We start from the raw sequence: 213,230 nt of genomic DNA on the forward strand, positions 1-213,230 counted from the left end.
CTTGTTTACCACCAGGACACACTGCTGGGCCATGCTCAACTTGCTCTCTGGCAAGACCCCCAGGTCCTTCTCTGCAAAGCTGCTCCCTGGCCTGTATCATTGCAAGGGGCTATTCCTTCCTTCACGTTTGTCTTTGCCGAATTTTGTATGGTCCCTGTCACCCTGCTCCTCCAGCTCCCTGAATGGCAGTCCTACACTTGAGCACACCAGGTGGTCCTCCACAGTCATCTGGAAACTTGATGAGAGTGTACTCTGCTGCCTTCATCTAACCGATAAATATGTTAAAAAGACAGGTCCAAATACAGAGATGTTGCTTCGGTAATACAGCTAACACTGTATATAGGAATAAGCAAAGTAAACACACTCCCTTCTGGAACAAGGAAAGTGAATGATGCTGAGGTCACTGCACCCCAGCGATGTAATTCCGCTAAGTAGATTGGCCTTTGATTCTATTTTTCTACTCTTACCATCGTCCTTACATCTTTATCTAGTAAAGTACAGCGAGTGCAACATTCTCTCTTGTCACTAAATAGAACAGGCAAGTAATAACTATTTGTACGAGTTACTGAATACAATACATAGAAATAGGACATAAGTGGGAATGAACCAGTGCTACCTCAAGCTCCCATTGCATATCACTAGGTTTCTAATATCCAGCATCGTCATTGCCTGAGGTCTTGATGAAGTACAATTATTTTCTTATATGATGATACTAAATAATGTGCTTGTATATTAACACCTTGTAAGAACTAGAACCGTTCAAAAACTAACAACAAACACCTGAAGCATACGCTTAAGTTGACCTCAGGCAGTTTTACCCTATGTTGTGTGCAAAAGTAGTTTACAACATCAGCTAATCATTTCCACATGATCAGTAAAGCTATACGCAAGCACTGACAAGAACCTGCTGGCACTATTCTCCTAGCAGCATAATGAGACACCACATTTTGGTAATCACTTCAGAGTCAATATGTATGTATTATATATACACACACACTTAAAATATTTTTTTACCAATTAAATATAACCATTACTTTAGTGGCAATACACACAAGTCTGTGGACTATCTGCTGTAATTTACCTGCAGTGTGGGTTGAAAGTAGTGTCTGATGGGGGATGATCAACTAAAGTAGGAAGTCACATAAGTAAAAGATGAAGACGAGAAGAGAACCTCAATAGAACACTGGCATTTTTTTCTAAAAACTTTTTAGTTGTCATTAACACTTCTGAAAAGTTAGAGTCCAAAGTTCAAGGTAAAAGAGGAAAAGATGCACTTTTTCTTCCTGAAGCAATAAGGAAAAGCTAGTTTTGGCAGGTTTGGCTTTCCTAAGTGCATCATGCATAGTGATAATTTCTATAGCGTGTGTCGTACCGTTAGGAGTTGCATAGGAAAAGTGGGCCCCAGAAAACAGACAGATAATAGAGCTTGATGGTTAGACAATTCGTATTTGCAAATAAATTCTGCTTTGACTAGTGTGCATGGCAGAAGGTTGGAAGCATGGGTTGTATTTCATTGGTCCAACTGTCTATCCAAGATGTGGAGCAACAGCGAAACTCATATTTTCATCAAGTGATCCCAGATTTGCCCTGGTCTCCCTGAAAATGGAGTAAGTAGCATAGAGCTGTGCAGAAGGTTTAAATGCTTTGACTTTAGTATGAAGAGTCTTAGACATTGTGCTTATGTTGATAAACTACTAGATACAGGTCTGTGAGGAAACCATTGCCCTTGTTGAAAGATACAGACACTAGTCAGGCCTAAATGACCTTCCACAGTGACATCCGAGACATCGCGCAAACGCAATTCCAGAGCTCAGCCTCATTTACATCTCTATCAAGAAAATAAGTCTTTCCTATCATTTGGAAGCGAGCGCTACCAAAAATATAACTACTTCTACAAATGGTCTGATATGACAGGTTTGAGGCTCTGTCATTTATAGAGTCCTTGTTTGTTAAAATGGAATTTTAATAGTCCATCATCCTGCACTCCAATTTTTACCCTGCTTGGAGGAACTGCATAGCCCCAAAGTCATGTGAGTCAAAAAATGTCTTCGCCCAAGGTATGCATCTAAAATAAGATTTATTTTTTTTTTCTGTAACATTTTTATTAGTTGAGTATTATAAGGCTTTCTGATGTCAACACTGAATAGTATCAGAACATCAAAAACATATCAGAAAGATATATGCATTTAAGTTACTAAAACAAGAGCTTTTAATTACTGTATGTATCAATACATGCACAATGAATGTTTAAGTCACATCAACACTGTCCACTTAAAGGAAGTGCTATAAATATCACAAAACCTTAGAGGCTAGAAGAAGACTTGGTATATTTTATTAATCAACTAAAAGATAACTCAGCTGAATTGCAAGATTCGTTGTCTGCTCTAGATACCATAGCTCTTTTTCTGTAAAATTATGAAGATTGTCTGCTGCATGAGCCAAAAGTAATTTCTGGCTTTACTCCAGGGACTGAAGTGAAGTTGAGTAATTTTTAGACGACGAGATCAAACCCAGTTCTGCTACACAGTTAAACTGTCTGTTAAGTACATTCAGAAATTTCATGTCACCTGAAGGAGCAATCTTCAGGACACACACAGGAGGATGTAACTAAACAACACAAAGGCAATACATAGTTAAAAGGCAACGGACAAAGTTCAGTGCTTTTTTCTTGGTTTAGGGTAAAATGAATACTTGCTGCATTATATAGATGTAACTAGCTCGGTTTTAAACTATCATTATAAGATATAATCCAAAACAAACTTGTTGGGGAATCTTACTATCATAGAATAACAAGCTACAGTAAATTCAGATTTTTAATTATTTTTGGCATATTTTTCTTTACTGGTACTTGTATTTTCTAGCACACAGCATTGGAACGGTTTAGTGTGAAAAAGGTATTATGTCTTCATTCAGGAAGACTGGTGCTGTAATACAGATAAATGTTATTTACAAATTGAGAAATCATGATTTAATATTGTCAATGGAGGTTAAGCTGCATATGCTTCCACTCTGTTCTGACTTTTCCCGTGACACATCACCGTTTTGGAGGGCACAGAATACCTCGTAGGACTGGGGCTGTTACCTGAGCTTTATTTACAGCACAGCTTTAAATAGCCATGCCACATGAGGGCAGCGATCATTCAGAGGGTAATCAGAGAGACTGCTTACTCATGTGGGCTTGTACTAACATGTAAATATTCGGAGGAATGAGATTTCACCACATATTTCTTAAAGCAGCATGAGAAGTGCCATGATTTCAGAGTTTACTCACCCACACTGCATTTAGCTCCCACTGAGCTCACTTTTTAGTTTAATTTAGTTTCAGATGTCCAAATTAATCTCTTTCGTGACCAAGACAGAATGCTTACAGTTGACTGCTGCTGGAAGCACTGATCTGGATACAGGTTGTAGACCAGACCTTATGTTGCACCAAGAGAAGCGATGGATCTAAAGCCAGGCCCAGGAGACGTTTCAAAGTTTTTCTGATGCTGCAGCTCTCAGGAAAAAGAGCTACGGGTCAGAAATAGAGGTGCCCAGCTGGGAAACAGTGCTGCAGAAAAATAGGCTGAGTGGGTGAACACAGGTCACATTGGTGCTGTCTTCAGCAATGATATATACACTGGTGCTTTGGAGAATTTAGAAATCCCAGAGACCTGGGCTTCACCTGCCCAGGGACTCACCTGTCCATAAAGGAAGCTCCCTCTTAACTCCTGCAATTTTGTGACTGAAATCTTATATTCTTCGGAAGAGCAAACAGCTTTTGAATTCTTATTTCTTTTATCCTGGTGTAACTGTGGTATTTTGAAAGACACTGGTTTTTCTTGAGTCTTTGAGTTCTTGTACCTGCTTGAGTAACAGCCAACTTGTTTAAAGATTTATGAATTTCTCCTAAAATAAAACTCCAGTGCTTTAAACTTGCAGAAGCTTTATATCAATGACAACACAGGATCGTTACGTTACCCACAGTGTTTATCCTTTTTTGAAAAAAACTCCTCTGCTATTTTGAGAATCTTTTGATTGAAGATTCTAAATATATTTAGGAATCTATACTTCTGACACTTCTGACTTTGACTGTTTCTGATCAAGAAGGTTGTACACAATATAGAAGACTTTTTCAAGTCACCAGTTTTAGAATGTAAATATAGCCCCTGAATAGAGTTGGGCTTTTTTGGACAAGAACTACATTTGAATCAAACCTCCTAAATTCCTTGGGCATTTAGGTTTTAGCAGTTCTTGGTTTTAGCAGTTCTCAGGATTTAGCAGATCCTGAGTTCAGCATCTCAAGGGGGGGACACAGCAAGGGCCAGCCCCCTCCCTAGGATGGGGAAGCTGAGTGCAGTGACACAGGGAGCAGGGCAGAGGTCTCACCTGCCAGGGCCCGTCCTGCAGTACCTGAGCAAGGAGAGCAGGCATCCACCGCAGCGAGGCAGGTCTGAGCCTGCGCTAGGAACGCAACTCAGGGCCCAGTCCAGCAACAGCAAACAGACACATCTGCAATGAAAAGACGGGTCTGAGACCAAGCTAGGAAGCTGACCTGCAGGTCAGGGTTTGCAGCAAGGTACGGGTAAGGTGACAACAAAACAACCACCCAACAGACAGGCAGAGCTACAGCTGTGCTCAAACCAGGACTGGCAGCTCAGAGCTGAGCTTAGATGGGTCCCCTGGGCAGGGTGTGGGTGAGGACCCAGGCAAGGCTGGTCAGGGCTATTACAGCCCGTTGGTGCACTCAGCATATAAACACTTGCAATTTCTGGAGAAGTTCAGTTTTGCAGGGGAACTTACTTGCGCTGGGGACTCCTTAAAGAACATATACTAATGTATAGGCTTTATTTATTCATCAAGGTTGTTAATCTACTGCTCCTCTGACCTCAGATTTTCTTCAAGGTATTGTATGATATCTGGACCAATTGTACTTATCAAACTTCCAACAGATAATCCATCAGGTGTGCAACCCTGTTTTTTTGCTGGTTCTTTAGCTGCATTATTCTTCCTAGACTGTAATACACAGGACTTCCTAGCTATGTGTGGTAACCTCTCCCATCAACCTGAAACGTCTGTTTTTAACAAAACTCTGGAACTGGTTCTTTAGTCTTGAAAGAAAGAAGCACCTTAGTATAACTCGACACCAACCACGTACTAACTCACACCCTCTGGGGGCTGAACAGCTTCCACTCCTTTTAGCAGAGAGCTGATGAATACAGTACCTGAAGAATTGCCTTGTATGAGGTTTTGTAAGCTGTTGCAGCTTGTCAAAGAGAGAAGACTTTCAGAATTATTTTAAGGCAGACTGAAAAAGTGTTCTCAAGGGGGAAACTCATAGGTAAAGGCCAAATGCCTAGACCTCCTGCCAAAGATGTCTTTGTATTAACTTTACTCTAGTTAAACAGCTTCTTTCAGAGCCAGTGATTACTTGACTTCTGGGAGTCTTGGAGGGAAGTTTTTATTAGGAACATGAAACTGATAATGGAGTTGGAACTACCCTTGTAGTTGGTTTTAATGGATGTTGTAGGACAGAAAAAACAAAAGCACTTCTCTTCCAGGGACTCCATTTTAATGCTTTTTGCTCATTTTTTTTCTAGGATCATGCTACAGGACAGCATTGACACTTTGGTATACTTAGCCACACACATTACCTGATACATTAGGTATGTATTCCATAAAAAATATTTTTTTTACATATTTATCCTGAATGAGGGGCAGCAGTATTTTCACATGCTGAAACAAGATTTCAGGGGCTCAGCATCACACTGCATGCATCATTTCTGCCCCTCTGCTCCACTCTGGGGAGACCCCCCTGCAGTGCTGAGTTCCAGCTCTGGGCTCCTCAGCACAGGACAGATATGGGGCTGCTGGAGCGGGGCCAGAGGGGGCACAGAAATGCTCCGAGGGCTGGAGCTCCTCTGCTGTGAGGCCGGGCTGGGAGAGCTGGGGTTGTTCAGCTGGAGAAGAGAAGGCTGCGGAGAGACCTTATTGCAGCCTTCCAGTGCTTAAAGGGGGACTAGAGGAAGGGTGGGGGCGACCTCTTTTGCAAGGCCTGTTGTGACAGGGCAAGGGGTGATGGTTTTAAACTAAAGGAGGGGAGATTTAGACTGGGTATAAGGGAAAAAATTTTTACACTGAGGGTGGTGAGACACTGGCCCAGGTTGCCCAGAGAGGTGGTTGATGCCCCATCCCTAGAGACATTCAAGGTCAGGTTGGACAGGGCTCTGAGCAACCTGGTCGCATTGAAGATGTCCCTGCCCACTGCAGGGGAGTTGGACTGGATGGGCTCTAAAGGCCCCTTCCACCATAAACCATTCTGTGATCATCACACATTCTTTTTCTTATAATGTGAATTGATGCTCGGTTATGGGAAGACATGCTATGTGTTAGGGTTTTCTTACGCAACACTGAAGAGGAAACTGATCTGCTGACAGAGGTTGCTTGGAGCTTGCTTTATGTTTTAGTCCCCTGAAAGGGGTTTTTGAGGCAAGGCTTTGCCCTGGAGAGCACGTGCTGGTGTTGAACTACACGTGATACAAAAGAGCATTGCATGTGTGCTGCTGCGATCATCTGTGCTGTGCCATGGCACTGTTCTTAAATGTAAACATGGACATGTACATTCCCTCTCTACAAGACTATGAGGGTCTGTTGTGCGTGTCAGAAGTGGAGCCAGTTGTAAACTACAGGCTGTGCTGCTGTAAAAGATCTGATAAGGTTTGAATTACGGTAGAAGGAATCTAAATTCAGAGCTGAAATTTTGATGTTTAAACGATGTTATCGTTTTGCAACTCTTCATTAAAATAATGCATTTGACAGATGTAATGTTGGCGAAACAGTAGGCATGTGCTTGCTGACCGTGCCCCAGTGGGGTCTGCGGGAGGGCTGGGGGGGCTGCCTGGGCTGCAGTGGCATCTGCGGGAGGTGTCTGGGGGGCCGTAGCGGGGGCTGCCGGGGGGCTGCCGGGGCTCAGCGGGCTCTGCAGGAGGTCTCGGGGGAGCGGGAGAGCTGCGGGGCCGCAGTGGGGGCTGCGGGGGGGCTGCTGGGGCTCAGCGGGCTCTGCGGGCGGCGGGGGGGCTGCGGGGCCGCGCTGGGGCCGGGCCGCGTCCCTCCCCGGCCCCTTCGCTGGGCGGGGGACAGCGGCGCGCCCCGTTCCCCATCGCAGAGCCCGAGGGCGCCGGACTCGGGCGCGGCAGCGGACGCCCCGCAGCGCCACCGGGGGGCTCCCGCCGGCCGCGCCCGCCGCCAGCCGTTGCCGGGGGCGGGCGCGTTCGGGAGGGAGGTGCCGGCTGCTGTGTGAGCGCCGGCCGGCAGAGCCGCGGCCGCGGGGCTGAGCTGGGAGCGGCCGGCGCTCCGGCCCGGCCCGTCCTGGCGGTGCCGCCCTCGCCCCGGGCATGGGAGCGGAGCGGGGCGGCCGGCGCGGAGCCGAGCTGCCGCGCGGCGCTGACCGGGCCGGGGGGCGGCCCCCGGGGAGCCCCCGGCCCATGGCCTTCATCATGATGAAGAAGAAGAAGTTCAAGTTTCGCGTGGAGCTGGAGCTGGACGAGCTCTCCTCCGTGCCCTTCGTCAACGGCATCCTCTTCTGCAAGGTGCGGCTGCTGGACGGGGGCAGCTTCAGCGGCGAGTCCTCCCGGTAGGTGCCTCCGGGGCTTGCGAGCCGAGCGGCCGCCGCTCGCCCACGGGCTCCGAGCCTCCGAAGAGCCGCGTCCCCGCCGCTGCCGCGCCCTCCGCCCGCCCCGCGGGGCCGCTCGGGGGCAAGGCCGGCTCCCGGGGCGCGGCGGTCGGGGCTCAGGGCAGAGCCCGGCCGGGCTGCGGGCGTGCTGCCCGCCTTTCCCCTCGGGAAGGGAAGCGGGCGTGCAGAGCTCCCGCTCCGGCTCGCCACCGGCAGGCGAGCTGTCTCGCCCCGTCCGCCTTGCCAGTACCTGCGGCAACAGAGAACAGGCGTGGGAGTGTTTGTGGGCTCCTCGCCTGCGTGGCTGCTCGCTGCTTGGAGCAGTAACACTTCAGAATAAATACCTGTGCTCTTGAACACTGAATAAAAGGGGAAATGAGGGCACGAGTGGATGAGGGCTGTTGTAGAGAAAGCGGCCGCTTGTGCCATACCGCCTCGAGCTACGGAGCCTCCTCGTTATGGGTAACGGGAGGGGCAGAAATTTCTTGCCACCGAGTCTGAAGTCAGCGCTGTCCCGCGAACGCGAGTTGTACGACCTTAATGCTTTATGCTGTTGGGCGCTGGCGCACTGTGTTTCGTTCTGTGGATATTTGCTTGGAGAGTTAACGTAAACAGTTTCATGGAACAGCGTTCTCCGATCTCCTGTACGTATTTAGGTCGCGTGCATTACTGATGTTGTTCATGCTTAATTCTGCGGTGCAAGTACTGCAGGAGACAGGTGTCTCTTATTTTTTTCTCCTTTTCCTTTACTGCCTTCTGTACCTCAGCAATAGAGCCATCACCAGCTGTGACGGTGGCTTCCCGGTCCGCTGGTGGCGATGGGTAAACAGAGCGCAAGTGGGTTATTTTTTTCCAGGCAGAGGCAGAACCGTGTCGGTGGGAAGGGTGTGCTGTGGCTTCAGGTCTGGGGGGAGCACGCCACCCTCCCATTACACTTGCTCCTGTTGCTGGGGCTGTTACATTACTTTAATGTTATTGCAAAGAGAGTTGACTGAAAAACGTCTCATAGAATCCTGGAAGCAGACACAAATCAGGAACAAATCTATGAATATTTAGTTACTTTCTTATTAAAATACTGCTGTTACCGAGCTTGCTAAATTACCTGCTTTTTGATTCTGTAAATAGAATTAATCAAGGAGAATGAAGAGTATAAAAATGGAACTTTGGCCTAAACCCTCCTTATTTAACCATTCTGTTACACTAGCATGTATAATTGAAGGTTAATTCTTCTGTATGGTTGGAGGGTCTTCAAGTCATCAGTGTTCTGTTCCCATTTCATGTCTTCTTTTTTCTTCAGTGGTTTTCTTGCAAGCAACTTCTTCATGAGTAGTAGATGATGATGATGATTTTAGGCACTAATGTGCCATTGCTGTCCTAATGCAGCCCTTACTGCCTTGAAGTCATTTTCACAGGCTGACATACAGCTTCTGGACAGTGTCTCTATTCTAAAGGAGTTCATTTCAGCTGAGCTGGTGGTTTTGATACGTTACTGTGATCTTGGCCTTTTTTGCCTTGCCTGCTTATGATGCTAAAAGTTTGAAGTCATACATGTACATCTTTATGAATGTGAACAGCGTATTAGAGTGAGGGATGCATGACAGGAGGTAGCGCGTGTATGTACGAAGCAGCAGTGGAAATGTGACGATGTAAAAAATTGTGTTGAAATATTGTGTTGGAGTTAAAGAAGCTTTGAAATTCTCCCATTTTCTTTATCTGGGGGTGTGGCTTAAAAATGACAACAGCTGTGAAACATATGCTTGTATAGCAAAGTCCCTGGGAGTGTAACTGGCCCATTCCTGCTGGACTGAGAAGTGTTGAGGTATGCAGGTAGGAAGGTAAAGAATTCCTCTGCAGTCATCCTTCAGTGCCAATTATTTAGGGAGTGCCTTTGCTCTTGGCTTAAGAATTAACAGACAAATTTTCATAGTGGTGATTCAGCAAAGGTCTGAATAAATAAGGAAGAAATTAAGTTACCGTCAGAGTGGCAGCATTTCAAAATTTGTCAGTTGCAAACTTTTTTAATGGCTGTCATCTTATAGTTGCATGCATTTATTAGTTTCAGCGTGAGCTGGCAAAGGTATCCTTAAAGTAGTGATCTTTGGAGCAGTATAAAAAGTTTTAAGAACTCCAGTGTTTCATAAGGTGATACACAAACTCATCTCAAATGCTATATAATATGTGGGAAAACTGACCATGTCTTCTTAAGAGCTTTTATTTTTGTTACTGACTTAGGTCTAGTAAACTATAATTTTGGGGGGAGAAGTTACTGAGGATTAAGTTCTCAGGTTGGTACTGATACAAACCAATACTCTGCTGCCCTTGCCTTTTTTAAAAAAAGGAGTCCTATCAACAAGCTATAAACCAGCCTACCACTGCCATTTTCTTTTTAAAGCTTACTCATTGAGAAAGAAATGTCATCAAGACACAGGCCGGCCGTGTTGGAATAAAGGCCTGTATGTAGTGAGTTGTAATGAAAACAGATCCAAGCACTCTTTGTTTCATTGCTGTGTGGATCATGCCGTGTGAATGATTAAAGGCCTGATCCTGCAAGCTGTGGGGTACCTAGATCGTTCCTCTGAATGATGATGTGGGACAAAAAGAAGAAAGATGAAAGTTCAAGCTACTGGAAAATATTTTGTTTCACTTGTCAGATCTTTACTGAGAAGGAGATATGTAAGAAATATATGACACATTCATCGTCTGTGTCATTGGAGACTTGTCAGAGTCCGACTACTTTTCTGGCTGAGGCAGATGTGTGCCTGAAGTGTATAGAAATTCTGTGATCAGATAAAACCAACTTGTATAGCGCAGTATGTAGCAATCTGGTTGTTGTATAAGTATCAACCATGTTAACTGTTTATACACTGCTGTGGTTTTTTGTGTGTTTACGTAGTTTTTTAGAACACCAATTTGAAAACTTCTGTCTGAAACTTCCCTATGTGTATTTGTGAATATTTACTGTAGGAAAAGAAAATTCTGTATGATAATGCTTAATGCTTAATTGCCTGACAAAATACTCAACTTTTTAAAGCTATTTAGTACTTTCAAATAATAATTTGATCAAAGGACATTGAACATCCAAGTAGTAGCAGTGTTTAAACCCTGAGGAGAGGGGGGAAATGTCTGAGCCTGTGTGTGTAAGGACGGGACCCTGGAATTCTAGGGAGAACAAATAGCCTGTAAGCTTTAACTCTACAACATGGAAGACCTCGAAGGGAGTTGTGGGAGGGCTTTTTCGGTTGTTTTAGTAAACTGCGGGTCAGCCACAGTGTAATTCCTGGTGTCCCCTTTTTTGAAATTGCTTTCTGATATGGCTTCTGGATCTTTACAATAAGATTTTTAGATTTTTCTAACAAAGGGTGGATTTTCAGCAAATAGACTGTGGATGTGTGCAAAGTTATGGTAGCAAACCTCATTTTCGTTTAGAAAACTTTCTTGCTTAAGCCTGGATTCCCATGTGGAAGGGTGCCTCTGTACACTTCCATTCTTCCCTGGGCCAATTATAATAGGTATCTCTCTTTCAAACTGGATACGTTAATACAGGACTCTTGTGCAGATTCCAGGACGCTATGTATCTATGCACTGTCTGGTCATAAAATGTTGTGCACATAATGTCTATTGCACCATGAAAGGACAGAAGATTATTCCAGGGCAGAAATTACACCTATGAATATCTTGAACAGAAAAATACTATTTTAAGGTATAGACTTGACTAAATACTAAGCATATTTATTCAAGGCTAGTCCAACGCTGACATACATATACAGAAAGTACAGGCTGCCTGCAACTGCCCTCATCCTAATAGGCTGAAGAAATAATTGATGGGCCCCTAGGGTAGATAACTGCTCACAGGCTGAGTTGTTGCTCAACCAGCAGCATAAGAACAGACAGGGTGTGAGGAAATCAAAGAAGTTCTGGAAAGCAGAGGATCTTATTTCGTGAGGGTGTACTTTCAACACTGTACTGTATAGATTTAGGCTCAGCAGCTGTAAGCCTGGTGGTTTTATTTTTGAGCTCCATTTCTACCTGCACCCCACTCAAGGACCACTCGTGGGTGGTGTGTTCTTATGACTGCAGTCTTCAGTTTGGTCATGCTCCCCTGCCTTTTGAGATCTGATTTCTGACACTCCAGACTGTTTCTTTTAAAAAGCAACGTTCAAAACTAAAAAGCTGATTATGATTGGTACCTCTGTAGCAGATATAGATCGGGGCAGCTGAGAACAATAAGTTTTCCATCAAAACATTTTATTCTCAAAGAGATTCCAGGGAGGTTCTTTTATGTACAGCATGCTCTTGAGTCCTGAGAGGCAATCTCAGACATTTTGCATTACTTGCATGAATATATTAATATTCCTAATAGATATAGACTAGAATATGTAATTGTCTTCTGCATAAATTGATTTCTTATCTTCCAGATAATAAGTTGTTCTTACTTCTAGTGATGCTCGGCTACCTCATTCTCGACTGCCTAAAACTACATCTGGTTTTTGTGACTCCAGCAAGTCCATTTTCTGCCTCACTGGGCTCTTCAAATTGCTTTGCAACCATTGTTTTCCTGTTGCTGCTACTGCATTTGAAAGGGACAATTTCTCCTGATAGGAACACAGCTAACCCAGCTTTCTGTTTTTAAACAAAAGTACTTGTTAGAAAAACACACCTGTCACATGGAATTACTGTCCCTGTTGCTCTTGTCTTCCTGCATGATGTCTGAATCTTGTTGAGTCTTCAGAGTTGGTAGGGAATAATGCTACTTCTAACAGCGTTTCAGCTGTAACTGGACTTGCAGTTGGATAAACTGAAAGAAAGTAAGTTTTCAAAAGCTGTGAGGCAAACTGGCAGTGGGATAAAAATCCTGGCTTGCAGTGTTGTGGCTGTTCTTTTCAGATTCCCGAATGTCCGCTTAGTGTTTTCTCGGCTGTGAAGAGACTGTTGGTTGAGCAGCTTCCAGGCCCTGCCCCTCTCTGTAGAAAGGAAGAGGTAAGAAGGGGAAGTTCTCTATACAAATTATAACTTTTTCTTTTATATATATATAGTTTCTTTGTAGCTCTTCAGCCTTTCATTGATAGTTACAATAAAATGGGTTTAGACACAGGTTAAGAGAACACGCTTGAGGAAGGTAATGTGATGGTGTGGGTGTTCTGGGCAGGGCTGAAAGGGAAGAAACTAAGGCTAAAATATTAATGGGAGAGTTCACGTGTACAAGTGGAAGAGTAATGGTGTGGAAATGAGAGGGATAAAGAAATTAAATCTCTGAAATAGACTGGAGGAAAATCAAAGAATCAAAGGAGTAAAGAAAATAAAATCAGATCTGAAGGGAGCTGTCTTTGGGCTACAGTAGGAGATTAAGAAAATGTACAGACTGCATTTTGCATAGGATGTAACTGGTTATTGTAGTTACAAAAAGGGCTCACTCTTGTGAGACTTGTTACTGTAACTAACTACTGTAAGGTACAGCAGCAGTTAGCTTTTCAGGAACTTTGTACTGATAAGGGATGCCTGAGAGACATCTCTCAGAGAGGAGGGGGTGGGGAGAAAAGCGTTCATGCTTAATGTGCCTGGCTTGTGCAGAAGAACAGGTGCTTTGGTTTAAAAGAGCTGATGACGTTTTGGGTTTTTTCCTCCCCTGACCCCAGCACAGTACATGGAGCACAGTATTTTGGTGCTATAAACTTGCCATTTGCAAGCACCGTAGCACCGGATTGCCTTCATATTTGAAGGGCTATTTCTGTTCATGGAATAATTGAGGGTGGAGGGGCGTGCTAGATATCATGTAGTCCATCTTCCTGCTCAGAGCAAGACTAGCTTCAATTAGATCAGGAAGCTCAGAGCTATGTCCTGTCAACAGTAGAAAATCCGTAAGAACGGGGATTCCAGTCTTCATAGACAACCTGCCCCTCTGCTTCACCACTTTTATTGTAAACACTTTTTCCCTTATTTTATAGGAATTTCTCTTGTTATTTCTCTTCCTTTCTCCGCTCCCCATGAAGACACATCTGGCTCCATCTTCTCGCTAACTCAATAGGTGGCTGAAGATAGCAATTAGATCTTCCTTCACCTCTTCTGCAGATTGTAAGAATCCCACGTTCCTGAGTTCTCCTGCATCAGGTGCTTCATCCTCCTCAGCCCTGACTCCTGTCCCTCATCTCACACCCCCTGGACTTGCTTCTGTTTATCAGTGCCTTAGTTCTACTGAGAGGGCCCCAAAAACAGATGCAGTGCTGCAGATACAGCCTCAAAATGTTCAACAGAGCAGAACAATCACTTCCTTCGAACTGCTGGCTTCAGTCTTGCTACTGCAGTTTGCCCTTCACAGTGCGAATGCCCGTTTAGGTCTCTGCATTTGCTTGTAACCAGCAGTTTTTTGTAAGTAAAAGTATTCCAAAGCAGCTCTATTTCTGTGATGATCAGCTTATACACATTTCATAAGAAATATTTTGCCTGGAATGTTGCTAGTTAAAGGTCTAATCTGTTTATTGTGAGTAAAAACATGTGGAATTGAAAATGATTGCTCCATTAAAGTTTTGCATGTATTAACAGAAAATTAACTGTGGAGCTGTGAACTGTAAACAAGTAGAGCTCTTCCTGCAGAGCCAGCTGTTTGCTGGTTTGCTTAGTGAAGTTTGTGAAACATTGAAGCTGTGTTTGTAAATGACTGGTTTTTTTTCAGGTTATTTTGCAATGCTTAGGAAAAAATGTTTTTGTTGGAAAGATTGTAACTCCTTATATGACTCAGATGCGGAGGAAACACAGAATATTAAAGGAACAGTCAACTGTATCTCTTCCTGAATGTAAGAAATAAATTGAAGCTTTGCATAGGTTTATTACTACAGCGTGTACTTTGGAGATCACGCTCTGAGCTCTAACTTTGAGAAGCATCTTTCTATACAAAGACTAAATTCAGCATTCTGATTGCCAAATAACTAAATTTAGAGTTTGGTATTTGAAAAGTTATATTGAAAGTTTTTTGCTCCATTGTACCTCAACCATCTTTAAAGATGGTGAGGTTGGCATTGGTACATGCATGGGCAGCATGTGTGTTACAGGGACTAAATTGTGTATTAGATGCATAGAATACATTCGATTAAAATTGATACTGGTATTGGTGCTAGATCTCATTCTGTTTGCTTTAAAATACCTGTGGTAATTTCATATTTGTCTATTTGAGTTTGTTTCTACTCCCATTATCAACTTAGCAATGAGGATTTTAGTTTAATTTGAAAGTGAAGGATCTCTTTGTTGGGTGATCTTGTTTATATTTTTCTTTGTGTGTACAGCAGAGATATTAAAAGAAATGACATGAGTAAATCATATCATTTGACACTTCAGCTGCATGCATCCAAACCAAACAAGATGAATAAATTTCTGTGTAGTAAGAGCAATTTTCTTCTGAGGATCTTAACGCTTTATAAATATCAAGCTACTTGGCAGATCTTAGGAGACTGAACAGGAGTGCGCAATGTTTTGCTTGAAAGTGGGCTGATAAGACGGCCACTTAGTTGCTCTGGCAGCCTGTTGCACGGGTACCTATATTTTTCCCTCAACTGTGAGACTGCACAAATTTGAAATGGAAGTAGGTTTTGGGTAAGAGGGGTGCAAGAGGGTATTCTTCTCTTGCATGTCAAACCATTATGTGTTCCCAAGCATAAATGAGAACTCTGTATCCAACAATACCCTCCTAATGCTAAAGACAGCCAAGGAAAGGCCGAATCCTACTGTAAAATACCTGAACCACAGAGGGCACTGGAAGTGTGGCTAATAAACTGTTAGATTATAGGCTAATGGCCTAATTCCTGTCTCTGTAAGGTGGGATCATGACATTAGCATTCTTTGCTAGGTGCTCTGGCATTCCACAGAAGAAAGATGCTTAGTTTTATATAGATATATATGTATTAAAAAGTGTGTATGTATAAAGTATATATATGAATGGGATAGTGTTCCCATTTTAAAATACTATTTCCTACATTAAAATAACTCGTGTTACTGCAACCTATTGAACACTCTATTTGTATCAGAAGGACAGAGCTAACTGTATTAAATTTATTAAGCCAAGGGTTGATTAAAGGAAGCTGTAAGGTTGGGTGGAAAAAGTTCATACACACACTCACAAATGAGCACAGGAAGCAAAGGCAGGGGAGGGTGGGGGAGATAAAATAATACCCTGCCCCAGCAACTCCTGGGCCTGTCACAGGAGCCATCAGCCCATCAAAGGCCCACAAGCCCAGAGGCACAGAGGCAGGTGGGACAGTGCAGTCAGGGACTCACAAGGCGATATCCTGTCCAGGCCGCTCCCAGGGCTGTCCCAGGAGAGCCTCAGACCCATTGTCCAGGCAGGACACCCATCCTGTCGAGCAACACTAAAGCACCTTTTGGACTGAGGGGAGTTACTGCGTAGCGCTGTGAGATACGCTTTGGGATGCAGGGGAACAGGCTTCTTATGGGATGTTTAGGGCAGGAACTAAAGGTGGAGGAAAGGATGAATTTAGGTGATTTAGGGAGGAGTATGTGTAGGGAAAATAGAGAGGTAAGGGGATAAGGCCAGTTAGGTATAAATAGTTTGCTAATTGTTATATTTGTCTGGCCATGCCCTGTTCCTAATCAGTGCAGTCTATTGAATCTTCATATTAAACTACTTTCTAACTCTTTCCTGGGTGAAGGGCACTCTGTTCCCTGTGGGGAGGTGGTGGAGGTGGTGGTGGGGGTGGTGTGTGTCTAAGTGCCAGCAACTGGAGCCAGGACTGTGCATCAGAGGGCCCAGGTGTCTGTGGCACGAGCAACAGGAGGGACCTGAGTGAGTGGATTTATGTGCTGGCCACAGGAGAGGGACTGTGGGTCACAGGGGTCTGTGTGTCCACTGTGCCAGCAACTGGAGTGAGAGAGAGTCTTGGTGCCAGCAGCTGGCCTGGGATTGTGGGCCGTAGCACCCGCAAGCCTGGGGGCCACCAGCTGGAGAGACAAGAGTGAAACCAAGTGCCAGCCACTGGGGTGGGACCAGGAGCGAGAGACCTGTGTGCCTGTGGTGCCAGCACCGGGAGCGAGTGCCCGTATGCGAGTGTGGCCAGCTGTGTACATGTGGTGTGTGGGGGTGCTTGTGGGAATACATCCTCGCCTCGCCACTGGTTGGATCTGGGGAGCAGAGCTGCAGCAGCCTTGCTTCTCTCACCCTGTCTCATCAACGTGATGTATTTCGCCCTAAAAGAAGCAAGCAAAACTTATGCAATATTGGAAAATACGCACTTGCTCAGAGATAACTCTTCTACAGGCATTTTATTCACTGTACTTTGGACACTAAAAACCCGTCCTCAACAATACTTAGGAGTTCAAAGAACCCTCCCATCAAACTATCAGCTTTAAAAAATAACTATAATATTCCCATTTATCTCATGGAGTGATAAAGCTATTTTTCAAAGTATTTATAGTGAGTAGGTAACTCATGTTCTGTACAAAAGCTGTAAAATGGCTAAGTAGACACCCCTTAACATAAAGAAGCGTTCTGACCCAACTGATTCCAAAAGTATTTCTAGAAGTAGTTTCATGTGCAAGTAGTCTGATGTAAAGACTGAATGACATCTTAAAAGTGAAAACAAAATCTCACAATATTTTGTCTCTTCAGTGACCAATGATTCTAAAATAATTGCCCTAGAAAAACAATCTGTTTAACATAATCATCCCCAAATGGCTAAATGTCGTAACTGGCTGTCTAGAATAATTCAGATAAAAACTTGAGTAAAGCTAATTGTTTAAAAATTTTAAAAAATCAAATTAATGGAACACAGTATTTTGGTAAATACTGACAAGGAGTTTTGGCTTCTTTGTTTCTAAGCCTCTCCTGCTAAAGCTTTTGCATTTGGCAAGAAGGGATTTTTCCTGTAACACTTAAGATCTTAGAAGTGATTTATTTTTGCAGTTGTGGGTATTTGCTGAAACAAGCTGTTATTCATATCCTTTATCCATGTGGAAATGAACAAACAATCTGCTGGTCACAAACAACGTTAAAAAAACCAAACCAAAACCAAAACAAACCTAAACAAACAGCAACAAAACAACAAAAAAACCCAACCCCCCCCCAAAAAAAACCCCCAAAAACCCCAACCCATCACTTGTTAACAAATTAGGATGAGGAGTTGACTGGATTAGGATTTATTGGGTTTTTTTGTGTTGGTTTTCGTGTTGATTTTCTCTTTTGTGGATCAGAAGAGAAAAAAAAAAGACATTTTTCATCAGAGTTCATCATTCTCAATGGCAATTTTGTACAGTACATAAAATACAGAAAAAGACTTGTCTAGAGCTGAAATCTTGCATTTGAAATTTAGTCTATGTGAAGTTGTCCCTCTGAAGAAAAAACATTCATTTAATTTGTTCAACTGACAGTAATTTATACTTTGGAATCAATTTATCTTAAATTATCTGTCTACTCAATTTATTCTTGGTTAAGTCTTGCTGACAGAATTCATTACATTACACCAAAGCACAACAACCTAGTACATATTTGAATGCATCTTAGTAACTAAGTTATATTTTGATTCATAAAACAACTGCTTTTGCTTTGCATGTGGTAAAGTGACGGTGAGACTCATAGGAAACTGACTCATAGCGGAAAGCTTTCTCCAGCATGTCCTGTAGCACAGGCACAGTTGCCAAGAAGTTATCTGGGTTCACTTCCATGGTAACCAATCAATATAACTGTTTATTTTCTGAAGGCCTTGCACTCGACCTAAGAATCTCAGAAGCTTAGATATTACTCTTAGAAGTTACATGTTCTGATTATTTGACTTGGGTTTTTTTCCACGAGAGGAGTAACTTGCTGGTACTTTTCTTCACACAAAAATTACCTTCATAAAATATGTTAAATATTCCTTTGTATAAAGGAATTGGAAGAACTGTCTGGGGGCTGGGGGTTGGTTGGGGTTTTTTTTTGCACATTGTATACAAATGTTTCGAATATCTTGGTTTTTAAAACAATGTGCCAGAGAAAGAAGCTACTGATACTTTTTTGAGATCCTCATGAGGAGGAAGCGGTATTCCTGGTTTTACCCGATTTTTATTTTTGCAAGAATTAGAGCATCAATATCTATAACTGAGGCATTTTTACTGTAACTTTTAATTTCTTGTTTCTAAGAGAACTTAATCCTGATCATCCTATTTAATGTTTATTAAATTATTTGCCTGAATAAATCCTGAGCTGTGGTATGAGTGGGTTGAGTCTTCCAAAAGCGTAGTGGTTTTGTGCTATCTTCCTTACTTGAACAATGATATATGTACAGTAGTATTGGTATGTGGAAATAAATTCAAGATCCTTAACAGTTTTAAGAGCACTTATGTTTATCAAGCAGATGTTACTTACATCTATCTTGTACTTACAAGCAAAAACACTACATTTAATGTTCACTAAATTATCTTTTACTTTAACGTTAGTGATACCCGGAATACTATATAACTGTACAGTGTAAAGCTGCTTTGACTGGAGTTTGCTGAGCAGGTGGAAAGCAGTTCTGAAAAGCAGAAACATAACGTATACCGTAAGACTGAGTTGTACAAAGATTTTGGTACATAATTTTGACCTTATGAGTTTACAGAAACATCTGGAAAAACAAAGGCATTATTGTAGAAAAAAGTATTATTAGTAACTGGAAATGTTACAGATGTAAAAATACTACAAGAACATAGCGAAATGATGACTAGGAGAAGTGATTCTGTTACTGGTAGTCCCAATGGTATCCTGGGTGATGAGGGAAGGGTGGGGTGATGAGCAGAGGCTACGACAAGGGATTTTCTGACCTTTGTGGATGATAAGTGAATGCTTTCAGTCTTGTAGCATTGTTTTATAGCCTTATAATGAATAGCAGAAACTCTACATTGCTTCTGATTTTGAAAAGGACACTCGAGACTTGACTGTTTTGCAGATGATATTGGATGCGTAGTAATGTGCAAATGCAGGTTCCCTGTGAATTCATGGACATAGCTGATACGCCTTGATCTGAGACTAGAGAGACAGAGCTTAAGTCAAAGGACTGTTGAGAGTTCTTGCTGTTTGAAACTTAGTAACAGTTTGCATAATTGCATACATTTTAGTATTGAGTAGATATTTCTGGTAAAATTTAATTTCAATAACTCTTTAAAGTCCAGTAAAAGAGACAGCTGGCTACAACCACCACTTTGTTTAGGCAACAGCATTTTTAATTATCCTCTAAATGTAGAGGTTTTTTAATTGTAGTGGGTTTTTAATTATAGTTAACATGGAGATTCTTATGCTGTGCTGAAACTATGAATAAATTCTGATTCTGGGATTTTTTTTGTCTATGCAATTGGATTTTTGGGAGAGGAACACTATCAGTGTGCAAAACATGAGGTTCTTAGTGAAGGAAAATCTTGACCAACCATATTGCTTAGTTAATCTGCATTCAAGTTCAGCTTCCCACTCAGACTTTTTAGTCAAGCAAGCTCCTGAAAGTTAGCGTAACTACCAGCACGGTCGAGGGCATGAGTAAGTCTGTTGTCTCTCAGTATTAATGCAGGCCTGTTGCTTCTGGTGCTCACAAGAGGACATTAGCATTGTTTCATAAGAGCTTCTAGTATTCTGGATCTATCCTGATAGAACTGTTGACAGAAGGATCAGAGTACTACAGTGAATTTAATGACTTCGGATAGTGACATAAACATCTCTTCTCTCTTTGAAGCAAAAATTTGTAGCTAGACAGCTAATGTAAATGGTAAAACTGCTTTTGATGTGGTGGTGTTTTTAAGAGAGAAGAGGTGGGTTTTTTTGTTTTTAGGATAAGCTCAAAATGTTATGTAGAAAAAAAGAAGTTAAAAAAAACCAAATTATGGAGATTTCATTTCTAAGTTACCGGACCACTGTGAACTGCAGAAAAAGAGCATTCTCAGACGTTGCATTATCTTTAAGCACAGTGTGTGAAACCTGCAAATATGCAGACCTCAGATACCCTGCAGTTAGATAGCTGTGTTCTGCTTGACACTGAACATCTAGTTGACTGTTTTCTTCACCCAAGAGTTTAGCAACTATCACATCAGCGCTACAAGTTATTCCTAGGCCTTCTAAGTGTTATCAAATGTTAGCAGTTATCAGATAACCCTTTAAGGTTGTATTTTTCCAACCCTTATGATTCTATGACTTCTTGCTTGAGCCTGTTTCCAGTAGATGATGTAACTAGTAGTAATTTGCCTTTTTTGAATTCAGGTTCTATTTTGGATTTAAATAGCTCATATACTGGGAGTTTGGGATTGTTTTTCCAAAGCACAGGAAAATTTACAATATAAAACATAACAGATAAAAGGTAGGTAGCTCATGGTGTACAGAGCCTGTTCCTTTTAGGTCACATGCTTGAATATGACTCAGTGTTGTATCACCAGAATCCGTTAGTCTGTTGTGGTCATTGAACTGACTCATTTTAGGTAGGCTAGTTTATTCCTACCTTAGGAAGTCACAATGCCAGTGAGTGCTGGAGCTGCTAACCTCACCAGTACAGCAAATCAGAGCTTTTGCATGAGCCTTGCAATTGATCATTTCTCCACAAGTGATAAACTCTGACTCCAGCTTACGTGGAACCATAGAATTCTACCTCTGTTAAAGATGTTAGACTGGATCTTCAAGTATAAGCTGCTGTAAGAAGCTAATATAAAACATAGCAATGCATATATTAGAAAAATCAAAGAGAAAGAAAATGACAAATATTGCTTTAATATGTGAAGGCTGTACTTGAACAGTAGAGCAGTAGAAAAAACTAGCAGTTTCTCCACAGTTCCAAGTTCTGAGCTTAGATATGTGGGACAAGAAAAGAGATTTTGATCATTGAGGCAGGTCCCTCAAAATCACCAGTCCTTACGGCCCCTGTTATTGACAAACTGGCCAACCTTGTCTTTAAATACAGCACCTTTTTTTTTTTTCTCTGGCTTCTCTTATTTGAAGACTGTTCCAAAAACTTGCTCTGTGGTTTCAGACCTTGTAATTTTCAGTTTTAAATGGGTGTTTGATTATGCCTTATTTTGGTCCTAACCACTTTTCATTTGACTTAAAGTTATTTGGTTGCTAAAGTGTTTGAATTACTTAATGTATTTTTATTATGTAGTTGGGTTTTTTTCTTATCAGATACAGGAGTTTTCTAGTTGTCCTCCCTGTATCTGTTCACTCTGGAGTCTGTTCTTGCTCAACCAGAGTTACCCAAACAGAATAATGTGTTCTGCTTGAGCCTTATGTAATAACATTAATGTAGCTGAAAGCATCCTATTTTTGCCTTTTTTTCAGCCACATCATATTGTGAGGTTGTAATCCTCCTGCAGTGAACGATGATGATATTAGCCATCTTATTTTGCTCTCAAACAGCAAGCTCCCAGTAGCTGAAATTCGTGTTTGCCCCAAGTGCATTATTTTCTGTCTGGTTATGGTACATCATTTCCTGTGTACTTTTTCTTCAAATTTATCTCGTTATGCTTGTATGATGCTCCCTTTCTCTGTATTGAAAAACTAGTTGTCAAAGATGGTATCTTGAGCACATTCCAAAGCTCAGCAGCTTGGAAGACAGTAGCTGGGGGCTAATCTTCAGGAAGACTTCACTCTCCTGAGGCAAACTGGCCAAAGAGTCTCTTGGTCATTTGCAAAAACACATGGCTGTTGAATATTAAGTTCAAGGTTTGAAACAGTTATTAGTCTTGCTATGCAAAGAGAAAAATGAAGGATGATTATTCAGGCCGTGGATCAGACTTTGCATGAAGTGACTGCTCTACAAACAGTGGTGTTCGTTCTTGAGCTGTTCTGTTGCATTTTATGGTCCTGAATGTATATGCAACTGATACTAAGCTTATGCTCTCTATTTGCAGGGAAGTAGTACAGGCAAATTGTGTCCGCTGGAAGAAAAAGTTCTCATTTATGTGTAAAATCAGTGCCAGTGCCACAACAGGGATTCTGGATACTTGCATTTGCAGGGTGTCTGTACGGAAGGTAAGTAGTTCTTTTTCCCTGCTCTCCTCTTTCCCTGCTCTTTCTTCACTTGTTTTGATTTAATTTTTAAATGTCTGATAAGCTTCATAAAGCAAATAGTAGCTGCAACCATGTCACGTATTATTCTAGTCAAAATTTTGTAGTAATTCTACTAATTACCTTAGTTTGACTAATTCATGGGGGGTTTATGTTCTTATTGAAAATAACACTTCTTCCAGCAGGACAGCAAAGGAATTGCTTATCAGTCTTTTTATAAAGTTAACCCTTGGCAGATACTTCTAGCAAGCAGCAGTAAACTTAGAAGCCTTGAACTGTGCTAAGTACCAGAATTTACCAGAATTTTGTATTCAGCATTTCCTGCCTTTGGACCTAGTCTTCGCAAGAGCCAAATGCTGGTTGGCATCAGGCACTCTACCCTTCCCCTCTCTGCAAGATGACAGTCTCCTGCTGGCCAGCACCAGCAGGATCTCCGGATCATTAGTACTAAGTGCTAAATAGCAATCGTACAGACTAGCAAATGTGTGTTGAGTGATTTTAAAATGAAGATTAGTATTTGCTTTTCTAAAAAAAGCCAAAACAAACAAAAAACCCCCAGTCAGTATCTTTAATGCCTTAATGACATGTCTTTTTTTCTTTTTTATCTAGGAGTTAAAAGGAGGAAAGGCATATGCAAAGGTAAACTGAGATGTATCTAATTTTGCCTAAGAATTAGCCTTCATTTCTTGTAATTTTATGCCCTTTTAACACATTACAGAATAATACTCTAATACCCACGATTTCATTATGTGCATTATAGTGACACAGTGGTGTTGGAACTCTCAATCAGTGTTTAATAATATATAATAACCTTATACCACCAGAATGCTTTTTTCTTTCAACTTAGTATATTGAAAAGGTTGCTAAAAGTAAACCCCTCTGCATGTGTTTACTTTTAAAAATAATGAAAACTATCCTTGTTTTTTTGTCTTGAGACTTTAATTTTTAACTGGACATAAAGCTATGCAGAATTTGACACTCAACGTTTGTTTTCTGCTTTCGGCCTTACGCCACTCCCTTTAATGGGCATCTTATTCATATTTGAGAGAAACCACTGTTGAGTGGCACTCAATACTGTGCATGTCGCAAAAAACTTCATTTAGTAATAGGCTTACTACTGACTCTGTCATTTTCTCTTAACAGCTGGGATTTGCAGATCTAAATCTAGCAGAGTTTGCTGGATCGGGAAATACTACTCGTCGCTGTTTACTGGAAGGTTATGATACCAAAAATACAAGACAGGATAACTCCATTCTCAAAGTAATTTGTTTCCTTTGTCATACTTAAACTAATAAAGCAGAGTACAAGTGGTATTAAGCACTTAATGAATTTTAGAATACATTTGCTGAACCTCTTTCTATAAGGAAAACTATTCAAAGTAAAAACATCAGCATTGTTTAGAGAGAATCATTAAAATCCATGCAGTCAAAAATAGAATTTGTCCTCCTCTTTGAAATGGAGCTGGATAGCTGTAAAAGATAAGTTTTCAAAAGATATTCCTGTTCTAACAGAAACTGAAAATGGAATAGGGAAGCATGATGAAAAAGTTAATACATTCATATAAATGTAGCAATTGCATCTTTAAGACTGGGCAATTTCCCGGGGGGCTTTTCTAAGAGTGAATCTCTTAATTGGCTTATTTATGTATAAGCCAGCGTCAACACCTCCACGACTCGTGGTACCTTCCCTTTTCTGTTTCATAGTCATCAGTGTAACAATTGGTGAGCATTGTTGGAAGAAACTCACCCTGACGTTCTCTCCCATTAGTCCAGGGAGTTTAAAAAGTTGAAGCTGCATTAACCTGAAAATAATTACATACAGAATGTTACAAGTAAATTTTTTTAAAGTTTCTTTTCCTACCAAGACACTAGGATTATTTGCTCATACTACTGAGTACACCATTTAAGCATGCACTTTCCTATTTCTTTAAGATGGCTATAGACTTTTTTCCAGAAAACATTAATTGATGGCATTGACCCAGCTAACAAGCCTTCTCAGTGCATTGTTGTCCTATGGCATTATTTACCTTCTGTGGTTTTACGTCACCTCTGATGTTAGCACAACCAGTTCTCATCTGCTAGCAGTTTGCTAAACACTCTCAGCAAGGAACATAATTCAGAACATAATTCAGTGCTTTAAACAATATTTTGTTTGCTCATTAATCTTTTAGATTTCCTGTCTCTTTATTTTTCCCTTTAAGCCATCTTAACTATTAATGTTTCTAAGATTCTTCTTGATCTATGTGACATTTGCAGACTCTTGTATGTGCAACTGTTACTTTAAATACTGTTTTGTGTTGTTTGCATGTGCGCTAAGAAAAAAGATGTCAGTTTTTGCATGTGTTTATTTGCGTATGTGATAATGCCATTTTGTTTTACTTAAATATAAGACTTGTGGCAAGTATAACTTAGTGATGTGACCATATATCACAGACCAGTTCCATTTTGTTTTTTTTTCTCACAGTGGGTTTTGTTTTCTTAATGTGTAGGTTTTGATCAACATGCAGCTAATGTCTGGAGACCCATGCTTTAAAATGTAAGTTTATAAAAAAATCTGTGTGGGATAGTGTTTTGGTCATACAGTCCATGTTCAGAATTACACTTCCAATTTGCGTATATAAATCTCTCCAATCTGGCAACAATATTAAAAAAAAAAAAAAGGTAGCTAAATAATGGCTAACATGGTAAAAATACCAGTAGAAGTATCATAGTTCTCCTTGCTGCTAAATAGTTAGTATATTTTCAAGCAAAGAATACTAGCCTGTACATCTGTAATTAAAAATAAATAAATAACACCCCACACACACTTAAGGGAAACTGTTCCTGCAGCAGGCTTACATAAATATACTTCGTATGGGGTGATCTGACTAATACTTGTGTTTGGAAAATGTGCTGTTATACCTTCTATTCACAAGTCTCAGATGATTTTAAAAGATTTATTTAAAAAAAAAAGTGTGATATGACTTAGTACATGAGAAAGCACTTAGAGATATTTAATTAGCAAAGACATTATGCAACTTAGTAAAAGATGCAAGAGGTAACATCTGGCGTGGGGGTAGATAGGAAAATAAAAAATCTGCTGTATATTCAGGATCCTTTGGCCTCATTGTCCTTAATATGTAGTTAAGGAAATGTAATAGTTTTGCTAAAGCATGTTAGCTTCCATAACTAACCACAGGACAGGAAAATCACGCATGCTAGGGAAAAGCTTAGTCATGTGTAAGATGAAATTGTTGCCTTCTTTCTAGACTAATAAGCCATTTTGCTATGAGGCACCCAAGCTTAGGGGATAACTAAACGGAAACAGTGCAATTGGCAAGCTTCCTATATCCAGAGAACACCACTGTCTTGCTAACCATGACTTAATTATTCTCATTAGTAGGAAGACCTCTCACATGTTATTTGTATTGTAAGAGATATTTTATAACAACTTAAATGCCATTCAGTTTAAGGATAGGCTTAGAGATATGTATAGAATCTGCTTCCAGGAATGCAGTGTGGAAGGTTCCTCTATACTTGCCAAGACTCCTAATGTCACCGCTTTTATGTGACTTAGAATGTTGGTAGACTGGGTTGTTTGAAGTGTATGTGCTTTCAGTTTAACACCAATTTTTTCTAATCCCACATGACAGTAGATGGCAATTTTGTCTAGATCCAGGTTTAATCCAATTCAGTTGTATTTGACTTTTCACAAGATGTTTGGGGGTGGGGTTGATGAAATCATTCCTTCAAAATAAATTTGATCCCTTCAGTTCTAGTTTAACGCAAATTTTTCTTCAGATGACTTCATTGACCGTATTGTTATATGGAAACTAGTAGGAGGCAGATTCAGAATGAGAGGACATACTTTCTTCCGACAACATGCAGTTAAGCTGTGGAACTCCTTGCTACTGCACATTGTGAATGCTAAAAGCTCAGGAAAGAATTAAGACAAATTCCTGAATAAAAAAATTACTGAGGTCTATTAAGTATCAAACATCTTATGAGGCTCAAGAAATACCTAAGCTACAGATGAGGAGATGCTGGAAGAACGTTCAGGTGGTACATTAGTATGTGTGCCATATTCTGTTAGCATCTGTTGTTTGCTGCTGACAGAAACACGATGCAAGGCTAGACAGACCTTTGGTCTGAGACAACATGCTTGTTCTCATGCTAGCCTTTTCAAAAACAATCTAAGGCAGAGTGCCAAGTATTACATACAATTTGAAAAAAAAAGAGCTAAAGGAAAATCATCTGGAAAAAATTGCTAGCTTCACCCTTGTTATGTCAATCTCAACTCTTTGTGTAGGTTCTCGACTTTCATTTATATTTTCAGACTTTATGTTGGATCAAAGATACCTTCCATTGTAAAGATAAAGTGCGTGCTTACAAACTGCTACACTAAAACACTTTCACTTCAGTATGGATTATTTTTTTAATTAAAAACACTCTCATGAGCAAAATTTAAACTAATCTTTTATCAGATTAAAGAAGGCAATCAATGTCCCTCTGAATAATCCAATTAAAAGTGATAATAATGTCATATAGGCTTAATCTGTAGCAGTAAACATATACTGAAGTCTTCCTTAAGTAAAAAAGACTGTGTTTCAAGTGAAATGAGGCTGCAGCTCTAAGAAAAGCAGCATGACCTCCTAACTCAGTCTGAGGTGCAAGTATGAAGTAACTCATGATTTGTTGGTTTTGTTGGGACCATCAAGAACTGTTTTCTGTAGCAACTCGAGACTTTGAGCATTACTGCTGTGGCTGTATCCTTACCATTGTTTCTGAGGAGAACCGAGAATGTTGCCTGCACCAGTCTAGCTCAGATGATTCGCTGCAGGAACTCTTCAATGTCCTTTTGCACCACGAAAGGCCCTTTCTCCTCTCTTCTTTTTCTGACCTTGTACAAGAAGAATAGAACGCTGTGAAACCTCATCTTGTGCTTACTGACTAAATAGTATGAGGGTTCTATCTGAATTAGTTTGACTGGGCAAAGCTTTTCTGTATCCCTAGTTATTCAGCACTTCTTGATTTACTTTGAGTCAGACCTATTAATATATCACTGACATTGATAAACTATTTCTCAAAGGCAACTAACCAATCGTTAGTCTAGTATACTAATAAAACAATGTAATTCTGCTCTTTACTGGCTGGTACCGAAGTAGTTGAAATGAGTACCAAAATAGTTTGCTGGCTCCCTAGGAAAAAATCTGTAACTGAAATTATTCAGACTTGGCTTTTTTTTTCCCCAAATTGATGATATAACAATTTCCTGGAATGTAAACTTCCACACAAACAGAACAAAAAATGTATCTAATCCAGATGTTCTCTGTAGAAGGAAAAATAAACCTTAAAACAATTTCACAGTCTAGAATCAGCTACGTATTTTATGAAGAAGCCTAGACGGCATGATGTTTGACCTGGAGTGACGTCCCTGAAAGCATTCAGTTCTTCCTTTCAAAAAAGTATGTTAGGCAGTTAAGTCACAAAAGCATTTTATTTCCAGAAGTGTGTTTTCTCTTTCTCTCTTTACTCTCAACTGTAACATAAGAGAGGGTATGTTACTGTACATAAAGACAGTGACTAATTTATTGTATGTAACATTTATATTTATGTATACATACATACATTACATACATTTATATGTATGTAAAATCTAAAAATGTCAACAAGTATCCATTTGTATGCAGACCAACAGTCTGTTCCCAAACTAAAAAATAACAAAGCATTAAAAAAATGGTATGTAACACCTTGAAATGTGTTTTAGTTGTATTTGCTTGCAAGAGAAGATTACTTTCACTTTGTCATTTTCTAATTAGTTTCTTTTGCACTAGCAAAACACAAACTTAGAGGTTTATTCATTTTAATAAAATATCCCTTTGGGCCTTGTTATAAACTGAAACAAGCATTTAAGCTTTATTAAAAGCTTTTAAAATATTGAACCAAATTTAAATCATGTTGTACGTGACTTTTTTTTTTTAATTTGCAGGAGGTAGAATTTAAAGGGGAATACATGGAGACAGTAACACAGGCGCCTTTGTTAGGAGTGGGAGGGTTACCAGCCCAGAATCACCTCGTATACTGTACAGAGATGAAACAAAGCCAGGAGTACATCACAGTGCACAAGCCAAGTAGGCCAACTGTCATTGTGTGGTTTTGGGTTTTTTTACACTTACCATCTTGTCATGTACTCCACAAAGTACTGAATTATATATATTCTTAGCACATAAATTATCCCGTGATTCATACACTTTAAAAACATAATTAAAAACTTCAAAATAAACACACTCCACCGATCATCAAAAAAGGAAAAATCTTTCCAAGGATCCCCAAAAGGACTGACAGCGGAGCAGATGGAGTCTGTAAAATGTCCTGAAGCTCAATAGCAGAAGCTTTTTGTAAATTTTATTTTTATTTTTAACAGGGAGCTACAGAGCATGTTTTCAGAAAAAGGTTGAAGCACAGTATGAATTATGCCAACTTACATTAAAAAAAAAAAAGTCTGTGCTGATCAATTTGGAGGGATTACAGCAGAAGTGCAGCAAATCTTAACCACCTTTTTCTTACAGGCCTCCTTCCACAGCAATGTCTATAGCAATTGCTGGAGAATCAGAATCTTTGCATGATGACAGGAAAGGTGGAGAAAACTTACAAGTAGTACATCTGGGCATATCAGGTATAAAATAATCTCTTGTCAATTCTTTTAAAACTGGCTTCATAGCTTCAAGAAGATGTATGAAATACTTCAATTCTGAAAGGGATGCTGGCTGTTGGCCCACAAAGGGTCCCTCTTTGGTTATTTGTTGAGACACTCTCCTAGGCAATATCAGTGGAATCCCTCTTTTTTTACTTTTTTAACAGTTTACCTTAATGGAAAGAAAGAACAGAAATGGGATTGACAGCCTGCCTTCTTTTTAACATTTAAAATCTTTCATTTTCTGCGTGACACATTTCTTGATTTGCTTTGGATTTGTATTTTGACTCAGCATTTAATGTGGCCCTTGATTTTCAACTTATGAATCATAGGGATATGCATAACTGAGTAAATTTTAGGTGGTTTCAGTATTGTTTAAAACTGAAATAGTTACTCTGAAATGTAGAGAATTAGAAAAAAACCTATTCAAACACCTTATTACTGGTTGAAATTCGGGGTTTTTTTGGTGGGGTGGAGGGGCTGTCTTTTTTTTTTTTTTTTTTAACAAGCTTCAGGCTCCAATATAGCTTATTAATTTCCACCCTAAACACACTTTAAGTTGTCTTAACTATAGTCACTTTTTTCAGCTAGAACACTTCCAGCACACCATTCTACTATGGTACTATGGAAAGCCTGGTGATCTCTTTAACATCTACAGTGTAGACAAATCTAAAACTCCATTTCATACAAACCTTTCTAACCCAATTGTACTCTCTGTTTTACTAAGACAGAAATGTATTACAATTTTTTTTTAAGGAATGCATATTCATTAACACACATGGTATTTTTGCAGCACTTGAATCTTCAAAGGGTTTGTAGAAAACAAGTGTCAAATCCCTAATCCCTCTGGGAAATCTCACATTTGAGTCTAATCAAGATTATAGGCAAAGTAATAGCGAAGCTGGCTTTAGCAACAGTATCTAACTTGCACATGTTGCAGATGTCTCATCAAAGAGTGCCTCAGTCCCAGATGAACTCGGTGCATGTGGACATTCCAGAACATCAAGCTATGCAAGTCAGCAGTCAAAACTGTCAGGTAGCTGTTAACAATTTTGTTATGAATTGTTGGGGTTTGTTTACTTTCACAGTTTTAGATGGTAGAACGTAATATACTTCATATGTTTAAAAAACGGTTTGAGGTTGAAAGCTTTTTCCTGGGAGTTTCAGGTGTGGGGAGGGTAACATTTTTTTCCTCTTAAAAGCACAATTAATTTTCTGTTCAGATGTGAGACAGCTTTTTCCCTTAGCTTCATCCAATTAACATATCTGAATGAGATTTCCACCTCTTCCATGTGCAAAAACAACTGACTTAAAACTGAAGAGTTAGTTCTAAAAGCTGAAGGGGAAGTAATGACACCGAGTCTTTATATTTGTTAGGAGGCAAGAGTTATTTAGAACAAAAACCCAGCATGTGCTAGAATACAAAACCCGAAGTAAATTGCCTTGTTGGCATATGCACATACATTCATAACGTTTCTGAAATCTCTGTAAGAAGACAAAACACACATTCTGCTTTCAGGATGGTAAAATACAAGCAATGACCTTGGCTGTCAACAACGTACCTAACCACCTCTCCTGCACCTTCCCAACAGGATACAGCACGTGTCACTCTAGATCATCCAGCCTGTCTGACCTCTGCCACAGGAGGAACACCTCAGTGGGTAGTACCTCAACCGGAATTGGAAGTATTCTAGAGCCATGTGAAGGGACTGAGCCAAAAGTAACTGAACCTAACATTGATACATCAGAAAAGCTTTGCAGGTACACCTAACTATGAAAGCCTTGTCTAGCAGAAGTAAACCATAATTTACTGTATCACTTCTAAGAGCTCTGAATATGTCTATTTTTGCAGACATCCTGTAAAGCAAGACTCTGTGGAGTCACAGCTGAAGAGGGTTGATGCTACCAGAGTTGATGCTGATGATATAGTTGAAAAAATACTCCAGAGTCAAGACTTCAGTTTAGACTCAAGTGCAGAAGGTATGGACATAAATAAGGAAGCTTAGGAAAAACTGATGCACATTACAGGCCTTAGGAAAATCCACTCTCTTCACAGTCCCTGTTGCTTGTATAATCATAAGGATTGTGCATATGGATCACTACATTTTCTGCTTCATCCTGTCTCCCAGAAGTTGAAAATACACTTGCGTGACTCGGGTGACTTTCCCAGAGAATTACTTTAAGCCTGAAAAGAAAAGAGCAGGGGCAAACCCAAAAGGAAGGCAGTTCCTCCAACCTATACCATGTGAAGTCTGGTCCTCCATTACTTAAAATATACGCATCTGAAAGTATCAGTTACAAAATTGGTAGATTTAAAATTACTTAGCTCTAGCTAGGGCAACATTAAAGGAAGCTGACATATGTTAATTCCCTTGCTTTTTAGAAGAAGGTTTAAGATTATTTGTGGGCCCTGGTGGAAGCACTTCTTTTGGAAGCCATCATCTACCTAACAGGTATGTAGCCTGAACAACTAATCCATAGGTAATACTAAACAAAAACACATCTTATACAGCAGTTATTGTGTACATACATTCTTGATCTTTGTAACTTTCTATTCTATATCATTTAAAGGCAGCAAAAGAACTAGATAATCAGGTTTTAAAACAAAACACATAGGTTAGCTCCAAAATAATGTGTCAGCCATAGGAATTATAACTTTTGGAGGTTCTGAAGAGCCTCAGTTCCAAAGTTTTCAGGTACGAGCTATGTTTCAATATGGACACAGGAAACAGGCACCAGTTTGAAATCTTAGCTCTACAGACTTTCTACGTTTCTCTCTGGAGCTAGAAGAAAGTCTTAAGTGTTTTACACAGCCACCTTTGCAGTATCAAACTTCTGTGTCTCCCTCATAACAAGCCTAATTTTCGTCACTTCAGTTTTGCTCACAACTCCTGCTCTTTCCATATGCTACACTATTCCTGTTTCAATGGCTTGTCATCTTTCACCTATTTGTAGCCCTAAACTCCTCCCTTTTAAAATCTGCTTATCTTCTTGTAGTTGTTTTAGAACCAGGGAGATTTTTTTTTCTGCTCTAAACCCTCTTCAAAAACTCTGATATATGACTTGCCCTGAATGTATTAGTCTTTTCAGTTGAGAGAACATTAAAAAACAGTAAGAATATGCTCTAATACAATGATTCTGCAGTCCAGGTGAACTTTTAAGATTTTTCTTTATCTCACAAAATTAGCATAGCATCAGTGTTTTGGCAATTTCAGCAAGTACTTATGGAATTAGGTGTAAAGGGAGCTGATAATGTGCTCAAAGTTGTAAAACAAATACATTTTCCACAAGCAAGCAACACTGATGGTTAAAGGATAATTCACCAGTTTATTTGCAAACTGGGCGCACTAATTTCTATCTAGGATAACGTGTATGGTTACAGAGCACGCTACAGTAGTATGTAGAGATCTGTCCTAACTCAGTTCCCAGAACAGTCCAGGCAGAAGATTATACTAAGGGAGAGCTTTGCCCTATTAATTTTTGACCTGGTACTGCAAGTTGCCATGTAAAACAACCCACTGTGCTCTGGCATGTGCAGGGTGAAAGAGTTTCGTAAGTGCGCATCTACAATTCAGCACGAACAAAAGACTGGAAGATGTTTTTCTTCTATCTTAACATAAGACGACTATAACTTATGGGGTTTTTTTAGAGACTTTTATCCATATGTATAAATCTCTATGAAAATTATTAGCTGCATATGATATAACTGGAGTGGTAGGGGTACCCAAAAGATAACGTTTAAGGAACTGTAGGGAAGTCCAACAGTAACTTCTTTTTCAGTAACATTATTTATCATTCTTCATTTTGACTGTAGTATAACATAAAATGCTTTAACGCATTAAATGGTAGGTTACTCAGTGGCATGGTAATTGTACATGTTTTCTACCCTTCATGTTTAGCCGTTCTGGTACAAGCAGGTTGGGGTTTTTTTATTGTTTTTTTTGGGGGGGTGGGGTTGGTTGGTTGGCGTTTATTAAACAGTAAGCTTGCTGATCTATGATACTTGCCATTTACCTTCCATTTAGACTGGAATTGAATTAACTTCTTTCAAACGTTCTTTCAGAGTAGGATCTGGAGCATATGAGCAGGTGGTCATAAAACGCTAGACTAGAACGACAACTGAGGAAAACTTGGAGCTCTGGCATTGATACTTCTGTTTTTGTTTGCTCTGTTGCAAGAGTTGTGGAAGCCAAAATGAACTCAATGTGATTTTTTTTTTTCCCAAAAGTAATGGAATGCCTCTTGCTCATAGAGCTTCATCTCCTGTGGTATGAAGGCTATGTATACCTTGTGAGCACTTGTACTGTTTTTCTAAGGTCTACCTGATATTATTGGAATTACTCGCTTTTTAAGTTGTGTGAAACATTTTTGGAAGCACAATTGAGTGAGTCCCATTTCAGTATTTTATACAGGACACCACTTGGGGTGATGTACTTTGCTTGTAACTTCTTTTCTAAAGAAGCTTCTAAAAGTTGGTTTTAAATGAACCTGAAGAAATTAATTACTTGATTTGATCCTACCTGCCATTTTAGTCTTACAGAAGCTAATTACTTATATCAAGATTCATGCCAAGCCAAGATGAAGGCCTCCACAGAACAGCCCAGCCGTCTATTAAGAGTACTTACTGAGCATAACTTTGTTTTAAGCTTGAACAGTAGAGGTTAACTTCACATGCAGTAAAAAAAAAAAAACCACCAAACACAAAACCAAATAGATCTAAACTAGCCAGTAATCAGTTGTGTTACTTGAAAATGAAGTCTAGATGGTTAAATGCATCAAATGTGACATCTGTTTTCATGCAAGTGGCAAAAGAAGTGGCATTCCACATCAAGATATGAAGGCAGAGTAGTGTATTATCAAGAAAGCTGGCTTGATTGTTAAATCCGGAGTTCAAAAGCTGCTTCCACAGAAACTCACTTCAATAATGCATGAACCTTGAGATTCAGTGGGATGGTACTGTTTACAAACCTAGTCAGTAGTTTACCACTTACAACTTTTTATTGTAGCTTAATCCTTCACAGATAATGCTTTGCTTGTGTTTTGAATGTGCCTTGGGGGATTGGGGAGGTACAGGGGAAACTACTTACTAAGCAATATAAGCTTTAAAACTAGGTAAATATCTACACTATTATCAATATAACTTATTAAGAGAAGCACTTTATTGTAGGCATACTCTGCACTCTGAAAAAATCTTACTGGGCAGCAGATTTGTTGAACACTTATTCCTTCATTATCTGTCCACTATTCCATTAAGGTCAATGTACTGTATTTAAATTTGCACAAAGAGCAATTTGCCTGGCAGGGAGGAAAGATGGAAGATCTCTTAAGATTTTAATTGAGAATTATGAAAGAATGGTATTTAAAGGGATGTGTTAGGTGAACAGTTCTAATTCAGCTTGGCTCTGCTGTATTTAATTGCAAACTGCAAATGACCTTAATTTTGTTATGATTAGTTGTATTGTTTACCTGTAAGGTTTGGATTAAATCAAAATAGAAATAGTGTGGCCCTTTTTGAAAGTTCTGAATGCTTCAAATTCTGCTCGGAGTGATGTTTGACATCTTTTTATTGAAGTATAAGCAGACCATATTTAATAGGTTAAATTAGGAAAGAGTAGGCTTTGTTTTCCACAAATCCACAGTAGAGTTATTAAACTAATTTTTATTTGTGTTTTTAAAGGAAATTTCAGATCTTAAAGCTTGAGTAGTGTTACTGAATATGTTTAATATGAGCTATTTCTCAGTTATGGTACTTAAATACTTTTATTTCCTACTATTAACCTATTTGAAGTGTTTTAATGGGTAAAAGAATTAATTAAAAAAGATTATATTTTAGCTGCTGTTAATAGAAGTGTGGTATTATCCATTTCTGTCCTCCACAGGACTTTTAAACAGCAACTATGTAACTGCTAGTATACAACTGTCTCTCAGAGCATGATAGCTTCATTTCCTGTTAAATAACTAATTTTTACCAAAAAAATCCTACTGCAAGCCCAAAGATGCATGAAATTTGAATAAATTAACTTGCTTTCAGTACTCTTTAGCACACTTGTTGACAAATCTATTAAAACCAGTAGTAGATAGTAGTTTACCTAAGTTTACTAGGAAAAATAGGCATAGTTTAAGGAAAACAGACTGTTAAAAAAACATTGTTCAGCTACTTACGTAATTCTTTAGGGAATTTCCATAGCCAAGATGTGTATTCTATGTTAAAAGACGCAGCTAACTGCCATAGATTAGATATTTTGCTTACTAGAAAACAATTATTTTCTTGCCTGAGCGGATCTTTTAAATAGGAGGGAAGTTTACATGGAAATCAAGCTTTAATAAAATTGTATTCTAATAATTTATTGTTCTCACATTCAGTTACAGTGCTTTATGAAGCGATTCTCTAATTGTGCATATTTTAAGTGGAACATAACCCTTATATTTAGATATAGTATTTCCTTCTTTGTAAACTGTGTAATAGTATACTGGAGACTCTCCTATAGTAAACTGTTCAGGATGTGTTGGTGGTTGGTTGTTTTGTTGGGGTTTTTTGGTTGCTTTTTAAAACTGTATTTAAATGCAAATGTCTCAGACATTCAATAAACTCATGTCTTCAGCTTGGGATATGATTCTAAATAATTGTATCTTTTAATGCAAAAATGAAAAACTTAAATGGAAGTTTGTGTCCATCTCCGTTTCTCTACTGCTTTTCAAACTTCACCTCTGCAGCTTGTTAAACTTCATCTCTAATCCACAAAGTATTTAATGGCACCGTTGCTAGTACATAGTTATTTATCTGTCTCCTGGAGAAGAAAAGTAGTATATCCATCTTATGCAAATGAAAATAAATAAAGTGTGGGGCATATTGGTGGGTTAATTATTAAGCAGATTCCACAACTAGCAGAATTTAGGGGAAGTGAGGGCACTGCGTATAGTCCTTCTTCACCTTGCAAATGACAAAATTAATCCTCCTCAGTCGAGCGTAAAGATTTACTACTACTTAAACTTTTCATACATTTTGTGTAACTTCGCAAATTACCTTCTTATTTTTCTAACAAAACTACTTGTGGTATTTCTTTTCTTATCAATGCATTCAAAATAACCAAGCTTTTTGATACTGCAGTAGGCACCTGTTCTTGCATAAAAACAACTAGATTGGTGAAATTGCAGTAATTAGAGTACAAACTATTTGGCACTCTGATCAGTTCAGTAATCAGTTGTACAGTGAGGGTTAAGAGAAGTAGCTGTACCATGTATAACCAACTCCAGTCTCAGCTATGTTTCAATCTAAAAAAGAAGAAAATTTTTAAAACATTTCAGCAGAATACCCTCAAATTTCTTTTGTGGGTTGTGGTCTCCTATGGTTTTATGGATCAACAGTTTCTGTACAGAATAAAAGGCAAATCTCATCAGCAAACAAACCTCCAGGTAAAGACCTCCCAGTGGAGAGTTCTCTCAGAAATATGAAGTATACATGTATATACGTAAAACATTCATAGATGCTAGTCACCTTGCTAAATACCACCAGCTGCAACTGTTACCACTAGGTTTTGGGTTTTTTTTTTTTCCTTTCAATGATTGGCTTTTTCTGCTTGTGAGTTTTCTTACTGTTTCAGTGACACATGTTTGTAACGGAAATATGGCAGTTAGACATGGTGGTCTTTAATCTGGAAGGAAAACATCTCATAAATGAAAATAAGGCTCAGAGATGAAAATAAGTCTGTGCACCACTGTTGCATACACATATGTAATATACCAAGGTAAAACTATTTTTGTGGTACAGGAAAAAAGTTTCCCTTACTACTGCCGGGGTGGGGTGGGGGGGAGCAGAGATATGAAGTACCAGAACTTCAAATGCTGTCACTGAACGCTTACGCGCATTCTGTGGACTTTCTGACACGGGAAAACAACACAAAGATTAGCATGGGGAAAAATTACTTTCTGTAATTCTTGAGGTAAAATAAGTAGTTCTGCCTTCTCCCCACCCAACTGCTCATTCTTGCCTGCTCTCCTCTTCCCAGCTGTTGCACCACTACAAGTTTCTGTGACAGATTAGTTGATTCAAGTCCTGTATAGCCTCACAGTGCAATCTGGCAACAAGAAGGGGAAAGGCAATCACATCTTAATACATTTGTTAGTCTTTCTGTAGGAAAGGTTATTTTCATTTCACATGCTAGTGTCAGTGCATTTTATTTTAGGGATGTTCCCAGTGAACCGCTTGTATACAGGACTGCATTAAAATGTGTTTGTTTTGTGAATGGGGAAGAAAGCGTAAAGGACTCTTGTGTAAGAATAATTCTGTGATTTCAGAAGCCCCTTCCTATGTTTAAATAGAAAAATAAAAGTCCCCAAACTATTATGAGTTACAAATAATCCAGCTGTAACTGAATGATCCAAACTTCATTTATCAACATAATGCTAACAAGTATGGAATAGAGCCTAATACCATGGAAACCCATGGGAGACAGGACTGAAACACATCAGAAGTTTAGCTGCATTAAGATCCGTTTCTCTGAGAAGTCTCTGGGGAGACAGACAATTAACTCCTCCAGCTCTCACAACTGGGCAGTTTTTTATTTATTAAAATGAGCGACGGGCTATTTTTACAATTTATTTCTATAACTTCCTTACTTTGTTGTTATTAATTTAAAACACTGATCAGAAACATTCTGTTCAGCTATTCTGGCCATAATCAATCCCTACTGGCTTGCTCAATAGCTATTGTATCCCTTATATTCAGGATACTGAACCGGTGCTTTTGGTTTGTAGGTTTGGTGGTGGTGGTGTTTGGAGGTGGGATTTTTTTTTTTTTTTTTAAATCTGCATTTGGATTTTACAGTTTTGAACAACCTATGGTTGATCTTTTTTGAGATATCTGTGCCATCTGCTGGTCAGTGATATTACCTCAAGTCTAAAACATTTCATCTTCATAAACTTCCTTTTATCATCCTGATTTGAGACATCAGATTTGACCTTGGTCAAACTGCAGGTTTAAATGGGACAAAATAAACACTGTGTTTATTCACAAATATGTATAATAATTTAACCAAATAACCAACCTGATAATGAAGAGCTGTGCACAGTGAATCCTGTGAGAGTTAAACCGCTCCTGAAAAAAAACAGTTAATTCAGTACTTCAGTGAAAATCTTGATTAAAATTTGATTAAGCCAGTGGAAATGTGGCAAGCTGGCACACAAAATAGCATACCTCGTTTTTGTAAAAGCTAGCAGTCTCAGTTAAAATGTATATATTCTAAATCACACTTCTGTATATGCTGTGTAACAGGTCTCCGGTTCCAGTACACATATGTATACTAAGGAACACTGGAAACAGATCAGGCCAAACAGCTGTAGTTTGACTTTAGCTTTTCCCCAGGAAGGGCCCAAGCAAGAATGTAAAAATTGATACTTGCCAACGTTTCATTAAAAAGAAAACCCATTTACAAAAAGGGGGAGAAGATCCATGAACCCCTTAAAAACTGGATTATGGTTTAGGCCCCTTCACATCAGTCCACCAAATAGTCACATAAACCATTTTCCAAATATAGCTACAGAACGTTAAGCATATAATGTTTTGAGGAAAAAGCAGCATGTATTCATAGACAGTCTTGTCTGTTCACAAGACATTGCTGTAATCAGATGCTACGTGGATTCAAAATTCAAGTCAAATATCATTCCAAATCTGACAAGTTCCCTTCCTCTTCCCTTTTCCTCATTTTAAAGTGATCATGCTATATAGTACATTAAAGATAAAATTTTCAAAAAGGAATGACACAAGAAGTTGTTCTGTGGTCCAAAAATCTTCTAACTACAGTAAACCATATAGTGAACCGCACAGAAATTTTCTAATAACAAATCAATGCTATTCTCAAACAGCTATACTTACTAGTGTGTAAAGAACATTTACCAACTCTGAATTTTACATACATTTTAACATACCAGCTATGGCAGGTTCATATCACAATGTCAAAAAAAGGAAAACCATTCTAAATATTGTGTTAAGATGACTTTGAATTAAATTCTTTAATTATAAATACTGTGATAATTTCCAATAATCCATGTCTATCTGTTGTAGGAGTAAAAATCTCCCACAAAAGACAAAGCTTACTAAGTAAGCATTTTTTAATCATACAGTATGATAGAGCACTGCAGACCATTCTTCTTTCCCTAAAAGTCAACCTGTTACATAGATTCTGTACTGTTTCTCAATTCAGAGAATTGCGGCTGCCTTTTCTGTTTGCCTGAGTTCACCTTAATAATTTAAAAGTTATTTTGAAAAATGTAGAAGGTAGAAAGTAGCCATCTTCTTTAAGAAACAGCCAGCCCTTACACAGAATTTTATTTTCAGAAAGTTGCAAAACTTTCATTTTTCAGAAATATTAAGTCAGTTCTGATAACACTAGCTCATTTCAATCTGCCAGCGACAGTGTGAAACATGCACAGAATGAGGCCTTTTAATTAACCATCTCTCTGCTCACAAGAACTACTCAGTTGAGATAGTAAAATTACTAGTTAAGAAAAAAATCGGGTATGTGAAAAAACTTCGAAAGAACTGCAGTGTGTTGCTTGATTAATTCTATATGAACAAGCCAATCCTGTGCATCCTTCAAAATTTCTGTCTTCGCAAGTCCATAACCTAACATTTGCTTACTGTGCATTTACACATACAGTTCAGCTCTACTTAAGAGGAAGTCACCCCGGCCAAGCTAGTAAGCTCTACTAGCTCTAACATCTCTGCTTTTCATTTCTGCTGAATATATCTAGACTTTTTGGACAACAGCTGCACGTGAAAACACAATTTTTGTTCGGGTACACAGAGGCCAGTTTAGCATTCACAATGACAGATTTTTTAAATTATTTTTTCAAAAATAGTCAAAGCAACCAGTTTCAAATTAATTAAATCCAGCTTCTAGAAAGTTACAGGGTGCAAGTAATTTCCCAAGCAGTAGTTATCAAGAAACTGGATAAAACAATAGAGCTAAATCTACCTGTTTTTTTCCTCCCACCTGATATCCAACATCATGGCAGTCTTCCCCAGTATTGAATTTATTGAGCTATAAATGTTTTGCCATATTCCAATTTATCTGGAACAATAGCTGGGTTTCACGAAGTCCAAGTATCTGCTCATCTTGAAAAAGGCATCTATAAATTTTAATCTATGAAGAAAAAAAACTTGCCTTAAAGCTATGTCTGATGCATATTAATCAGTGCAACAACATAGCTCTGTGTTATCATCAACTCTCCCTGGAGCTACCAGAAGATTACAAAAAAGAATCTAGTCATGATAGCTACAATATGGTAACAGAAAACAAACAGAAAGACTTAAAAGTTTTTCTTCACAGGAATGAATTCTTTCCTTTTAGCCCTTGATACTCTACTTCAGAACCCTACCAGTTACCATGATCTTTGTCAGAGGCGTTGATGGATGAATACTGGAAGGTTTAGAAAATATTTTGTAGTTCTAGCCAGCATACAGAACACACCATTTGACCGCTACTAAAAAAATACTTTAACTGAACTTGCTATGATAAATCTGCAATCTCATGCTCTTCGTTTTCATGTTCAGTATTGACCAGCACAGCAGAACCATCACTGCTCAGTGTGACCTTGCCAGCAATAAGCTTGCAAAACTTCTCGAAGGTACCACAAAGTTGATTCACTTTGGGAAAAGAAAAGATTGTTGTAAGAGGTATATAAACAGTATTTCCATTGACAAATTGTTCCACGCCTTTTTCAGCAACCAGTTTTTCAAGATCTTCTGAAAAACACTTTATTGAAGGTTGGAATTCGGATTTTCTCTCAGTAGGATCCTCGTTATACTCTTCATGTTCTGACATTAAACGGTCCAGCAGACTTCGCTTTATGATTTGTGCTGTGAAAATAACTTCACTGACCACTGCATTCTGCAGGTACTTCTCATCTTTAAGACTTGGATACACGGCTCTGAAGACCTTTACAACATACAAGAACACATAAAATGCTTATCATGATCATAGGCTCATGTTTTAACATTTGCTTGTCAAAAAGAGCTTCTAAAATGCAAACCTAATTTTTTATTCAATCCTGGTTTGCTTATTACTTTAAAAATTTTCAAAGAACAGGAAAACTAGACAATGTGACTAGATCTTATATATTACAACTACAATGGCAATTAGATAAGTCAATGGAACATGAGAGGAAAATTTTTCACAGTGAGGACAGTCAACTATTGGAATAATCTTCCCAGGGAAGGGGTTGACTTGGCCACATTGGACACTTTTAAGATTTGGCTGGACAGGGTGCTGGGCCACCTTGTCTAGACTGTGCTCTTCCCAGAAAGGTTGGACTAGGTGATCCCTGAGGTCTCTTCCAACCTGGGATTCTGTGTTAATTAAATATGCTCTCACTGATGCAGAGAATGCTAAAAATTGAATTGTGACATTAAAGTCTGAACCTGTAGTTGTTTTCAGAGCAAAGAGTGTTCTGCACTGAGCTATACTCCAAGGCTATTAAAGAAACTAGGCAGGCAATCTCATTCCCACTAGCTTACTAGGAAGTGCTTTATACCAACACCCTACTACTGAAGTTCCAGTCTACAACTGTTTCTTACTTTCTGATTACATATTGAAATGTTGATTTTTTCCCCATAAATTAGTTACATAATAAAATGAAAATTTATTTTGTAGTCCAGGTTCGACAGGAAACATGAGATATAACACTCTTGTTTAAACTCAAAGGATACTGATGTCAAAACTCCCTCCACAATGACCCTGCAACAGAAGATAATGAAAGCAGTTTCTAGTACATATATGTCACTTAGACATCCTTCCAAGTCTGTTGAGCATTGAAGAGTACTTCATGATTCCATTAAGGGCAGTAGATGACAGGTGAAATTTCGAAAGTATAGAATGTCTTCATAGCTTGGAAACTACAAAAGACATTCCCATAATGTCACTTTACATTTCACTTCAGTGAAATCCACAAGTCCCTCGAAGATACTTATAGATCTTTAAGCAAAGAAGTGAAACACTAGAATATGTTCACTGGAACAAATAATTTAAGATCTCATAAGACTGGAAAAACAACCCCGATATATTTCTCTCTTTGCATTACTACTTCATGTTATCTCTGGAAAAAAGTGTCCTTTGATTTATACCACGATACTTAAATGCATTAGGCTTTATCAATGTGATGCACTGCAACACATGGCAGAGTAGCTCAGAAAAATATTGCCTGATGTTATCTAAAGTGAAAGGCATTTAGTGCTAAAACACAAAAAGGTTTTATGTGAACCACCAGAGAATGGGGCACTTCGCAGGATCCCATGCCTCTGCAAAAACCAGAACTGGCTACCTGAACACACTGAGATTTAGGTGTAACATCAAATGCTACTGAGTAAAGCAAACCCCACAAAACAGGGCCTGTCAATCCAGTTTCTGGGGAATGCCTGCCTTCTGATAATACATTTGACAAGACTATGCCGTTCCTCGAAAGATACACTCTGCTACAAATCCTTTTTTATGCTTTTTATGTTTTATGTGTCTGAAAAATCTGTGTCAGTGCCAACAACCACATGATGAAAAAATGAATGATTAGAGGAACAATTACAAAACATAGTATCACGGTATACCTGGCGGAGAATTTTCATTCTAAGGATAACAGTATGTTAAAATAAGAATGATTATCCATATCTCTATTTAGCAAATAACCTAAAAGGTAAAGACCTTTATTCAATTAAAAACACAAGTCATGAACTTAGACTCTGATCTGATGGTGTGTGTTAATCAGAGCAAAGACTGGACAGCAACAGTAGACCATGGTAAGAACCCTTCACAGGCAGGTTATAGAAAATTTTACTCTTTATTCATCCTCCTAAAGGAAGAAAAACAATACTTACTGTTTTATAAACTGCTTCAGTGGGTTTCTCGGATTGAGCAGAATCACTGGTTTGAGGATATTTCCTAAAAAACACGCCTATTTGGGTACAAAATCCAACATTCTCCATTCCTGTTGGTGGGTGCCCTACGCCAGTAAATTCCACTGAGTAATCATAGCGTCCAGCAGTCTCTAGAGCCCTAAGAAAGATAAATTATTCTGATCATACTAAATATTAATCTTTTAATATGATAAAGATGCATTCTCTAACTGAAGCAAGACCCTGAGCCTGTGAATACTTCAGCATAATTTCTCTAATAATACTCACATGCCTGAAGATAAGCACTGTCAAAACTTGCTGAATCAGAGCTGTAATCATACGCCTACCATAGTCTGAATCATTTAGTATCAATAATTTAGGCAACGAAACATTACTGTTATTTCTAAAAACTCTGCATAGAATACGCACATTCACAGTGGCTTACTCACTGTCTTAAATGGAGCTGAAAGGGAGCTGAAAACTACCAGTTTTAGAGAATAAAATTATTTGAGAAGAACCCATAAAAAATATGCACCCCAAAACCACAAGAGACCAGTTAATAGGGGGGAAAAAAAGTGAGGTTTGTTGTAAATGTATAAAGAGCAAAGTCTACATAATCAAGGCTACAACGATGTATATGACATCTAAATGAATACTAATCTTGTAGTACTGGACATCAGCCTGTGTAAAAAAAGTGATGGGGCAGGGAACGAAAATGGTGCAACCTACCTGCATCATTCTCCATGAAAAATCAGTAAACTGAATTAATATATCTGTATTTTAGAGAATACCACAGTACTTACATTTTACAACGAACATAAAGACTTTCATGTTTGTAGCTCAAAAAATATCACTCCCTTCAGTGATACCAATATTTTCAATCACATATATCCAAAAGCAGAATCTAAACTTTACTTCAAGTCATATAAATGGTCTCTAAGGAATTAATCCTTCAGCTAACAATGCAGGCAGGTTTTTGTAACCTTATGTAGGGAAAGATATATGCTTCAAGGTTTGCAAAAGTATATACTCAAAAAAAAAAAAATATCGCTGCATACTTTAAAGTCAGAAACAACCTAATTTAAGGTGCAAATTTTGAAGACGATTTCTGACCAAGAGTTGGCTATTGAGGTATGGCATCCTTTACTATACCATGTATTTTCTTCCACAACTGCCTGACAGTTGAATGTTATCACAGCATATGTATACACCACTCCCTTTTTGTTTTTATTACATCTACTGATATTAGAAACATCTCAGGCAACCCTCTGTCATGTACATGTGTTTTCCACAAAATCTTTCATTGTGCCACGATCCACTAAACTATCCTTAACTCTATTCAACATGCTCTGCTACTGTGATTATTTGATAAATCTGCTTGCGTACTCTTACGGAAAGGTCTGGACTAATTTGAGTGCTTTGATTATACACCATACATAGTGAGGGCATTTCTTAGGTTTTTATGAAGCATTTCTATTGCAGGGTATTATTATGTGAAAAGGATAATTAATACATTACACTTCAAACACATTAATTGTAATAAACATATACAAAAAGGAAAGTAAAGGTTTTAAATATTTTTTGCACAGCAGTTACAGTAAAAGCAAGCCAACCACCATCATAAAATGCAAACCCACAGAGCATGCTTAACTGTAACAGCAAAGAAATGTTTTACCAAATCAGTAGGTGTGAAACTCCACTGACACCAAACCACATATACAAGCCATTCTGAAAATGTACAGCTATTCCTTTCTCACATTACTGAGCACTCAAAGCTGTCTGCACATGATGTTCAGTAAACTTACCAGCTTTGAAACTGTGCTTGGTTCCATTCAAATTTGTGGTCTGGATGCCTGAATGATGTCACTCCTGGAAGCAAAGAGTTAAATTCAGAATTTGGAGTACTGATCACAACTATGCTTGGAGCCATGAAACCAAACACCACTTCAGGAAACTTCTTCAGTTCTGATTGTTCCAGGTGCTCTATTCTGTAAAGAATAAGTTTATGTATGTCTTTAAAAACACCCTACTATATTTTGATTTTAACAACCAGTCAAGGAAACCCCACACACCCATATCTTGTACCTTGTAATTTTAAGCCTAGCTCTGCAATATTAGCACTGACACTGTGGCCGAGTGGCAGCTTAGAGGTTTCCATCCGACAAAATTTCCTCTTGAATTTTGCACTTTATCATGAATAACCTTTTTCCAACAGAAGTTTACACCACTTGAATTTTTCTGTATGGTTAATTTAAGCCCAAGTTAGAAGATGTCACATTCTCTACTCATCTGCTTGAAAGGTTTGATCAAGTCTATTTACAGTACGGACAAAATTCCAAACTGAACCCTAATGAACTTAGAATAACATAGTACGTTGGCCTGATACTCACAGTTCAATACACGTGACCAAGTCAAAACCAAGTAAGCAAGGATCTTTATGCGCAACTGAACCATGATGCAAGGTAACAGTTAGGGATCTTTCATTCGGCTGCAAATAATCACCAGGAAGAGGAGACAACCTATGCCTACAAAAGTATTAAAAACATGATGTCATAGAAAGGACCTTAGGACAAGATAAATTGCCAATGTAACTGAACTAGCTAACACCCTACATAGATAGCTTGTAAATCTCAAAAAGGTTCACTATTTTACAGGAATTTAATAAAAAAAAGAATTTCTAATACAAACAATTTTATGGCTATCTGTAACAGCACAGAAAGAGCAGAGAAGTTAATCCAGAAGTTGTCCTTCGTGTTTGCCAAAATTTCCACTATACTGTCAAGCCACTTGCAAAACCTGTAAAGCTTGTAATTTCTGAGAATATCAGAATTTTGGTTTCTCAGATTATCAGAATAATATCATAATAAATGATAAATGCTGATAGTAGGTCAACTCTAGACACATTAAGTCTGGGTTAGACAGGCTTTAAAGGGTTTTTGGGGAAGTTATTAGGCAAGTATATTAACCTTTTTTTTTCCAAATACACCAGACTGAGAACCAAAATATGTATGTAAATTCATTGTGAAATACTGCATCAGACAAAACACAAAATAAAACATTCAATATAACAAAAGGCTACTTTTCTTCATTCTTGAGAAAGAGCAAGCAATACTGTCACCATCTAGATCCTACCTATTCACTGAAACCATGAGTTTCCAAGACAGAAACTTTGGTGTTCCTCACAAGTCTGACACATGCTTCAAAGACCACATAAACTTCACATTTTGGAGCTTTCTAAGCCAGACACAAAACTTTGAGTTAACCTTCCGATTTCTGAAAGATTAACAAAAATTAAATCCCCACCACAGTGACTAAGACAGTTACATGCACATTTCAAAAAAAATTGGATTTGCATACAGTAATGTCATGCATGAGTGTAAACAGGTACTACTAATACAACGCTTCTGCACCTTTACAAAAGAAGTGTATCTCTCAGATGTGCACCCTTCCAGGGCTGTTCCATGACTCGGACCTTTGCTGCATTAGGTGATGTTACGGGCATCTGCAGCCCAGCAGTCCCCAGACAGAGGTTCAAAGTAAGTAAATAACAACAGTGGATAGCTTCTCATTTGCCAAGCTGGTACTTCTGCGTTTACCTTAATTTTGAAATTCTTGACAAGAAATTATGTAACATGCCACTAGGTCAAGCCAAATACAACCTTAAATTAACACAATGGAAGAGCTTACATATTCTCTTTCATTACACTTGCACAGATATCTAGCCCGGCTAACACTTCAACGCAACTGCAGAATTTCAGCATCCAGAGAAGTGTACAGTCAGCACATCCTAAATCCACCACCTGTAAATTAGATATTAAACCATGTGTAAATGCTGCATATTTCCAAGTAATTTCAGAGACTTTTATAAAGCAGAATTTCCATATCTATGTCAAAATAACATTTTAATGATAAAGCATTTCACAACATAAAATATACAGTTGCAAGCAGGATAGACAAGGATTTGAAAATTCTTTTTTAAAATGGATAAGATGATCCTACAAGATGTTTTAAATGGATTAACCTTTTGTTGTTACAGCTATCAACAAGTACATGTAGAACGTCCCACTGACTCTGGAGAATGTCTTCCACATGAAGGCATGTTCCCTCAAATAACTGTAAGGCATGATTTTTAAGTATTACAGCTGTAGCAATTTTCACATTCACCACTACTTTTCCCTGGCCCACTCTCCATCCAAAACACTGAGAACAGGCTCCCCAGCAGCCAGGTTAGCAACAAAGGATCTGCATAAAACAAGTTTACAGGCTCAGCCTGATTTTTAAGTGGGGAAGGCTGGGGATATTCAGCCCACAAAGTACGATATATAACAGATATTCCTTCCTGGAAGCTTAAGAGGTAGTTGAGTACACAAACCAAACCCCACTGTTCTTTCTCAGGCTAAGTCAAGGTGCAAGCACACTACTCAGCACTCAGCGTGAAAACCCTGAACAGTTTCTATTCAGCTTACCTCTACCCTGTGGGTAAACAGAAAGTTTACACCTCTCCATTTCACATCCTAAATCAGAAAAATCAAACCTTTACAGACGTAACACTCCTGAACACGTTCTATTTAAAAGCAGATTATTGTGCCATAACCTCATAGCGGTATGAATATGTGAGCACACTGCAGGTGTATTTCTCATCAATTCAGTAATTAGGTCAGCAGTTTATCTAGGCATTTCCTGCCTTCCTGACATACCTAATACTGGCTTTTTTCAAATTCATAATATGAAAAGACAAAACATACCAACCTTCTTAGGTTTGTATTTCCCCACTAAATCTTTAACGAACTGGTAGCGTTGTTTGTACAAAGGAGGTGTAAATTTAATAATTGCTGTCAGCCGTTCTTCTTGAAAGTTCTTATCCATATTTTGCTAATGCTAAAATAAAAAAGTTAACTTATTTTCTGAAAGTACTTTGTAACATATCAAATTACAGAGTTGGCTGTTTTCAGTGGCATCGAATTCACAATTAAGCAGGGGTAGACCTGACCCCAGTTCTATTGTGAGAATGACAAAAACATAGGAATTAGCAAAGTCAGGCACTAGCTGCTCCCTCCATATATAACCATGTAAATCACATTTTCATAAACAATTATAAATAATGTACAATCATAAAAAAGCAAGTTTTGTAACTTGTTGCTCTCCATCCAACACACCTATGTAGTATTTACACAACTGCAACATGTTTAATCTTCCTTAGCTTTTCTGGCACATGCAGAAAAATAATTTCTCACTCAGGTGCCTGATTTATTGTCCCAAATCTATCATTTGCTTTATTTTACAAATCAGATTACTTTATGTCAAGATTAGTACACATATGGCTCACTACAATTTCTACAACGTAACACCTAGCAGGAAATATCTGACTAATTGTGCAAGACGAAAGTTTCTGCTAGGCCTTAACTTTAGATTTACTATGAGATAAATCTTTATAAGTAATCTATAAATAATTCAACGTGGTATTAGAGTAATAACCATTAGTGCATTTCCAGCTCTCCCACCTTTTCTTAAAAACGACATTTTAAACTACATACATACTTAAGAAGAAATATCCCCACGAAGCCCCAGAACAAGGCGTTAATGAGCGAGCTCCACGGGAGCCACGTCGGCGCAGGCTGCCAGAAGCCTTCCTCAGCCGCGCAGCGCCAGCCCGGCCCTCTGCCGGCTACGGCGGAGCGGCGCCCCCCCCGCGGAGCGGCCCTCGGCCGGGGCGCCGAAGGAAGGCGGCGCCGCTCGCTCTGCTCCCCGCAAGGCCTGGGGCGGGCGCGGAGGGCTCTCCGAGCCAAAGCTGCCCCGTCCAGCACGAAACGCTTCGGCGTTTTCGGGAAATGTCAGCCAGCAGCGAGCTGGCGGGCGGCCTCCCAGCGGAGAGCCTTCGCCCGAGGCTACCGCTCCTCACGGCAGGACGTTTATTTACATCTTCTAAGGCGGGGGGACGCCCTCTAATCCTCCTCGGTGCGAGACGGTAGACAAGCATCACATAAGCACCCAAAGCTCCCCTTGTTGTATTTCTCTCTGCCTGTGCCAGCCTCCCTCTGTAATTAAAAGGTGATTGTTGAGGGCTGTGGGGCGGTGGTGCCCCAAATCTTTAAACTAAAAGGCAAAAAATCGCACTACTCCTTATGCTACGTCTTTTAGGTTCTAAATGACTCAGTACAGCTCCTGCCTCCAGACGTGGTTGTTATTCTCCAGTCGTGACATGCATGAAAAAGCTCTGCCAGGGTGAGTGGGGTAGGGACCACAAAAAGAGAAAATCGATGTCTTTTGTGGGATTTCATTAAGTGTTTTCCACATTTAGGCAAGATTTGTCTGTCAAAGAGCAGGCAGCTGGATGCACAGTGAGCAGAAAGGAAAACATGGCTCCAAATCTCATGTTACTTTTTCTGTTCACATGTAAGATGTTTTCCTCATCACAGGGTGCAGCTGCTACATAACAAGTGTAGTGTATAGTGAGAAGAAAGGAGGATTCTGGTGGCAGTGAGGGTTAAGAAAATTTGTTAACTAAGTTAGACAACAATTCAGTGCTTTTTGGTTTAGTTTTCAGAAAATACTGGAAATCTATATGCTCATATCTGCCTGTGATGGCTTAAACTTGAATCTTGGTTAAGATTTGAAGTTTTGCGGGATGTGGCCTAGACAGAGCATACGCCGTTAACAGCAGGTTAGCTATGTCGTTCTCTCAACAGCTAGGAAAGCTATGTAAGTGCGCTTGCAAACTGGCAATCCAGACATTTTTTCAGAAATTTAAAGTTATTGGAATGGTTCCGTTCCGTTCTGTTTGAGCTTCTCTGTTTTTCAGGGTTTGGAATACAGTGGCAATTAGCTTTTCTTTATATTCATTTGGGTTTATTAGTAGAACAATAGGGAGCCGTCTCTAAAATTTTGCACTTCTTTTTATACCATTGTAGCAGTGAAGTGCTAACAACAGCGTATGCAGGTAAGGCAGCCTGAGAGTTGCTATTTCAGTCAGTTTGGATTGCAAACAGGTTTTAAATAAGTGTTGTAATATTAGCAATCTTTATTTATATAGGAAGTTTATTTTAAAGTATATATGCTACCTGGTCAATTATTTTATAGGGGTTTTTCCCCAACTAGATTTAGAGACCCGCAAAACTGAATTTGTCCATGCACAGAAGCTATGTTTCTATGGGGAATAATTCCCATTAAATCCCTTTGACTAGTCTAGTAAATTGATTTTTACTATTTACTTAGGTTTTTGCTTTTTATAAAAGAAAATACAGTGTAATTGAAATAAGGGCATGCATACCTTGTGCAAGAAAAAAATATATAGGCTGGAGGCTCTTTGTTTTATAACTCAGTTGCTCTTTTTGGCTGTTGAGTCATTATTTATCCTTGAACTATCATTTAGTACTTATGTCTCAGGCAATCTATAAACTATGCATAATATTTTTATATCTCAGAGAGATATTGTAAACTTTATTAATAGAAGTCTTCAACTTCCTGGCTTAAAATGCTACAGATTCTGGTATCCTGTAAAATCCTACTCAGAATTCAGTATGACATACTTAAGAACAAAAAAAATAAGTATAGGGAAGAACAGTAGTAAAGTTACAATACACAGTAAAAGTAAATTCATAACACATCATAAATTTATATGATTTCCTAATAGTTTGTGAGACTTCAGCCCAAAATGTACCGCTGTTAAGTGAAACCTTCAGAATTATCGGATGTTTAATTCTCCATTATCAAACAATATAACCACATAAATACCTTTTTTGATTGTTCCATATTAGGTGGTGAAATAGGATTGGAGAGACAATCTTTTGAGGATCAGTAGCATAGAAGAGATGGAGAGTGCTATTAGCAGTTTTAAGCTGGACAATCTGCTTTGACTCCAGGGTGTTTGATATTTTCCTTGCTAGAAAAAAAGGTCTGAAAAATTCTTCTGATTATTCTCCATTACATCAAATAATTTTTTTGAATTGTTCTCTCTCTGCAAAAAAAAATATTTTATTTAGTCTGTCTAAATTTTTCAGGGCTTTTTTTCCTTATGCAGTGGTACATCTACTTAACAATCTCAAGGAATCATAGAATAGTTGATGTTGGAAGGGGCCTTTAGAGGTTATCTAGTGCAAGCCCCTGCTCCAAAGGAGGTCCAGGTCAATGAGGTTCCTCAGAAACTTCAGTTCAAAGGTATTTTTCACATTACAATCTGTAATTTCAAAGTGAATATTCAAGTTCTGTTCAGTTCAATATGCCCACAAATTAAGCAGGTTCTTTTTAGAGAAGCATGTTACTTTTGTACCGTACTGAGAGCAAGTAATTATATGACTATACTGAAATAACAGCATCTTACAGTAGAAAGTCATGAATCAAGAAATACTGAACTGCAGAGACTTATTTTTTCCTTCTGTAATTGCGATGTTAAAGACAACTATGCAATTCCTGTACTTTCCCTTTAAAGTTGCAGTACATATAATTAAATGTGATAGCAGAAGAAATCTAGTCTGGTGCTACTGCCAGAAGACACAAGTCCACAGTGATATTTGACAGGAAAATACATGCAGCAATACTGCTTAATTTGTAATTCAAAAGCTGACAACCGTTCCTTTCAAACCAGATTCAGAGGATGTTTAGTGACTAAGTGCTAGTATCTTTCTCCTCATCCTCAAATAACAGATTAGGCCCATTTGAGAAAATTCAGAATTAATCTGTGTGAATGAGAAGTGAGGCTAGGCTCTTAGGTACAGATCACTATATTTACATAATTATATATAGTACTTGCGGTTTGCAAGGGAAAATTACCTCCTGGTCAATTTATTTTTTTCCCCTTTGGCTCTATTCTGTGTAAAGACAAGCTGGGATGCCTGAGGTAAGAAAATCTAATTTTGAGCAAATTAATTTATACGTTGCAGCTACATCAATGGTTTCAGCATCGCCGTCAAAGAGGGACTGCATAAGAACTACAAAAATGTAATCACAGAATTATTAAGGTTGGAAACGTCCTCTAAGATCATCAAGTCCAACCATCACCCAACACCACCAGGCCACCTAAACCATGTCCCAAAGTGCCATGTCTACGTGTTTTTTGAACACCCCCAGGGACAGTGACTCCCCCACCTCTCTGGGCAGCCTGTGCCAGTGCCTGACCACTCTTTTGGGGAAATAACTTTTTCCCAATCTCCAATCTAAACCTTCCCTGACGCAGCTTGGGGCCGTTTGCTCTCGTCCTATCACTGGTGACTTGGGAGCAGAGACCGACCCCCCCCCTCACTCCAGCCCCTCTCAGGCAGCTGCAGAGAGCGAGAAGGGCTCCCCTCAGCCCCCCCTTCTCCAGGCTAAACCCCCCCAGCCCCCTCAGCCGCCCCCCAGCACACTTGTGCTCCAGACCCTGCCCCAGCCCCGCTGCCCTTCTCTGGACACGCTCCAGCCCCTCAGGGGCCTTCTTGTCCCGAGGGGCCCAAACCTGAGCCCAGCATTCGAGGTGGGGCCTCCCCAGGGCCGAGCACAGGGGCCCCATCCCTGCCCGGCTCCTGCTGGCCACACCAGTGCTGACACAAGCCCGGGGGCTGGTGGCCTCCTTGGCCACCCGGGCACTGCTGGCTCATGCCCAGCCGGCTGTCAGCCAGCACCCCCAGGGACTTCTCTGCTGGGCACTTTTCAGCCCCTCTGCCCCAGGCCTGGAGCGTTGCCTGGGGTTGGTGTGACCCAAGGGCAGGGCCCGGCACTTGGCCTTGTTAAACCTCACACGATTGGCCTCGGCCCATGGATCCAGCCTGCACAGGTCCCTCTGCAGAGCCTTCCTGCCCTCGAGCAGATCCAGCACTCCCACCCAACTTGGTGTCATCTGCAAACTGACTGAGGGTGCACTCGATCCCCTCGTCCAGATCATTGATAAAGGTATTAAACAAGACTGGCCCCAACACTGAGCCCTGGGGAACCCGGCTGTGACCGGCTTGTAATGTTATACAGAGGAAAAACACTGAGGTTTTGGAACATATTGACTAAATATGCAAACAGGAAAAGATAAATGCATGAAAACACAATGTGGGTATTATAACAGAAATACAGGCTGTCTTGAAGTGATTACAGAAGACAAATTAAGGAAGCACTCAAATTGTCAGGGATACCCTAAACAAAAAAACCCCACTCAGCTTCAAAGAAAAGTTATTACTCTAGCTGTCTCCAGAACAAGATTACTTTACTAAGGACATTTTCTCAGAATTAATTTTGTGATTAGTTCTTTCATTTCATATGAGATTATTAAATAGATATTTACTGCATCAAGATGGTAGATTCCTGTGGTAAGTAATGATGGTTTTGTGAACATGTTTGGAAATTGGCCAAGATGGGAAGAGGAGGCCAAAAGGAGGCTGGTGTAGTTATTCTTAGATAAGAGCAGTGAAGAGCCTAGACAGCAGAACAGGCAGCTCAGAGGAACTGTTAACTGTCAGGACCCTGATAAAAGCACTTTTCTACTGTAGTACAAGCTCTAAGGTACATTCAAGGGCCAGAGTAACAAAGGTTAATTACCATTTCTCAGGTTTTCAGTGTGTAATGAAGAGGGAAGGCTTTCTAATGTTACTTCCAGCAGTATTTTCTCCTGATTTTTAAATTAAAAATCTGAATTAGTTTTAAATAGCCCACATGTAGAAATACTACTTCCATGGAGTCTTCCAAACCAGCTTCTCCCTGGTACCTGTTTCAGCAACGTGGAACCCTTCTCCGTATGTACAATTGAATGTATTTTTCTCAGTTTGCAGTCATTTTGGTGGACTTTCAGGTTTGTGGGTTGTTTTTTTTTTGCATTCATCTGACGTTTAGAATTACTTGGCAATTCTTCTATGTCATGCATTCAGTCTCCCTTCTGTACTTAAGGTTAAAGCTTGATACCGAAGTATACAACTAGGTTTTTTGCTTTTGCAAAAAGGCATGTAATTCAAAACCTGCTGGAAACTTTTCAATAATGTGTTAAACGTAATCTGAAAATTCAAGTTCAGTTCATCTAGCAGATACATTTCAGGCAAAACTGGAGGATTCTATCTTTCATCTGTTACCTGTTAGCATCTAAATGTAGACAGTTACTTTCTTAAATCCAGCTGTTTGTTTTCAAATGTGTTAACCTAATTCTGATTGTTCTGGCCTATGTATGTGGTGCTACTCGTTTCAGAAAGAGGTGTTTGGCTTGAATTTAGCAGCAGGGGATAGTTACAGTTTTCTTGGTGTAGGATGAGATTCTGAGAAGCTGCCCAACCGTGGTCAGGTCCCAGCCAGAGGAGCAGGCCTCGTAACCAGCGTTAGTTTCAAGTGGATAGGCTTGGATGTATCCTGGCCGTGCAGCCATCAACACTCGCTTCTCCACCCGAGATTCCTGCACACTGAACAACTCTGTCGCTGTGCCTTAGTTTCTCCGTTCGTGTGGAGGCGCAAGCAGGTGGCTGGTGCTCACTCGTTACCAACGACAAGGGCGACCGATGGGACCAATTTCCGAGCTTGCCAAGATGCTGGCTGAGGACCTCGTGTTAAGGTGCAGCGGCTGTCCCCGGCACAGCGCAGGGCCGCCTCGTTTCTCTCGGCCGGGAACTCCCCGCCCGGAGGGCCCGCGGCCTGGCCGTCAGGCGCCGCCCGGCTCGGGGCAGCTCCACGGCGGGAGCCAGCCTCGGGTGAGGGACAGCGCAGCTCTCGGCAGCGGCCGGCCCCCACGGCCCCGTGAGGCGCCCGGCTAAGAGGAGGAGGAGGAGCCACCCGCTCTACCGCGGGAAGGGGCCGAGCCAGCCAATCCCCACGGGGGAACAGGCGCCCTGGCCGCTACCCGCCCCCGCCTCGTGCCGCCGCGCTCTCCCGCGAGGATTGGTCGGCTCGCCCCGGAAGGCGAGGCCGTCACTTCCGCGGGGTCCGCCATCTTGTCGGCAGTTGGCGGAGGCAGCGCCCGGCCCGGCAGTCTCGCTTTGGTGTGGCGCGGCCGCCTGTCCGCCCCGCAGGCCGTGTGCCGCCGCCCTGCTGCGGGCCCTGCGCCGCCATGGCCAACAACAGCCCCGCCGTGGGCGCCGGGAACTGCCAGGGGCAGCAGGCGGCCCAGCACCAGCCTGGCGCCGGCCCGCCGGCCCAGCAGCAGCTGCAGAGCGGAGCGCCGAAGCCGGCGGCCTCAGGCAAGCAGGGCAACGTGCTGCCGCTGTGGGGGAATGAGAAGACCATGAACCTGAACCCCATGATCCTCACCAATATCCTCTCGTCGCCCTACTTCAAGGTGCAGCTCTACGAGCTCAAGACTTACCATGAGGTGGTGGACGAGATCTACTTCAAGGTGAGCCTGCGGGCCGCGCCCTGGGCGCCGCGGACTCCTCGGGGCAGTGCTGGCGCCCGTCCTGAGCCCCTCCTCGTGGCTGGGGTTTTCGAAGGGGGAAGGCTTTGATTGCGGCCTGCGGATTCTCTCACTTGCCTTCCTGCCTCTTACCTTGCGATAAGGGATGGGATCAAATCTCTTTTTCATTGCTTAACTGAGGGAATCCAAGATGCTGCCTTCTCTGTCTTATAAAAGAAGCAAGTTTCGCGTTGGATTTGGAATTAGGGGGTAGTAAGTTAGTTTTGAAGTGGGCAGCGTGAACCAGGGCAGTGGGGGTGAAATGGCCGTCTAAGAACCGCGCTCCGCGTTGGAGAGAGCGGGGAGGGGACCCGATCTGCATGCCACTTCCAGAGACAAGCACTCCCCGCAGCCTAGGAGTTGCCGCTATGCCATACCACTGCGCTAAAGGTACGGTGGCGACTGTACGTGGCTTCAACAGGAGTTTGCGTGTGGCCTTCTTCGTCAGTTAGAGGTTAGGATCCCCCCGCGCCACTCCTAATCAAAACCTAGTTCATTTTAGTTCTTCTCGTGGAGTTAGGTAAGATGTGCTGGAGAGATAACTGTATCAGTGCACCCATGTCTCAGTTCTTGTTTTGTTAGCAGGGTTGAATCAGTTTTGCAGCGAGGCTTCCATCAAGCCAGTCTCCCAGGTAGAGGTATGCATAATTAATGCTCATCAACTCAGCCACATTCTTTGTTCTGATAATGAGAGCAAAACTTAGATAATGCCAACTGCTGTCTTTAGTCAGCTGTACTTTGGTGGTTATCGAGATATTTTTCTCGGGTGAATTGATTCTGCTCGATGATGTTACTGTGTCAGCAGGTTTCAATATACTTTGAGATTAAAAAAGGTAGCTTTTTTGTTTCATGTAACCAGGGCAAGTCAAGTTACTTAGGACACTATAATTGTGAAAAATAACTCCGTATTTTGAGATTTTTGGCATTGTTCGCCCTTACTTATGAAGGCAGTGCTACTGTTTTTCCTGTTAGCACAAGCAGAAAAGTGCTGTCATTTTGTCATTTGGAGTGGGCTACTTAATTCTCCTAATACTCAGAGTAACATAGATAGTTGACAAAGCTTCTCTTCAGTTAATTTACTGCTTGCTGCATGTGAGATAGAAATAATGCATTCTGACTATCAGAATGGAAAGCAGCAAAGTTTATTTCTGCAAGTGATGGCAAGAGCTGAAAAATTTATGTAAGAAACATTTTCAGAAAATTTGAGAGCTTACTGTATTTTACATGGGCCTTTTCATGTAGTAAAAAGTAGTTTACTTTACATGTAGTAAAAATATTTCGTGTGACTTGTCTTAGTATTGGTAGAGCTCAACTGCAGTAGGTCAAGTAGTTCATTTGGTTATCTCAGATTTCATTCCATAGTGGCTTAGTCTTAAATTGAGGTGGAATGTTGACATGCCATTAGATATCTGTTTATTAAGCCAATGAAAATAAAGCTTGTTTACTGAACTTGACAGTTATTCTGACTCAAAACTGCATGCTAAATAAAGAGGAAACTCAGCCCCTTACGAGTAATAGATGTGAGGGAGAAGATAACCTCATCGTTAAGGTACTCTGTAGATATTCAGAAGATGTAAATTCTGTTCATGTTTTAAGATTCCTGAAAAAATTGCTGGCCTTTTTTTTTTTTAATTTCTTTCTTTTTGAATGAGCACTATATCCACCATAGCAGGTGTATTGTTCAAGTGTATTTGTCTTCGTTTGGGAACCAAAATAAATGGCTCATTTAAAAAAATTTAAGAATGCTGGGTGCTGGATTCTCAGGAAAGATCTTAAGTCATGCAGGCAGCTAGTGATAAGGGACCATCTTTGAAGGCATAGATTCTGTCTAGAAATTTGGATTAATTCACTTGTGGTTCTGGTCTCTTGTTTCAGTTCTGTATCTGCAGAGTAGATTACTTCCTCTTTCTTTATCCCTGATCTTAGCACCATGTGCATGTCCTCAACTGCATTTAATCTGTATACTTCCAACAAGTTAGGCATATGCAGCAGTCTTTGTAGGATCAGAACTTTAAAGACTCTTTTCTGAAATGAGTATTGGTTTCAGGGCTTTGGATTTTTTTTATTGGTATCTGTCAAAAGCAGCATGTTGATGGTGGCCAATAAATGTAACTAACTAAAAAAATCAAAGACTGCCATTGTGATAGTGTCACACTTGGTCCTTTGAGTAAAAGCTACTTTTCATTTCCTGTCAGAGGCAAAACTGTAAATAATCAGAAGGATGTGTGGTATTATTTACGGAGTATTTGTGAACTTATCATATGATGCTAATAATACAGGAAGTCATAGTGGATTTGGAATTCTATGGTATTGGCATCTCATGTTTCCTATATGTGTAAGGCAGCAACTTCAGCCGTTAGCGTATCTCTGATTTCATGTGATTGTGTACATAGTCTTGTTTCATGTTTTGCGAACTATAGTACAGCTTGGCCACAAATTGTTATCCCCCATCCAGTGTAACACCATTGTATCTTTTTGGTCTTGATTTTACTTACTTTTTCAAGTTGACATGTTTAGGAAGTATACAAGTATACTTGTTTATTAAGCCAGACATTACTCTTCTGAATTTCACCATTTCAAATGTAGCTTAGGTAGTTTTATGGTTCTTAACTTGTTTATGACACTTATTGTCAAATTTAAGGAATGGTGTTGGTTGACTACATTTGTTTGCACCTCAAAAGATGGAATTAGGCAAGCTTTACTCATTAGTACTTATGAACCATTTTATAGAAGAATATTACTGCAGTCTGCAAGAAAAAAACACTGGCTTTTTAAATCAAAGTACTACACTTTAGACATCTTTCTTTTGTCTTAATTGTAGGTGATACTCAAGTCTAGCTAAGCTCACTGCATAAGTGAGATTTATGAATATGAGACTGTATAGATTTTTACTTCTGTAGCTGTCATCAGCAGGTATTGCTGAACTTAAGAGACAGTTTAAATAAAGGTAATTGTTTAGTCACCTTAGAAAATAGTAATGATTGGGTTTGTTCGTAAAGTATTTGAAAGTACGTGAAGTATAAGAATAAGTATGGATGTTTGCTTTGGTGGTATTGTTTCTTTTTTTAGCTTCATTCATTATTTTGGCTATAATTTCTTCATGTGGTAATTAAAAAAGCCACATTCTTTGCTTTAATGACAGTGCAGACTTGATCTTGAATTTGGTAGGAGAAGGCAAACTGTTCAAGAATGAGTTAAGATATCCGTTGTTTAAAATAGGTTTGTGTAGATAGCTGAACATTATGGAGGTTGTAACTGTCACTTTGTTTTCTTTCTTTCCTCCCCCCAACCCTACCTTTTCAGGTTACACACGTTGAACCGTGGGAAAAGGGGAGCAGAAAAACAGCAGGCCAGACAGGGATGTGTGGAGGGGTAAGTAGAAGTACGTGCCTTCTTAAATTTCTCTGTTTCATAAATAAATTTCCCAAGCATAGCTAAAACTTGTTTGTATATTGGTTCAGTCCCTAGCTATAAAAGTATTCCAGAGCTGTAGAAGCAAGTACTGTTACTTTTTCCACATAGCTCTGTTTGTAGATTTTGATTTTTTTTTCCTGTGTTAGTTCTTGTATTCTTTTGTAGATTTGGGATAATGTCTTTGTGACTTCCTGCATTGTCACCTAACTTTTTTTTCTTTTGAAAGGTGCGTGGCGTTGGAACTGGAGGAATTGTGTCTACTGCCTTTTGTCTGCTCTACAAATTATTTACACTGAAACTCACTCGTAAGCAAGTGATGGGCCTTATAACTCATACAGACTCTCCATATATTAGGGCTCTTGGATTTATGTATATTAGGTAAGTATCAATATAATCAGCTAATGACTAATTTAATATACAGAAAGCTGTATTAAAATTTCACATTCTTTTTGTACTTAAAGGTACACACAACCACCTACAGATCTATGGGACTGGTTTGAATCCTTTCTTGATGATGAAGAGGTATGTCGGCGAGGGTAATAATTTGTTTTCTTTTGTTTCTTTTCACGTTACTACTTCAGGTTTAAACACTGTTTGATAAGGTTCTCTGAAGTTTGAATGTTGCAATGTTATGTTCTTGTAACTTCATTAATTAGTGCAGGAAGCAGGTCTGAGCTGGGACCTGGGTCATTTTTCTTAGATTTCAAAGATTTAACAGAATTTTCCATTGTCCAGGATGCTACTGTGTCAAATATTACAAAGTCATGTGAAACAGGTTTATTAAATCAGAATGCAGACAGCAGGCTGTGTGAGTGTGGCTTCTGTGTGGTTTTTAGAAAAATAATTTATTTTTAAGCAAGGTATATAGTAAGTCCTGAGAAATGCAAAATAGAGATATAGCACTGTTACTGGGACAGGGGGAACTGGTGCTCACATAGAAGAGTGGGAAGTATATAGCAGAAACCAACATTTACCTTGAAAAATAGTACTGAAAATCTGTGTGGTGATTATTCATGTCCTGGAATAAAAAACCCAGGATTTCTTCAGAGGAGAAACAAACAGCCTCATTACTGTGTAAGGTGGCATTGTTTCTAGTAACCTTAATGTCTTTGCTAATGGGGCAAAAAAAAAGAAACCTGAGTTGCGAACTGAAGCAGCTCAGTAAAGAGGCTGCATTATTATGCAGTCAGATAGGAGAATACCTTTGGTACTGTAGTCCTGACTTACTGTCCAGAGAAAGGGAGTAGGAGCTGGTGGGTGAAGTTTCTCAGTCTGCGAAGTCGAATATACAGTCCGCTACGTAGCATTGCAATTTGTATTTATTGAGCAGGTTTTAAGTTACATCATCTTAGACTTAAGAATGAAACTGGGGACCACTTGCCCTCTTCAGTGTGACAATAGGCATCTACTTCAAGAAATTTCAAATGTTGTAGTTGCAAATGATGTCCGAATACTGTTAATACAGTGTTATTTATACCTGTATCTGACTGCAATGCAGTGTATTTATTTTAAACAGCTTCTTTCATGCTAAGTATCAAAAACACTGTGCAAAGGAAACAGCTGTTATTTCAGGTAAATCTGTGTTATTGTACGTTTGTAACAAAAATCCAACGAAACTTAAACCTTGACTGTGTTGCTGAGATATCCTCCTTCTCCCCCCAGGTGGTGCTAGTTAATATGAGCTCTTCTCTGCAGTGTTGTAACTTAGGAGGAGGACTGGGGTGGCTTCATTTTCAGGGTCCCACAAACAACTTGATTCCCAGGACAGTAAAGCAATCACAAGGGTGATTCATGATGCAGGTCTTAACGGGTTCATTATTTGAAGCACCTTTTACAGTTCATACATTTCAGTTTTTGCAGATACTGGTTACCAGCATATATTTTTTTTAAATTATTGTTGTTTAAAATCTCCCAATATATTTTTTGGAATTATTGTTGCGTTCCCAGCTGCTTTCAGTAGCTTTGTGTTCTGTAAGAAAAAGTGCTTGGGGCTGCTTGTCTTAAGTTTCTTACCAGTCCTGTCAAGCTCAATAGGATGGAGCAAATTTATATATATGGAATGATTTAAATCTACAGGATTTTTTTTTTCTCCAGTTCTTAAATACATCAAAGCAGTTCATCTTTTGTCATGCTGCTGTGAAAAACTTCCTAGGGTACTGGGTTACTTTTCAAAATGCTTCTTATGTTTATTTTGTTTAACTGTACATACTCTCCAGGTGCTACGTTTAACTCCTTTTTTTCTTCTTTAGATCTCTGCAGCGATTATATTTGGAAAAACTGTATATCTGAACACTTAAATGTGTGTGAGTGCAAGCAGTTTTACATTTAGATTTTCTCTTCCTGTTTAGATAACAAATCTCACTTTCCTTGTGTGCTTGCACTATAGGTTTGGGACTGACAATAGCTGACTAACATGTCCTGAGCTGTGAGAGGGCATAGCAAGAAGGCCTTCATGCGGTAATGACCCTTTTCAGAGACAATGGTCATCATGGATTATGCGTTTCCAATTATTTGTTCATTTATTTATTTTTTTACATATTTCTAAATTAGAAACCTCACTGCTTCATGGCAGTTGGTTTGCTATTGCTTCCAATTCTGTTAGGATGCCATTTTGTACTAGAGGTTTTTCTATGATCATTTTTAGATAGGCGATGTAGTTCTTAAATTATTTAGGCCACAGGGTTGGGTATGATGGTACGCAGTTGTACATCCACAAAATGGAGTATTAAATGTAGTTTGAGAGGACTTCTCAACTTTGTGGCATTTAAATGAAATGCAAGATCATACCATATAACCAGACTGTGTAAGGGGATTTTGTGTTAATCTCTTCATCGACAGTCCCTTACCATCCAGATGGCTGCAGGATTAGTATGTGCCTGCATGCATATATATTAAGTCCCATTCCCTATCTGTAACATACTGCCAAATCTAAAGGGTGCCGAGCTTGAATTTTTCTAAGGAAATGTATTAGAATATGAGACAAGTAAACTTTCATAATCATGAGACTTCAAGAGGGCAGTAATGTAGCAGCATTTTTGTTTAATCAGTAAAGAATATTTTTGACCATCAGGATATTTTTTGCTTGTATTTTGTAGGACCTGGATGTGAAGGCAGGTGGGGGCTGCGTTATGACCATCGGGGAGATGCTTCGTTCCTTCCTCACGAAGCTTGAATGGTTTTCCACGTTGTTTCCAAGAATTCCTGTGCCAGTCCAGAAGACCATTGACCAGCAAATTAAAAGCAGACCTAGAAAAATCAAGAAAGATGGCAAGGAGGGAATGGAAGAAATAGACCGGCATGCAGAACGTAGACGTTCAAGGTCATATTTGCATTATTTTGAAAATTAATGTTACAAGTTCAGTATTGCACTACTTACTACGAGAAACGTGTCATCTTTTCACTGAGGTAGATTTTAGTGCAACAGGCAAAACAGTTTATGGATGCTAATGGATTAAAATAATCAGATGGTATTTGGTATTTAAATATCAACGTAAAGTATAAATTGGAAAGTAAAGAGGATCCCTTAACTTTAAAAGGTTGTGTTTCATACTGAACATCTTTTATTTTAAAAGGTCTCCCAGACGATCCATCAGTCCAAGGAGGTCTCCCAGAAGATCCAGAAGCAGAAGTCATCATCGGGAAGGCCATGGATCATCTAGTTTTGATAGAGAACTAGAAAGAGAGAGAGAACGGCAGAGGTTGGAACGTGAAGCGAAGGAGAGAGAAAAAGAAAGGCGGAGATCTCGAAGTACTGATCGTGCACTAGAACGGAGGCGAAGCAGAAGCAGGGACAGATACAGAAGCCGTAGTCGAAGTCGTGACAGGAAAGGAGATAGAAGAGACAGGGATAGGGAGCGAGAGAAAGAAAATGAACGGAGTCGGAAAAAAGAGAGAGATTACGATAAGGAAAGAGGTAGTGAGAGGGAAAAAGATCGATCTAGAGAAAGATCAAAAGAAAGGAAAAGTAAGGGTGATATAGAAGAGAGAAGGCACAAGGATGATAAGGATGACAAGAAACACCGGGATGACAAGAGGGATTCCAAAAAAGAGAGAAAACATAGTAGAAGTCGAAGCCGGGAAAGAAAGCATAGGAGCAGGAGCCGAAGTAGGAACACAGGTAAGCGCAGCAGAAGCAGGAGCAAAGAGAAATCAAGTAAACATAAAAACGAAAGTAAAGAGAAATCAAATAAACAAAGTAGAAGCAGAAGCAGAGGAAGAACAGATAGTGTTGAGAAGTCCAGAAAACGAGACCAGAGTCCCAGCAAAGAAAAATCTAGAAAGCGTAGCAGAAGCAAAGAACGTTCCCACAAACATGATCACAGTGATAGCAAGGACCATTCAGACAAACATGATCGTCGAAGGAGCCAAAGTACGGAACAAGAGAGCCAAGAGAAGCAGCATAAAAACAAAGATGAGACTGTGTGAACTCTTTTGGAAGTGGATCACATTGAATCCTATAAATGTTTGATTAAATCCTGCTTATTTTTTCTTAAAGTTGAGATTGTGCAGTAGTTGATGAGCACTCTTCTCCAAACTCCCTCTAGGCTGCAGATTGTCGTTTCCTATTTTGGGTAGGGAAGTGCCTTTGTAAACCCATTCAATGCATTGACGGTTTCAAACCATTTGTTTAGTTTAATTCGTAATGCAGAGATTGTTCTTGCATTTTTATTGTTCAGATGTTTCTGAAATGTACAGTCTGTACATATGTCCTGAAAATGTTTTAATTCATTTGGCGTGGTCGCCATGTTGGTTAAATTTGTATGAGGCAATAAACTGCCAGTAATTCTACTTTCATTTTGCAGACGTGGAATTATGGTTTGTATCCTGAAGTTAGCATGGCTGTGCTTTACATAATGGTATGGCTTTTAGGGATGGATCTTGAATATGTATTATAGCTGAGATATTTATGTGCATACAATGGGCTGCAGATCTAGAACTAACATTTATGTCCACTGTACCTACTGTTTTTTCAAAAGCTTTTAAAATGTATTATGTTGTTGATCACCACTGGTGTTAAATTGAGAGTGGGCTTTCAAGCAGATAGTGGTTTTGATGCAAAGATTTAGATTATGTTGGGGCTTGTTTAGTAATTCTTTAGAAAGGCTACCTCAAGTGGACACTGTAAAGGTTGATGGACAAGTACCGTAGCCATCTATGCATATTACTTGTTTGAAAAAATCCATGTAAGCTTCCATTTTTTTAAAACACAATTTATCCATTTGTGGTCTTTTAATGTTTTTAATCAGCAGCTGCACGCTGTCATTTATGGTAATCCTGGGCTAATAAAGGCATTTAAGATGGGAAGAGGGAGGTAGGACGAAGAGAATTATTACAAAGGATTTCAGTTTCAAGCTTCCAAAGCATTTTTATAAGTGTAAACATTTAAAATAAGAATTACCTGATAGTGTCCTTTTGTAAATCATATTTTCTACAAATACAAAGGATTACAGTTTGTGCTGAATGTTTCATCTGGCAGGTTTTTTTTTTTAAACAGGTTATTAGAAGCAAAAAACCAAAATGCATTATAGAAAAAAAAAATATCCTTAAAGTCCAAGTCTATTTGATAGATTATTCTGATGACTTGTGTACTAAGTGAGGAGAACCATCTGGAATAAACTCTCAATTAATTCCTTTGTATTGGGTGTCAGCTTTTCCCTGCATGTTCATTGCCAGTTGAAAGAGTGTTTGGGTTCCTCCATGTTTCATTCCAGAATAGGGGACATTCTGCATGAATAAGGGATTTTATATAATAAGTACTTCATAAGGAGGATGTAGCTAACAAAGAAATGCAGCAGCCCAAAAATAAGGAGAATGTTACGTGTGACTCACTCATGACCATGAAGTGACCTGAAGGTAGAAATAAATTGATGTTTTTACCTTTTTTTTTGCTTCTGTGTGATGCAGGTCATCTAGGTATGGTATTTAAATATTAGGATTTCTTTTTTAAACCTCCAGGAAAAAGTAAACGGTGCTTGAATTTCTAGCAGTACACTTCATTCCATAGTATTCAAAGAAGCAGAAATAGCAAACTCTGTTTTTCCTTCCTCCCTGCTCTTATTTTTTTCTGAATTGTTAGTCTTTGTTTGTCACCAGGATCCTTGGTAGTAGAAATCTTTTAATACTGAGGTTGTTCAGGTATTGTCTGCTTATATTTTTGTTATCTGGTGTTAGATCTGAGCTTGAAACAAAGCTTAAGCTTCAAGTTCTTTTCATTGCAGTGTAAAACTAAAATACTGAGCTCTCATTTAATATTAGAGGAGAAGAACCATTGGCCACTTAAGGTAGACCCTGGCTGGTAGAGTTTTAGAACTGCCTTTGCCGTCTGCTGGGAGGTTGCATGGATTCTGTCAAAACAATGAGGACAACTTTAGCTTGCTGTATTTGCCACTAGAAGGCTTTTTTTGGCGTCATTTGTTTTTCACCTTCAGCCTGTGAGTTCCTGAAACAAGTTTTTGGGCAGAGAGGCTGCAAGGCCAGTGTTCTGTCAGGGAAGGTGGATTACTGATTTCCAGTTGCTCCTTCAGTGCTCATACTCGGCTGCTGCTGTTGGGAAATAGGGTGAGAGAATGGTTTATTTGCAGGCAAAATCCAGATATTTGAGAAACAATCTTTGACCTCAAGTGGAGAGAGCCATCTAATTAGAATAAAGATAGCGAACGTTTTGATACAGCTTGTGTGAACACCGGCTTGTGCCAGTATCTCTTAGAAGCACTGTAATTTGAGGACTTTGCTTATATTTTTTAATAAACAGTCCTTTCTGACTTCTGGATTTAATTCGATCCATATTATGTACTTGGGCCAGAGGTATAATGGATAGCATGGTAGTCATGACTGACGAAGACCACAAAAACAATTTAAACCAAGATACTGGTCTTAAGTTGTCATTGGGATTTAGAATATTGCAGCTCTTGGGTTTGGATCCAGGGACTCTTCCTTTTTGTCTTTCTGCTGCCATTGTATTTCATATGACCTTCCTTGAAACCAGAAGGAACAGATCCACAGAACTTCTACAAAGCAGCTCTGATCAGGAATGGTAAGATCGGTGGTCTCCTGTGCCGACTGGTCTGATGCGGTTGCCAGCCGTACAGCTGCAGCAGGTGTTTGGCTTGGGGTCATTGGAATTTAATTGGAGGTATTGAGAGCTTTCCTAGGAGGTGTGGTTGCAGAGCTTCTGTCTGCCAGAGCCTGTGCACTTACTTTTCAGTGCTCGGGGTGAAAGCACAGTCAACCAAGCACTACGAACCTGAAGTTTCCACAGTATGCCAGGTGTCTACAGTTACCTAGCTGGGACAGCAATTTGTCTTGAAGCCTAATCTGCCTTTGAAATTTCCTGTGGCTCCAACAATAAGTATGTATCTGGACTAATAATACTAATGCGAGAAACAAACCTCTGTTTTCATTTTCACTTCTTTTGAAGCTCCTACTCAATTAGCTGAACAGTATTTCAGATCTTAACAAGTAGCGAGCCGGCATTCTTTGATTTTTAAGGCAGGGTCAGGGCTTTGGCACCAGGGATTCGCATCTACCTCCTGTCACGTAACTGCACATAATTAGTGTCAGTACAGAAGGACTTGTATGTATCTGACTTTTAAAGGTAATAGGAGTGGTGTTTTGATTGTCTATCTGTATGGAAAAAGGTAACTTAAATTGCCCTGCCATTCATTGGATCACATTGCGGGGTACTTAGTACATCATGCATACCCATGTTTTTTATACTTTCATTTACATGTCAATGAAGAAACACGAATGAGCTCATACGTGTAGTATTTAGAGCTGAATATTACTGTACTGACTTAGAGACAGTATGCAAACAGCCAGGATCTCTTAAGGGGAGCCTGAAAGAATTAGACGACTTCTACTGGCTTTGGTAGATGTTTGAGCCCTTTCTGGACTGCTTTGAGTGCACATCACTGCATACAGGAGGCGTCCACCGGCTATTAAGCCGGGTAGAACACCATTTAATGCCACTCTTGAGGTTTTGCAATGGAATTGTGGTAGCACTCTTCCTATTCCCCCTCTCCCCCTTCCCCAACAATAGTTGGATGTAGGAGAATGCTTCTTAAATCTCAGCTATTTTGGGTCAAATCTGAAACCAACTGAAGGATAGATTTTTGCTGGTTTCTTTACTGGACTGAAAACAGCCCATCTAAGTGTTGAGCTATTGCTTCTGTGTCAAATACAAATAATACGTATTTGGAACAATACATACAATTTTATTTGCAGGTGTTCATCTTTGTGTAATTGCAACTAATACATCTCTAAAATTGTTTAACTGAAATTTTTTATTAAGCATTAATGAAGGCATCTATCATGAAGCAACCTAGGTGTTTTTGATCACCTGATTCGTTAGTGTAAGTGATTTCACAATACTGTTTCAAAAGCATTCGTTTTACTTAGCATACCAATATGTTGCCTACCTCTGGGACCTCAACAGGAATTTTCTGCGTTCTTAAGTTTTTATTCTTTTAAGAAGTTTGTGGCGTTGGAGTGCTTGGGGGGCTTTTTGTTGTTTTTGTTATTTTGGGGTTTATCTGGGTTGGTTTTTTTTTTTTCATTGGTTGCTTTTTTTGCCTTGTGAAGACCAGAGTTTTGTACTAGTAAATAGTATAGAAACATCATCTACGGAAACACCACATCCAATTGTCCTTTCCTATGATCTTAAAAAAAGTCAGCATGACCCATAAAAAAGCATTTGCCTTAATCTGAAGAGAACCTGAAACTAATCCTGACTAAAGTTTGTTTTAATCATTTCAGTGCCAGTGATGTTTCATGTATCCGCAGTGATTATTATTATTAGATAATGTCTAATGCCAGAGTAACAACGCCTGCAACGTAAGACTTGTTGGAGAACAAGTGTGCTGGGGAGGGGCTGAGGGAGCTGGGGGGGTTTAGCCTGGAGGGGGCTGGAAGGGGAGACCTTATCGTTCTCTACAACTGCCTGAAAGGAGGTTGTAGCAAGGTGGGGGTTGGACTCTTCTCCCTAGTAACAAGCGACAGGACAAGAGGAAATGGCCTCAAGCTGCGCCAGGGGAAGCTTAGGTTGGACATTAAGAAAAAACTTCACCAAAAGGGTTGTCAGGCCCTGGCACAGGCTGCCCAGGGAGGTGCTGGAGTCTCCATCCCTGGAGGTATTTAAAAGAAGGGCAGACGTGGTGCTTGAGGATATGGTTTAGTGGTGGGCTTGGCAGTGATGGGTTAGCAGTTGGACTTGATGATCTTAAGGGTCTTTTCCAACCCTAACAATTCTATGATACAGGCAGCCACAGTAGGAGGTGTGGATCTGGCTCAGTTCGGTTGTGTTGCTTTTCCCGGTTTTGGTAAATTGCTTACATCTTTTAACTACTTTTTTGGAGCTAAATTAATGTGGTTTTTCTTAGAATCTTGATGCCTCTTCAGCTTTTTGCCTTTTCTTTTTTAACAGATGTGCATATAATACGTTCTGTTACAATTACACTTCCTGTTTCAGTCATGAAAATGAGAGGATCTGACAAATTGTACTACAGTGTTGTCAAGGTTGTAGCATGTAATTTTGAGGTGTCAAGGTCTGTATGCCAGGAAGAATGGAGAAAAAATACACCAAGAGTTTATAATTGCTTAAAATATATTAGAGTTACTGTTAGAACATGGAAATATCAGAATATCCGAGTTGTTCACATGAAAAGACAAAAGCTGCGGCTTGAATTTGGTTCCAAAAGAAGCTGATTGCTTCAGACCTCTGAAAATCCAGTTAATAGCCACCTGGTTAAATGCTTAAGCTTTGGTGACAGTGTTTGACAGTGTTGACTGCAAAGCAAAATATTTAACTAAAACCCTTGAGGAAGAAAGTTGTGAGCAGTACTTATTTTTACATTCTTAAGTTTTTTTTAATTAAATGAGAAATAAAACATAAGTAATGCAGGGCAGCTTTAAATAACTTTTCCTAGAAAGACTCATTGAACAGTTAATAAATGCAGATCATTTTCTAAGAAGCAACATGTAATTCTTGGGCCATCTGCAATCAATTTATTGAGGAGTGAGATTCCCACGAGATTATTTTGTGCAAGCAATCAGAAGCAGTGAGGGAGATACACAGTACAACTGAAGAAAGGGAATGTTCAGAATGCATGGTGTCTATAAGCTGAACAGTGTTAAACCCCCTGTTGCCTTTGGTAACCTTTTATACATAAGCTTCTCAAGACTGCTTTTGTAAGACATCTTTGAGTAGTTGTTTTACTTTTTATGTATATGTAGAACCCTTGAACCTGAAATTTGCTTTCTGTGTTGACTGAAAAAGTAACCACTGGAGTATGAGAAATGGTTCTGCCTTTTCTGGAAAATGGGAAATTAAATTTTTTAGTAATAACTGTCAGTTCTTCATTAGCCACAAAGCAAAATAAGTCAATTGATGTGAAAAGGACATTATGTTTACCCTCAAGAGTCACATCTCAAAATTGTAAAGGAACTTTTTTGAAATTTAAATTAAAATGAAATAGCCTTAGACTACTCAATTAAGCCTCAAGCTACTTATAACTAAGTGCACCTAAACTGCTGCTTTTTTTTTTTTTGGAGTTAAATTTCAGTCTTGTAATCTTTATTTCAGCCTTTACTGTTTCATTTAAACATTAGGTCTACAACACACCTACTGATTAATAACTGTCTTGGAAGAGCTTTTAAAACAGATTATAGGGAAAATTACAGCTCAAGATTCCTGAGATCTCTATCAGTGTTCATCTGCATTTTAAAAATCATCAGTTGGGGCTCAGATTTGATGTCCTGGATTAGATCCCTCATAGGGCTAGGTGTTCTGCTTCCCTCCTCGCAGTCCTCAAGCAGCTGTGACTGTTGCAGTTAAGCACAGGTGTCATCTTTCCAGCCTCAGGGAAAGAAAGACTGAGAAGATCATTTCGGGAGAATGGTGTCAACAACCTTAACATCCAGGATAGCTGTAGGAGAACAGCAGCAAAGAGGCGATAATCAGCCTTGGGGGGGAAAAAGTCAGCAGTGACTTCTTGCCATGCTTTATGAGACAAGGGCAGTAAATAGCCCAGAACACCAGTGCTTTTGTTAGAGAATGAACAATTGTTGCTAGCAGAAAGTAAACGAGTGCTGAAGAATATCTTGATCTGTTTAGATTTTGAGGGCTTTTCTGGGGAACTACAGGATAGTGTTAGAAAAGGCTTAATGAAGGGAAAGAGGGTTTTATTGTAAACGGAGGAGAGGACAATCAGTATTGATAGTAGGAGGAGACATCAGGTTTCTGAGGTAAATATAATGGATTTTCACAAACCCGTTCTATCTCAGATACACAGGATCGATGAAGTTTCTCTCTCCAATCCCAAAGATGTATGCAGCAGGAAGTCTGATGAATACATCTTAATCTCAGTTACGACTCATAACTTACCTCCTTATCTGAACCAGAATTCCCATCTAGATATGTTGTTCTGCATTGCTCTTTATAAATCACTATAACAGAATTCAGAAATTAAAGACAATTTCAGTTATGAAAAAGCAACTGTCTTGAGAAATGTTTGTTTCAGTGGCTGCTTTTGAAGTTTTCTAGCAGTTTATGTAGGCAAATAAAGCACAAGACTATCCTGTTGAAACCTCAGGAGGAATAAAGCAAAATAGGTTGAGGTAAGCCACACTTTTTTTTTTTTTTTAAATAAAAATCAGAAGTGTGATCTAGGTGATCTAGTTTAAAATGTAATGGGATATGGCAAGGCTATAAAAGATAAGTCTCCCTTTTATGTGCTATTAGATAAATAGTAAATGTTGTGACCATGCAGAATGCATGATGGTATACATGCCACAATACAAGATATATATTTTAAATTGTACATTATAAAATGGAGTTCTATATAATACATATATTATTTGCATCTTATTTGCAGTTACATGATGTTAACATGTTTTACAAACATCACGGATTTGGAATGAATGTACTGTGTACTCTTACCCGTTCCAACAGAGCTTTGGGAACCGGTTACTGGAATGACATGAGAGAGTAGTATAAGCGCTACGAATCAGCTTGTAAGCTAGAAAGCAGTAGTTTGTAGGATGTAGTCCATGCTATACAACTGTGCAACCCCATGAGACAGAATTAGTTTTATAATGGATTAAATTTATGCCCTGGGAAAGTAATCCCAAGGAAATTACTACTACTTTAAACAATTTTTACTTATAATGTGCGCTTAGAACTGGTTCATAGAAGTTCTTGATTTTTTTTTAATTAAAAAACAATTCTATAGAACAAATTAGAAAACAAAACAATTAAAAATCCTCATCTATTTGCTTCTGCATTCTAACCACTACTAACCTCCCAGCTGAAAATTAACTTCTCTGTATTCACCAGGTTATGGGTTATTCAGTTAAGGGGTACCAGTGTAGATGAGTGTGCCCAGTCCCCAAATGCTCCTGTTAAGTTCCCGCCAGATACTGCAAGACATCACCCATAAAGTTTGCTCTGGAGTCAACACTGGAATAGAAAGGTTCTAGTCCACGCCACCTTTACTCGCATAACTTTGGATTACATTTTAACCATTTAGCATGCATGGACAAAAATACATCATTCAAAGAAATTTTAATTTTTACCTGAATGCATTTTTTTTTTTTGGACAAAATGGAAGCTTCAGCCCTTTATCTGTAACTGGAGATGCCTTGTGGGCATGTCTACACAGTGGTAGTATCTCAGTGACATCACAGTGATGTAGACCTGAGCAAGGGGTACAGATGAAACTGCCTTTTGAGCCCTGTAAATCAGTATTGTAGTTTGCTTCTTCAGAAGCTCGCCAGTGTACGCTGACACCCTTATTGCTGAGTTTGTACAGCTTCACCCCAGGGCAGCAAGCACCTAATAAAACAAACATTAATAAGCAAATTCTGTGAACCTACAATATATTATAAATTCCTATAGTGCATTTTAAGCCAGATGATATGATTCCTATCACACTAGATACCGGCATTTCAATGAGAAATTATTATTTCACAGAAAGCCAAAATAGTTTTTGAGCTGAACTAGGGATGAAAATATTCTGTCAGACTCATATTACGGAGCTGGAATTCAGCCATTGTTTTACATGTTGGGATAGTGTTGCTGTCTCCTGACAGTGGAGGCACTACGGCTACCCTAGAGTGCCCAGAAACCTGTTGTGGTCTCTAAAATTTAATTATGCCATAGCATAATTTAAATTCAAAAATTGGTTCTGGAGCAATGTTATCAACACTTACTTACATGGCCACCTGATGGCAGTTACAAGAACAGGGTTTAAATGATACGTGAAAATAATTCCAAGTGCATTTATTTAAAAGAGAGAACTGCAAGTGTATTAACCACATATTGAATTTCAGCTACGCTATTTATGAGAGAGGAAAACTATACCAAGTTAGTTATATACTGAGTGTCTCTCTTCCTGATTGCATTTACAGTTTACGTACTGGAAGAGTTCTCTGATATGTGCAACTGGATGTCCAACCTGTTTCACTGATGGCTTTCCGAGATGCTGTATAGTTGGTACCGCATGTGATGCGCCCCAGGAGAGAGTAGTTTTGAAGATTGTGACACTTCGCCTGTCCTTTTGGAGTCTCCAGTTATGTTACATATGTGACCCATCCCAACAGACCAGCAGGGATTTGTTACAGGCTGTCACTTGAGTTAGTATCAAGTCATTAGGGCAACAAGGAGCTTAAAAAGAACAAAAAAAACCCCAGAGAAGTCAATTCTGTTTTGTACTTGGAAAATGGAAGGTATTTTGTGGGCTTGCAACTAGAAAAATACACGATCAGGAGCAAAGGAATGAAGACTCGCACGCTTTTTAAAGACTTCCAGTATTTTTTTTTAAATTTTATTTTGATCAGTTACAGTAACTTAACACTCTGGTAATGCTTTTCATCCATTAATTGCTGCTGTGTCTAACTATTTCTTCTGCTAAAGGAAAATAAGAATGATTGTAAATACTTGTTGCCACATACTTAAACACACGTGTTGCTGCCCCCAGCCTCACTGAAAGAATAAACTGATATTATACTGACTGTTGCGGTGCAGTCTATGGTGGTGTCATTGCAGAGCGCCACGCTGCTCCAGTCAACAGCTCTGGTTTCATACATCTCAGCACCTCAGACAGGAGCCCTGGTGGCCTGCACAGTGTCACTTGACAGCAACATGGCCCTGAAGTCACAGCGGCAACACAATGCTGGGAACAGAGAGGGCAGAGAGGGAAACTTGAATGTGAACTGAAAACTAGCACGAAACTGAAGTGCCTCATTTTATTAATGTGCTTCATGTCTTAAATCTCCAAGGGTGACCAGTACTGTGCAAACAGTCTCATTAATTCCAGACCCACTTCTTGAGTTAATTCAGTACCCCTCCTTCCAAATCAGTAGGGGGCATTCTAATTTATAGGTAGAACACAGGAATTATGTATAAACTTGATTTAAAATTTCAAAGCATCTAAATGTCGAGTAACTCTAACAATGTTCTTTGCAATCTCCCATTGAACTTGTATTTTTTAATTTTCCAAATATGAACACTTTCTATGAGGAAGTTTAAGACTTTGATACACCCTTCTTAAAGCAATGGGGAAAAAAACAAAACCAGGACTAGAATTCAAATATTATGCCAGGACTGTGAGTTATTGATTGTGACTCTTTAAGCTATTTTCAAGTTTGTAAGCACGTTGTTGCACTTGACTACACAAGTTCAACTGCAATGTGAAGTAGTTCTTTTTTTCTGCCAACCTTTGCGTTTTGCCCAAAAATTGTATAAATAGAAGTTTACACCATTATCTTCCAATAAAAATGTCCAATCAGCTCTACCATAAACACAGTTAAAGGATCCAAAATGAATTTGCAAGAATACATGGTTACTTACCAGTGGTGTAACTGAATGCATCACCTAAAGGACTCTGCCCTGCCTTGTTATATGCAAAGACACTACAGAAATAAGTGAAGCCACAGTCCAACTGGAAATGGCATTAGCTGTGTGATGTGTTGCAGTGCACTTCCAAGCCATCATTGCTCTTCACAAAAGCCACATAATAATGACTAAATTGACACTAGACCATGACACCAGTAAGTGCCCAGGTTCCTCTTCAGTTGATATATTTACTGGTGCACAAGGAACTGAAAAAAACATTTTACAAAAAGGAAAATAAAAGGATTGTAATCAGAATGTTTTTGTTGAAGTTATACTTTTGGGTAATAAAGGAAAATCATGATTATATATGGAATTATTCTATTCAGCTTGAACAGTTGTTCTGTCGTGTACAAGAAAAACAGCAACTTGTCTGCCTTTACAGAGGATGCTACTTACATTTAGATGAAAAGTGTGATTTTTACAGAACGGAATAGCTACTACCTTCATGTTTCACTGAAAAGGAGTCCCTGTGGACAAAAACAGTGGCATCAGGCAGTATTTCAAAAGGAACTGACACAGTCTGTGCTCACAAATAATAGGTTTGGATGACAATCAGAATATTAGCTTGAATAGCAGTTGGCATCCAAAAGCCTTTATGTGAAAACCCTTTACATATTGGTATGAAACTTGCTGGCTGTGTCTAAATAGAGCTGTCCTTTGCTCAGGTTTCCTTTCTGGTGTCATCCCAAAATGTCACATTAAACTGTCAACTCTATGGCTTTTGCTTAAATAACATTTAATTTCTAGTTCAAAAAGTTTAGCTTGCTGCTATTACAATGAATAGGCATGATCTAGCTGAAGCAATGTTGGCTGAGAAGATTACAGCCCACAGCTTAGAAGTTGTCTCATCCCATTAGCACCACCTCTGAGCAGCACATGTGGATGATCTCACACCACTGAGAAGTCAAAACGAGGCAGGTTACATCAAATAAATAAGTAAACAATCTTGTGTCTTTAAGGTAGCACATAACAACAAAAATGGTTTAGGTTTTGCTTACATGGGCAGTTCATCTAACAGGTCAGGAAGCAATAACCTCTGACACAGCAGCAATGCTAAATAGCTGAAATGAGCAACCGTTCGTCCTGGCAAAGCTGCTGTCTTTGAATGGTCTGTGATGTGACAGTATCTTAATTTAGTCTAGTGGTGCTACTTTAGCTGAGCGTGGTTTTGTTGGCCTCCTTCCTAACAAATAGATTTAGCCTAGAACAGTTCTCAGCCTAGGGCCAGTCCTTAATGTTATTTCCTCACAGATTTCTCCCAATCTGTTTGTGACAGACATGATGCAGTAGGACAGATCTGTGATTATTTACATTAGCTTTACACTCCTAAAATTGACTTCAGAACAGGTACTTCTACGAAGGGGAGACTGCAGGCTTGCTGGTTCAGCTAACAACGTATACACCATTGCAAGTTTTCCCCACAGAAATATGAAGAAAGTTTAGGCTATTATCCCCAAAACAGAGAGGTATATGGCACAGTTCGTGCACAAAGTTCAGAAGCAGAAATAACTATTTGAGAACCACTCATGAATTGCAATGGACTATTTTACACTTGCAGTTAAAGAACTATATGTTAAAATGCTGTAAGCTATGTAAGGATCAATGGCACATACTAGTTTTTAGGCTTACTGCATCAGTAGGTTTACTGGATCCATCATCATCGTATGCTGTGATGAAACATAATATTCAGAGCCACATTCGAGTGATGGCACCATGCAGGAGGCAGAAGATGTGTTACACTTCAGTTTCAAGAGTCCACTGGAGGCTGCACACTCTAAGTTAGCGCTCCTTCTGTTGGCATCCAAGAAACAATAGCTATTAAAGCATCACTATTAAAAGCTACTTGAACACCTGCTGGTGCATCAGGACCTAAGATATATCAGTTTGGAACACATAAACATAACTTAGCATATGGCGTACAGACATGATCTTTTTCATAACTTGCAAACTAAATACAATTTTTGTGGTGGAGGCCTTACCCTCATTCACATTAAAGTGACAGTTTTTTAAAGAAGTAGTTCTAGCTGTACAACATCAGCATATGTAAAACAAATTCATATATTGCAAGGCTGCAAAAAGCTCACTAGAAAAGAAAAAAGTTAAAATGAAGGTATATCCCACCTATAATTATGAAAAGGAATGAAAAAGTGTTTGGGACAAAAGTATGCGACTTGAGGCAAACTTATTTATACCAAAGCAGCTAATTTGGGATTTCAGAGACCCTTTCAAGTATTACACACAGTTACACAACTCCTGAGCATTATGTCTGCTCTCTTAGACCGAAGCGTTTTCTTATTCAGCTATAGTCAGACACCCTCCTTTGCCCCATTTGTAAAAATGGTAACATACACTCTATGTGACTGTGCCTATGGAACATTTGCAGGTGTGTCTTTCACGATCTTTGACTAAGCTATAGCACCATGATTTATTTTTTCTTTTATAATATTGCCTTTAGTAAAAAATCATAAAAATTTCTGTGCAGGAAATCCTTATGCAAGTCTTAAGGAGTTGCCTGACTCAAGTCAAGGAGAGAATATCTAGCACATAATTTATCTGCTCAAGGGCAGGGAGGCTCTGCAGAGGGACCTGCACAGGCTGGATCAATGGGCCGAGGCCAGTTATGTGAGGTTTAACAAGGCCAAGTGCCGGGCCCTGCCCTTGGGTCACCCCAACCCCAGGCAGCGCCCCAGGCCCGGGGCAGAGGGGCTGGGAAGTGCCCGGCGGAGAAGGCCCTGGGGGTGCTGGCTGACAGCCGGCTGGGCATGAGCCAGCAGTGCCCGGGTGGCCAAGGAGGCCACCAGCCCCCGGGCTTGTGTCAGCACTGGTGTGGCCAGCAGGAGCCGGGCAGGGATGGGGCCCCTGTGCTCGGCCCTGGGGAGGCCCCACCTCGAATGCTGGGCTCAGGTTTGGGCCCCTCGGGACAAGAAGGGCCTGGAGGGGCTGGAGCGTGTCCAGAGAAGGGCAGCGGGGCTGGGGCAGGGTCTGGAGCACAAGTGTGCTGGGGGGCGGCTGAGGGGGCTGGGGGGGTTTAGCCTGGAGAAGGGGGGGCTGAGGGGAGCCCTTCTCGCTCTCTGCAGCTGCCTGAGAGGGGCTGGAGTGAGGGGGGGGTCGGTCTCTGCTCCCAAGTCACCAGTGACAGGGCGAGAGGGAACGGCCTCAGGCTGCGTCAGGGGAGATTTCGACTGGATATTACGTTGGCTTACATGAACAGCAAAACTGAGCGCCGTTTTCATAAGGGAGCCACGCTGGTGAGGAGAGTTTTACACCCCGAGGGGACCCAGCCCCACAGCAGGCTTCGCGAAGGGCCCCCTAGCCAGACGATCTCCCGACCCCTCCAGTCGCTTCCCAAACCGCACAAGGAGGCCGCCTCGGGGCTCGGGAGGCAGCTCCCGGGCTCACCTTCTGACGAGCAACAGAACGCTCCTTCCTCAGGGGACGAGCCCTGGTCACCGGCGTTTCCCCAGCGGGAGATCTGGACCCCATCACCACAGAGAAGGGGAACCCTGAGCAGCCGCAATAACCCTACGAATACCCAGCGCGCTCCGCCGCCGCTAAAGAGGCCGTGGCGGGGCCGGGCGGGGGAACGAAACGGAACGGAACAGAAGGGAGGAGCGGGCGGACGCGGCGCGAGGCGGAGTTTGCAAGCAAGATGGCGCCGGCGGTGCGGGGGCTGAAGAGCTTGGTGTGGCAGAGTGAGTGTGGGGTTCCGCTCCGCGCTCCCTCCTCTCCGCTCCCCCGGGACGGGGCGGCCTTGGGCCGCTCGGTGGGCGGCGGCGCGGGTCGGCTGGGAGCGCTCACCGCTGTTGCCGAGGCGCCGCGTCCCTGTAGCCTGATGTGTTGGGGCCGGGGGTCCCCTGATCGCCGAGGGTGCGGCCGGGGTCCCTCGTGAGGCGGCTGCAGGCGTGTTAGGAGCCGTGCTGCGTGTCGGAGTTGAGGCGGCCGGCCGCGTTGCCTGCCGTGGGCGGCGGGCGAGCCGGGCCGGGGAGGCTCTGAGGGGAGCGCCGGGTGTGCGGCGGAGGCTGGAGGTGGTAGCTCTTCCGCGGCTGTTTCAGCTAGTGAGTCGTCGGGGCGGCGGGAGGCGACCGCCCGGTTTGCGGGGGTGCCGTGAGTGCTTGCAGTAATAGCACCTGGATGGAAACGTCTTTGCCTTATTCCGCGATAAGGGTGAACTGTACAGTATACAGCCAGCCACGCCTTCTCCTGAAGAGGTTAAACTGAAGTCAGCTCTTCAAGGACTTCCCTGTTGCTTCCGAAACGGCCGTTTTGGAGGGCGCTCCCGCCTTCAGAACACGCTCTCTGGTTTTCTGTCATGAAGCGGCGCTGCCAGCTTCATGTGGGGCCTCACGGTTTTCAGAAGAAAAAGCTGAAGGCATCCCCATGTACTTTCATAAATAAACTGCAGGTTTTTATTGCCATGTTTAGGAACAGGTTCTGCCGGTGTTTGGTACAGAAGATGAAGTTGTAACTGCTTCGTGTCTTGGCGGAGTAGAAAGGCTAGTAGTATTTCAGGTGCTGTGAGACCTTTGGGGAAAGGCATCTGTAGCCACCTCACATCAAACTTAATTGAACTGAGGCCATGACTCCGTGAGCAGCTCAGCCAGTCTAGTGACTGCCTGCCATTGAAATGGGAAGGTCCTGCTGCCTTCCCAGCTGTGTTTTCGTTCTCTGCTCCCATTTGCAAGCTCCAGTCTGCTTGCTTGAGTCACTGGAAGAGAAAGTAGAAAAAGAGGAGAGAGAGGAAAGCAGTCTGTTCCTGTGGTGTTCAGTACTTGATTGCTGACATCTGCACCCTGCTCACATGAATTAGATACCTTTGTTGAAAACTTGACCTTTAGAAATCCCTACTTTTGCTGCTTTGCTTGTCCTGTCTTGCTCTGTTAAGTCACTTGTGCCTTTGACAATAAAGCAATTGATTTGTTCTGCGGTGCTTTGTAGAAGACTTGGACCTTTAAAGGAGGGAGCCTGATCAAAGTGCTAGTGCATCATCAGGGTGTATAAGGATTTTAAAAAGAGCATTGCCAGTGCAGACAAGACTCTGAGGAAGAAAGATTAGATTGGTGGTGAAGCAGCGTGAATAATAAAACACTTACATTGCAAACGTTGTAAAAACGAAGCTTCTTCTGAAAAGAACACTTTGTTAGGTGACTGGTTACTCTTGTCCCTCCAAAACTACAAGAATGCATATTGCTGAACTAAGTTATAGACATTTTCTGGGACTTTGTTCAAGGCCCTAAACTGCTGCTTTCTAATGTTTCAGCAAACGTGTGTTTTGTTTTTTTTTAAGGCTGGTTTGTCTGAAAATAATGTGTCAGTGACGCTGATGCTTTATGTAGCGGCTTGTTGTCATTGTGTATCTTATTCCAGTTCTGCGAATAGGCAAAGAAGCTGTACCTGTGTTTTGTGTGCAAAGAATGTTATACCTGTGGTATGGTGCTGTTAAAAATCTTTCTTTCCATTGTGATAGCCCTTTCTATGAGGTGCAATTTTAGACTGAATTGAAGCAGAAGTGTGTGAAAAGGTTAGTTCACCAAAGTTTGTTGTTGGTTAAGCTCACAGTTATGGAGGCGGGGAAAGCTATGTGTATTTAGGAGACGGTGGTTCCTGTGGATAAAATTATAAAACTAACTATATGCTGCATCTGTGTGTGTCTATCTGTAAATAAGGTTATTTCCAAAAGGAATCCTGTCTCTAATTTTTTTCTTTTGCAACTTTAAAATGTGTTCTAGACTTATGTAATAAGATTCTAGCCTAGCCATAGATACCTGTTTTAATTTTTTAAAATGATTCAGTACTTCTGCAACTTTATTTTCCAGAACACTTGCTTACAGTGAAAGCTGTCTTAGTTCTTTCTTCAGGAAGTGTGCTATAAATGGGTTATTAACTTTGCCAAGGTGTGGTTTGCCTTTCGTTTGTTTGTTTTTCACACAGGATTTTAGCAGACTGCTGTTCCATCCGGGTTGAGTATAGTTCTTATCTTCCCAATCCAGTAGAAGTAGAAGAAAAATGCCTTAAACTAATCAAGTGCATTCAGAAAAGACAAAACTAGAGAAGGTAGTTAGGATGCTTGATTGGTATGAAATTTGTGAGAAGGAAATGAAAACTTAGATGAAAATGGAGCACTATTCATACTGGGGTTTGTGATTGTTTTTGGTGCATTCAGAATGCTTACTGGAGACAAATAAGTTGATTTTGAGAGCCTGTAAACCAGTGTAGGTCAGTTATTTGGGTAAAGCAGTTGCAGGCTGAGGACAAAACATAGCAGTTGGAATGTTGCAGGGGCAAGTACGCTGTATCTTGCAGACGGATAGCTTGGAATAAATTTTCATGATGGGAGAAAGCTGACTTCTATTTTTACTTACAGAAATTAAGTTCAAGACACAACTGGGTTATGCATTTATATATTCAGGTTTATTTCATAGGCAAGCAAGTTAAAGTATTGTAGAAAAAATACATTTGAGATTTTGGACGGGGCTCTAGGGTGTTCAGTTTATTAAAAAGAACTCCGTGTAATGTAAAGGACTAATTCCTTGGTAAGAAGGTTTTCAGAAAATATGAAGGTTAATGAAATTTTCGTGAGGCTAACGATTTGTTCTTACATCTTGTGTACAGACTTAGAAAAATATAAGTAACAAATACACAGTATAAAAGTGACAGGAAAAAATGTGTTATCAACAAATACATCTTGGTAGGAGTTACGGAGTGATGAGCGTTCTGCAATTTTATAGAGAGCCTATCCAAAGAAGCTATAGGAGTCTCTACATCAGGCTAAGCAGACTTAGAACTTGTTGAAAACTCTGGATTGTGTATAACAGGCAGGATGTTGAATTGGAAGCAACCCAGAGGGCAAGTTTGAGGAATGATAATAGATTGCAGGAGTTGTATAAGCAGAAAAGTGTTCAGGAGAGCTGAGCTTGAGTTCTGTTGTTCAGCAGCATCAACAAAATACACCACTTGCATCCCTCTTGAAACATGTGCTTCTTGCTTAAATAACTTTTAGACCAGACTTTTTCCTCAGTTTATTAGATGAAGGAGAGTGTAAGGTTTTTAAGTTGCTATGAAGAATGTCAATGCTGCAAAAAGTAACTTGAGCATATTGGAAAGCCAAAGCATTAAGCACTCATCTTTTGAAAGAAACTTCTTGTGTTAGTGTGAAAGAGTCTGTGCAGGACATCTTTGTAAAATATAACCATGAGAAGCATGAAATGTGACACCTTGGGAGTGTTGCATGCTATGCAGATTTAGAGTTGTGAAACTGAAATTAAATGAAGGCTGGATGAGCAGGTAGGCTGCTCAGCTGAAAGAAACTACTGAATTCGGAGGCACTGGAAGTTGGGGGTAGAGATGGAGTATCTTGCAATATAGCGTCAAGCCAAAGGGACTTGGACGCAAGTGAATATGTTAGACGTTTATAACTATTAAGAAATAGGTGTACTTTTTGTCATATGTGCACCTACTATTCTGAAACTTCTTAAGGTTCTTTCACTTGGCAGTAATCACAGAATGTGTGTTGAATTTGCTCACTTGTATTTTAGGCTTCTGCTTCTATTACTTTAGTTTTTTTCATTTGGGGAAAAAGGTCCAGCTGTTTTAATAGCAGTAGTCGTCAGCTTAATCTGAAATTCTGTTCTCTGGGAAAGGGGAACAGAATATTCCTATGTTTATAAACACCAGGTTTTAAATAGTTCCCCAAATCTTCTGCTTTTTAATTAATACATACCACTGCTGTAAGATCAAATCTTCATTAGCCTGATGATACCACTCCTGAAAGTTGCAGCTCATAGTTCTGATGATCTTTAAAAGTTTGGGTTGTAACTAGACGCTGACTGCTGTTGCTGAATCCTGTACAAGCTTTTAAATTGACATTTCTCCCGAAGTTGTCGTAGCAGGAAAAGATAATGGAAACTGTATTTAAGATACCTTTTAATTCCTGAAAGAACTGGTATTTTCTTACTGTAATTCTGGAATTCTAGAAAAAGAACAAGGACATCTGGAGTTAGCATATATTTTAAAATAGGTCTGTTTGTGATTGTGTTGGTCCAGCTGCCTTATCTTAAAGAGTAGCGTAGGTTTTTTTGCATGTGCACAATCCATTCAGTGAAAGAGTTCACTGAAAAATAGAAACAAAGTGAAATATTTACAGGCCTGTGATCATTCAGACTGATTTTTATGGAGCTGTTTAATCTTAGCAAAAATGAAAGATTTGGCTACATCTTTCTGAAACAGGCAGGGACAGTTTGTGGTCAAGAATTCTGTAGAGGTATTTATTGGGGGTTGTGGGGCTCTTTTCCTTTTTTATCCCTCCCTTTTTAGGTCTCTAAACATATGAATCTAAATAGGTGAATTTTTTTTTTAAGACAAATCAAAACGTTACTAACTGGTAAACTGTCTCTCTCTATTTCTTCTTGCAGAACTAAAGTCATCCATATTTGATGACTGCAGGAAAGAGGAGGAATGGAAGGTATTGTTTTGTTATAATTTTGTAATAATGTTAGAATCACTTGAACAAGTAATCTCTGTCACTGAGTACACAATAAATAAGTGAAGGTGACAGCCATTAAATGGTACTTAATGTTTTCTATCCAAGTATGGATTTTAGTTTTGTTAACTTGGATCCTTGTATAATACCTAATGAAAAATCTAAAGGCTAGCATAATAAGAACAAATGGTTAGTTGTCTCAATTCTGAGTTTTGAAAAAAATATTAGAAACTGTTTCTGTTTATCTTCAGTTTTCTTTTGAAAGACTTGTCCTTTATTAATTTCAAAAATTACACTGCTGTGCAATACATGCGGAGCAGGATTCAGCAGTATGATGCCTGTTGTAGCTGCTTAAGCTGTAAACCAGTTTTAGAATAAGTGCAGGTGTATTTAAGCAGGCCACGTGGTCAATTAGGCAGGAATTCCAAAGACTTGTGTCAAAGTTCAAAGTGAAAGTTTTAAAATACTTTCTAGTAGGTAGTGGGGACAAGCTACTTAATTAAGGTAGAACTCATCTTTTGAAATCCTATATGTAGGGAGCTGCCTTCTGATACTACTTGAGATTAATTTCCCACTGCAAAGTTGCTGTATGTAGGCGCTGAAAAGATAGAGTAATAAAATAGGTTTCAGCTTCAAATTTCAGTGGCAAGTTGTTAAGGAAATGACATGAATTTACTCAAGCTGATTAATTTATCTAAATACCTGTGTTTTTTTTAAAAATATATTTAGATCATTCTTTTAGATGATTACACTACTAAATTACTGTCACTGTGCTGCAGAATGACTGATCTACTGTCAGAGGGTATCACAGGTAAGCATAATTCGTTTTAATATACAGATGGCAATATCCTGATAAGAAAAAGGGCAAGAATGAAATTGATGGTACCCTTGCAAGGAATTGGCTTAATTTGGTTGATGAAGACAAGTAGCTATGGGTTATTGAACTAGCAGACTTTCTGGCTTGTACAGTAATTGCCTAGTTCTGATTTTCGGTTTAATGAAAAACCAAATGTTTCTGTGCCTAGAAGCTAAAACCCTTTTACTTTAATCTTTTTGCTAAAGACTGATGTATGTTTGGGGTTTTTTTGGGTGGCGGGGGTTGTTGGTTTTGTGCTTTTTTTTAAAAAAATTGTTTTGTGGGTTTTTTGCGGGGTTATAAGTGTTTGTTTGCTAACGTACAGGATGGGGTAAATGAGAAAGTTATCTGTCACAGAGTGATTTTTAAGGATCTTACCTGTCAGTTAAAGTTAAGGGAAAACAAGCTCAGGAAAATATAAGCAAATGTTAATAAAAACTACAGGAATAGGCAAACTGTTCTCTGCATTTTTTCCTAATGTGTTCTGTAAATTAGTAATATTGGCTACTTTGAATTAATTTATGCTCATGAAGTTAGGATACAAGGGCAGAGAAACATAAGTACTGAAGAGAAAATAAGAACAGGAGACAATAATGGACAAACTGATGAGAGGTGTTTGCAACCAAGTGGGCCTGATAGAGGGAAGAGTTTAAATTTGAGTTCTATGTTGTGCAGGTATATTTTAACCTCTCTTCAAAAGAAGAGAGCTATCTGTAATAAAAAAAAAAAAACCACAACAAAAAATTGAAAATAAATTATATCAGTGACTACTTTAACTAGAATAAACCCATAAACAACACTAACAGCAATTAGACTCTTACTTTGCTAAACAATTTGGGAGTAGTTTCTAGTGGAGTAGTTTCTCATCTGCTGGAATGTCTCTCCTGTTCCTTGATGTTGGCCACTGTCAATAGTGAATAAAAGATGGATTGTGATAGATCTCAGTTATGCAGTATGCCTGTTTAGATAAGACTTTGGTTTTCTACTCGCATTTTAAAAACGTGTTTTCTCTCCCGTAAGTTTTATGGGCTTTTCTTCCCTACAACTTAAAAAAAGGATGTTTTTCCTATCAAAACACTTTTCAAAGTTGCTTCTTATGATTGACCTTTCTGTAAAGTTTTAGTGTATCGTCCTGCCAAACTTTTTTCCTGCTTGTATTTGCAATTTAAATGGATACAGAAAAATGTAAATGATCTAGTTTTTAATTCGCTTTAGATTTTTAGAAGCACTTTTTAGAGAGAGCAGTATTTAGACTTGGTTGGTTTTCCACAAGTGGCAAGACTCTTATTATTCCGACTCTTCAGTATAACACGATTCTTCTGGAAGTATAGTAGTAAAGCTGTGTACATTTCACTTTTTGGAATGTATTTTTAGTCATTGTAAGTACTATTTACCCTTTGTGAGAAACTTTCAGTGAGAAGGTATCCTGTTAATCAATAAGAAAGCCTTTATTTTTAGTGAGTATACTACTGAAAAGAACCTGTCTTTCCACATCCAAATGTCTGACATTACTTATTTTCCTTGCTCCTCCCCCTCAAAACTACTGAGCAACATGAATCTCTCTGCATTCTCAAGCTAGTGTAACGCAACACTATATAGTAATGACTTTATTAAACAGAGGAAAACAAGAGTTGAGTGAAGCTGATTTGCTGAAAATGTCTAATTTGTGCCTGCAATTATATTGAAACAGAATAAGTGCACAGGAAATAGGCAAACGAAGGACAGAAGAGGCTGTAGTCCAGAATGACACCCTGCATAGCTTCATTCTCCCACTCCTTCAGTGTGCTGCAAAAAGAATGTTCTTGCCAAGGCAGTTCTCTTCCAAGATGTTTCATGCTGGACCCTACAGCTTGAGCATGCTTGTATTGCCATACCTTTCTGTGTGAGGGCAAAACTCTGCTTGTGTAGAATAGCCAGGAAAAAAATTTAGTCCTACAAAATTAGTTGGTGCTAGATTGAGGGTTGAAGAAGTCCTGTGGTAACTTGCTGTATTTAAAATAATAAATAAAAAAATCAAGGCTTTCTTGGCAGAAGATAGGACCTTGCTGATAATTTTGTGGATAACTTGGTTGGTGTTCTTTTTATCACCTCTATGCTAAAATATGTATGGTGCTTTCCTTACAGATGCATAAAGCTCTTAATTATAAAAATGTAGTATTTCTTACTTTATAGTGGTGGAGAACGTATATAAAAACCGTGAGCCTGTCCCACACATGAAAGCAATATATTTCATAACTCCCACCAAAAAGGTAAGTCTTTTAAAGAAAGTGTAGCAAGATTTTTCAGACTGAAAAAGCAATTTTATTCTGAAATATTTATTTACTGTGTACACCTATGCAGTACTTAATTTTTGCATTTTGTGTGATGCTTAGTTTTCCATAATAAAAAGAAAATGCAGTGTCACGGTATAGTATGTTACAAATGTGTACCTTTTGGTCAATGGAGGCACTGTTTCATTGCTTAGATACTAGTAACCTCACTGAAAGAGATGTTGTATCAAGTAATGATGTAACACATTCAATAGTAGAATTCAAAGTAATGGCTCTAATAAGAGATTACTGTTGCTTCCCAAAAATTCTTGAGAGAATCTCAGCACTATTATAGGTGGAAAATGATGCAAGTATCCTGTGTTGTTTGCTTCCTAAGGCGCTCTTGGTGCATGACTGACTATCTGTAATTATTATTCTTGGTCTGGAATTAAAAATCTTCTCCTTCAGTGTTTTCTTTTCTTATGTGTTGATTTGCAGTATTCCTAAGTGGAACTGGGTAATCAATGGGGCAGGAGGAGAGGACAGAAGTTTTGCCTGGGATGTGAGGGAAGGCAAAAAAACTGACATGAGTGTTTGGTTTTTTTTTTGTCCTACCCCCATAAGTCTGTAGATGGGCTTATTGATGACTTCATCACTAGATCATCCAGCAGATACAAAGCAGCATATGTGTATTTCACTGACTGTAAGTAAGCTTTCGTGTTGTAGTTTGATAACTATATATGTAAGTAAGCTTCTCCACTTTCTTTGCTATAGGTTAGTAAATGAAAATTTTAGGTCCTGTTTCTTGAGAGAAGATTTGAGACTCAAGTCATTAAACATATTTGGGTTGCCAGAAAGTGGTCACTGTGCTGTATGGCAATAGCAATTTCTTTAACAATTACCAAACGATGTTGGTTGTTCCCCACCTCAGCTTTTAATTTAGCTAACGCAGTTTTACTTTTAAAGTGTTCCAGTCTTCTGTGTTGGAAAGTGTGGAGGAGGACAGTTCAAGTAGAACTCTGTATCTCATATAAACAAAACAGTACTCAAAGATATAAATGCATGAGAATTTGCTGTAAGAACAATGTTTTGTAATTGGTTATTCTAGGTAGTTCCTTCAGACTTGAGCTAGCTTTTTTTTCCCATCACTTGAAAGAAGGTGCCTGCTTAGCCCTTGCATGGACAATATAAATTGGAAAGCAGAGACTATGAGTGCAAATGGGGTTAATGTGGCTGCATGGTCCTCTGCAGCGTGACTGAAATGGCCGTGTAAAGAAGGGAAAACAAAAACACCAAACATGCCGCTGAAGGCAGAGACTGAGTTGTGGCTGTCTCTGTGGATGACTGTGGATGGTGCGTGTCTGCTTCTGTATGTTCTCAAAGCAGTTATCAAATTACTATCAAAAACGCTTGGTTTCTTGTTTCATTTTATGCTGATGCAGCAGTTCTTGTTCTGGAAAAATACCATCTTGCTTTATGTGACTTTGTTGCAAGTGTGCAAGTTTTCAGTTTGAATTATTGCCAAAGTTTTTCATGTAGAGAGGAGTTAAAGAAATAGTTCTGCCACTTTCAAGTCTGTGTAGTATTCGTGTCATCCAAATATTCCTTAAATTCAGTTTCTAGACTGGTATCCAATGTAGTCAGTAAGCGTAGTGGACCACATTTGAGATCTGTAACTAAATTCCATATTTCTGTGTTTTGATGTTTGAGACGTACACATTATTTCTCCCTTTAACCTTTTTGCATCTTGGGAAATGTTTTCTCTCTCCTATACGAGAAGAAATGGCAGAAGCTTTTGCTTTGTTAATATCCTTTACTGCTGCAGACTGCTAATGAGCATTCTACAACTTTGCTTGCCAAAAGCTAGTAAAAAATGATCAGTGGTGCTTCTTGAAAAAGAGATCTCAAACACAAAATATTGAATATACATTCTCTTTAGGAAGATTTGGCAACTTTTTATATGTTACAGTTAATGGGTTCTTCATTTAGAATTGTCTGTTCTGAATACTGTAAGCTTACAAGTGAGTTAACAGCCACAGCAGGTGCAAATGCTTTCTACTTAATCCTTTTTTTTTCCCCCTAGTTTGTCCTGACAACCTCTTCAATAAAATTAAGTCTTCCTGTGCAAAATCAATAAGGAGATGCAAGGAGATCAACATTTCCTTCTTCCCATGTGAGTCTCAGGTAAGTTTCATTCTTGATCTCAGCAGCAGAAAGTAGTTTGGAGAACTATATTCAAGGTGGTTGACCTGCTAGAAAGCAATTAAACAGAATGCAGCTTTTCTTTTTACTGACAAACTGTATGCGAGACCTGTTGCCATTTAGGCATATTTTGTATTTCCAGTGCTTGCCTCTGTTTTTCAGATGAAAACAAATACTCTTGTACTCAGAGGTTTACTGTTTGTGCTTGACGTTTTTGCAAGACTTAGAGCCAGTTGCAGTAGAGAGGTTGGAGAAGGAACCTGTTCCTTAAGAGAAGTATTCTGGCTTGTCTTTAGTATGCAGTAAAGTTTGTTACTGCATATACCAAGGTGTTATTTTGATCGATTGGTAGGTTGATGTGTAGGAATAGGAATAAGTAGAACTAACTACTTGGGGAAAATCAGAAAAGGAGAGCAAACGGATAAGGAGAACTGAAGGGAGGGGAACAAAAACAAAGCCTCTCAAAAAAAGAAAAACAAAAGCGATAGCAACTTGGCAAAATTTTTATTGAGAGGAGAACACTGAATTCCATGACTTCTCAACTAAAAATTTGAGACCACCAATGGAAAACAATGAGTTGTTTCCATGTGAAACCACACAGTGGATATGGTGTGGAGAGGTAATTTGTTGCTCATGCACTTCACCAGATACAGAAGGCTGAAATGCACTCTGATACTTACTGATACAGTGAAGCCCCAACCCCTGCCCACTACTGGGAGTTGTACAACTACCCGTGAATGTTTCCCAAGTGTCTTTCCTGTATTCTTCAGACCTTATGAACATACCAAGGGTCAGACCTCTTTATGTATACCAAGTGACAGGTGAATATAGGAGAGGTTGCTGCTATCCATATTTTATTGTGACAGTTTCCTAGTTTGAGGACGCAGTCCTTCTTATAATAGAGATTATTATTATTTAGGTTGAGAAGCCATCAGAGAACAATTGGCATGGTGGTTGGTTTGTTTGTTTTCCAGTGGTGGTGATGTTCCTAAGCTTCGTCTCAAATTGTGTTGGGGAGTTCTGCTAAAGCTGCTTTTTAGAAAAAGTTTTGTAGCTTCCTCTACCAGATAAGGCATACGAAAATTTTGTTGTTCTGTTTCTCTAGATGACTTACCATGAAAGGAGAAATTGGGACTACTTTTCTAAAGTTGAAAATAAGCAGCACTTAGCCTCTACTTGTTTTTAGTTTAGTTTTGTGTTCTCGGTATTTTGGTTTGCAAGAATGTTTTGAATCATTAGCAAAGGAACAGAGAATGTTAACTGGTTTACCTAATTTAAAATCCCTGGGCCTGCTTTCTGTGGTGATAAAAGTAAATCGACTGAGCTTTGGGCAAAGTCCAAGTGATTGTCTTTTCAAATGAAACATATTTATCTGTGTGGACGTTCTTATTTGGCTCTGTAGTTACAGAATCCATCTGAAGCTGGAGAAAATCCAATTTCTGGCAATGGGGTTGTTTCCATGTTTGTATTCCACTTACTAAACTGTTGAACAAGTTTTTCTTCTGCATAGTACTAAACATCTTTTATCAAGGTTTCATGCGTTTAAAGAATTTCAGTTCTTGGAGGTAAAGTCTTCATATAATAAACAGATGCAATATATAAAATTCTATTTTAAACAAATTTAACTTGATACCTTCTGTAATCATTCTGGTGTTGCATTGTATGGCTCTGTATGAGACACTGGATGTATAATTAGTTCTGCCTGTCTCAGGTCCCTCCATCTGTACAGGCAGTAAGCAGTTTGACAAATATAGTAATTTACATAGGGGAGGAGAATAATAGAGGAAGAGTGTGAGAAGAAGAAGCAGAGCTCAACAGGACAGAGAAAGAAGACAGAAGTGTGGGTGGTTTTGGTGTTCTTTTTTTTAAGTTTATTATGTATGACTTTATTACAGCATGTAGCTTTAAAGTATTAGTAATTCTTTTACCTGATTTTTAGAAATACCCCATTTGAGGAATTATTTTTCTTTGTTGTGCTTTACATAGGTATTTACTCTCAATGTCCCAGATGCATTCTACCGCTGTTATAGTCCAACTCTGGAAAAGACAAAGGATAAAGATGCTGTAATGCAAGTAATGGCTGAACAAATTGTTACCTTATGTGCCACACTAGATGAGAATCCAGGAGTACGATACAAAAGGTGGGGCAAAAATAGTGTTGTATAGTGTAGCTGCTTTCACTTCTAGGACTTCCCACATTGGTAATAGCTTGAGGCTGCAGTATAGCTTCTTTTATTGTGGATGAATTGGTTTTAATCCACAACTCGGCAATATGGGATGATAGGAATTTGTAAGCAAAGCAGTGAATTGTTTCTCTGTGTGTATTCATATAACAGTACTTAACTATACCCCGTTTTGTTATAAACTGCTCGTTTCATGTTTGGTCAGTAGGATGACACTCTAATATGCTGCTTTCTAATATACTCTATGCATAATCCTCTAACAGAACTGCTCTGTTGGTAGTTTTGCAGCTTTGCTTGGCATCAAGGAATTCATAAATTGCTGAAGCAGGTGGGATCAGGATTTCATTGTAGTAGAGATATTGGGGAAAATACCTCTTCTGAGCTTTGATAGAGAGTAGAGAGTAGCATCTTTGAAGTCAGAGTAAGCATCTGAAATTATTCTCAAGAATTGCATTTTGTGTTGTAACATGAAGTGGTGCCTTATTCTCTGCAAAGGTAGCAAAGAAATAATTGCTTGACTGTTCTTTCTTTCTTTTCTTTCTCTTTTTTCTTTCTTGTTTCCTGCCTCTGAGTGAGACTTTTAGGTGCTGGGCCATATGCTAGCTAGTGTCAGTCTTTTGGGTGAAGCTGTTTCTACTGTCTGAAATACCTGAAGCATTCAAAGAGTGGAATCGTAATGTAAGAGTGAAAATATATTGGAAATACCTAGAATGAAGTTCAGAAACTGCTCGTGAAACCAGAAGATCTAGGGAGTTCTTTCTGTTTTAAAGGTAGCATTCTAGTGTTTTGATGAAGAAATTAAAGTGATTTTTGCATGTTTCCTTTTTTCCCAGTGGACCATCTGATAAAGCCAGCAAACTTGCACAGCTTGTTGAAAAAAATCTTGAAAACTACTACAAAACTGATGAGAAAAGCCAAATAAAGGTAGAAAGTGAACTAAAATGTTTGCTGCTTCTTTTTTTTTTTTTAAGTCTGGGGAGAAAAGTCTTTGCAATATGTTTTGATAATAGGTTCTGCAAAACCAGATTTTATTTATTAATGAAGGCAACTAGCTGCCATTTAGTTGTTTTTGTGTATGAAAGCAACTTAGAGGTAGTAACTGATACAGTAAATCTGTATGTGAGCAAATATAATTTGTGTGATCAAACTAATTTTATTTGATAAATTGGCCCTGTGATAATGTAGGGGATGATACAAACCTGAAGAAAACGTTTGATTGAAAATGCAGTTGTTTTGTTTTAACATCACCTTCCACAGGGCTATGTGTAGAAGGGCCTTCACTGCAGAATTGAAATGTCTCCCATTAAGGGATTTATTCTCCACAAACATACAGCTTTTAACATAAATAATGTTTTGAGCTGTCACTACAGATCAGGGCAATTTAGGGCAGCTGCCTAAGTGCAGAGCTATGAGGTAAACCATTCTGACTTGGTGACATTCCCTTCTGCTACAGAAATAAATGTACCTGATGCTACTGCCACTCTGCTAAACCCCGAAGTGAAACTTCCAATTGAATGTTGGGAGATTTTTTTGTTTTGTATTGCAGCACAGTATGGATAATCCACTGTGAAATACAAACAACGCACTTATTTGTGAAAAGTCAGTGGGAGGCCTTTTTTGTGTGTTTTTTTTTCTTTACAGTTGTTGCTCATTAGGTGAGGTTACTTAAATGTATTGCAGTGGGCTAAGAGCATTGCCTTAAAATTAGTATTTTAAACCACTGTGTTCTGGTTATCACTTAAACGTTTGTTTTTATTTATGTTGATAAACACTTGGGCCATGCTTTTTAGTTTTTTTCAGTTATTTTTCCAAAAATGTCTGCGCTGCTGTAACTTATTGTAAATAGATTAAACATGCATTAACTTTGTACTCTGTCTTAACTTTAAATTTATTTGATGGCTTCCTAGGCTAAAACTCACTCCCAGCTAATAATAATTGATCGTGGCTTTGACCCAGTATCAACTGTACTTCATGAACTCACCTTCCAGGCAATGGCATATGATCTGCTACCAATTGAAAACGATACTTACAAGCAAGTACTTTTTAAAAAAAAATCTAAATGCTTCATTCTTGATTATAAAAATTTATGGAATTGTTTAGCTGAATTGCACCATAGCAATATTAGCTGCTTATATTACGTAAGTCTTGCTTCACTTATGATTAGTCTTATATCTTGGTCTTGTAACTTCCTCTTTTTATTAACTTCCTTATTTAGTTGAGACTAGGTAGGATCTAGTTAGCATTTTTGCGAAGTTCTGAGTCTAACAAATTGCATTTTTTTAAAAACAAAAAACTTTTTACTAGACTTGAAACAAAACTTTGGTAGTGCATGGTCAGGTTCTCTACCTTTTTCTTTCATATTGTCAACCTACTTGGCCTAACAAGGTAAATAAGACCAATAATAGAATACCAAGGAAAAGCTTGGTTGTTTCTTAGGAATGTTCACATTTACAGCTCTAGTCATATAATATGTGTAGGTGTAAAAATCTACATGTTTCTATCCGAATTGCGCACTTAGGTAAGCGTTATTTTTATCGCTATTCGGGGTAGTGTGACATTGTTTTGCCTAAGCTACGTACTTTTCTGTCGGATTATTCAGACACCAAAGATTTGGTAAGACTTCTGCTTTCTGATGACCCACTATAGCAAATGAGACCTAACTGCCCCATTGTTAAGTTAAGCAAACAGGAATGTGTGTCTCCTCTGTCAGAAACACTGAGTGAATGCTTTCACAGAAAATGTAGAATTCTATGAATCAGAAATTTGCTGGGTTTGAAAATGTAGCAGAGTGTCTTCTAGGTAGTCGCGATCTGCCTTTCACAATTCATCTTGTGATTTTTTTAAAATCTTTTTTAAATGTTTTTCTGCTTTCTGGCCACATACACTGCGTGAGTTTCTGTAAACTTGAAAATATTATGTAGTATGATTGCTATCTGCTCTATAGGTTTATTTCTGTAGAAAAGTAATATCTGGTCTGTAATGCCGTTAAGCATGTTTGTTGTATACGTGAAGAAATGTGTCCTGCTTAGTCTATTTTGTGGGTGAATAGGACTTCATTTTCCTTCAGAGTAATGAAATGTCTTATAGTAGATATAGAAAACTTCACTTTGCAATCTCAATGTATATTACTTTGCACACAATTTGCATTCGAAGCCAAAGGGAAGTTGACACTGGAGGCTGAAGAGAAATTGAGGTGCAGGTAAATGTATGATTGAAACTCGTTAATGTTTAGTTTAAAAGATTTTTCAGAAGCTGTTGCCTCAAAGCATCATTCTAAAATGAATCTGCTTTTTCTATGTTCAAAGATGTAATCTGTAAAATCCTTATGCAAGTTATATTGTGTTGGGCAATCGCTTGGATTTGTAAGTGAAAACCTGTGTACGTTGTATTACCATGTATGTTGATTAAACCATAACAATTAATACTCTAATGAGTTATTTGAATGAGGGGGTGGGGGAGAAACCAAACCAAACTACTGTCTGAATTTTCCCTTGAAAGATACAAAACAGAAGGACCTGCTGGGAAGGAACGGGAGGCAATTCTGGAGGAAGATGATGAGCTGTGGGTGAAGATTCGGCACAAGCATATTGCAGACGTGATAGAGTATGTGACTAAATAACAAAAACTAGTTAGAAATGCAAATTATAAAAGTTTCTTTGAGAGGGAATGTATCTGAGCTGTTAAGAAAGGTGGAATAGAGGCAGTAGTGAAGATGGTTTGCAATATAGACTGTACCCTGTTACGTAATCAATGCCAGGAAGAGAAAACATCTTCAAAAACACAGTATGTACAGAGGTATGTGATTTTACTAATATTAATTACAGTTCTTGAGGAAAATGGAAATAAAATTATTTGCTGGGAAGTATTTTCAAGTCCTTTAAATCTGAAGGGATTGTTTTGCATAATGTATTAGCAAGTTATTACATCAAATTACATTATAGAGATATCATAAACAGAATGCTCAACTTCAGTTTCCTTTATCAAAAAACCACCTCTCTTCTCTGAAGGAGACCTGTATTTTAAGCTTCTACTTTTATTCAGAAGTTCTTGTTGCACAGTTCTTCTAAGATTTAAGGAAAGATCTTAAGAAAAGATTTAAGAGCTGTGGTGCTGTTTTATGTGATCATTTTCCTTTTTTTTTTTTTTTCTTTCCCTTCCAGGGAAATACCAAAGCTCTTGAAAAAAGTTTCATCAAAAAGAAAAGAAACAGAAGGAAAAGTAAGTTGTTTAACATTGTTTTTCCCAGTAATTTAATTATTTTCAGTTGATAAGATCTATGTAATTCATGGACCTATTGCAGAAATTGAGGGTGTCTTAATGGCAATTTTTTGGGGGAAAAAAAAAGCAAGGTTGCAACAGCAAGGGAAATAAAGATGTCAAATATTGTGGGGAAAAATTTTTCAACTTCTATCACTTCTTCACAGTTATCAATATCTGCTCTGGCCCAGTTAATGAAAACGATGCCGCGCTATCGTAAAGAGTTGAGTAGGGTAAGGGGTCTTTTTTAACTACAACTTCACAATAAATCGCTTTGTAACCTATAATTTTCTGTGGTGTTTTATTCTGTCATTTTCCTGTTAAGCATGCTATATAACTTTTTTCCAAATTAATGTTCACCTATTGTGAAATTTTGATAAGAAAACTTGTTTCCACGTGTTTCATTTTAGTAAATAAAAAATACTTAAAGGATTTGCATGCTTTGAGGATTGGAGATAGCATAGCAGTTTAATGTTTTAAAAGGTATTATGGGGGTCTGTCTCTAAGTGAAGGGTAAAACACAGAAAATGCATGATTGCACTGAAGGATAGCTGAAAGTTTTGCCTCTTGTAACCAGTAAAAAAGATTGCTTGATGTGTAAGTTACTGCAGCTTGTGATTTTTTTTTTTTCATCTTCTAGCAAGTTGTCCATCTTAATTTAGCAGAAGAATGCATGAGAAAGTTCAAATCTAACATAGAAGAGCTCTGTAAAACTGAACAGGTATGTTTAAAAAAAACCAAACAAAAAAACCCCACCCAAAACCCCCATAAGCCGAGCAACAACTTACTGCAAATGTGACACTCTTTTTGTTTGCAGGCATAGATGTTTGTTTTTAACTGACAACAGTAGTATGTTTCTTGCCTTTTTTTGTGATTGCTTCTTGAGGTAGTAGTATTGAAGCAAGTGAGAGATACAAGGCTCTTACTCTGCCAATAAAGGAGGAGCTTTTAGAGTTTTGGGGGTTTGTCTCTGAATCTGGCTGTTTTGTGCAAGGATCATCTTTGTGTTTTCTTTATTCAAAACTTGTATGAAGTTGCCTTACTGTGTTCTGCAGAAGAAAGGCCTTTTTAAATGGCTGGGAAAAGCACCTGTTAGGGTGAGGCATTACATTGTACTACTAATCTCAAGTTAAAACCTATAAATTTATATGAATTCTAGATATCAGCTTGAGTGCTATGTAATGTTACTATCATGCTGTAAGTATTGAAATAATTATGTCAAAGACTTTTCATACTGAGTTTGAATTGATGCAGCTTGATTGTTTCCTGAAACCTACAGTTCCATAAAAGTGCATTTCAGAGTACATAAAACTATGCTTTTTTTTTTAATGATTACTCACATAAACCACTCTTTTTTTTAATTTTAGGACTTGGCTCTTGGAACTGATGCAGAAGGTCAGAAAGTGAAAGACTCAATGAGAGTCCTCCTTCCAGTTCTGCTCAACAAAAGTCATGAGAGCTATGACAAAATTAGAGCTATTCTCCTGTATATCTTCAGCACAAATGGTATGACAAGCTGCTCTGGTTTTTTCCTCAGTACTATGGAATTCAACTCAAGTTTTGGGATAGTCCAGTATTTTTAGTTAGCTTAAGTATCTGTATTGGAGCTGATGGCCAAGTTTGAAAGAAATACTGACTATCCTGTGTAGCTTCTTTTCTCTCAAATTAGTAGCAAAGATCTATTATTATGGAGTTAAGAGATTCAATAAAAATGCAGATCCATACAGTGTTTTAGCATCATTCCTGTGCTTGGGTGTGTTTAAATTTTCTCCTTTTCACATAGTATTGAAGCTGTTAAAGGGGAAATATCATGTCCCTTGCAACATAACAATGAAGTCAATGGGGAAGATTTTGTAGTAGAAGAGGAGGCAATTGACAGACTGTGGGTCGGTCTGAGGAATCTATAGCAGTATTGAGTTTTGGTCTCAAAAATGGACCATTAAAGAAAATTTTATCTAGAATATAGAATTATGGTAAACTTAGAGAAGACTGGCCAAACAAAAAAAAAAAAACATGGACTAAATAACAGCCCAGAATGTGTGAGACAAAATTAGTCTTACTCCCAGTCACATGGTAACTAAGCTATATGTTTTCCTTATATCGAAGGAACTACCCAGGAGAACTTGGACAAGCTGATCCAGAATGTACAAATAGAAAGTGATAGTGATATGATAAGAAACTGGAAATACCTTGATGTTCCTGTTATCTCTTCAGTAAGAATGTATTTATTTTTGCAATTTCCTACCACCCAAGCACTTGTCTTCAGCTCTCAGCAGCTCTTTCAGCATCTGTTCCTAACAGTATTATCCATGTTGTCTTTTTTTTTTCTTTTTGAATCAGGCAATTACTAGGAATTCTTGTTTTTACGCTGTGGCTAAGTGGTAAATCCTTTAAATGATTAATAATTTTCAAAGATACCGATAAATGTTCGCGATAAAATCATCAGATGGTGACTTGAGCTAGCTGGTTTCGGGAAGTGCCAACTCTGAATATAGTATTTCTAGAGTATCTTGAATTCTACAAGTATAAATTGTTGTTCTTTATTATTATTATTTCTTTATTATTTTTTCCTACTGATCCCCTCCCACCTGCTACTAGCTGAGAGTAGGTTTCAAGAAACCAAATACACTGTATAATACAACCATGTTTTGAAAAATCTTTTCAGTCTGCTGCTCAGCAGCATAAACACCCAAGAAGGGACCGTTCGTCAGAAGAAACTTTTCAACTTTCTAGGTGGACGCCTGTTATCAAAGATGTTATGGAGGTAAATTTGACCAACTAGTTAATTCATGAGTGCAGTGCAGAAATTTACTCAAGTGAGCAGTTATAGCCAATCATCTTTTGCAATTCCATAGTATCTTGAGTTACTCTTGTTAAATATGTCTGCTGAGCAAAGTGATCACTTCTAGTCTGTCTGTAATATAGAACATGACTGGCATGTGCTAGTGATGCTCCTTTTTGTAGGTTGTTTTAAAAGTGAAGGAAATGAAAGTGAAAGCAAAAAGTCTTTTTGAACAGCTTGTCCTGTGATTGGCAGTAATTTTAAAGTAATTTTTAAGATGTGGATTTTTTTTCCAGTAGGTCTTTAAACTGTAATTCAAATCTAAACTGTAGATCAGCAGAGGTTGGAAAATGTTACTTTCCGGAAGTGTAGTTGCTTTGTTCTTAAAACTCTGCCTAAGCAACTGCAACTGACCTCAGAACAGTGAGATCACTGGACCTTTAGTCCCCAGTGCTGTCATTCATAGATTCTTGGTGACTTTCACATGTTCATTTGTGTCTTCAGGGGACCCTAACTTCTCTCATATACTGTTATAGAGAAATGAAATATGTTAGGGCTGTTGCAGATGAAAAGCTGCTAGTGAAATCTGAACAGTTAAATCAATATTATGTTTATAAAGAAAGCATATCTACCTCCCATTCCTTGTGATATACAAAAGCCTTGTAATTTTAGCATTACATGGTGTAGCATTTTGGTACATAGGAGTGTTGTTCATGAGGTGCTGCTTGTGATTGGTTGTCCTAAGAAATTGCATGTGCTGGCATTAAATTCCAGTTAGACATCCTCAGTGAAAGTTGAAACTTGGTGGGTTTTAGGTCTACGTGGCTGTTTAAAGTGGGTCTTTGTTTTTTTCTTCAGGATGCTATAGAAAACAAACTAGATTCAAAAGACTGGCCTTATTGTTCCCAGTGTCCTCCTACCTGGAGTGGTTCAGGAGCAGTAAGGTAAATTCATTTCCTGACATGTAACATACCTGTTTCTCAGTATTTTTGTCATGTACATTCTAAAGCATTATAAATGTGCGCTTACAAAGTGGTGGAGTAATGTATATAAGGTAATGTTAATGGGTAAAACCTATTTTTTTGTTTTTTTAACCTAAAACGTACTGAACTCGGTTAACTTTAAGTTGTCTTAGCTGTATATAGCTTTTTATTTGGAGTATCTCCCTTTTGCTTCAAAGTTAGAAAAAACGTTTACGTATTCCCAGAATGAGAAGTTTAAACCATTGAGCTTTTCAGTGTGAAGTAGTTTCAGGAATGGATTGTCAGTATACTGTGACTTAGGCAAAACCAATGTTTTAATTTCTTCTGAAATTTATTTCTGCTGTGGTAGTGGTTGTGTTATTCTGTACGTTAAATGCAACTTCTATATGCCCTCTCATTAGGGAATATGGGTCTGTTAGGCATTTGACCCCTGTTGTCAGGGGATGGTTTAGAGAAGTCCAGAAAAGTTGGAGGTCTTGAAATGAGTTCTCTGCTAATGAATGTGAAATTGTGTTCTGTGTAGTTGCATACTTGCTGAGTAGCACTGACAGGTGATTTTTGGAATATTTTTCTTTAGCTCACTAACTTGTATTGTCCCTCCTTTCCCTTTTCAATCCCACTAGCTCTTGAACCTCATGACCAATACCTGCCAATTGGACAGCTTTATTGCGTTTGGTAGTCTTATTTAAATCATGAGACAGCTGAATAGAGAGAAGAATGTTTCTGTTGCAGGAATGCTCATTGCACTAATCAGATACTGGAATTCATAGGGAGGGAAACATTATAGATATCCTAAATACAGAGGGCACACTTGAACTGGAATTTGTACCTTACTAAATAAAAGGCAAAAGGTAGATACACAGCCTTAGGAAAGTAGTTCTGTTACTTCCACCACCAACTAAACTGTTGGTGTGTCCTTATGTTCCTGGATATGCACTGTGATGATCAATGCAAGGAAACACTAGGGCAAGTCCCTGTATGTTGTAACTGGATCTGTCTCTTGTAGGCTGATGAAATCTGTGAATCTTTTAGCAAAGAGAGATCAGGACTGCAGACGATTTAATCTGAATCTGCAATTACTACGTGTGTGTTAGAAAGTATATTTTAAGAGCTTTTTTTTTCCTAGCTATCTGAATCTTAGTTGATAACAGCCAAATTTTTTAGAGATTCTGTTCATGTTTGGAGACTGAAAGACCTAAGACACTAGCTTTTTCAAATCAAATTCTCATTAAAAAAATGCTACTGTGACTGCTAGCGTGCAATATTAAGCTACTTGGTAGAAGTCCTTTGTGTGTGAGCTGTGTGTGCAACAAGGTTTTTGTTCTGTATTTATTTTCCCCCTTGTGATAACTGAATAGTTTGAGTAATGTGCTAACTTGTTTTTGTTAAAATTATTTTAATTATCGATTTGTCTAAATTCTTTTGCTGCCATTATGCAGTTCATGGTTTGATTATGACAGAAATCTTTACTGCTTGTTAAGTGTATAAATTTTACCAAAATTAATCAGTAAAGCTATATAAATGTCTTCTGAAATCTTTTACAGTGCACGCCAGAAACCTAAAGCTAGTTATCAAGATGAGCGAAAGAGTAGTGCAAGATTGATTGTATTTGTGATTGGAGGAATTACATACTCTGAAATGCGCAGTGCTTATGAAGTTTCTCAAGCCTACAAGTCCTGTGAAGTTGTTATTGGTAAGCTTGTTTTGGGAAAAGGGTGGTGTGCAGGGCTTTGCTACATGTGTTTCTGGAAAATGTAAGGATCTTTTTTCTTATGTTTCATTACTTGGTTCAGTGAACTAGTACTATAGCCAGTGTATTTCTTAAAACTATGCACTTAAAAATACCTTTTTAGCTGATCTAGATTGCTTGATGTTTGAGATTTTTTTGCAGCAAGATATTAAGGGCAATAAATACAGTTATGGTCTACGGAAAAATCCTCATGACTTATGCCAGAGAAATCTATTATTAAAGTAGCCTGATATATAGCAAAAATGATTTAAACAGACCTATATTTCCTTGCATTACAGCTTCCTCACAAGCTTCACCTTTTGCCTGTGCTTTACCTTCAGCTACACTTATTACTACCATTGCTTCTGGAAGTAGTAGGAAAGCTGGCAGACTAGTGCAAAATTACTCACTTCGTGAGGAAGGGAAGATAAGTATTTTTTTTAAAAAAACACCACAACAACAAACAAACAAAAAACCCCAAACAAAACAAACCCTAAAAGACTTTTTCAGTGTAGCTCAGTTGACTTTGCAACATCTTCTAGTTCTTGTCATAGTTTCTTCAGAGACTACACAAACCACACCATGATTTATAGTTTTCAGGGCAAAAGCTGAAGTAATCTCCCTAACCTTCTTAAGATTCAGCGGTAAATGCATAAATTACCAGCTGGGGTAGTAATCTCTGAAGTTAATAGAGGCAGCAAATGGTTGTTCCATCAGCTGCTGTGCTTCAAATAATAATTTCCAGTAATGCTGTTTAAATTGAGGTACTAAAATATTAGGATATAAAATATATCAAAACAGGGTTCCTAGATAAGGAACTTCACCAGAGACCTGTAGCCATCTGCAGTGGCAGCTGGTGTCTGGGTGCAGGGTCATCTAAAGCATTCTAAATTACTTGAGATGCCTATGTCTGGCAATTACATTTAGTCTTGAGTTACAAAAAGGATTATATCTATCTACCATAATTTTAAATAAATAAATACTCTTCCCTAAAGAAATGACAGCCTTGATTCTGAGATCTAGAGTGTTACCTCAAAACAGTGGGGGGTGTTGTAGGTGTGTTTGTGTGTGTGTATTTTTTGGTTTATTTTTTTGTTTGCTGGCTTCATTGTTGATAATTGAGGTAGGTTTAATGCTGGTCCTAGTTTAGAGTTGCAATGGAAAGACCAGGACAACAGGAATGTAGTTTAACAAGACTGTTTCATCATCTGAGACTTGTTTACAGAACCATGTTAAGTGTAGGTCACTCTTTCACTGTAATACCTGTCACTAACTACAGCACCATCTTCCCTTTTGTTTAGAGATGATTCTTGGAGGTTTTTTTGTAATCCTGATTTCTGAGGGATGGTGGTAACTGCCAGATCTCCATGTGGCTTACTGTGAGATTAAAATCTTCCTGTATTTCTGATTCAGAACTTGAAGAATATTAGCCTGTTCAGATTGACACTACTAAAACTAAAGGTTCAAGACAGCCCTAACCTTAAACAGTTAAGAGTTCCCTTTATTGCTGTAGGGTGACCCTTCATGGCAGAAGTTATAATCACTCTCCTTGAGAACAAGAGAGGTAGTTGAGCACTCCTGAAGAATAAAGATTTTCTTTGCTGTTCCAGGCTTGGAATTTGTTGCAGACTTCTCAGGGAAACATTAGTCAGTAAAAGCCAATTTGCTGTGACTGATATTTCTGTGGAAAACTACCGTTTGTGACAATCTTTAATCCAGATGGTTTCTTGATTCTAGGATAAAGCCTGTCATTAACCCACCCTTTTACAGAATGAGCACATTTCTTGTAGGGTGGGACAATTGCATCCAGCAAAAGTGGCCAGGTTCAAGCCTATGTTTCAAACTGGGCAGAACAGGACTTAACGTGTATCCAAAGTAAGAGTCCCAATCTGGATGCCTCAGTGTGTGCAAGAGGGACACTGCCTACCTAATGGTGATGCTTATATTTATGTGATGACACTTTATATGATAACACAGGAAAATGCTTTGAACTGTTGTACTTTTCGGTTTTCTAGGTACAGTGAAAAACACTGGTCTGTAACTTTTTTTAAAGAGGGAATGTCTGAAAGTCGGAATTTCATACTGACACAGTTAATACTTATGCTCTTTTGTCAGGTTCTACTCATATTTTGACACCTAAAAGACTACTGGATGAAGTGAAGAGCCTTAGTAAACCAAAGGATATGGTCTGCATTAAGGATGAATAGAAATGGTGATGTTTATTATGCATTAGGAAAAGACAAATAGTATGTACAAGTTCTTACGGAACTGACTTCTATAAATACTCTACCAGGACATTACATGGTTCTGACTAATGGAATGTCATTTTATAACTTGGATTTGCTGCTTTTTTGGGGAGTGGGAGGCAGAGAGAGATAAAAATCAACACGTGTGTTTCTGAGGTTCTGTTTAGTATAGACGGTGTTACACTGTGCTTTTCCAGAAGGGCATGTTTGTTCCTAATTAATTAAGCTAAAAGTTATCATGATTATATATAAACTGGCGTTGTCTGAAAACTGTGAAACCTTTCTATAGCAGAGTTTATTTCTAAAAATGAATTTAAAAGGGTCTAAGTTCTTAGGTAGAGGCTTCAGAAGATAATTTGTAAATATGAGATTATAGTAAAAATATTTCACACAAGTGCAGTGTCTTAAACTAATATTTTCTGTAAAATAATTCACTGAAAATTCTTTGAATATATGTAGCTGTGAAAAATCAAAAGGTGTTTTTAGAATGGTGATGGGTAAGGTGGAAAGTTAATCACAAGTACTAAGCAGTTCTAATTTCAATAAATGAGTTTGGAGAAATGCTGTCAACTGTGCACTGAAGTACACTTTACATTTAAGGGATTACAGGGATTATTACTAAAGCTTTTCAAAAATACTTAATTTCTTATAACCTTCCTTATGATTGTGTCTATGTAGTCTGTCTGGTTTAGCAGTTGAATTGCTTGTGATATAGATGTTCCAAATTTTAAGTGTATATTCTCATTTTGAGGGAGTGGGAGCAGGGAAAAAGGAGAGGAAAAGAAGGGAAGCAATCGAACCTTTCCAATGGCTTGGTAATTTAAAAAAGAAAAGCAAAAAGCAAAACAAACACCAAAACCTGATGCATTCAAGAGAATTTACTGTTTTCTTCTACTTAGTTACATACTAAAAAAGAAATACATAAGTTTGTGTTGAAGGGGATCAAATAAATTCTAAATTGTATTAATTCTGTAGTACTGACAGTGTTTAGATTTGTGTTAGAAAATTAATTACTAACCTTTTAAAGGGACGTTGTGTTGATGTGCCTTGAAACGTTAGTTTGTTGTATGTAGGATCTGAAAGAAATGTCACAATGACAAAGAACAGGTTATTCATGGATTTTTATTTTTTCCCAACTGTAAGGCTATTTTGCAAAAAGGTGGTTTTGTTTCTTTTCCCTTAGTTTTGTACTCAGATTAACTAGTAGGTTAAGAGAACGTTTTTGCTAGGTAAGTTTATTCTGAGTTAATTAGAAGCTGGGAAAAGGTCAAATCGCACCCCCATCAGAGAGGAATGAAATAGGAGAACATTACATAATGATTCTAAAATGTTGCAGGACATGGGGCATGATGAGGAAAAGTGGCTCTAGCTTTCAAATGTACCTACATGAGTTAGGCATCTAACATGCTGACTTTATTTTCAATAGGAATGCAGGAACACCGCCTTTTTAAATTAACTAGTTCATCAAACATAATGTGCATTCAAAACTTTTAAAAATTTTCTTAGCAGAAATATCTATAATGTTTTTCTGAATTCTAGTTTCTAACTATAAATATCAGCACAAACCCAGAATAAAAGTAAGAAATGCGGTGTTCAACATTTTCTTAGTAAAGATGCATGCTCTGAAATCAGTATCAAACAATTAGGCTTAAATTAGATATAGTCCCTACACTTTGGCAAGAAGAACCCAACTTCAGTGTAAAAACTATATGTAGTTGTAATTTTTTCCTATTCCCAAAGCTTACAAGCAATAAATACAGAACAAATAACAGATATCAAAGTGTCCTACTTAAGGACTTAAATTATTTATTTCAGTAGTACATAAAATCCATTGTATTGATGTTTATTTGTTGCATAGAGTTGAAGAAATACCAGCTTCAAATGTTGGATTACTTTTGTATATTCAGCAGTTAGACTTTTTCAAATATCTGCTTTAGGCTTAAGTGCTATCACCAGCTCAAAATTTGATAGCTGATAAATACAAGACTAAGACTTTGGAGTATTGGAATCCATCACCCACTTCTTCCAGAAGGCAAAACTAAACATTACTGTAAAGGTGGATTAATAGAGATGCTTTAAGATGAGAAACCTGACAGCAATATGTAGCCCAAAACAGCTCCTGGTTTCTTACAGGAGCTGGGGGTGGCAGTGGATTCTTGTAAAGATGTTAATCTTTTTTTTTTTTTTCTCAAGGGTCTTCTGAGCTACCTTTTTCTAGATTGAGATTTGTTTTATCAAGATGAAGAATGGGAAAGAGTTGTATCAAGATAAATGTCTCCCACCAAAACCTAATATTTTAGAGTACATGTACAAGGTATATTATAATTTTGAAAGTTCCTGTTTTCATATCGTATATCTTAAAATAGATACCTAGCCTGTATATGTGGGCCCAGATTCATATAAGCGCAGGTGTTGGTCTGATTACCCTAGATTATAAAGATATGTATTTCCAAGTGCAATTTATTTCTTAGCTTGAATCTAGAAATCTGGATAAGATTGAGAGATGACTACGAGGAAAATGAAAGGTATGGAACAATTCCCATGTCAAGAATGGCTAGAATAGGATCCCTGATGAAGGGGAAAAAAGGTGATGGATGAGTATGTGATGGAAGCAATGAGAAAATAATGTTAGTGTGCAGATGGAGAGACAGACATGTTACCTTGCTATTCAGTGTGTGAAGTAACACATGAAACTTGCAGTTGTCAATTCAAAACAGAAGGACTGGTAGCATATGAGACATCATGTGGTAATCATAGACTCATAGAATGGTTTGTGTTGGAAGGGGCCTTTAGAGCCCATCCAGTCCAACTCCCCTGCCATGAGCAGGGACATCTTCCAACTAGGTCAGGTCGCTCAGAGTGTTTCCAGGGATGGAGGCATCGACCACCTCTCTGGGCAATGTGGGCTATTGTCTCACCACCCTCACTGTAAAATTTTTTTTCCCTTCTATCTGGTCTAAATCTCCCCTCCTTCAGTTTAAAACCATCACCCCTTGTCCTATCGCAGCAGGCCTTGCGAAAGAGGTCGCCCCCATCCTTCCTCTAGTCCCCCTTTAAGCACTGGAAGGCTGCAATAAGGTCTCTCCACAGCCTCCTCTTCTCCAGCTGAACAACCCCAGCTCTCCCAGCCTGGCCTCGCAGCAGAGGGGCTCCAGCCCTTGGAGCATTTCTGTGCCCCCTCTGGCCCCGCTCCAACAGCCCCATATCTGTCCTGTGCTGAGGAGCCCAGAGCTGGATGCGGTGCTGCAGGGGGGTCTTCCCAGCGCAGAGCAGAGGGGCAGGATCCCCTCCCTCGCCCTGCTGCCCACACTGCTGGGGATGCAGCCCAGGGGACAGCTGGCCTTCTGGGCTGCAAGTGCATGTTGTTGGCTTATGTCCACCTTTTCATCTACATTTCATAATGACATGCTTTGAATTGTTATATTGGGGAAAATCCTTGATGTACATGAGAGAAAAATCTTTATAGGGCTATTAAAGGTATTACTGCTGATTTGGAAGGACTGAGCTTTTGGTTTGCCATAGAATGTTTTGAGGAAATGTTACTATGTGCTTGTCGTCTTAAATATATTTTTTCTTAGGCATTTGCTACCAGGCCCAGGACAGCAGGTTCAGACAGTGACCCAGGATAAACAAAAGGTTTAGCTGTTCTAGTGGTATAAAGAGATTTCTGTGGAAGAGATTGATAGTTTTTGTTGGATCTAGGAAGCCTACAGCAATTACTTCAACTACTAAGTTCACTTGCAAAGTAACAACAGGAACATTCCAAACATGAATCTAGCACAGGGGAGTGAGCCTTTCACTATCACAGGCTGCCCAGAGAGATTGTGGAGTTTTCTGTGCTGTTCTCTTAAGCTAAATAAAGCAAAACCATGTATAATAGGCAGAGGCAAATTGAGTTATAAGGATATACAGTAAGAGCTTAAGGGAGCAAAGAAAGGTTAATGGTATTGTTGGCTTTTTTCAGGGCTTCTTCCGCACTTCACAGTCATTGACTCAGGCTAGTAAATCAGTGGTACACAGCAGCAAGTTTAGCTATCACTGCTTGTGTGAAGAGTCTGGATTACCTCTGTGTCCGTCATCTGATGGAAATACTCGGGTTTGCCTGAAAATTGCCTGTCCTTTTTAAGCAATGCACTGTCACTTCTCACTTGAAGTGATGATTTCCATCAGTCCCTGTATGCTTTGGAATAATACAAGGCTGTTAACTGTCTGCTTGCTTTTAATCACTGCAGTTAAATGGATTTCAGAAAGAAAAAAATAATTACTTTTCTTGGCCCACTGTATTTCTACAGCATTTTAAAATTTTCCAACCTACTTAAAATCAGCTAAAATTTCAAAGCCAGATAAATCTGCCAAGGTAAGGACACCACACTGAATAAACGGACAATTTAATTGTAAGGAATAAGTAGACAACAAATGGTATTACTCAGTTACTGAGACATGCAAGGAAGTATCTTAAAAACAAACAACTCTCAATGCAGGGCACTCTGAAAACAAAGTAATTACATCTATTAACTATGACTTGGTATGTTAGGATGATGCTTATAGATGTCTCGGGTACGGAGGCTGTTTCCCTTTGATGTCCTTAAAGAGCTGCTGTTAAGGTGTGGGAAGAAAATATATGTAGTAATGACTGAGATTTATTCTTCTGTTTGGGGGTGGGGAGAAATCAAAAGTCAGGAAGTTAACCTTGCTTATTTAAGCCTATTTTTATTAAGTGCTTTCAAGTGAATGCTTAGAGAATGTAGCTGTACATGGTAGCAGGGGTTAGCCAACATACTAAAGACTTTCAGTAGAATTAGAAATTAGTTTTCTAGTTCTGAGACTGAGTGTAAACATGTGGAATACCAATATGCTCTGGTTTAGTTTAGTACTGATAGTTACAGAACAGCTGGCAAAGTCAGCTAGCTGACTTTCTCATCTTTGTATTTAACTTCTTGTATTTGCAGAGATACTGACACTTTAGTATCAACCAGCAACACAATATAGCATTTAAAGCTGGATATTTAAAGCTGTTTTCTTTTAACTTTAGCTAGATCTTCTGAAACTGCTCGTACCATTCGCTCTGTAGCTTTCTTCAAACTGTTCGCTGTCTGTATGGCATGATCCAGAGTAAAACTTAAAATCTGATGGGAATAATAATAATACAGCCTTGTTAATAATGAAGGCAAATATTTACATAGGTATAGAATAGAAATTGTTTTTAAGGTTCTATGTAGTATTTTCACACTGAATACATGTTGAAAAGTAAAAAATCTGAGTCATGTGATAGACTGCTCCAGGATTCAGGTTGGAAGTACCTGTTACTTATTTGTGTAATCCTTTGAACTGAGGGATATTTACACCTTCCTAAAGCAGCAGCCTCAGTGTGGTGCATGTTTTGTTATATTGAGGTTTTCTTTTGGTTTTGATAGTAGTTTGTAGGGCTAGGGAGACAGTCTTTGTTTCAGTATATGAAACATAATTCCAGGGGTAAGATCCAGTACTCCCTTTCTGTCCTTTTCACCATTTAAACAGAGACTAAGTTGCATAAAAAGTCTGTAACAAACTCATGAAGAAATACACTACTAGATAAGCTAAAATACTTTTTTAAACTCCCTCCTGTCTTATCCTCAAATCATAGAATCACAGAATGCCCTGAGCTGGAAGGAACCCACAAGGATCACTGAGTCCAACTCCTGTCCCTGCACAGCACACCCCAAAATCACACCCTGTCTCTGAGGGCCTTGTCCAAGTGCTTCTTGAATATCGCCAGGCTGGTGCCGTGATGCCTCCCTGGGGAAGCCTGTTCCAGGGCTCTACCACCCTCTGGGGGCAGGACCTTCTCCTAATGCCCAGCCTAACCCTCCCCTGGCACATCTCCCTGCCGTTCCCTCGGGGCCTGGCGTTGGTCACCAGAGAGCAGAGACCAGCCCTGCCCCTCCTCCTGCCCTCGGGAGGGAGCTGCAGAGCGCCACGAGGGCTGCCCTTGGCCTCCTCTGCTCCAGGCTGAACAAATGAAGGGACTTCAGCTGCTCCTCTACGGCTTCCCCTTTAAACCCTTCCCTAGCTCTGTGGCCTCCTCTGGACACTCTCCAGTAGCTTTATACCCTTAATGAGCAGGATAATCCCCTCCCTTGCCTGGCTGCAATGCAGGGCTCAATGCACATGGACTAGGCATGCTTAGATTGTAAAAATCAACTTGCTAAGAATGGGGATGTTCAACAGTGCCATGATGTGGAGATGTACTCTTCCCGAGAGAGTTGTGTGGCTTTTAATTTTTCACTCTAGAAAGTCTTACATTTACATTGGAATCACTGGCATTTCTGTTTCTGATGATTGCAGATTTGCTTCGGGCAGGCTTCTTGCTGGGTAAGTATTGATGTGAAAGGATAATTTTATCATACGTGCTTGAATAGCAGGTTTTGGCAGCCTCAGAGTTTTGCCTAAAGATATATAGAATAAAATACAAACAATTTAGTAAGCAGAAGAACTTATAAACTAGGAATTAAATATATACACCTTGATAGCATACTCAGTTGCAAGTTAATTTTACAGTGAGAATTTTTCATTTAATGTAAAACACGGTCTGTCATAATTTGTGTTATATCTGTACTGCAGTAAGACAGACAACATTCCAGGATGGAGAGTCAGGAAAACTCTCATTACAGCACCAAGAATGTGATGCTATTACCTTCTCTCACAGAGTGGTTTATGTCATTGTTTCTCAAGCGCAGCTGCTCTACTTCCAGGCAATTACTGCTATTGAGTAAGGCTGTCAAAAACTATAGTAACAAAACCTGTCTGAGTTTCAGGCTAGTCTGTGCTATAGTTCAGAATCCATTTTACATCAGACTCCGAGTGAATTTCATGTTAACAACAGTTTAAAGTGGGACTGTTAATTATAAAGAAATAGCTGGTAGCAAACAGAATTGCATCTTAAATAATACAGACCTGCTTTTGAATCTGTGAATGGGAACATCCTCTTAATAAAGTGAGATTTTTTTTTTTTTTTTACTAACTGTCAGATAAAGAAGTCAGATGTTGACTCTTCATTAAATTAGAAAGGTTGAAGAACTACTCTAAGAATGATTTACACTTGCTCTTGGGGTAATCTCATTATTGAATAAAATTCAAATATACAGCATGCACTGCAAAAGATAAAATGTTCTTCCTGCGTATGGTCCTGGTGAGTTCTTAACATGCTGAATCTTCAACAATGGCATTTTCTGTTGTACTACTTACTGTTACAGCTTACCTTTCAGAAAGTCTATTTACAAGTTCACGTGGCTCTTTATTTTTGTGAGACTTTTGAGTGGAGATTCTCTTCTTTGAATAAGCTGGAGTTGTTGAAGGCATGTTTAGAACAAAAGGCAAAAAAAAGTAATCTTTCTATAACACTTGTCTCTATACAGCATAAATTAAAAAAGTAAATATCACTGCTGAATAAAACCTGAATGTGTTTAAGATTTTTTGTAAATGAGGACAGATTAACCCTTTTGGGTTTCCTGTTGAATTTAATTCTGTGACAAATGGTATGCGGATTTATTTTCCTTTTCATACAGTGAAAGACTCCAGGGGGAAGTGTAGAATAATCAGACTCTCACAATCCTAATTATTACATTAGTACTACTTTTATACTTTTACAGTATTTATACAGAGAAGTAGCTAACCTATTACTTTCTTTCCACTGTTGAAAATTTATATTTTTCTGCATGCAATTTCTTCCTACAGTATAGACAGGAGTCTGAGATGAGTGACTTCAAAGGCTAGATGTTCAACTTTCTTTTTTTTAAATTACGCTTTCCTTGCCTTTGTTGCATGTCATGCAATTCTGAGTGTAGTGCTGAAATTTTCTTTAGCACTTGTTGACACTACATTAGGTAACAGCTAGCACTGAAAAAGTTGGCACAGTAATGCCCAATTTTAATGTTCTTCCATGTGGCACTGCAAGTAGAGGTATTACTGTCACTAATGAAATATGGAAGGGACTCCTCTCGTAAAGAACCAGAGAAGGGTAAAGCTCTTGTGCGTGGGGATTAAACTTAGCTAGGTGTATAAAAGCTGGATTTGCTGAACTTGCTCTACATAATCATTACACATCCACTGTTGAGCTACAGTGTTACTGGTTGCTTATACTATATTAAATTTGGCCTGATATATGTGCAGTGTGGCTTTCTGCCCCATAAAATCTAGCTTGTGATTGGTAATTATTTCAGTAACACATATACTTACAGGGTGAACCAGAACTTTTATTTCTGTAGAGGGCACAAGGCTGAACAGAGTCTTTGTAATTTCTGACTTTAAATTGACCTCTGCTTTCTCTAGGGTATCTGCAGCTAAGTCCTGAAAACAAAGACATGTTGTTCAGAAAAATAAGGACTATAAACAAGAATATTTTTGTGTAGATTTTAATATTTTTGCAATTGTTATACCTTTTCTCTCTCCACATAATCTTGTATTGAATGTTTTATACCTTTCAGTCTCACAGTTCACAGGTTCCTCACTTTGTGAATTGTTGTAAGAATCATAGGCTGAGATGTCTTCTGAATTGCTGCCTAAAATCCCAAAAATACATTAAAAAGGCCTGAAATATTAGAAATTTTGGCCTGTGTACCGAGATAATTATTTAGCTTTCAGAACCGTAATTTCTGAGCCCTTCACTGCCATTGACGCTGCTGCGATTTGAAAGTACTTTTCCTCCATGTTACAGGTAGGGATTGAACTTTAAAGATTCAGCCCGGTCTGGAAGCCTCAGACGTTGATTTTTATTTTTTTTGGTGGTTGTTGTTTTCAGTCCCAGACTGTTAGGAAAAAAAAGCTTTCCATCTCCCTGTCCTCACGTTATTGTTTTGAGGGTTAAAATTCCTACAAGTTGAAGTGTTACAAAAGCAGTGCAGCCAAAGAGGAATGTGACGAGAATTTGGGATGATCTAGTATGGTGCTGCTTTAGCCGTTGCACAAAACAGTACTTACAATAATGGCCCCAGTGTATTATACTAAAGTGAAAGGATATCAGAGAGAAGCCAAAGATTAAAAGATAGACCAAAGGTAAGAATAACCTACATATTCAGATGTAAAACTGAATTTAGGAAAGCTCATGCTATTCTCCTTTAGTTGTTGCATACTAACAGCTTCAAAGTATTGTGCGGTGGAAAGATAAAATTAGGATGCCTTAAGGGAAACAAATGCCAACAGATTGCTAGTGAGCCTCCAAGATGCAGTCTTGGGTGACTTGACAGCTGACTTAACTAGCTCACGGTAGCCTGTGTGGGCTCTAGTTTGGATTCAGTGAAATAATATTATTAGGAGCTGGACTAAGGAAGGAGAATATTTCCAGTCTGTGTCAACCCTGAATGGATCAAAGATTTAGGAAAACTGTTTTCCTTTGGTTTTCATGCAGAATAAGAAAGTTGAATCCAAAAACTAAAAGTGGAAGTTACTGATATGAGATGTTTCAGTTACCAAGTTTGGAATCTCCTGCTAGGATATGATATAAACGCACATGATAAGGAGAAAAAGCAAAATCTAAACATTTTATGCACACCAGTGTTATGCTTTTGAAAATGTTCGTAGTACTAGTATTTGGAAACTTATCTAAAAAGGTGAATTAGAATTACAGACTAATTCAGGCTGGGTAGGACTTCTGGAGATTGTCTGGCCCAATCCCCTCTCAAAGCAGGACCAGCTTAGATGAAGTTGCTTAGGACCCTGTCCAGCTGAGTTTGGAATATCGCTTATGATGGAGATGCCACAGCCTCTCTAGGGAAAATCATTTCAATGTTTGACTAGACCCAAACTTAAAACTCTTTTGCTCACATCTATCTGGAAATTCTGTTGCAGCTTGTCTGTTGCCTCTTGGTCTGTCCCTGAGATGTCCAAAGTGAATTTTACTTGGTGTCCTCTTTGGTCTCTGTTTTATTCTTAGTGTCTTGTGCTGTGCTAAGCAGTAACATCTGTTAAAACTACAGAACAATCTTCATGCTGCCGAGATGTGCTGCTGAGATGCATTTTTTAACAAGATTCAATAGCGGTTATAAGCACAGTTCTCACTTTTGTATGACATCACTACTTACTCAGGTTGGTATCTGATAAATCAGTTGGTTTTTTCTGAATGAAGAGTGAACGTGTTCCAGTTTTCCTCTCCTGGATGTTTGTATTTCTTTGAGCATGAAAAGAGAATGATACTTTAATTGTATCTTAACACTTTTATGACAAGCCTTACGAACATATATTATTAACGTTTGACTACTACTTAGTTGAGCAGAAATCTGATTTACTCATAGAAAGAACTCTACCTGTATCAATTATCTGAAAAGGTGGTAAGTGGAAGCTTAAATTAAAAATTAACCAATTGCAAAATAATGACCCCTTTAGTTAAAGGACATATTTTGACAAAAGGACCCTGGCTTACCAGAGCTGTTAAAAACGCTTAAAAGTAGAGGTCTTGATAATAATTTCTTGAAATAGCGAAGGAGTATGAAATCCTGTGTATTTATATATGTGTTCACATATATAGCGTCAAAATATTATCAATGGTAGGGATGATATGGTTTCTTAGTGACTTAGTAACTTTGGGCTATTAAAGTTTTAATTTTACTGCCTTTAGATAATTAGAGGAATATTTGAGATGCACCTTCTGACAGAACAAGAACGGAGTTCCTTGTTTGTGGTGTTTGACATATGTATTTTCAACTTAAGGCATACAGTGTCATCAAATTCTTTTGGAAAATGTTCCACCCATTCATGAAAATGATGATCAGAAGACTCTTTAAATGACAGAGGAAAAAAATGGAAGCTAGGTGAGTTTTACTAGACAGATGTTAATATCTACTCTAAAATAATGAGAGTATATTTAGATGAATATTAATGTGTTCTATACTGCATGTCCTATAAGATCTAGCTTTGGATGGAGATTTAATTTGCCAAAATTTCAAACTCCAAGATATCTCACATAGGATTATTTTATGATGCTGACATTTCTGTAAATGAAACTTTACAGATAGACCCTTACAGTTGAAATATATGCAGATGTATCGCTATGCTGTCCTTCCAGGCCTACCAGATTAGGTCATGACAGTGATCATTCTAAATATTTTTTCATTGCTGAACACTTTGCAGTCATCCCAATTTGGGATGCTGACATGCATTGCTGAATAGAGAACAAAGACAAAACCTCTTCTGTTAATGCGCTATTAAAATAACTCTGTGCCATTTAAGCACCGTAAACCTTATACTGGTCCAATGAGGTGGCCTACTTTGTAATATGAATATAATCCTCTCTCTAATAAAACTGATGGGAGTTTTGCCATTTCTCCCATGGTCTGGTATATCGCATACCTTATGTGATTAACTGGTGATAAATTTGAAAACAGATCATCCTCTCATGTATTAAAGACATTATTCAGTGTTTCATGCAGAGTCCAGTATAGAAGCATATCAGTGTACATGCATGTACCTGTTCACTTGGGTGTAGAAAACCACGTCTATGAGCAGCCAAAATATGTAATACACTTACCCTTTCATACTTTCTTCATCAGCATTAAATTTTGGACTTAATGTACCCTGGCTGTGGGATGAAAGGCCTTCAGCAGCATATTTTTCCTCAGGAAAAAGGAATCTCTGTTGTACCCAGAAGGCAAAAGGAATTTATATATGATTGTTTATGTTACTGTGTATCTTTAACTGTACTACACAGCAAACAGGATAGTGTAAACAGTGGCATAATTTACATATCACTTCTATATTGCCTTTAGTTGCCATCAACTCTACAATTTGATTTACCTATTTACAATTGTAACTGTGGAGCAGGCTGGATAAAATAAGAACAGATATTCAGCTGTGAAGCCGGAATTCAAGACAGGTTTTTATGTTGCTTTAAGAAGGATTAGCACGTTAATTAATTTCTCTCAATGCCTTAAAATCAAGTATTTTTGCAAGCAAGTAATTTCTTGTAGGTTTTTGCTCTCTGAACAGATAATAAAGGCTGGCTGGTAAAGACAGTTAAGTCTTTCCTGAGAGAAGCAAACTACCAAACTTGAAAAATGTTTGAGTCTTCCCTTCTCCTTTGGAAACCAATTCAACAACGTGATGATACATGCTGTAGCTTCTCAAAAGCTGAGCCATCATGCTGTGTAAAAACTGAAGAGAAAAACGTTGTGTTCTCAAAGCTGAGTAGGATAATCTAAGTTTAAAAAAAAAAAAGAGTATGGAAACATATCTCATACCATTACATTGGAAGAATGCTTGTTTGCTAGCAGACCACCTTTTCCCAGAGGCTCTGTTGCTCTTCTAGAAGTTGATTCAGCTCTCTTTTGTAACCTTAATTGGTTAAAGGGAAACAATTTTTTTTAATCTCATTGAGATGATTAACACCTACGAAATACTCCCCAGGAGGGCAGAGATGATATCTAGAATTGTTTCACAAAGTTTTGGTGGCTAATTATGTAAATGCCTGCATCCCTCCCTTTTCTTGTTTAATTAAAAATACCATACAAATATTGACTAATAACTTTTTACTGGCACTGTACTTTGACTAGTCATTCACATCCTGAATTTGTGTGATTGCAGTGGATATTATACAGAGGTATAATTTAACTCCTGAAACTGGTGGTAGTGTTTTGGAGGTACGTAAGACCCAAAAGGGTAGGAATGTAGGGTGGAAGGAATCCTTGGGTATGTAGTTACAGAATTCTGTAGAAGTTCTATTCTGGAAATATTCCCATTGCTTTCAGAGATTCCAGACAACCCGATTTTCTATATTAAGCAAATGTTAGGTAAACTTATAAAAACTTCATTAGCTGTTTCAAAGTTTTCACTTACATGCGAAGACAAAGATTGCACTTGTTGCCTTCTAAAGAAAATTGATTTGTCTGTGGAATTACATCAGTTGTCTGACTTGTTTCTACCTCGTTTTTGTGAAGAAATGCAGTTTCAATATCTCTTCTTTCTGGAGGATCAGCAGTGCTTGAAACTACCGAGCTCTGTTCAAAGTAACCATAGCATAGACACATGTAGTATGTGGTCATTGCATTGCAAGTACATGACTTCCACCAGCCAGTGTTTTCTGAGTGTCTCTAACTTGGGATTCAGAGAAAAATATTTTCTAAAACATGGACTTTGAAAGCGTTTGGTGTTATTTATATGAGGCCATTTTTTTTGTGCATTTATGATAAGTACAAAATATAACCATACTTAGCAGTAAACTAAATTTTCTATACCACAATAATGTTTGGTCTTCTAATAACTCCACAATTTATGAATCTTGGACAAACCAAGTAATATTTCTTCCAAGTAAATGTTGGGGAATTAATCACTAAAACAAAGACAGCTTTGCAGAAGTTCAAGTAGCTGCTTGTATTTTTCTTATTCTGAAATAAATGCTTTTGAAGCTGGAAATAACAATGTTCAGTGGAGATCTGTTTTTATACTTAGGTTTCTGTTATTAGTGAAATACTATGAACTTTAAATGTTTAATAAATTTTCTTTGAAGTAACATGCTATCTAAAAGTGTCATGCTCTTATTAGAGGAGAACATACAATAGTACAATCACACTGAGGTTCTTGAGGCTTGCATCAGTAAAACAGAATAATTGTAGTCTTTAAATAACAAAAATCACTGAGTTACCTCACAAAGAGGATATGATGAATGGGAAGATTCACAGGAAGTTAGCGAAGAAGACAAGTTCCATTTGCTGTCATCAGTTTGTTCTTGGATGTCTTCAAGCAGCATACCAAGTCTAAATATTTCCATTTCCACCTTTCTAAACCCAATTGCAATACACAGTTAACGAAACCTGTATAAACTGTTATTTTATTTCTTACTATGATAACCATATTGGGCATTGCAGTATACTTCCCATAGGGGAAAAAATAAATTAATGGAGCCCACAACCCCCTTCTAAAAACTTGAATTTATCAGTTAGATATCCTAATAACAACTAGGATACATAAAGCAAGATGAGTTTTGGCCAAATCACGTCTAGTTTACCACATATAACATGATCTTAATGTTTTCACTGCAGAAAAATTCTATGGATAAAGGAAGTAATGGTTGTAAGACACTCAAAATATGGAAAATATACTGATGTACTACTTAACAGTTATCTTCTAACCTTTCAGGATCAAACACTCCAATGTTGATAGACTTGTCCTTGTAGTTCTGCAGCTGTAAATTACGGTGCTCTTCTCTAGCTGTTAAGTAATTCCTTTCCAAGGTATCAAGGTATCCTTTCAATTGATTTAATGCCTTCATCAATAAGAAATGATTCAATAGCAAATGACATTATGGTTTAGCAAGCCATAGTGATAGCTACTTATGCTATGTAAGCCAGGTGCTGTTTGCAGTGATTTTGGTACTGCTCTGAACTGGAACAGGACTGCATCTTGTATCTCCACCTAGTATTCTTTGCTGTTCTGTTATGTACAAGTAAAAAATTAAACCATGACTTCTGAACTGATACCATACACATTAAAATTCATAACTTATGTGGCAACTTAAACTTAATGGTTTTGAGTTGTAATCCTTACAACAGATTTGAGAATTCAGCCACCTACTGAACACCTTCATTTTTGCCTCTTAAACTCATAATTTCAGTCTGAGATTGAGAAAAAGAGTATTTTTAAATGTCTGTCTGAGAAAAACATGGAGTACCTTACCAGAAAATTGAGAGTCTACAGCCATTTAAAGTGCATTTCAGATAACAAAATACTTAATTAATTTACCAGATAGTTATCTTGTAAAAGGAATGTCTCTTGGGTCATATGCTTAGAGAAGTCTTCCACCTTCGAGACAAAACAGCAGACTTTTACTTGGGATTTTTAAAAACTAATATGCCAAATGAACATAGAATTTGAGCATTACTGCAAAGTATATACTGAAACAGAGCTCTTAACTTTCTTTATCAGTTGATCTGCCTGATCCCTTAGTATTTGAGACATCTTTTCTCCTAGTGTTAGTTCTGGAAGAAAATTAGGAGGATTTAGACAGTGTGCTTCTGCTGTACCAGCTGCCGGTAATGCTGCTGCTGTTGTTCCACACTGTAATCCTACATAATAAAAGATAAGATCAATCAATTGGAATTTCTGCCCAAAATGTCTGCCCCAAAGTGCTATCAAATCACATGAAAAAGTCATTTGCATAATTACTGTAATTTTATTTACTTGCTTTAGACAAACCGCATGTAGATTGTATCGGGATAGCAGCATGTAATGTAAAGACTTCAGAGGATGTCCCACTGTCTCCTGAGCAAATGGCAATGCTGGCATTTGGAAAATCTGACGGAGGAAGTATCTGTTAAAATGAGAACTTTGGTTATAGAAAGAATGGATAGAACACTTGTGGACATAAACAAAAGGTTTAGAAATAACTCAAAATACATAGGATAAGTTAATATTAATGAAAAGGATATTAATGAAATGTTTATTATAACAATACCATATAATCTTCTGTGTTTCTAGTTTGAGATCTGTTTAGTATGTCATTGTATGAATACTTAAATACTTCAACACTATGTTGTGAAAATCTGTGCTGGTTTTGGCTGAGAAGGGGTTAATTCACTGTAGTGAAGTGTGGAGAATTTGTATAAATTATAAGTACAATATGAAGGTGACAAAATAGTTTTTGGGAATATTCATAGTCCTAGAGGTAAAGAAGAATGAATTTAAAACTATCTATTTTGAGAGGTTTACCTTAGGATTCAATCTCACAGGGTCAGTATGATTCTGGGTGTTAGCATGCTGCATCAGCATCTTGTTTGCAGCCAGGAAATAATAGGGAAAAACTACCAAACTTGTTACATCTTGAATGATTTACTGAGATATAAATCTAGGAATGGACTTAAGCATCTGTATAGCTCTGTGAGTGAACTCCAGGGCAGGGTGTGAAATTGTGAAGCGATTCTCTAATTACTAACAAACTTTAGAAGAAATTTACTACAGTAAGAGAAATACTGTTGTCAAACACATCTTTTTAAAAGAACTGATTTGTCAATAAACACCAGTAAAAATAGCTGAAGAGTGTTGAGATGTGAAAAAAGGCAATATAAGTACAGGCACAGTATAAAAACATATTTTAAAGAAAAACTTCCAATGGAAAGTATTTTTGGTGAATTTTAACATTTACATATATACCAGAAATAACAATTTATAGTGAATTCTTAATGATTTGCTAGAACACTTTATAATCACAAATAATACTCCAGAGCATCAGTAAATATTTGGTAATGAAAGTTCCATCTAAATTCAGTCCCACAAAATTTTATTTGTGAAAGCAACTGTTGGTTAAAGTAAAATACTCACTGACACCTATAGACCGCCTGAATGAACTAGTCATGCTAGATTTTACTGAACACAGAATATCTTCTTACAGTAAACCACTCTACCAAGTATTAAGAATTTATTAAAGCAACTTGATTACCTCTAGCTGTTGCAACAGTTCTAGAATGCTCACTTCTTGATTCTCTGCTTCAGCAGAATTGAAATAGCTCTTGTTATCTAGAATGTTCTTCTCAATCACTGATGTACTTGGCAAAATAGGGGAGGATTTTGCTGTTTCCGTTGTAGGAACTGAGGTAATATTGTCACTCCTTTCTGGTACTTTAACTTCTGAAGCAACTTTAGAGAAGTCAGCAAGGCAATAGTGAGCTTGACCTTGGCCATATTTGAGTGCATGAGGCAAAACTGATTTCTTAAACAGGGTGCTCTCTTCTTTCATGTTTTTAAGGATGTGTGTATCTTCACTCTCATTAATCAACTGTGAATTTTCTTGTCTGCACCCACACTTATCAGTAGAAGGAATAAGTTTATTTGAAACACATCTATTTTCATTTAGCAAACTTTGATTTATATCACCAGTGATTACTTCCTCATGTTTTTCTAGCCGATATTCTTCACAGTTAGTTGCCCACTGTTCATGTGCTAAAGGGCCTTTGACATGTTCTGAAGGCTCAGGTTTGTTCACAGTGTCATTGATACTTTCAGTAAAGGATACCTCTGGTATCGTCTCACATTCAATTAACTGGCATGTACTTATTAACTCTCCCTTAGAAAAATGACGCAAAAGGACATCAGACATTTTTGAATTAGTTAGATGTTCTTTGCTACCTGGTTTGCTAAAACTACCAACAGGTAATTCCTCCTTAAAGGAAGCTTCACTGCCAGGCATTTCAACTGAAATTCTTGTTGTTCCTATGGGATCTCTACAGTGACTGGAGAATTCTTCAGGCTGTGGATGAGTGTCATATCTTGCTGTTGCTTTTATGCTTTTGTTATCTTCAGAACAGGCTAAGTTTAAAGTGCCAGAAATATCTTTTGTACGAGTACAGTAATCAAAATTATCTGAAGAATTATTGTATTTACAGGTTATTCCTACATCTCCACCATAAGGTGAGTTATCTTGTTCCTCATCCATTGCATCTGTGATACAGCCTGATTCATCTGAAAATGAGTTATTCGTTTGGGTTTTCATCCAGTCTGACAGTTTGTACTTTTTCATAGTCTCCATATCTGGTTTACGTTGAATATGATGCCATTGCTTCTCCGATTTTGGACAGAGCTTTTAATATTGCACGGATCAAAATCTGTAATGTATGAGTAGTAATTATTTTAAACACATTTGATAATAAGACCTGCTTATGTCTTGTACCTGCTGTATGTTTGCGTTTTTTTCCCCTTTGGTTTTTTTTTTTTAGAACCACCCCCTGATACGGGTATTTTCTTTTCATATTTACACTAGTATAAGTCTGGATTATCCACTCGAGGAAATAAAAAGACACAAATGACAAAAGCATCGGGGAAAAGGAAAGTTGAGCTTGGTGCCAGGTACCTGTCCTTGCTTGTTAATCCCTCTGTAGTATTGCACACAAAAAAACTTGGTAACAGAATTCAACCTCAGTTGAAATAAAACAGAATAAAATACACCTTCTCCTACTTTACCTCACCCCCATAATGTGTTTCTTCAGCCTCCACACTAGAGAAAAGTCACCAAACTTTTTTCAACTTATTTCTCACCCCCTTTCACCAGGTAAGAGGCAATGAGTTAACAGGAGACTGAAGTAATATACAGCCTTGGCGGCTTCATTAAATACATAATTTCATCTCCTCTGCAGTCACTGTAAGCAGAAAGCAGAGAACTTACACCCCCCGTTAGTTGTAGGCGATGCTGTAGTGGTGCAGCTGTCCTGTTTCGTGCTCTCGGGGAAACGCAGTTACGCTGCAGAGGCCTCAGGCCTGCTGCTTTTATTAAAACTCCCCCTTCCACGAAGCTCTTACCCTTGGGCCGCCGGGTGGGCGTTGTTCCCTGTGGCGGGACCGCTGGGGCGCCTGCTGTGTCTCGGGCGCGGCGCTGCCGCTACGTCCCGCTTACGCGCCGGTAACCCGAGCGCGGGCGGCAGTTCCCCAGGGGCGGCCCGGCCCCACCGCAGGTGCGGTAGTGGCTGCGCTGCTCCGCCCCCTCTCTTCCCTTCCCGCTCCTCTCTTCCTCTCAGGCAGCTGTCCCGCCCCCCCATTGGTCCGTATGAATGATGCGGCCTTCCGGCGGCGGGGCGGAGCGGAGCGTGCGTAGACCGCTTGCTGCTGGCGGCGGAGAGCCGTTGGTCGCCCCGCCTGCGGGGGAGGGCGGGACGCGCGGGCGCGGGGATTGGTGGGTTCGAAGAGCGGCTGCGCGTGGGTGCGCCGGTCGCCGCGCTCGCCGCCGCGGTGGTGGCTCCGGGCACTGCTCCGGCGCCGGGGGCGCGCCGGCCCCTCAGCCCGCGGCCGCGCCGGCACCCAGGTGAGGCGTGGCGCCGGGCGGGGAGGGAGGGTCGCCGGGACGCCCGGTCGCTCGCCGCCCGCTGCGAAGCCGGCGGCGGCCGGGGCGGGGGTCGCGCTGCGGGCGGAGCGGTGGGCGCGGGGGAGCGGCAGGCAGCCGCGGGGCCGCCTGGCACGCGTGGGGCCGCCGGGTCCCGCCGTCGCCCGCCGACACCTGCTCCCGCGCTGCGGTTGGGCGGCTCCGAGCGCGGCTCCGGCGGCAGCGCCGGCTCCTCCGGCCCCGGCTTCGTAAGGCTGCAGCGGCCTTTATCGTCCGGCTGCTTCTGAGGGCCTGATGTGCTGGCGAACAAACTCACGGTGTGGCCAGCTGTGGAGAGTTGATGCTTGCATCCGAGGGCCGGCGTTGTGACTTCGAGCGATGCTCCTCCCGGCAGTCGGCGGCTTCGCTTCTTTGGAGATAAAAGCAAGAAGTGCCTATCAAACCAGCCTCTATCGGTTGTATGTCAGTGAGAGGTGGCCCTTGGCTCTCAAGTGAGTTGGTAGCCAACAGACATCGGATCAGATATGTGTAATCAGTTGTGTTGTGCTTAACGAGATAGGTGAGGATAATAAATAGTAAATACAATTTTAAGGGAAAGAATGAAACAGGTTATTAATGTAACAGGAAAAAAGAACCTGCAGACATACTGCGGAGTGAAGGATACAAGGAACGAGCTCTCAACTCTTCAAGAATTTGAGTTAGAAATGTTGTGGCATATCTAAACTCAGTTATACCAAACCTAATCTTATTTATCCACAAGACTGTAGCCTTTGTTGGCCTAGTTACTCCCGTTCTAATTTTGCTTATCCAGTTTTTGAACGGAGGGGTGTAGTTATTCAGAAATTCTTCATCCCTTTGTTGGTCTGATAGCAAAGACACAAATTGCACCCCACCTTGAAGTAGTGGCCTTCCTTCTGCTTTACAAGCTTTTTCAGCGTAATGTGTGGCTCCTGGTAGATTCTTGCCAGCAGGCTGCGGGGCGCGTGCAACCTGGGTTGCCATGAGGAGCTGCGCAACCATCTCAGGATTTAGAACACGCCGAGTCTTGCATCTCAAAGATGGGTTAGGACGTTCCAGTCCCTCCTTAAAATTTTGTCTGAAAACTTTATACCTTAAGTAATAAGGTATTTTATTAGAGCTGAAAATGTCAGCAAAAAGGTCATCCGCACCATGCAGTCCTCCTAAATTCTTTGCTTATATATTTTTATTGTGTGTTTAAACCAATTTGTAGGCCAGTGTTCCTCCTTACTAGTTCTGCTAATGGTTACTTAGACCTCTCAACTGTGGTTATGCATCCCTCTTCAGAGGGACAGACATTATACTTTCAGTTACTTCCACATAAAGCTGAGGCAAAACTTACCTGAAACTTAAAATAGTGTTATTGGACTTGAAGGAACCTATGTGGGTCTTGTCTGTTGCTTTATTTAAAATGCTGTTATTGAAATGCTCTTGTAACTCTTCCAGGCAGCCTAAAATTACTTAGCATTGTACATTCCTGCTGTTCTTGCTGGAGAGTTACTTCAGAACTTGATGATTATGTCAAAGTAATTTTTGAAAAGGTATTGATAGACATCTTACTGTTTTGTTCTTGAGCTCTCATTGTTGCTTGGCTTAAATAGATTTTTTTTTTTTTTTCTGAAGTATTTAGAGATTTCTGGTAGTCAGCAAGCCGATCTCTTCTAGTATGACTGTTGCGTGAAAGCATTGCAAAAAGAAAACTTGTTTATTTTGGCATGTTGCAGAGGAAAACACCACAATTTTGAAAATGAGGCTTACCTCCTACACCTTGTCAGGGTGGGCATTTATTCTTATTTGGCTAGAACTGTTTCTAATGTTAATTCTCAGCCTTTTCTTGTCCACAGATGACAGCAGACCAGTTTCCTAACCAGTGTTTTTCAGGTCCCCATGCGCAACATGATTTGGAGAGTAGCTTGGCTCGCCATTAATTAGGAAGGAAAAGTTTTATTAAGAAATGGGTGTTTTTTTAAAAAATAAATGTTATCTGTCCATAGTTTTAACTGATTATAACTCTAACTAGTTATTGAACACATGGGAAGCTTTTCTTGTTCTGCACAGTTTATCTGGATTCTTCCGTTTCACTTAAGACAGGGTCATTTTTAGTTTCTTGTAGTTTTCCCACTTTTTAATTTGATACCTAAGATATTTGTACTTTTTGTCATACAGGTTTTTGTAGCAGTTGTGTGGTCAGTTTCACTTTCTACAGTTTACCAGATCTGGGCAGGAATGACTAACTATGGTCTTGGTTTTAGTAGTCTTTAAGGTTAATGTCTTAATGGAATTGTTTATGTTTAAGGAGTAAGTATTGATCTTATGACTTTCTGAAAGATTAAGAGAGATACCAAGTGAAGGGAAAAAAAAAACCCTTAAATTTTATTTAGGCGTTTAAGAGCAAGTCAGCTATACAAATAAACATATAAAAAACCTAAAGTATTATTTGGTGGAAGACCACAACATTAGGAATGTAAAATACAGGAGAAACAGAAGTGGAAAAACTGGTAAGAGATGGTCTGAAACTTATATAGTATTGAAGAGATGATTAATGTCAACCTGCCTCTTGGGACTCAAATTTGGCAGTGTTTGAAGAATATGGTTCTTGTTCATATAATAAAACTTTTGTGTATTATAAACTTCTGACTAATAGGAAGGAAAAACTTTCATGCAGCAGAGTTACAGGGAATACAAACTGTACGTGATCAATAAAGAAGCCTCTGTAAATCTCTTTTTATTTCTTTACTGTTTCTGTTTACTACTACTTTTTTTTCTATCATCATCGTGCTTGGTACACTGTTAGGAATTTTGTTCCTTGCATGCAATGCTTCAGAGCCTGTAGCTTACCTACCAGTCATTGGTTTGTTAGAGGACAGGATACACTATTGATACCAATTGTATTTGTGTGATAACGTGTATAAATTATCTGTGGGCAATGGGGCAAGATAGAATCCAGTTCAATATTCATCATACAGACTGAAAAAATGATGCATTGACTATCTTTTTAAATAGATTTGCACCTGCATCCCAAATGTTAGAATAAATACGCAAGGGAGTTTACAACTTGGCATCTCAGCAAATACCGTTTTCCTTAAATCTACATAGGTGACGTGCTTTAAATAAACTGTACCTGTGTCTTTAGGAAGCAAGCAATAAAAAAACCCAACATGCGGTGTAGTATGTGCTCATCCTGCATTTTCACAGTTTTTATAGGTCGTAGTTGTATGTCACTCAGCTGTAGTCTCAAATAGAGAAGACTTATAGTTAAGCTTGCCATTAATACCTGGGAATTGAGGCACAGGTGATGCGCTGCTGCTGGCCTTAAACTATCATGGATCATTTCGGTTGTGTAATCGGGTTCTATGACACATACATCTGCTCCTTGCAGAATAAAAACTTGCTGGAGTGGTAATGAGTTCTTTGTGCTGAATGCCTGCTTAATCTCTGAATGAGCATCACAGTGTGAAATAGGAAATTTGAAATAGCAGCTACATTGCTTCACTTAAACGGCTATTGTGTTTTATTGCCAGTGATTCTAGGGATTTTTAATTTTTTTTTATTTATTTATGGTATCTTGAGGTTAATTTTCCCCTTTCTCTGCAAGATGCTTGTGCAATCTGTCTGTCTTCTTTTACTTAACAGGATCTCTTTTTAAGAGATGTTACAGGCCAAGAAGGAGCTGAGCTAAGTGGAACACTTTATTGGAGAGATTTGTGATGAACTTGCTCTATGAGCTGAAGTGTAAATTGTAAATAGTCAACACTTTGTGCTGAACTTTTCCCATTTGATGTTCTTTCACATTGTATAACATGCTCCATTTACCAAACTGAAAGTACTTGAGTAAATGTCCTGTTGGCTGGGAGAGGCCTGAGATCTAGTATGTGTTAATTTGCACGATCAGATTATCCCTAATAAGCAGAAGGACCAATGTTCAAATTTACATTCAGAACTTGGTAACAAAACTCTTGCTGATTTTGTGGTAATACGATTTCAATTTATGCTAAGAATAAAAGGATCGCATGTTATTACTTTGTTGTGAACTGTCATTGAAGTCTGTTGCGTTGAACAGACTGTCATTGAAGTCTGAAGTCTTAAGCACTTCAGAATTGCAGGTCCCACCTCCAGTTGTAGGATGCTGGAAAAGAAGGCAGCGCAATATTGTTTTTCAATCTATGAATGACAATATGTAAAAACTTAGAACTCATTCTGATTTCAAAAAAAAAAAAAAGAATCCTAATACCTTGATACATCAAATATGTGAAGAATTATCAGCTATTCTAACTTTGCTGTTTTCATAAGGCAAAGGGGGGGGGGTTATTCTTCTATGTTCTTGTATCTGAAATCTTAATCTAGTTGCCTGATTAGTTTTATTATGGGGATATTAGTTATATTCTGCTGGCACTTAATGTTCTCTTCCATTCTTATTTTGTCATAGTGTGGATTGCTTTCAGGATTGAAATAGATGGCTTACATAAACTATCTGCAGGAATATCCTTGTCATAAAAATGCTTGTGGTTACTTGTGTTAGCTACACCCAGTTTTCTAACTTGCACACTAGATGGTAATTACGTACATTAAGTAGCAGGCTGATTTCCAGCTAAATACTAATTGTCTTAGAAAAAGGATGTTCTGTTCTGGACACTCTGTGATAGAGGCACTGAGAGATCCACCTTTGCTTCATTGAACACTGGTATTTAATAGACTCAGATGTCAGTCTAATATGTGCATTTGCTGCTTCTTTGTGGTACTCTACACATAATGGAATTACGCGTGCTAGCCATTTGTTCGTTTTTGTCTAGGACTGTAACTCACTATATGGCCTGCATCATTGCCAGATGCCTTAAATATTTCTGTTTACAAACCTGTACTATGCCTTTACTATGCCTAATAGGGTAACTTTGCATTTACTAAAATTAATATGAGTTGGCCTGAAACTATGACAGTACTCTGAATACACTAGCAATGAGGATATATGTTTCTTGTCACTTATATTGCATAATTCTCCCAAGTTTCTGGCATCTGTTTCTGCTCTTAATTATTCCAGTTTAAGGAAAGTATTTACATTTCAGTCTGATTGCTGTGTGAAAACAGGGTGTTCATGTGAGTAGAGATACCAGAATCTACCAGAAATTTTAAGGCTCCGTAACTGAAAGTTTTAAATTCTTCTTTAGTTTTCAGTATGATCTAAGTTTCTCTTGTTGCATAGTATATAGGCAGTTTTTATCTACTGCTTGGGTGTTTTGTATGAAAAGAAATTAAAATAATGCTTAAGAATGTAGGCAAGCTTCTTTCTGACTCAGAGAAGGAAGATGCTTCTGGATTCAGTTATTGTTGTTTGGAATATTTTTTATGATCTGGCAGAAATAACTTGTGTCATTAAGACTGCTTGTGTTTTAAGGTTGGTAGTTGTGAGTAATATTGAAAATAATGCTAGTCACTGCGTGCCTGTTAAAGGAGGTGTTTGCACGACCTTTAACAACAGAAGGGAAAAATTAACAAAAAGGGTATACGGAGTTTAAAAGGCTTGCCATGTTGCAGACCTTTAGCATTACTTAAAGCCCCAAGCACTCTATTGAACTAGGTACTCTGCAAACAGAAAGGAAAAAACTTCCTCCTGATCTACAGAGTAAGTGGAAAGTATATATAGGTAATGCTGGAGGGCACGTAGAAATGCTTCTAGACTTTTGTTTGCCTTTAACAGAATGTTGTATAAGACAAGGCTTGTAGTCTGCTATGCCAAAAAGATGTGAGTAGAGGGAGAGTCAGGAGGAATCAGCCTACATGAAAAGGGCAGAGGAAACAAACGTTCTCTTACCAGTATTTAGAACCCACCAATGCGACAAGGTCATTTGGGTTTAGGTAACTAAAGACATAAAGGAAACCACAGCAAACATTTCTGGAAACATGGTGATAAATTAAATATCTCCACTGTTACCATGTCTGTCATAATGCAGAACTGTATTAGCAATCAGACAATAAGTGTTGGACTTTGCTTTGGAGCTGTGTTCCTGTAGGGCCGAATTCAATTCCATGGTTTTATTTTTGTCTGTGGATGCGGTGAGATCCTCACTTCATTGTGAGCAAAATTTGTCTCAGAAATGCTTGCCAACTCTCTGTTGTTTTGTGGTGGGTTTTTTTTGCCCTTTTGTTTTTTTTTTTTTTAATAATCTCAAGATTTAAAAGGATCTCATTGCTAGGACCTTTTTAAAGCTTATTTAAAAATATAAATAGAATGTCATATAAAAGTATGATTTATAATTATGTGGTTAATCTTGTAGTTGGGGTTTGATGCAATATTTTCATTACTTTGTTTCATATAGTTATTAACATTTTTACTAAAATTATTTTCAGTCTTAGTTTGGACTACTTTGGGCTGTTTTGGGCATACCTGTGTTCTCTTGTCACTAGGCGGTTTCTCCTCCTGTAGTCGTATTGATGACTGCACCAATAGATTAAAATACTTGGATAAAAAGCCTTTTATTCCATTTGGGTAAGTGCAGTGCTAGAAAGAGATCGGGGAGAGAAGTGAAGAACAGAATCAGTTGGATCACTCAGGAGTTCATGACAGATAATGATAGCATTTGTGTAATTTTTCATTTAACAATTACTTTTAATTTTTTGATGGGCTGTGTCATGAGTGTCATAGCTCCTATTATTAGTATTTTTCTCTTTTATAACCTCTGTTTCTGTTGACTGTCTAGAAAGACTGCTGGTTGTATTGACATGATTAAGTCTTGGGCATTAACTGGCTAAGAAGGGAGATGAAATAGTTTCATAGATGATGGAGTCAAGTTTCCGTACCTCACTAGAGTAATTCTGTTATTCTGATTCATAAAAGGTTAGTTAGCTATGCATCAATCAGTTCTAGTAATGAATTGCCTGTCTAGCCTTAAGCTGTCAGTTACAATTTTTTAATACTCTTTCCAGCGAGGAGCTGATGGTTTCACATATAGAATATAGCTCTGTCCACATGGTTTGGATAAAGGAGAGGAAACGTCATACTCCTCCTTCTATTTGTGTGCTATAAGAGAAATTCCAGGCTTGTGGATCAGTGGGTTGGTAGGATTCCTATCTTGTTGAAAGAATATTCTGTGGGGCCCAAAGCTGATACAATACCCACCCCTTCCACCCATTTTAGGATTGTCTACAGTATTCAGTAATATGTCTTAGTTTCATATGGGCATATATTTATAAGTCAGCATGGTAGATACAGTTGGGGTGGAGGAGGAAGCATCTGAATCAAGAACATTAGATAGTGCTTTGATTTATTTGCAGCTTGTCTGATGAGTCTGATAGCGTAGGATGTGTTAGGTTGGATCTTTCCTATGATCCATAGTGATTACAAGCTCTGCAGAATCTGCTTCATCAGAGTTGCACCTAGGAGGAACATCTGAGGTAGTGGTTTATGAATCTCATCTTTCCCGTTCTGTCCTTTAGATGCAACCCATTAATGTCTGATGTGAGATGCACTTAGATTGTATGCTGGGAGTTATGCTTGTATGCTGCTTGTATTGTATGCTGCTAAGCCAGTTCTTTAAAAGAAGCCCCGTGGTTCATTCTGGGGGTATCTGCTCCATATATAAAAGCATGAGGAGAAAGAGGCAGTATTTCAGAGCAGGTATTGCTCCATGTCATCGTTGACCCTGAAGAAAACCTCAAATTCACTTCACCAGTGAAGCTGGTTTCTGTGTGCTGTCAGCTAATCGGCTGTTGAAGTTCTGCAAAAGTGAGGCAGACGGGAGTTTAAAATGAAACTTCCAAGAGTAACCACACTGGTCTTAGTACAGTGTTTCTTGTATCTGCATAATCCACTCTCATAACTAGTCACTTGTACTGTGCTTGAGGCTCCGGAAAAAACAGCTTTTTTCCAACATGGCATACAGTTATTTTAAGGTTCATTCACAGGGGAACATTTATTACTACAGAAATGCTAATGACGCTGTTCACTATGTAAATACAATATTAAACCTGCTATGGAATTTTAAGGTGGGTGGGGTTTTTGTTGTTTTTTTTTTTTTGGGTTGTGGTGTTTGTTTTTTTTTTTATTTGTTAATTCAGGTGAATTTTTAAAATATCCTGGGACAGCATTGAACACTAAAATTACGGCTTGTCTAGTTCTGAGTGCTCTTTGTTGTACTATTTGTGTTTATATGCTGTTTTATATTTTGAAGGTCTGAAGCCAAGCTAGTATCTATATTTCAGTAATATAATTGTCAGTATATTTTTGTTGTTGTTTAGTCTGTCTCTTCCTCCATAGGTTATGCAAAACTCTGTTTTGGTTTTAGATGATCCAGTTAAAACCTCTTTTCCTTTTTTTTTTTTTTTTTTTCCCCACCCATGCTATAGCCCGTTCCTGAAAGGAAATTCAGACTTAGGTCACCATTGGGAAATTTGCCTTAATCTTGAAACAACAAACCTCTGTAGCTAGTTTTTCTAAGAAAATACAATTTGTGCAATTGGTCTACCTCTATCTGTACTTTCCTCTAGTGGCTTTTGAATCTCGCAGTCAGTGATGACTTCATTTGGCAGATGCTCCTTTCCTATAGCTCTGTGAAAAATAAGAGACAGTAGAGAAGGCATTAATTGACTGTCTCCTTTAGGGAAAGGTAGAAAGAATTGAACTGTTAGATACTCTGGCAGCCCCCAAGTGACCAGTCAGCGTATGTCAGCCAGTCAGCCATGTAACTGTAGATAAGGAAAGCAATACTTTTGATCATCTAACAGACTCCAAAAAGGAAGGCATGGGTTGAGGGAAGGAGCCAATGAAGCTGCAGAAATTTACTGTTATAAGGAGATAGAGGGGGAAAATAATCTCCAACTGTATTGTTATTATTGGTTCTATATACTGCAAATAAATAACAGTATCGGCTTACTTGCTGTTTCATTTTCACTTGTGTGGAAATATGGTATTCTATCAAAAGTTAAAATGAAAAGGTCTGTCATATGTTCAGTGTGAGAAAGAACTGCAGACAGATTAAAGTGATTGCCTACCATTGTGATAAAATTCATAGTATGTAATAAAATCTTTTCTGAAATGGAAAATGGCTTAAATATGAAATTTGTCTGGAAGCTGCAGTAACTACAACAGTTGGCTTGAATTAGCAGGCTTTTGAGAAAGAAATTACATGTATTATTTTATTGCTGTCAGGGACTTGAAGTATACTGACCAGAATTGAAGATGGGGGAGTCTTGGCTTCTCACCGAGCTTTTCTTGAGAGCCTCATTCAAGTCTTAGCATATATATCAGTGATGCAGTTCAGTGAAGTTAATGGAAGGTTGAGGTGTACTTTCTTTGAATATCAGCATTTAGGCCTTGGTTCCCTTTCTGAAAACACTGATAATAATTCTATGAAAAACACTGAATAAGTGCAAGTTGTGATGGGGTTTCACTTTTTAAAGCATGGTTGTGTGGGATTCCTTTCAGTATGTAGCATTAGTATTCTACCATGATTTTTTTTATTTCATTATAAAATTTATAGAAATTAATAGATTTTATGCAATTTCAGAGAGTCAGAAGTAATTTCATAGAATGTAGTAAGGAATTCAGTCTTAAAACCTCATGCCACGCAAACCCCAAGCTTCTATAACTATATAGCTTCTTTATAAATCTGTGATTTAGTAGGAAAGAATGAAAAGTGACTTTTTGACAGTGATAAGATCATTTTTTAGATAAAGCATTGAATTGAGGCAAAGTTAGCCTTTTACTCATGGATTAATTGAAGATCCTTTAGCTGTCTGTAGACTGGGTGGATAAGCCCTAAATATGGCTCACCATTTTCTCCTAATAAGAGTTGATAAAGCACATGTTTTGTCTATTGTGGAGTATAAACTGGCTGCCACATTTGATTGCCTAACCTCTGCCTTGCTTTTGATTTTGGGGGGGTGGGGGGGTGTCATACTGCTGGGTAATTAGTAACATCAGTTTAGTTAACTTGCCACTTCTGAAGGAGGCCCAATCTTTTTTCTGTGCGCTTTTTCCGCTATTTTGAAATTACAAAATAGCTGGGACTTCCTGCATTTGATGGCCGGAATAGTAAAATTTGGCATTTTAAAGTTGTGTATACAACTTCTATTTTCTCTTCATGCTTTCCTGAAAGGCAGCTGTTTAACATAAATATGGATTTTGCATTGTTTAGAGGTGTGGAGAGAATAAATTTAAAGCAGTTGCTTTGCATTAGTACAGATTCTTTTCCCAGTGAGCACCAAGTGCTTTTTTCATACTAAATGAAGTTTTAATTAAATGCAAGTTTAGGAGAAAGCCTGCTTAACTGTTAGATATGCTGATAGAGGAGAACTTCTCCCGATTTTTGTTAATTCACTAGGCTTTCTGCTGAAGTACTGTGTCCTCTGAGACAATTTCGTGTTGATCACCAGCTCTGGAAAGGCTTGGGTACACCAAGATATTCTGAATAGTTAAGGTGCATCAGTTGAAAGACCAGGGCTTACCTTCTCTAGTGTAGTCGTCCCAAGGCCAGTATATGCCTGAGAGACACTGTCTGTGGAAGGGTCCATCAATTTCCACCTCCTGAATTCTGAATTCACCACTCTAATTAATATGCTTTAAGTTTGCTTACTGATTACATGTTGGCATGGCTGAAGGTACAACATGAGATCCTAATGAGTTATGGGTGAAGGAAGTGAGGTATGAAGACCAGACCCAGTAATTTTTGTTGCATCTGTGATCATGATGTGTTGGCCAACTCGGGTGTGTCCATATCACCCTCCCAAGACCAGGAATGTGCTGTATGGCCGGTAAGGTGGGAAGGAAGCAGGAGTAGTGGTTCGAGATGGTGGCATCAGCCAGAGGATGAGGTGAAGTATGAGGACAGAAGCATAGATCAGATAAAATGAAGTTATCAATAGTTGATGTGAAATGTGCTGCTAATAATAACAACTTATATTTAAATAAATACAGTCATTCTGATGTACTTTTAAATAGAGCTCTAGTTTTTAATGAAATTTGGCTTTTTATTTTTAAAAAAGCTTCTTAAAACAAATTATTCAGTTAATTACAATTACAGTATAAATATAAAAACAAATTACCATAGTAATTATTTCATGATCTGTGGCAGTTGCCAAAGCACACACTTTTTAGTTTGTGGCATGTAGTAATTTGCACGAGTGTATCCATCTGTGGAAGAGAACTTTCAATTCCCTTACATTTGCCGAGCAGCAGGAATGCTCGTGGGTGATTGCTGTAGACTGGGTGGCTTACAGCTATCTGCTTGTATGAGTTATCTGATTTGAGGTTCAGACAAACTTCCAGAGAGTAAATACCTGTAACAGTGTCTTCCCAGTATGTGGGTTGCAGTGCTATTGTAAACTGTATGTGTCACACTTTGTAATTGCAAAAATATACCCACACCCACTTGTTGATGCCAAATAATTCTAATGATGAGCACGGAAAGGCAAAACAGTTTTTGACGGGAAAAATGTGGATGGTCTGTTCGAGGGCTGCCGTAAAGGTAGAGTACAATAGGAAGCATGAGTCTTCACAGCTGGTACCAGATAAAACTAACAAGAGGAAAAGACATGGCCTACATCAACAATTAAAAATAGAGGGGGTTGCATATTCTTCTGGTGACAGCTTTAAATCTGAGCTCTGTTCTTGTCTTTTGACATCTCTGCAGACTCTTGATGAAATATGCATTTTTGAATTACACAACTATATGTTTACTTGCAAAGGAAGGTAATAATAGTATTGAGTAATAAATATGTCAGCTCCTCTACTAAAAATATACTTAAAAGTGGGTAAACTTTTGAATACAGAGTTTCTTTTCTGTTAATCTTTTCCTTGCCAGCCTAAACATACCTTATGTCTAAGTGCTGGCTGCTGCAATCCCTTTGAAGCAGAGTTTGGAGCTCATATGACAACGCTGCCGCATTTTGCAATGTGAAGCCAGTGTGGAAAAAAAACCCCAAACAAACCAACAACCAAAAAAAGAAACCAACCCAAAAGAAAACACCCCCCCATACCTCCTTCCCTCTTCTTTTGGGAGCAGGGAGGGAAAAGGGGAGTAGAGCTGAAACCTCTGCTGGCTTCTGTTCTCATAATGTTCTGGGTGGGATGATCTCCAGAATGGATCGTCTCCAGATGGGATTGTGTCAGTCAGTTCTGACTACTGTGGGACTTCAGCAAACTGTCAGGGTTTCAGCAGTACTGTTTATGTGTAAAGCAGTTTGTGATCTGTTTTATATTATGCCTTTCATTCTGTAGCTTTCATCCTTTAAGCATTTTGCTTGGAACTTCATGATGCCAAAGAACACTAACAAGGGTAAACTACTCGAACAGAAAGAGGGCATGTTTTTTTGTTAAACCTTCTTTGCTTTCTTGCTTGCCTACTGGAATTGCCATTCCTGTATGTAGAAGGTTTTGGTGTTGGCTTTAAGTTCTTGATTGATGCTTCCTGCTTGGTAGCAGTAGTGTTATGCTTCTACATCAGCTGCAGATGGTTATGAGTTACTGACTATGAGACTTCAAGCCAAGCATCTTGTGTTCCCTTTGCAGAAACACAGCTGAGTGGAGCTTAAAGGGCCACAGATGAAACAACTTGAACACATTTCTGAAGGTTTAAGAAGTGTCTGACAGTGACCTCCTTACCTTAGTAATAAAGAAGAGTTTTCAACAGGAGCTTAGGATATCTTTACTCCAACTTATTAGCATACTAACTGGAATGGTGTTCTGACAACAGTTCTCCGTAGTAAAGTACTTGCTCTGCTACAGAACAGTGTTTTTTTCTCTACTGATAATGCAACTCAATGGAGGAAAGTAATGTCTTGATAAGCATGCGTGAAGACCGTTCCTTTCATGTGCGATACAGGTAAGACTGTATTAATTTTAGTATGGGTGAATAAGTGCTCTTAACAACAGAAACCTAACTATTTGGTGTAACTTATTTAGTTATCTCTGTTACTAGTGTTACTGAAACTGAAAGCTAAAATAATTGGGCTTTTATTGCTTTTCTCAATTTTTGAACTATGAAAATTCGCTTTTGTTCCATAGTAGGTTATATTAATATAATTACACGATTGTATAGTATTGGAACTGTGTGCATTTGCAGAACAGTACATGATTGTCGGTATTTATTTGTATTTGTGATAGAATCATATGAAGTATAATCCCTGCGTGGTAATACCTGCTCTCTCTTCTTTTAGCTTTTGGACTGCATGTGTAAATTGTTGAGTTTTGTCTGCTAAAGTTCTCCGTGCTTGTCCCATTATTGCTTCTACAAATGATGAATTTTGATGTGTGCTAGCATCTAGAGCAGTATTTTCCCTGCATAAAATGAAGATATTTGATTGATAGATTAAAAACTGCTTTGATACCTTGGCCTAAAAAAAGTACCGTAGTTAAAAGTCAAGAGGGTTTGTGATTTCCCTTCTGAGAGCTTTTACAATTTTTCTTCTTGAAGCCCTTTTGCAGATGTGGGACAACATGCTAGCATTGCAGACTCCCTCTAATGAACCTGAACAACAGAAGCATTGTGTAGTGCATGGTATTTGAATGGCAGGTGTTTGGAAGGGTAAATCTTGCAGCTCATTCATTAGGAAGGGACACTGGAACACTGGAATGACTGTTTTAAGAAAACAAATTAAAAGCATGATTCTTCTTGCGTGCTTCCTGTACCCTCTCCCCTGTTCATCCTTGCTTTGGAGGCCTTTTCCTTGCTAGCTAACAGGAACAAAGCGCTACCCCTGTTTGTAAGACAGCACATGCTATGCCTTAAAATTAACTCTGAAAATGTTCTGACAGTGTTAGATAGCTGTCAGATTGGTCCGCACTTTCATTTCACAGAAGTACAGTGTTTGTTCTGGTAGCAGTGCAGTCAGCAAGAAGAGCTTTTTCACGGTCAGTAGGGAGAAAAATAGCAAACTGTAATTTATGCTCTGTTCTGCTAATTTTGCTGAAATCTTTATATGGTGGCTTTGACAGCAGGAATCCATAAGAGTGTGAGCATGATATTTCTTCTGTGCTAAGTGTTTCTTGAATGTATCTACCTCCCGGCATTCCTGTAACTTGTTTACCCACAGTGCCCCTGATGCTCTTGGTCCGCCCCAGACAACTATAGAAGATCCTTGCTCGCGCTTTAAAAGCAGGAGCTCTTCAGGGTACTATTACAGATTAAATGGATGAAGAAAATGGCATGGCCAATTGTCTGGTTTAAATTTAAATTGACAAGCCAAAAATAACTTTAGAAAAATTGGCAACCACAGTCAGGGCAAAATGTCTTACTACTTTATGCTGTATTTCAGTACAGGCTTGAATGATCCTGATTAACAACAGAAATATTAATGCCCTTATTGAACCTTTCTGTAAGGACTGTAGTCTGATGAATGTTTGAAAACACCAAGATGTAGTCCTACTTCAAATTAATTCAGTATATTGAACAGAAAATTTATGATGATTTAATAGCTATAATTTGGGAAGATTTTATTTGGTTGTCGTTTAATTTAATGAAGGAAATAATAGGCCATAAATTACTGGGGAGGGGGAAGGGTGTTATTTATTGGTATTTAAAATTTTTTTACCTATAAGCATTATCCCAGCCTTGTTTGGCTCTCAGACTGCTTTCTCCTTCCCATTGGTATTCCAATAGAACTGACTTTAAAAAGAAGCTGGTGGCCCACTCCTAAAGAAAGGCTTTATTACGGGTCTGTTTCTTACTGTGCAAGCTGTTTCTTTCTCCCCGCTGCAGCTGACCAGTATCACTTTAGCAGCTCTAAAAATGCTGACATTCATTGAAGGAAACTACTTTTTAATATGCTGTTTAGTGACTGAAAATAAAATGTGGATGTTAATAAATGGGACTAATGAGTGATCTATCAAGTAAATATTTGTAGAATTCACTTGTCTTGGCCTGCTAAATTCATACACCGAGAATTTATAACTGCTTTTATCTTGACTGGAGCAACAGGACCCAAAATTGAGGTGTGTGGTTCCTTCACGTATGTGTGTGTGTTGTTTTGTTTTGAGGTTTGCCATCAAACTTAGTTTGACTAAACACGGTGTTCCAGCAGAGGTGGTGGTGTTTGGAGTGGTCAGTAGGTATGTTTCTGCATTATGTGTAGAAACCAAGAATACAGGCAGGAGTCAGGAATAGTATGTGATCTTTATTATAGGATGCTCTGGCGTTAGTAATTTTATGCATCTGATTTGAAGACACATAATAGGGTTTTTTTTTATTTGTGTCTAGGTACATTGTGTAGTGACATGTTTCATGGCAAATTGCATGGCAGCCCTGTTCCCCCTCAGTGGCAAAAAAATCCTCGTAGTGGGAATTGAATGGAGTAAATCTAAATTAATTGTGTTTAAAGATTGTAGTAATCCGTGAGTCTTCTTGCCACCCTCTATTGCCTTATTTCTTACTAGTTTTCTGTTCTGTATTGTAATATGAGAACAGCTGAAGGAAGGGAGGCTATAAAATGGGAGAAAAAACCAGGGAGGCTAGGGTGGATATGCATAGGGTTTATATTCTTATTAAGTATAAAGGTTCAAAAGAGATCATGAAGGTCAGAGAAGAACAAGGGGGAAGACAAGGGAGTCAGAAGGATAGAAAAGGACGAGGTAGTTTTACAAATGAGAAATTATTCAGGAGATGCCAACCTTTCAGAGAACAGGTCCAGGCAACTTTAAACAGAATAACAAAACTAAGCCCTGTATGAGTATTTCCACAGCAATATCTGGAAGAACATTATCCTGTTTAGCAGGAACAGAATTTCATTATAAGTACACATATGAATGGTCCTTGTTCTCTTCTTGTCTCTGTGGATTCAATGTGTCTCTTGTTTAGTCGTCAAGTGTTGAATAAATAAGTGATTCAATTCAGCCCTGGGAACAGAGAAAGTAATTTCCTATTCTCCTAAATCATTGATAACCTAGCCCTGTGTAGTCTGCCAACATGCTATTTAACCATTAGTAGTGACAGTTAAAACATTCCTAAGAGGTGATGGGTTTTTGACTGGACAACACCTATGTAAATCTTAAAAACCTATTTTTTTAAAGTTGTGTTTATTTTCATAACAGTCCTTTAAGTAATGGCAGGGGGGAGACACAGCACCAAACCAAAACCAAACTTCATCTGAGTCCAGTCTTGGTACTTGATAGATAAGCCTAGCAAACTTTTAAAATAACTAATGATTCTATAGCTCTTACGTAAATGTGAATAAAATATTAATATTGGGTACAGGCAGCTGTGGAAATAAATATTTCATTTCTGTTCTTTTGTTTTATAGCTTATTTAGACTTTTAAGTTGTAGAGGGTCATTAAAAATGGATCAAAATGGAATTATAGCTTTAATTTGCTGTACAGATTCTGGAAACCTGTTAACACAAACTTTCTAGAGTTGCACTCAAGAGTAGTGTTAAATTTTGGGTTCTGTTTTACTCAAACAATTACTAATTCTCATTCTCATTTACTTCCTGTAATTTGGGTTGAATTGAAACACTAATAACAGCCTCATATAAGCCTTAGCTTCATAGTTACTTATGTTTTGTATGAAAATATCAAATCTTTTGTTTTTATAAGTTACATGAAGTCTAGGGTTGCAAAGTCAAAAGATTGTTTTTTGTTCCTCGATGAAATGGTAATGCTGCCTTGGCATCTGGCCATCTTTTTTGTATAGTGTGAAATGAATTGAATGCAGTATATCAGGAAAATTACTGGTCCATATAATTCTCTGATATTGTCTCTGTACCTTTTTAAACTGTGCCTTCATATATTAGGTGGCTGATTTGTCACAGTTGCAAGTCAAAACATGATTTTTTTTTTTTTAACAGGATAAATTAACTTACAAAACTGGAGTGCGGTACAGTATTTTAACTATTATTACATCACATACATGTCTTGCTGAAAGCTCTGCCCTTTTTAGCCATTAAAACAAAAAATCTAAAGAAATCAATGTGATTGTGTAATGGTCTAAATCTTTGCACTAAAGAGCACCATATTTTCTAGCCGTCACTTTAATTGGACATGTCAGTTAACATGAGGTGCCCGGAGAGAACCTCTTTGGATAGGATTAAGATTACCCAATGAAGTGTGTTAAGTCTTAAACCTTCAGTTGCTGATGGTGTAATCATTTCTGCCTGTACTTCACTGTACTTAATAATTTCTGCCTTTTTTCTGTCTTACATTCAACACATGCACAATGTAATAAAAACCCGGTTGTGCGTTCTAGTGAATAGGAATGCTTTAACTTCTCTGAGAAGAGTTTGCAAACCTAAAAATACTGCATGTGTTATGGATATCCAACCTGAGAAGCTGGGCCTGGGAAGGACTTCATGCCTGAGTTATCATTTGCTGTCCGCATCTTTACCAACAACCAAGCATACAGTATTTTTAATTGCAAAAGTTAAATATGTCTGTTATCTCGTTGTGCTTAAGTTGTGGAATGTCGAAGACCAGCAGGTATGGTACTATTTTGTGTTGGTAGTTTATTTTACTTATGATCCAAATTATTCTAGTTCTCTTGAAAGTCATTGGATTTTTCAAAAATATTTCGTTCTTGCTCAGATTTGAGTAGAAGGTTGTAAAACCTCTTTTTTCCCAGTTTAGAAAAGTTAAGAAATGTAAACATTGCAGGTACATTAAATACTTCATCGTGATGTCTTCTCAAAACAGCTGTCTTCTGGTGTTGCCATTAAAATAACTTTTGGAACAGTGAACAGTTGATTGTTGCTATTACTGATCTGTGCATATGAAGGGAAATGGTTTTAGGAATAGAATTCTAAAAGGTTTTTTCTTACAACCAGGTAAATATCAAATTATGACATAATGAGGATATATTTGACTACATAAAATGCTCTGTTTTGGAGTGCCAGCCCTTATACTTAGTGTGTAATCCATCTTGAAGAAAAATTCAAAATAATATACACATTGCCACATTCTGGCAATATTAGCACACACTTTTTAAACACAGAATGTCTCTTACGGAGTTTTCTATTTGAAATATTTTTCAAAAGTAGAATGATGGTGTTTTGTGAGCTTTTTAAAGTGCATGTATCTTGAAAAAACTAGAGAACCATATTGCTTCGAGATCAAGACCCTGAAGTCTTCCTTCTAATCCTCCTTTCCCCTACCTCCCTTGCATCTTGGAACTGGAAAGTAGGACATGTTTGTATATGATCAGTAACACATACTGAAATGTTACCTTTTGTACACCTGAATTCACAGCAGCAAAAATACATGTGAATGTGTTTTGGCAGCTGCAGTTCTCTAACGGTTTCTTTGTTCATTGCTCAGAATGTCATCTTCTGCAAATTCTGCTACATATTAATTCACTGAGTAGCTTTATTGCTTGCAGTATACTACACAATTATTTGCTCATAATAAAAAATATTCCAGTAGCTTCTGGAACAGTGGCATCTCAGTTAAGTAACGTGAACTGACATATTTTGTTGTTAATTCAGTATAGATCTTTTGTCTTTACTCTCTGAGAATTTTCATAGCGGTGCCACTACTGGAAATGGTGAAGTGCCAAGGAGTATTGAATTACATAGGAAACAACTTTGGGAAAAGTAGTCGTGGTCTTTGATACACAGGAATATTTGATTTTTAGTATTTTCTGTAAGACATTTTGCAGGTAACTATGGTATCAACCTAAAAATAAGTGTTTATGTTTGTCAAAATTGGTATTTGCCAAGAATAGCTTGATTTTCTTTTAGGTCACTTTTCTGATATTATCTAGATGGTGAAAACTCTATATTTTTGAATCCTACAGGTGCTCCATATGGACAAAGTAGTGTTTGGATTTCTTCCCTGGGACATAAAAAGAACAAAAGGGGAAAAAAAAAAAAAGTTTAAGCTGTTTGCTCTAATGTTTCATTTGCTCATCACTGTTCAAGTTCCCATTTCCATTTCAGCATTAGTCCCTGTAATTTTATAGTACCATGTTCATTGCTTGTACTATGGTGCTGACCCCCTGCCCTAAACAAATAGGGACCCTCTGAGTAAAATAACCCATTCAGAACTCAGGTTATGGGACAAAGTACTATGTTTAGAGTGACCGTTTATGTTTTTACTTAAATTGTACAGGATGGAGGCTTCCTGCCTAGAGCTGGCTTTGGAAGGAGAGCGCCTGTGTAAAGCAGGAGATTGCCGAGCTGGTGTATCTTTCTTTGAAGCAGCTGTTCAGGTTGGAACTGAAGATTTAAAAACACTCAGTGCTATTTACAGCCAGTTAGGCAATGCCTATTTCTACCTGCATGAATATGCAAAGGCCTTGGAATACCATCACCATGATTTAACTCTTGCAAGGTAACGTTGTAACTTTCTTTAACCATGTTCTCCATTTCATCCCATTCTTGTAGAGATGAGCAGTTGGCTATTCATTTTCCTGCCAACCCCTGCTATTAATACCGGCTAATGAGCGAATGTGGTGATGGCAGAGGGGTCTGGCAGCTAACTTGATTGCTTTTTAACCTGGAAGCTAATACTCAGTCTAGCACTGTAATCCTAGTACTGAGTGAGGCCTCACCAGGTTTGTGAATAATTAACTGGCTTCTTTAAATCCACCCTTTCTTTACCCTTTCCAGTTTCTAAAGCTCAGTCTTTCTGGTGCTCCAGAATGTTAAGCTGGCTCTCTTGTTAACTAGACGGAACTCATTCATGTTTCTCTGAGTAATACCTATGCTATTGTGAAATATAAAACCCCTGTGCATTCCATACACTATTTATGCATCTGACTTTTAATTATTTGGTATAGATCCAATAAAAGACACAGACACCTAAAGTACTTAACCTCAGTTTAGGCACAAATCTATTCTTCCCCCCGCCTCAACCTGGTCAAGCACTGTAGCCTTGTGGTAATGTGTTCCATTGTGTTATTTGTAGATTATCGCAGTCTGAGTGGTTCAGTGGCAGTCTTCTACCTTAGTCTCATTTAGAATCTAGAAATGTAACATTACCTCTGAGCTTTCTGGGAGGTCGCTATGTCTTGTAAATAACATAAGACGATGATAGTCAAGTAAAATACAGAAACAGTTGAACCTCTCTCTCTAATGCTGGGACTGTCTTTCTACATAATTGTTAAGAATTTTCTCTTTATTCTCTTCCTAAAAGAAGTGAGGGGTTTTGGGGTTTTGGGTTTTGTTGTTGTTGTTGGTTTTTGTTTGGTTGTTTTTTTTATGTTAAGTAGGTGATCAATACCATGAATACTAGCTGTTGCACAAACAGCACCAACAAAATTAAATGTCTGCAACCACAGATTGAACAATATTTATGAGAGTGCATTTTAGATATGAATTGAACTGAACACATATTTACATGATTGTAATATTTTTTCATAAATTCTTTTGATTGTCTACATTGATCATCTGCTTGGTTTCAAATTATACGCTATTTACTGGGTCCTTTATTTCTACAATTCTAGGACAATTGGAGATCTACTGGGAGAAGCTAAAGCTAGTGGGAATCTGGGCAACACCTTAAAGGTACTTGGGAATTTTGAAGAAGCTATTGTTTGTTGTCAGAGGCATCTGGATATTTCCAGAGAGCTTAATGATAAGGTAAGAATTGCTTAGGAATCTGGAAATAAACTGCTAATACATATTACTGAGCTCTGTTTTATTGGTAATGAGTGTGTCACTTTCAGTGGGAGCTAAATACTGAATGTTCAGGTATTTCTTCTGGACAGTAAGAATCTGATAGTTGTAAGATAATTGTTTGTGTCTGGAAGACTATAGATCCAGATTAATTTAATCCAGTTTTGTGGGTTTTGTTGGTTTGTGTTTTAAATTTAATTTTTAATGATAATTGGCCTCAAGTATTATTATGTATCTTGCACCTTAAAAGGAAGTAGTCTGCAAAACAATTTGCTTGAGGGATGTGACTGGGTGGGAGTAGGGTGGGTGATGAGAACATATTCAAAACGGGCAAAGCATGTGTTGACAACTAGTTAATCTTTTTTCCCCCATCTGTGGATTGTACTATAGTTGTTGTGATACAAGACTTTGAGGCATAAGATTTTAATGCCTTATTTTACTTTTGGTTTAGGTTGGAGAAGCAAGAGCACTATATAATCTGGGAAATGTGTATCACTCTAAAGGGAAAAATGTAGCTAGTGCTGGGACTCATGATCCAGGGGAACTTCCAGATGATGTGAAAAACGCTTTGCAAAAAGCTGCAAATTATTATGAGTAAGTAGTAGCTTTAAATGTTGGGGATTGAGAGGATATGGTTATCTAGTTCATTAGTGTATTAGGAGATTTGTGTTGTCATGAAATAACCTGTGGCACACTTCTGTTCAGAACAGCGGTACCTGTGAATTTTTTCCCTTTAAACTGTAGAGTGCACTATTTTTCTGCTATGCCCTCATTTTCTGTGTATCTCTTACCTGGTAAGTCCTTCTCTTCTGTTAGAATCCAGTAGTAGTCTTCAAACCAGACTGAGACAACAACAAGACCTCAGTATACTTGTATACAACATAGCTCTATAATTAGAAGTGAGCACACCAGCTTGAGTAAGAATGCAGTTAGGTTTGGTATCTCATGGGAAATGTTTCCTGCTCAGCGGAAGATTTATGGTTGCATAAAGGCCATTAAAACAGGCCAAAGTAGAATACGTCTTCCTTTTCCTTCAAATGAATTAAAAGATGATGATGATGGTTATTAGTTAGATGACTGTGAGAATCCCAGACTGGCTGGGGGTTGGCAGGGCCCTCTGGAGCTCACCCCGTCCCACCCCTGCTGGAGCAGGCACCCCCAGAGCAGGGGCACAGGGCCGCGTCCAGGCGGGGTGTGAATGTCTCCAGGGAAGGGACTCGACAGCCTCTCCGGGCAGCCTGTGCCACTGCTCTGGCACCCGCACAGTAAAAAAAACCTTTTAAAAGTCACTATCCTTCCCCTTCTCACTTCCCCCAAAACAGGGAAAACCTGACAATAGTAACAGAGCTGGGCGATAGAGCAGCACAAGGACGTGCCTTTGGAAATCTGGGAAACACACACTACCTTCTGGGCAACTTCAGGAGTGCAGTTTTGGCCCATGAACAGGTACTACAATGTGCTAGTAAGGAATTCTGTTCTAGCAAATTATCACTGGTTGCTCCTGATCTTAAGTACCTGTATTGCATTGGATCTTGTCGCAAGCTTTTTAATGTAAGTTTTAAATCTTAATGCCACAGCTTCAGGTTTGGCTGTTCTTTTCAAGCATTGTTGGCCTAAAGAACAGATAAAGATGCACGGTGGAAAAACTACAGGCATACATTTCTGTATGCAAATGTGTGTTACAAGGTACAAAATTGAGTAAATAATGCAATTTTTTCGCATTTTTAAGCGTCTCCTAATTGCAAAAGAATTTGGTGATAGATCAGCGGAAAGAAGAGCATACAGCAATCTTGGAAATGCCTACATATTCCTGGGTGAATTTGAAACTGCTTCTGAATACTACAAGTTAGTTGACTGCTATATAATTTATACCTTTTCTTGTACGGTTTACTTTTGCTGTGCCTGGTACTTCAGCTCACTCTTCAGAATACACTTAAAGAGCTGCATTTGTTTAGCAAAACCAACATTTTCCATAGTGTTTAACTATTCCAGTTCTTTCAAGGGAGAGGCAGCATTAATCTTTTTTTTTAAACTTTCATGTTACTTTAAATAGATTCCTATCAGCACTGTAGACATCCGTTGATAGGCATTTATTCCCCTTTATTCTAGAACCAACATTACTGTTTTAGTTCTTGGCAAGTTCTGGAATGATCTGAGTAACTTTAATACGCCCAAGATGCGTAGATGTCTCGGGTGTACTCAGCAGCAGAGACAGGTCGTGCGTATCAACGTGAGTTTACATATTTAGTCTGTATTTTCAGTCAAGACTTTTTTCTTGATCTCTGCACCACAAAGAAACTGCTGTAACTTGGGAAAATACAGGGTCAGCAAAGATAAAATATAGGTGTTACTAGCATCTTACATGGATTTCAGAGCTTACCTGGGAAGCTCTGAAAAGGGAAAAAGCCTCAATACTGAGCAGAGGCGTAGCACCCTTAGACATTCTTAGCATTCGCATTCTTGTGCAGCAGAGGCAGGCTGGCTGGGTGGTTATAGGTCTGTCTTGCTCATGTTGATGGAGAATATACAGTACTTATTCTAATGCTGGTACTAAACTGTTTCAATAGCACACTGTCAAGAAAGCTGCTATAAATTATTGATGAAGCAATAAATTTAGGATTAGAAGATGCTGTTTGAGGGATCAGTCTGCTCTCTAATAAAGGAAATGGAAATAGGTTGCAGTGAAGGGGAGTGGAAGACAGATAGTATCTTGTAAGAGTTTGCAAGATAGTAATTTATTATCAGCTGATTTGCCAGCCTGGTGTCCTAGTTTGTTTAATTTGTATAACCGATTTTCAGTTGTGCAAGTACGCTTCTAAAAACTTTTCCTTATAGTGATTTTTGAGGTGATTAACCCTTTCTTTCAGGAGGACACTACAGCTGGCTCGACAGCTTAAAGACAGAGCTGTGGAAGCACAGGCCTGCTACAGCCTTGGGAACACATACACTTTGCTTCAAGACTATGAAAAAGCAATTGATTATCATTTGAAACACCTTGTGATTGCTCAGGAATTAAATGATAAGTAAGCCCTAAGAGATTCTTTAATGTATGTATGACACTTGAAACAAATCCTGTTACCTCTAACTCTGCTGTCATTGTTCTGTATATGACAGCTGAATTAATGTTAATTCCCTACGATGCTGGGCTCTAGTTTTCATATGGGGGAAAAAAAATTACTCATGAAAGTATTGCAGCTAATGAGTGTGAGATTAAAGATGAATTGATGAATTACTATGTCTGCATCATCTTCTGTCAGCATCATCTTTGTAAATTAAGGAAAAGAAAAGCAAATCTTTCTTCTTCATGACTTCATTGTAATAATTTTGCATACCTTCAGAAGAATGCATCTCCTACTTTTCCATAAATTAAGAAGATGTGAAGGGATGGGGAAAGGAGAATAATACAGTAGCAAGTAATTCTTGTTTTCTAATCATGATTTTTAGAGGCCTTTTTTAGAATGTCAGGTACAACTGAGGTTTTTTAAAACTTTTAAATGCAATTCTAACTCAATGAGCAGAATATATGAAGAATAATGAAGACATGCAATCTGAGGAAAAGCAAAGTAGGTTATAAAATGTTCCATGCTTGCAAAACTGAGTGACTTATATTTGCTGTGAGCTTAAAAATGAAAATTTTTATTAGATTTGCTCATATTTATGGTTATACCCAGATCACACTCCTTTAAATACAATACTTAATGTGTTGGTGTTGGAATGGTTTCTGATGATAGCCTTCATTTTTCTTGGCACAGCAATCTTGTGGCAATATTATGAAAACCTGACCCCTAGTGTTCAGCAGGTACAGGTATAATTGAAAATGTGTTTATTTTTTGCAGAATTGGTGAAGGAAGGGCATGCTGGAGTTTAGGGAATGCTTACACTGCTTTGGGAAATCATGACAAAGCTATGCATTTTGCAGAAAGGCACTTGGAGATTTCGAGAGAGGTATGATTTTCACACGCTGTGTATGCTGGCTGGTTGGGTTTTCCTCTCGCTTATGCGGTGACTTTACAGAGGTGTGCCCATGCATGTCATTTTGAATATGGAATGGATTTTTGAAGAATTTCTGAGCTAGTTGATTCCAAATTGTCAGCCATGTCTCACTGCAACCAGCTACCTAGTTCTTGTGCCACCTCCAATAATGTCAGCACGGGAATCAACTTAATAGCCTAGCAGAGGTTATTTTAGGCTTTGTTACGTACCTTTTTGTTGTTATCTACTTCATTAACAAGATGATTCTCTCTTTTCAACCAGGAAAACTTTTTCAGCTTTTTTCTCCCAGAAATCTAGAGGACAAGGTTTGCTTTATATTCACGTGTGTATCCTTTGTTACAGTAATAGAACTGCTCATTTTATTTGGTTGCAGGTAGGAGATAGAAGTGGGGAACTCACTGCTAGACTTAATCTCTCAGATCTTCAAATGGTTCTTGGATTAAGCTACAGCACAAACAGCTCCATGATGTCAGAAAGCCACGTGGTAGATAACAGTTTTAATGGTACGTGCCTATTTCTGCAGTATTTTCTAACAGTGAACTTCAAGTATTTAACGTTTGCATTGTTTTCTGACTACAGATGGTTGAGTATGTGGAGTTCCCCCTCCCCTGCAAAAAACAGTTGTTTCTTGCAGTTTTCTGGAGGATTTACATTGTGAATCACAGGTTACTGCTTAGTTTCCTCACGTTTCTAATTGTCCCTTCTCCCACCATCACCTTTTTTTTTAGATGTGGAGATTTATCTATTTGCTGCCAAATTTGTCTTTCCTTTTTTTCTTCCTACCGTCTTAGCGGTGCTGGGGGTTACAGTAGAACCCAATTCATTTGATGTTCCTCTGTTCAGAGATCCATGATCCTTCTCTGTGTCCCATGAAAGCATCTTATGTTGCTTATATCAGTGTGGTTTTGAAGGCTGCTTTTACTAGTGGCTACTTATTCTCTGCTGTTACGTTTAACTGCGCTATTTTGGAACTTGGAATCGCTATACCTTGGACCTTAGAAGTGTACAGCCACAGCGTTGAACGTTACACCATAAATCTTAATGATAAGATGATGAACTTGATTCTTTCTTGAAGGTACCAGACCGAGAGTAGGGCGCCGCCACAGTATGGAGAACATGGAACTTATGAAATTAACACCAGAAAAGGTTGGCACTTTCCTTTTTTCTGTTCTGCCAATGAGATTGCAATGAAATGTTTCTTAGGGTCTAACTGCAACAGTTACAAATAGTCAGAAGTTTTAAACGTAACAACTTTTCAAAGAACTCAGCAGAATGTTGATGGGTCGTTCGCATGCCCCTTTTAATTTAGTTGATCGTAAGAGTTAGGTAAAAGCAGTTCTAACAATTCTGACAATATTTTTGTCATGTAGGTAACAGTCTCCGTCTTGTGGCTTGTGGAAAACTTGCTTGATTCCCCTCACAAATAAGAACAGGGTCCTGTGGTGTGCATCAGTTTCTTTCAGTCCTCTTTAAAAGTGGTTTGAGGGTGCAGCAGGAAAGTGATTCACAGTAAAATTCCTAAGCTTTAGCTCTGCTGTTCTGAATGTTTTTTTTTCTTTGGATACAGTAATTTTATAGGCACTTGGAATACACGTTGTTTTCATTTTGGGATTTCAGTCAGCTTGCGAGCCATTAGGAGTTTCAGCATCCATCTTGAGTAAGCATGCTATTTCCAAAATGCTGAAACTGAGTCAGGTAGACAGGTAAAGTAACTTCTGCCCAGGCTCAAAGAAATCGCTTGGAGCTGGGAGTTCCTGATTAAAACCCTTGTGTCAATCTGAGAGATTTCCTTCAAGTTCTGTCTGCTTTTAAACAGTGGGCTGGCAGTTCTACATAAATGATTCCAGCGGCAGACTGAAATTGCTATTTTTCCCTCCATGCTGAGCTAATTCCCATCTTTTCAGGTGATGCAAAGCCTGCCATCATGTTTATCAAATAGGAAATTACATCTCAAAGCTTACCTCTGGACAGTTGATATAGCTCAAGTCAGCACTGATGCTGAAGAGCCTCTTCGTGTAGTGTTTTAAAAAGATCTTGGGTTTAGTCCAGGGTGATTTCTCTGCAGGGAACCTCTAAGCTTTTGGCCAGTGTCAGCTGTATTTTCTTAATCTCTGACTCTTATTTATCTGTGATAACTTCTAAAATACATAGCCTGTGATAGTGTGTGCCCTAAATATACCACAATATTTTCATGTGGATTTTGCAATAAAGTATTAACTGACTATTGCAGCTTAGCTCTTACAAAGGGCTTTTTCCCAAGATACTCATTTAGTAGATTCCAAAAATTCATTCCATAAATGTCTTTGATGTGTAGAACAGCGTATGACACCAGCATTATGGTTTGGTTGTACAGGATGCCACCTTCTCGGAGTTGGAATCTGTGTGCTGATCTTAAATTAGCCTTTAAAAGGCAATCCACTTGGGTAGGCAGTGTTGGCGAAAGATCTGTAACTCTGTTCACAGTTTGTGATGTTGAATCAAGAAAAAGGTGTGGGTTTATTCAGCTAGTATAAAAGTTTGTCAGTTCTAGATGAAGCTGTAAATTTTGTGGATAACCCCGTTACTTTAGCGGAGAAGTTACGGAAAACCTGTCAGGTTAATAACACTACCCATTCTGTTTTTCAATGAAACGAGATGGTTATTCCTGTTTGCTCTTGTGCTGGCATTCCTCTCTCTTCCTTTTCAATCTTTAATGGGAATTTTGTGTGTATCAAGGACTTCATAGAAGGCTGGTTTTGTATCTGGATTTGTAAAAGGGTTTATTTTGCTCTAATGGTTTGTAAAACTATGGTGGTTTTTTTTCTTTCTGATTATAAGAATGTCAGGTGGGAAATGCCAGCTGTGTTTGCATTTTAGCATTCACATTAGCTACATTTCTTGTGCTGTAGTCAGCAAAGAAAACTTTCACATGTTTGATTAAATATACTATTTGACCACATTTTAATCAATCCAGTTTCACTCTACAGTTAGTTGTAAGACTGCTCAGTAACAGTACTAACCTGCTTCAGGTAACAAGAGCTCAATAATCACAGGTCAAATAGTAGAACCAACACCCCCGTGGTTGGATGAACTAAACAATGTAAAGCTGCTTCATTCTGGGGAGGAAAAGCAGCTGCAAATAAGAGGTAACTGTATAGGTAATTTAAAATCACAAGGCTTAATTTCATGACTCTTGTTTTCTTAGGTTCAGAACTGGAACAGTGAAATTCTTGCTAAACAGAAACCACTGGTTGCCAAACCTTCAGCAAAACTGCATTTTGTAAATCGACTAAAAGGCAAAAAGTACAGAAACGGCACTGCTTCCAAAGTTTTGCAGGATGCCAGTAATTCTATTGATCATCGGCTTCCAAACTCTCAGAGGGTAGGTTTGGTGAGCTGTGGAGATTATAGCCTTTACTAATCTTTCCCTGACCAGAATTATGGAAAACACACTCCTGCAGCTGTCCATTTCAGGTTTACTTGGTTTAAACACTGTGGCTCTGTAAAGCAATGCAGAATCTGCCATTCTACAGCTGTCTCACAGGTGGTACCAGTTTTAAGCTTTTCCTGCTACTGGAACTGTTGTTTTCCTGGTGGATATTCTAAAATTACAGCTCAGCCTGCACATGTATTTTATTTCTAGTCTTTTCTAGACCCTGCTTCTCCAAACTTTAAAAAACAACACTACTTTTTCTCATTCAGACCGTGTGAGATTTTTTATTTACTTATTTCTTGGGTTATTGCACTTGTGACAGAAGTCAGGTAAAAATAAAAGAACCGAGTCATTTGATCTAGATGAGAGATGAGTGCTCTTGACTATAGACCCAAGGAGACAACGGAGACTCTTCATTGCTGGTTTTCTTTTTTCCTTTCATGGGTATTTGGGCTTTTGGTGGATTCATGGCTGAGGAGGAATAACTCAGAGGTACTGGTCAGAGAATGAAACATTTCTAATGTATTTTGCCTTCCAGAAAATGTTTGCCATATTGTTAGCATTTCCTCTTAAAATAAATCTGTCTATGCAAATGGATGACTAAATCAAAAATCATTTAATGGATTTCAGATATGCCAATATCAAAGATATTACTGGATTCAAACTGTGATGCAATTGTCCTAGTTTGAGTTACTCTTCAGTTCAAAATACCCCTAACTCTTCTCTCCTCTTCAGAAAAACAGTCGAGAGACAATGGCAGATGAAGGGTTCTTTGATCTACTGAGTCGATTCCAGAGTAACAGGATGGATGATCAGAGATGCTACTTCCAAGAGAAGAACAGATTCTCAGCTGCTTCAGTGGCAACATCCTCTACTCCACCTAAAACAATAAGAAAATGTAATTTTTAAAAAGTAAAATCTGTATCTGACTTTAGTTCCTGCCAAATACTACTTTAAAAATGTATTTGCATGCAAGCCTTGCTATGGAAAGGAACTTACATCTAGTCTAACTTGTTTTATTCCTCCTCCCCAGCCTTTTCTACTTCTTTAGTCTCACCCCACACAGATGAATTTCTAGACCTACTTGCTAGCTCACAGAGCCGCCGGCTAGATGACCAACGTGCTAGCTTTAGTAATCTACCTGGACTTCGTCTTAATCAACACAACAGTCAGTCAGTCCTGGGTCACCTCATGGCAAGTAACAACAGAGAACTGGATGATGACTTTTTTGATATATTAATAAAATGCCAGGTAAGTGTTTTTTGTTGGTGTGGGGTTTTTTTGTTTGGTTGTTTTTTGTTTTTTTTTTTTACAAAAAATCTTCAGATTATGAGTCTCTGGGGATTTGATTTGTGCATCCTGCTGTGTGGTTTCTTCAAGTAAGCCACATGTTTATCATGTGTTTTAAGATACAAAGTAATTTGGCAGATAAGGAAGAACACAGAACAAAAAATTAGGGTGGTGGTTTGTTTTTTGTGGGTTTTTTTGTTTGTTTGTTGTTTTTTTTTTAAAACATAGGACACACACCCCACTCCCCACCCCAAATTATCCAGTGTCTAGTAAGTGTATTTTTGGTATTTATACCATGTTAACCATTTAAAGTAACACATACAGGAATGGTGAAGGAATACAAATGAGGCTATTAAAGGAAGTATGTAAAATGATTTTAAGGAAAAGTGTTTAGATCTGGCTTGTTAGGATTCCCGGCATATCAGGTGCCCTCCTAACTAATCAAACGAAAGAATTCAGTATCAAATGCTTTAGGGGTGATAATGATCATCATTCCGATTATACTAAGTTTAAATAACAGTTCATGGCAATACACAAGTGAGCTGTCTGACTGTCGATTGGAGCACAGTATATATACCAATTAGACCAAAGATAATTTTAATTAAAAAGGCTTGGTGTTTTACCTGATGGGTTGATAAAGATCTTAAAATACAAAATTCTGATACTGAGTTCTCCAAAGGTAAGTATGTTTGTTAACTTGGATGGGAAGCAGCACCTGGAATTGAATCTACAATGATGGTGTTCATCAACCTGATGGAATATCATGTCCTGTGTTAGCAGCTTTTCTGTTTACTTCTTTGAGTCCAAGCATCTAGAGATTAATATGATGTATTTTGTCTCTTCACGTGCACTATATGTAGCAAATGTAACACAGTGACTGACTGTGCTTACTGAGAAAGGAATGGAAAAATTTAATTCCCTCAACTGTTATGAATGCTACTGCTTTAAGCAAAAGCACAAAGGGGTAGCTGACTTCTAAGACTTTCTGTCTCAAAGATGACTCTGTCCAAGGTCCATCCTCTCTTCATAATGAACACTGAAAGCCATCCCTTTCTGAAGTGAACCCTCCAGTTAGTGTGGCAGCAGCTTCTTGCTGCTGAGAAATACTCATTCCCAGCTAAGGCAGAGGAGCTACTGTAGATGGCTGCAGTCCACAGCCAGACCTAGAGGCATAGGCTGATATTTGTAAAATCTGACCAGGAGCAGGTGGCTGTGTGAGAGGGGCACAGAAACTATCTCAGAGGTGTTAAGCAAACTGCTCTGTAACACTGTGATTAAAATGTTCCAAACTCACTTTGAGTTTGGAGGAAAACTTTCTCTCAATATTGTCTTTCCAAATCTGACAACAGTGTGGCTATTGTTTACCCCCTGTATAAGGAAAGGAAAACAAACATATTTTCTGTTGTACGAGACTAGAAATACCATGTACTAATGCTAAAATTCTTCTGGACAAAGGACACTTAAATCTCATTCTGCAATAAATTGGGGGTTTTGTTTTTGGATATATGCGGACAGGTGACTTGGAGGAACCATTTCAGCTACACTTGCATTCTTAATAACTTCAATTGATAAGTTTAACTTAAAACTTACAAATTAAATCCTTGTAATAGCTTTAAATCTGAAAACGAAAGTTTTTAGTGATTTTTTTTTTTTTTTCACTTCTACTGTTAACTTATTATATATATTCCTGTAAATGCGCAGCTTTATTGCTTGGTCTGTCTGTAGGGTTCCAGACTGGATGATCAAAGATGTGCTCCTCCACCATCTACAAAAGGACCAACTGTGCCAGATGAGGATTTTTTCAGCCTGATTTTACGATCCCAAGCTAAGAGAATGGATGAACAAAGAGTCTATTTACCCTCAGCTGTAAAGGGACCAAATTCTAGCTGAAGAAACAAACAGGCACGTACTGTACAGTAGCGTCTTAGGTACCGTTTTTGTTTGCTGGAAAAACATACATGCCTTTTTACAGAAGACTGCAAGTAGTAGTTTTGTCCCCTTTCTAACAATTTTTTGTATAAATAGCAGCAGCATCACATTCATGACCAGTAGTTGAGTTGCCACTGCTCTTTGCAGTTGACAGCTACTTTTAGCTGTGTCTGAGATACTGATTGCTGTATCTCCCTCTTAACTGCCTCTAGTCTATAAACAGTAATAGGAATTTTTTTCCTTGTCAAGGTATTCTCATTGCTGATGTGTGGATTCTACCACTCTCTCCATCTAGTGTAAGACCTAAATCTGTATGTTCTTTTTAAAGGAAACTTGATATCCCACCCCACCCCCCTGCTCCCAATTTGTACATCCCTGGAAAAAGGTCCCATTTTCTTTTATACTTTAAAAAAAAAATTGAGAAATAACTTCAGTACTTAATCTTTGTGTCTTCCAAACTGTGCTTCTGCAACCATTTTTATTAAAAAAAAAAAAAATCAAACCCTAGTTTTATTTCTGTTTAATACAACAATAGTCTTTTCAAGACATGCCGGGCTTTTTTGGCAATATTTAGTTGAGTGTTTCCTGTATTACTTGGTGCAGTTTTACAATGAGAGAAGTTTTTTAAGAAGATATACTTGTTTTAAAGTAAGGGCTGCCAATGCTGTTCTATAGCTTGTGTGGTACACGCCCACCAACAGTCATGGTCCATCCACCAGGGAAGCAGAGGGGTGGTAGGTACTTGGCATGAGCTACTATGGATGTCAGGTACTTCCTGCAGTAATTGAATATAAAATGTTACAAACAGTAAATGTATGCATGCTGCTTATTACTTGACCTCAACTACTTCTCCTCTTGATAAGGATGTGCTATGGTGGGGTAGTTCTTGGGAACAACAGTTTTAATTTAGTCTTCCCCTTGCTAGAATCTGTGTACTGAGGTAATTCTTCGGAAACCTGAGGGTTAGATGTTGTTTTAAGTGTAGGTATCTTGAGTCAGAAGCCATCAATTTTTAACACCAAAAGTGTTCAGCTTTGAATTGCCCTAAAAAACCTTCTGATGCCACATCAGCTTCTCACTCCTCTGCAAATCATTAAACCAGAAGGAAATCATTAAGCTATCTTAAGAATGAGCTGACAAGCAGCAATTCTACTTACTTAAGAATGATTTTAAAGAATATAAACCAAAGACGGTCCTGAGACTTCTATTTGAGCTACAGTTAGTCTTATGTTAATTATACGAATATCAGCAGCCTTCTTCAGGCTGCTTGACAGTTACCAGATTAGGCTTATGTTTGCTAGATCACAGAGCATCAGTGCTTTTCCACTGCAGAATATCTAGTTTTACTCAAAACTTCTTACACAAACTTGATTTCAAAGTAGCAGCAGCACCCACAAGCCTGTTTTCTTGGCCAATTAAAGTTGTGTTTTCTTACTTAACACATTTATTTCAAATTCCGAAGGTAGTATATATAGGTAGTCTCTCAGTTTTTAGAACACCACCTTACAGCTCTGCTTACTAATACTCTGACCAAAGATGAGTTCCCATCAGCTTACTGATGTTCTCCCTTCTACATTTGAGAACTAGAGCGGTACTAGCAAGTATGGGACAACTAAATCACAGAATCCCAGGTTGTAAGGGACCTCAGGGATCATCTAGTCCAACCTTTCTAGGAAGAGCAGGGTCTAGACAAGATGGCCCAGCACCCTGTCCAGACAGCTCTTGAAGGTGTCCAACGTGGCAGAGTCAACCCCTTCCCTGGGGAGATTATTCCAGTGGTGACTGTCCTCAGTGTGAAAAATTTCCCTCTAGTGTCCAATCGGAATCTCCCCAAGAGCAATTTGTGTCCATTCCCCCTTGTCCTCTCCATGTGACTCCGTGTAAAAAGGGAGTCTCCATCTTCTTTGTAACTACCCCTTAAGTAATGGTACACGGTGATGAGATCCCCTCTGAGCCTCCTTTTCTCAAGTGACAACTAAAGATTAGACAAAACTTACAGCTGTGCTTGGAGCTTCCTTAGTCTCCTTCCTGTGAGTCATGTGAACTGCTCCTCCTCTTTTCACATGATTCCACTGTAGAACTTTTCTCTTCTGGGTTTTTATTAGGATCACAGTTGTCTCCAGTCTCTTGCTCTGCTTTGCCTCTGTCCTGTTTCTGCTGCTCAAGTGCATGTTCTTCAGTAAGCTTTTCAGCTGTGATAGTTTCTCGTCTACAAACTTCAGACTCTGTGTACAATCTATGCTGTAAAAATTAATAATAAGCTATTAATCAAGCAATTGAAAGTGATGACATCTCATGCTTCAGGTGCTTCTCAGCTCAAGGGGCGGAACTCCCCCAAAGCATGACGGGTATCTTTTTTTCCTGGGGAAAGAGTACATATAAATAAGTATTACCTGAATATGTCTGTTTTTAATTTTCTACAGTTTACAGAAAAGTCAGCACTGATTTTCCCCACCACCACCTTTCCTCTATGGGTAATCATTATTGCCCAGGCTGGTATAAGTACTGATCTCTCAAAACAGAAGTGATTTAAGTCTTTATAGTAAGGAGTTTTAATTCAGTAGTTTCCTGCCACAGTTAGCCATTGCACAGTATTTTTCCAGAACAAAACCTGTCCAAGATACCTCTACCAAACTTTCTATGGGGAACAGGTACTTCCTTAACTCCTTGCTCCCCAAGATTTGGGTTAAGCTTGTTGTTTAAACATTTTCTAGCAGGTGACATTGAAATCTATTAAATTTAATCCCAGGTCAAAGAGCACAAGGCCTAACATACACCAGGTTCTGGTTTGTGAGACTCTTCTACTTGCACATCTGGCTCGGTGCTTTTATGCGCAATGTCAGGACTTCTGCTGCCGTTTCCTGGTCTCACAGGAGCATCTCCTCTGTCATAAGAGCCTCTATAAACATAAGGAAGCTTCTGCAAATAATAGCCATCTGATTTACTCCCGTCATATTGCCCAAAGTCTGTTTTCTCCTGTTGACTGTCAGATGGAGGAAGACTCTTCTTCTGAGAAGATGTTAAGTATTTTAACATAGACATTGATGATCCTGCGCCATAGCAGAAGGCCTGGGAAGGGGGAAACAAATGAACAGAAGCAAAACCGAATATTTGCAGCCTCTGGTTTTCACAGAGAATTCAAAGTCACATTATCTGAAAAACACTGAAAGAGAAGCTCAGGTGATCAGAATGGCTATAATAAAATTTGAGCTTTTTTCAGTCTGACCATACTACAGGAACTGCCAGACTCGATAATTTTCATCTTTGGTGCTACAGTACAAAATGCCAATTATATGCATCGCTGTGTAATGACACAAAGAAGAAACGGGAACTAAGCTGCAGTAAACTGTCACAGAGTCTAAGATTTTAAGCAGTTTAATGCTATTTTATCCCACTTGGGGAGTGGCAGAGAGATGTAGTTTAAATTCACACTTAGCTATTTTAATTGATAAACTAACTGTACTATAAATACTTTGTCAAGAAAAAAATTCCCTTATAGAAATCATTTCAGCTGTGCTAAGAAATCGTTTCGGTAGCACAAATAAGAAATAATATAATAGAAACTAATACCTAAATATAGATGAGTTTAATATATGAAAAAAGAAAAATGAGCTTTTAAATAAAAGGTAAATGTATACAAACCAGAACAGCCAGACCCATCATAATTAGCACTGGAACCTGCAGAATAAATGGTATCTCCTTCATAAGTGCTTTGATGAATTCACCAATACCTTGTCCTACGTGCTTCAAAGGCTCAGTTACAAAGTTGGTGAAAGTAATTGCCAATGCCTAGAAAAATATAAACAGAAAAATAGCCTTGTCACTGATCACAAACATAAACATGAACAGTCTCCTTAGGTTTGGTGTATACCTTTGTCGGTGGAACCAGCAAAACAGGATTTACTAGTAGTGTTTCATAGTACTTCTGACAGGGATCATCCTGAAATGTCCATTTACTTCTGAGCCACTCTGTAGTCAAAGCAGAAACATATTTCTACTACTTTAAAAATATATTTCATGACACAGTTGTAATACAGAAAGTAGCGTTTCAATCGCAGATGGAAGAAAACTCTTCTAGATATGGTTCAGAGCTCAGATCTGTTTTTAAACATCTGAGATTAGCTTGGCTATGTAGTTTATCCAGTCATGGGGATGCAGGAAGGAGAGGGACGGCTGGAAAGAAAGAATAAACTGAGGTTTCCCATGTGTAGTCAAGACAGCTCTCTTTATTAGATGGACTTAGTCCCTAGAAGCCTCAGAAGAAAAATAAATCTCATCTGTGGAAACTATCAACTAGCATATTTTGTCCAGAGCTACTAAGTGTTTCTCAGAGAGTAGTTCTGAGTGTTACTACTCATCTGCCAGGCTGTAAGTAGATTAGATAAAAAAAAATGTGTATTTCGCTTGCTGGATTTTAAGAGACTATTCCAGTTATAAGCAAAAAGTCTTACTCCTTAAGGGAACGTTCAGGTTATAAACAAGTAATTTATGACATCAGTGTTTCTGTAGTTTGACTTCAGTGCCATCAGAACATCAACCGTTGAAATTTGATGTAAGCAGAGCTATCACAGCCAATAAATTCCAAAGGGAAGACCGTAACCAGCGCTCATTAAGAGCTGCCATCATTAATCTACCTGCTATAGCACTGGATAACAAATAACAGTTCATAAAAAAAATTCACCTTTCTCTTTAAAATAACAACACTACAGTAAGTAGCTACAGATCTAATTTCTGAAGTCCACTGTACTCTCAGGCCTAAAAGATTAAAAAAAAAAATATCTTGAATTCTGCCTTCTGATCTTTAATAAACAGTACTGAACGGTACTGGGAGGGGGGAGTTGGGGAAGCACTCACAGCATCAGTTATAAGGAAAAACACCCTGGAGAAGTAACATCAAGACATGCTCCAAGCACAGTTTTGTGATCAGCTCTCCTTCAAAGGCCTAGAAAAGAAAGTCTTGCGGAATGGAAAAATGGTAAAAACCACATAATCACGTATTGCTGAAGAAGATTCAATGTACTACTCATGAAGGAACTGGAGTATTCTTGTATACTATTACGAAATATTTTGTGGTCCTAAATACTATTACAAAATAATGAAACAAGTATTTACCAATAAGACTTTCCCCCCAGTCCAACTTCTCAGCACAGATGTTATCAAACTGCCCCATTTTCGCAATTTCTGCTTGATGCTGTGCAAAGGCCAGCTGTAGGAAAATACAAATTACTTGTAAAACAGAAAACAAGGTGGTGCTGGGCACAGGACACCTCTGTCTGTGCAGTACTGCACCTGAGCCAACGATGTTTGCTCTTAGCAGGTTTGGGATAATTACCTGGGTAAATCTGTATTAAGAAAAGTTTGCTACCTAAGTAATGTAACGGAGTTAAATTTCAAGTACTTCTTGGGAATGGATTAAAGCTACCAGGATGGCTACCTCTGCGGTATTCTCCAACTGCAGTCTGAATTACTAATAGTAAACTTCAATATTCAAAAGACACAAATTCATGGCAGAAGTAATCTCACATCTTGTTTCCTTCAAATGTTTCTGGATTAAAAATAGAGACAGCTGCCATGCAATTACTAATTAAAGCATCAGGACATTCTCTTATTAAATAATTCCCATTAACAAATAGCTGTATTCATTAGAATTTCACCTTCCATGTTGCAAATGATAATCAAATAGAAAAAGGTAAGTCAAATCATCTGTTGAAAAACTCAGATTGAGTCAGTGAAGAATATCAACGTCCTCCGCATGGCAGCCCACTCACGTTCAAGAGCCATCCTACTCTCCTGCACTCTGCTATTCCTGGGTCTGACAAGCTGCAGTTAAATTCTGATGACAAGCTGTGAGGACCGAGACTTTGTGGTTGGGCTATGACCTAGCAGCATAAATTCCTCCTCCTTAAAACTGCTACCACTGTACAGTCAGCTACTTTGTCACCATTAGTGAAGCATTTATCGCTGGCCTATCACATGTTAAATACAATTTCAGCCAGAGAATCCTTATAAAGAACACCACCACCCCCCCACCCCCCCCAGTATATTTTCAGAAGACTTTTCTACCAAGCTGCCTTAGACAGAGTTCATGGCTCCTTTGCCCATGCAGTGAAATCACAGTTCTACTGCTTTATGGATTTTGTGCACCTTTGCAGCAAGATAAAAGTTGACAGGGTTTCTTTAGTTCTTCTTTAAGCCTAACGCACCTGTCAACATGCAAAATAAAATGTTTATCCCTTTATTTATTCTGCCATCAATTATTACTTTATATAAACTAACTAAAGGAACTACGGAATGTTAACACACTCGTAACTGCAAAATTTAAAGCCTAAAAGCCATTAAGATTTCAGAACAACTTACCTTATACAAGTAAAGCCAGTTCCATGCAAAACTGATGAGAAAACTTACTAATAAAACACGTTTTAGCTGAACAAACCAATGAATTCGTGTCCAGAGCTCTGTAGCTATGACAATTACAATGCACACTAAGCACAAGAGTATCTGGAAAAAAAAAAAGGGGGAGGAATTATGATCCAGATTTGGAATTTTCCACGCTTCCTGCCAGTACACATGAAGGAACTTCCAACTTTTATTTTTACCAGTGTCATTTACACAGACCAGTTGAGAAAATTCTTCCTTGCTTTCGGAGCATACCCATAACAGTACGAGGCAGAAAAATTTCACGGTATTACCACTAGTCATTCCTATCACAGCCTTACATTGCAGTTGCTCATTTCTTTCTTGAGAAATTTAGTTATTTCTTCCTTATGATATTTATCACGCTACCTACCATACTTTAACATTACAAAATTGATGTAATTCAGTGCTTGAGTACAGGACCACTGCTGCCAACTCCTGCAGTTTGGTTAAGAAACAAAGTTACAGTCTGGCTAACAGCAGCAAAACTTGAGAGATGTACTTCACAGTCTCTTTCCATCCGAGGACCCCTCATGTGAGGTTACATTACTGACAGCTTGCTCTTTTCATTTGGCTTCCATGGACCACCTCAAAATTAGACAGGCTACTTTCAAGATCACATTACCATAAAACATTAGCATATTCTGAATTGCAAAGATTTATTCATAGAGATTCAGCTTATCCAACTGGATAAGCTTCAGCTTCTGCCAACTGGAGTGCAGCTATTGATGGCTACAGGCTGTTCAAAAGGGACAGGCGAGGAAGAAGGGGCAGAGGGGTTGCTCTCTACATCAAGCAATGGATGGAACGTGAACAGCTGTCTCTGAAGAATAGCCACGAGCAGGTTGAAAGCTTCTGGGTAGGGTAAGAATCAGAGACTGAGGCAACAAAGGCAACCTTGCGGTTGGTGTCTACTACAGGGCACCTGATCAAGGGAAGCCTATTGGTGAAGCGGTCTTCCAGCTACAGAAGCCATTGTGCTCATGGTCTCTTGTCCTGCTGGGGGCCTTCAAGCACCCTGACACCTGCCAGAAAAGTGGCACAGCGAGCTGCACGCAATCCAGGACCCTGGGAACTACTGACCTGTCAGCCTCACCTCTGTGCCTGGGAAGATCATGGAACGCATCCTCCTACAAGCTATGCCAAGGCACATGGAGCACACGGAGGTGATTCGAGGCAGCCAGCGTGGCTTCACCAAGGGCAAGTCCTGCCTTGCCAACCTAGTGGCCTTCTACGATAGAGTGACTACATCAGTGGACAAGTAATCTATCTGGACTTATGTAAGGCCTTTGACTCGGTCCTCCACAACATCATTCTCTCTAAACTGGGGAGATACGGATTTGATGGGTGGATTGGTCAGTGGATGAGGAGTTGGTTGGGTGGTCGCATCCAGAGAGTAGAGGTCAACGGCTCTATGTCCAGATGGAAATCAGTGACAAGTGGTTTCCCTCAGTGGTCCATATTGGGACCAGTGCTGTTTAGTATCTTCATCAGCAACATAGTGGGATTGAGTGCACCCTCAGCAAGTTTGCAGACAATGGCAAGCTGAGTGGTGTGGCTGACACACCTGAGGGGCAGGATGCCAGCCAGAGGGAGCTGGACAAGCTTGAAAAGTGGGCCCATGTGAACTTTGTGAAGTTCAACAAGGCCAAGTGCAAGGTCCTGTACCTGGGTCCAGGCAACTCCTGGTATCAATACAGGCTGGGAGATAGAGGGACTGAGAGCAGCCCTGCAGAGAGGGACTTGAAGGCACTCGTGGAGGAAAAGCCAGACATGAGATGGCCAGCAGGTCAAGGGAGGGGATTCTGCCCCTCTGCTCCACTCTGGGGAGACTCCCCCTGCAGCGCTGGGTCCAGCTCTGGGGCCCTCAGCACAGGAATGACATGGACCTGCTGGAGCGGGGCCAGAGGGGGCACAGAAATGCTCTGAGGGCTGGAGCACCTCTCCTATGAGGACAGGCTGAGAGAGTTGGGGTTGTTCAGCCTGGAGAAGAGAAGGCTGAGGGGAGGCCTTATTGCGGCCTTCCAGTACTTAAAGGGGACTTGTAAGAAAGATGGGACAAACTTTTTAGCAGTGCCTGCTGTGATAGGACAAGGGGTGATGGTTTTAAACTAAAAGAGGGTAGGTTAAGACTAGACCTAAGGAAGACGTTTTTTACACTGAGGGTAGTGAGACAATAGCCCACATTGCCCAGAGAGGTGGTCGATGCCTCCATCCCTGGAAACATTCAAGGCCAGGCTGGACGGGTCTCTGAGCAACCTGACCTAGTGGAAGATGTCCCTGCTCATGGCAGGGGGGTTGGACTGGATGGCCTCTAAAGGCCCCTTCCAACCCAAACTATTCTATGATAGTATGATTATAGATTCTCTGCTTAGCACTTTGCAATTCCATTTTAGAGAATGACATTTTCACACAGTCCATGCTCTTCTCCAACATTATACAATTTTTTTTCCCCCCACAAAATTCACAAAAACCTCTAACCTATAAAATCTAAGACCTCAAATATACACTTGTCTCAATATAAATATATTCCAACTCCTGCAGAAGCCAACTGCTTCAGCATCTGTTTGAACAAGAGACAAATCTGGACAATTCATAATGCACAAGCTGTCATTTTAAGTGACAAGAAAAATACTAGAGTCTAATGAGTCACGCAACACAGATATAAAAGACAGGAAGAGAAAAAAGAAAGCATACCAGAAAAACCCGCAAAGCTACAATGAGAAAAGATGACCACAGGAATAAAAAACTTGAATTCTTACTTCAAGTGAATATATCACCTCTACCTTCAGCAACCATGAAACAAAGAATGACTTGCTGTAAGTATGATGGAAAGAACTGCTTTACACATGGAGTTAAGATGGTAATATTCATTGGCTAGACTTACACAAAGAAACTAGAGAAAACAGCAATTAAACAACAATGAAAACCCCTTTCTTCTCTTACCAGAAACATGTTATATAGATCAATTCCAAAAGTGTCTTCAAATCTCCAGTGCCAAGCTTTATAATCATGGTGCTTAAAATTGATCAAAATATCACTAAGTGCGTCATCCACAGCACCTGACTGCCAAGTTTCCTCATTGAGAAACCTGAGGATCTCCAAATATGTCTTTTTTGTAAGGATAATCTCAGCATCATAATGGACGTGGCCCACGTTTTCCTCAGGCTGAATTAAAAGCAAAGCAAAACAATGGTTAAAAGCTGCTTATTTGCAAGTAGAAGTATATACAAAAAAACTGTATACCTATGCAAAAAAACCTCATTATATACCAGCACCTTTTTGAAGCATACTGCAGGATGAAGACATGGGACAGGGAGCGTACTATGATTCTATAACCTTTTTGCTTATTCTTCTAAACTATAAAGCATGAATTCAACTGGCTTGTACTCTTTCACTTCTACAGCAAAAAAACTAAAAAATGAAGTGAGCTCTCACCTCTTATTAAAATTTTAGAACCACTTCTCATTAACAAATAATAATTACTAATGCGCTATGTATGCCCTGATCATGGCTAGATAATACAGATAGAAGCCATTAAACACTGAAATAAGAAATTTTACATTGCTAAGTATAATGTTCTCTGTTAAATATTAATTTTGCTTCTTGCTAAAAATGTATTCCTCTACCTCTGAATAGAAAAAATAAATCTCCAAAGACAATATAATAAAGTAATTAGGTGATTCTTATATGCAAACTCTAATAAGCTACTATTCCAAGACAGTTAATGTGGTAGAGTCTAAAACAAAGGCCTAAAAGGTCTACAACAAACAAACAAACAAACTCTGGCTCTTTCAAGTTTAACAACCATTAACATGAACTGGACAGGGTATTACTACAGCTGCATCCCAGCAACAGATACTTAGATACATATTCTGAAGTCATGTAGTCTTCCTTTGGATGCTTTACAGATCAAACAGCAACCTCTTGCCTGAGCAAGCACTGCTAACTAACAGCAATACTGGATGCACATGCTTCTATAATTTTTTCCTTTGCAATTCAGTTCCCTTCATTTTAATTTAAAGTATGCCAGAATAATTAATCAATACTTACTGTGAAAAACACATACAATAGCAATACGAACTCTAATTAATTTCTAATGACAGTTCAAATACCTACAAGGCCAAGTTTCCCAGCTTCATTTAAAATCTTGTTCAAGTATCGCTTCAAAATATAAAAGCTACGGCTGTCATATGATTTGGCATTCCTCTTCTCGCATTCTGCAATCTGCAATGTAAAGACATTTTATTCGATTCTTGCTCAAACCAGCTTGTCCGTAGGAGAAGAACCACCTCTACCAACACATTTAAACTCAGGATTAACAGAGGCACATTTATTTATTTTAGCAATAATCCCATGATTAGTACACCAGGTAAAAAGTGTATGCAGTTGCTGAAGATACTACTTTCCATGGGACTGGCCAGTACTGGAGATTTCAGATCTGCTAATAATACAGCTTGAATACTAACCTCAGCGAGACTAGAAAAAACTAAAGATCTGGACCTCCTTAAATTTTAAGCTTACATCAGGGGGAAAAAGGAAAAAAAAAAAAAAGAAAAAGAGAACTACAAAAAGTAACTAAAACTACAAAAAGTAACTAAAACAACATTAAAATTACGTAACCCATTGGGTCTTCAAATGGCTGAGGGAAGCGAGAGCCCCAGTAGCTGCACAAGCATCACCATATCCTCCTGATCTCAGAGGAAGGAGCAGCATGGGGAGCTTACAGCAGCTTCTGAGAGCTGCAGCACTGCACGTTACAGTCAGCCACAAACGTGTTCTCTGTGCCCAAAACCCACCCCTTAAAATTCAACAGAACTGAACAACTTGGAAATGAAAGGTCAGGCTTCTTAGCTTTTGGCAGCAGGGTATATAACATCAACACCCCATGTTTAAACTGTTGATGCTGAACAGAAGCCGGTAGCTCTTGTCAATTTCTGTTACACTGTAAAACATTTTAGGAAACAGACCTTGGTAGGCAGGGCAGCAAATTGGAATTGAGTTCAAACCACTTCCAGACTCTCTTCTGAATAAAAAGGTTCCCCCTACATGATGCATGGTCTCTCACAAGTTATGCCAGCAATTCACCTGTTCTGTACTATCCAGAAAAGCATCATCAGAAAGCACAAACTATGTAAGGTTGGAAGATATTCTGAAGTTCCGTAACAAACCTTCAGTTGCAAGGAATCTACTTCCCTGGAACAACTCGATAAGATTTCAGTACTGACTGTATCCCCAGCATTATCGTCAGAGTTGTGATAGTTTGCCTAAAATTACATAAGAAAAAAAAACCCACATATTTTGAGAATCAAAGAATTTGGTCAACATGCCATGTTTCACTTCTATAGTCAGACCACTTTAAAAGGCGAAAGGAGCTAAAAACTGAGTGTTGGTCTTTGCTGCTTTGGAGAATACTCTCCCAAGGATACTCCAGCTGCCTCTCTGCTGTTACTTCAGGCTCCAAACCGACAATTGCTTTATCTAAATGTATGCCTCTTCATAAGGTGAGGTCTTGCCCTTTCCTCCCCCACCCGCCCTTTTGCCTCCTCTGAGCATTGGTGAACCATGCAATGCATCAGATTAGATTGTAGGACTGGCTAAAAACCGACTCAGCAAGCAAAGGGGCAGTTTTCAGCCAGACAGATTCCCAGTCCAGCTGGCCATGCAGCCAGCCAGACTGAAAGTAAACACATTCTCAGTTGCATGCCTTTCCTTTCATGTTCCCTCTTTGATCTGAAACAACATCCCGTTTTTTCTGCTAATTGCTCAGACTTAGCTTTAACAGTGCTTCTACACAACAAGGCATGCACATTGAGGAAAGTCTCCAAAAGGAAGCGCAACATCACACGAACCAGTGAACTGATGCTGATGCTAAGTTCGGTTTTGAGGATTGGGGGGGGGGGTACACGGCCTGCCTACCTAAAATCCCTCACTGCAGAGCAGAAAAGAAATCCTGAAAAGATGGATTAACCCAAACCAGTCATTTCTCTCCTTTAAGATGCAGTTCTGTTTTCATGGGAGACAACAGTAAAACTCCTAATACTTTTTACTTTTTTTTTTTAGTTAATAAAAGCTGAAGCAGTTAGGCATCAAGTTTAAAGACTCCAAAGCTTGCTGCTAAATTTTAGGGATGCTATCAGGTGGATGTAGGGCACGTAGAGGCTGAGGAAGAGCTCTGTGGAGAGAAATAATGCAGTTTGCAGTTTTTAAGCTTCAGAAAATTATGTTCTGAAGCATTAAAATAGTATTATTCAAGACTGCAAAACCAAACTTGAGAGCTGGAGAATGACAAAAATCAAGGGTGCCCGTACAACCAACCACAGATTAGAGTGCCACGTGTGCACATATGTACTGGATAAACATGCATCTCATGATATCTGCAGAGTCCACCCCTCATACAAGACGATGAGATGATTCACCTTGTTAAACCTAGCTTTTCATCTTTCATTTTCTCCTCAATGATCATGAATTAACAGTACAGCACTCAATACCTATTCTGACCTTCCTTCTGAAAACTGATGCCCAGCGTTGTAAAACACCATTGACTTTCATAATATTCTCACACAATAAATAAGGTTTATTCCCATATTACTGGGGAACTGGATAATTCAAGTAAAATATAATCATTAACCTTAACTCCCCCAACTTGTATCAGGTAGGAACTTAATTTTCATGGCATTTAACACTATACTTGAGAAACTAGTAAGACCTGCTTAACCCAGTACTGCTCATGGAAATAACTTGCAGAGCCACAATCTGCATAAATCAACTACCACCTGTGAAAAGACAAAAAGCATCATTCCTATGACTTGATCAGTGTGCAACAGAAACTCCTCAGTAAAAGGCCCTGAGATAATTATCTACAATAACACATTTTTTTTATTGTGATTTTAACAAATGGACACAAAACACTTTTCTGTGTATAGATTCAGACGTAACCTTGTAAGACCTTAAAAAGACCACAATTCTACCATTTTCTATCACCATAATGTGATAATATTGGGCACAATTGTAATGATTTATGGGGGCAATCTTTCAACGACACAGGCTGAAGGACTGTTTGGGAGAGACGCCTATTCATGCACCGTTTCCTTTACTACCTTGTAAGGTCTTCTCATTGTTCCTGATGCTGCATCGTAATTGAGCATATCTGTGGGGTCAATCCATTCATCATCTTGAACTTTACCACTCCCTATTAGCACAACTGCACACAATACCAAAGGAAACAGCATCCTGTATCACTGAATATAACAAGAAATTCAGATATTTAGTTCAGAATGTAACACGCTGTATGGAAAAAGTGAAGCAATATTACAACATGAAAAAAGTATTCTCCAGTGTTGTTTAAAAACTCAGCTCTCCATTAAGCGGGTTAACCTTCACTTACATTTTTTTCCCCAAAGAAAACACTGGCAAGAATATGCAACAATTAAACTGTGTTATATGACCGGATCGATATAGCTAGCTGTAGCTGTCAGCAGGTGTAGGGCAGAGTTCTGCGTTGCTGAATACGATAGAACAGTGCAGAACCCCTCCACGCTTCGGGACGAGGGTCCGGCACCACTATCGCTACAGGAACATCCTCGGCAAGTCCTGCAAAGGCCGTCAGGATGTTCCTGCCCGGCCCGGCGGGAGCCACGGCGCTGTCACCGCGGTGCTGCTCCGACAGGCCCCGCGCCGCCCTCCCGCCTCCCTCCGGCCACAGCCCCGCACAGGCGGGCCCCAGGGCCACCGCAGCTTCTCCCCGGCCGCTGTCACTGGAGGCTGCACGCTGTGAGCATCGCCACAACTGTAAAACCGAAAACCCCGAGTATTTCCCCCCTCCTTCGCTTTCACCTTGCCGGTGTCGGGCACTAGTACCGCGCTGCGCGCAGACGCGCAGCCCTCGGGCCCCTTCCTCGCTCCCACCGCTCCTCCCGCCAGTGCGCCGCGACAAGCACGCCGGGACGCGGCCAATGCGCAAGCTGGGCCCGGCGGCCCCCCCGGCCCCGCAGCAGAGCCGCAGCCGGCGGCAGCCTCACCGCCGCCCGGCCACGCACGACGCCCCGCTGCCGAGGGCCCGCCCGCAGCCCACGGTCCCCCCGGTACCTGAAGTGCCGCAGACGGTCTCGGCGAGCTTAGCCGTCCCGGAGGCGCCCCGCATCGCCAGGCCCCTGGCAGCCGGGGAGGGGCGCCGCACTACTCCCTGCCCCTTCCGCCTGCGTTCGCGCCGCCGGTCGCTCCCCAGGCCCTGCACCAGCCCGAGGCCCGGGGGGGGAGGCGCTCTCGCCGTGCCCGGGCTGCGGAGAAGCGGCCGCAGCGGCTCCGCTCCTGCCCTCAGGCGCCGGTAGGCGCCGGCGGCTCGGCGCCGCGCTGAGGGCCCGGCCTTGCGGCTGCCTCAGCCCGCCCGTTCGCGCCGCCGGGCGGGCTCAGCTGGCAGCGGCTCCACAGCGAAACAACGCGGCCGGGATCCGCAGCGAGCGTAGAGGGAGGCCGTCAAGAGAATAATTAACATCTGAACGAGTAGCAGCGTGAAGGCGGCGACCGCTGAAAGCCGGGAGAACACAGCCGCGGGGCAGGTAACGTTCCCCCCCTCCACTGGAACGAAGCGGCCGTACGGCCAGGCCACGCTCACCGGCACGAGAGGAAGCCGCAGAACCTCCGCTGGCTTCATCCCCTCCCCTTTCGCGTACTGTAGACGGATTTATTATATTTTTTAAATTTTTTAAAATTGTCTAGAGTTCCAGGCAGACATGTAGGAAGAAGACTTCCCTTTCGTAAATGCAAGCGAGGATTGGGCACTCCCACGTAGGAACAGCTCAGTCACAACAAGAGGCTGGGACATAAAATGACAGATGTAAAATTAGATCCTCTCTGTAAAGACGCAAGTTGTACTAAAATTCGTTTAAGGAAATTACTGCTTGAGTACTTGTAGTGCTAAATAAACATAGTCTGCCAGGTTTGACCACAGATAGACAACTGAAGGAACAAGAATAGTTAAAAGTCCTGTTTTCCTCCAAAGCAGCATTAGGACCTTAACCTATGTGTCCACTATAGAAAAATAAACAGATTTTCAGCTCTGTATTACAGTATTATTACTTACCGCACTGCAAAGTCAGGTACTTGGAAATGGTATAAAAGATCTGAAATCTTCTATAGTTCTGGGCATACAACAGATTTTAACGTACAGTTTAAGTATCAGAGTTGCACCAGGGAATTCTAAACTGAGAAGCCAAAATAACAGATGAGATAGCTGCAGGTGCTGGAGGTGTTTACTGAGATTATAGCATATATACACTTCTATAGTTACCTTTCCCCTTTATTTGATAGTTAAAAATGCTCGCTACAGGTCACATATAATTTAGTAACCAAGAGAATTCAAAGCTTAACTGCAGTTCAAATGAATAAATAACCTAATGTTTAAGTTTTATATTTTAAAAAATAAAAGGAACTGTACAATAGGAATATATAACAATACATAAACATTAGAATCTAAAGTTTTGTAGAAATAAAACTGCAATTTCCCATACCTAAGCAGTGCAAGAAATAAAATTCAGATAACTTTCTGAGCTGGGAATTCAAACTATTTAATTTGCAATTATTTAATTTGCAATCATCATGCAGACATAGCATGTTAAGCCATGTTGGTTTCTATTATAGTATTAATGGTATCCCTTTTACTTGAAAAACTGATAGCTGTTAAGCTCGCTGTGGCAACTGCTGCCAATCCACTCTTTTCTGCAGTACATGATACAGAGGTATTCTGTTGCATTCAAAAAGTAAAATATTTTATGTTTCTATGGCAAAAAACCCCAAAACAATATTTTACTTTTTCTCCCCCTCCAACATGTTAGCTTGTTCAAAACAATGTCATGTAGTAAAACCAGCAACATTTCCCCCAGTTTAGATGAAAAGAAAGAAAAAACCCCACACTATATAATGGACCATAATAAAGATGTGGTTACTGCCTAGTTACCTTTAAAGTTCAGACTTTATTACTAAAACAGTTCATATTTTGGCGATGTTATAAAGTTTAACGTCTTATTGAGAACCGATGAATGTAATAAATCTGAAAAAAAAACAGTGGAAGTAATTTATCTTCTCTGTATGTGGGTAACAAGTTACATACAGACTTGATCAAAGTGTTGTTTAACTTAATTTTAGATCAAATTCTTATTGAGGCAAAGGCCAAGGAATGCAATTAATACCAAACTGTAAACACGTAATTCATGTTACTTTGAGGGCACATCGACAGCATAGGAGTTTTTCTCATAGACTTTGGCAATTAGACTACAACAGGTAACAGCACCATGAATTCACATGGAAAACTGAAAGCACTGCAAAAGAATATACTTAAAACACCCAGACCTCCTAGGAAGCAGAAAATTCTGTGACAAGTGCCCCTCCTCTTGGTAAGACACTCTCCTGCTCAACCGCTGCTCTCTCAATGCCTAATTATGATTACTTTGTTTTTACAGTTCTGTAGCCTCGGGTCTCTGTGCTGTAGCTGCATTGGTTGCTTTTGTTTGCACTCCAGCCGTTGTAGGTCCAAAGGGTTACAGTTCTGTCTGCAGAAGATGATAAGAAGGAAAGATCTTGTGTATGCCATCTGCACCTTATTACTTTGTCCTTGTCCTCTCCTGAGAGGACCGTCTTCTCTCCTGTCCTGTCTTCTCCTGAGAGAAGGGAAGAGGGAAAGGAGGAGGATGATGACCTTTTCCCCCTGCCCAGGGCGCAGATGATGGCCCCCGGCTCACCGGAGCTCCCCCTCAGCCTCCCCTGGCCCCCCCCTTGCCCCGTGCGCCTGCCCCCAGCCCCGGCACCTCCCCTGAAGCGTGCTGCGTAGCCCTTGGCCGCCCCCAGGCCCTGTCGTGAAGGCAGCGAGCCGGCCCTCGAGCGCACTGGAGTCTCCCTTAGCGCAGGTGCCCTATGGGGTTGGGGTGCGGGCCCGGCCGTGCTGGTGAGGCGGGGGAAACGAGGCCTGCGAGAGCAGGAGGAAAGCGCTGCCGGGCCGGCGCTGGGCTGCCCCGCCGGGGTGCGGGGCCGGGCCCGCGCAGTTCAGTTCCCGAGGCCTCCCCGACAGTGCCCGCGTGGGCCGTGGGGGTGCGGGGCTGCGGGGTGGCTGCGCTCTCCGCGGCCCTGAGCGTTGCCCGTGGGGACTGCGGAGGGGGCCGGGACGCAGCCAGGCTCAGCTGGTTTGGTCCCTGAGCGGGGAGAGCGCAGCTCTTCTGTTCCTGGGCCGTGAGAGCAGGCTCCTGTGGCTGACGCCGGGGCCCTGAAACAGATCGAGTCGTGCGTTTTGAGGGCCTGACCGAGGGGACTAAGTCGTGTGGTTTGGGGCTGAGGAGCAGAGGTCGAGTGCTGCATTTTTGGGACTTGAGAACAGGCTCAGCAGCTGGGCTTTTTGGCTCAGAAACGGTCCCAAAGTGAGCTGGTTTGGGGGCCAAAAGCAGAAGCCGGTTTGGCTGTTTGTGCAGGCTGGGGGTGGGGGTGGGGTGGGGGCATTGGGGGCTGCAGGGGAAAGCAGGGGTTGGGCAGGGTACGAGGACCCTCCCCGGAGGTGGGAGGAGGGAGGAGGTCTGGTCACATCGGACTCCGAAGTTCAGAAGGCCGGCGTGCACCAGAGCGAACTCGCCACCTGAGGCGGGTCTCTGGAGGAAGGGTGCTTTTCAGATCCAGCGTAGCGCACCCTCTTTGGGTCCAACTCTTCTTTGTGTGCTGCTTAGAATAGTTATTAATTAATCATACAAACTAATTAATCTTTATCTGATGTTGTCTCCCTGGTTTCAGCTGGCATAGAGTTAGTTTTCTTTGTAGTAGCTTGTAGGGGCTATGTTTTGGACTTGTGCTAAAAAAAGTGTTGGTAACGTGGAGATCTTTTGGTTGTTGCTAAGCAGTGCTTACACTAGTCGAGGACTTCTCCAGCCTCCCATGCCCTGCTGGGTGCACGAGAAGCTGGGCCGGGAGGGGGCACAGCTGAGCACTGGACCCCAACTGATCAAAGGGATATTTCACACCATATGACGTCATGCTCAGTACATAAAGCTCTGGGGGAAGAAGGAAGGAAGTGGGGCACGTTCTGAGTTACGGTCTTTGTCTTCCCAAGTAACCGTCATGTGTGATGGAGCCCTGCTTTCCTGGAGAGGGCTAAACACCTGCTTGCCGATGGTAAGGAGCGCGTGAATTCCTTGTTTTGCTTTGCTTGCGCGCACGGCTTCTGCTTTACCTGTTAAACTGCCTTTATCTCAACCCACGAGTTTTCAGAGTTTTACTTCTCTGATTCTCTCCCCCATCCTAGCCGGGGGAGGAGCAAGTGAGCGGCTGTGTGGTGCTTAGTTGCTGGCTGGGGTTAAACCGTGACAGGTATACAGCTATAATGTTTAATGGGAATATCCAGGTTATGACAGCGATGAATTTAGGACCTTGTCCAAAGCCCAGACTGGAGGTTGTAAGAAGGAGCTGAAATCAACTGGAGCTTCAGTGCAGTGCTGGAGCTTGAATTAGCTGGGACTTGTAGTAAGCAGGAGCTGGAACTCCAGCAGAGCGTGTTCCTGGACTGGTTCCTCGGTCGTTACAAATGTCTTCCTTTCAGGTAAAAGAAAGAAATCTCACCTGTGATAAATTAAGAGCTGCCTGTTAACCTTCTTTAGGGTCAAGTGTTTCTCTTCTGTTTGTTCCTACTAATCCTGTGGGCAAGTTGGAAATAGCCTTTTATTTTCATAGGCATAACTAAATTTCTAGTGATCTATGGCATCAGTATAGTTAACTTTTGAGCACATCGGTGCCAGTAGAAATGTAATGAATGAAACATGATGGCAACTGATACTGTTGTGATGGACAAAGCTTATATTGCTCAGTTCTGTACATATGCATTAGATTTCCTGGACCTAATTACAATACTTTGCATCTTAATTACCCATGCGTTTTTAAGTCCCTTAGGAGCACCTGCAGAGGTGCCAGGTGGTCTCTGGTGGTCCCTAGTGGTTTTGTTGGAGGGGTGGGGTTTTTTGTGTCCTTTCCATGAATGCTGAGTCCTTCTTCCATATATGGTCGTGAGCTGGCCCATGGTGTAATCTTGTCAGGGTGAGGTGTGTTGGTTTCAGGTAGTGTTCTGACTCTTATCTAGATGGAGGTGTCCTTAGTTCCTTTTGTCTTGGTTTGGACTGGCGCCTGCTGCTAGGTTGTCTGCATCCCTCCAGGAGGTTCCCCATCAGGCTTGCAAAGATGATGTCCTTGAGTGCCTCCTTGCCCAAGGCCCCTTACAACAGTGGCAGTAGTGAGGCTGTTGCCTGTTTGTCCTGGGTTCTTCTGAGTGGAACCTCAGGGATCACGAGGTGGTTTCCAGGCAGGAGTTTGGTGACATTGGAGTACCACAGAGGAGGTCTTCTGGCAGGAGTTTGGTAGTTCTGCAATGTCCTTACCTTTATGGTTCTGGACATCTGCATTGTAAATGTTGTTGAGGTGCTTCTTGTCTTGAAGCCGTTCTGACTCCCCCAAAGCAACTAGTTTTAGTCACAACAGCTCTATTGGTTCCATTGTGGTTTGGAGCTCTGAATCAGTTTCATTTGGTGTCTAACACGTTTTTTTTCCCCACGGAGAGGCTACGTTTCAAAGTTAATTAGTTTTCTCACAAGTGTGTCAGTCGATAAAATTGAGTTACGATTATTGAAACCACAAAGATGACATGAGTCTCACAGATCTGGACTATTTCTGAAAATGTATTCATCCCATGCAAATGTCATCAGGATACAGATCATCTGCACTTCATGCTCTGACAAGACAAGATGCTGAGACGGGGATGAGCTCCAGAAGAACTATCGAAAAGAAAAAAAAAACAAACCACAAAGTCATGGGGTTTTTTTTGTTTGCATTTGGAGGGGCGGGGTGGTTTTAACAAAAGAGTGCAGTGTTGGCTGGTAGCAGCCTGCAGGGTGTTTTTGCTGCCTGATCTCTCCTTTTCTTCTCTTCCACTCCTCTTTCAGGGTTGTAATTGTCGTTTGGATAGTTTTAGAAGTGGCTTCTCTCTGCCTGGTCTCGACGTCCTCACAGCATGGGGGCGAAAAGGGACACACAGAGCCCTTCCCGGCTGTGGACAGGAGCTACCTTGGCTGAAGCTGGAGACGCCAACGAAAGTTAAAGAAGAAGAAATTGAAGGCGCTCTGGCTGCCAGCTGCCTTCCTGCTGCAGGCAAGAGAGAGCCTGTCCCTGCAGGTGAGGGAGGAGGGATCCCCCTTCATAGTCCACAGCGGGCCAGGCCACCAACGTGCACCGCAGGGTCTGTACGCGTAACCGGGAGTTGGGTACGGGCGTGTAGTGCACGAGCGAGCTAGGCTACGTGCCTAGGAAGGCTTATCTCGTAAGAGCTGTAAGACACCCATGTATTCTCTTTAGGTGGAGGATGGCCTAGAGTCTGGAGCTGCAGAAGAGGCAGGGAGGAGAGAAGGGGAAAGAAGCATCTGAACGGCTAAATTGTGCCAGCAGCGCTGAGAGCAAGAGTCGCAGTGAGTCCTGGGCCCCTGGGGCCCCGTTGCCTCTCTTGTGCGTCCTGGGCCCTCCCTGTCTCTCCCCCCTGGCCCCCTCTCTTTCCTTACCTGCTGCAAAATGATTATTTTTTTTGCCCGCCCCACCCCTTCTTTCTCCATCTCGCTCTGAGTGGCTCCCTGTCTCCCTGTCTTTTCAGTCCTCCCTCTCTCTGTCCTGTAGCTTCTTTTTCTTTCTCCACCTCTCTCTGCCTGGCTCTGGCTCCATTTTTTTTTTTATTCCTCCTGCTCTGTCCTGTAACCTGTCGGTATTTTGTCTTTCTGTGGCTCTCTTGGTCTGACTCCCTGTGTTACTGAAAAACGCGGTAAAATCGGAAACAACTCTTTAACACCAATTTAGTATTAAAGAGCAGGCATTCTTTATTCACAGCGCCGGATGCACGGGGGATCATTCCTCCTAACATGCATACCTTACGTACCTTTCCCATACAATTTACAGATCAAAAATTGACATATTCATACATACTCATTATTGTCCTTTCTACTGATTGGTACAAACTTGCTCGTTCTGTATGTAAATTACTGTGCAGGCGCGGTTGTCTTCTTCCTTTGTCCTCTTTTGAGTAGGTGGTATTACTTGGGTCGGTGGTCCGTGAGTCGGTGGTCGCGATCTCCCCCTGCCGGAATTACCTTTTACCTTCTTGGCTCTTAATCTTGGCGGTCTGGCTAGTTTTCTCAGTCCACTACACGAAACCACATTTTGTCATCCTTTTCTGACAGAAGCACATTGCCTATTGTTTTGTTCACATTAATGATTACCTGGGGACTAAAATACAGATCAACAGATATACTGATTCGTACACTCCATGTCCCCATAATGTAACATCATCTCTGGTTGATTAATTTAATCACTTTGGTTACACCTGTTCCTGTTGTTCAGTTTCTTCTTTTTTGGATTTGTAGCTCACTGTGATTCTGTTTGTTTCTCTGCCTTGCTTTTCCCAGCTGCCTGTCCTCACTTTTAATGCCCATTATCCTTCACCAACTCACTCTTCCTCGGTTCCCATCCCTGTTTCTTAATTCTTCCTCCTTTGCCACGTAGCCGGTGACTTTTTTTCTTAATCTCTGTCTGCCTCAACGCTTCCCCCTGCTTCTTAATTCTTCTTCTCTGCTCTGTACCCTGCTACTGTTTTTGCCTTTCTGTGTTCTTCTCTGTCCAGCTCCCTTTCCCTATTAATTCCTGTTCTTCCTGCACCCACCGCTGTTCCCTGTGATCTACATCTCTCTCTGTCCAGCTCCCTGTCCCTAGGTTTTAATTCCTGCCTCTGCCCACTGTAGCCTGTCTAGATTTTTCTCTCGGCCTGCCTCTCTGTCCGGCTCCCTCTCTCTGTGCTCTAATTCCACGTTTTCTGTCATGTAGGCCTGTGCTATTTGTTTGTCCTCATCTCTCTCTGTCCAGCTCCTTGCTGCTATGTTATATTTCCTCATTTCCTCCCTCTCTGTCTTTCTGTCTTTGTAGCCCATTGGTGTTGGTTTTTCTACTTGTTTCTTCATTTGTCTCTGTCTGCCTCCCAGTCCCTGATCTCTAATTCCTTCTTCCCTGTAGGCCGCTGTTACTTTTTTACATTCTACATTGTGTTCTCTTTGGTCTCCTGTTCTTATTCATCGATTCCCTCCTCGCTGCCCTGTGGCTTGTCCCCATTTTATTGTTGCCTCTCCCTCTCTCTGGCTTCTTGCCCCTGTTTTTTCAATTCCCCCTCTCTTCCCTGTTGCCCGTGTGATCTTTAGCCTTTCTCCATCTCTTTCTGCCCAGCTCTCCTCCTCTTCCTCTTCCTCCTCCTCTCCTCCTCCTCCTCCTCCTCCTCCTCGGCCTGCCCTCCGGCCTGCCTTTTGCAGGGTGATAGAGCAGAGCTGAGTAGAGCACACTAAGGCGGCAGGACCGTGTGCAGGATTAAAGGGAAGAAGTGACTGAAGGCTATTTGAGGAGCATTTCAGGTGAGCTGGGTCGCAGTGAGGAGGAGCATGGGGCTGGTGATCTCTTGCAAGGAGAGCAGTGATTTTATGTCTTACGGTATCTCTAGGGGCCGCAAGTGATGATGACTGTCTAAGTCTGGAAGGGGCGCGGAGCAGGTGAGCGGAACCGTGGGCTAAATCTGAGGTGGGGATGATATGGGAAAGGTCCGTGTAGACTGGTGTGATGCTGACTGACAGCACTGTTTGTTGTCCGTGCGTTGGGAGTTTGTTTTTTGGTTGTGTTTTTTTCTGATAATGAAGAGGCACCTGGCAACTGCAGGACTGATCTAGTGGGCTGATGGTGCTTTTTCTTGTCGAGGATGGATTGAGTGTCCCGGCCCTCTAAAAGCAGTGGTGACCCTTTCTGGACTTGCTGTAGAGTAAGGCGGGGAATGCTGCGGGAAGTGTCTGTGATGTCATGCTGATTGACAGCACTCTCCTGCCTTTTTTTGGTGTTGTGTGTGTGGTTTTTTTCCTGTCTTTTTTTTTTTTTTCCTGGATCATCTGCTGCAGGTTATCCCAGGTAAGTTGCCCGTTGTGGATTACCCTGGGGGGACCCCCTGGTGTCAGTCATCCCCATGCATGTTCCCCATGGCGTGGCTGCCCAGACATGCCCCCGTCCAGCAGTGTCTGTCTCCACCCCCACCCTCCCTCTGCGTGTGTCTGTGCCCTCCCAAATGCTTTCCACTGAAATGGCCCCCCCACATTACTTTTTTTTCCCCGGTGACATCCCCTCTGCTTCCCCTGGCCTCCTTTTTTGTGCTCGCTGAAGCCTTGTGCTTATGCAGGATGAGCAGAGCAGGGTCCTGGTAGTGCAGAGGTGAGGTGAGGTGCTGACAACCCAAGGGAGCCCAAGGATCAGCAGTGTACAACTCCTTTGCAGGTCAGCCACTGGCACCTGGTCTGCCTGGCTGCCCCGTGCCCTGACGCACAGCTGCCTGTCACCCCAAGCAGCCTGCCTTCAGAAGGGCAGCTGCGTTCCCTTCATTTATTTTCTTCTTTAACTCTCTAGTGCCTGTTGACTGCCTGCTCTCCCTGTTGCAACCCTGATGCCGTATGTCTACAGCAATTGCTGGGGCTTACTCTGGGAGGGGTGGGGAAGGGGACCTTGTTCCCCAGGTTGTGTGCGCTGCTTCTCCACCCTAGGGTATGGAGTGGGGCAGGAGCGAGGGCAGTAACAGCCACCCGATTTTTAAAGCGGTCAGGACGGAAGGAGTAAAATGCTCGAGACATTTTGGTGCTGTGTGGTGCAGGGGCAACGAACGATACTGCTGGGGCTGCGAGTGGGAAAGGTGCAGAGAAACAGAAGCTCCGTGCACGCAGTAAGTAGTTGCCGTCTCTGGATGACATTAATCGGGATAATGTATGGGTCTTGCTTCGCAGAGGAATAATGGCGATGATGGCGCTGCCACCGTGCGACCAAGCCGCGGTACTGCAGCCGGCAGCCGTGCCCGGGCTATAGCCACATACTGCTACTTCTCCATGCCACTTAGCGGTACGCCCGGCTATCTAGTGACGGCACTGGGGTGGGGGTGGTGGGGGTGGGGAGGAGGTGCGTAGCCGTGCAAGCACAGCCCTTAGCGACAGGTCCTGCCCCCTTGCGATGGCCCGGTGAGGGTGGTGCTGGTACCCCTATCCATGCCCTTAGTAACAGGCCCTGCCCCCTGGTGATGGGGGTGGGGAGGACTGATGTCTGCCCCCCCCCCGGCCCCACACACTTTGCGACAGGGTCCACCCCCTGTTGAGGGCCGGGGGGGCGGGGCTGTGCTGCTGTCATCCCGAGCATGCCCAGTTAGTGACAGTTCCCACCCCCTGGTGACAGCCTGGGGGGTGTTGCTGGTGCTGCTTGGCCCCACCCTCCATGGCAACAGGCTGGGCCTGTGGTGATAGTTCCAGGGGCATTGCCAGTGTCCCTTTGGATATGCCCCCTTAGCACCAAGAACGGTCCCCTGGTGACAACCTGGGGGGCGGTGCCAGCAGCCCCCTTAGCGCTTGGCCACGCCCCCTAGCGATGGCCCGGAGGGCAGTGCCAACAGTCCCCATAGCAACTGGCAGCAGTCCCTGTTAGCTCATGGCCCTGCCCCCTGCAAAGGTCTGGGGGCCAGTGCCGGCTCCCTCCCATTAGTGCCAGGCCCTGCCTCCTGGCAGTGACCCAGATGGGTGGTGCTGACTCCCCTTAGTGATAGGGCACGCCCCCTGGTGACAACCTGGAGGGGTGGTGCCTGCTCTCTCTTCTTAGTGACAGGGACTGACCCCTGGGGATGACCCAGAGGGGCAGTGCCGGCTCCCTCCCCTTAGCGACAGGCCCCACCCCCCAGCAACAGCCCAAGCCTTTGTTTTCTTTGCTTGGGGTGCTTGGTTTGGGTGTTTTCTCTCCCCACTCATTTCCATGCCATGAACTTCAGGTGGCTCTCGTACAACTCCTGGCGGCTCTTCCAGCCGCCTTTACCCCTCCGGGGGCTCGGCCCGCCCCTTTCGTGGGGCACTGTGGGAAGGGCAGGGGCAGGCCCCGGGGCCGATGAGCCCCAGCGTGGGCTCCGGCAGCTCTTGCTGCTCCTGGACTTCTCTGGCGTCGGTGCTCCCGTGTTCCCTCGGGCGGTCGTAGCTTTGGAGCTGTCTCAGCTCCTCGGGCAGGCGTGCTCTGGCGTTTAGAGAAGCGGAGGCGTTGCCTGAGGTAAGGATTTCAGAGCTTGGCACTGTTTGGCAGCATCTGTACTAGAAAGTTCCCTTGTGTCCTGCTTTTCTCTTTTCTTACGGGATGTTGTTTTGGGCGCTTAGGGGGCGGTAAGATGGTTTAGTGGTATGGTGTTCTGTTTGGGGTTTGATTTTGTTTTGCTGTTTTTTTTTTTTCCCTTGTAAGTGCATTTTATTTTGCTGAATTCCTGTCTTTACTGAAGCGGGAACCTTGGGGTTTTTCACTAGTTCTGTTGTTTACTGTTTCAGGTGGTGACTTGGTCTTTCAGTAGGCCTGCTAGTGAGATGCTGTGGTAGGGGTTAGGGTGAGTATGTTGCCTGCGTCTGGGTATGGAGCCTTAGCGTTTCGCAGGAGAGTAAGTGGGATGTCGGGCACAACGGTTGCCTTGTCTGTCTGGTCCTCTAGGTGCAATAGGTGGCAGCGGCCATGATATCCAGCCTCATTAGAGCGTGGGCGAGCGGAAGTTCACGGCACTTCTGAGGAGGCTGTTGTTGTGGAAGAGGTCAGCGTTGAGTGGTGTGACACTGAGTGATGGCACCGCACGTTTGGAGATGATGAAGAGTATCCGTGTGACCGCAGCACCATCCTACGTAGCCTGTGTGGCCTTTTTAAAGGATGGCTTTTGAGTTCCCAGATTTTGAAAGAGAAGGTGAGGGGCCGATGCGGTCTTTGTGCGGGTGGCCAGTCGGCTGGGGGAAGCGCAGGTGGGGCAGGCAAGGGTTGTAAAATCAGTGGAGGGTGTTCAGAGACTGGACACATTTGGGCCGAGAGAGGTTGTGTTGTCCTTTCTGCAAAACAGAAGCATCTGCCAGGTAGGGGAGTTCCTGCCTGTGCCTGTGTTGTGGTGTGGATTTTGTAGTCTGTCTTTGTCCCTTACTGTACTCAGGTCTCGATGTCTCTATTGTTGTATGTGCTGAGCAGGCACCTAGGTAGCAATATTGAGGGTTTTGCAAGCCCTGGCTCGTCAGCATAATGGTAACCGAGAGCTTCCTTTCTCGCATTGTAAGTCTAATGCGCAGATCTGTCTTGCGTGTCTCAAATATTAGACCTTTATAGAAGGTCATCTTTTTGCGGCGGTGGTTAAGGCGGCCTCAGTACTGCTGCTGAAGAGCAGTCTGCTTACCTGGAGCCCTTTTCTGGGACCTGTTCCCTGCACCTTAACGTTCTGAGGTCTTTAAGAGTGGCTTGTCGCGCATGCATCGTCCTAGTTGTGGGTATATGGTTTTAGCACAGGTGGTGGTGCGTGACTTCTCTGCGGATGCTATAGCTTCTTCCTCGCTGCCCTGCAGATCTTCTTGCCCGGTGGCATCTCTGGGCCGGAAGTCCGTGGTCTCGGTGAGAATTTTCTTAGGTGCCTCGATCACGTCGTTTGTAGTATTTGTGAGCAGTGTCGGTCCGTGCACGTCGATGGCTGTGTCAGAGCTGCTCCGCCTGGGGGTGTAGCAATGGTAGAGCGGGGGAAAGAATAGCAATAAGGGTATATGGTTAATGTTAATATGTATAGACCGGTTCAACAAAGCCCATGCAACCCTCGTCGGAGCGAGTGGCCGTTGGCAGCGGACAAGGACGGTAATTTCTGGGGCGTTTGGTGGGTGCCGAGGGGATGACCGTAGCTGTCTGGGAGAGGCAGCTAGAGTGCTAGCTGAGCAGAGTGCCTCTTACCGCTGTTCAAGCTTGTACGTGCGTGGGGCTTAAAGTTTGATTTAAGGTATTTCCTTTAACGGCATGCAGTAGTTGGGCTTTAGATGGTATTCCTACGTGGAAGCAAGACCTGTGGAATGGTTAAGCCATTGCTGTGCATCCAGGTGACTTGTTCTGTCATGCTGTTCTTGCAGAGGATGAAGATGGAGCTGTGCAGGGTGATAGAGCAGAGCTGAGTAGAGCACACTAAGGCGGCAGGACCGTGTGCAGGATGAAAGGGAAGAAGTGACTGAAGGCTATTTGAGGAGCATTTCAGGTGAGCTGGGTCGCAGTGAGGAGGAGCATGGGGCTGGTGATCTCTTGCAAGGAGAGCGGTGATTTTATGTCTTACGGTATCTCTAGGGGCCGCAAGTGATGATGACCGTCTAAGTCTGGAAGGGGCGCGGAGCAGGTGAGCGGAACCGTGGGCTAAATCTGAGGTGGGGATGATATGGGAAAGGTCCGTGTAGACTGGTGTGATGCTGACTGACAGCACTGTTTGTTGTCCGTGCGTTGGGAGTTTGTTTTTTGGTTGTGTTTTTTCCTGATAATGAAGAGGCACCTGGCAACTGCAGGACTGATCTAGTGGGCTGATGGTGCTCTTCCTTTTTGAGGAGGGATTGAGCTTCTAGCTCTCTGAAAGCTAAGTTGAAGCAGTGGTGCTGGAGGAAGGGTCAGGCTTGGTTGTCACAGGAAGCAGTTTAAATTTGGGGAGGTTAAAGGGTAGGATTCGTCTTCAGCGTGATGCTAGGTTGTGGAGGGCTGGGCAGTTCAGGCCGTGTGTGCTGTTGTGTAGTTTGTGTGGTCTGTGTTCAGTGTCTTAGACCTTCCTAAGGTTTTTATGTTCTTTTTGCTCCGGGTTGCGGCAAGGCACGTGCTTCAGGAACCATCTCTAGGGCCTGGCTAGGCTCTAATTGTTGGCCCTTCACCCATCGGGCGCTTCTTTTTTTGCCTTACGAGTTTCAAGTGTGGATCATTTTGGTGCCTCAGAAGTTTCTGGGTGGTTGTCTTGTGCAGTATTGTTCCAAGGTGCATGAGCAGATGTGCTCTGTAGCTGTCCATTTTCAGGGAGGGGACGTGTCACACGTTTAAAGTGTAGGTGGTTCTGTCCTCTCGGGAGTCTGTGCGCGGTCGTCTTGTGCGTCGTCATTCCTTGCTGCACGAGCAGGTCTGCTCTGTAGCTGTCCGTTTTCAGGGAGCGGTCTTTCTTGCCTGCATCCTTACGTTCTTAGGTCTCAAAGCCGGGCTTCTTGTGCATCCATCTCATAAGCATTGAGCGGGCCTTGTTGTCGCGGGCCGCGATAGCCTGCTATGTTTCTGGAGTAGCCTCGGGGCCTCCTCACAGCGACGCGAGGGTCCCGTAGGTGTCGTTGCCGGACGAGGTCTTCTGTCCGGCTGTCGTTGTTCTTGCCGAGAGCTTTTTCTTGTCTCGGAGGTGCGTTGTTCGTAGTGTTCTGCATAGCGTCGGTGTGTGCTGTGGGCGTTTGGCTTGGATCCGTCCTGGCCCGGGGTGTAGAGGTCACGGTGGGGGTGGGGGCCTAGTGGCGGTAGCTTGTGGTTCATGCGTTGCTGTGCCTAGGCTCTTGTGGGAAAGGTCGGATCGCGTGGCCGTAGCCGGCGGGCGAGGACGGTAATTTCCGTAGCGTTTTGTGGGCTCGGAGGGGATGACGGGAGCTGTCCAGGAGAGGGCGCTAGGGTTCTGTCTGAGCAGACAGCCTCTGAAGGGCGTTCGAGGTTTCGTACGTGCGTAGGGTTTGACGTGTGACTTCCCGTCTTGCTTTCAAGGGCAGGGTGTAAGGGGGCTCCAGATGGTATCGCCATGTGGGAACGAGACCCGTGGAACGGTAAAGCTCTGTTGTTGTTCATCCAGGTGACTGGCTCGATGTTGTTTTTCAGGTGCCAGGGGAGGAGTCGTGCAGGGCGACGGAGGAGAGCCGACGACTGCTTTGCAAGCAGGTGAGTTGGTGCGTGGTGTATCTGGAGGGGAGATGTGAATGATGGCTCTGTGATTCTGTTGTGTTTTAATTATTGAGTTGTCATTTCGTTTTGGTGTGTCTTTGTTGTTTTTTTTTTTCTTCAATTTGAAGCCTGTAAAGCGAGGAGCGATGGGCGCTTTGGGCACCGGAGGCAAGTCGGGCGAGGCGAGTGGCTATCGGTGGGCTGAAGCAGCGGTTCTTTTTGACGTGGAGTGTCGCTGGCGAAGGTAAAAGGCGTTCACGTTGTTTGCATGTTAAGGGCGGTGGGTGAGCCCAACGCAGCAACTGGAAGTGATGGAGGCCGGGCGGGCGAGCCATCGAGGTGGAGGAGCACGCGGTGGCGGACGGTCCGCGTGGTCTGCGTTTTTGGGCGGTATTTCGGCAGGTGTCTTTTAGGTTGTTTTTTTCCAGGCGTTCCACGGAGGCTCGGAGCGGCACTGTTGCGTGCCCGTGGGAGGTCTGAGAAGGTGAGGCAGCGGTTGGCATCTGAGGTCCGGGATTGCTGCAGTCCATCGTTAAGCCTGTAAGTTTTGCAGGCAGTGTCTGGGTGGTCTTTGGAATGGCGTCACAGCATTTGAAGCGAGCTGGGTAGCAATGGAGAAGTTCATGGGGGCTGGTGGTTTTTCACGAGTGTAACGGTAGCTTGGTGTGTTTTGATATATCGGGTGTCAAAAGCGATGACGGGTGCGGCGTGTGATGCTGGCATCGGTGCAGAGCAAGTGAGCCGATGGACATGTTCCTTTTGAGGAGGGTGACGTTCTGGAAGAGATCTGCGTTGACCCGTGTGATACTTGTCGCTGGCACTGTGTTTTGTCTTTTTTCAGATGACGGAGAGGCATCTGGGACCTGCAGGATCGATCCAGCAGGCCATCTGCTTTCCTTTTACAGGATGGATTGCGACTCCTAGCCCTCTGAAAGCTAAGTTGAGGCAGGGGGTGCCGGGGGAGGGGTCAGGGGAGGGCGGGGACGTGGTTGTCCGTGGGCGGAAGGGGTTTTAAAGGTGGCATAGCGGCGAGGGCCGTCCAGGAAGCGGTCGCCTCTGGGCAGGTAAGGGGAGCGGGTTCCTCCTCAGCGTGGCGCTAGTTTGCGCTGGGCAGGCGCAAACTCCCACCTTCTCCCTTGAAATTTATATGTGTGACCTCTTACCTTTACGATTTTTCTATTATAAATGATACTACAAAAAAAAAAGTAACATTGTATGATTTACAAACTGACTTGTGTTGTTCAAACTCTAAGTGTCAAATAGCTGTAGCTTAAGATTTATTAGGTGTATGTAAGGAGTTAGGTATTTGTTGGAAATGTTTATCAAGAGAGGCAACTGCATGTTTTGGCTTTTTTCCCTTGATATTTTGAGGTAGTGTTACAAAGCACTTAATTTCCCCTTTGCTTGCAAGGGCACTTCTCAATGGCAGTTAAGCAGTAAGTCTCTAAGGCAGTGCAGCTCACCACATGTCCCTCCTAATTCCATAACACACAAAACTGTCCCAGTCAAATTTTCACTGTGTATTTTGGAGATAGATTATTGACACCATTACATTAACAAATGTGGAAGAGTAACGCAGAAGGAAAATGGAATGCTTTTATAGGATAAGTATTTTCACTGGATTTGTAGGAATACATGCACACCTTCTTAGCATCAAGTGAAATAATGAGATTTGTTCTTTATTTTTTATTTTACTTTTTTAGGTTTGACACTTTTGGCTTCACTGAGTAAGCGCAATGTGCAGCAGCAACAGTGGAAGAGCTGTAGCGGTGGATCGGTAACCATAGATTATTGTTACACTATAGCATTGCCCTGCAGTCTCGTAGGGTTATCTCCCTGCAGCAGTGCTGTAAGGAAGGGATGATACTTTTTCCGACACCAGCAAGAATGTTTAGTGTGATACCATTTTGATCAAAGTTTTAATATAAATAGCTGTTAATAGTGTTTTTAAGTGTTCTACTCAAACTTTAAAGAACGTGTTGTGTTTCAAGCTGATCCATTTACTTAGAAACCTTCTTTGACTGAACTGATATACTATGCCTTAGGCTGACACCAGTTTGTATTTTCATCTGTTGTAATTTTTCTTAATATGCTGAAATACAGTTACAGTTTTTTGTTATTCCAACATTTTGATGAAAGCATATCGGTATGGTCAGTAAATACCTCCTCACCTATGCTTGGTTCCTGTTACTTGGGGCATGCTAATGTCACTTTGTGTGGGGGCAATGACGCAGCAGAGGAAGCGGGTGCTGGATTTTAGATGATGGTCTGTGTAGGGCCACTGTGGAAAAATTACAAGTTGCACACAGCTGTGAAAACGCAACCTCAAAGAAGGGAATGGGGACGATTGTTATTGAGCAATATGTCATTGCAATCCCAGAACCGCTGTTAGCTGGCAGAGCACATACCCGGCAGGCCTTCTCGCGTGCAGTAATTCCTAGGCGGTACTTTTTCTTGAACCTGCTGCGGGTATAAAAAGCAGCAGCTCAAAGCAGAGAGAGAGAGGAGACAGAGCACGCTCTGTGAACCACCGGGGACACCCTGAAGGTGCCGTGCCTACCTCCTGTCTCTGCGAGGACCCCATCACAGTCGCCCTGCTGCTCGGCAGTGTCTCAGCCGTAGTTGGGTTGGTGAGACTCTGACGAGGGGAAAACAACATGCTAGTAACTGCTTACGCAAGGCTAGAACCTGCTACATAAATTGGCAACAAGGATGGAATTCCTGCAGCACAGATGACCCGGGCAGCAGAGAGGGCTCCATCAGCAGAGCATAGAGCTGCACCGAGACTAAGCTATCCTCTGTATGGGGGGCAAGGAGCCCTCAGCCTTTGGAGGTTTGAGTCTCCGTGATAGAGGTTGTGTGTCCTTTGTGTCGGCGTTGTCATGCTTTTGTTACCGCTCAGCGGTGTTGGCATGGCCATAAGCTCCATCCAGCCGATTTATCTTTTGCTTATAGTTCTGTATTCTGGTGTGTGCGGTGTCACAGGTTGACGCCATTGGAAAATTTGATACATCCAGTTTGGTGGTGTTGTCATGTGAGGCGCCGTGACATTGGCGGATGTGACTGGACAATGTCCCCTTTGTCTCAGCACCATGACTCCCCAGAATCCATTCACGATGTGCCTGGTGGGAGTACCCCTCACAGTGAGTTCAGTGATACAGGTAACCATGTGCTGCCTGGAGTGCTGCACAAAGGTGTACCCATAGAACAGTAGGACAGCTGGCTGCCACATCTGGGTGAATGACCCGCATTACCCCCACAAGAACTTTGAATCTTGGGAACACTGAACGCAGACTATTGTACCTATTTCAATTATAGCAGTTGAAAGAATGATAAGGTTTGGTGGTGAGTAAATGCTATATTGCATTGGTATTGCAACACTACCCAATTGGGGCAGTTCTAGGGGAACAGACATTAGTACCACCTATAATGCATATGTGACTCTACCACCTGGACTCGTTTTGATATGTGGGGTCCATGCAGGACTACCCAAAGCCATAAAGGGTGGGCCTTGCACCCTAAGATGACTGACGTTCTTCATAGCCAACATTAAAGTAGTGGTACGGTCGCGATAAAGGTGGTCACATTTCTGCGCCACCGCTGACATCCGTCCATTTTCTCCCAAGTGTAAGGAGACAGTGGAAATTCAGGACCTGGCAACAACCATCGCCTTATCTTTTTTGTCTCTGGGTGGTGCCGACGCGCAAGCCGTGATGCCACTAAGCTGTTTTGGGTGCTGGTTAGCAAAATTTAGTAATGCTACCGGTAGAGTTCCTTCCAATTTGTTACTTTATGTAGATAGTATATGCCACGTTACACTTAAAAAGCACACCACTATTGACTTTTTACTGTAAGCTCATGGAGATGCATGTGAGGACTCTTATGATTTATGCTGCATGAACCTGAGCAACCAAAGTTCATCTGTGCATAAATGCAAGAGACAGCGATATAAACCAGCAATTAGCGGAAGCAACCCATTTACTGGATGGACGTAGGGGCCGGTTTGGTTAAAATAGTTATTATCAATGGTGTGCTTAGGTGGCATTTGTTTGCTGCGCCTGGTTTGCCATATATGACGTCTAGTCAGTATCATTTGTACTATTGTCGATACAGCTTTACACAGCACAGTGGTACAGGTTGTGGAATACCATCGTATTCCAACTACAGAACATGCAGTGGCATGTGTGAGGGATTTTAGGTGGTGGTCCACGTAGGGCAGCTGTGGAAAAATTACAAGCTGAACTCAGCTGTGAGAACACAACCGTGAAGAGGGAACTGGGAGGATTGTTATTGAACAAGACGTTGTTGCAATCCCAGAACCGCCATTAACTGACAGAGCGCATACCCAGCAGGCCTCAGTGCATGCGCCGGCCATGCATGCAGCAACGCCCAGTCGGTACTTTTTCATTGAATCTGCTGTGGGTATAAAAAGCGGTGGCTCAAAGCAGAGAGAGAGAGGAGACAGAGCACGCTCTGTGAACTACAGGGGATGCCCTGAAGGTGCTGCAATGATTGCGCTCACAGTCACCCTCCCGCTCGGCCGTGTCTCGGGCGTAGCGGGGTTGGTAAGACTCTCTTGAGGGGAAAACAATATGCTAGTAACTGCTAATGCAGTGCTGTAACAGAGCAATAAAAACTGCTGTTCTTTTTAAGTATCACGTGTTGGGTGTATTTTGTGCATAGGAATCCTGCTAATCTGTTACGGATGGGGCTGTAATGGGGGGTGCCTCCCCTAAGAGTCACAGGGGCATTATTATATCTTATAAACTATAAGTCTGGGTGTGTGGCATTAAGATAGAGGAATAGGGTTTTTTTTTCTATTCTGAATTCCTTCCTCTAGATAGAGTTTAAAAAGCACAAAAATTTTTTATTTTATGTCTAGACATTGTTTATATTTTAAGAGCCTGTACGTGTTTCTACTCGGAATATAAAAAATTTAAAGTTCTTTATACAGTCGGTAAAAGGTTTATTTTAAAGGTTTTTTTTTACTTATAAGTTAATATCAGTTTTCAAAATACATAAAAAGAAGTTGGACCGGATCAAGCTATCTGAATTTAGTGTGTGTTCTATAACAAGCCTACCGCAGGGTCACAGGTTGGAGGGTTCTCAGGGCTCATCTAGTCCAGGCATTGTGGTAGATGTTCTATGTAATCTAAATAAAGATACTAAATTAAGCGTAAACAGATATAGATATAAGTAGATATCTAAGTCTAAATAGAGAGGTGTAAAAAGATTAGTGTCAAAATAGTTAAGGTTAAACAGATAGTTAGTCTAAATAGAAGTTCCAGTAGCAGTGTTAATCGGTATGTCTAAAGAGATAGGTGTGTAAATATTCTATGGACGTATATAGCTATAGTCACAATAGATAGTGTAAATAGCTATTAAGTTATAAAACATCTATATATATAAGTAGATCTCTAAGCGTAAATACCTCCACTGTATAGAGTTTTTATAGCAGTAAGAAAAAAAACCTATTTATAGCAAGGTTTCTGAAGCTCAACCCCTCCTTTCATATCTACCGAAGTTGTAAAAGCACTTTCTAAAGCTGCCCCTTATCCCTTTTCCTTTTCCTCTCCCAAGCCAGGGCCCATTCTCCCAGTTGGTGAGTTGCTCCCGCAGGGCTGCGGTCGCAGAGCAGGAGCTGCTGCCACAGCACTAGTATACCCCCAAAACCCCGATTCTGGTCCACCTACATCTCTAGTGCCCCAAAAGGTGTTGCTCTTTTGCCAGTTCTGCCCCGTACGCTTCACCTCTTCCTCTCTTGTTCCCGTGTCCCTTGTTGTGGTTCTTCCCTCTGTCCTTCCTCCCTATTTGTTCTTTTTCCTCTGTCACACTGCCTTTGGGTGCCGAGCCTGGTAGCCAGCTCACTGCCTCAATTTCCGAGGTGTGTGAAGGAACAAGCCTTCGCTGCTTCCTGTGCGTTCCCGGATGTGTTTGCAGCCCCTGGGCTTCAGGGTGAGTGGCTACAGTTGGGTCCAAGGGAGATGATGATGTGCTGTGGAGTGCAGCTGGTGAGGCCGAGGACAGGGCTGGCTGAGGAGAGGGCTGCCTGGACACTCCTGCCTGCAGGAGTTGGCTGAGGAGTGAAAAGAAGGGGGTTCCACAGGCAGCTGCCTCCAGCAAGGAACAGCTTGTCGTTGAGCAAGGAAGGATCCGTCCTGGACAGAGCGCACCACCAGCAGAAGGTATGAGGATATCGGTACCTCTGTTAGCTGTATGTGTTGGCCCCCGTGTGTCCAGGAAACATCATGGGAGAGGAGCATCGGGGCACCCGCCGCCTGCTCGTGGGGGGGGGGCACAGTTTGGGTGGCCGGTGCTGCGGAAGAGGAAGGGGCGGAGGTAGAGAGAGAAACCTCAGGGGTGTGAAAGCATCCTGTCCACAACAGGAGTTGCAGTGAGTCACATGGCTCCTCCCATGCATCTGGGCCCATCCCCGCTATGCTTTTCCCGGTCTCTGCCTACCTCCTTGCCTGTCCCTGCCTCTGTGTCCTCAGGCTGCCCAGCTCACCAAAGTTTTTTGGCCTTCTGCCAACACTGCCCCGCACCCTATCGCCTTCAATGTTTCCTTTCCATGCCTGTCCTTTTGCGGCTCCACACCCGCTATTATTTCTTTCTACCCACACTGTCTTCTTTCCCATTACCTGTGAAAATTGCATTTCTAGGTCTGCCCCTCTCCAGCAAGCTATCTCCATTTTCAGCAATTCCCTCTGCTCTGCACCCGGTCGCTCTTCCTCCATCCTTTCTCTGTGGCCATCTTTCTGTCTTCCTCTCTTGATATCTACCACCCTTACCCATGTGTCCAGAACCCTGTTGATTTTTGCATTTGGTCTCTTTGTCTACTTTTATCCGGTTCCGCATCCACGTTTATTTCTTCCTGCCTGTCCTCAACTAAACCACTTTTTCAATTTTGTTTCTATGTCTTCATCGATTTAGGTTGCAGACCCTATTTCTTATTTTTTCTCGTCCGTCCCTTACCCCATCACTTTTTAAATTCTCTTTCTAGGTCTAGTTTTATGAAGCTACCAATCCCTCTTTTTAAGGGTTATTTGTTGGTTGCATACCCTGTTGCTTTCAAAATATTTTATCAATGTCACTGTTTGTATTTTTCCATAGACTCAATAAGGTTTGAGAAGACCTCTGAGATCATCAAGTCCAATCGTCAACCCAACACTACCACGCCTCCTGAACTGCCACATATACACGTCTTTTGAATGCCTCCAGGGAGGGCGGCAGCACCACCTCTCTGGGAAGCCTGTTCCAATGCTTAACGACTCTTGGTAAAGAATTTTTTTCCTATTATCTGATCTGAACGTCCCCGACACAACTTGCCGCCATTTTCTCTCATCCAATCACTAGCTCATTGGGAGAAGGAACCTACACCCAGTTCACTCCAACCTCCTTTGAGCCTCCTCCAGACTAAAAAAAGTCGAGGGCCAACTTTGGCCTCTTCAAAGACCTGCTAGGAGGAATCCCACAGGCTAGGGCTCTGGAAGGCAGGAGGGTCCAAAAGAGCCGGACAGTATTCAAGGACCACTTTCTCCGAGCTCAAGATAGCTTCATCTGCAGGAGGAAGAAGTCAGGCAGAAGAGCCAGGATGCCCGCATGGATAAGCAAAGAGCTTCTAGAGAAACTCAAATGGAAGGAGGAGGTCCACAGTATGTGAAAAAAGGGACTGGTCACTTGGGAGGAATATAGGAATATTGTCAGGTTATGCAGAGATGCAGTGAGGAAGGCCAAGGCCCGCTCGGAATTCAATGTGGCAATGCATGTCCAAGATCACAAGAAGGGCTTCTTTAAATACATCAGCAGTACAAGGAAGACTGGGGATACGGTGGGTCCGTTGCTGAACAAAGAAGGGGCCCTGGTAACGCAAGACGCATAGAAGGCAGAGTTACCAAATGCCACCTTTGCCTTGGTCCTTACTGCTATGGCTGGCCATCAGGCATCCCAGCCCCCAGAGAAGAGGGGACAAATCAAGAGAAAGGAAGACTCACCATCAGTTGAGAAGGTTTGGGTCAGACATCCCCTACAGAAACCAGATCCTCACAAATCCATGGGGCCCCCGTGGGATGCACCCGCAAGTCCTGAGGGAGCTGGTGGCTGTTCTAGCCGAGTCACTCTCCATCATCTTTGAAAGGTCGCAGAGGACAGGAGAGGTGCCCGAGGACTGAAGGAAAGCAAACGTCACTTCAATCTGCAATAAGGGCAAGGAGGAGGATCTGGGGAACTATAGGCCAGTCAGCCTCACCTCCATCCCCAGAAAGGTGATAGAGCAGTTCATCCTGGAGGACATTTCCAGGCATGTAGAGTACAAGAAGGTTATCAGAAGTAGTCAACATGGATTCACGAAGGGGAGAAGATGCCTGGCCAACCTGATAGCCTTCTATACTGGTTGGGTTGACAAAGGGAGATCAGTGACTGTTACCTATCTTGGCTTCAGCAAGGCATTTGACACTGTCTCCCATAGCATCCTCATAGACAGACTAAGGAAGTGTGGGTTGGATGAGCGGACAGTGAGGTGCATAGAGAACTGGCTCAACAACAGAACTCAGAGGGTTGTGATCAACAGAGCAGAGTCTGGTTGGAAACCCGTAACTAGAGGTGTTCCCCAGGGGTCTGTGCTGCGTCCAGTCCCGTTCAACCTATTCATCAATGACCTGGATGATGGGATTGAGTGTACCCTCAGCAAGTTCATTGATGGTAGCAAGCTGGGAGGAGCAGCTGATACACCAGAAGGCCGTGCTGCCATCCAGTGAGACCTGGACAGGCTGGAGAGCTGGGCCCAGGGGAACCCGATGAAATTCAACAAGAGCAAGTGCAAGGTCCCACACCTGGGGAGGAACAACCGCACGCACCAGTACAGGCTGGGGGCAGAAAGCGGCTCTGTTGAGAAGGACCTGGGAGTGCTGGTGGACAACAAGTTGACCATGAGCCGGCAACATGCCCTCGTGGCCAAGAAGGGGTGCGTTAAAAGGAGTGCAGCCGGCAGGTTGAGAGAGGTTATCCTTCCCCTCTACTCTGCCCTAGTGAGACCGTATTGGGATTACCGTGTCCAGTTTTGGGTCCCCCAGTTTAAGAAGGATGTGGAACTGCTTGAGCACGTCTAGCAGAGAGCTACCAAGATGATGGGGGGACTGGAGCATCTCCCTTGTGAGGAAAGGCTGAGAGACTTGGGTTCGTTCAGCCTGGAGAAGAAAAGACCAAGGAGGGATTTCATCAATACCTATAAATAGCTAAAGGGTGGGTGTCAGGGTGATGGGGCCAGGCTCTTTTCAAGAGTGCCCAATGACAGGACAAGGGGCAGCGAGCACGAGTTGGAGCACAGGAAGTTCCACTTAAATATGAGGGAAAAAACCTCTCTGCTGTGAGGGTGACAGAGCAGTGGAACAGGCTGCCAAGGGAGGTTGTGGAGTCTCCTTCCCAGGAGACATTCAAAACCCACCTGGATGCATTCCCATGCCCCTTGCTCTAGATGTCCCTGCTCAAGCGGGGGGTGGACAAGATGATCTCCAGAGGTCCCTTCCAACCCCCATCATTCTGTAAAAAAAAAAAACAACAAAAAACAACAAACAAACAAACAAACCAACCTAAAAAAACCCCAAAACCAAAACCACCAACCCCAGTTCCCTCAGCTGCTCCATGTAAGATACATTCTCCAGACCCTTCTCCAGCTTTACCACCTTTGTCTGGACATGCTCCAGCCACTCAACATCTTTTTTGTACCAAGGGGCCTGAAAGGGAACACGATACTGATGTGGCCTCGCTAGTGCCACGTATGGGGGTACGATCCCTTCCCTACTCCTGCGTGCCACGCTATTCCTGATACAGGTCAGTATGCCATCGGCCTCCTCAGTGACCCAAGCACACCACCAGCTCACGTTCAGCCGTCCGTCTTCCCAAGCCTGTAGCAGCACGTGGGGTCATTGTGCCCAGAGCACAGGACCCAGCCCTCAGCCTTGTTAAGTCTCATAGAATTGACCTCAGGCCATGGGTCCAGCCTGTCCAGATTGCTCTGCAGAGCCTTCCTACCCTCAAGCAGATCAACACTCCCATCCAACTTGGTGTTATCTGCAAACTTACCAAAGGTACGCTGTCCCCTCGTCCAGATCATTGATAAAGATATGGAACAAGATTGGTCCCAAAGCTGACCCTGGGGGACAGTGCTCATGAGCAGGCACGATTTGGATTTAACTCCTGTTACCGCAACTCTTTGGGCTCAGCCATCCAGCCGGTTTTGTACCTGGCAAAGCATACACCTGTCCAAGCTAGGAACCACCAGCATCTCCAGAATACTGCGGGAGACAGTGTCAAAGGCTTTACTGAAGTACAGGAAAATAACATCCACAGCCTTTCCCTTATCCACTAGATCGGTCACACAGCTGTAGAAGGAGACCGGGTTGGTCAGCAGAACCTGCCTTTCAAGAACCTGCGGTGTCTGGCCCCGATCCCTTGGTCATCCCGTACATGGCTGCTGAGCACACTGAAGGTGAACCATTGTTTTCCTGGTAATAAACAGCCTGACTACTAGAGACTGAGGCCAAGAAGGCATCAAGTACATCAACTGTTTCTTCAGCAGCAGCATTCCCCCGCAATAGAGGATGGAGTTTCTCCTTGGTTCTCTTTCTGCTGTTAGCGTATTTGTAAAAGTATGTTTTATCTCTAAAAACAGTGGCCAGGTGAGTTCTAGCTGGGCTTTTGCCTTCCTGATGTGCTCTCCAATTGGACTAAGAAGCTCCATGTTCTGTTTCTGACCTGCCTACCTATTCTTCAAAAGCCGTAAGCTCTCCTTTTTTCCCCCGCCGAGCCACAGCAAAAGCTCCCTGTCCAGCCAGGCCTGTCATCTTCCCTGCCCGTTTGTCTTACTGCACACAGGGACAACCTCATCCTGCACCTTCCAGACTTCCTTCCTGAAGGACGTCCCACCTTCCAGGACTCCTTAGGCCTTTCAGCCAGCATCCTGAAAAGTCCAAAACCTGCCCTCCACAAGTCCACAGTAAAGGTTTTGCTGGCCCCCTTCCTTATTTTGCCAAGCCTCAGGAATTCTATCACATTGCAGTTGCTAAGTGGAAGAGGGCTTCCAGCCTCCGCATCTCCCACCGGTCCTTCTCTGGTTTTATAAACAGCAGCTGAGCCGAGGCATCTCCCCTGATAGGCTCATTTACCAGCTGCATCAGAAAGTTACCTTCCAAGCGCTCCATGAATCTCCTAGACAGTTTCCTCTCTGCTGCGTTTTCTTCCCAGCAGACATCTGATAAGCGCAAATCCCCTGTGGGAATACGGGGTAGCCATAGCGAGAGTTCTTCTAGCTGTCTGTAGAATTCTTCATCTACCTCTTCGTCACGGTCAGGTGGCCTACAGCGGACCCCCAGCTGGATATCAGCCTTGTTGGCCTTTCCCCTCATCCTTATCCGTAAGCGGTCAACCTCATCCTCCCAATTGCTGAGCTCTCTACAACCAAAACACTACCTAACATACAGAGCCACCCTACCACATCTCCTTCCTTGCCTAACCCTTCTTAAGAGGTTATAGCCATCCATCGCAGCACTCGAATCGTACGAGGCATCCTACAGCATCTGGAGGGAAACTGTATGGTGAGAAAGAGTACTGAACAGTACTAAAGTCACTTGATTCATTCAGCGTAGAGAAAGGGAGATCTCATCTCAGTCTACAGCTGCCTCACAATGGGTGGAGGAGGCACAGGCGCCAATTATTTTTCTCCGGTGACCGACAATAGGACCCGAGGGAATGGCAGGAAGATGGGCCAGGGGAGGTTTAGGTTGGACATTAGGAAAAGGTCCTTCACCCAGAGAGCAACGGAACACTGGAACAGGCTCCCCAGGGAGGCAGTCACAGCCCCAAACCTGACAATATTAAAGAAGCACTAGGACAATGCCCTCAGAGACAAGGTGTGATCTTGGGATGGTCCTGTGCAGGGAAAGGAGTTGGACTCCAAGCCTCGTGGGTCCCTTCTGACCCAGGACATTCTATGGTTCCACAATGTCTGCGACGGCAAAGAAGTCACAGCTATCCTGCTGCACAACAGCCTCTACCTCCTGCCGTACGGCAGCCGTGCTGCATGTATTGGCGTAGACACGCTCAAGCTGGGATATCGATTTGACCCGAGCTTGGCATGCCACCCAATGGCTCCTCTCTAGCAAGACTGGCTATAGCCCTTCCCCTTCAAACCTCCTTTAAAGCCCCCTCCACAAGCCCTGCAAACTCACAAGGAAGAACGCTTTCCCCTTTTGAGATAGCTGAACTCCTTATTCAATCACTTTAAATTTTTCCCCCTTGTTACCCTAACCACTGCTGCTTTTATTGTGTTCTTTTTGTCGACTGTTACCATATTTACTGCAATAATAGTAATCCTTCATAGTTTCCTTAACACCACCACTTTTTAAATTTTGTCTGTGTGTTTTAATGCTATTGATCTATTGATAACACGTGTCTCAATGAGTTTTAGTTGCACTTCCCCATTTATTCTTAATTTAGCTACTTCGATATTATATATAGTTATATATTATATATACTGCTTATATATTAATTAAGATGCCTCTTATAACCTCTGAGACAATTCCTGTATTTCCCTTTTTAATTTTTGTCCTTTGAGACTGGTATCAGTCTCTTAAGGAAATGAGGTTAAGAGTGTCAAAGTTACTTCAAATTAGTAATAAATTACAATAAGTAATTTAATTTGAACCAGAGATTTAATTCTGCTTTGTCATTCAGTGCAATCTAGGCTATAGCTCTGCTAGTGTGTAGGTAGTATGTGTGCTTTTGCTAGAAAGAAACCATAACCCTAGAGTGGGCTTTTTTCCCCTTCTTTTAGAGCAAAGTAAAACACACAATTATCAGTTATAACAATGCTAATGCATTCAAGGAGCTGCTCTTCTAAGAAAAACCAGCACCACATGTTTTTTTCCTACGTACATCCCAGCAAAATGAAGTTCAGTTTCCTACCTGGTCACATACCTGATATAAGTAGTTGTAGAAAAAGAAATAGTACTGCAATTGCAGTAAACCCTACTATTGTTATCTTTTTCCATGCTGTAAACATACAGCATTTCAGAAAACTCCCTGCTGTTCCTTCAGCTGCCTTTATACTCTGCAGTGGTTCACCCCTCCCCTTTCCCAGGTGATTGTGGGAAGGATGGTGGGCAGGGGCCAGGGTATAAGAGCCACAGCCCCTGGGCAGAGAGGTCATTTCCCTTCTGAGCTTCTCTGGTATTCCTTTACTTAATTGTAATTTTTGAGACATATAATTTTTTTTGATACATGTGTTTTGCTATTTAAAGAAAAGTAGATGTTTGTCAGAGGTAAGGGTTTTAAAACTCAGTAAGGTTTGGTGGCATTTAAATCTGAAATATCATTAGTGTCTAAACTTACTATATTTTTGGTCATCTAATAGTGTATTGGAGTGGTAAGATGGCTTAATAATGTATTGTTGTGGGTTTTTTGCTTTTTTTCTTAATTGTAACCTTATTTGTTTTATTGTTGGAGTTACTTATTTTATCAAAGAATAAATCTTGGGGTTATGTTCATAAGCTTTCTTGTATAATCTAGAAGGTGTTGAAAATAAGTCTTAATGGTATTAGTAATAAGAAAATGTGGTAGGGATTAGAGTGAGCATTCCATATGCATTTATATATGGGAACTTATATATGCTGTTTCTTTGTGGAAAGAGTAATACAAGTCTATAGTCAATATCCATAGACTTCTGTAAAATCCTGTGTAGCCTTTTGTAGAGCTAATAGCTAAAGGCAATGCAAACGGACAGTAACTTCTATAGTATTTTGTAGATATTAAGGGGGTGACTGTAGCTGGCAGCTAGAGTGCTAGCCGAGATTACATCTTAATGGTCCTCAGGTTTGTACATGTGTAGGGTTTAATAGTCAATTTAATGTATTTTCTAATGGCAGGCGGTAGTTGGGATCTAGATGGTGTTCCTACATGGGAACGAGACCTGTGGATTGGTTAAGCTATTGCTGTGCATTCAGGTGACTTCTATGTTCTATTTTCCACATGCAGAGGAGGAGTTGTGCAGAGTAACAGAAGAAAACAAGGGAAATGCTGTAAGAAGGTAGGCCAGTATGTCGTATATAGAGGGTAGATGTGACTGATGGCTGAATGACCCTCTGGTTTAAGAGGGTTTGAAGACAGTAAGGAATAATCCAAGTGCGATCTGGACACGGGAGGGGAGTCAGGGAAGGTGAGACGCAATTGGTACGCTGACGTAGGGGCTCCTTTTGAGGCGTTGTATTGATGGCAAAGTTAAAAGTGACCCGAGTTACTTGTATGTTACAGGTGGTGGGTGAGCCTCAAGGTGATAGGTGGAACTACAAAGCCCGGGCAGGCAAGCTGTCAAAGAAAATGAGTGTGAGAAGGGGATTCAGTGTGGGTAGGTTGCTGTTCTGGGCAGTATCTCAGCATGTAATTTCTTCCTTAGGTCTTTACGTACACTCCACGTAGGCTTTGTGAGGGAGATAGATATGCTGTGGTGATGAGACATTGGAGAGGGTGAGGCAGTTGAAGGCCAGATGTTTAATAGCAAAGTCTTATCCGGCAACTCAGTTGAAGCATTTGTCTCTGGTTATTGAGGATGTGTGCAGGCTGCCTTTAGAATTGGATGTGTCTTTCAGGTGAGCTGGGTCACAGAGAGGAGGAGCATGGAGCCAGTGACCTTTCTTGGAACCACAATGGTAACTTTGTGTGCCTTTATGGTATCTCTAGGGGCCCCAAGGGAGGATGACCGTCCACGTCCGGAATGGGCACGGAGCAGCCGGGTGAGCGGAGCACCTGGGTGCATGGGAAGTGGGCGATATTGCGGGGTACCTCCTTTGTAAGTGACGGGATGCTGACAGCACTGCTGCGTGTGGATTTCTGTTGGGTTTTTTAGATGATGAAAAGACACCTGGCACCTGGAGGACCGATGCAGCGGGCTGACTGTGCGCTTGTCCTTCTGAAGGATGGATGGACCGAGACTCTCACCCCACTGAAAGCTAAGTTGAGGCAACGGTGCTGGGGAAGGGTTCGGGGGAGGGCGGGGGTTTGAAAGATGGCACGGCGGAGCGGGCTGTCTGGGAAGCGGTCCCCTTTGAGCAGGGAAAAGGAGCGGGTTACTGTTCAGCATGACAGGAACGTGTGCCGGGCAGGGCGGTTCCAGGCAGTGTGTGTTATTGTGCAGCGTGTGTGTGTTGTGTTGGGTGTCTCCGACCTTCCTCGGGTCTCGGTTGTTCTCTTTGTTCTTTAGGAGCCAGGCAGGTGCCTCGGCAGCATTCCCAGGGCCCGGTGAGGCCCTAATTGTGGGCTCGGCGCCCATCGGGCGCTTCTCTTTTGGCGTCGCAAGCTTCAGGCGTGGATCGTTCTGGCGTCTGGGACGGTCGTCTTGGGCGGCGTCGTTCCCGGCTGCGTGAGCGGCGCCATTCTGTGGCTGTGAGTTGTTTGGGACTGGCATTTCTTCCTCGTATCCTTAAGCGGTTAGGTCTTGAAGCCGGGCTGGTTGCGCATCTATTGTCTCGGTTGTGAGAGGAAGCGCTTGTCACGGGCCATGAAGCTGTTGGTGTTTTCTGGCGTTGCTGTAGAGCCTGCCGACGTCACCGTCGGGGTCCCGCAGGCGGTCTTGCCGGACGGGGGTTTCCGTCTGGGTGTCGTCGTTCTCTCCGAGAGCTCCCTCTCGTCTTTTGGGGTGCTTTGCTTGTAGCATTCTGTGTAGCGTTGGTCTGTGTTTGTCTTGGAGCCGCCCTGCCCGGGGGTGTAGGGTCTGGGCTAGGTGGCCTGGTGCTGGGAGCCTATGGTTCATGTGTAGATGCGCCCAGGCTCTTGGGCGGGGGGAGGGGGGGGGAGCTTTTGCAGCCATCCTAGATCAAGTGGCTGTTGTCGGTGGGTGAGGGAAGTAATTCCTGTTGGGTTTTGTGGGCCCCCAGGGAACAACCGTAGGTGTCTGGGAGAGGGAGCTAGAGTTCTAGCTGAGCAGATAGCATGTCAAGGGTGTTCCGGCTTGTCTGTGAGCTGGGCTTGATGTTTGATGTATTGTGCTCATGTTTAAGAGCAGCCCTAGTTGTGCTCTCAAGGGGTGTTCCTACATGCGATCGAGACCTGTGTTGTGGTTCAGCTGTCGCCGTGCACGCAGGTGACTTGTTTGGTATTGGTTTGGCAGATGCCGAGGGAGGAGTCGTGCAGGGTGATGGAGGACGGCGCTGTCAGCAGGTGAGTTGGTGTGTGATGTATGCAGAGGGAAGATGCGGCGATTGGCTCTACGAGCCCATTACGGTATTTTTTCTTTGAGGGCGCATGCGAGGAGCCGAGCGGGATCTGGGCACCGGAGGGGAATCGCACAGGGTGAACGGTGACGGGTGGGCTGAAGCGTAGCGATTCGTCCTGAGGTGTCGTGTTGCAGGCAGTCACGAGCAACATGCGTTTGGGTCGTGCAGGTGGTGGGCGAGCCTCAAGGTGGCGACCGTATCTGATGGAGGCCAGGCAGGTGAGCTGTCAAGAAAAAGGTGCGTGTCTGAGATGGGGGGGGTTGGTGTGGGTATCCTGAGACGCCCGCAGCATCTGAGTGGGTTGTTTTTTGCTTGGGTTCTTGCAGGTGCCGCACGCAGGCTTCAGAGGGGAGACGCCGCATGCTGACGAGAGGTCCGAGAGGTGAGGGGGTTGAAGGCCAGGCTGTTGTTTGAGAGCAAGGTGTCGTATGGCCACTCAGTTGAAGCGTCTGTCTTTGGTTTTGCAGGCTGTGTGCCGGCTGCCTTTGGGCCTGGATGCGCGTTTGAGGCGAGCTGGGTCGCAGAGAGGAAGGGCTGGTGTGGTTCGTTCTTCCTTTTTTGGCAGAGCGATGGTAACTTTGTGTATCCTGTGGTATCTCTAGGGGCCACAAGGGAGGATGACCGTCCACGTCCGGAATGGGCACGGAGCAGCCGGGTGAGCGGAGCACCTGGGTGCATGGGAAGTGGGCGATATTGCGGGGTACCTCCTTTGTAAGTGACGGGATGCTGACAGCACTGCTGCGTGTGGATTTCTGTTGGGTTTTTTAGATGATGAAAAGACACCTGGCACCTGGAGGACCGATGCAGCGGGCTGACTGTGCGCTTGTCCTTCTGAAGGATGGATGGACCGAGACTCTCACCCCACTGAAAGCTAAGTTGAGGCAACGGTGTTGGGGAAGGGTTCGGGGGAGGGCGGGGGTTTGAAAGATGGCACGGCGGAGCGGGCTGTCTGGGAAGCGGTCCCCTTTGAGCAGGGAAAAGGAGCGGGTTACTGTTCAGCATGACAGGAACGTGTGCCGGGCAGGGCGGTTCCAGGCAGTGTGTGTTATTGTGCAGCGTGTGTGTTGTGTTGGGTGTCTCCGACCTTCCTCGGGTCTCGGTTGTTCTCTTTGTTCTTTAGGAGCCAGGCAGGTGCCTCGGCAGCGTTCCCAGGGCCCGGTGAGGCCCTAATCGTGGGCTCGGCGCCCATCGGGCGCTTCTCTTTTGGCGTCGCAAGCTTCAGGCGTGGATCGTTCTGGCGTCTGGGACGGTCGTCTTGGGCGGCATCGTTCCCGGCTGCGTGAGCGGCGCCATTCTGTCGCTGTGAGTTGTTTGGGACTGGCATTTCTTCCTCGTATCCTTAAGCGGTTAGGTCTTGAAGCCGGGCTGGTTGCGCATCTATTGTCTCGGTTGTGAGAGGAAGCGCTTGTCACGGGCCATGAAGCTGTTGGTGTTTTCTGGCGTTGCTGTAGAGCCTGCCGACGTCACCGTCGGGGTCCCGCAGGCGGTCTTGCCGGACGGGGGTTTCCATCTGGGTGTCGTCGTTCTCTCCGAGAGCTCCCTCTCGTCTTTTGGGGTGCTTTGCTTGTAGCATTCTGTGTAGCGTTGGTCTGTGTTTGTCTTGGAGCCGCCCTGCCCGGGGGTGTAGGGTCTGGGCTAGGTGGCCTGGTGCTGGGAGCCTATGGTTCATGTGTAGATGTGCCCAGGCTCTTGGGCGGGGGCGGGGGGGCGGAGCTTTTGCAGCCATCCTAGATCAAGTGGCTGTTGTCGGTGGGTGAGGGAAGTAATTCCTGTTGGGTTTTGTGGGCCCCCAGGGAACAACCGTAGGTGTCTGGGAGAGGGAGCTAGAGTTCTAGCTGAGCAGATAGCATGTCAAGGGTGTTCCGGCTTGTCTGTGAGCTGGGCTTGATGTTTGATGTATTGTGCTCATGTTTAAGAGCAGCCCTAGTTGTGCTCTCAAGGGGTGTTCCTACATGCGATCGAGACCTGTGTTGTGGTTCAGCTGTCGCCGTGCACGCAGGTGACTTGTTTGGTATTGGTTTGGCAGATGCCGAGGGAGGAGTCGTGCAGGGTGATGGAGGACGGCGCTGTCAGCAGGTGAGTTGGTGTGTGATGTATGCAGAGGGAAGATGCGGCGATTGGCTCTACGAGCCCATTACGGTATTTTTTCTTTGAGGGCGCATGCGAGGAGCCGAGCGGGATCTGGGCACCGGAGGGGAATCGCACAGGGTGAACGGTGACGGGTGGGCTGAAGCGTAGCGATTCGTCCCAAGGTGTCGTGTTGCAGGCAGTCACGAGCAACATGCGTTTGGGTCGTGCAGGTGGTGGGCGAGCCTCAAGATGGCAACGGGATCTGATGGAGGCCAGGCAGGTGAGCTGTCAAGAAAAAGGTGCGTGTCTGAGGTGGGGGGGGTTGGTGTGGGTATCCTGAGACGCCCGCAGCATCTGAGTGGGTTGTTTTTTGCTTGGGTTCTTGCAGGTGCCGCACGCAGGCTTCAGAGGGGAGACGCCGCATGCTGACGAGAGGTCCGAGAGGTGAGGGGGTTGAAGGCCAGGCTGTTGTTTGAGAGCAAGGTGTCGTATGGCCACTCAGTTGAAGCGTCTGTCTTTGGTTTTGCAGGCTGTGTGCCGGCTGCCTTTGGGCCTGGATGCGCGTTTGAGGCGAGCTGGGTCGCAGAGAGGAAGGGCTGGTGTGGTTCGTTCTTCCTTTTTTGGCAGAGCGATGGTAACTTTGTGTATCCTGTGGTATCTCTAGGGGCCACAAGGGAGGATGACCGTCCACGTCCGGAATGGGCACGGAGCAGCCGGGTGAGCGGAGCACCTGGGTGCATGGGAAGTGGGCGATATTGCGGGGTACCTCCTTTGTAAGTGACGGGATGCTGACAGCACTGCTGCGTGTGGATTTCTGTTGGGTTTTTTAGATGATGAAAAGACACCTGGCACCTGGAGGACCGATGCAGCGGGCTGACTGTGCGCTTGTCCTTCTGAAGGATGGATGGACCGAGACTCTCACCCCACTGAAAGCTAAGTTGAGGCAACGGTGCTGGGGAAGGGTTCGGGGGAGGGCGGGGGTTTGAAAGATGGCACGGCGGAGCGGGCTGTCTGGGAAGCGGTCCCCTTTGAGCAGGGAAAAGGAGCGGGTTACTGTTCAGCATGACAGGAACGTGTGCCGGGCAGGGCGGTTCCAGGCAGTGTGTGTTATTGTGCAGCGTGTGTGTTGTGTTGGGTGTCTCCGACCTTCCTCGGGTCTCGGTTGTTCTCTTTGTTCTTTAGGAGCCAGGCAGGTGCCTCGGCAGCATTCCCAGGGCCCGGTGAGGCCCTAATCGTGGGCTCGGCGCCCATCGGGCGCTTCTCTTCTGGCGTCGCAAGCTTCAGGCGTGGATCGTTCTGGCATCTGGGACGGTCGTCTTGGGCGGCATCGTTCCCGGCTGCGTGAGCGGCGCCATTCTGTCGCTGTGAGTTGTTTGGGACTGGCATTTCTTCCTCGTATCCTTAAGCGGTTAGGTCTTGAAGCTGGGCTGGTTGCGCATCTATTGTCTCGGTTGTGAGAGGAAGCGCTTGTCACGGGCCATGAAGCTGTTGGTGTTTTCTGGCGTTGCTGTAGAGCCTGCCGACGTCACCGTCGGGGTCCCGCAGGCGGTCTTGCCGGACGGGGGTTTCCGTCTGGGTGTCGTCGTTCTCTCCGAGAGCTCCCTCTCGTCTTTTGGGGTGCTTTGCTTGTAGCATTCTGTGTAGCGTTGGTCTGTGTTTGTCTTGGAGCCGCCCTGCCCGGGGGTGTAGGGTCTGGGCTAGGTGGCCTGGTGCTGGGAGCCTATGGTTCATGTGTAGATGCGCCCAGGCTCTTGGGTGGGGGGAGGGGGGGGGAGCTTTTGCAGCCATCCTAGATCAAGTGGCTGTTGTCGGTGGGTGAGGGAAGTAATTCCTGTTGGGTTTTGTGGGCCCCCAGGGAACAACCGTAGGTGTCTGGGAGAGGGAGCTAGAGTTCTAGCTGAGCAGATAGCATGTCAAGGGTGTTCCGGCTTGTCTGTGAGCTGGGCTTGATGTTTGATGTATTGTGCTCATGTTTAAGAGCAGCCCTAGTTGTGCTCTCAAGGGGTGATCCTACATGCGATCGAGACCTGTGTTGTGGTTCAGCTGTCGCCGTGCACGCAGGTGACTTGTTTGGTATTGGTTTGGCAGATGCCGAGGGAGGAGTCGTGCAGGGTGATGGAGGACGGCGCTGTCAGCAGGTGAGTTGGTGTGTGATGTATGCAGAGGGAAGATGCGGCGATTGGCTCTACGAGCCCATTACGGTATTTTTTCTTTGAGGGCGCATGCGAGGAGCCGAGCGGGATCTGGGCACCGGAGGGGAATCGCACAGGGTGAACGGTGACGGGTGGGCTGAAGCGTAGCGATTCGTCCTGAGGTGTCGTGTTGCAGGCAGTCACGAGCAACATGCGTTTGGGTCGTGCAGGTGGTGGGCGAGCCTCAAGGTGGCGACCGTATCTGATGGAGGCCAGGCAGGTGAGCTGTCAAGAAAAAGGTGCGTGTCTGAGATGGGGGGGGTTGGTGTGGGTATCCTGAGACGCCCGCAGCATCTGAGTGGGTTGTTTTTTGCTTGGGTTCTTGCAGGTGCCGCACGCAGGCTTCAGAGGGGAGACGCCGCATGCTGACGAGAGGTCCGAGAGGTGAGGGGGTTGAAGGCCAGGCTGTTGTTTGAGAGCAAGGTGTCGTATGGCCACTCAGTTGAAGCGTCTGTCTTTGGTTTTGCAGGCTGTGTGCCGGCTGCCTTTGGGCCTGGATGCGCGTTTGAGGCGAGCTGGGTCGCAGAGAGGAAGGGCTGGTGTGGTTCGTTCTTCCTTTTTTGGCAGAGCGATGGTAACTTTGTGTATCCTGTGGTATCTCTAGGGGCCACAAGGGAGGATGACCGTCCACGTCCGGAATGGGCACGGAGCAGCCGGGTGAGCGGAGCACCTGGGTGCATGGGAAGTGGGCGATATTGCGGGGTACCTCCTTTGTAAGTGACGGGATGCTGACAGCACTGCTGCGTGTGGATTTCTGTTGGGTTTTTTAGATGATGAAAAGACACCTGGCACCTGGAGGACCGATGCAGCGGGCTGACTGTGCGCTTGTCCTTCTGAAGGATGGATGGACCGAGACTCTCACCCCACTGAAAGCTAAGTTGAGGCAACGGTGTTGGGGAAGGGTTCGGGGGAGGGCGGGGGTTTGAAAGATGGCACGGCGGAGCGGGCTGTCTGGGAAGCGGTCCCCTTTGAGCAGGGAAAAGGAGCGGGTTACTGTTCAGCATGACAGGAACGTGTGCCGGGCAGGGCGGTTCCAGGCAGTGTGTGTTATTGTGCAGCGTGTGTGTTGTGTTGGGTGTCTCCGACCTTCCTCGGGTCTCGGTTGCTCTCTTTGTTCTTTAGGAGCCAGGCAGGTGCCTCGGCAGCATTCCCAGGGCCCGGTGAGGCCCTAATCGTGGGCTCGGCGCCCATCGGGCGCTTCTCTTTTGGCGTCGCAAGCTTCAGGCGTGGATCGTTCTGGCGTCTGGGACGGTCGTCTTGGGCGGCATCGTTCCCGGCTGCGTGAGCGGCGCCATTCTGTCGCTGTGAGTTGTTTGGGACTGGCATTTCTTCCTCGTATCCTTAAGCGGTTAGGTCTTGAAGCCGGGCTGGTTGCGCATCTATTGTCTCGGTTGTGAGAGGAAGCGCTTGTCACGGGCCATGAAGCTGTTGGTGTTTTCTGGCGTTGCTGTAGAGCCTGCCGACGTCACCGTCGGGGTCCCGCAGGCGGTCTTGCCGGACGGGGGTTTCCGTCTGGGTGTCGTCGTTCTCTCCGAGAGCTCCCTCTCGTCTTTTGGGGTGCTTTGCTTGTAGCATTCTGTGTAGCGTTGGTCTGTGTTTGTCTTGGAGCCGCCCTGCCCGGGGGTGTAGGGTCTGGGCTAGGTGGCCTGGTGCTGGGAGCCTATGGTTCATGTGTAGATGCGCCCAGGCTCTTGGGCGGGGGCGGGGGGGCGGAGCTTTTGCAGCCATCCTAGATCAAGTGGCTGTTGTCGGTGGGTGAGGGAAGTAATTCCTGTTGGGTTTTGTGGGCCCCCAGGGAACAACCGTAGGTGTCTGGGAGAGGGAGCTAGAGTTCTAGCTGAGCAGATAGCATGTCAAGGGTGTTCCGGCTTGTCTGTGAGCTGGGCTTGATGTTTGATGTATTGTGCTCATGTTTAAGAGCAGCCCTAGTTGTGCTCTCAAGGGGTGTTCCTACATGCGATCGAGACCTGTGTTGTGGTTCAGCTGTCGCCGTGCACGCAGGTGACTTGTTTGGTATTGGTTTGGCAGATGCCGAGGGAGGAGTCGTGCAGGGTGATGGAGGACGGCGCTGTCAGCAGGTGAGTTGGTGTGTGATGTATGCAGAGGGAAGATGCGGCGATTGGCTCTACGAGCCCATTACGGTATTTTTTCTTTGAGGGCGCATGCGAGGAGCCGAGCGGGATCTGGGCACCGGAGGGGAATCGCACAGGGTGAACGGTGACGGGTGGGCTGAAGCGTAGCGATTCGTCCCAAGGTGTCGTGTTGCAGGTGGTTGTGAGCAACGTGCGTTTGGGTCGTGCAGGTGGTGGGCGAGCCTCAAGATGGCAACGGGATCTGATGGAGGCCAGGCAGGTGAGCTGTCAAGAAAAAGGTGCGTGTCTGAGATGGGGGGGGTTGGTGTGGGTATCCTGAGACGCCCGCAGCATCTGAGTGGGTTGTTTTTTGCTTGGGTTCTTGCAGGTGCCGCCTGCAGGCTTCAGAGGGGAGACGCCGCATGCTGACGAGAGGTCCGAGAGGTGAGGGGGTTGAAGGCCAGGCTGTTGTTTGAGAGCAAGGTGTCGTATGGCCACTCAGTTGAAGCGTCTGTCTTTGGTTTTGCAGGCTGTGTGCCGGCTGCCTTTGGGCCTGGATGCGCGTTTGAGGCGAGCTGGGTCGCAGAGAGGAAGGGCTGGTGTGGTTCGTTCTTCCTTTTTTGGCAGAGCGATGGTAACTTTGTGTATCCTGTGGTATCTCTAGGGGCCACAAGGGAGGATGACCGTCCACGTCCGGAATGGGCACGGAGCAGCCGGGTGAGCGGAGCACCTGGGTGCATGGGAAGTGGGCGATATTGCGGGGTACCTCCTTTGTAAGTGACGGGATGCTGACAGCACTGCTGCGTGTGGATTTCTGTTGGGTTTTTTAGATGATGAAAAGACACCTGGCACCTGGAGGACCGATGCAGCGGGCTGACTGTGCGCTTGTCCTTCTGAAGGATGGATGGACCGAGACTCTCACCCCACTGAAAGCTAAGTTGAGGCAACGGTGCTGGGGAAGGGTTCGGGGGAGGGCGGGGGTTTGAAAGATGGCACGGCGGAGCGGGCTGTCTGGGAAGCGGTCCCCTTTGAGCAGGGAAAAGGAGCGGGTTACTGTTCAGCATGACAGGAACGTGTGCCGGGCAGGGCGGTTCCAGGCAGTGTGTGTTATTGTGCAGCGTGTGTGTTGTGTTGGGTGTCTCCGACCTTCCTCGGGTCTCGGTTGCTCTCTTTGTTCTTTAGGAGCCAGGCAGGTGCCTCGGCAGCATTCCCAGGGCCTGGTGAGGCCCTAATCGTGGGCTCGGCGCCCATCGGGCGCTTCTCTTCTGGCGTCGCAAGCTTCAGGCGTGGATCGTTCTGGCGTCTGGGACGGTCGTCTTGGGCGGCATCGTTCCCGGCTGCGTGAGCGGCGCCATTCTGTCGCTGTGAGTTGTTTGGGACTGGCATTTCTTCCTCGTATCCTTAAGCGGTTAGGTCTTGAAGCTGGGCTGGTTGCGCATCTATTGTCTCGGTTGTGAGAGGAAGCGCTTGTCACGGGCCATGAAGCTGTTGGTGTTTTCTGGCGTTGCTGTAGAGCCTGCCGACGTCACCGTCGGGGTCCCGCAGGCGGTCTTGCCGGACGGGGGTTTCCGTCTGGGTGTCGTCGTTCTCTCCGAGAGCTCCCTCTCGTCTTTTGGGGTGCTTTGCTTGTAGCATTCTGTGTAGCGTTGGTCTGTGTTTGTCTTGGAGCCGCCCTGCCCGGGGGTGTAGGGTCTGGGCTAGGTGGCCTGGTGCTGGGAGCCTATGGTTCATGTGTAGATGCGCCCAGGCTCTTGGGTGGGGGGAGGGGGGGGGAGCTTTTGCAGCCATCCTAGATCAAGTGGCTGTTGTCGGTGGGTGAGGGAAGTAATTCCTGTTGGGTTTTGTGGGCCCCCAGGGAACAACCGTAGGTGTCTGGGAGAGGGAGCTAGAGTTCTAGCTGAGCAGATAGCATGTCAAGGGTGTTCCGGCTTGTCTGTGAGCTGGGCTTGATGTTTGATGTATTGTGCTCATGTTTAAGAGCAGCCCTAGTTGTGCTCTCAAGGGGTGTTCCTACATGCGATCGAGACCTGTGTTGTGGTTCAGCTGTCGCCGTGCACGCAGGTGACTTGTTTGGTATTGGTTTGGCAGATGCCGAGGGAGGAGTCGTGCAGGGTGATGGAGGACGGCGCTGTCAGCAGGTGAGTTGGTGTGTGATGTATGCAGAGGGAAGATGCGGCGATTGGCTCTACGAGCCCATTACGGTATTTTTTCTTTGAGGGCGCATGCGAGGAGCCGAGCGGGATCTGGGCACCGGAGGGGAATCGCACAGGGTGAACGGTGACGGGTGGGCTGAAGCGTAGCGATTTGTCCTGAGGTGCCGCGTTGCAGGTGGTTGTGAGCAACGTGCGTTTGGCTCTTGCAGGTGGTGGGCGAGCCTCAAGGTGGCGACCGTATCTGATGGAGGCCAGGCAGGTGAGCTGTCGAGGGAAAGGTGCGTGTCTGAGATGGGGGGGTTGGTGCGGGTATCCTGAGAGTCCCGCAGCACCTGAGCGGGTCCTTTTTTTGCTTGGGTTCCTGCAGGTGCCGCCTGCAGGCTTCGGAGGGGAGACGCCGCGTGCCGACGAGAGGTCGGAGAGGTGAGGGGGTTGAAGGCCAGGCTGTTGTTTGAGAGCAAGGTGTCGTACGGCCACCCAATTGAAGTGTTTGTCTTTGGCGTTGCAGGTTGTTCGGCGGCTGCCCTTGGGCCTGGATGCGCGTTTGAGGTGAGCTGGGTCGCAGGGAGGAGGGGCGTGGGGCTGGTGTGGTTCGTTCTTCCTTTTTTGGCAGAGCGATGGTAACTTTGTGTATCCTGTGGTATCTCTAGGGGCCGCAGGGGATGGCATTTGTCCTCGTCCGGAATGGGCACGGAGCAGCCGGGTGAGCGGAGCAGCTGGGCACATCTGAGGTAGACGGATGCAGCGGCCTAGGTCTTTGTAGAGTGATGGGATGCTGACTGACAGGGCTGTTGTGTGGGGCTTGTGATTGTTTTTATTTTTCAGATGACGAAGAGGCAGCTGGTGACTGGAGGCGTGACGTGTGCCTGTCCTTCAGAAGGAAGGGAAGAGGGAGACTCTCGGCCCCTTGAAAGCTAAGTTGAGGCAACGGTGCTGGGGAAGGGCTTGGGGGAGCGAGGGCGGCACGGTTGGCTGTGGCAGGAAGGGGTTTTAAAGAGAGCGTAGGGGAGAGGGTTGTCTAGGAAGCGGTCCCCTTTGAGCAGGGGAATGGAGCGGGTTCCTCTGAAATATGACGGCAGTGTGCCCCGGGCAGGGCGGTTCCAGGCTGTGTGTGTCGTTGTGTAGTGCGTCTGTGTGTTGGGTGCGTTTGACCTTCCTCGGGTCTCGGTTGTTCTTTGTTCCGTAGGATCGAGGCGGGTGCCTTGGCAGCGTTACTAGGGCCTGGCGAGGCCCTAGTCGTGGGCACGGCGCCCATCGGGCGCTTCTCTTTTGGCGTCGCAAGCTTCCGGCGTGGATCGTTTTGGCGTCTCGGGTGGTTCTGGCCGGTGGTCTTGTGCCGCGCCGTTCCCGGCCACGTGAGCGGCTCTGTTAGCTAGCTGTCTCTTTTAGGGACTGGCACTTCTTCCTTGCATCTTCAGGGGCTGAGGTCTTGAAGGCGTCTGCTTGCTTGCGCATCCATCTCATCAGTTTTGAGAGGAAGCGCTTGTCCCCGCCCACGAAGGTCTCGTCGTTTTCTGGCGTGGCGCCAGGAGCACGCTAGGGTTCTGCGCGTGCTCTTCCCGGATGGAGGTTTTCTGTACGTGCGTCGTCGGTCTCGCCGAGTGACTCGGCTTGTTTTTTGAGGCGTGTTGTTGTTGGCGTTCCGTGTAGGGTTCGTCTGTGGTTGTGGTGTCTTGGCTTGGAGCCGCCCTGCCCGGGGGTGTCGAGTCAGGGCAAGGTGGCACGGGAGAGATGAGAGGCTATGGCTTATGTGTCAAAGTGCCTTGCTTCTTTGGGGGAAAAGATGTGTGGCCCTTTTAGATCGAGCGGCCGTTGTCAGTGGGTGAGAAAAAGAATTCCCACGGTGTTTTGTGGCCTCCCAGGGGATGATGGTAGCTGTCTGGGAGAGGGAGCTCCTGCTTCAGCGGAGCAGAGAGCATCTCAAGGACATTCCGGCTTGGATGTGGGTCGGGCGTAATGCTTGGTTTACGGTGTTTAGATGGCAGAGCAGGCCTAGCTGGGCTCTCGATGGGCTTGCTACCTGGGAACAAGGCCTGTGGAATGGCTAAGCTATTGCTGTTCATTGAGGGGACTTGTTTGATATTTTTGCAGATGCCAAGGAAGGAGTCGTGCAGGGCGACGGAGGAGGGCCGAGGATAGCGCTGTAAGCAGGTGAGTTGGTGCGTGGTGTATGTAGAAGGAAGTGGTGACTGATGGCTCTGTGAGTGCAATATGGCAATAATATTTGAGGGTGCATGTGGTGGGCCAAGCGGGATCCGGGCACCGGAGGGGAACTGCATGGGGTGAGCAATGTTAGGTGCGCTGAAGTAGCGATGTGTCTCTTTGGGGCTTTGCAGTTAGTCATGAACAACCCATGTTTGGGTCTTGCAGGTGGTGGTCAAGCTTGAACGGGGCAGTTGGATCTGATGGCGTCCAGGTAGGTGAGCTGGTGAGGAAAAGGTGCGAGTCTTAGACGGGGATTGGTGTGGGTAGCTTGACAGTTCTGCAGCCTCTCAGCAGGTGCCTTTCTGCTTGGATTTTTGCAGGTGCCACAATCAGCCATCAGAGGGGAGGCGACGCATGGCGACGAGAGGTCCGAGAAGGTGAGGCGATTGCGGTCAGGGCGGCGGTGCCGTACCAAGGTGTTGTGCGGCAAGCGGGTTGAAACACTTCTGTTTGGTTTTTTAGATTGTGTGCGGCTGCCCTTGGGACTGGATGTGCGTTTGAGGTGAGCTGGGTTGCAGGGAGGAGGGGCGTGGGGCTGGGGAGATCTTCCTTTGGAGGTGCGGTGGTAACATGGTCTCCCGGTATCCCTAGGGGCTAGAAGGGAGGACAATAGTGTGAGTTGGGCACGGCCACAGAGCAAGTGAGCGGAGCAGCTGGGCGCATCTGAGGTAGACGGATGCAGCGGCCTAGGTCTTTGTAGAGCGATGGGATGCTGACTGACAGGGCTGTTGTGTGGGGCTTGTGATTGTTTTTATTTTTCAGATGACGAAGAGGCAGCTGGTGACTGGAGGCGTGACGTGTGCCTGTCCTTCAGAAGGAAGGGAAGAGGGAGACTCTCGGCCCCTTGAAAGCTAAGTTGAGGCAACGGTGCTGGGGAAGGGCTTGGGGGAGCGAGGGCGGCACGGTTGGCTGTGGCAGGAAGGGGTTTTAAAGAGAGCGTAGGGGAGAGGGTTGTCTAGGAAGCGGTCCCCTTTGAGCAGGGGAATGGAGCGGGTTCCTCTGAAATATGACGGCAGTGTGCCCCGGGCAGGGCGGTTCCAGGCTGTGTGTGTCGTTGTGTAGTGCGTCTGTGTGTTGGGTGCGTTTGACCTTCCTCGGGTCTCGGTTGTTCTTTGTTCCGTAGGATCGAGGCGGGTGCCTTGGCAGCGTTACTAGGGCCTGGCGAGGCCCTAGTCGTGGGCACGGCGCCCATCGGGCGCTTCTCTTTTGGCGTCGCAAGCTTCCGGCGTGGATCGTTTTGGCGTCTCGGGTGGTTCTGGCCGGTGGTCTTGTGCCGCGCCGTTCCCGGCCATGTGAGCGGCTCTGTTAGCTAGCTGTCTCTTTTAGGGACTGGCACTTCTTCCTTGCATCTTCAGGGGCTGAGGTCTTGAAGGCGTCTGCTTGCTTGTGCATCCATCTCATCAGTTTTGAGAGGAAGCGCTTGTCCCCGCCCACGAAGGTCTCGTCGTTTTCTGGCGTGGCGCCAGGAGCACGCTAGGGTTCTGCGCGTGCTCTTCCCGGATGGAGGTTTTCTGTACGTGCGTCGTCGGTCTCGCCGAGTGACTCGGCTTGTTTTTTGAGGCGTGTTGTTGTTGGCGTTCCGTGTAGGGTTCGTCTGTGGTTGTGGTGTCTTGGCTTGGAGCCGCCCTGCCCGGGGGTGTCGAGTCAGGGCAAGGTGGCACAAGAGCGTTTGAGGTGAACTGGGTTGCAGAGAAGAGGGGTGTGCAGCTGGTGATTTTTTTTAGGAACTGCAATGGCAACTCTATGTGCTTTTATCTCTAGGGGCCGCGAAGGATGGTGACCGTCCAAGTCCAGCACGGGTAAGGAGCAGGTGAGAGGAGAAGCCAGGTGCACGTGAGGTGGGGGATGTTGCGGGGTAGGTCCTCGTGGAGCGATGTGGTGGTGACAACGCTATCGAGTGTGGATTGTTGTGGGGTTTTTTTTTTTAGGTGAAGGAATATATGTTCCTCCCTTTGGTAACCATCATCTTTGGGTGACTGCACGCTACTAAATTTCCTCCGACACTTGTACGGTTGAATGCACGTACTGTTGTATCGGTGTATGTATATGCCTGCACAGATTCCTCCAGCTCTTGTTTGTTGGAACATATCTATGTAGTTTCTATTGTGCAGTTCTTCATCGTTGTGTATCTGTATAGCTGTCCTGTGTGACTCGTATGGCTGAGTGCGTGTACCTAGGCAGTTACCTCCGCTGTCTTGTACGGTTGCACATATGTAGTGCTTGTTGTACCCTGTTTGCCTGTTGTAGTTGAGTGAACGTCCATAGTTAATCTACCACTGCGGCGTGGTGGAAGTATCCGCCCGTGTACATCATTGCTGCGTGTGATCGATTAGAGCCGGTGTGGTATCGTTGGCTGTACATTCACGCATCCTTGCGTAGTGAGGTTGAGTGAATGCAGAAGTCAATATTGGCTGCCTGTGTTTTCTGGGTGAATGTAGTTTGAAATGAACCAGGGACACAGGTAGTGACATATATTTTGTAGAAACTGTCTTTGATAACGTTGTGCAGTGTGGGGTGTTCACGGTGTTTTGAGGGTTGGGTTTGGTGGTGGTAGCTAACAGCAAACTTTTTCCACAGGAATAAAAAAAAAAAATTAGAATAAAAAAACCCCAGCCGGGGGATTTTTTTTTTTCTCCCCCGGCTGGGTTTTTTTTTCCCCGGTCCCGGCCGCTCTGCGAGGCGACGTTCATCGCCAACGTTTGGGCGGAGGTCAGGCTCTGGGACGGGGTTTTGGCAGGCAGGGCAATTTTTTGAGGCGCCTGGGAGCGGAGTTCCCAGGGAGCGCCGGAGGAGCAGGGTGACAGGTGGCGGGCCGGCTCGGTGGAGAGGAAGGAGCGATAGACACGGTGGGCGGATGAGCGGTCTGTTGGAAACCTTTGTGAGGTTGCCGGGTTGAATGCGTGCTTCGGTAGGGTTGTGAGGCTTGGCGGTACGGGGTTTTTGCAGGCAGGGCCCTTTTTTGAGGCCCTGGGTTGTGTGGGTGAACGTAGGTATGGGACTACATGCGTCCCTGGTATGTTGCAGTCCTTTGCATCTACCTCCTTTGATAGGGTTGTGCGGCGTGGGGTGTTCACGGTGTTTTGAGGGTTGGGTTTGGTGGTGGTAGCTAACAGCAAACTTTTTCCACAGGATTAAAAAAAAATTAGAATAAAAAAACCCCAGCTGGGGGATTTTTTTTTTTCTCCCCCGGCTGGGGTTTTTTTTCCCCGGTCCCGGCCGCTCTGCGAGGCGACGTTCATCGCCAACGTTTGGGCGGAGGTCAGGCTCTGGGACGGGGTTTTGGCAGGCAGGGCAATTTTTTGAGGCGCCTGGGAGCGGAGTTCCCAGGGAGCGCCGGAGGAGCAGGGTGACAGGTGGTGGAGCGGCTCGGCGGAGAGGAAGGAGCGATAGACACGGCGGGCGGATGAGCGGTCTGTTTGAAACCTTTGTGAGGTTGCCGGGTTGAATGTGTGTGTCAGTAGAGGTCTGATGTTTGGTGGTGTGGGGTGTTGTTGGAGATGTTCTTGTCGGGCTGAGATGCAGTCTTTGAAGAGGCTTAGCGATGGGGGATTCCTGAATCTGGGTTTTGTCTTCCATGGCTGGTGCTGGTTTCCTGAAGCGTTTATAGGCATTCTACAGCCAGTGTGTCAGGCAATGTGTAATAGACACGTTTGGGTGGCTGTCCCGCTAGGCATAGGGTTTTGTGTGCTGTCTGGGTATATGGTATTGAAGGGGTGATGTTGGGATGTACGATATGATAGGTCTGGCTTGGTGCGGATGAAATCGCATACGGTGGGTTTTGGGTACGGGGAGTTGGAGTAGGTGGCCATCGTTTAGGCGGGGCAGCTTGAGAACGATGCGGGTTTACGGTCATTGCGTATGCGTAGGGTGTAGGGAAGTACCTTTGGTGTCGTTAGCGTATGTTATAAGGATGCCGGTTTGTCTGTCATAGGGGCGTTGAAGTCTAAGGTCCGCAGAGATGCGAGGAGGTGTGCTGTCAGACGATCGGTAGTATGCATCACAGAGGCAGTGTGGATTGGAAGAGGAGAAGTTATATTAGCAGAGCAGTAAGCGGACTACATAAGGAGAGCGAGCTTTGTGCCTAAGGTAACAGGGTCTGAGGCTCAGTTGGTAAGCGCTTGCTAGGAGCCTAAAGGAGTTACTTAATAGTCCTCTAATTATACTAATGAGTAAGAGGCGACCCAATTAGTAGGGATGGCAAGTATCGGACCTAGGGAGGTAAAGTTATCCTTGCAGGGGAAGTGAATTATGGCAACGAGAGGAGACGGGTACTGCTCAGTGGATGAACGAACGGTAGAAATGGATTTATCAGGGGGGAAAAAGGGGTTTAAGCGTAGGAGACATTGTCCAGTACGGCGATTGTATTAGTAACAGCAAATAACTGCACGGGCCTAAGTGCTACCGCTCAGCCTCGGAGCAAGGACGAGATCGAAGTGTGGATGTAGAGATGTGTACGAGCACGTAGAGGTGTTGCAGCGAAGCTAGGTAAGGAACGACTCGATGCATAAGGGTAACGATGAAGCCGGTATTGGAGGGAGAGGAGTGAGGCAGGCCGAGTAAATGTAGTTGCGTGAGGAGGAAAAGACACGTTGCGATAGTAGGTATCGTAAGTTGTGGAAACACATATGTTGTTTACATGCAGCGAGGGCAGTTAGGTGGGGGGAGGCAGGGCACTTTGTTACCATATCCTTAGAACGGGAAAACCTCAATGTGGTGTAGTAACGGAAACGAAGGCCGTTAGGAGTTGTGCACATCATGCCTCTGTTACATTGCAGCTGGAGAGGTCCTAGAGGAATGCGACGGGTGGAAAAGCACGCTTTATGTCTGGTGTTTCCCAAAACTGGAGGCATAATAAAGGAGCATTACTAATACAATAATAAAGTAAATGAAAACACGTGTCTCATAGTTTTATTCAGGCCTCCTATGTGTTATTTGTGGGTGGGGTGTAATTTCCAGTGGGTGGGATTTAATGACAGGGCTCTATGTAGCCCTTAAACTCTATGGGAGCTAATTAAAGGAAAAAAAGCAGCATTAGGGAATGGCTTTTGGCTCTTTGAGTAAATTAAAAAAATTAAATGTTGTCATTGAAAATAAAAAAAATTACTCCCAGAGCCAAAAGCCATTCCCTACTGCTGCACCACTCTTATTATTTTTAAATTTTTTTTTTTTCCCCTGATAACATCAATACCAAATAAAACAACCAACCTACCCAACCACAAACACACAAAAGCACCTCACACAATACTCAAAAACAAAAAAACCAAACACAAACTTACAAACACAAAAACACACACCAGACAGAGTAAAGAAAAGAAAAAAACACACAAAAATAACAATG

General features: G+C 41.9%; 8 protein-coding genes and 5 long non-coding RNA genes across 24 annotated transcripts; 8 read left to right on the forward strand and 5 right to left on the reverse strand.

Moving 5' to 3' along the window:
• Positions 1 to 7,221: 7,221 nt before the first annotated feature.
• EEIG2 (EEIG family member 2) lies at positions 7,222 to 41,157 on the forward strand. Of its 3 annotated transcripts, none has more exons than XM_064455646.1 (11): positions 7,222 to 7,612; positions 22,484 to 22,604; positions 23,250 to 23,279; positions 23,784 to 23,900; positions 25,129 to 25,175; positions 29,188 to 29,294; positions 30,253 to 30,348; positions 30,905 to 31,073; positions 31,165 to 31,292; positions 31,696 to 31,765; positions 41,035 to 41,157. In XM_064455646.1, exons 1-11 carry the CDS (start codon positions 7,374 to 7,376, stop codon positions 41,057 to 41,059), a joined length of 1,149 nt encoding a protein of 382 aa, XP_064311716.1. In that variant the 5' UTR covers positions 7,222 to 7,373; the 3' UTR covers positions 41,060 to 41,157. The 3 variants fall into 3 exon arrangements, with proteins under 3 accessions (XP_064311716.1, XP_064311717.1, XP_064311715.1); XM_064455647.1 differs by lacking the exon at positions 41,035 to 41,157 and adding an exon at positions 33,381 to 35,921 and having other exon boundaries at positions 7,223 to 7,612; XM_064455645.1 differs by lacking the exon at positions 41,035 to 41,157 and adding an exon at positions 33,376 to 35,921 and having other exon boundaries at positions 7,228 to 7,612.
• Positions 15,798 to 27,635, reverse strand: LOC135313991 (uncharacterized). Its single transcript, XR_010373519.1, has 3 exons — positions 27,395 to 27,635; positions 24,387 to 24,441; positions 15,798 to 16,840 (listed from the first exon to the last, which is right to left on the reverse strand). It is a non-coding gene; the product is annotated as an uncharacterized LOC135313991 (long non-coding RNA).
• Positions 37,817 to 54,971, reverse strand: HENMT1 (HEN methyltransferase 1). 2 transcript variants are annotated; one of them, XM_064455643.1, is made up of 8 exons: positions 53,686 to 54,971; positions 50,923 to 51,070; positions 47,941 to 48,063; positions 46,879 to 46,991; positions 45,582 to 45,716; positions 44,997 to 45,179; positions 43,174 to 43,351; positions 37,817 to 41,248 (listed from the first exon to the last, which is right to left on the reverse strand). In XM_064455643.1, exons 2-8 carry the CDS (start codon positions 50,938 to 50,940, stop codon positions 40,820 to 40,822), a joined length of 1,179 nt encoding a protein of 392 aa, XP_064311713.1. In that variant the 5' UTR covers positions 50,941 to 51,070; positions 53,686 to 54,971; the 3' UTR covers positions 37,817 to 40,819. The 2 variants fall into 2 exon arrangements, with proteins under 2 accessions (XP_064311713.1, XP_064311714.1); XM_064455644.1 differs by lacking the exons at positions 50,923 to 51,070; positions 53,686 to 54,971 and adding an exon at positions 48,730 to 48,868 and having other exon boundaries at positions 47,941 to 48,069.
• A 78-nt stretch (positions 54,972 to 55,049) lies between these two features.
• PRPF38B (pre-mRNA processing factor 38B) lies at positions 55,050 to 64,564 on the forward strand. The gene is made up of 6 exons (XM_009506934.2): positions 55,050 to 55,456; positions 58,817 to 58,885; positions 59,154 to 59,305; positions 59,389 to 59,449; positions 62,023 to 62,246; positions 62,500 to 64,564. The coding sequence occupies exons 1-6, from the start codon at positions 55,172 to 55,174 to the stop codon at positions 63,350 to 63,352; spliced, it is 1,644 nt and encodes a 547-aa protein (XP_009505229.2). The 5' UTR covers positions 55,050 to 55,171; the 3' UTR covers positions 63,353 to 64,564.
• A 143-nt stretch (positions 64,565 to 64,707) lies between these two features.
• On the reverse strand, positions 64,708 to 75,618 carry FNDC7 (fibronectin type III domain containing 7). The gene is given in 14 exon segments (XM_064455785.1): positions 64,708 to 70,361; positions 70,363 to 70,369; positions 70,863 to 70,901; positions 71,511 to 71,756; positions 72,337 to 72,509; positions 72,511 to 72,546; positions 72,548 to 72,587; positions 72,670 to 72,724; positions 72,881 to 73,095; positions 73,773 to 73,952; positions 73,955 to 74,023; positions 75,431 to 75,490; positions 75,493 to 75,585; positions 75,588 to 75,618. Coding segments are annotated over 14 exon segments (1,272 nt in total). The 3' UTR covers positions 64,708 to 70,333.
• Positions 75,619 to 77,439: 1,821 nt separating this feature from the next.
• On the forward strand, positions 77,440 to 119,402 carry STXBP3 (syntaxin binding protein 3). The gene is made up of 22 exons (XM_064455642.1): positions 77,440 to 77,509; positions 82,226 to 82,275; positions 83,023 to 83,104; positions 85,322 to 85,398; positions 86,023 to 86,101; positions 87,482 to 87,582; positions 89,587 to 89,741; positions 90,617 to 90,707; positions 91,691 to 91,815; positions 93,282 to 93,386; positions 93,944 to 94,001; positions 94,208 to 94,273; positions 94,681 to 94,761; positions 95,408 to 95,546; positions 96,147 to 96,253; positions 96,706 to 96,804; positions 97,681 to 97,766; positions 99,350 to 99,498; positions 101,650 to 101,780; positions 103,974 to 104,094; positions 111,688 to 111,839; positions 112,461 to 119,402. The coding sequence occupies exons 1-19, from the start codon at positions 77,467 to 77,469 to the stop codon at positions 101,739 to 101,741; spliced, it is 1,785 nt and encodes a 594-aa protein (XP_064311712.1). The 5' UTR covers positions 77,440 to 77,466; the 3' UTR covers positions 101,742 to 101,780; positions 103,974 to 104,094; positions 111,688 to 111,839; positions 112,461 to 119,402.
• On the reverse strand, positions 89,529 to 119,262 carry AKNAD1 (AKNA domain containing 1). 6 transcript variants are annotated; one of them, XM_064455638.1, is made up of 17 exons: positions 118,177 to 119,262; positions 116,922 to 117,051; positions 116,655 to 116,806; positions 116,484 to 116,543; positions 115,874 to 116,007; positions 115,387 to 115,522; positions 114,582 to 114,742; positions 113,987 to 114,080; positions 113,278 to 113,381; positions 111,836 to 111,921; positions 111,579 to 111,701; positions 110,195 to 110,317; positions 109,995 to 110,105; positions 109,018 to 109,099; positions 108,061 to 108,205; positions 102,799 to 102,856; positions 89,529 to 89,637 (listed from the first exon to the last, which is right to left on the reverse strand). In XM_064455638.1, exons 1-16 carry the CDS (start codon positions 119,260 to 119,262, stop codon positions 102,836 to 102,838), a joined length of 2,748 nt encoding a protein of 915 aa, XP_064311708.1. In that variant the 3' UTR covers positions 89,529 to 89,637; positions 102,799 to 102,835. The 6 variants fall into 6 exon arrangements, with proteins under 6 accessions (XP_064311708.1, XP_064311707.1, XP_064311706.1 ...); XM_064455637.1 differs by lacking the exons at positions 89,529 to 89,637; positions 102,799 to 102,856 and adding an exon at positions 106,152 to 106,906 and having other exon boundaries at positions 116,655 to 116,719; XM_064455636.1 differs by lacking the exons at positions 89,529 to 89,637; positions 102,799 to 102,856 and adding an exon at positions 106,152 to 106,906.
• Positions 119,403 to 120,306: 904 nt separating the features above from the next.
• Positions 120,307 to 151,763, forward strand: GPSM2 (G protein signaling modulator 2). Of its 2 annotated transcripts, XM_064455649.1 has the most exons (15): positions 120,365 to 120,528; positions 133,064 to 133,376; positions 139,587 to 139,808; positions 140,923 to 141,058; positions 141,546 to 141,688; positions 142,417 to 142,540; positions 142,824 to 142,939; positions 143,962 to 144,117; positions 144,931 to 145,039; positions 145,461 to 145,590; positions 146,163 to 146,233; positions 148,272 to 148,448; positions 149,235 to 149,397; positions 149,533 to 149,750; positions 151,515 to 151,763. In XM_064455649.1, the coding sequence occupies exons 2-15, from the start codon at positions 133,315 to 133,317 to the stop codon at positions 151,677 to 151,679; spliced, it is 1,992 nt and encodes a 663-aa protein (XP_064311719.1). In that variant the 5' UTR covers positions 120,365 to 120,528; positions 133,064 to 133,314; the 3' UTR covers positions 151,680 to 151,763. The 2 variants fall into 2 exon arrangements, with proteins under 2 accessions (XP_064311720.1, XP_064311719.1); XM_064455650.1 differs by lacking the exon at positions 133,064 to 133,376 and having other exon boundaries at positions 120,307 to 120,528.
• Positions 148,768 to 166,361, reverse strand: CLCC1 (chloride channel CLIC like 1). Of its 2 annotated transcripts, none has more exons than XM_064455651.1 (12): positions 166,221 to 166,361; positions 165,233 to 165,373; positions 163,304 to 163,399; positions 162,252 to 162,359; positions 161,079 to 161,300; positions 158,076 to 158,216; positions 156,831 to 156,924; positions 155,590 to 155,687; positions 155,361 to 155,507; positions 154,494 to 154,787; positions 153,716 to 153,959; positions 148,768 to 149,379 (listed from the first exon to the last, which is right to left on the reverse strand). In XM_064455651.1, exons 2-11 carry the CDS (start codon positions 165,362 to 165,364, stop codon positions 153,735 to 153,737), a joined length of 1,557 nt encoding a protein of 518 aa, XP_064311721.1. In that variant the 5' UTR covers positions 165,365 to 165,373; positions 166,221 to 166,361; the 3' UTR covers positions 148,768 to 149,379; positions 153,716 to 153,734. The 2 variants fall into 2 exon arrangements, with proteins under 2 accessions (XP_064311721.1, XP_064311722.1); XM_064455652.1 differs by lacking the exon at positions 166,221 to 166,361 and adding an exon at positions 165,969 to 166,073.
• Positions 166,362 to 198,961: 32,600 nt separating this feature from the next.
• Positions 198,962 to 199,835, forward strand: LOC135314113 (uncharacterized). 2 transcript variants are annotated; one of them, XR_010373588.1, is made up of 4 exons: positions 198,962 to 199,276; positions 199,368 to 199,408; positions 199,501 to 199,550; positions 199,659 to 199,835. It is a non-coding gene; the product is annotated as an uncharacterized LOC135314113 (long non-coding RNA). The 2 variants fall into 2 exon arrangements; XR_010373589.1 differs by lacking the exon at positions 199,368 to 199,408.
• Positions 199,836 to 203,225: 3,390 nt separating this feature from the next.
• On the forward strand, positions 203,226 to 203,837 carry LOC135314114 (uncharacterized). The gene is made up of 3 exons (XR_010373590.1): positions 203,226 to 203,540; positions 203,632 to 203,672; positions 203,765 to 203,837. It is a non-coding gene; the product is annotated as an uncharacterized LOC135314114 (long non-coding RNA).
• Positions 203,838 to 205,368: 1,531 nt separating this feature from the next.
• Positions 205,369 to 206,087, forward strand: LOC135314115 (uncharacterized). Its single transcript, XR_010373591.1, has 4 exons — positions 205,369 to 205,672; positions 205,764 to 205,804; positions 205,897 to 205,946; positions 206,055 to 206,087. It is a non-coding gene; the product is annotated as an uncharacterized LOC135314115 (long non-coding RNA).
• A 424-nt stretch (positions 206,088 to 206,511) lies between these two features.
• On the forward strand, positions 206,512 to 212,954 carry LOC135313992 (uncharacterized). Its single transcript, XR_010373520.1, has 6 exons — positions 206,512 to 207,838; positions 208,058 to 208,269; positions 208,355 to 208,394; positions 208,655 to 208,747; positions 209,654 to 209,702; positions 212,668 to 212,954. It is a non-coding gene; the product is annotated as an uncharacterized LOC135313992 (long non-coding RNA).
• The last annotated feature ends 276 nt before the right edge of the window (positions 212,955 to 213,230 follow it).

This window comes from Phalacrocorax carbo, chromosome 6 (genome assembly GCF_963921805.1).
Source record: "Phalacrocorax carbo chromosome 6, bPhaCar2.1, whole genome shotgun sequence".
NCBI classification, from domain to species: Eukaryota; Metazoa; Chordata; class Aves; order Suliformes; family Phalacrocoracidae; genus Phalacrocorax; species Phalacrocorax carbo.

Coding starts and splice junctions, on each gene's coding strand:
- EEIG2 (XM_064455645.1), top strand. CDS start 7,374: ATGGGAGCGGAGCGGGGCGGCCGGCGCGGAGCCGAGCTGCCGCGCGGC. Junction 22,605..23,249: donor GCAGGGTGTCTGTACGGAAG/GTAAGTAGTTCT, acceptor TTTTTTATCTAG/GAGTTAAAAGGAGGAAAGGC. Junction 29,295..30,252: donor AGTACATCTGGGCATATCAG/GTATAAAATAAT, acceptor CACATGTTGCAG/ATGTCTCATCAAAGAGTGCC.
- HENMT1 (XM_064455643.1), bottom strand. Junction 45,717..46,878: donor AGTGTAATGAAAGAGAATAT/GTAAGCTCTTCC, acceptor ATACTTTTGTAG/GCATAGGTTGTCTCCTCTTC. Junction 45,180..45,581: donor TTGGTCACGTGTATTGAACT/GTGAGTATCAGG, acceptor TATTCTTTACAG/AATAGAGCACCTGGAACAAT.
- PRPF38B (XM_009506934.2), top strand. CDS start 55,172: ATGGCCAACAACAGCCCCGCCGTGGGCGCCGGGAACTGCCAGGGGCAG. Junction 55,457..58,816: donor TGGACGAGATCTACTTCAAG/GTGAGCCTGCGG, acceptor CTACCTTTTCAG/GTTACACACGTTGAACCGTG. Junction 62,247..62,499: donor GCAGAACGTAGACGTTCAAG/GTCATATTTGCA, acceptor TTATTTTAAAAG/GTCTCCCAGACGATCCATCA.
- STXBP3 (XM_064455642.1), top strand. CDS start 77,467: ATGGCGCCGGCGGTGCGGGGGCTGAAGAGCTTGGTGTGGCAGA. Junction 85,399..86,022: donor TCATAACTCCCACCAAAAAG/GTAAGTCTTTTA, acceptor TACCCCCATAAG/TCTGTAGATGGGCTTATTGA. Junction 93,387..93,943: donor CATATTGCAGACGTGATAGA/GTATGTGACTAA, acceptor TTTCCCTTCCAG/GGAAATACCAAAGCTCTTGA.
- AKNAD1 (XM_064455636.1), bottom strand. CDS start 119,262: ATGGAGACTATGAAAAAGTACAAACTGTCAGACTGGATGAAAACCCAA. Junction 116,008..116,483: donor TTTTACAAGATAACTATCTG/GTAAATTAATTA, acceptor TTATTGATGAAG/GCATTAAATCAATTGAAAGG. Junction 109,100..109,994: donor TAAAAGTTCTGGTTCACCCT/GTAAGTATATGT, acceptor CAACAACTCCAG/CTTATTCAAAGAAGAGAATC.
- GPSM2 (XM_064455649.1), top strand. CDS start 133,315: ATGGAGGAAAGTAATGTCTTGATAAGCATGCGTGAAGACCGTTCCTTT. Junction 141,689..142,416: donor AAAGCTGCAAATTATTATGA/GTAAGTAGTAGC, acceptor CCCCCAAAACAG/GGAAAACCTGACAATAGTAA. Junction 145,040..145,460: donor ACTTGGAGATTTCGAGAGAG/GTATGATTTTCA, acceptor ATTTGGTTGCAG/GTAGGAGATAGAAGTGGGGA.
- CLCC1 (XM_064455651.1), bottom strand. CDS start 165,364: ATGCTGTTTCCTTTGGTATTGTGTGCAGTTGTGCTAATAGGGAGTGGT. Junction 161,301..162,251: donor AAGCTGGGAAACTTGGCCTT/GTAGGTATTTGA, acceptor CTTTTAATTCAG/CCTGAGGAAAACGTGGGCCA. Junction 153,960..154,493: donor CTCACAAACCAGAACCTGGT/GTATGTTAGGCC, acceptor TAATTTTTACAG/CATAGATTGTACACAGAGTC.